The sequence below is a fragment of the Coregonus clupeaformis genome, chromosome 11 (genome assembly GCF_020615455.1).
Source record: "Coregonus clupeaformis isolate EN_2021a chromosome 11, ASM2061545v1, whole genome shotgun sequence".
Taxonomy (NCBI): domain Eukaryota; kingdom Metazoa; phylum Chordata; class Actinopteri; order Salmoniformes; family Salmonidae; genus Coregonus; species Coregonus clupeaformis.
In genome coordinates this window covers 48446710-48676080 of record NC_059202.1, presented here as the reverse complement: position 1 = coordinate 48676080, position 229371 = coordinate 48446710, and the positions used below count along the sequence as shown (strand labels likewise).

At 43.3% G+C, this 229371-nt stretch overlaps 2 protein-coding genes across 2 annotated transcripts; both read right to left on the bottom strand.

The window, feature by feature from the left end:
- Positions 1 to 41928: 41928 nt before the first annotated feature.
- On the bottom strand, positions 41929 to 197430 carry LOC121577180 (SH3 and multiple ankyrin repeat domains protein 2-like). Its single transcript, XM_041890946.2, has 23 exons — positions 197211 to 197430; positions 169854 to 170081; positions 164307 to 164513; positions 162803 to 162874; positions 161700 to 161808; positions 161027 to 161178; positions 137353 to 137520; positions 135077 to 135193; positions 128976 to 129053; positions 125655 to 125721; positions 117410 to 117725; positions 109322 to 109482; positions 108493 to 108613; positions 96796 to 96870; positions 92788 to 92870; positions 91220 to 91344; positions 54421 to 54556; positions 53516 to 53602; positions 51163 to 51189; positions 48415 to 48542; positions 47683 to 47830; positions 44959 to 47401; positions 41929 to 43299 (listed from the first exon to the last, which is right to left on the bottom strand). Exons 2-23 carry the CDS (start codon positions 170070 to 170072, stop codon positions 42771 to 42773), a joined length of 5568 nt encoding a protein of 1855 aa, XP_041746880.2. The 5' UTR covers positions 170073 to 170081; positions 197211 to 197430; the 3' UTR covers positions 41929 to 42770.
- Positions 197431 to 205183: 7753 nt separating this feature from the next.
- Positions 205184 to 210623, bottom strand: LOC121577043 (actin, alpha cardiac muscle 1-like). The gene is made up of 8 exons (XM_041890747.2): positions 210517 to 210623; positions 209593 to 209744; positions 207804 to 208043; positions 207354 to 207438; positions 207005 to 207166; positions 206372 to 206563; positions 205747 to 205928; positions 205184 to 205513 (listed from the first exon to the last, which is right to left on the bottom strand). The coding sequence occupies exons 2-8, from the start codon at positions 209719 to 209721 to the stop codon at positions 205370 to 205372; spliced, it is 1134 nt and encodes a 377-aa protein (XP_041746681.1). The 5' UTR covers positions 209722 to 209744; positions 210517 to 210623; the 3' UTR covers positions 205184 to 205369.
- Between the last annotated feature and the right edge of the window lie 18748 nt (positions 210624 to 229371).

Sequence of the window (229371 nt, the reverse complement as noted above, 5' to 3'; positions counted from 1 at the left end):
TTGAATAAACCATCTGGGGTTTGATCCATCTGCATGAGAATACTTCATTTGATTGTGCTTGTGAGCATTATTCTGTTCCACAAATACCATAACTAACCACAATGTAAAAATGAGGTGCTTTGAAACTTTGAGCTGCCACCACCTTAAAGGAGACAAAACCTTAACTTTGCTGGAGTATTGAAACACATGGGTGTGAGGGTAGTGGGACAGATTTAACGTGAACTGACACGTTCATCCAGAGGTGTTCTGAAACATGACAAAGTGTGTTGTAACCAGTGGCGGTCGGTGCCATTTAAGATGAGGGAGGACGAGTTTTGTATTTTATGAGCATGGCCTTCTTTCTATAACAGCATATTGGATGACTGTCATTCATATTCCATTCACCCAGTTCAATTAAAATGTATACATCGGTTCCACATGAATGGAACGTTAGATAAACACAATTATTATTTTTCAGATTACTCATTTTCTTTTTGTCAAGCAAATATAATTTCTTCAAGTAGATGCATTGTAATGGAATATAATCAATTTATTTGAATTAAATGTGTAGCTTCAAATGGATTTTATCATGTTCCCTAAACCTGATCACTACTTAATAATTAACATTATTTTATTGATGATATTACTCATAATTATGTAGAACTTTGTCCATAATTTATATTATGGACAAGGTTCTACATCATTATTTGTGTAAGCACAAGATGAAATGCTGCCATTTTCTACCTTAGTGTTTGTATTTATACAAATTAATAGAGAAATAAAAAGTATATGCTAAAGATGTGTAACCAAGGAGCAAGAGACCATCTGCATCAGTGACAAAGAAGGCAAAAGGCAAGTGTTAAAAAAAATTATACTGTATGTTATGTAACAGTTCAGGTCTTATGGAACGACAAATGTCCATTCACTGACATTCAGTGTTCAATGAATTGCACAGGTCTAAATCACATCTTTATAAAAAAAAATAAGAAGAGTTGCCCTAACAATGATTGGGCACTCTCTCTAATGCATTTTGTTACAAAATGAGGTAGTTCTTTTTCATAAGAAGTAACATAGACAATGAATGAGGTAGGTATGTGTACACTACCGTTCAAAAGTTTGGGGTCACTTAGAAATTCTTGTTTTCGAAAGAGAATATATTTTTTTGTCCATTAAAATAACATCAAATTGATCAGAAATACAGTGTAGACAATGTTAATGTTGTAAATGGCTATTGTAGCTGGAAACGGCTGATTTTTAACGGAATATCTACATAGGCATAAGTATGAAAAAAAATATATATATACAGTGGGGGAAAAAACTATTTAGTCAGCCACCAATTGTGCAAGTTCTCCCACTAAAAAAGATGAGAGAGGCCTGTAATTTTCATCATAGGTACACATCAACTATGACAGACACAATGAGAAAGAAAATTCCAGAAAATCACATTGTAGGATTTTTAATGAATTTATTTGCATATTATGGTGGAAAATAAGTATTTGGTCAATAACAAAAGTTTCTCAATACTTTGTTATATACCCTTTGTTGGCAATGACACAGGTCAAACGTTTTCTGTAAGTCTTTACAAGGTTTTCACACACTGTTGCTGGTATTTTGGCCCATTCCTCCATGCAGATCTCCTCTAGAGCAGTGGTGGTTTGGGGCTGTCGCTGGGCAACACAGACTTTCAACTCCCTCCAAAGATTTTCTATGGGGTTGAGATCTGGAGACTGGCTAGGCCACTCCAGGACCTTGAAATGCTTCTTACGAAGCCACTCCTTCGTTGCCCGGGCGGTGTGTTTGGGATCATTGTCATGCTGAAAGACCCAGCCACGTTTCATCTTCAATGCCCTTGCTGATGGAAGGAGGTTTTCACTCAAAATCTCACGATACATGGCCCCATTCATTCTTTCCTTTACAGGGATCAGTCGTCCTGGTCCCTTTGCAGAAAAACATCCCCAAAGCATGATGTTTCCACCCCCATGCTTCACAGTAGGTATGGTGTTTTTTGGATGCAACTCAGCATTCTTTGTCCTCCAAACACGACGAGTTGAGTTTTTACCAAAAAGTTCTATTTTGGTTTCATCTGACCATATGACATTCTCCCAATCCTCTTCTGGATCATCCAAATGCACTCTAGCAAACTTCAGACGGGCCTGGACATGTACTGGCTTAAGCAGGGGGACACGTCTGGCACTGCAGGATTTGAGTCCCTGGCGGCGTACTGTGTTACTGATGGTAGGCTTTGTTACTTTGGTCCCAGCTCTCTGCAGGTCATTCACTAGGTCCCCCCGTGTGGTTCTGGTATTTTTGCTCACCGTTCTTGTGATCATTTTGACCCCACGGGGTGAGATCTTGCGTGGAGCCCAAGATCGAGGGAGATTATCAGTGGTCTTGTATGTCTTCCATTTCCTAATAATTGCTCCCACAGTTAATTTCTTCAAACCAAGCTGCTTACCTATTGCAGATTCAGTCTTCCCTTCCTGGTGCAGGTCTACAATTTTGTTTCTGGTGTCCTTTGACAGCTCTTTGGTCTTGGCCATAGTGGAGTTTGGAGTGTGACTGTTTGAGGTTGTGGACAGGTGTCTTTTATACTGATAACAAGTTCAAACAGGTGGCATTAATACAGGTAACAAGTGGAGGACAGAGGAGCCTCTGAAAGAAGAAGTTACAGGTCTGTGAGAGCCAGAAATCTTGCTTGTTTGTAGGTGACCAAATACTTATTTTCCACCATAATTTGCAAATAAATTCATTAAAAATCCTACAATGTGATTTTCTGGGTTTTTTTTCCTCCATTTGTCTGTCATAGTTGATGCATGATGATATGATGAAAATTACAGGCCTCTCTCATCTTTTTAAGTGGGAGAACTTGCACAATTGGTGGCTGACTAAATACTTTTTCCCCCACTGTATATAGGGCAGTAGTCTCTAAGGTGCAGGGTTGAGTACCAGGTGGTAGCAGTCTAGTAACAGTGACTAAAGTTCAGGCAGGGTACTGGGCGGAGGCCTGCTAGTGGTTACTAATTACAGTATGATGGCCTGGAGATAGAAGCTGCTTTTCAGTCTCTCGGTCCCAGCTTTGATGCTCAATTTGTCTGTCATAGTTGACGTGTACCTATGATGAAAATTACAGGCCTCTCTCATCTTTTTAAGTGGGAGAACTTGCACAATTGGTGGCTGACTAAATACTTTTTTTCCCCACTGTATGTATGCACTCACTAACTGTAAGTCGCTCTGGATAAGAGCATCTGCTAAATGACTAAAATGTTTTTAAAAAAAATAGGCATACTGAGGCCCATTATCAGCAACCATCAGTCCTGTGTTCCAATGGCACATTGTGTTTGCTAATCCAAGTTTATCATTTTAAAAGGCTAATTGATCACTAGAAAGCCCTTTTGCAATTATGTAAGCACAGCTGAAAACGGGATGCTGACCTTTTAGGCAGAGTTGCAAAGAAAAAGCCATATCTCAGACTGGCCAATAAAAAGAAAAGATTAAGATGGGCAGTCTGAGATATGGCTTTTTCTTTGCAACTCTGCCTAGAAGGTCAGCATCCCAGAGTCGCCTCTAAACTGTTGACGTTGAGACTGGTGTTTTGCGGGTACTATTTAATGAAGCTGCCAGTTGAGGACCTGTGAGGCGTCTGTTTCTCAAACTAGACACTCTAATGTATTTGTCCTCTTGCTCAGCTGTGCACCTGGGCCTCCCACTCCTCTTTCTATTCTGGTTAGAGCCAGTTTGCGCTGTTCTGTGCAGGGAGTAGTACACATTGTTGTACGAGATCTTCAGTTTCTTGGCAATTACTTGCATGGAATAGCCTTCATTTCTCAGAACAAGAATAGACTGACGAGTTTCAGAAGAAAGTTATTTGTTTCTGGCCATTTTGAGCCTGTAATTGAACCCACAATTGCTGATGCTCCAGATACTCAACTAGTCTCAAGAAGGCCAGTTGAAATGCTTCTTTAATCAGCACAACAGTTTTCAGCTGTGCTAACATAATTGCAAAAGGGTTTTCTAATGATCAATTTGCCTTTTAAAATGATAAACTTGGATTAGCAAACACAACGTGCCATTGGAACACAGGACTGATGGTTGCTGATAATGGGCCTCTGTACGCCTAAGTAGATATTCCATAAAAAATCAGCCGTTTCCAGCTACAATAGCCATTTACAACATTAAACAATGTCTACACTGTATTTCTTATCAATTTGATGTTATTTTAATGGACAATTTTTTTTATTTTCTTTCGAAAACAAGGACATTTCTAAGTGACCCCAAACTTTTGAACGGTAGTGTACATATTTGTGCATGTTAATTCTATTGACTAAAAGTCACCACAAAGTGAAACTGAACTTTTTCCATAAGCAGCAAAGAAAATTAAGGGCATCTACCCAAAACACCATACAAAAAAACCTAACAAAATCACGATAGCTCCATCTTTGGACATGCTAATTCTGTTTTGAGTTTTTGAGAACAATCTAACAAGGTCAACACATAAGTCAAACATATAGTGTAAACACAAAATACAGTGTGAAACACAACACACAACAAAACAGCTCACTGAAACAGCCTGTTTTTAAATGCAACAGCTTTGTTAGAAAGTTTGTCCCCATTCAGTTCCATAAAAACCTTCTGAAAGACTTAAAAGGTGTAGCGGAGCTCAGAAGGGTAACTGAGGTTCATGGCATACATGAGGCCGAACAGCATTGCAACAGCAAATGCTACGATGCCCAGATCCTGCAGCACCTTGACGCCTTCAAGGACAATCCCAGTGTCCTCTGGTTCCTCACTCGAGGCATGGTCTTTGATAATGTAGATCTCCACAGTAGTGTACTCAATGGCTGCCTTGGTGGACTCTTCATCCATGCCCTGAACAAGACACAAAGGCAAAACTTGTCGATCATACAAAATGAATCATTCATCAATGAAGTGTTACAGTTAGGGACTCTAGATTGCAAAAAGTATAGCTCATGAAGCACAAGAGCATGATACAGACAGAAATAAATCAAGACTGGAGTCCTTTTAAGTGTCAACTAAATCAAGAACTGCTGGTAATATTTGAACACCGCCTATTACAAGGCTAAAATTAAAAGTGGTTCTAACCAAGATTTCCATTCTATTCAGATTACATTTGAGACATAGCCAATTCGATCACTGTATTCAGCATTCATCCAAACAAAAAAAGACATGGAGTTTTTAATCTGAATAATAACATTCGGAATAAATAAAAATAGTGCATCTAACCGCAGCTAATGAAATAAGATGGAAGACAGAGGAGATGACACAGTACTAGAATAGCTAGTGATAGAATATGATGGTGGCACGGAACAGGAGAGGAAGAGAAACACACTCCCTTTATGATGCACTCTCGTCCGACATCTACGCTGCTGTTCTAAGAAAAGAGAAGAAGGATGTTTTAATTTATGTCTCATTTTGAAGTCAACTTTTGGTGTAGAAACACATATGAATGTGTCTTTTGAAGCATAAGGAATTCTCACATCAGCCATAGGTGTCATGATTGATATGAGTCTTCTGCCCAGCTGTCCTCCTCTTCTTTGGAACAACTTCAGCAGGTTATCTGAGTGTATATCAAGTTGAGAAATACATTTGGACTCTGGAGTGGGGTTGTAGTGATTCTCTTAAACTCAGGATTGACCTGAAAATAGTAATTAAACAAATTAGATAAAAAACTGCAGAAAGGAAAATAGACTGGAGTTGATCACCCAAGCAGCAAACTATAGGGTTCTCTATAGAGAGAGAAATAACTAGGCAGTCAGCACAAATGGTGATAACTCTGAATAAGGCTCACTTATGTGGCAAGCTGAGGGAAAATAATCTTCTAACTTCACCAACAAATCCCAGATAACGTACCCAATAGATCAACAATAAGACAAGCATGGCTAACTTACCACAATGACTTCAAAGAGCGCAGGCCATCTTGCCATGAAGTCCTGTACCATGGGTGCGTCACAGACAACTTCATGTCTCCTGTATGCAAACGTCTTCTCCATTTTCAACTTCACTGTCTCTCTGTTGTTCCTTTTCTTCACATCGGACAGTAGAGCTTTCCGCATGTCCTCAAGGCTCTCTTCTGTTTCTCCTGAGGGATACAGTGCCTTGCAAAAGTATTCATCCCCCTTGGCATTTTTTCCTATTTTGTTGCATTACAACCTGTAATTTAAATGGATTTTTATTTGGATTTCATGTAATGGACATACACAAATTAGTCCAAATTGGTGAAGTGAAATTTAAAAAATAACTTGTTTAAAAAAATTCTACAAAATAAAGAACGGAAAAGTGGTGCGTGCATATGTATTCACCCCCTTTGCTATGAAGCCCCTAAATAACATCTGGTGCAACCAACTACCTTCAGAAGTCACATAATTCATTAAATAAAAAGTCGACCTGTGTGCAATCTATGTGTCACATGATCTGTCACATGATCTCAGTATATATACACCTGTTCTGAAAGGCCCCAGAGTCTGAAACACCACTAAGCAAGGGGCACCACCAAGCAAGTGGCACCATGAAGACCAAGGAGCTCTCCAAACAGGTCAGGGACAAAGTTCGTGGGGAAGTACAGATCAGGGTTGGGTTATAAAAAAATATCTGAAACTTTGAACATCCCATGGAGCACCATTAAATCCATTATTAAAAAATGGAAAGAATATGGCACCACAACAAACCTGCCAAGAGAGGGCTGCCCACCAAAACTCACGGACCAGGCAAGGAGGGCATTAATCAGAGAGGCAACAAAGAGACAAAAGATAACCCTGAAGGAGCTGCAAAGCTCCACAGCGGAGATTGGAGTATCTGTCCATAGGACCACTTTAAGCCGTACACTACACAGAGCTGGGCTTTATGGAAGAGTGGCCAGAAAAAGCCATTGTTTAAAGAAAAAAATAAGCAAACACGTTTGGTCTTTGCCAAAAGGCATGTGGAAGACTCCCCAAACATATCGAAGAAGGTACTCTGGTCAGATGAGACAAAAATTTAGCTTTTTGGCCATCAAGGAAAACGCTATGTCTGGCGCAAATCCAACACCTCTTCATCACCCCAAGAACACCATCCCCACAGTGAAGCATGGTGGTGGCAACATCATGCTGTGGGGATGTTTTTCATCGGCAGGGACTGGGAAACTGGTCAGAATTGAAGGAATGATGGCTGGCGCTAAATACAGGGAAATTCTTGAGGGAAACCTGTTTCAGTCTGGAAGTTCACCTTCCAGCAGGACAATGACCCTAAGCATACTGCTAAACCAACACTCATGTGGTTTAAGGGGAAACATTTAAATGTTTTGGAATGGCCTAGTCAAAGCCCAGACCTCAATCCAATTGAGAATCTGTGGTATGACTTAAAGATTGCTGTACACCAGCGGAACCCATCCAACTTGAAGGAGCTGGAGCAGATTTGCCTTGAAGAATGGGCAAGAATCCCAGTGGCTAGATGTGCCAAGCTAATAGAGACATACCCCAAGAGACGTGTAGCTGTAATTGCTGCACAAGGTGGCTCTACAAACTATTGACTTTAGGGGGGTGAATAGTTATGCACGCTCAAGTTTTCTGTTTTTTTGTCTTATTTCTTGTTTGTTTTACATCTTCAAAGTGGTAGGCATGTTGTGTAAATCAAATGATACAACCCCCCCCAAAAAATCAATTTTAATTCCAGGTTGTAAGGCAACAAAATAGGAAAAATGCCAAGGGGGGTGAACACTTTCGCAAGCCACTGTAGCTTTGTCCTCTACTTCTGCTATTGAGGTCAGGTTAAATAACTAATTTCCAAAAATAGGGTACATGAACTGAAGTCTGAAGTTGCCGTGAATTCCACACTGTTTCTTTACATCGTTCAAAAGGTCAGTCACAGATTCAGGTAGTCCACAAGGGAAGGTCAGTCTCTGGCAGCTGCCATCAATCAGGATGATCTTCATGATTGCAGGAGTTGACATCATCTTGCTTCTTAGTCTGCAAAGAAGACAGACAAGAACGACAGTCAAGGATTATTCTTCATGGTCCATAAAATGTTAATTATATTTGAAAGTTGTAAGAAAGATAGTTTTCATATCTATTTTCTACTTATTAGGCAGGCATGCATATTCATTGATATTCAACCAGTATGTGCTAAACATACTTAACCTCTTATTGGATATGCCATTTCAAAGTCACCATGCGGATTGATCCAATGATGTAGTCAACCAGTGGATAACTGTCTGCCAGTTCACTTAGTGCCACTAGAGTGACATCTCTTGTGGGAACAGAACTAAGTTAGAATGCTCTATAATGTTCTCTGTGCCAACCACACAGTTCCTTGACAATGAAAAACACACTCATGCAAAATGCAAATTTGAACAATTTCACCAAAATCCGGTAATCCACCTGCAAATTTATGGCCAACTATCATTCCCGTCCTGTAGGTTATGCCCTTACTTGTCACACACTGGGAAAGATGATCCTCAGGTGTGTCAGGGTACTTCTGTCTAATGGCTTCAGCTATTCCATTTTTGAGTAAATCCACTGGGAGAGTGGAGACAGTTAAGACCTCAAGTTCAGACTTGCTAAAATATGGAGAGCTCAACTGGTAAGATATCATCATCTGATGCTTGGAGGCTAATGAAAGAGGAACATTTTTGAAGCACCTTGTGTGTCTGATAACTTGCTTAAAAAAAGCTATGTTTGGCCTCAAACCACATTGTCCATAGCCTTACAATAGGACCAAAAAAACTAATAATCTGGGAGTAGTGTTCCATCAAAAATGGTAACATGAGCGTTTCCACCCACTGTTTTTCTACTGGACAAACTGTGTGGTAACACATGAGGTCTGTTTGTCTTGTCTGACCACTTGTAGGGGAAATTCAGAATAGCTTTATTCAGGTCATCCAATGTAAAAAGTCGTCTTGATACAAGTAATGCTAAGCAAAAATATTGTGAGTAAGATCTGGAGGATAGCCAGAGCTGACGTGAAAATGAGATAAGTTGCTTGTGAAAACAGTCTTTCTTCACCCCAGAAATGTTTGTTCAAGTGTCTTGAGCTTGTTTTACATGAGTCTCATGAAGATATTTTGTTCTCAAGCTGAAAGCACCAGATGCAACTTCATTTAACTGAATATCACAACTCTTTCCTGTGCAAAACCTGCAATAGTACTCCACTGAGAAACTCTCAATGAAACCAGCTATGCCGTGAGCTCCCAGATTGTCAGCCACTACACTCTGTACTGTACCTTTGACAGATACACCTAGTAGAGGGGCATAAACACCAAGTTCCTCCAGAGTTCGTAGATCTCGTAGAAGAAGTTCTAAAACCTTACCATAACCATAGGTTTTAACATCATTGCTCTTGCACAGAACCGCTAAATTAATGGATGATCAAGAGGAATGAGACCCATGGGGCAAGTTAGCCAACACCCAATAAACAGCACGTAGCTTGTATTTCTTCTGTGAAGTGCCAAGGGGATTACATGTTTCAAATTCATCCATATAAAGACCTAAGAGTATCCTTATCTCTTCTCCAGAGAGAAAACAGTTATCCTTAAAATGTGAACCATCTTTGTATGACTTGTATTGATATGATGGTCCAAAATTAATGTCCTGCTGTCCCCGATGACTCTCAACTACTTTATCAACAATGCCTCTTCTACTTAAACGTTTCTTTAATGACTTCAGTATTGGGACATACTGGAAAGTGTGTCTCTTTTTAGCGTTGAGTATGTATTCAATTGGCTCCACAACCCTGAAGTTCTCCTTGTAATTCTGCTTACGCTGATAAGCAGTGCTAAAACGACCACCTTTTTCAATAGACTTTTGCACAGGATCACCAGAACAAACTGCAATAGCAATTTCTTTAATGGTTGATTCATCCACTTGGAGGTTATGTTGACGAAAGATGCCACTAACGAAGTCACTAGATAAAAGGACCAATAGCTGAGCTTGGCACATGGACCTAATGCTCTAATTAAAGTAGAGAAGCTGTAAATATTTCCTCAATAATAGTTGCTAAGAGTTTAGCTGTACAATACAAATCAGAAGAAGCATTGGCATCATCAACAAACTCTTCTTCCTGACTATTTGCAAGTGATTCATCCGCTGATGGTGAAGATACTCTAATAGTTGTGACTACTCCAGGTTTAAAATCCAACCATGTGTGAGAGCAATGTTTGCGATTTTTGCGAGATTACAGGTACAATTAATGTTTGTCTGAAAATTACAGCCTACAAGTGATAGTTTCATTACTCTTGAGATGGCTGTTGATGTGTACAAAATAATCATTTTCTGATGCTAAATCATTACAAGCACATAGATGACAACTGAATATTGCCACTTTTGTGAGATTTTTAGTAACCTCTGTTGAGTGGACTTTACTTTGGTGCACAATTAAGGCATTCCAGGTCTTAAATGCGCATGGACAGTCAATGTATGTACATGGGTAACGTACAGTATGGCCTTAATGTGGGTGCTTTAACTTGTAATTATGCAAAAGTTGGGACCTACTTGACACCAATTCTGAACACTCCTTACATTTCCACATTCACACAACACTGAAAAAAAGAGAACAGAAATACTTAAAGACCTAAAGACTGATATTCAGAGTGAATCTCTGATAACAGTACTCACCAACAATATATAGACTTTGAATGGGTAGACAAAGCAGCATAAATGTAGTAGGCAAACATCATGGACCTGTAAATATAAATTTTGTTCATGAAATTATGTATTTTTTCATTATGAAATGTTTGATTCAATTATCTATTGATTTATGCATGCATCCACTCATATGCACATACGTTGACTAATGTATTGATAAATGGACACCCATAATATAAAGTAACACTGTTCAAGTGCTAAAATGAACTCCACATCCAATTTCAATAAGTTTGTATGTCACCTTCGCACCACGTTTTACAACATGGAGGCAGCCATGGGCAAACTGTTAAACTGCATGTAAGCACCAATCTCATGGGATTAGGTGTATAATCATTAGATCTTAAATATGTAATGAAAAACAATCTTTAAAAAAATGTCTGTTTTAAACAATTTAAAACTTTTACCTCACAAGAAAAAAAATATGATGCACTAAATACTGCTGCAAAGTGATTGCAGACGATGATCCAAAGCATTAGTTAGCTAGCAAGTTAGTTAGCATGTTAGCTCAAGCGGTGTACACTCCTCAGCAAACCTTAATTAGTTATTGGCTTGGTAAATTAGAAGTTCTGTGTTTCGCCAACTAACTTTACCTCCTTGCAAAATGTTAATCATCTCCTGTTTTACTGTTCATAGAAACTAGCTAGCAACATCGTATTTTACCTTTAGCTGCCATGCCAATATGTTTCAGACTCAAGAGCACAAAATGAGGATATGGAGCAATAACTAATAACGTTACTGCTTACAATTCTGACTACAACCACACAGACAAATGTTGAATAAAATCAATCACCATGCTTACCTTGACCAAGATTCTAGGTACTGTCTTCTCCACTAATGCGCCAGCGTTCTATCTGGAAGATTCTTCTCTCGCACGGTTTGAATTGTTCCTCATTACTCGTCATGAATTAGCTTTATTGGTTCACACTCCCCCTACATGATTCAAACTAGTAGATCTGATTTTGCTACGTGTTGCATTGATTACAAGCAATGGAATTGCGTTGAGAGGAGAAACAAAACATGTTTGAGTAAATCACACAATATGTTTTCATAAATCTGACAGCCCACCTTGTCCCGTTTTTTCAGTGTAGGTGCACACAGGTCGAGAGAAAAATTTGAGGTGACAGACAGTGACACATTCAATGCCGCCTTGCACACTCTTGTCTGTAATCATTAGTCCAACAGTTGCAAACAAGAGTTTCTATTGGACAAATTCAGGTATGTTTGTCCCCGTTTCGTTCCGTTTGCTTCCGTTTAAGAAATGTTTTTCAACAGAATTGATGGAATGAATACACCCCTGATCACACGTAAACACAGTTCATTTTCATAGCAGCCACGTTGTATTCCTTTTCGCATCTATGCACTCTCACCTTTTTCCTTCGCTTATGGACTTCAATGCACAACAAATCAGCTGTATGTGACCAGGCGAAAAAACCTTTCCAAGCCAAACCATATCATAACCAACACACACAGCCTACATCGTTGTCACCATATTAGCTAAAGTAACGTCATAGTCAACATACAGTGCATTTGGAATGTATTCAGACCCCTTGACTCCTTCCACATTTTGTTACATTACAGCCTTATTCTAAAATTTACACAATAACCCATAATGACGAAGCAACAAAGTTTATTTTTTAAAAGATATTTTTGCTAATTTATTACAAATAAAAAACTGAAAATTACATTTACATAAGTGTTCAGACCCTTTACTCAGTACTTTGATGAAGCACTTTTGACACTACAAGCTTGGCACGCCTGTATTTGGGGAGTTACTTCCTTTCTTCTCTGCAGATCCTCTCAAGTTCTGTCAGGTTGGATGTGGAGCATCACTGCACAGCTATTTTCAGGTCTCTCCAGAGATGTTCGATCGGGTTCAAGTCCGGGCTCTGGCTGGGCCACTCAAGGACTTTCAGAGACCTGTCCCGAAACCACTCCTGCATTGTCTTGGCTGTGTGCTTTGAGTCTTTGTCTTGTGGGAATGTGAACCTTCGCCCCAGTCTGAGGTCCTGAGTGCTCTGGAACAGGTTTTCATCAAGGATCTCTCTGTACTTTGCTCCGTTCATCTTTCCCTCGATCCTGACTAGCTTCCCAGTCCCTGTCGCTGAAGAACATCCCCACAGCATGATGCTGCCACCACCATGCTTCACCGTAGGGATGGTGCCAGGTTTCCTCCAGACGTGATGCTTGGCATTCAGGCCAAAGAGTTCAATCTTGGTTTCATCAGACTTTTGGCAAACTCCAAGCGGGCTGTCATGTGCCTTTTACTGAGGAGTGGCTTCCGTCTGGCCACTCTACCATAAAGGCCTGATTGATGGAGTGCTGCAGAGATGGTTGTCCTTATGGAAGGTTGTCCCATCTCCACAGAGGAACTCTGGAGCTCTGTCAGAGTGACCATCAGGTTCTTGGTAACCTCCCTTACCATGGTCCTTCCCCCCCGATTGCACAGTTTGGACGGGAAGCCAGCTCTAGGAAGAGTATTGGTGGTTCCAAACTTCTTCCATTTAAGAAAATGGAGGCCACTGTGTTCTTGGGGACCTTCAATGCTGCAGAAATGTTTTGGTACCCTTCCCTAGATCCTGTCTCGGAGCTCTACAGACAATTCCTTCAACCTCATGGCTTGGTTTTTGCTCTGACATGCACTGTCAACTGTTAGACCTTATATAGACAGGTGTGTGCCTTTCCAAATCATGTCCAATCAATTGAATGTCCCAGAGGGGGACTCCAATCAAGTTGTAGAAACATCTCAAGGATGCTCAATGGAAACAGGATGCACCTGAGCTCAATTTCGAGTCTCATAGAAAAGGGTCTGAATACCTATCTTTCTGTTTTTATTTTTTATACATTTGCAAAAAAATGTCTAAAAATCAACAAAATTTCGCTTTGTCATTATGGGGTATTGTGTGCAGATTGATGAGACTTGTTTTTAATTTAATCAATTTTAGAATAAGGCTGTAACGTAAGAAAATGTGCAAAAAGTCAAGGGATCTGAATACTTTCAGAATGAACTGTAGCTAATAGAACTAATGCGTTAGTAAACCCTCTACAATAATGCAGTAACGTTACAGTGTACAGTCAGTAAGTAGTTTAGCGCTTACACCGGCGGGCCCCGTTGGCAATAAATTAGTAAAACCTTACCTTGACTTGGAAGAGTTCCGGTGTTGTGTTGGATAGTCATAGCCAGCTAGCTAACATAGCATCCCTCTGTTTGAGCAGGGTGTTTGAGTAGGCTAAACTAGCTAACTGCATTTGCTAGCTAAGTAAGTGAAACTAAAAGTGAAAAAATTTATGAAATCTCTCTCTCTCTTTCTTGCTTCTCCTTCATTTTGGAAGAAATGTACAGTATTTGTTCAACTATTGTCTTTCTCTCTCTTTGAGGCAACTATTCACCACATTTTATGCACTGCAGTGTTAGCTAGCTGTAGCTTATGTTTTCAGTACTAGATTAATTCTCTGATGCTTTGATTGGGTGGACAACATGTCCGTTCATGCTGCAAGAGCTCTGATAGGATGGAGGACGTCCTCCGGAAGTTGTCATAATTACTGTGTAAGTCTATGGAAGGGGGTGAGAACCATGAGCCTCCTAGGTTTTGTATTGAAGTCAATGTACCCAGAGGAGAACAGAAGCTAGCTGTCCTCCGGCTACACCATTGTGTTACCCTAGCCTACAGAGTGCTGTTGAGGCTACTGTAGACCTTCATTGCAAAACAGTTTGTTTTAATCAATTTTTTGGTGACGTGAATATATTTAGTATAGTTTTATCTAAAAAGGATAACTTTTTTAATGTTTTACAATTTTTATTTGTATGAAAGTCACTAAGGAGGATGGTCCTCCCCTTCCTTCTCTGAAGAGCCTCCACTGCTTGTAACAGCACTTAATATAGAGATGTGCAACGCCTTGCCAGAGACTGGGAGCACTAACCCGGAAAAGGTTGAAAACACTATTATGGTGTTTTGAGTCCTGTGTAGGGCAGAATTAGATCCCTTCTCATTTGGTGTCATTTCCTCTCTCTAAAGCACCTAAACACTATAGTGTTTCACATCCTGTCATGTGCAGAATTAGAGCCGTTCTTCTGGAGTCCCTCCTCTTGTTGTATATTCCCTGCTCTTACATGGTGTGTTTATAAACGCCTCATTGGTAATTACTACAGGTCAAATGTACAGTATTATGCTCAAACAAAAGTCAGAAGAAAATATAATTTTGCAAAAATACAAATGTATAAGTTTGTCCAGGATAATAATTCCTTTTTCAAGACATAATTTTGAATCTTCAAATGCTTTCTCTTTTCTTTGCAAATGATCAAATGACAATAAAACATTCAGTTCATTCATATTTTTGATGTTGATAAAGTAAGATAGTTAAAAAATCTGTAAGGTATTTATTATATGAATATTCAACAGAAACATGGCATTATATTTCACATTCATGGAGGAAAATGTCTACTAATGTCAGCAGTAGGACATACAAAACTTGTATAAAAATTCCAGGGCTCAATGCGATCCATTATGCTAATGTTCTGACCTGAGTCTTTATATTCAGATGAGGGTACATGGCATGGAAGGTTGTTCTGATGGATTTAATCACAGTACAGTTGAGTTAGATTATATGATTGACAGTTGACAGTTCAGCTGACAGTCTGATTCATGTCTTGATTGGCTTTGGTTTGAATTGGCCAGCCAGTGTGTAACATGGTTTGTATGTATGTTTTTCTTCAGGGAGACAGAGAAATAGCTAATAATAACAAGCAATAATTATAGTATATGCTTAATTAGGTTATTAACTGATATAATATTAATACATTGCAATATGAATATTCAATTATTAAACATATCAATAACACTATGCACAATGCATACGTGATTAAGTTATGCAATTATAGCAACAAGATAACAATATGAATGTCAAATGTGGGATGCAATAACATGTGGAGTGGTAGGCCAAAGCTAGAGCAGGCTAAATTGGCAGTGGCTATTTAGTGTACCATATATCATGTGTGGCATACATCATCAAACAATAGATAAAGCTTATACAGTTAGTAGGCAAATAAGCCAGAAGTATTAACTAAAAAGCAGGCCTTCATTTGCATAAAAAACAAGTGCACGAAAGGCAAAAAACAATGACGTGACAATTAACAACTACATGTAGCATCAAGAAAACTGATCAATTAATCAAAATGTTTGTTTGACTTGGACTATTAGCATTAGCGGCCGAAATGCAAAAAAACAAACAACGTAATGTTCTTATTGTGAATTCCTTTTCTGTTTCCTTCTTCAATGTGATGTAATTTTGTACTCACGTTTTCATTTACACATTATTTCTTGGATTGGTTCGTCTGAGCGTTTGGTGCTCTCACCTGTATGACTTCAGGAAGAACCCAAACACGGGAGGCGCCTGCAAACTTGCCTGTTTTATACTTGACCGTAGAGTTTGTTTGAGGGCACACCTGCCACTAATGCCCTCTCTCCACCTCCATGCCTCAGACTGGGGTAATTCTGAACAGTACGGTAGCACAATGTTTGAAGTTCACATTCAGAAGAACTGTGCAATCGTACTGCCTGCCCCAGCAGTCTGGGGTTCAATTCCCGCATCCAACTTTCATTCCTTCTCTGTCTCCTCCCATTTCTTATCTGTCTAAACAAAGCACAGCAAAAATAAAGGTGGAATTTCACCCAAAATAAAATCTCCCTAGGCACTATTCAGACTTGCGATAAGTTCATTTAACATTAAAAATGTTTTTACTTAAGTCTATTCTTCATTGAGTCCATGTTAAAGTCTACTTATCTCAAGTCTGTATCGGGCTCCATGTGCTCAGTGTAACAAGGGTGGTTCAACACAAAAGTTCAGTCTTCAACACTGGCTGAGTGGACTAAGGCATTTTTTTCACAAGCAGGAGACCTGGGTTCACATCCACCTCTCACATAAAAGCCCACGTTATACATGTTACCTCTGCTATAACTTACATAGCCCTAAATATTTTTATTTTAACATTATTTATAATCTCACAATGGGCCTGGCAACTGTTGCCTATAATTAGAGGCATTGTCTACCTTAGGAAAAGTATTACATTCCCAGTGTCTTCTTTAAAATGTTAATCAAAATATTGACTGAAAATCCTTATCAATCAATATTTATGCTTTAAACTATTGGCAATTTAAAACTATTTCATTGTATGAGACACAGTTTGCGAAAACATTATTTTACATACACTAAAACACTGTTTTAAAAACCCAATTATTCAGATTGAAGAACCAATTTGGGTGTTTCCGAGTTCTTCGTTTATTTTAAAAAATACATTCATAACACTTACATTGGGTTTATATTTGTTACTTGAATTATTTAACAAACTATTTCAGTGTCTCTGTGCGTCTCCCAAAAGGTTGTAAGTCTTTTGGGATTTAAGTAACGGACAGAGTCTCGATCTGCATAGTCAGAGATTTATTCATTGAGAATTCTGCCATCACAATTTCAGAGTCCATCTTTTATATTCATACGTCATACAAAAAAATCCCTCCCCTCTGTAGGCGGGCTGTAGTTTTCCACTCTAAAACTGCTCTCCTGACCATCAGTTCACACACATATACACACATGCATACACATGCATACACTCACTCATCATAGCCTACTCCCTGCATTACTCAGTTATTGCCGTTCTCACAATATTCTGCACCATGTTTTCATAACAGTTTCTCTACTCCCTAAATTCCTCAGTTATCAGTTGCCTTTGTTGTCTGGCCTAACTCTTACTCACATTGCTAAATAGTGGCTCAATGACATAGCCTTTACTGGTCCTACACTCACACATTTCTAACACATTACACACAGTTTCAGGGTGTAATAATTAGTCATTAATAATTAATCTATCAATCCACCCGTTGACTAATTATTACACACATACAGTGGGGAAAAAAGTATTTAGTCAGCCAACAATTAAAAAGATGAGAGAGGCCTGTAATTTTCATCATAGGTACACGTCAACTATGACAGACAAAATGAGGATAAAAAATCCAGAAAATCACATTGTAGGATTTTTTATGAATTTATTTGCAAATTATGGTGGAAAATAAGTATTTGGTCAATAACAAAAGTTTCTCAATACTTTGTTATATACCCTTTGTTGGCAATGACACAGGTCAAACGTTTTCTGTAAGTCTTCACAAGGTTTTCACACACTGTTGCTGGTATTTTGGCCCATTCCTCCATGCAGATCTCCTCTAGAGCAGTGATGTTTTGGGGCTGTCGCTGGGCAACACGGACTTTCAACTCCCTCCAAAGATTTTCTATGGGGTTGAGATCTGGAGACTCCAGGACCTTGAAATGCTTCTTACGAAGCCACTCCTTCGTTGCCCGGGCGGTGTGTTTGGGATCATTGTCATGCTGAAAGACCCAGCCACGTTTCATCTTCAATGCCCTTGCTGATGGAAGGAGGTTTTCACTCAAAATCTCACGATACATGGCCCCAATCATTCTTTCCTTTACACGGATCAGTCGTCCTTGTCCCTTTGCAGAAAAACAGCCCCAAAGCATGATGTTTCCACCCCCATGCTTCACGGTAGGTATGGTGTTCTTTGGATGCAACTCAGCATTCTTTGTCCTCCAAACACGACGAGTTGAGTTTTTACCAAAAAGTTATATTTTGGTTTCATCTGACCATATGACATTCTCCCAATCCTCTTCTGGATCATCCAAATGCACTCTAGCAAACTTCAGACGGGCCTGGACATGTACTGGCTTAAGCAGGGGGACACGTCTGGCACTGCAGGATTTGAGTCCCTGGCGGCGTAGTGTGTTACTGATGGTAGGCTTTGTTACTTTGGTCCCAGCTCTCTGCAGGTCATTCACTAGGTCCCCCCGTGTGGTTCTGGGATTTCTGCTCACCGTTCTTGTGATCATTTTGACCCCACGGGGTGAGATCTTGCGTGGAGCCCCAGATCGAGGGAGATTATCAGTGGGCTTGTATGTCTTCCATTTCCCTAATAATTGCTCCCACAGTTGATTTCTTCAAACCAAGCTGCTTACCTATTGCAGATTCAGTCTTCCCAGCCTGGTGCAGGTCTACAATTTTGTTTCTGGTGTCCTTTGACAGCTCTTTGGTCTTGGCCATAGTGGAGTTTGGAGTGTGACTGTTTGAGGTTGTGGACAGGTGTCTTTTATACTGATAACAAGTTCAAACAGGTGCCATTAATACAGGTAACGAGTGGAGGACAGAGGAGCCTCTTAAAGAAGAAGTTACAGGTCTGTGAGAGCCAGACATCTTGCTTGTTTGTAGGTGACCAAATACTTATTTTCCACCATAATTTGCAAACAAATTCATTAAAAATCCTACAATGTGATTTTCTGGATTTTTTTTCTCTCAATTTGTCTGTCATAGTTGACGTGTACCTATGATGAAAATTACAGGCCTCTCTCATCTTTTTAAGTGGGAGAACTTGCACAATTGGTGGCTGACTAAATTCTTTTTTCCCCCACTGTACAAAATATATGTTGTTATAGAAATGTTGGTTTGCATATAAAAACATTAAAAAGTCTTATTCAATACAGGTTCATCAGGGTTACCCCATGATTAAAAGTGTAACGTTACTTTTTAGCAATGGTAACTAGTACAACATACTTAAAACAAGACTTTAATACACAAAAGATCATTACAATAACTTTTAAACTAGAGATTTATAGTTCTAGGAAAACATCCAGTCTCAAACTATCTGAATCGTCGTCATCCTCCACCAAGCCTGGTAGGTCATATCCTTCATTCCTTAGGTCGGAGTCCGGGATTGGGCTGTATCTCACCATCTGTTTGGAAACCGCCTTCTCCATTGCCTTGCTCACCAACCCTCGGACACAGGGAATAAGACAACATCCACAAAGAACAAGTATACCCATAGAAGCTATAACTGCACCCAGAATAGTTACAACAATAGTTTTCCATTTACCCAATATGTTATCAAACCAACCATTTAGGGAGCTATCAATACCAGAGTTCTCAGCCAGTTCGTTCGCCAGCGTGGTGAGTCCCTGAAGCGCTTTGGTCACGGACCCGTCCGGTGCTGTATTGTTGGGGATGAAAGTACAGCACATAGATCCAAACAGAACACAAACTCTGCCCCGCTCAGCCAAAAGCATATCTAAAGCTATTCTATTCTGCCATGCCATTAAGCTAGTTGCCGCTCTCTGCTCAGCCAATCCCTTTATTGCATCACGAGTGTGGTTTATAAATCTTTGCTGGTTATAGTAAATATAATTTATCCAATCTACGTTTTTATTAATTGTTGACCACCAGAAAATACTTGATTCAAACCCAGCTGCGATCTGATTCCTAGCTTGAATTCTTCTGGAACCCCTCGAGGTACTCCTATCCCATAAATATATATCCTTTCATCAAAGGATCCCGGGAGGAGGTCCCACTTTCTACGTGACAACTCACCAGTCTCTGACACGTTTGATTGTTTGCGTATGTAGGTGAGTTCACAATCTGTTATCACCACACAACCACCAGATGTCAGCACGGGCCTGGTTTTGGTTCCTAAAATCCTCTGACTGCAACAAAGAGGAGAGATTAGTCATGGTCTCTTTAGTTGTGACATTCTCTGTGTGGGAGCAGGAGCTAAGATGCCCTACCCTGTATCCTATCTTACTAGTCCTAGAAAAACAATAATAAGAATCCCCTGAGACTTCAAACGGAGGCAACCTAGGTTGGGGTGACTTTGTTATCGGGGGATACAGATAGTGCAAGTTACTACAAGACTCCTTCACCACATTCCCAGGTGGCTTGAACAATTTAATCATGCAGGATAAACCTGACGGAGAGTTAAAGCCCGTCAAGGGGAACGGAGTAGTTGTTAACCTTGGTTTGGCTGTCCCACAGGCATAACAGTCCTCTTTAGACATAGTTCTTGCCGTATACTGAATCCATTCCAACCACAGGTTAGGATCCCTATACCCCGTCTCCACCTGTACTACTTCCTTCAGGTCTATAGTTTGCACTATCTTCACCACAGCCCCTGTCTCACTACCTCCCTCAGAGAGGTTTACTCTATAGGGTGCCCCAGTTGAAGAGGATATCTCACTTGTCAGGTCTGTAACCTGTTTTAGCGTAATTCAGACTTTCAGACAGTACCTACCCTTATATGGGTCACACTGCCATTTCTGGTAATTCCATACTTTCACAATACTACACCTGTCCTTAAACCGTGTATGGAGATTGACATATCCCCCCCCCCCCGCTCGGTATGAGCAACTACATAGTCCCAGGATGTACATGGTGACATACATATATATCTCCCATCCTTTACGATACTACCAGCCAGTAGTCCCCAACTCCCCAACTGGTCCGCAAAGACCTCAAAAGGTGATGTCCTTCCCTACAGTCCCTAGTACTTCCCCTTTCCCTACGTCTAGCTGTCTCCTATGCCTTCGTAGACTGTGCTCAGGTATTATTTTATCAACTTGTGTTAGGTTAACTACTACTTCTGGCGGATCAGGAGGGTTTGAGTGTGTTAGGACTATGGCCCCCACAATCAGACAGCTACCTACCGTCAGGAGACCTGTGAATCCCCACACTCGTCCTGAGAACATGTCAGACGCCAGAGGCCAACCCATTGCTTCACCTTCTATCGAACTCACACAGGGATGATCAGACAGGGTAAGGGAATCTTCGTTAAGGAGCCAACCCCCGAGCCCTAGTGGTCATCGGTTCTTTCTCCTAACTCTGTGTTTGTTCGTCAGGTGTAGCTGGGTTTACCTTTTTGCAGTGTGTGACATGCACCCAGGTGGATCTTTCGGCGATTCTTACAGCGAAGGCCGTCACCAACAGGACCTGATATAGACCTTCCCAACGGGGCTGCTTCCAGTTTTTCTTCTTTAAGGATTGGATCCACACCCAGTCACCTGGTTGGAGGGAGTGGGTTACCTTCTCCTTTAGTTCACCTGTGGGGCACAAAACCTCTGACATACAGGTGTGGTTAATAAACTACCTTCTCACGTGTTCTGCTAGGGTGCTCTCTAGTTCTATGTCTGCCTGTCTGGTCCTGCCAACTGTGGCATTCTGTAAGGTCTTCCAAACACTTTCTCAAAGGGGGATAACCCATCTTTATCTGGGGTTACTCTAAATTTCTTCCCTTCACTCCGCGATAACTCTATAAAATCAATTTCCAATTGCTGGAAAGGGTACTTAGCCGGAGGATACTCACCCTGAGGTGCCCTTTGTAACGATCCCGGCAGTCTGAGTCGGGTCCGGTCTGTGTACTAGTTTTTCTGCTCGTGATCTCCAGTTTCCCGAGGGTTCTGGAACGCTCCCTGCCTGGTTGCCGGGCAACGTTGCTAGGCGGGAGCTCTCTTGATTTCCGCACCTGCATCCCATCAGCAATCTGCACACCTGGTCCTGATCATCACCCTTCTTAGGCTCTGGCCTAACATCCATTCCCTGCCGGATCGTTAGCCATGAACAGTATGTTTATCAGCGGATCAGTCCTAGAGCTTAGAGCATTAGTTTTGTTGTTTTGCACCTTGTTTGCTGGTTGTATGCTTACCTCCGTTTTGTTCTCCCTACAGTCACTCGTCCGGAACCCTCACCCAACCTCTGCCTGATGGTCGGCGGCTGCCGAGCCATCATTGGACCAACCACTGCACCCTCTACAACTCATCCACGCCGCCCGCTCTGTTCCCTGGATTATTCAACATCACCCGTGGATCAGTTAAATAAACACTCACCTTTGACACCACTTACCTTGTCCTGGTCTGCTTCTGGGTTCTGGCTTAGTAAACCGTGACAGAACGATCCGGCCAGTAATGAACCCAGCGGACCTGGACTCTGTTCGCCATGCCATTACCCATCAGGAGAAGATGTTGGGCCATCATAGCACGGAGCTACAGGAGATCGCGTTGGCAGTTCGGAACCTTTCTACCGGTCTGACGGAGGTCCAGAACCAGCGCAAGTTTCCGGTGGAGGATCCACTACCGGTTTCACCCATCTCGCCTGCCGCGTCTGGAGCTGTGTCCTTCCGTGAGCCCAAGGTTCCGACGCCGGATAAATATGAGGGGAGCTGGGAAGATGCCGTTCTTTCCTTATGCAGTGTGGGTTAGTGTTCGATCTACAGCCCTACTCTTATGCCACAGACAAGGCTAGGATAGCCTTTGTGATTGAGTTGCTGCGTGGTCGAGCGCTGGAGTGGGCTTCAGCCGTTTGGGAACGACAAGACCCCTGCATGGCTTCATACCAGGGGTTCACGGCCGAGATGAGGAAGCTCTTCGACCATTCCGTCCGAGGGAGGGACGCAGCTAGGCGCCTGTTTTCGCTTCACCAAGGAACTCGCAGCGTGGCCGACTTCGTGATCGAGTTCAAGACGTTGGCTGTGGAGAGTGGGTGGAATGAGGAGTCTCTGCAAGCGGCCTTTTACCAGGGTCTGTCGGAGCAGCTCAAGGATGAGTTGATCTCCTATCCGGAGCCTAGTGACCTGGACAGCTTGGTAGCCTTGTCTATTCGGGTGGATAATCGAGTCCGAGAGCGAAGGAGGGAGAAGCAATGGGGTCCGTCCAATCGATCAGCTTCTCAGGTTCCAGTCGGGTCGGGGATTGGACCAGAATACGTCGATCATCGTCCACCACACAGGATTAGTGGAGAGGTCCTGTCTCCCGATTCTGAACCAATGCAAGTAGGGCGGCACGGGTTAACCAAGGAGGAACGCCAACTCAGACGTAGGACTAACTGTTGCCTCTACTGTGGTGGTTCGGGACATTACCTCGCCACCTGTTCCCGGCGGTCGTCAAACTGCGCGGCTCGCTAAAGTTGGGAGGACTTTTAGCGAGCCAGTTTCGACCTCTCAATACCTCTGTCAGACCCCGTTTCCCGGCTACCCTTGTGAACAGGAATCAGAGCTTAGCGATTAACGGCTTTTATCGATTCAGGTGCCGATGGAAGCTTTCTTGATGCCGAGTTGGTGGAACAGCTGGGGCTTTCCAAGGAGCAATTGCCGGAAGCCATTGAAGCGACCACTCTGAACGGCAGTAGTCTGGCACGTATCACGATGAGGACTGAACCGGTTAAGATGCTGTTGTCGGGGAATCATTCGGAGATGATTTCATTCTTCATTCTGCCGTCTTCCCATGTTCCTCTGGTCCTTGGATACCCCTGGCTGAAGGAACACAATCCCACGTTCGATTGGGTGACGGGCAAGGTAACGAGTTGGAGCCTTGATTGTCATGCTAACTGTCTCAAGACTGCCTGTCCCCATTCGGTTCCCAGTCAGGTGAGTGAGGCTAAACCCCCAGATTTGTCCCTGGTTCCCGAGACATATCACGATTTGGGGAAGTGTTCAGTAAGCAGAAGGCTCTGTCACTCCCTCCCCCACCGACCATATGATTGTGCCATCAACCTGTTCCCTGGAGCTGTCTACCCCAAGGGAAGGTTATACAGTATCTCCCGCCCTGAACGTGAGGCTTTGGAGACCTACATCAAGGAGTCCCTAGCTGCTGGTCTCGTTCGTCCCTCGTCATCACCCCTGGGGGCAGGATTCTTCTTTGTGGGTAAGAAGGATGGCTCTCTTTGACCGTGTATTGACTATCGGGGGTTGAATGACATCACGGTCAAGAACAAGTATCCCCTGCCCTTGATGAGTTCTGCCTTCGACTCCTTACAGGGTGCTACGGTGTTCACCAAGCTAGACCTACGCAATGCGTATCACATGGTCCGGATCAGAGAGGGAGACGAGTGGTTGACGGGTTTCAATACACCGATGGGTCACTCGAGTATCAGGTGATGCCGTTTGGACTGACCAATGCTCCAGCGGTATTCCAGAGTATGGTGAACGACGTCCTGAGAGATATGATCGGTCTCTTTGTGTTTGTTTACCTGGATGACATTCTGATCTTCTCGAAGGAACCTTCCGACCACGTCCAGCATGTCCGGCAGGTTCTGCAGCGATTGTTGGAGAATCGCCTGTTCGTGAAGGCCGAGAAGTGCGAGTTTCACGCCCACACGACATCCTTTCTCGGGTACATCATCTCCAGGGGGAGAGATTAGGATGGACCAGGAGAAGGTTAGAGCGGTTCTGGAATGGGCCCAGCCCGGTGCGAGATTGCAGCTCCAGAGATTTTTGGGGTTTGCGAATTTCTACCGCAGATTCATCCGGGATTACAGCCGTGTGGCCGCTCCGTTAACTGCCTTGACTTCCAGTATCAGGAGCTTCAAGTGGAATCCGGAGGCGGATCGAGCGTTTCTGGATTTGAAGAGGCGATTCACCAACGCACCGATTCTCTCTCAACCGGACACGGCCCGTCAGTTCGTCGTTGAAGTGGACGCGTCTGATGTGGGAGTTGGCGCCATCCTGTCGCAGCGATGCTCCACGGACAGTAAACTCCATCCCTGCGCCTACTACTCTCGTCGCCTTTCGCCTGCGGAGAGGAATTACGATGTGGGTAACCGGGAGCTTCTCGCGGTGAAACTTGCCTTGGAGGAGTGGCGCCACTGGTTGGAGGGGGCGGAGCAACCGTTTATTGTCTGGACTGACCACAAGAATCTTGCTTACGTGCAATCGGCTAGACGTCTCAACTCCCGTCAGGCCAGGTGGTCGTTGTTTTTGGACGATTCAATTTTTCCCTGACGTTCCGACCTGGATCTAAGAACGGCAAGGCGGACGCCTTGTCTCGGATGTTCTCCAAGACGGAGGGAGTGGGTCCAAGACCGAGACAATTCTCCCCCGGAACTGCGTCGTGGGAGCTGTTAGGTGGAAGATTGAGGAGGAGGTGATGGCGGCCCTTCGGACGCAGCCCGGTCCCGGTAACGGTCCACCCGGTCGGTTGTTTGTGCCTGAGTCGGTTCGTCCTGCGGTCCTCAAATGGTCCCACGCCAGCAAGATGGCTTGTCACCCTGGCGTGGCTCGGACGATGGCGTTTCTTCGCAGACGTTTTGGTGGCCTGCCATGGCCGAGGATACTCGGGGTTATGTTGCTGCCTGTCCAGTGTGTGCGCAGAATAAGAGTACCAATCGGCCCAGCTCTGGACTACTTCACCCCCTTCCTATTCCCCGGCGACCATGGTCGCATCTGGCCCTGGACTTTGTCACTGGGTTGCCCGCTTCTGAGGGGAACACGGTCGTTCTGACTATCGTGGACAGATTCAGCAAGTTCGCCCACTTTGTGCCAATTGCCAAGCTTCCCTCTGCCTCGGAGACGTCCGAGATCCTGGTTAGGGAGGTTTTCAGGGTCCACGGTTTGCCCAGTGATATCGTTTCCGACCGTGGCCCTCAGTTTACCTCTGCTGTCTGGAAGTCCTTCTGTTTGGCCATTGGAGCTACAGTCAGTCTCACATCTGGTTTTCACCCCCAATCTAATGGTCAGGCGGAGAGAGCCAACCAGAAGATGGAATCCACGCTACGCTGCCTGGCCTCTTCCAACCCCACCTCCTGGGTCTCTCAGTTGCCTTGGGTTGAGTATGCCCACAATACTCTCCCTACATCTGCCACTGGGATGTCTCCCTTCCAGTGCCTGTATGGCTACCAACCTCCCTTGTTCCCTTCTCAGGAGAAGGAGCTCTCAGTGCCTTCTGTTCAGGCCCATATTCGTCGTTGCCACCGGACCTGGCATCGGGCCAGAAAGGCACTCCTTAGAGTTTCGGACCGGTATCAGCTCCAGGCGAATCGTCGCCGGATCCCCGCTCCCACCTATACCATCGGAGATAGGGTCTGGTTGGCCACACGGGATCTTCCTTTACGGACTGAGTCTAGGAAGTTGTTACCGAAGTTCATTGGTCCGTTTGTGGTGGAGAAGGTGATCAATCCGGTGGCAGTTCGACTCAAACTCCCGAGGACGCTCAGAGTCCATCCCACCTTTCATGTCTCCTGCCTCAAGCCTGTTTTCCTCAGTCCTCTGTTGCCTCCTCCGCCTCCTCCTCCTCCTCCTCGGATGATCGGAGGTGGTCCTGCCTACACGGTGCGACGCATCATGGATTCCAGACGGCGGGGCCGGGGTTTCCAGTATCTCGTGGACTGGGAGGGGTATGGTCCTGAAGAGAGGAGTTGGATTCCGCGGCGACAGATCCTAGATGCTGACCTCATTCGTGACTTCTACCGCCTCCATCCTGGCGCTCCGGGAGTCCGCCCGGTGGCGTTCGTCGGAGGGGGGTACTGTAACGATCCCGGCAGTCTGAGTCGGGTCCGGTCTGTGTACTAGTTTTTCTGCTCGTGATCTCCAGTTTCCCGAGGGTTCTGGAACGCTCCCTGCCTGGTTGCCGGGCAACCGTTGCTAGGCGGGAGCTCTCTTGATTTCCGCACCTGCATCCCATCAGCAATCTGCACACCTGGTCCTGATCATCACCCTTCTTAGGCTCTGGCCTAACATCCATTCCCTGCCGGATCGTTAGCCATGAACAGTATGTTTATCAGCGGATCAGTCCTAGAGCTTAGAGCATTAGTTTTGTTGTTTTGCACCTTGTTTGCTGGTTGTATGCTTACCTCCGTTTTGTTCTCCCTACAGTCACTCGTCCGGAACCCTCACCCAACCTCTGCCTGATGGTCGGCGGCTGCCGAGCCATCATTGGACCAACCACTGCACCCTCTACAACTCATCCACGCCGCCCGCTCTGTTCCCTGGATTATTCAACATCACCCGTGGATCAGTTAAATAAACACTCACCTTTGACACCACTTACCTTGTCCTGGTCTGCTTCTGGGTTCTGGCTTAGTAAACCGTGACACCCTTTGTCTGCCCTGGTGATTATTTTGAGCACAGATAACACATCTTGAACAAAAGTTTTTTTTTTTTTTTTTTTATAATTAGTAATCCCATATGCAACAAAGTGTTGTCTAATCTGCTCTACCATCCATCCCTCCTTTTGACACATGTCACTGCCCATGTGTCAATATTACCACCTACCTAAACAATCACTTAGGTAATATTGGTAATTTATCATCCAATTGCCATCCCTTATTTTTGAGACTGTCCCTTGCTTCTTTATTGCTCCTATCTTCCTGATCTCATTACTAAATAAATGATCTAGGTAATAGCTGTTTTGCATTAGATTGTGCCTTCCTCTGATTACTGCAGCTCATTGCATTAATTTAGTTTCAAATACCAATTTGTTGTTTATTAAAGCATACTAAAAATGAAATTTAAATGACAACATTTGATAATACCTCAATTTACTTCTATCCCGTAAAAGTAATCCAAGATTAGTACAATTGACTAGCAACAGGTATCCCTCATTCAGGGAAAGCTCTCTCTCTCTTCTGTTATTTTATGGTTCAAATCATATATATTATTACCAAATTATAATCTTCTTCACACTTTTCACAGTATTGTAAATTACCCTCAACTTGGTAAAATAAACTATCTTAAAGTCCTCCTCTCATGCCTTTAGAATTTACCAGTGTGGATGATTAATTAACACCAGAAAGTTAAAACAGAGTTCAGAGGCAATTGAAATTATTCAACGAACTGTTCCATCCCATAGTATACCAAACATTACCATTATTCTAAATATTTCATAAATGTTACTTATCCCAAGTGTTCATTAAGTCCTCATGACATTCTTTCTCATAAGAAATCATATATACCCCAAACTCAGCCAAAAATTCACTGTGCGTGCTCCTCCAAGACCTATCACCCTTGACCTGCTGAAAACCCTCCAAAATTGAAACAACAACCCTTTATAAACATCATACTAGGTGTGTTATTTTTTTATTTGAAAACCCCAATTAAAAAACAACAACCAAACAGCCAGGTCATGAGGACTCCTGATTTCTCTCTTCCCCTTCTGCCCACAGTTTCTTAACTGGTGCCCTTTCCTTGCACAGTAACTACACGGATCCTCACATTCTCTAGCAAAATGTCCCGTTTTGTCACAATTGTAACACTTCCACTCACTCCTGTCTCCACTATTACCATTTCCTTCTTGTCTGTCTTTGCTACCGTAACCTCTCTTCTCTCCTAGGTATTGACTAATAGTCTCACTGTCTCCCTGCTTTCACTCGTGGACTTTGGAGAAGTCGGCATGTCTGTGATAATATTCTCTCAGATTATCACAGAGTTGTGCCAATTTATTTCCATAAGCCCCTCCTTCTGCCCACTCTAGAACCCCTGTATTCATCTTAAAGCTGGCGGTCAGCCCTTCCATATCTCTTCTGAACTGGTGTACCCCCGTCTTAGGGTGGGGTATCCCTTCCACTGCTCTCACTACATCTCTCTGCTTCATTTACTAAATCCTGGCATTAGTCAATTCTATCCACACACCACCAAAAATGAATAACATATTTGCATACACATAACTAGAAAGCATGAATTTAATGCCATTCTTGCTTAAACAATGCAATTCAACCTTTCTCAAATCTAATTACCTCTGTTATCAACAAAAAATATAGCCACCTCTTATGAAACCCCCAATCTGTCATTGTTTAGAAAACAGCAGATATAGGTAACTGTCCTTTCTAAGTAGGCTACAAATAACACCAAACACATGCCGTAGTTGACCAGAATATATTGAATTTATCTCCATAGTATTAATATCCAATGTAGTGATTGACGTTCCTTAATGGAAACCTTAAATTGGCTTTGTACAATATTATATTAATTATGTCTCACCCATGACGTATGTCTATGTTTGGGTGAGCAAGTTAATATATAATTATTATTCCAATTATTATTTTATGAAGTCTCTAGCCTCTAATTCAACACAAAACCCCATCATCAAATGTACTCCCAGCAGAACTGAAAAAAAAAAAACAGACTGTGATTTCCAGGACACTGCACCTTTGTTTCTGGCCTCACTATCTCCCCAAGAATTGGCCCTCCCTCAAGGTCCCTCCCAATCTGCTCTTGGTAAACTGCAAACCTTTTATTGCTTCTGGTTTCATAGGGTATTGCTTCTGATATGACCTATGATTAGATTTGGGTATCACCTGTACTGGAATTACCCCTTTTATTAATCCTACGTCTGCTGGACCCCGGGACCACAAATGCTCTGGAACTTCTTTTAAGTCTGACTCCTGTTGTTCTGTCAACAGGTATTCCTCTCCTCAGCATCTGCTATTCTCATCTAAATGTACTATCTGTGGATGGGCTGTGTTGATCGCCACTCACAATATTGACCCAATCAGTGATCCTCTTACCCTTGGATACCCACTGGCCCATGTCTTTCCAGTCCTCTGCTGGCTCCTTTGCTAGGGACACATGTGGGCTCCATCTTTCCCTGAACTTTGGGGCCCTAGTTCCACCTCCACTGCTGCGTGGGTGTTGTCATAGTGAAACCACCTCTCTCTCTCTCTCTCTCACTGCTTCTTTCTCCTTTACACACCTTATGTATCTGTTTAAGCATGGATTCGAGTTTATCTGCGTCCAGACGTCCCTCAAAACCATACCTCTCCCTCCACCTGGTTACATAATGGAGATTTCTTCTATCCCTGGATTCCATTTTAATTACATCAAGTATTTCTCGTCCCCAGTAAATTCCGGGACCTCTTGTGAGGATTTTCCCCCCACGGTTGGTACTGTTAAAAATCCCTTAGCCACCTCTTCTAAATAACAAGTCAATTTAACAAGGAATTAAAAACAGCTTCACACCACAACACCTGCAATCACCCCTTCCTGTATGTGTAATCTTGACTAGTCCCCCAGAATTATCTCATACTTTACAGAGGGATTTATCCCCACAATGTAATCTTGATAATTCATGACAGTCTCATACAACAGGAATGGGTTCTCCCTCCTCTATACAACCACCTGGAATTATTCATAGATGTGACTTTTGAGCAAACATTAGGTCTCACACGTATACAACCTTACATGATTATTGGTTAACACCATCGGTAACCCGGAGTTTATAAGGCTCCAGAACGGATAGAGTTACAGCAAAATCTACAGTTGTTTGTGACTTTTGACTTTACTAATATTCTATTTCTCACACATGCTATTTTAATTCCTTCTGGTGTACTTTTTGTATTTGTTTAACCTGGATTATTTGTTGACTGTTCTATAATCTCTTACAGGTTACATCCCATGGGTGTACTTTTAATAGTTTCTTCTATTTCAACACCGGGTAGTTTATTTTGGTAATGGCCTATTACCGTGAATCGTTACGGACCCACCAACAGGTTGACTAGTCCCCCAGAATTATCTCCTACTCTACGGAGGAATATATCCCCACAATGTAATCTTGATAATTCCTGACAGTCCCCTACATTTCACTTAAAATGGCTACGCATTGATCAATTTACTACTTTTCAATATTTTAGCAAGTTCTCAAATCAATTTCACCAAGTAATTAATAAAGACTACTGACCTTATCCTTGCAGCCGAGATTCAATGTAGGTTTGGATTCCTTCACCGTCTCTGTCATTAATCAGGTGTCCTCTGGCCTGTTTTAACCCTTAATGTCAAAGGGAAGGACTTTCTATTTATGAATGTATCATTCGCCTGTCGACGGTTTTCAGAGTTACCTGGAATGACAGAAGCAGGGTATTGGAATCCGGCTCAAAGGACCAAGCTGTTACGTGAATTATTTAACAAACTATTTCAGTGTCTCTGTGCGTCTCCCAAAAGGTTGTAAGTCTTTTGGGATTCAAGTAACGGACAGAGTCTCGATCTGCATAGTCAGAGATTTATTCATTGAGAATTCTGCCATCACAATTTCAGAGTCCATCTTTTATATTCATACGTCATACAAAAAAATCCCTCCCCTCTGTAGGCGGGCTGTAGTTTTCCACTCTAAAACTGCTCTCCTGACCATCAGTTCACACACACACACACATATACACACATGCATACACACATGCATACACACACACACACACATGCATACACACACTCATCATAGCCTACTCCCTGCATTACTCAGTTATTGCCGTTCTCACAATATTCTGCACCATGTTTTCATAACAGTTTCTCTACTCCCTAAATTCCTCAGTTATCAGTTGCCTTTGTTGTCTGGCCTAACTCTTACTCACATTGCTAAATAGTGTCTCAATGCCATAGCCTTTACTGGTCCTACACACACACATTTCTAACACATTACACACAGTTTCAGGGTGTAATAATTAGTCTTTAATAATTAATCAATTAATATTCAAACACCCTCCAAACACCAGATCTCAGCTTAGGTGCACTACTTTTCATGGTTTTACTAAACAATTATGGTGTTTTGAGTCTTTCTATTGTAACAGTGCACAATAGCCTAACCAATCCACTGATAGCTAGGTACTCCACCTTGTAAAATGTAATACGGTGCACTGTAAGCAAATATGAGCTGTGACTGTTGTATTTAGATTTTAGATCTCTTTTAATCTCTATCAAACAGGTGCACCCTACAAGAGAACCCTGACGTATCTCTCACCTTTGATATTTATCTCAAGTGCATTCCATTAAGGGTAACTATGTAGTGGGTCCTTCATTCAACTTCTACAAGCAACTCTAATTGATTGTACTAGATCTGTCACCTCAACCTTTGGTGTGATAGAATCAACTGTTACAGGAGTGGGTCGCAGTTCCGGAGCGACCCACAAGGTGTCATCCTCCGACTAATTATCTGCCTATTGGTGTCACCTGTGGCTATCTGATTCACCTGTGTTGTATGCCCTCACTTCTGCTAGTTCCTTGATGTCAAGCAGTACGTATCAGTGTCGGATCATGTGACGGAGTTACAGGTACTTGAGAAGTGTTCTCCCTGTGTCATTGTGTTTTTCCACTCAGAGTTAGTATTTCGTATTGTTTGCTGTCAGCATGTTTTTTGGAGACCTATGTGCTCCTCATTTGTTTTCGTGAATAGTCTGTTGTTTTGTATCCTGGCTTTTGGACCACCAGTAAAGATCTGTGTTTCACCATCCTTGCCTACATCCTGCACCGCACCTGGGTCACAGCTCACACCAACCCTTACAATCAACTACTTCAGGAAACCCTTGTTAGTGACGCATAATGATAACAATCAGATGATAATCATCAGATGCTATAGCTTTAAGGTCGTCCTTGTTTGGAGAGGATCTCACTTGCTTACTGCTTGACATTAGTTATATGAGTTCACCCCAAATTGCTAAGGTAACGCTTTTCTTGGCCATGTGACCTGACCAGGTAAAACTCTACCTGAGTATTTGAGTTGTCATTGAACTCGCATGACTTCAAGCTAGAAAACAAGGGAGATTTTGTCCTAAAATGGTTATCCATAAAATGGCATGAGGCTTAACATTTGGCCAACATTCTTACAATTAAATGGCAATTGAATAATATGATTTGCCTTCACATACGCAGTTCAAGCAGACAAACAACAAACTTAAGTCACAAGTGAACAATTAGAACAAGAACTCAGTGGCCATACCACAATATTATTGAAGACACAATGGAACTTTAATACTTGAGTGAAGTTTTTCTTGGTGCAATATTAAATAAGTGGTAATACAATCAATATAGCCACACTACACTAAGAAATACATTTAGAGCATTCGATTCCAACATTTGGTTAAGAGAAACATGTTATTTTGGTTGGTTTATCTAACCATCTAGCTTCTTGTGAGTTGAGTTCCATAGGTTTCCTTTTCTGAGCCGGAATGTTTCCTGACTAGAAGGTGTTTCTTTCTTTGATTGACATAAATACAGAAATAGTAGTCTATGTGGCTGCCCTGCAACTGTCTGTCCACAATGCACCACTGTGCAACAAAGTTTGAGATTGACTCTGGTTCAAGAGACTGCTATAGAGTTATTGTCTGCTACCTTAACTCCTTATAAACATTATGAACTGTCCGTCCACTGAAGCCAACAAACATCAGTCTAACAGTCTTTCATGGTCCAAGTCATGGCATTGATATAACTGAACTGAAAAATTCCACTGGGGTTGTGACCCCCTCTGTCTGCCTGCCAGCAAAAACCACCATAAGACGCAATAGTCCGCTGTGCTACTGTAGATCACATCTCTGGATCAAATTTTTACAGATAATAAAAACATCTGTTGTCTGAACTTGTGGCGTGGGATCATGTTTACCGGTAGAGTATGTTTGGTTATCAGCTGTTTGTTTTAGAGATTCATATGAATATGCTGACCCATATATTTCAATGTTTTTATTTTATTTTACTGAATAAACCAACATCTATTTTACAGCCTGAATGTTGATTGTTCCATTGTCTCAAAGTTATATTTACACGTTCTTGTTGGTGGTTGTGAATGTGTAAAGGGGTGAATGTATCAATGTGTGCTGATAACTACTGTACTTTGTTGAGGGAAAATGTACTTGCTATGATTGTGATATGTTGTTGTCTTACCTAGCTATCTTAAGAGGACTGCACAAATGTAAGTCACTCTGGATAAGAGCGTCTGCTGAATGACTAAAATGTACATGTAAAAATGGGTTGGGGTGGGGGAGTTTTAATGCTGATATGAGAAACACAGGAAGTGGAAACATTAGGACAGGGATCATCAACTAGATTCAGCCGCGGGCCGATTTGTTCTTGAGCTGGTGGTCAGGGGGCCGGATCATAATTACAAATTATTTGTAGACTGCAAATTGACCGCCCGAACAGATATAATATTTGACTAAAACATGATCATTTCAAACATTGCTTACATTTGTATACGACCAAATACAGTATATCTCTCTGTTATGTGTGGGAATACTTTGGAACCAATTTCCAAACTTAAAATAACTTGGAGCTGATTTTCTGGCGTTTTTACAGTATTTTATGTCCAACAGTTGGAGAACCCTGCATTGGGATATTGCTTCAGTCACATTACTTTTACTGATGATATAAATTTTTTGACAAATGGAATTGTAAACTCCCTGTTTACAACCTACAGCTTTATAAAAACCAGCACTGCAGTGAATGAGCTAACTCTGAGAGGCTTCTATGTTCCAGTCATTGTCCCAAAGGACTCTGAAGGAGGATGGGTTAGTGATGAAGTGAGACCTTTGAAACAGCTGGATGTGGATGTAGGAACACACAGAGTGATCTGGCAGAGTTCAGCCAGCCTCCAGAGACTGCCGGCCCAGCCTCGGGTCAAAGGTTACTGAGAATGACCAATGCTAGCGTGACTCTGCGACCACCTCCTCACGCACATCATGGGCTGTGTCCCAAATGGCACCCTATTCCCTATATAGTGCAATACTTTGACCAGCGCTGGTCAAAATTAGTGCACTATGTAGGGAATAGGGTGCTATTTGGGACGAAGCCCGTGATAGGCTACAGCTCTCTCACCAAAACAAACTGAAGGCTTTCTGCTATTTTTAAACAGTCTAGGGATCCTAAAATAAAATACTTTTTTGGTTTCATGGAGTAGGCTACAACATACACAGTAAAAACAGGGTTAATGAAATTAAAAGCCAGTGCTTTAGTTTTGTTGAGAACATTGAGACCATAAATATCCTATAATTGAATTACAGGATCTCTATGGTTGAGACTGGTTCAAGTGGCTCGTTTGAATCACAAATTAGCCCTACAGCTGTTTATGCAGTTTCAACCGGTCTTATAATTTCTACATAAATGCACACTAATTGGTTTCCCCTCCTCTTGTGTACACACATTACAGATTAGTATTGGTAATATGTTTCCTTTCCACTCCTCTGCAGGGTGTGTGTGTTCATGTGTGCGTGTGTGTGTGTGTGTGTGTGTGTCTGTCCGCATGTATGTGTGTGTATACATGCGTGTGTCTGCATTTGTGCATGCATACGTGTGTGTGTGTGTGTACACCCATCGGGTATATAAAGGCACTTTCTCACAGTATCACAATGGGCGTCCAGTTTAATGAACCCCAGCTGGACGTGCAGTAGTCCTTAGAGACCTGATGACCACTGAGGGATGCCTGACCTGCAGGGTGTGTGTGTTTTGTGTTTGTGTGTGTGTGCGCCTCGTCTGCAGGGTGGGAGCCTGCAGCACCACTGACCAAGGACACTCGGAATCCTCCAGTGGCCCAAGAGATTCATACCAAAATAACTACATTCATACAGTGTAATTACAATTCAATGTTATTGTTCTTTCTAAGTAAATGCCTTGTGAGGAAAAACAATCTCCTATTCTTCAGTGTAGCCTATATATTGGCAACATCTTCCGTTAGGACTGAGTTCTTGTAATGATGGATATAAGGACATTCAGGGGCCATTGCTCAGAATCATGATAACCACTAGAGGGCAACAATCTCCATCTATATATAGGTCATCTAATTCTAGAAGGATGGAGTTCAGAATATAATTATTCGTTGGCTCCAAATGGACGATTATCCAGGTGCTCACACGCACAGTAATTATCCTTCAATTAAAATGACTATAACTCAACAAATGTCACACTAAAACGCATATTACAGCAAAACAATATTAGATCACACACACACACACCTGCTGCCAAATGCTAACTCAATATTGGACCAGTGTAATCAAAAATAATTCAAAAAGGCATCATTGGAGAGACACTACCATAGCAACAGCTCAGTATATCAGAATGTATAACTTTGGCATAGGAGTAGGTTGGGTGAGTGGAGTGCTGTATACCGTACCTTTGATCAAGCTGTAAGGGTAGTGGAGATGATGACGTATGTCCAGACCTCCTGTGGATTGCATCACATCCATATATCTAAATGATTGAACACTAGCCTGATCCCAGATCTGTTTCGGCTGTCTTGCCAACTCCCATAATAATTTTCAAGCCAAACATTAGCCCCGTTTATACCTGGTGCTAACATGGGTCCTTTGTCCTGATCTTGTCTATATTCTGATTGAGCCCACATTTCCAGAAATATGTTTACACACGGTACTAAAATGTGTCTGTTATCCGTCCAATGTGCCTGCATTGTGACCAGATATCCTGGTCCCTTCCTTTATGCAAATTATTTCACAGCTATCCCTTCAAAATAATATGTGTTTATTTATTGTAAGATTGACGTAATCAGTCAATGGTGCCACCTGTCAATGATTTTAGAGGGCGGAATAATGATTATTTAAATGTTTTCTCTGTCCAGATCCATCTATACTTGTCAGATATCCAGACACAATGTGTCTTGACTACCTCCGGAGGTGGGCAGGATGATCTGATCACAATCAGATCGCAATGTGTCTTTTGATTGTCTACACCGGTCAAAAAATGTGGGCACAATCAGAATGTGGAGAAGATCAGGACAGAGGACACAAGTTAGAAACAGGTAGAAACAGGACTATTGAGAGAGATACAAGAGACCATATGAGTTACCATAGGCATTGGCAAGACAGCACAAACAGATCTGGAACCAGAATAATTGAATACATCATTAGAACTCATTGCAACACCAAGTGTATCAGTTGTCAATCAAACATGGAGCACCATTGGACGTGTCTTTTCAAGACAAAAAAGCAATACAACATCAATGTCATCAAATATTGCGCAATATGATATTTATTAACCTCCATAAAATGTTGGTTTGTGGACTTAGGGGAAAGTGCAGCTACAACTACTTATCTTCCCTTGATCTCAATAATAATATTTTTTCTCTAAAGTAAATAAATTATTTGTAGCACAAAATTACAGCAACATAGATAGCACAAAAAGCAGAGTGATTCTGTATCTATGAAGAATAAAACAAGAGGACATCAAGTTTGGAGCTGATACCTGTCAGTTTACTGCATCTTAGCATGTCCAATGTAGCCAGACTGCATCATACTACATTTCACTTTTGTTTCCCAGTGGAGTGAAACAAACCTGAAATAGAGTTGAATTCAGTCTGGATTTCTAGGCTATTTTCCATTGACAGCATACTACGGTGGCCCTACGGGGCAAAGTAACAAGACAAAGTAGCTTTTTAAATGTTTGCCACGGTACAGTAGCATAGCCCCATCTCCTGATGAATTGACTTTCGTTGAACCTCTCTGGGCTTCAGATGCCTTAGTACGTATGTCAGGTCATAGGTCTAGTCAGCTTCACTACTAAGCCTTTAGACCTGTACATGACCTCAGTGCAACGTGCAGCCATCAACTCTACTATATCATCAACAATCATATTCAGAGGTGTTTTTTTCATCTTGGTCATATAGTGGTCATATAACGCTTCCTATAGCAAATAGTGTCGAAACTGAGAATCTTCATTTATACACACAATGCACAAAATCTGTTTATATCAGCTTTTAATAATTACAGAGGCTTAGTAAATACATGACTATCAATTGCTAAAAGTTTCAAATATGCTCTATAGGAATATGGATTATAACACAATTATTTATATCAATTTTAAAAATAGAGAGACTTGAAATCCTGTTACATGTATAAGTATTCCTCTGAAAAATAAAAACAACAACTTGAAACAGAATGTATATTATATTGCTTCTTAACCATATTTCTCTTCTTTTTTGAAAACCTAACCACAGCTCAGGATAGGAATATATCCTGATATTAAATATCTCTACATCATCAAAAAATACTGTGCTCTTTCTTGTTCCTATGGTTCTTAACATAAGATCTCATCTCAAAGTATGCCCACATGTCAACAGTGACAACTGACAGGTGATAATCACTACTCTGCAGTCTATCACACTATAATTGTTATGTTATGATGTCATACTACAGTCATCAGACAGTCATCAGACAGTCGTAAATAAATACAAATTAAGTAAGCTTTATGCAACATCCTTTTGACTGCGGACCATCACACTTTTTTACTTAATCAGACAGTCATATCAAGGTACGTTTTCCACCTCTCACCATTAGATCACACACACATCCCACCCATACATTGAATTTATTGTGCTCTGAGATGTAGATCCAAAATAATGTTTCACAAATACTGTCGTTAGAACTTTAACTAGCACCCTAATTTTGTTTTGGGGAATTTCAAATATCAAGAAGTTTACACTGTTAAGGTCCGGAATATAAACCCAAAGTAAACTGAATGGAAAATACCACTTCAGACCGTTTCAGAAAAAAACTCAGTGGAGAGAGTAAACTACATTTAAACTTATCGGAATCCCTGCCTTTTTGGACTGGTCATGGTATGAGGAGACTTTGCCTTGAGAACATGGAGGGAAATTATACTGAACATTAGGACATTCTTATTCTGGTGATACTGTTTTTGATTTGGCCAGTTTCAAACGTGTTGTATAAAAGAGACCCGTCAAAGAAGTCCAATGGCACATGGTTTAGCAAATGTACTGTAGCTCCATGTGTTCCAGAACAGCGGTCGCTGGGAGTAGAAATTCCCCTAAAAGCATTACCTAATTCTATAAAGAAGCTGTCATCCTTTTGAGCTCTGTGGATATCTACAACTTTCTTCCTCATCAACAAAACACATCAAAACACAATCATAGAATAAATACATCTCTAATACTTCAATTATCATACAACATTTCTACCAAATTGATTCCTAGAGGTATCTGCCTCTCTTCAATTGCCAAACAAGTTGAACTATTCCTATTCTAAAGGAAAGGGAAATGCCAGCTTTAGTGTTTGTTCACCTACTTGTTCTCATCATTGCATAAACTTGAATGATATCCGTCTTCAGAAACATGCCTACTCTGCAGTGTTGGGGTGAATTCCTTTTAAATTCAGGAAGTAAACTGAAATTCCAATTTTCTTCAATGCTTCTCTATGAGAAAAATGTGGAATTGGAATTGGAATTTACTTCCTGAATTGACTGAATTGAAATGGAATTGACCCCATCCCTGCTACGCTGTTGAACTAGGGTAATCCATTCCTGAGTCTTCAATCCCAAAGCCCTAAACATCAGTTCAGGGTATAGTAATAACCTAATGTGATAGTGTGTGTTTTATTCCTCTCAGAGGACATAGAAGACTGTGAAAGAAAGGATGATGGTTGGTGAGAACGATGGGAAAGCCCTGACTGCCAAGCTCTGCTCTCTCTGCCATGTCATGTTCAGAAGACAACAGTAGGGAGAGCTGTTGGCACACATTTCAGCTTCCTGTGGAAGACAGTATAATGATTTATGAACTTAATTTACATTTTCAATATGTATTGTGTTCCACTTTTCAACCTCAAGTAAACACAACTACAAACAAATATTAAAACTTGAAAGTATGTTGAAAACATGGCAAGTGAAAACTAAGGGCAACAACTTGCTACTGTACCTATTTTGAAATCCATCTGATGTGACCTCCTTTCAGGGTAGAAATGGGCAATACCTTTGTCTGAGAAACACTGTACTGTCCCTCAAATTAAACTACAACCCAGTAAAAAGGGAGAGAGAGATGTATTTTCTTCACACACTGCAGTGCCATGGCCGGCGTTATGGGCCCCCTAAGCCCTATTGAGTAACACAGTGTGAGTCATACAACCCGGAAATGGTTGAAATCGTTTTTTCATCATTCATTTTTGTGTCTGGGATTTTAGAACTACTTCATATAAGGTCTGTGTTTTGTGTTGGCTTACCCTGGAGTGATGTTTTGATAACCGCACAAATCTCTCCCAGACAAGGTAACTTTAATCTATAATTAGCATATCACATTTTTTATAGTAAATTGAGGTGAATATATTGATAAAAACTCACCTTGTCCGAGAGAGAATTACACAGCTATCAAAACCAAGGTAAACCTACACCAAACACAATTAATTTGTACTTTCTAAAAAATTCACGATATGAAAAATGTATGTCCGAAAAACCATTGGAACCATTTCCGTGTTTTTATGGGTATTATGACGCGTCCACTGTGGCGGATAATTTATTTGACCCGAGACGCGCGCCGACATAAATACGCATCAATCTCAGATAAAGCATCTGAGCGAGCGAAACAGCGCCCCGCTGTCTCAGTATGTGTAGCCCATGTAGCTGATGGTGTCTGGACTTAAAGAGCATGGCATGTCATTCTCTTTTTTGCCAGACCGCATCAGATACATGGGCTACATATAGTAAGACAGAGGGGCGCTATTTCGCTCACTCGGACGCTATTTTGGACGAATGCGCGAAGATAACCTATTTCTTGAAGTGATTTGTTGGACAATCAGATGAAAACATCATGACTGGTTGTGTTCATGCCACATTAAAAGTTAATACATTTTTACAGCTAAATGTCTTTACTATAAAACCCACACCAGAACTGCTAAAGCAGTAATTTGGACTGCTCGTGAATTTAAAACATGTATTACTCTGCTATTTATAAAGTCATGCCCACTTTCGTCCTTTACTTTTCCTAAATAAGTCTATAAAACACACTGTTAGAATCTTCAAATCACAACCAGAACTGGTGTTATAACCAGTTTTATAATGGGTTTCCCCCATTGCCCCTCCTCCTGCCGACAGTAGGGCCTGCTCCCCTCCTTCTCGCGATAGTTGAAGGTGCCATGCCTAGTTGATAACCACCCCGATAACTGCCTCGAAACTGAACCTAAACTATACTGAAACTAATTTCACACATATAACAACAGATAAACTAAATGAAGTACAGTATGATGTGGGAGAAAGGGGGAGAATGGGTGAGTTGATGAGTGAGGGGAAGCGAACGATGCATCATTATTTAATCACCAATTGTGAATGAAGAACAGGGCGGGCCATTCTATTGTATTGATCAATTCTAATTATATAATCTCAAAATAGTGTGTACCCTATATCAGTCAACTGAATCCAAGCTGTTTTTTTTAGTCTACTCTGGCCTACTTGGAGTAGACCGTGAGAGCGTGCGTAATTTACAATGGCAAGCGTTGCTACAAAATCTGAATGAAAATGATTCAGATGGTGGAGAAGAAATGAATCATGATGAAATCTCTGATGATTATTCTTCTGATTCTGAGCCTCAGCCTGAACCTACACCTCCGAGGCCTAAAGGCAAAAAAGCCAGAATGGTGCGCACTGAGCAAGTGCCCGCGCCACCACCAAATGAAACGGTGAGACAGGAGAGAGGAAGGGACGGCACCGTTTGGATAGAACAAGCCGGTGAAAATGCTACGGGCCGATTATCAGCACAAAATGTCATCACTGAGAGAGCAGGCCTCAAGCACTCACCAGCTTTCGTTGTTTATGTGAGATGGACATGCTCCAACTGATAATTAATAATTTCTTACTGCTGTCATCGACACTTACTGTATATTCATTATAATGTCATTATTACTTTTGTGCTGATTTTCACTATTTATCAAGCACACTTGGCGCTTATATGTTTAAGCTACTGATGTTTTCATCATTTGACTGCGCACCGTGCGTCTTGGTGGTTGGGGTATTTTTATTTTCTTGTTATAAAAATAAGCTGTTACTGCGTTCCAACACCTATGCTTTCTGTTACATAGTTGTAACAAAGGCACTCCACGAATACAATTTACAGAGGGTGGTCTTCTGTAGCTCAATTGGTAGAGCATGGCGCTTGTAACGCCAGGGTAGTGGGTTCGATCCCCGGGACCACCCATACGTAAAAATGTATGCACACATGACTGTAAGTAGCTTTGGATAAAAGCTTCTGCGAAATTGTATATTATTATTATATTAACACTTGAATTTGGGTGTTTTTTTGTGTTTTTCAGTTTTTACATACTGTATCCTACAGTAACATAAACGAATGAAAATGCTTTTGTGTTATTTGAAATATATATATTTTTGTATTCTAATGTTACTTAAGACCTTCCTAAACACAACCAAATTTATATTTTCGTGATAGCATATATTAAATGTATTAATTACATTGTTAGAATGTTGCAGTCAGAATGACTGCTCATTACTTTGAAGGGGGTCCCTTCAGGCCCATCACCTACACACATAGGAGGTCCCGTGAAAAAAACCTGCCTCCATATGGAAATCAAATGCCCGTCTGATTTGTTCTAGCGCCGGCCATGCGCAGTGCAGATTCCCACCCTTTTTCCTGAAGAGATCAGTATTCACATACTTTCTAACTGAGATACAATAGAAAATGCAACCCCTGCAAAGCTGGTTCTGGTTTTGCATTCAAATGAGGTTGATTTAAAAAAAATCCTTAAGTCCCATAGCGATTAGGCTGCTGTTCTGTTTGATAGTGTAGTGCCTTCCACGTCGCAGCCAGGTCCCTGTGTGTCTGCTTCCTTACTTCTACTGACAGAGCGGCTCTGTCTCACCTGGGATCGCTCTATCCCACTCTGGGGGACTTTTGTGCTTATTCAGGAAACTGCAGTGCTGTTTCAAGTTGCAGTTTCTTCAGGATACATGAGGATATTTCTAAGTTTCAACAAAACAAGCATCATCATAAGAATTATACAGTAAGTATAGTTTAAATAAGCCAACATAAATAAAACTGTTATGTGAAGTTGTTGTGTTGGAGACTGAGAGACCTCATCCTCTCTTCTCATCTGTCCATCAGCAGTTTCAAAGCTCTCTCTATGTTCATCCGATGGCCGACCCTGGTCACTCCGAGATCTATGAGGTCGTCCTTCTGCAGGCTGGGCAGGTGGGAGCCCTCGATGTCGTTGTCCATGAAGGTGTCTCTGTGCTCAGCCAGGTTTAGGCTCTCCAGCCAGTCGGCCACGTCGTGTTTGCTCCACATCAGAACCGGCTTGGTGGCAAAAGGCTTGTTGGAGACGGCCTGCATGAGGGTGAGGGGGGAGGGTGAGCGGCTGCTCCCCGTGCCCAGGCTGAGAGGGGGGGTGGGCAGGCCGAACACATCCGAGAGGGTGGGGGAGGTGGCGGGGAGGGAGGAGGCACAGCCGAGGCCTGAGTCTGGGGGAGAGAGGATGGGGCTGGGGGCTCGGTGGTGGGGGAGACTCTCTGTCTGTCGTTTTGGAGATGGGGCCGACACACTCGGGCCGAGCTGGGCAGCAAAAGTGACTGTGGTATTCCGCTGTGTACCTGAGGCGAGGGACCCACCGTCTGGACCCCTACAGAACGTACAGAACGCACCAGGTCAGAGGACGAGAGAGAGGTGTTGTTTATCAGAAAATAATTTACTAAAACATTAGTCAGAGACACTGAGTCAGCTTGACAAACAAACTTAAATATTCCACAACTACACCTGGATGCAAACAAACACAGTACACACCCCTGCAGTATATACACTCATCCTGCCTCCTCCCTCCCTGACTGCTCTGACCGGGCCAGTAAGAGACGGACGCTTTGATGTCTCTCCTCCTGCGAGGAAAGGAAGATGTAGTCTACTTGACCTGAAAGACCTACTGGAGAATAAAACAGTCTTTCTCTAAACTACACCAACTCCTGCAAAACTGCAGACTGGGAGTAGGCTACAGTGTGTGTGTGTGTGTGTGTGTGTGTTTGTTTGTGTCAGAGGAGAGGGAAGTAAAATAAGTTAAGAAACAAAAGAGATATTCACTCCTTTGTAAGTAGGAAGTGGGGAATTCATTCTAAATACAAATGAACAAACAGTGTTTTTCTTCCCATATAAAGTGACAGCCATTTCTTTGAAAGTGTCAGAAGATCTCTATGCTATTCATCTAGTCACACTATGAATCAGGTTGAATCAGGTTAACCTAATATCTCATTCAGATCACACGACAGGGATGTGCTCTGCTCTGCAGCATATTCAGCAAGCAGAGCTTTGCTGGTATAGCCATGCATTTTAGGGTTAGCCTCCTCTGGTTTGCTCTGTAAATAACCACAGCTTTCCATAATAAGTGCTGCTATCACAGGGGACTGCTGTAGGGAGGAACGCACCGTGTCTGTAAGAAATGCCACACCGGCTTAGGTAGCCTACTGTACAAAACAGATATATGTCATTTACACAAATAGACAAACAGTAACTATTCACACACCAATAAACAAACGTACTGACAGAAACCTGCATAGCCTACATAATGCTGGTGACATAAATACACATTCAGAAATATGTATCCATACGGTCAAAAACCAACCACACAATTACAGGCTACAATCATACATCCCACACATTCAACACTGCATAGCCTACATCTGTTGGAGCCTCAATGTATACACACACCTCTAGTCTCCAATGCCATTCTACTTTAGTAATCTGACGTGACTGGTAGAAGAATGAAGAGGAGGGTTAACTGACGAGAGAGCCCCTCTGCTCATAGATATTTCACCTACTCTGGGTTTGTTGAAATTATAGATGATAAAGAGACAGGTTACACACACCATCCACCCCTTTAAAGATACTCTGGCTGGGTCTCAAATGGCACACTATTCCCTATTTCCCTATGGGCCCTGATCAAAAGTAGTGCACTAAATAGGGAATATGGTGCCATTTGGGATGCAGCCTCTGTGCTATTTTGAACCGTGCTGCTAGTGACACACACAGTGACACATGGCTCACCCCTTCCTTCCAAGGAGAGCACTGTGGTGGTTTAGTCTCTATGATATCAGACTGACATGACGTTGTTGCTCATCTACTCCTCAAGGCTGCTGCTCTCATTATTAGGTTGCTAGGCAACTCTATCTGCTCTCCGGCAGAACACACACACAATCACACACACACACAAAAACGCGGACACACACAAGCATGCTTAGACACGCACATATGCACGGCATGCACGCACACACACACACAGAGAAAAAAAGATTACCTTGATCCAAAAACGGTCCTACATCCTGAGGAAGAAGAGTCTATCCCGTCCCCTGGCTTTGGTGTTATGTCCTTGTTCTGCATGTCCTGGGGGTTAGAGCCTGGCGGGTCTCCCCACAGCTTTGAGGTCCTTTGCGTTGGTGTTCTGGGGGGCTCTGAGTGGACGCATGCCCCGGGGGGAGGTGGCGGGACAGAGGAGGGCGTTCCGAAAGTTCTTAGGTTCTCTTCTCTATCCATCAAGGCGGGGTCCTTGTAAAGTGCATTACTCTTGTTGGCGGCAGGTTGCCTGTTTTTTGGCTTTGAGGTCCGGTCCACCAGAAAGGCCTGTCCGTCTGCATAGACTGTGCATGTGTTGTCCAGCGCCTCACCGCCCTCTGACGACAGCGTAGAGATACTGAACACAGTGGATGCAGTGCTCGTAGTCTCCATCTGAGGGTCTCCACTACTCTGGCTGTCTGGCTCCACATCAATCCCAGAGTCACTGATAGGCTCGTAGCTCTCCAGGGGGTTGGGGGGGAAGCTGGGGGGCATACAGTTAGTCAGCACCGCAGGCCGTTTGATCATCGTCTGATGAGGGTGGCCTGGGGTGTTACCGTGATGTGGGTAGAAGGGAGCTAGAGACGACGGGGCTCTGCCAGCATTTCGTTGCTGTTTGAGCAGTTCAGCGATCACCCCCTTCTGGTCCTCTGGGATGTCGAAGCTGTTGGCGAACTCCAGCGGTGGCGGCAGTGGGTCAGCAAAGAACTCATCGTCGATGTCCACGGAGGGAACACAGGGCGGAGGGGGGATACCGAAGGGGAGTTTGACCGGCTCATCTACTGAGGTGATGGTGATCATGGTCTTACTACCTCTCAGTCCAGGGCCCATAGAGTGGGGGTTATGGGGGTTAGGGGAGGACATTTTGGAGGTGTTAGGTTGGTTGGGATCCCGGAGCTCGCTGGGGGTGCTGTCTGGACTCACTGCCCCGTCCCTGTCCCCCTCAGACAGGCTGTTCTCCTCTGACCTGGCCCCATCAGTGGTGTGAACCATCAGCAGACCAGTAGACTTCTGCTGAGATGTGTCCACGGTATCTATCAACATGTTCTTCTTCTCCTCTTCTCTCTCAGGTTGGGATAGACTCTTGTCCTGGTCTTTAGCCAGTGGGTGGTCGTATTTGGACTCTGTCTCGTACTTGGCCTCGGTCATCTGCCTGCGAAGCCCTGCCCTGCCTGGTCGACCCATTGTGGCCGTCGCGGAGAAACTCGCATCCATACCAGTCCTTAGCTTGGTGTCGATGAACAGAGGCTTGTTCAGGTCAGGTTTGGCTGGCTCGGTCTTCAGTGGGAGAGGCTGGGACTGCTCTCTCATGGCCCGGTCCCGCGCAGCTAGAGCCAGTGCAAGAGGGGAGTTGGGGTCCAGAGGCTTCCCGGTTACTGGGTGGACGTAGTGTCCGCTGCTGGAGGTGTAGGTCTTGTTTGGCAGACTGACCGGGCTGTGGTGACCCGTGCGGGTGTGGAGTGGCTCCCTCACCATGTTGGGCTCTGAGGTATTGAAGTTTGTCACGTTGCCTTCTCCTCTGGGGATGCTGAGGAGAGAGGCAGGTGGGGCCATGATGCGGCGCAGGCGTTCATCACTAGTGAACATCCCCTCGTCGATGGACTTGGAGTGGCGGAGGCGAGGCGTTGGGGCGGGAGGCGAGTCTTCATCACCCTGGTCGGTGAACCTGTAGGACGGGGAGTTCTGGTGAGACTCCACCATCCTCCTCTCGCGCTCTCGCATGGCGCCCGCCATGGCCGTGGCAAAGGGGCTGCTGGGGTTGTGTCCGTCGTCGGGCCGGAGCTGTCCCGAGTGGTCATGGGCACCAGTTTCTATCTCCATGCTGCTGCCCTGGCTGCTTTTACCACTGCTGGATGTAGACGGCTCCTTGATGATGATGGTTGGGATTTTGATGGTGCAGATCTTCTCCGGGCTGTCCTCGATCTTGTTCTGCTTCACCAGCATGCCCTTCCTCCTCTGGGGCTTGTTAGGGGCAAACAGCCCCAGGTTGCCCATCTTACCAAGGTCTGAGTAGGGGTTCTCAGGGATCTGGGCCCTGCGGTTCAGGAAGCTCTGCTGGGCTGTGAGGCCTTGGCCTGGGCTGTGGCTTCCCTGTTGGTGGTGGTGGTTCTCAGACTGGTACTGTTCAGACTGGGGCTCTCTGTAGTACATACCCCCCTGCTCCCTCCACCCATCGCTGCCGCCCGTGTTGAGGTCCCCTCGCTCTGGGGCGGTGCCTTTAGGAGCAGAGTGCCTGATGGTGCCGTAGCCTCTGACCTGGGGGTTGGGGACGTTGTTGTAAGGGGGAGATGGAGGGGAACTGGCGGGTGGGGGTGGGATGTCCTCTGATGTGTCCGGCATGGAGAGGCTCCTGGTGAATTTCAACATAGGAGGGGTCAGAAACTGAGGGGTCTCCTCTTCTGTTATTCCTGAAAAATAAAAATACATTAACTATTACATTATATCAATGGCAATTATATAATTGAAACCTTCAAGGTTTTGTGTGCGAAAAAGTCATTTCCTAAATTTTTGCTCTGTCCAATACAGGGATTTATCCACAGATGTGTGCATGTGTGTGGGCTTGTCTGTCTGTCTGTCTGTGTGTGTGTGTGTGTCTGTGCACACACATTGATGCTGTATGTATGTGTGTACTGTACAGTATGCAGGTTCAATATTTAGCCTTGACAGAAACATGTTGATATGTTGTTACCAGATGTTCCTATGGACTTCTGTCGTCTCATGGTCCCCTGTCTGTTTGGCACCCCCAGGTAGGGTCCTTGACCTCTGGGACTGCCTGGCTCTCTGGGCTGGGCCTGGGTCTGGGTCTGCATTGACATATCCTGGCTCTCACACATGGACTGCAACACAGAGAGAGGACACTTGGTGCCTGGACTGATCTTTACTACATAGTATTACAGGTCTTTTTGAGGTACATTTCATCAACAATATCCAACTGTGTGTGTTTGTCCTCAAAGACGCAGATAAACTTGTGAAAGAGATGAAGGACAATCAAGAACAAGAAGCTGTTTAAACTTCATATACTCTTCTGAGACCAAGCAAATCAGGGAATGCAATTCCCATCAGGTCATGCACAGCGCCTAACAAAGGAAACCAATCATGCATTTCTATTACCAGCCAGAATATAGCAGTAACTTCCAACAGGCAATGGTGCAGCCACCAGAATTCTCTTAGCATTAGCTTTCAAAAATTACAGAAACTTTTCCAAAATGCCCAGTTTTTCAAAAAAAATTCTATTGATTCCCAGTTGGTTTCCCAGTCCCAGCTGATTTTGGGAATACTCCCAACTGCAATTTTTGGAAAACAAGGGAAGTTTGGGAAATGTTCCAGTATTTTGCTACCCTACTCAGTGTACACCTTTCTGGTCTCACTCCTGTGCCACACAGCCAACAATACTTACACTGACGGTAGGGCTTATACTTACATTCATCTCGGGGCTCATGGCAAAGCACCTGCTGTTGGGCCGTGACTTGACTGTGTTAGCGATCCTTATGTCAGCGTTGGAGTTCTCCCACATAGGCTTCTGAGAAGGCATGTTCTCGTCCACTTTATCTGGAACACAAAGACACACACATCTCCACTGTCAGTACAGGACACTGTAGCCTACATCCTACATCTGTCTCTAAGCTAAAATGAGCCTTCATCTCAGGCAATGACAATCCAGGCCCATCAGTCAGAACTGATATCAAACCGAGCAGAAAGGAAAAGAAAGAGAACAGAAATAGTCACACTGACATTGGTCAAAGTCAAAGCCGTGCAAGCTTCCCTTGCTAGCTAACCCTCGATCAGGCTTTTGCTTTTGTTTCTATGGTTTAGTTATCCTGGGTTGCAGTCTATTTCTGCTCTCTTTCCAACTCCTTCTGTGTCCTAAATGGCACCCTGCTATCTATAGTGCACTACTTATGACCTGGGTCCATAGGGGCTCTGGTCAAAAGTAGTGCACTATGTAGGGAATAGGGTGCCATTTTGTACACAACCCTTAAATAATTTACGAGTGACAAGAAGTTGGTAAGACTGCACAAACAGATATGGGAATAGGTTTATGGTTCAGCGGCCACTGCACAACCAACATGCTAGCGTTCTTTTCTTTTTTTTTGTTGGAGCGCTCCCATGCATGGGACGATTACTTAGAGTGACTGAGAAAACAATCCTCTTCTTTAGACTCTCATTATCTGAAGACTGATCATCTACAACAGGAATACACAGGAAGAAAAGGCAGTTCAGATTCGGACATCCATCCATATGGCATCCTTATTCTATAGTTAGTGATGAGTACATTCAAACACGCGTCTCCCTCAAGTCACTGCTGTCAAAACCTGTCAACAGAGGAGAGAGAGCTGTAGGCTACATACATCCCTCTTTATTGTCTTCATGAAATACATTATGAATTAATCTAACCAAGGGCAGACATCCCCACATGAGAAAATACTATAGTACTGTATATTAAGGTATAAATATATAGTATTCACTGTAGTGTTTTTGCAGACTTTATTGTAGTATTCACTGTAGTGTTTTTGCAGAATAAAGTCTCCAAAAACACTACACTGAATACTGTAGTATTTACTGTAGTATACTATAGTATTTAGAGTTTACTATAGTATAAATACTGTGGTAGAAAAACTGTAGTATATACTATAGTAATTACTGTAGTGTTTTTGCGGACATTACTGTAGTATTTACTATAGTGTTTTTATTTTATGATCTTTGACATAGAAGTGGGGGTCTTTCTCCTTGAAGAAACCTACTGGAGAAATACTAAAACAGGTAGGACTGGGGTCTGAACGGATAGTTCAGAGCTTCTGCTCTTTTCTATAACCTGAAAGGGAACACAATATATGGTCTATACTTGGCATGTATGTTTTTTTTCTAAGAGTGTACATCTTAAGGAGAAATCTTGCTATCCCTCTGTCTGCATACTACGCTTGAACACATGACCATGTGTGTACTGTATGATTAAAGATGGAGAAGATTCCAAGGCTGTCTAAAAACATTCTCACCATCACTGACCCTCCCCCCTCCACTAACCCACCCACCACTCACCCACCCCCTCTTCCTAAAGCCATATCTCTCTCTCTCTCTCTGTCACATCCTCTGGCTACAGTAACATTGCAGTATTTATGACAGCAAGAAACCCTGGTGGATTGATGAAGCCATTCTAGGACACCTCAGTGTCTGGTGTCACCACACATTCTAGAATTCTAGAAGCATTCCTGCAAATCTCCAGTGTTGTGGTGTGAAGCAGTGAACACAGAATGAGGCCAATACAGCTGGAGAACGAGTTTAAGAGTAGGAAGCTGCAGGACTGTAGAGAATATGTTTTGCAGGTAGAATGCTGTGCTGCAATATTGAACGACACACTAGTATGTAGCAATATTTCCATGGCAACACCTTGTTTCTGTATGAGTCAAAGCCTATCTGTAGTGGGCTCATTGTATAACAGTGTTGTGCCCTTAAAGTTAAGTCTCAGTGTATTCTGAGAAGGTAGCTAGCTGCTCTTTGAAATGTGCAGCTGACTGTTGTGCATTATCTAGGCCCCTAGTTCTTATTCCATAAAGGTGTTTCAAATTCTTTTATCATTACAGAGAACAGTGCAACTATTTTGGAAGGATAAAAATCTGTGGTAAAAGATGAGAGCTGCATACCAAATGGAACCCTATTCCCTTTGTAGTGCACTACTTTTGACCAGGTCCCTGGTCAAAAGTAGTGCACTATAAAGGGAATAGGGTGCCATTTTGGACGCATGTGATATCTCGGCTGTTGTTTTTTTCCTGTTCTTGCATAACTGTGTTTAAAAGAGGGGCAGAGCAATGAATAATGCATGGGAATAGCATTGCACTCTCACACTGAACTGAAGTACGTACGCTGTGAACGCTGTGAAAAGCTAAGGACATCAAGTGTTGTGATGTGCTAACAAGTCTTTAAAAAGCTTCTAGTTCAGAAGGGTATTTTCTTATGTTCTTAATGTGCTTGCACCCCCGTTTACAACCCTGAGACAGCAAACATTAGTTCACCTTCATACCTGCCCTCTTACAGTTTAGTGGGCATGCAAGTAAATTGTACAAATTGTGTTGATAAAGAAATAAGAATCTAGAGAATAAGAGAAAGAGTACTTTGTACATTCTATGGACATACAAATAACATGTCATGTATAAAGCATGCCTATCACACTTACCACCGGTCACTTTTTTCCTCAAAGTGGCTTAAAAAAAAGAGAATATAAGAACTTATGATCAAAAGAAATCAACAAAAATAATCTCTCACCATGAACACAGGCTATTATGCAAAGATAGTGGAATCTTGTAATGTAAAGCAGCATAATATAACGCCCCTACTCATCACTACTTTGCCAAATATAGGCCTACTTATACGCTACATGACCAAAAATATGTGGACACCTGCTCGTCGAACATCTCATTCCAAAATCATGGGCATTAATATGGAGTTGGTCTCCCCTTTGCTGCTATAACAGCCTCCACTCTTCTGAGAAGGCTATCCACTAGATGTTGGAACATTACTGTGGGGACTTGCTTCCATTCAGCCACAAGAGCATTATTGAGGTCTGGCACTGTTGTTGGGCGATTAGGCCTGGCTCGCAGTCTGCGTTCCAATTCATCCCAAAGGTGTTCGATGGGGTTGAGGTCAGGGCTCTGTGCAGGCCAGTCAAGTTCTTCCACACCGATCTCAACAAACCATTTCTGTATGGACCTCGCTTTGTGCACAGGGGCATTGTCATGCTGAAACAGTGAAGGAACTTCCCCAAACTGTTGGCACAAAGTTGGAAGCACAGAATCGTCTAGAATGTCATTGTATGCTGTAGCGTTAAGATTTCCCTTCACTGGAACTAAGGGGTCTAGCCCGAACCAAGAAAAACAGCCCCAAACCATTATTCCTCCTCCACCACACGTTACAGTTGGCACTATGCATTGGGGCAGGTAGCGTTCTCCTGGCATCCGCCAAACCCAGATTTGTCAGTCGGAATGCCAGAGAACGCGTTTCCACTACTCCAAAGTCCGGCGAGCTTTACACCACTCCAGCCGACGCTTGGCATTGCGCATGGTAATCTTAGGCTTGTGTGCGGCTGCTTGGCCATGGAAACCCATTTCATGAAGCTCCCAAACAGTTATTGTGCTGACGTTGCTTCCAGAGGCAGTTTGAAACTCAGTAGTGAATGTGGCAATCGAGGAGAGACGATTTTTACGCGCTACGCGCTTCAGCACTCTGCGTCCCGTTCTGTGAGCTTGTGTGGCCTACCACTTCGCGGCTGAGCTGTTGTTGCTCCTAGACGTTTCCACTTCAGAATAACAGCACTTACAGTTGACCGGGGCAGCTCTACCAGGGCAGAAATTTGACGAACATACTTGTTGGAAAGGTGGCATCCTATGATGGTGCCACGTTAAAAGTCACTGAGCTCTTCAGTAAGGCCATTCTACTGCCAATGTTTGTCTATGGAGATTGCATGGCTGTGTGTTTGATTCTATACACCTGTCAGCAACAGGTGTGGCTGAAATTGCAGAATCCACACATTTGAAGGGGTGTCCACATACTTTTGTATATATAGTGTATTTTCATTAAGCAATTGTATACATGTTTAAAAGCTTCCAAACATGACACCTGCCCCATAGACATAGAATGACCGGTATTTTTATTTAATTTTTTTGTGATCCAATTGACATTTTAGTCAATTAGCAGACGCTCTTATCCAGAGCGACTTACAATTAGTGAGTGCATACATTTTTCATACTGGCCCCCCCGTGGGTCATCCCATAGACGTAGAATGATCAACCCTTTCATGCTATTTCTATGACTGGACCTTCAAAAGACATCTACTGCAGAACAGTTATAAGAAACAGATGAGTCAACAATAAGGTAAACGTTTTTTTCAAATGGTGAGTTAAATCAAAGCTATTTACATACAGTATACGGCTCTGAGTTAAATCAATCAAACAATAACAATAAATTCAACAATTAAGTAAATTAATAATCAAAAGCATATTAGGTTAGGTGTATGATGACATGGCATGGAATTATGCAATTGTTATGATCGTTCAAAGCTGTTCAAAACGATCAGTCATGCTGTCTAATGAGCTCTTTATCACATTAGATGATACCGCACTGTCGTTAAAATGTTTTCTCTCCAGCTCTCTTCAGATCAAATGGTACAGAGCAGAACACCTTTGTGCCTTTTCACAAAGTACATAATTGCCTGAGCCCCCTCAAAGTAGAGTAAATATAGTACTATATTAAATGGAGGAAATTAACATTTAAAAATGAAAGAACAAAACTATTTTAAGACAGTTGCGAGCAGCTGTGACTAAACAGTAGCTACTGTATGCTGCGTACCTTTGTCCACTGTAGTCGCAGATATTGAAAAACAAATCAGGAGGACACAATTACTTTTTAAAAAATGTCTTCCAGAGAATAACATCACTAAACAAACACACAGAGGACAAACCAAGTGGATACAAAATGCATTTGACCTCTTGGAATTATAATCTCCCATGTATGGATGCTTTGCTGATTCTTACCTAACTCCTCCAGCTCTGATGTCATGGATTTGGAGCGCATGGCCATGGACAGGGCAGTGGAGGGAGCCCTGCGAGGAGGTGTGGGCACTGCAACAACACAACACAGAAAAAGCAGGGGTGCATTCAGGGACGTGCTCTGAACGTTGCAGTTAAAGATAGAATGAATAGAGCTGACACTATTCCCTATTCTATCTGACAGAAAATCATTTCTGTTTTATGCAATAGGCCTACATTTCTATCTGAGCGTTCTGTAACGTTACATCATCCTGAACAAGCCCCAGATGAGAGAGCTACAGTATACAGCTGGGCGCATTAAAAAGTTCATTTTCAAAACGCTTCAGCAACTTCACAAGTCTCGTAGGGTGACGCCAAGCAAGCTCCAAGTTCAGCAATCATCTAACAAAATACCTTAAAAATGCCCTTCTAAATTATGCCCCTGACAGTTAATGTAGTACATCAACTTTGAAATGTTTTTACCTGTGCTGCAGTACAGGCACATTTTTTGAATGCCCCCAACTGTAAAACCACCGTCTTAACTTCAAGGCTGAAAATCAGCACAGTCATCAGGAAAAACTGCAATGTGGTCACCGCTCTAGCTTCCTGATAAAGTACGGTACAGTATGAGGACGAGCCAAGAGGGTTTAGAACAGGCCTGGGTTCAAATACTATTTGGAATCTTTAAAATACATTTGCTCTAGCCTGCCTAGACTGCGGGGTTTGCAGTTTTGGGCCTATCTATTGGTCAAGCACATTTGAAGTATTTGTAATAATTTAAACCCAGTTCTGGTTTGGAGGGCTAGCTGGGACCCTCACTGTGGATTCACCCCAACTAATCAGACGGGCGGTGTAGGGCAGAGCAGCATGGTGGGAGAGAGAGGGAGAGAGAGAGAGGATAAGAAGCTTACCTTTCTTCCTGGCCGTGTCATCAGGGTCCAGATTCCTGCTAACCGTCACCACTTTGATGATGAGCCGGTTTCCCCCGTGTCGTATCGTATTGACCACCTGTTTGTGGCCCACCTTCACTACATTTTCCTGGTTCACCTGCAACACAGAAGACAAGACACCTAGGTTACAGTCTACATCGCTACATCACGCAATGACTGGACAGAAACATAGCATCACAGCCATAAAATACAGGTGTAACAACACGTATTCCCACGGCTGTTACATCTCTTAACAACAACTCACTATCAAGCTGATCTAATCTTGGCAAAGTCAACATCCCTTCATCACTCAAAGACTGGACAGAAATATTAAAATCACAACCTTAACTAAAGCTTCTTAGCCATTAGGGCGACTATTTAGGGGACCTTGAGTGGTTCTGGACCAGTTCCGACAGACATTTCTGTGTACAGCGCACTCTGTGAAAGACACAGTATCCATGCCTGTGCACTCTGTGAAAGGTCTGGTTGTCCCACTTCTAATGCTGTCTCCCACACGCCGATGAGATCCAGTATGTGAAATCTGACACCTCATTTGCATTGCAAGCGATACGTCACATTTTCTGGCCTATCCAGACAAAGGATATTTTTGCTCTGGTTGTGGAGCACGCAGCTCCGATTGCAATACGAATGAAACGGAAGAGTCTAGCGATTTTAGCAAAAGCAGTCTCATTTCGCTGTCATGTTCTCAGAGCTTTCAACATGAAAAACTACAAAATAATTTAGTAGAATTTAAACAAGACCACTTTCTCTTGGTCACAGAAGGACAAAATCACTTTGTGATTAAAGATGAAGTTGTAACGAGTCTGCAGCCATTTGAATGATGTCTTTGCATTGCTCAAAGGACGTTTTGGAGAAAAGTCTCTGTCGTCAGTTTTATGAAATGGTGCCAATATTGTACTGTCATTAAGTGTGATCATATTTATTAGAATGTTATAAGAAAGGTGAAATCTTATGGTAAATCATTTTAAATTTGATTGTTACTATCTCTAGAAAGCATTTTAGTCATGTCATGCCCTATTACCCCACTTTTGTTGAATAGGAAAAACATCATATATGATGTGTCCTCAAAAGTGAATACACCTAAGCAATGTATAAGTATTGTTACCAGAAAGGTGAGTTCCAGAACTTTCTAAAACTATGCTGCATTACTAGTTATTGTTTATAGCCAAGTCATGAAAAATAATTACCTTGGGGCATGTCTATTTAGGCGGAAATCTACATCTTCCCTTAACGTTCATTAAAGTATGCTGTAACAACTCCTTAACCCCAGGGATACAACTCTCCAACAAGTTGATCTGAACTTGGCAAAGTCATGAAGTCAGCATCTCTTCATGACTCAATGACTGGCCTGATATAGTGTATGAAACCACAACCCTTAAAATAGAAATGCAACAACCCAGAAAAACATGGCAAAGTACTGAGGTCTGACTGACATTGAAGGTGATTAGATACAGTGCCTTCGGAAAGGATTCAGACCTATTTACTTTTTCCACATTTTGTTACGTTACAGCCTTATTCTAAAATGCATTAGATATTTTTTTTTCTCAGCAATCTACACACAATACCCCAATAATGAAAAAGTAACAACAGGTTTCTAGAAATGTTTGCAAATCTATAAAAAAGAGAAGAAAATAAATGCCTTATTTACATAAGTATTCAGACCCTTTGCTATGAGACTCTAAATTGAGCTCAGGTGCATCCTGTTTCCATTGATCATCCTTGAGATGTTTCTACAACTTGAATGGAGTCCACCTGTGGTAAATTCAATTGATTAGACATGATTTGGAAAGGCACACACCTGTCTATACAGTGGGGGGAAAAAGTATTTAGTCAGCCACCAATTGTGCAAGTTCTCCCACTTAAAAAGATGAGAGAGGCCTGTAATTTTCATCATAGGTACACGTCAACTATGACAGACAAATTGAGAAAAATTAATCCAGAAAATCACATTGTAGGATTTTTTATGAATTTATTTGCAGATTATGGTGGAAAATAAGTATTTGGTCACCTACAAACAAGCAAGATTTCTGGCTCTCACAGACCTGTAACTTCCTTCTTTAAGAGGCTCCTCTGTCCTCCACTCGTTACCTGTATTAATGGCACCTGTTTGAACTTGTTATCAGTATAAAAGACACCTGTCCACAACCGCAAACAGTCACACTCCAAACTCCACTATGGCCAAGACCAAAGAGCTGTCAAAGGACACCAGAAACAAAATTGTAGACCTGCACCAGGCTGGGAAGAATGAATCTGCAATAGGTAAGCAGCTTGGTTTGAAGAAATCAACTGTGGGAGCAATTATTAGGAAATGGAAGACATACAAGACCACTGATAATCTCCCTCGATCTGGGGCTCCACGCAAGATCTCACCCCGTGGGGTCAAAATGATCACAAGAACGGTGAGCAAAAATCCCAGAACCACACGGTGGGACCTAGTGAATGACCTGCAGAGAGCTGGGACCAAAGTAACAAAGCCTACCATCAGTAACACACTACGCCGCCAGGGACTCAAATCCTGCAATGCCAGACGTGTCCCCCTGCTTAAGCCAGTACATGTCCAGGCCCGTCTGAAGTTTGCTAGAGTGCATTTGGATGATCCAGAAGAGGATTGGGAGAATGTCATATGGTCAGATGAAACCAAAATAGAACTTTTTGGTAAAAACTCAACTCGTCGTGTTTGGAGGACAAAGAATGCTGAGTTGCATCCAAAGAACACCATACCTACTGTGAAGTATGGGGGTGGAAACATCATGCGTTGGGGCTGTTTTTCTGCAAAGGGACCAGGATGACTGATCCGTGTAAAGGAAAGAATTAATGGGGCCATGTATTGTGAGAGTTTGAGTGAAAACCTCCTTCCATCAGCAAGGGCATTGAAGATGAAACGTGGCTGGGTCTTTCAGCATGACAATGATCCCAAACACCCAGGCAACGAAGGGGTGGCTTCGTAAGAATCATTTCAAGGTCCTGGAGTGGCCTAGCCAGTCTCCAGATCTCAACCCCATAGAAAATCTTTGGAGGGAGTTGAAAGTCCGTGTTGCCCAGCGACAGCCCCAAAACATCACTGCTCTAGAGGAGATCTGCATGGAGGAATGGGCCAAAATACCAGCAACAGTGTGTGAAAACCTTGTGAAGACTTACAGAAAACGTTTGACCTGTGTCATTGCCAACAAAGGGTATATAACAAAGTATTGAGAAACTTTTGTTATTGACCAAATACTTATTTTCCACCATAATTTGGAAATAAATTCATAAAAAATCCTACAATGTGATTTTCTGGATTTTTTTTTCTCATTTTGTCTGTCATAATTGACGTGTACCTATGATGAAAATTACAGGCGTCTCTCATCTTTTTAAGTGCGAGAACTTGCACAATTGGTGGCTGACTAAATACTTTTTTCCCCCACTGTATAAGGTCCTACAGTTGACAGTGCATGTCAGAGCAAAAACCAAGCCATGAGGTCGAAGGAATTGTCCGTAGAGCCAGGATTGTATCGAGGCACAGATTTGGGGTAGGGTACCAAAAAATTTCTGCAGCATGGAAGGACCCCAAGAACACAGTGGCCTCCATCATTCTTAAATGGAAGAAGTTTGGAACCACCAAGACTCTTCCTAGAGCTGGCCACCCGGCCAAACTGAGTAATCGGGGGAGAAGGGCCTTGACCAAGAACCCAATGGTCACTCTGATAGTGCTCTAGAGTTCCTCTGTGGAGAAGGACAACCATCTCTGCAGCACTCCACCAATGAGGCCTTTATGGTAGAGTGGCCAGACGGAAGCCACTCCTCAGTAAAAAGGCACATGACAGCCCGCTTGGAGTTTGCCAAAAGACACCTAAAAACTCTCAGCCCATGAGAAACAAGATTCTCTGGTCTGATGAAACCAAAATTGAACTCTTTGGCCTGAATGCCAAGCGTCACGTCTGGAGGAAACCTGGCACCATCCCTACGGTGAAGCATGGTTGTGGCAGCATCATGCTGTGGGGATGTTTTTCAGCGGCAGGGACTGGGAGACTAGTCAGGATTGAGGGAAAGATGAACGGAGCAAAGTACTGAGCGATCCTTGATAAAAACCTGCTCCAGAGCGCTAAGGACCTCAGACTGGGGCGAGGGTTCACCTTCCAACAGGACAACGACCCTAAGCACACAGCCAAGACAACCCAGGGATGTAGCTCAGTTGGTAGAGCATGGCGTTTGCAACACCAGGGTTGTGGGTTCGATTCCCACGGGGAGCCAGTATAAAAAATTATGCATGCACTCACTAACTAACTCTGGATAAGAGCGTCTGCTAAATGACGTAAATGTAAGTCTCTGAATGTCCTTGAGTGGCCCAGCCAGAGCCCGGACTTGAACCCGATCTAACATCTCTGGAGAGACCTGAAGATAGGGTGTGACGCTCCCCATCCAACCTGACAGAGCTTGAGAGGATCTGCAGAGAAGAATGGGAGAAACTCCCCAAATACAGGTGTGCCAAGCTTGTAGTGTCATAACCAAGAAGACTCGAGGCTGTAATCGCTGCCAAAGGTGCTTCAACAAAGAACTGAGTAAAGGGTCTGAATACTTATGTAAATGTTATATTTCCGGGTTAAAAAAAAATACATTTGCAAAAATGTCTAAAAACCTGTTTTCTTTTTCTTTGTCATTATGGGGTATTGTGTGTAGATTGATGAGGAAAACTATTGAATTAAAATATTTAATCAATTTTAGAATAAGGCTGAAACGTAACAAAATGTGGAAAAAGCCAAAAGTCTGAACACTTTCCAAATGCACTCTATCTTCAGTTCCATTAGCCGTGGCATTCCTTGTTGTATGGTGTAGGCTAGGTTTTTCAGTATTTCCTGCTTGGAGGTCTCTGGTGGTATTTCAACCATCCTGTATTATACTGTGCTGCTGTCTAATGAACAGTTCCTGCTCAGAGGTGGTCACTGAGGTGTTCAACCAGTCTGTAGTTCCCTGTGCTGTTGTCTAATATATCATTATTTCAAGCCACTCAATCAGGTCTATTACTTTTCCTATAACACAATGTTAAATATGCTGTCAGTATTGACAGGCTGCTCTGCTCACTGCACAGGCCTGGTCAGTAATGGAGGAGGGGGTCCATTAATGGCAAAGACACACAGTGTGTGTGTGTGTGTGCGTGAGTGCATTTGAGTGGGGTTTGGTTTATTTGCAGCAGCTATTCTTCCTGGGGTCTACACAAAAACATAAAAGATGACAAGTAACACAACACTGATAGACTGATAGACAAGAACAGTCACACAAACGAAAATACAACGATATACAAACAATACAATTAAAGAATAATGTGTGTAGATTGTGTGTTTGTGTGTATGTGTCATTTCCCAATCCCTATTGTGCCATGAGGTGTTGTTTTATTTTAAAAAATGAATGTTGCTGTTTGCTTAAGTAATTGAAAGATGGGACATGCGATCATGGCTCTGTATAATACTGTGCATTGCTGAGAATTCGTTTTGGACTTGGGGACTGTGAAGAGACCCCTGGTGGCATGTCTTGTGGGGTATGTATGGGTATGTATGGGTGTCTGAGCTGTATGTTATTTGATTATGCAGACAATCTGGAATTTTAATCACAGTAATATTTCTCATAAAAACTAGTAGAGAAGCAGTTCATCTCTAGTCAACCCTCAACCAGGAAAGACTGGCATACATGTTGTTGATGTTAGTTCTGTATGTGCAGTTAAGGGCAAGGTGTGCTGCTCTGTTTTGAGCCAGTTGCAGCTTTGCTAGGTCTTTCTTTGCTGCACTTGACCATATTATCAGACAGTAATCAAGATGGGACAAGACCAGAGCCTGAACAATTAGTACAGTTGATTTTTGTGTCAAAAACGCAGAACATATTTTTACAAGAACATTGTCTATATGACTTGACCATGATCATTGACCATCCAATGTTATACTTGTACACTAAGTTTAGCTTCCTCAACTTGCTCAATGGCCACACCTCGGCTGTGATGGTCATGACATTTCGTCAGCCGGTGATTGTCATGCAAATAGCTGCCGGTCTCACGGTAATTGACCGTGAATTAACATAAACATGTTTAGCATTTCCTGGCTTCCACGCATAGCCTACAAGCCACTGATGTGGACCTTTGGAACATCTACATTTTATCAAAAAGTCTAATAAATCAATTTAAACAAGCCTACACCATCACAATTAATCCATTATTTACTTTAGACAGGTCTAAAGAAACATGATATGAAGAAAATATAGCCCATTTCAGAAAAACCGAATAGCATATTCTGAGTTGTCCTTATGTTAGGCCCTGATCTGTCTATGCCGACAAGATTTGCTTAGAATTCCGTGGCATTATTTTATATTATTTTATAGTAAGAAGAATACAATTGAACATAGCTGAATAAAATAGAAAGGATATTTTCCCCTAAACGATTTCTGAGGTGCTCACATGCGGCTATTCTATGTTGAGCGGTTAACAAAGAAACAGGTCCTCCTATGTGCATAATGTAGAGTTATTTATGCAACTTTAGTTGTGATACAAACATTGGGCTATATGTTTAGATTTTTAATACATTCTAAGGCTGCATGATGCGACTCTAATGATGATTTGAAAAAAGTTGCATGAAAGGCATGAGCTCTGCTTTGTTTCTTGCGCAGGCTGCACACACTTCATCAGTCTCTTATTCACAATTTGACAAGCACTTTATAATATTCTCACCCATCAGACTATTCTTAATTGAATCTGTTTTTTTACATATAGCCTACTAATAGCCTATATGTGTGGAATTATGTTTTATTTCGAATGGTGCACAAAAACAAAACATGTCATCCATAGCCTGCACTCGAATAGCGAATGGAGGTTACGTGTGGTTACGATAAGGCTAGGGGAAAATTTCCCTAAAGTAAAGTGAATTAAATTGCCAAAATGATTTAACCTAACTAGCCTCTATACAGAAATAAATAAAATCATTCAAAATAGACTACTAGAGCTTGATTTGTCCACAGAGGATGATTCTTAAAAAATATGAGTTGTGGATTGTTTTAAATCGCATTGCCTACAGTCAGAAGGAAAGGCAACGCACGCTAAGTAGAGAGGTCAACCCAGGCATCTCGCAATATTTCAAAATATAATCACAGGAAAACATAGTTTGGAAAGAAAATGGTTATAGCTGTAAAGAAAAGACATTGAAAAGACTAATCTGTCTTTTAATATTAAAAATTCACAATTTAATTGAGAGAACAACAGTAGAGCCTATCTTATTGGCACCAGTGGAGAGCATCGGTAATATCCCCAGCGAGTACTGCGCAAATTCACTATTTACCATTGTTGGGTAAGTGCTACTTAAAAGTTTGTTTTTGGACAATACATTTCCTCCTCCAGTTTAGATGGATGTCATATTCTATTTGTGTCTCCCCTTCTCATAGGCCTATTATATGGACAATGTCACTTTTATTGATCTGTTTGTCAGTGTCAGCAAAGTAGCCAACCCTTTAATTTGTCGTATTAAAAAAGATTCTGCTAATGTCTCCAGTCATCTAAAGTGTAGTAGAATTGCATGAAATGTGTTTATAAAAGGCCACATTTTCCCCATGCAAAGAAATAAGAAACATATCTGATATAGCCTAGGCCTACTCTAAGCTATACATGCTCAGCCATGCATTGAACGGTATATTTTGCAAACAGTGATCGAGTTATATTATTAGCCTAAATTATGACTATCCAATCTACTCATCACATCACAAATAGTAGGCTATCTTACATACGTCTGCAAATGCGATGACGCATGTAATGCTTTATTATAAAGGTGCATTTCTATGGTGAACATTTTCTTCCCCAAACTTGAAACTCACGTGCCTATGTAGGCCTATGCCAGTGTCACGCCCTGATCGAGAGAACTCTTGTTGGTTGGGTCAGGGTGTGAGTGTTGTTTGAGATCTATGTTATTAGATTCTATGTTTAGGTTCTAGTATGTGTAGATCTATGTTGGCCGGGTGTGGTTCCCAATCAGAGGCAGCTGTCGATCGTTGTCTCTGATTGGGGATCATACTTAGGTAGCCATTTTGCCTACCTTAGTTGTGGGATCTTGACTCGTGTTTGGCTTGTTGTGTGTAGCCACTGTTTGAGCTTCACGTTTCGTTGTTTTGTTATTTTGTAAAGTGTTTATTCATCTTAATAAACATGTACGCATACCACGCTGCACCTTGGTCTGACCCGTCTCTCAACGATCGTGACAGAAGATCCCACCAAACAAGGACCAAGCAGCGTACCCAGGAGCAGCAGACACCCTGGACACAGGTGGGAAAGACATATTGGACTTGGGGGGAGATATTGGCTGGTAGAGGACCCTGGGTGAAGGAGGAAGCCCAGGCAGGAGAGGAGAAACGGCGACTCAAAAGGACTCGGTCACGAAGAAAGCCCGAGAAGCAGCCTCAAGAAACATTTTTGGGGGTGCACACGGGGTGAACGACGAGGCAGCAGGAGGCCGTGAAAGGGCGGATCTGCAGTTTAAGAGAGGAGGCCACCACATTACGGGGGCTGATAGCGGGGATAGAGCAGGAGAGATCCCTTCAAGAGGAGGCGCTGCAGGAGGCCCGTAGGGAGAAGGAAGTGGTGGATGCACGGAGAGAGGGGCTGGTCAGGCAACAAAAGGAGCGTGTGTTCATTGAGGAACCTAGGTATGCGGAGATACGCACTGTGTCGCCAGTGCGCATTCACAGCCCAGTGCGTCCTGTGCCAGTGCCCCGCACGTGTCGTACGAAAGTGGGCATCCAGCCAGGACGGGTTGTGCCGGCTCAACGCTCCTGGTCTCCAGTGCGCCTCCATGGTCCAGTATATCCTGTGCCAGTCCTACGCACTGTGTCGCCAGTGCGTGTTCACAGCACAGTGCGTCCTGTGCCAGCGCCCCGCACGTGCTGTGCTAAAGTGGCCATCCAGCCAGGACGGGTTGTGCCAGCTCTAAGCTCCAGACCTCCAGTGCGCCTCCACAGTCCGGTACAGCCTGTGCCAGCTCCTCGCACCAAACCAGTGGTGCCTGTCGCCAGCCCGGTACGCCCCGTACCTGCTCCCCGCACCAAACCAGTGGTGCGCGTATCCAGTCCAGTACGGCCCGTACCTGCTCCCCGCACCAAACCAGTGGTGCCTGTCGCCAGCCCGGTAAGCCCCGTACCTGCTCGCCGCATCAAACCAGTGGTGCGTGTATCCAGTCCAGCCCGTACCTGCTCCCCGCACCAAACCAGTGGTGCGTGTCGCCAGCCCGGTACGCCCCGCACCTGCTCCCCGTACCAAACCAGTGGTGCGCGTGTCCAGTCCAGTATGGCCCGTACCTGCTCCTCGCACCAAACCAGTGGTGCGTGTCTCCAGTCCGGCACGACCCGTGCCTGCTCCTCGCACCAGACCAGTAGTTAGTGTTCCCAGTCCAGCTCCGGTCAGCTGCTCCACTCCGGTGCCAGAGCAGTCCGCTCCACCGGTGCCTAGTCCAGCTCCGGTCAGCGGATCCACTCCGGAGCAAGAGCAGTCCGCTCCACCGGTGCCCAAGCCAGCTCCGGTCAGCGGCTCCACTCCGGAGCCAGAGCAGTCCGCTCCACCTGGGTCCAGTTCTGCTCCGGTTAGCGGCTCCACTTCAGACCCAGAAGTCAGCCCCTCTCCAGGGTCGGGGCCTCCCGCACCAGGGTCCAGACAGGGCTTGACCTTGAATTGAATCTCAAATATAACATATATTTTGATTTGTTTAACACTTTTTTGGTTACTACATGATTCCATATGCGTTATCTTATCGTTTTGATGTCTTCACTATATAGAAAATAAAGAAAAACCCTTGAACGAATAGGTGTTCTAAAACTTTTGACCGGTAGTGTATACTAAATATATGTGTGGAATTAGTTTTGATTTAGAATGGACCATTATCATGCACCTGTCCGAACTGGGGGGGAAAAAATACGTCATCTGTATGCACTTAAATAGCGAATCGAGGACGCTTTTCCCATGGTTCATTTTCATGCCAGCCAGGTAGGCAACTCCTGTTGTAAAGTAAAGCAATGTGCTTAATATTAGGAAAGTTGAGAAATAAATATAGTAGGCCTAGCCTATAGAAAGATGATGGGATCCTCTTTTTAATAGAGGCCATCAAAACTATTTTTTCTCACGCAATTGCGTAGCCTATAGAAATGTTGTGCAACATGAGCTCATGGGCTCTTATGAAGTGTTTGATTAGATTTTCGATTGCATTTGCATTGATGCCAGAATGATTAGAGAGTGATTAGAGGGACATGCCATTAGGCGACAGGCAGTTAGCAAGTTTGGTAGGCTACTAATGACCATTAGCAGCATCAGAGCACAGTTTTCGAGAAGCCTAGTTACCGTGACTACACGTTCAAGTGGAATTTGACTGCGTTTGTGACTCAGTTTGTGTGACAGCTAGTGTGGCAGTAATACGGTCACCGTAACAGCCCTAGTCACACCCTTTATGCACAACTCCAGTTGAGGTTTAGGTCTTAGAAAATGTTTTGAACCAAATACAATGCTGTTAGTTTTAGATGTATTTAAAGCTGCAATATGTAACTAAATTAATATACACTAAACAAAAATATAAACGCAACATGTAAAGTGTTGGTCCCATGTTTCATGAGCTGAAATAAAAGATCCAAGAAATTTTCCATACACACAAAAAACGTATTTTTCTCAAATGTTGTGCACAAATGTGTTTACATCCCTGTTAGTGACCATTTCTACTTTGCCAAGATAATCCATCCACCTGACAGGTGTGGCATTTCAAGAAGCTGATTAAACAGCATGATCATTACACAGGTGCACCTTGTGTTGGGGACAATAAAAGGCCTCTCTAAAATGTGCAGTTTTGTCACACAACACAATGCCACAGAAATAGGAATATTTCTGTCTGTAATAAAGCCCTTTTGTGGGGAAAAACTAATTCTTATTGGCAGGGCCTGGCTCCCCAGTCACGTGAGAGCCATAGATTAGGGCCTAATTTATATATTTCAATTGACTAATTTCCTTATTTGAACTGTAACTCAGTAAAATCTTTGAAATTGTTGCATGTTGCGTTTAGATTTTTGTTCAGTATAGAAATATGAATTACAGATCTATCATTGCCATTGAAAGCAAATCTAAGAATAGGTAGATAGGAACAATATGCGCTATTTCTATGTTCCCATTCTTAAGTTTCGTTTTTGCTTCTTTTACTTTCAGTTTTGTACACCAGTTTCAAACAGCTGAAAATACAATATTTTTGGGTATGTAAAATATATTTCACAGCGGTTTAGATGGTAAAATGATTCTCTATATTATACTTGCTTATTTTGTCACATAAACTGAAACTATTATAATTCTAGCAACCAGGAAATGCCGGAGAGTTTTCTGCATAGGGTATCTTTAAGACCGGTTTATTATTTATCACCCATTCTGATACTGACTGTAACTCCTTAAATAGAATTTCTGTGAGCTCACTGGCTTTGGGAGCTGACATGTAGAGTGTGGAATCATGCGCATACATAGTCATTCTAGCTTCGTGTAAGACCAGTGGCAAATCATTTGTAAAAATAGAGATGAGTAACAGCCCAATGCAACTACCCAGAGGGACACCGCACTGTACATGTCTGATGTTAGAGAAGCTTCCATTGAAGAACACTCTCTGGGTTCTATTGGATAAATAACTCTCCAACCATGTGATGGCAGGTGATGTAAAGCCATGGCAAGTTTTTTCAATAACAATATGATCAATAACATCAAAGGCTACACTGAAATCTAACAATACAGCTCCAACTATCATCTTATAATCCATTTATTTTAACCAATCATCAGTCATCTGAGTCAGTGCAGTACAAGTTGGGTGCCCTTCTCTATATGCATGCTGAAGGTCAGTAGTTAACTTGTTCTCTGAAAAATTGCATTGTATTTGGTCAAACACAATCCTCTCCATCAGTTTACTAAGAACAGGCAGCAAACTGATTGGGTGGCAGTTAGAGCCAGCAAAGGGTGCCTTACTATTTTTACCCAGTGGAATTACTTTAGCTTCCTTCCACGCCTGTGGACACACACACTCCTTTAGGCTTTGGTTAAAGATATAGCAAATAGGGGTGGCAATGCAGTCTGCTACCATTCTCAATAGCTTCCCATCAAAGTTGTCTATACCTGGTGGCTTATCATTATTGATGAATAAAAATAGTTGTCCCACATCTCCCACACTAACTTGACCAAATTCAATACAGCAATCCTTCTCTTTCATTATTAGATATTTTATACAAAAATATGATGGTTCACTGTTCAATGTTTTTTATTTATTGATTTGGATCCCCAATCAGTTCTCACAGTTAGTTTCTTAACAGGTGCATGGGTTTCAACAATTGGCATGAATCATTTTACAAACACTTCCAGTGCTGCATCTGGATTCACTTCCTCTACACATCAGACCAACATACATTTTTTACATCTTCAACAAAATAAAACATTTTGTATAATCTCTTATAAATTACTTTAGGCCCAACCTTTGACACTTTGGCTTTCCTTGTTATTGCCACAAAGTTATGGTCACTATAGCCAATGGGAACTGATATTGCTTTGGAGCAAAGCTCTGCAGCATTAGTGAAGATATGATGAATACAAGTGGATGTCACAGATCCAACCATATAATTAGGAATTAGAATACTACAATTTATGTAAACCTTCTTATGATGGTCCAAAGGTCAGCCATGTTGGTCAGGGAGTTGGTCAACCATAGTTTGCCAGTGCTGTCATAAGATATAGTGTAAAACAATGAATGTGAATAATTTATCTGCACTGTATGTGTGTTAGCTAGCTAGCCAGCCAGTTTTAGAGGAATGATTCCATAAAATGCTCTAATTAACTGCCAATATGACAACATTCCATTCAACGATGCAGTCAATCCACATCCATACACTGGTTCAGTTGATGATAGGACTTAGACAAGTTGTAAATGCAACAAGTACTGATATTGTATCATAATAGCACTCACAGTTTTCCAATAAAACAAAATCTGGAGACATTTATGGTCTGTTTACATATATTTTAGAGGCTATTTATACCGGAAATTGGTATAGAACCTGTATAAACTGTATTTATAATTGTATGACAATATTTTAGGTTGACTATTATTCCATTACACAATTTCTGATACATCACATGCCTCACTTTTATCTGCATATGTAAAATCAGGATTATGCCTCTACTGCCATTCATTCCAATTAGACTGTTTTGGATTTCTCCCTGACCAAGATGGCTGTAATCTTTGCCCCATTATGGAACTTTGAGGGTTTATGACATAGCCTCTCTAGTAATTTAATATGATCTCTATGGATCCAACACTATTGGTATGCACTCTAGTTGGTTGAGTAATAACCTGAGTCATATTACAGGCATTTGTCACAATTAGAAGCTTCCTCTTGAGAGGACAGCTAGTTGCTAACCAGTCAATGTTCAGGTCACCCAGAAAATAGACCTCTGTTGACATCACACACATTATCAAGCATTGCACACATATTATCCAAATACTGACTGTTAGCACTTGGTGGCCTATAGCAGCACCCCAAAGGCTTTAGATGAGGCAGGTGAACTTGCAACCACAACACTTCAACAACATTTGACATGAGATCCTCTCTAAGCTCTACAGGAATATGGCTCTGAACATAAACAGAAAAACCTCCCCGATTCCTGTCTTTTCTATAGATATTATATCCTTGCATTGTTGCTGCTATATCATCAAAGGAATTATCTTAGTGAGTTTCAGAGATGGCCAGTATATGAATGTTATCCGATGTTGGCAAGTTATTGATTTCATGAACCTTATTTCTAAGGCTACATATATTAATATCGGCTATTCTTAGCCCTTTCCTGGGTAGCTTATCGGAGATAGACATAATATGTGTGTATGTGTGTGTGTGTTTGTGTACGAGGAATTAATCTAGTTAGTAGTATTGTGAATGCATCTCCTCTTTATGTCACTGGTGATAAACAGATCATTACTGTTAAGTACATAAATCATGAGGGTATTGTGCTGCTGGAACAATGCAGCGATAAACACTAAGGTTTGCCAAAGAGACTGTTCGTCTTAACGACACAGCATGTTGTAGCCTTCTGTCTAAACTGATCAAAACCATGGTTGCGTCCCAAATGACACCCTATTCCCTATTTAGTGCACTGCTTTTGACCGGAGCCCATAAAATATGGTTAAACTTGGCTGGAATCCTAAGCACCAACCGGCTGGAATCCTCTGCACATAGAAATCTATCCCCCAGCTTCTAGCTAGGCTAATCACACACCCAGTACAGAATGCATTGTACTGTAGCGACCCTGCATCATAAGCATGTACACTGAGTTGACAAAACATTAGAAATACCTTTGTAATATTGAGTTGCACCCACTTTTGCCCTCAGAACAACCTCAATTCGTCGGGGCATGGACTCTACAAGGTGTCGAAAGCGTTCAACAGGGATGCTGGCCCATGTTGACTCCACAGTTGTGTCAAGTTGGCTTGATGTCGTTTGGGCTGTGGACCATTCTTGATAGATATGGGAAACTGTTGAGCGTGAAAAACCCAGCAGCGTTGCAGTTCTTGACACACTCAAACCGGTGTGCCCGGCACCTACTACCATACTCCGTTCAAAGGCACTTAAATATTTTGTCTTGCCCATTCACCCTCTGAATGGCACACATACACAATCCATGTCTTAATTGTCTCAAGGCTTAAAAAATCCTTCATTATTCTGTCTCCTCCCCTTCAGCTACACTGATTGAAGTGGATTTAACAGGTGACATCAATAAGGGATCATAGCTTTCACCTGGATTCACCTGGCCAGTCTATGCCATGGAAAGAGCAGTGTTCCTTATGTTTTGAACACTCAGTGTATATCGACTCCCCCAAGGGAGCTGCCTTTCTTGGTGCTGTCAAGAGCATGCAAGTCTATGATCGAATGTTGGATTACAGTTCCATTATAGTAAAAAACAGAAAAATTTGACAAACAGAAGACTTAAAAAGACAGATTTTAGAAGAGATGTCTCACTCGTGAATACACGCATGAAACACTGCTGCTCCTAGCGATGCCTTCACTCATCCACTTCTACACACAGTACAGTAGATATTTTCTGCATATGGCTGACACTGGAAAACACCGAATAAACATGAGCTCTGGGAGCTAAAGCCAACAATCACTCTCGAATCTGAGGTCCTGTCACAAACACATCATATCCAAATATTACCAAACAATCTTTTACTCATAAAAATTCTCAATACCCATCATACAATACTCTTAAAGTTTCCATTGCACAGTTAGACAGCTGATATTAACAGATCTGGGGACGGTATTATTGAGCCAAGCCAAAAGCCAGGGGAGTGTCTTCATCATAATAGGGACAGCAAGCAATGTATTGAGCCAAGTGTCATCACAACCCCCATCTGCCAGAGAAGTGTCCAAATGGCTAGAAGGCTGTTCACACATGGTGTTAATGATGGATGGCCGTTTGGTCGCGTATTCATTTACTAATACACCAGAACAATCTCAAATTTGCCCTGAGAAGGTCACTCGAATGTAGTTTGAATTGTTGAAATCATTATTGAGAACATAACTAGCTGTTACGTGAGCATAATAGAATGCTAATGCTTCTATAATGCCAGTCCCAGAGTCCCAGAGTGACAGAGGATGCTGATCCTTTGGGGAAGGTGAGTCTCCTCTCTGACCTCTGACCTCTGATTCTGCCACCCCATTAAAGTGTACAGAAAGACAGACTACAACCATAGCCCATGTATTTCTTAATGATGATGCCTCCATAACAGAAAGAGTCCCAGAGTGACAGGATCATGCTAATCCCCTGGGGAAGGTGAAATACTCCTTACCCTCTGTGACCTCTGCCTTATCCAAGCCACCACCACAACCCCCCTAAGGACACAGCCTTCTCTACACCACAACAACTCCCTAAAGACACAACAGGGGTGAAAGTAAGGTGGTACGGTACAGTGTCCCGGCAAAATAAATAGTGGGGGTACACTGTACCAGTAAATCATGAGCCTATCGCAATAATTAAAACAAAATGTCTAGAAAACTGTAGGCTATTACGTCACTTTTTATCATTACCGGTTGTCAGAGGCATGGTAAATGAGCGAATGGACTTGAAAATGGGTGGTATAGCCTACGATCCAAAATGTGATGTGGTTCCACGAGAACACTGATATTTTGCCAAGGCAGAAATGAGTGGCCGACACCGAGACGCGCACGGACAGCAGTGGATGCATATATTCTGGCCTAATGACAATCGCCAAATGTTATTACACTTTGTGGTGTTTTGTGTAACAGATGTCTCTTTCCATTCACCACTGTTTGGAGGCTGGAAATATGTTGCGAGTGGATGAACGTGCACTCGTAGCCTAGTAAAGGAGCCCTTTGAAGTGATTGTTTGACAATCAGATGAAAAAATCCTGACTGATTGTGTTTTTCCCACAATAAAAGTAATACAGTTGAAGTCGGAAGATTACATATAATTAGGTTGGAGTCATTAAAACTCGTTTTTCAACCACTTCACACATTTCTTATTAACAAACTATAGTTTTGGCAAGTCGGTTAGGACATCTACTTTGTGCATGACACAAGTAATTTTTCCAACAACTTTACAGACAGATTATTTCACTTATAATTCAATGTATCACAATTCCAGTGGGTCAGAGGTTTACATACACTAAGTTGACTGTGCCTTTAAACAGCTTGGAAAATTCCAGAAAATTATGTAATGGCTTTAGAAGCTTCTGATAGGCTAATTGACATCATTTGAGTCAATTGGAGGTGTACCTGTGGATGTATTTCAAGGCCTACCTTCAAACTCAGTGCCTCTTTGCTTGACATCATGGGAAAATCAAAAGAAATCAGCCAAGACCTCAGAAAATATATTGTAGACCTCCACAAGTCTGGTTCATCCTTGGGAGCAATTTCCAAACGCTGAAGGTACCACATGAACATCTGTACAAACAATAGTACGCAAGTATAAACACCATGGGACCACGCAGCCGTCATACCGCTCAGGAAGGAGACGCATTCTGTCTACTAGAGATGAATGTACTTCGGTGCGAAAAGTGCAAATCAATCACAGAACAACAGCAAATAACTTTGTGAAGATTCTGGAGGAAACAGGTACAAAAGTATCTATATCCACATTAAAACGAGTCCTATATCGACATAACCTGAAAGGCCACTCAGCAAGGAAGAAGCCACTGCTCCAAACCACCATAAAAAAGCGCTTTGCAACTGCACATGGGGACAAAGATCGTACTTTTTGGAGAAATGTCCTCTGGTCTGATGAAACAAAAATAGAACTATTTGGCCATAATGACCATCGTTATGTTTGGAGGAAAAAGGGGATTGCTTGCAAGCCGAATAACACCATCCCAACCGTGAAGCACGGGGGTGGCAGCATCATGCTGTGGGGGTGCTTTGCTGCAGGAGGGACTGGTGCACTTCACAAAATAGATGGCATCATGAGGAAGGAAAATGATGTGGATATATTAAAGCAACATCTCAAGACATCAGTCAGGAAGTTAAAGCTTGGTCGCAAATGGGTCTTCCAAATGGACAATGACCCCAAGCATACTTCCAAAGTTGTGGCAAAATGGCTTAAGGACAACAAAGTCAAGGTATTGGAGTGGCCATCACAAAGCCCTGACCTCAATCCTATAGAAAATATGAAAACTGTGTGTGCGAGCAAGGAGGCCTACAAACCTGACTCAGTTACACCAGCTCTGTCAGGAGGAATGGGCCAAAATTCACCCAACTTATTGTGGGAAGCTTGTGGATGGCTACCCGAAACGTTTCACCCAAGTTAAACAATTTAAAGGCAATGCTACCAAATACTAATTGAGTGTATGTAAACTTCTGACTCACTGGGAATGTGATGAAATAAATAAAAGCTTAAATAAATCATTCTCTCTACTATTATTCTGACATTTCACATTCATAAAATAAAGTGGTGATCCTAACTGACCTAAGACAGGGAATTTTTACTAGGATTAAATGTCAGGAATTGTAAAAACTGAGTTTAAATGTATTTGGCTAAGGTGTATGTAAACTTCCGACTTCAACTGTACATTTTAAAAGTGATATGACAAATCTGTATGACTAGGCCCACAGAGATCCTATTGAATTAATAGGGATTCTATATGTAATTCTATGATTAGGCCCTACGGGAATACATTAATTATACTTTCACCCCTGCCCTAATATCACAACCCCCTAATTCCACAACCCCATAACGAGATCGCAGCTCAATTCAGGGCGTGACGAGATGCAAATCAACCACCCAAACGGGAAATGATCATCTGCCATCTCACCAGTGTCATTTAATCTAGTTAATCTCATTACGTTTGGGCTACAGTGAGAGAGCAGGATACAGCCAGACAGAGACAGAGAAGGCATTACACACACGCACAAGCACACACACACATGCATGCTTGCATATTAATTAAGGGGAGAGTGTTGCTCTGTGCTATATATCTCATACGTCATTAAACCCTGATGAAATGAATGACTATTTATCAGCTAACACGGCGTCACACACAGAATGTATTATAAACTGCTGACTGAGCCCTCCATTTTACTCCTCTTATCTGTTCACTTAGGTTCACTATTGTCTTTGGCTGTGTCCTAAATTGCACCAACCCGGCTCTGGTCAAAAATAGTGCACTATGTAGAGAATAGCCCTGCTGACAAAAAAACAGCATAGACCAGCATAGGCTGGTGACCAGCCTTCTTTGTGTTTTCACTGGTGACCAGCCTTCTTTGTGTTTTCACTGGTGACCAGCCTTCGTTGTGTTTTCACTGGTGACCAGCCTTCTTTGTGTTTTCACTGGTGACCAGCCTTCATTGTGTTTTCACTGGTGACCAGCCTTCTTTGTGTTTTCACTGGTGACCAGCCTTCATTGTGTTTTTGCTTCGCTGTGTTTTGGACAAATAAACTGGTCACCCGCAAAACCAGCATCAAGTCACATTATGCTGGCTTGCAAAGTGATGTCTAATTCCTATTGGAATCCAGCCTGACGGGATATCCAAACATTTTTACATTTATTCACCCACAATCTGCATTCAGAATGACTGCCAGGGTTAGAACGATAAGTACGATAAATTAATTAGACTACCTAAACCATGTAAACTGGAACAACCATATCAGTAAAGGGTGCAATAAATCCAACTAATAGATTGGATTAGTTTAGAAAAATATATTTTATCCATATATATATTTTTTTGTGAATATATAAAATATATATATATATATATATATATATATTTGTATATATTTTCCTTTATTAATTTCCCCTAACCCTACCACCCATCCCCTAATTGAAGTAAACTAATGGACAACAACACTTAGGCTTCTACTTCCAGCTTATACATTTTAGGGACAATATTTTACAATAGTTGTTATTTTTAGTCCCACCCTTCAGCTCCACTCAACCCCTCCCATCTATCTCTGAACACCATCCGGTTTTGATTTCTATTTTTCAACTGTGCTGTGATGTTTCACAAAAGTTCTGAACCTTTCTATTCTCATAGTTTCTACAGATTGTAAATTAAAGACAAACATTTTGGCTTTATATTATTGATCGATTGACTATGACTTTTTAAATCACTCAGCAGTGCTATTTGCAGAGTTAGCTCCAGGTAAATGTTGCAATTCTTCTATTTATCTTTGTGTAGCATGAAAGGTGAAATACATATAATTGTGTAAATGTCTAATAGTTATGTCTAGATATTTTTCTTAAGCACTGGATAGCCTACAGACCCTATAAACAGGGTCCCTGTGAGACAAAACATTGCAGTTTTAAAGCTAATTTCCTGTAATAAAAAATATCTATACCATAGCCTATGACGTGTTTGTTACAGGTCCCAGGATTGAGACCAGGAAAACAGATATGTTTCCTGTAAAACAGGAGAAATTATGAGACAAGAGAAAGTTAGCTGGCTTCAGGAAAAGTTCTCAATAGAATTTAATAAACTTATTTTTTCCAAAAGTGTCAAGGGTCAATTATCTGGTTCATTATAATTGCTTTGTAGAAAAATATAAATTCACAGTTCTCATTATCAATAGAAAACTATATACATAAAAAATGTGACCTACTTTCATATCCTATACAGTGCTGTGAAAAATTATTTGCCCCCTTTCTAATTTTCTCTACTTTTGCATATTTTTTATACTGAATGTTATCAAATCTTCAATCAAAACCTAATATTAGATAAAGGGAACCTGAGTGAACAAATAACACAACAATTACATACTTATTTCATTTATTTCATAAACAAAGTTATGCAACACCCAATGCCCCTGTGTGAAAAAGTAATTGCCCCCTTACACTCAATAACTGGTTGTGCCACCTTTAGCTGCAATGACTCCAACCAAATGCTTCCTGTAGTTGTTGATCAGTCTCTCATGTCGCTGTGGAGGAATTTTGGCCCACTCTTCCATGCAGAACTGCTTTAACTCAGTGACATATGTGGGTTTTCAAGCATGGACTGCTCGTTTCAAGTCCTGCCACAACATCTCAATTGGGATTAGGTCTGGACTTTGACTAGGTCATTCCAAAACTTCAAATGTGTTGCTTTTTAGCCATTTTCATGTAGACTTGATTGTGTGTTTTGGATAATTGTCTTGATGCATTGACCCGGCTGCGCTTCTGCTTCAGTTCACAGACGGATTGCCTGACATTCTCCTGTAGAATTCTCTGATACAGAGCAGAATTCATGGTTCCTTCTATTAAGGCAAGTCGTCCAGGTCCTGAGGCAGCAAAGCATCCCCAAACCATCACACTACCACCACCATGCTTGACTGTTGGTATGAGGTTCTTACTTTGGACCCATGTCATCCAAAAAGTTGACTCAAGTTAGCAAAAAAGCACCTGGAAGCACCTGGATGATCATCAAGACTCTTGGAAGAATGTTCTATAGACAGATGATTCAAAAGTAGAACGTTTTGGACGACATGGTTCCAGTACTTCATCTTATCAGCCCTACAGGCACCCAGTACATTTTATGGTGATGTGGTATTCATGGCTTTGACTTCGAAAACAGATATCTGGGAATGCAGCGAGTGATTTGCCAGGGAGAGAGGTTGTGTGCCAGTGTCTACAGGGCCCTTTCATATTTCATAAATAGGATTTTGTGTCACTTCTGGTAACTTCCAGCAGAATTAACATGTGCACTGTACTAAAAGGGTGCACACATGCACGCAAACAAAGAAAGCAAGAATGTGCATGTGCACACACACATGCATAGTGACACACACACATACACACAGTCATTACATAACGTTGAATGTTTGGTAGCCCAATCATTAAATAACACTGCTCAGTGAACTATAGAGACCCTCAGGTACCTCTGCCCAGACCACAGAGATAGAGACATGATCCATTTTAGACTAACAAGAAAAAAACTTGAGAAAAACAACCCAATCCAGATACAGCCAATTAAAGGAAAGAGAGAGAGATGAGTAGATACAGCCTGTATACAGTAACAGAACAACAGACAACATAATAATGATTCATCGCTTGATTCATCATCCAGTACACAGGCTCAAACGCACAGAAACCACATACACTTCACCTGATGCACAAAATATGTATTCAAGTCAAGTGCAAAAAGCCTTCTGAGACACACTTGTTGTATTGTGGTTATGGAGTACAATGGAGTACAATCAGCTCCTGCTACCCGGAGAGAATGGATGCATTCCAAATGGCAACCTATTCCCTAAATAGTCCACTACTATTGACCAGAGCACTATAAGCCCTGTCAAAAGTAGTGCAATACATAGGGAATAGGATGCCATTCGGCACGCAAAACAAACGTTTTCTTCCCTTTTGGACAAGGATGTTATCATGTAAGGCCAGTGGCTGGCAATCAATGAAGTGCAGGCTGTTTCACTGCAGTTTCACTGAGCCACTTCAGAGACGGAGGGTTAACATTGGCCAATCACCCACAGTCTCATTGCAATTCCATGATCAAATGCAATCTCCTCTCTGCTATTCTATTCTTCAGTCTTCAGGGCAGGCAAAACTCTTTTGTCTTGAGTAGGCTAATTACCAAGTGCACAGAGGAGCTGCTGGGTGAGATCACCTATCGCCGTTCCATTTTAGAGCCTTTTCTGGGTGGCCTGAATCAGAGCTACCTCAGCTCAAAGCCCATGTATTAAGAGCAGCGGAATCGTACGTCAGGCATACGCAGATAAGAGACTATTGAAGAGAGGAAAGGGATCCCCACACAATGATAACGTTCAAGAGAAAGGAATTACATAAACCACATTAGATACTACAGTGGGGAAAAAAAGTATTTAGTCAGCCACCAATTGTGCAAGTTCTCCCACTTAATAAGATGAGAGAGGCCTGAAATTTTCATCATAGGTACACGTCAACTATGACAGACAAAATGAGATTTTTTTTTCCAGAAGATCACATTGTATGATTTTTAATGAATTTATTTGCAAATTATGGTGGAAAATAAGTATTTGGTCAATAACAAACGTTTCTCAATACTTTGTTATATACCCTTTGTTGGCAATGACACAGGTCAAACGTTTTCTGTAAGTCTTCACAAGGTTTTCACACACTGTTGCTGGTATTTTGGCCCATTCCTCCATGCAGATCTCCTCTAGAGCAGTGATGTTTTGGGGCTGTAGCTGGGCAACACGGACTTTCAACTCCCTCCAAAGATTTTCTATGGGGTTGAGATCTGGAGACTGGCTAGGCCACTCCAGGACCTTGAAATGCTTCTTACGAAGCCACTCCTTCGTTGCCCGGGCGGTGTGTTTGAGATCATTGTCATGCTGAAAGACCCAGCCACGTTTCATCTTCAATGCCCTTGCTGATGAAGGAGGTTTTCACTCAAAATCTCACGATACATGGCCCCATTCATTCTTTCCTTTACACGGATCAGTCATCCTGGTCCCTTTGCAGAAAAACAGCCCCAAAGCATGATGTTTCCACCCCCATGCTTCACAGTAGGTATGGTGTTCTTTGGATGTAACTCAGCATTCTTTGTCCTCCAAACACGACGAGTTGAGTTTTTACCAAAAAGTTCTATTTTGGTTTCATCTGACCATATGACATTCTCCCAATCCTCTTCTGGATCATCCAAATGCACTCTAGCAAACTTCAGACAGGCCTGGACATGTACTGGCTTAAGCAGGGGGACACGTCTGGCACTGCAGGATTTGAGTCCCTGGCGGCGTAGTGTGTTACTGATGGTAGGCTTTGTTACTTTGGTCCCAGCTCTCTGCAGGTCATTCACTAGGTCCCCCTTGTGGTTCTGGGATTTTTGCTCACCGTTCTTGTGATCATTTTGACCCCACGGGGTGAGATCTTGCGTGGAGCCCCAGATCTAGGGAGATTATCAGTGGTCTTGTATGTCTTCCATTTCCTAATAATTGCTCCCACAGTTGATTTCTTCAAATCAAGCTGCTTACCTATTGCAGATTCAGTCTTCCCAGCCTGGTGCAGGTCTACAATTTTGTTTCTGGTGTCCTTTGACAGCTCTTTGGTCTTGGCCATAGTGGAGTTTGGAGTGTGACTGTTTGAGGTTGTGGACAGGTGTCTTTTATACTGATAACAAGTTCAAACAGGTGCCATTAATACAGGTAACGAGTGGAGGACAGAGGAGCCTCTTAAAGAAGAAGTTACAGGTCTGTGAGAGCCAGAAATCTTGCTTGTTTGTAGGTGACCAAATACTTATTTTCCACCATAATTTGCAAATAAATTCATTAAAAATCCTACAATGTGATTTTCTGGAAAAAAAATTCTCAATTTGTCTGTCATAGTTGACGTGTACCTATGATGAAAATTACAGGCCTCTCTCATCTTTTTAAGTGGGAGAACTTGCACAATTGGTGGCTGACTAAATACTTTTTTCCCCCACTGTATGTGATGTCATGGTCGAAGAGTAAGCGTATGGAAAATTAATTATATTTAAAAAATGTCAAGAAGAACAATCAAAGTATCAATGGTATTCCCAATACCTGAAATGTAAACACTACAAGACAATATACACTGAGTATACCAAACATTATGAACACATTCCTAATATTGAGTTGCACTCCCCACTTTTGCCCTCAGAACAGCCTCAATTTGTTGGGGCACGGACTCTACAAAATGTTGAAAGCGTTCCACAGGGATGCCCATGTTGACTCCAATGCTTCCCATAGTTGTGTCAAGTTGGCTTGATGTCCTTTGGGCGGTGGACCATTCTTGATAGATATGGGAAACTGTTGAGCGTGTAAAACCCAGCAGCGTTGCAGTTCTTGGCATCTACTACCATATCCCTTTTAAAGGCACTTAAATATTTTGTCTTGCCCATTCACCCTCTGAATGGCACACATACACAATCCATGTCTCAATTGTCTCAAGGCTTAAAAGTCCTTATTTAACCTGTCTTCTACCCTTCAACCTGAATACATTTTAATGCTTTGTATACTCAGTGTATAATCTCTCGCTTTAGTTTAATCAGTGCACATCTGAGATTACCTTGAAGTGAATACCATAACATTTAGCTAATCAGCTAAGTTAGAAATAGTAATAGTATACAGGCTGTTTTACAGTATACAGAAGACAATAAAGCAACTTTTCTGGCTTGAGACACAAAGCTACATAGAACACACACACACTGTCACCAAACCCCAGCCACTCGCATATGTTTTCACACACGTTCAGATTAGAGTACCCAGACCGTCAGAGAGACAGAGAGGGTGCTGCTGGGAAATCTCTAACAGCTGTCTCCCTCCCTTTTATCCATCAAAGCGTGCGTAGGGACAAAATGTGAAGCTGGTTGCTAGGTGACCACTGTGACATATTACGACGTGCGTGAACCCTGGACATCCATCAGCATGTGTAGTGAACGAATGAACAGGTCCCCACCATCGCTAATGAGATTGTATTTACATTCTATAGTAAGAATGTATTTACAAGAATCCAAATTACCCAATGAATAGGAAGTATAATGATTTGACTGGCTATTCATTGGGTAATAATGGTGATTCTTGTAAATACATTGTCATTTTTTCAGACTCAATCTCCCCTGCTTTCCCTTGGGGACAATGTAACACTGAACAACGGCATCATTCTAAAGCTTGGATTGAATTAATTACTACAATATCAACAACTAAACAATTAAGAGACAGTTGGCAATGTTAGTAAGTGGCTAACATGCATACACACACAATTCACTTTCCTCCTATCCTCAAAATAGGTTACACCATGCCGAGTTATTTACTTTAGTGACAGGTTGTGTGGTTATTAGGCTATGAGGTAACTCCAAGGCATGCCCTGCAGTCTCTGGGCTACTGTCCACAAAGAACAACTCACTGTCCATGAGATAGTCACGGTCATGGCCACAAAGAGAGCAGAGCAGAGCACTGCAGAGGGCTGAGATGGGCTGAGTCTCTAATATCAATACAGTACCAGGTAAAGGGAGAGAATGTGCTCAACTCTTATCCTCTTGCGTAAATAACTGAAATGGTGTTTGAAAACAACAAAACATTTAACAAAAAGGCCAGTTGCAATTGAAGACTTGTTTTAATTTTCTTTCCCTTTTTTGCCAAAACAGTGGTGGGGATAAGACTTTGTTATTGTTTCAACTTCAGATTGCCCCTTTAAACACTGAAAATATGTTCCTTCTTCTTCACACACACACACACACACAAACACACCTACGTCCACCCCCCGCCCTCACAAACACACACACACACACCATCACCTTTCACACTGAAAATCTGTTCCTGCGGGGAACATAACATCAGTGCTAAACATAAGCTAGATTCTAGGTTATTTCAAGCAGCTGCTGTGTTCTCTGTGAGAGGAGAGAAAGGCACACAGACCGATAAGAGCTCCTCATCCAACGGGGAGGTAAAGACCATTGGAGGGCCACTGCTAAGAGCTTCTGTATTGTTGTGAGGATGCACTGAGGTTGTGTCCCAAATGGCATTCACTATATATTTTTGACCAGGGCCCATAGGGAATGGTCAAAAGTAGTGCACTATGTAGATAATAGGATGACATTTGGGACTCGGCCTGAGTCCTTTTATCAATAATGCTGAAACACTCTCAGAGAGAGAGGCTGTTCAAACAAACAATGCTTGATTGTGACTGCCTCACATCCGACCTGAACGTCAGGTGAATATGAATGTTAAATTGTATATCTGAGCAATGATACACTGAGTGTACAAAACAGTAAGAACACCTTCCTAATATTGAGTACCCCCCACCCTTGGATGCTGGCCCATGTTGACTCCAATGCTTCCCACAGTTCTGCCAAGTTGGCTTGATGTCCTTTGGGAGGTGGACCATTCTTGATACACAGGGGAAACTGTTGAGCGTGAAAAACGCAGCAGCGTTGCAGTTGTTGACACAAACCAGTGCACCTGGCATCTACTACCATACCCCGTTCAAAGGCACTTAAATATTTTGTCTTGCCCATTCACCCTCTGAATGGCACACATACACAATCCATGTCTCAATTGTCTCAAGGCTTAAAAATCCTTCTTTAACCTGTCCACCCCTCCTTCATCTACACTGATTGATGTGGATTTAAAAAGTGACATCAATAAGGGATCATAGCTTTCACCTGGATTTACCTGGTCAGTCTATGTCACGGAAAGAGCAGGTGTTCTTAATGTTTTGTATATTTTCAATTGGTTAAATTGGAGCCTGAATACATTTGAATGTGTATGTAACACCTATACAGTATGTGGTGGGATCACTAAACCTTAACATATGTGGAGGTCCGTTTGACCATGGCCATCCAGGCCAGCAGCACTGTCATATTATCTCCACTACCAGACCCATACATACATATTCATGTTAAATATACGTCCACTATGTGCATTAACAAACCATATTACAACCAATGAAAAGCTGACATTTACATTGACATTTTAGTCATTTAGCAGACGCTCTTATCCAGAGCGACTTACAGTTAGTGACATAAGCTCACTGACTACAGTACTCTGTTTACTGGGCTTTGACGGAACGCCTATGTGTGCTACTTGCAAAGACAACAGAGAAAGAGTAGGCTACAACCGTGATGAGAAAATAAGAGGAGAGGTGAGAGGAGACTAAATAGATTCATTCAATATACATATACAAAATACATATACATGTGGTGTGGGTATTTTCTTTCCAACATACAGCTATACGCTACGGTGCTAAAGTAAGCAAACACGCTGTAAAAGAGACAATCAGAGATTCAGCACCATTGAAGTGGACAGCGACTGTATCAGAATTCTGAAGTTCAGCACCACATGACAGTGGACAGCATCTACAATTTGCGCTACTGTCACAGTGGACAACATTGGATCACCAGAATAACCTGGGCTACAGTGTCACAACCGGTTATTGGGTTATATGCCTGGGACAACCAACTACAAAGCGGCGTTGGTCTGCTTCTTTAGATTAAGTCCTGGCTGACCAACATCTGTAATAAATGGAGCTGCCAAAACCAGAGGTCACCCAAAGAAAAACAACACACTGAGATTTGGCTCTAGCTTGCTCACAGCGAAAACAACAATGGATAGTAACTAAGGCTGTGACAAATGGAAAAAAAATCTTAACGTTTAAACAACAATATTTTTTTGCGGTTTTCCGTTAAAACAATATGAAAAATTCATACAATTCCACCTGACGGTTTGGGTCTCACGGTGCGTCCCTTTCAGATGGTTGAGCATTGCACCTGTACTACCATTATTGTACCTCAATTTGGGCTGACCCCATTTAATGTTTGGTCAATAGGCTGTTGGTCGACCAATACTTTTTTTAGTTGAGCTGTCTAAAATATATCTATTTTTTATGGCACATGAGACACCTGTCTGATTCACGTATGTCTAATCCATTGCGGATGCCGCGGGGATGGAACACCAGTATCAGCACTAGTACATTTACCGTTAGTTACCATAATAATAATAATAATAATAATGTTTGTTTGGTTACGGTAATTTTTGTTAATGCATTCAATATATTATTATTACAGTCTTTTATCGTTCTCATTGTCGGAGTGGACACTTGTTTGCGGACCGCACAACCTAGGCTACACTTGTGAGGAACACGTTTTGGTTAATTTCATTCCATTTAGGAGTTGTCAATTTATTCATTGTCGTTTGTTTGTAGCGCTCCTGTTGAGTAAGGATGCGCACCTGATTATACATAGAAGTAGGCCTAGGCTACCCGGCCTGCGTGCAAATGTGGAACTTCTCAAAGTATTTTTTTCTTCACCTCAAACAGCAAGTAAAAAAGTATGTTTTTACATCCATTGAGAATGACAATAGTTTCTCAACGTAGCCTATTTGAAAATTCTTTCCAGCTCTCATTCGATAACCACTAAGAGTGAAAGGGGGGGAGAATGTCATGCTCTGATCCAGTGGAAAAGTTATATAATAGGCCTACCTGATTACTTATTATAATTTGTGCAAACAGCATACAGCTACTGTATGTCTGTCCGGAGCTCACTGGAGCTGGAAACTTTGAGGGCCCAGAATATGTTATACAATGTCACAAGTTTGCTAGCTCCAGCTTCAGGCCGGACCAAAATAAATAGTTGATACAACGTTTCAAGTTCCTTGCAGACAGGCTATGCGTAGAATTTTGATGAACCACATGATTTTGAGATACGAAGACTTTATTATAAATGAAATTAAACTGTTCCATGAAAATGTGTATATAAAAATCAGAACTGCCAAGCAGATCGGTAGAAATGGTAAGATAAATTGGCACTCCAAATGGAAATGGTTGCCGACCCCTGGTGTAGCCTATTAGGAGCGCAACAGCAGGAGCGTAACAGAAGAATCTGCGAAAGCCAGAAACAGCGGGAGGAAGAGGGTCTGGAACAGGTTTCTTTTCTTCTGGTTAGGCTATCTTGATCTCTGGCTCTCTCAAGTCATTTGCGTGTCTTAATTATTTAATCACAGTGTGCTTAAAGCATCAGACAAGCTCAGTAGCCTACATATAGCTGATTTTATTAAAATACATAGGGTGTGTCTATATAGGGAAACAGACATGTTTTAAAATGTAAGAACAGACGATTAGGTCAACCAAGATTTTTTCTTTGTCGGGGACAGCCCTAACCTGAATTCCACCTCGCAAAGTTTGCATGTCACCATCTTCTCATTTAACTTCTCAAAGTATTTCCATACAGGACCTCAGGGTACTCCAGGCAGAGCAAAATTCAGTTGGTGGTACAGTAACTGAAAAAGGTTGGGAACTACTGGGCTAGGATATTCTACATGCAACGGACCGAAGACTGAACACACACTTCCATCCTTAGCATAGAGAAAGAGCAGGCGAGCCAGCGCGGGGGTGAGAGAGGAGGGGGCAGGCAGATACACACACACACATAACACACACACGCATACCGACACAACACAAACATACATTCATACACATTACACACACTACTACTGTTTTTTATTTGACTGTTATTATTATCTATCCTGATGCCTAGTCACTTTACCCTGCCTTCATGTACATATCTACCTCAAATACCTCCTACCCCTGCACATTGATCTGGTACTGGTACTCCTTGGATATAGCTCCATTCTTGTGTGTTTTATTTTATTCCTCTTCTGTTACTATTTAATTTTAATTTTAATTTTTAAACTCTGCATCATTGGGAAGGGCACAAAAGCAAGCATTTCACTGTAAAGTCTACACAAGTTGTATTCGGCGCATGTGACTGTCACGACTTCCTCCGAAGCTGCCTCCAGTGACGAGTACTGAGGATACGAAGTGGCAGGACGCAGATGCAGGAATCAACAATGTAAAGGTTTACTTAACACTGAGCAAGAGAAAAACAAAGAGTGAGTACACAACAAGACACTAACAATCACACACACAACACAACACTGAACAGTCCAGGGCTATATAGGGGTGGTGATAAGATGATGAGGTGCAGGTGCGCTGGAGGTGATTAGGGTGCGTTGGATTTCCATTCCGGTGTTGCCGAGGTGGTGCGCTCAGACTGGTGGCTCAGTAGACCGGCGAATCAGAGTGCCGGAGGGGAGCAACGGGAGGAGACGTGACACCTCCTCTCCTTGTTCGGGCATGCTTCGGCGTTCGTCGTCACCGGCATTCTAGCAACTGCCGCTCCTCATCTCATCATTCCATTTGTTTTGTCTAGTTTCTACACACACCTGGTTCAAAGCCCCTCATCAGTACTTGTATAAGTATTCCCTCTGCCCCCCATGTCTTTGTGTGTGATTGTTTATTGTGGAGATGACGATAGCTCTGTGGAGTTTTCTATATTTGTATCGCCGGGATATTCACCCGTGTGCTTTGTTTTCTCCAGTGCGTTGTTATACCGCACTGTAGAGTTTTACGCATTGCTGCGTACCGCTGTATTTGCCAAATAAACCATTTATTCTGTGATTTACCCTCCTGCACCTGACTCTATCCAAATCACCCAATACGGAATCACACACCCAACAGCATGGAGTCAGCAGGAGCGGGGAATATGCCTGGAGTCGTTGATCGGGTCCGGGAGCATTCCAACATGTTAGCCACCTTGGTCGAAGCGATGGATCGGGTTCTCCAGGTCATCCAGCGCCTGGAGAGAAGAGGACCCGACCCTGCGGAACCAGCTGAGCGACTGGACACAGCCACCCACACCCCAGCTTCCAGAGGTATTCACCTGTCTCGACTGAGGGAGTACGACGGGACAGTGGCCCGCTGCCAGGGTTTTTTCCTCCTGCAGTTGGACCTCTATTTTACCACCATCAGCCCGGCTCCATCGGGTCGGGAGAAGGTATCAGCCCTGGAGTGGGCAAACGCGGTCTGGAGTGAAGGAGTGAAGCAGCGAGGAGGCTGAACCCTCGCCAGGCCAGGTGGGCCTTGTTCTTCACCCGGTTTGATTTCACGCTGTCGTACATACCAGGCACAAAGAACGTGAAGGCAGACACACTGTCACGGCTGTACGAAACAGAGGAGAGGCCCATAGACAACACCCTCATACTCCCGTCCTCCTGCATTGTGGCGCCGGTAGTATGGGCGATGGACGCGGATATAGAGCGGGCGTTACGCACAGAGCCATCTCCACCTCAATGCCCAGCTGGGTTGCATACGTGCCGTCTATTGTCTGTGATCGTCTTATCTATTGGGCACACACGTCCCCCTCCTCTGGTCACCCAGGCATCGGCCGTACAGTGCGCTGCCTGACCGGGAAGAACTGGTGGCCTACCTTGGCTAAGGACGTGAGGGTGTACGTCTCCTCCTGCTCGGTGTGCGCCCAGAGTAAGGCACCTAGGCACCTTCCAACGGGTAAGTTACATCCATTACCAGTTCCACAACGGCCATGGTCCCACTTATCGATTGACTTCTTAACTGATCTTCCCCTATCTCATGGTAACACCACCATCCTGGTCGCTGTGGACCGCCTTTCTAAACCCTGCCGCCTCCTTCCTCTGCCCAGTCTCCCCATGGCCCTGCAAACTGTGGAAGCCCTGTTTACTCACGTCTTCCGGCACTACGGGGTGCCAGAGGACATAGTGTCTGACCGGGGTCCCCAGTTTACTTCTAGGGTCTGGAAGGCGTTCATGGAACATCTGGGGGTCTCGGTCAGCCTGACCTCTGGGTTTCACCCCGAGTCTAATGGGCAGGTGGAACGGGTGAATCAGGATGTGGGTAGGTTCCTGCTGTCCTACTGCCAGGACCGGCCGGGGGAGTGGTTGGTATTCTTGCCATGGGCCGAACGTGCCCAGAACTCTCTCCGCCACTCCTCCACTAACCTATCTCCATTTCAATGTGTTTTAGGGTATCAGCCGGTCCTGGCACCGTGGCATCAGAGCCAGACCGAAGCTCCTGCGGTGGACGACTGGTTTTGGCGCGCAGAGGAGACGTGGAACGCTGCCCACGTCCACCTCCAGCGCGCCGTGCATTGCCAGAAAGCCAATGCTGACCGCCACCGCAGTGAGGCCCCGGTCTTTGTACCGGGTGATCGGGTCTGGTTCTCGACCCGGAACCTGCCCCTCCGCCTGCCCTGCCGGAAGCTGAGCTGAGCTGAGTTTGTGGGTCCGTTGAAAGCTCTCCTGAGGAGAGTAAACGAGGTTACGTATAGGTTATTACTCCCTCCTGATTATCGTATTAACCCCTCGTTCCATGTGTCTCTCCTCATGCCGGTGGTGGCTGGTCCGCTCCAGGAGTCTGAGGTGCGGGAGGTCCCTTCGCCCCCTCTGGACATCGAGGGGGCCCCGGCGTACTCCATCCATTCCATCCTGGATTCGAGGCGTCGGGTGGGGGGCCTTCAGTACCACGTAGAGTGGGAGGGGTACGGTCCGGAGAAGCAGTGCTGCGTCCCGGTGAGGGATATCCTCGATCCCTCCCTGTTGCCGGATTTCCACTGTTGCCATGCAACGCGTCCTCCTGGCCGTCCCCGAGGCCAGTGTCGGCGCGCTGCTGGAGCTGCGCGTCAAGCGGGGGGTACTGTCACGACTTCCTCCGAAGCTGCCTCCTCTCCTTGTTCGGGCAGGCTTCGGCGTTCGTCATCACCGGCCTTCTAGCCACTGCCGCTCCTCATCTCATCATTCCATTTGTTTTGTCTTGTTTTTACACACACCTGGTTCATATCCCCTCATCAGTACCTGTATAAGTATTCCCTCTGCCCCCCATGTCTTTGTGTGTGATTGTTTATTGTGGAGGTGACGATAGCTCGGTGGAGTTTTCTATATTTGTATCGCTGGGATATTCACCCGTGTGCTTTGTTTTCTCCAGTGCATCGTTATACCGCACTGTAGAGTTTTACGCATTGCTGTGTACCGCTGTATTTGCCAAATAAACCATTTACTCTGTGTTTTACCCTCCTGCACCTGACTCCATCCAAATCACCCGCTACAGTGACAAATACAATTTGATTTGGTAATCTTTATATCGCAAAGTCTTGTCTTGCATGCCTTGCAAATTCACCAAAGTAGCCTAAAGTTCGCCTCGTCCTCTCTGGTTTTATATATGTAATTTCCTAATAGTAACAGATCACTGATGGAGTGAAGGGAATAAGAGACAGATTACTCTGAGGTCCCAAACACACCCATTTGTAGAGCAGCACCCTCTCTCCCTGAAGACAGGCGATAAACCTTCACCTACACATCCCCAAGAGAAGCACCCTCTCCACCCGACAGGCTTTAAAACCTCCATCTCCATCCCCGTCCCAAGGCCAGTATTGACTGGACCATTAAACATGGGTTTACTGGCAGCCTGCAAGGTCATTGGAGGTGGTCTGGAGGGGATGACCGAGCAGAGCACCAAAACACACAAGAGTAAGCTGTGAACTCCCGAGACTGCCATTGTCCCCCAACCAGGGCACAGAGTTGCTGTAATGTCATCATAATATTTGACAGGAACTTACTGTTGAGCTAAATCATTTAATATTTCATTTGAAATACTGTACATTCTTGGCCAGTTCGATTACATCAAATCAAGATCAAATCTTATTCTGAGGAATAATCACCAAAAATAAAAGTGTGACAAATATTAAAGCTTCCCATGACTAATAGAATATAATAGCACAATAACAACTTCGATTGCAAAGGGACAATTCCCTGGGGCTATCTCTATCTTGTCTATACAGTATTATGTGAAGTGGTAGGATGATATTAGTTTAGCTGCAAGACAAACACTCTATTCTACACTGTTAAAATGAAGTGCTTTGTAACACCAAAACTAGTTGGAACTGAGCTGCCACCAATGCGGAGACAAAACCTTAACTTTGCTGTAGTATTGAAACACATCATCCTGAGATGTTTTGAAACAAGGCAGAATTAGAAACCTTCTCTTCTATGTATAATTAGAAACCTTCTCTTCTATGTGTAATTAGATACTTTCTCTTCTCTGTATAATTAGATAATTCTCTTCTATGTGTAATTAGATACATTCTCTTCTATGTATAATTAGCTACCTTCTCTTCTATGTGTAATTAGATACCTTCTCTTCTATGTGTAATTAGATACCTTCTCTTCTATGTGTAATTAGATACCTTCTCTTCTATGTGTAATTAGATACTTTCTCTTCTATGTATAATTAGATACCTTCTCTTCTGTGTAATTAGATACCTTCTCTTCTATGTATAATTAGATACCTTATTTTCTATGTGTAATTAGATACCTTCTCTTCTATGTGTAATTAGATACATTCTCTTCTATGTATAATTAGATACCTTCTCTTCTATGTATAATTAGATACCTTCTTTTCTATGTATAATTAGATACCTTCTCTTCTATGTATAATTAGATACCTTATCTTCTATGTATAATTAGATACCTTATCTTCTATGTATAATTAGATACCTTCTCTTTTGGTGTCGTTTCCTCTAAAGCTTCTAAACACTATTATGGTGTTTCACATCCTGTCTAGTGTAGAATTACATAACTTCTTCTGTAGTATTTTAATGTTTAACATTGATTTATGTATCTGATCATTTGCCAGTTTAACCCATTTTGGCAGGCATTGTTGAGCTCTGTGGTCAATTCACCAGCAGTAACTAGAGGTTTTACAGCAAACATTGCAGGATAGTGTATTTACCTCTACCATTTAAAGAAGGAAATGTGGGAATGGGTGGTCTCATCATTGAATGTCATTTTGCCTGACGGTTTTAATATCCATTCATCATGATCCATTACGCCTCATGGCACAACAAGCTGCTTAATACTAATATAGAAGTATAATTTTCTTTCTTCAAACATGCATACAATGTGTAAAATAATCATAAAGTCTGAAAATGTTTAAATACACACAATCCTTTAAAAACATAGCCACGTGGCAAAACCAGACTTCCAATGAGTTAAATCATTCAATTTCCTCTATATTTGGTTATCCTCATAAAATATACTTACATTTTGAGCAACATTTTAAGTTGGATTAATTCTTCAATGTTTTGGTAAAATCATATACATATATATACATATATACATATATATATATATATTTTGTCAATTTCAATTCACCCCAGACATTTTTTTTACAGTGTGGCTGTCTGGTTGAGTGTGTCAAATTCTAATGACACTCCATTGAAGTCAGTTGTTGAATTTCCACTTCCACCTGTTCCACTTTCACCCCTTCTCTGTTTCCTCCTGTTTCCAATCTGTCTAAATAAATAAATCATTGAAAAAATGAAGGTGGAATTCCACAAAAACGTATTCTCCATAGGCCCTTATCATCAATTCATATGTAGGCTACAAACCATGTGCATTTCTAAACCATTTGACTATATGAGATACAGTCTGCAAAAAACATATTTTTGTGTGTTCTGAATAACCACTTTGGGTGTTTCAGAGTACTTCTATTCTGTTTTTAAAACACTTTCTGTGTATCATAACACTTACACATTGGGTTTACATTCAAACACCCGCCAAACACTACTTTTCATGGTTTCATTACACAATCACTGTGTTTTGAGTATTTCTATTCTTACAGTATAGTTCATGTTTTCCCCCTTTTTTGTAACATCATCACCATCCTGCTCTGTATCCATGAATACTACATCTGTATGCTCTAGGAAGACAGATGGCCAATCATTATCTCCCCTCTATTCTGCCTTATACTACAAAATGACTTCCACCCATCCCTGTTGAAGTAACCATAGAAATACAATATCATTCTAGTTCTGTTGAAGTAACACTGAAGAACACTGAGTTGGAGTTCTGAATTTTGCGGGCAAAATGTATTTGTTTTGCTGACATAGAACTGAAGTGACAGCCATGGAAAAATGATTAACTGGAACTGCCCTCTCCTCTCCCCAGTCTGTTCAAGCATGAATTCATTCATTAATTCATCTGACCTACTATACCAGAGGGTCTGTGCAACCACAACCTGTGGTGGTCAAGTGTTAGACAATGCATTAAAGAAATAAAGCATTTAGGTGAGGTACTGTTCTGACAAACGGAAGATATATCCACAGCAAGAAGAGATGAGTGCTAGGCAATACTATGTTCCGTGTTCAAGTGGAAATGTAATCCACAGTGGCTGCCTGAGTTAGCCTGGAATGTAACTGTTCATCTTGTTCTGTTTAGGAAACAACAGTGAAGCGGAACAGTTTGGATTTCAGGCTATGCTTGGGTATGAACTCAATCACCTTACAACCAAAAAGACTGACCGATAAAATTGGACAGTGTACTACAAAGAAGTGACTCTGAGCACACCTCTGAGGACATTACAGTAGTTTAGGAGGGGAGCAGACAGCGCTTCAACCAAAATGAGATGAGGTGCAGCCAAAAAACATAATCTCTTTCAATACAGTAGCTTAGTATTCCTTATTTCAGCATTAACAGAACACAGATTTCTCATTAAGTATGTGCATGAGGAAACATTCTGGAGCTTATCCAGACTTTTATAACTCACTTTCAGAGGTTCAGCTCATTTGGAGGCCCAGAAAACTATGCCACAATGTGCTGTTCTGTACTGAAAGCCATGATTTTCTGGGACAAACAAAACTCTAAATGATAAATGGAGTAAACTACCCTAAATTCCCACAAAAGAGACCCATGCTTATGGAGCTTGTCGGGCCCACATTCATAAATGTATTCAGACAGACCTCCCATCAAGTTTCAAACATATCATCACAAATTCTTCACACTGAAAAGGAATCTTCCAAGTCCAGGAAGGAACGTGTGAATCCTCACATCCTATCTCCTCGCCTCTTTCTCAACCGTTTTGGAGAAGTAGGTCCAAGGTCCCTCCCATCAGACCCTCTTTTCCAATGCATTTTATGGAGGCAAGGTGAGAGGATGCAAGCAATCGAGGAGAAATGAATTGAGAAAGAGACTCTGCTTCCTTACCTCGATGAGGAAGTCTCCGTTGCGAAGCCCCGCCCGCCATGCAACCCCGCCCTCGTCCACAGACTCCAGGTACTGCAGGGCGGGGAAGGCAGGGGTGGGAGTGAACTCCTCTATAGGCGTGTCCGCTGGAGGGGTGGGGGAGCAGGTGCAGACAACATCCCAGGTAAAGTCAGAGAGAGAAGAGAAGGTGAGAAATGCAAGGCAGCAATATCACTGGGACAGTATCATTACAGCACATTATTACACATATGTAATACAGGTAATTCAACAAAACATCACCTCGGGAAATTCAACACAACAGTGTAACGTATAACAGACACCTTTGAATGTCAACATTCAAAACAGACACCATCAGGGAAATGGAAAACATTTTTTACTGGACCAAATAATATGAAAACGTTGCAAACTCTGTTGCATACACATGTACGCACAAACACATGTACACGGAAGATGTACATATATATTGACGATATACAGTAATACATGCAGGGACAGCATTACAACAATGCTACAGTAACATTTGTATTTGAATGGATCATCATAATGCAATGTAATTATCAGTAAGACACTAAAAAGCTTGCATGTAGACAACAATGGCAATGTAATCACAGCTAAGTGGCACAATCATGCTGTCTGGCCAGGGACAGCGACAGAGACTGTGGGCTAGGGCTGGGGCTGGGGAGACGCATCATTCACCGCTCCACTCTGTTCCTACTAAATTACCTGCACTGACTGTGTACAGTTCAGTAGAGAGCTGTGTGTGTGCGTGTGCGTGTGTGTGTGTGTGCGTGCGTGTGTGTGCGTGCGTGAGAGAGAGAGAGAGTCTCAAACTGCAGACACTGACAAACTGCAGATCTGACAGGAGCCCATGCATATAATACAAAACTAAACTGACCATCTAAAAAAATACAAATATCAGCAAAGTCACAACAATGCTTCCTTTAGTTTGGATGTTGCAGATTGCTACAGATGTTACAAGAATACTGTGTAGCATCTTTCTCCTGCAGAACTGAAGTCACAGCACCTCCAAGAAACCAGTGGTGACAAGTGACACTTGCAATAAATCAGCCATGTGTTTTAAGAAAACTCCAAGGACAGTTGTTAGTCTGCTCATTCAATACAGTAGCTTATGTTCGTTGCTATTCTATGGAGCAGAGGCAGAGGCTCTGGGTATGTGATTTGAATTGACTGTCTACTTTATCAGAAACAAACGTTTGTGATGGAGAAGCTGTTTAATTCAACAGAATATCAATAGTTCCTCAGTTGATATAGGCTCCAATACTAAACGTATTATGTTGGTCACACAAAACATGATAAAGGGCCAGAGCTGACTTGAGAATGAGCTACAACACAAAAACTATCACACTGTCGCCAACAGAAAAAAAAAGTATTGGAATTTGTATTGAAGTAAGTGGGTGTTCAAAACAGCGTGGGTGGATAATAAGCAATATGTGCGTGATTCTCATCACTGACGCGACAGAAACAAATATTGCAACGTGGACGGGGGCTGACACATGAACATAACAAGGGAGCAACAGACAGACACTGAGTTAAGGTCCGTCTCCTACCTTTCGCCCCTCGCAGCACAAACCCGAATCCCTCATTATCCTTCTTCTGTAGAACTACCGTCTTCTCGTCAATAACACAGTCGCTGTGGAGAAAATTCCGCGCAAAGCGACCGTTATTACTAAATCCTATCATCCTCATCATAGCCACAGCTGCTCGCCCCGAGTGCTTCATTAATCAACTATAATAATGAATGATGCTCCGTGCATAGATGTTACAGCGACAGCGCACCGTCACCGTGCTCCTCCAAAGATTAAGTCCACCTTTGCCGAAAACGTTGATGTAAAAAAAACGGGCGGAGCCGGAGACAGTGGATGTCGGTAGAGAGAAACATTTCCACCCAAAGGAGACCAAAATCAAAAGCGGATAACGTTAGAGAAAAAAACAGCTGGGGAAAAGCAAGCGGCTCTGGGAAGGAGGGAGGGAGGGAGCGGTGAGGGGTAGCCTATAGGGTGCAAAGCTGAGTGGATGAATGAACGAAGGAATGAATGAATGAATGAATGAAGACAGGACATTTGGAGTGATTTATTTCAATTTAGTGGAAGCGACCACCCATAGCCTGCCTATCAAATGTATTTAATTCCTCAGTAGGCAGTATCCTATAGTGTATGCAACATGGTCTCAGAGCATTTCGTATTATTCTGTGTATACAGCAATATCTGGATGACAACTGCATCAGGCAGCCTATGCTGTTGTGTCATTTATGAAAGCTGAGAAGAGTTAGGCTATATTAACCTACTTAATGTGTTTGCAAAATTGCACACAGACAAGTATGCAGTAATGTGATTTATTGGAGTGAATAGCCTATAACTAAACAAATAATCATAGGCTAACACATACACTGTCACACCAATATTGTGCCAAAAGAAAGCATACACGATTTGGTGAAAAGGCTAAAAAAGAAATTAAATAAAAACTCATTATTTTCACAAGAATTTGCTGAATTTCATTCTCAAGAACACCTGGAGTAGAAGTACTTAACCATTTCAGATGCATGGACAATCTAAATGTCATTCTTCCAATCTAGTAGGCCTATGCTTGAATAAAAACAGTAGGTCAGTCTAATTGCCATAAACTAGGCAACACAAGTAGACATCATTCCAGAATTAGTATCGTGTTCCATGCCGGTGGTGATGGTGGGATGCTTGGTTGCCATGGTAACACGCTCTACTTTGAGCTACTGATCAGAATGGTGTTAGTCATAGTATTCCAGGAACAAAGTGGACCTATAGGTCATCGTAGCGCAGGGTTTCCTAAACTCAGTCCTCTGGACCCCAAGGGGTGAAGGTTTTGTTTTTGCCCTCGAACTACACAGCTGATTCAAATAATCAACTAATCATCGAGCTTTGATGATTTGAATCAGCTGTGTAGTGCTAGGGCAAAAAAACAAAATGTGCACACCGAGTTTGGGAAACGCTGTCATAGTGCAACAAGGATATGGTAGATTCTGCAGAATAACTGAAGTGTACTGCAGAATAACTGAAGTGTACTGCAGAATAACTGAAGTGTACTGCAGAATAACTGAAGTGTACTGCAGTTGAACTGAAGTTATACTGCACTCTTACTGCAATCTTTTTTGTAAGGGTGTTCTACATGTAATACAGGGATTATAGACCTTCAGGAAACAGAGTAAATGAATGTATATTCCAATATCCTAGTATGAACCCTAAAGGCTACAGTAAAATCTATCAATACATGAAGACACATTCCAATGCAGACAGTATCTGCCAAGCTAATCAGTAGGAGTTTCCTTTCTGATTCATTTATTGAGAGATTGTACTGTAGCTTGGACATCAAAGTTGGCCTACAGACTCTTGAAGAGATTACATTAATTTATTGGAGCAGTGCAACTGGTCAAGAGAATTTTAAAAAATGAAATCCCCCCTAATACAGAGGAATCCCCAAAGATGTCGTTCATTGAGCAAACCAGAATCCTGGCCAGGTTTACAGAGAGGCTCTGTCCCTATAGCCTGGTACCAGATCGGTTTGTTTCGTGCTGAGTTGGCAAGACCCAGATCTGCTATGCTATGCTGAGTTGGCAAGACAGCAGCAACAGATCTGGGACTAGGCTGAAGTCCCTCACCTCTGTCACCCGCCATGCCAGAGCAGATGAGCAGAGCAGCATGCAACCAGCCTTCACAGCACTGCTACCAGGGACTCTGTCTGTGTATCCATGACAACCTACTTTGCTCTTTACACTTGCTGCACTGGTTGGTGGGTATATTAGTACTGTTGGATGGAGGAGGATATCTCTCTCTCTCTCTTTCTCTCTCTTGGTCTCTCCCTCTCTCTCGGTCTCTCCATCTCTGTCTCTCTTTCTATTGCTTTCTCTCTCTTTCTCTCTGCTCATGAATGATCTTGTATAGGCCTGGTATGTGCTTTAAAATCAATTCATTTTATCAGGTATGTAGGCTAATGCACGTGCTGCAATATTGTCTCAATGGGATGTTCATCAGTTAAAACATGTAGTTAACGCATGCTTTCTCATGTAGACGGCTCCCCGAGAAGAAGCTGAGGACATTGTGGATGGAGTGCTTTCTTTCCTAGGTACAGTTTTTTAGTTTGTTACTGTTTGCATAACATTCCCGGCATCGAATGCCCAAGAGCGAACAAGCAAGGCCCCGAGCTCAAGCATTTCTTACATCACCATCCATCTGACAGCGAGAAGTTTCACACACACATACTCCCACCCAGCCTATCTCCTCTCCTGTGGAGACACATACACACACACACACACTCCCACCCAGCCTATCTCCTCTCCTGTGGAGACACACACACACACACACACACACACACACACACACACACACACACACACACACACACACACATACTCCCACCCAGCCTATCTCCTCTCCTGTGGAGACACACACACAAACACACACATACTCCCACCCAGCCTATCTCCTCTCCTGTGGAGACACACACACACACACATACTCCCACCCAGCCTATCTCCTCTCCTGTGGAGACACACACACACACACATACTCCCACCCAGCCTATCTCCTCTCCTGTGGAGACACACACACACACACACACACACACACTCCCACCCAGCCTATCTCCTCTCCTGTGGAGACACACACACACACACACACACACACACACACACACTCCCACCCAGCATATATCCTCTCCTGTGGAGACACACACACACACACACACTCCCACCCAGCCTATCTCCTCTCCTGTGGAGACACACACATACACACACACACACACACTCCCACCCAGCCCATTTCCTCCTCAAGGTTCTCCACTTGCACAAGTTTGCTTTGCCATAAAAGGCTTTGGTACAGTACACTCTTGGAAATATAAGGTTCTTAGGGCTTGGACCTGTAGAAGAACGCGTTATGGTGCTAGGTAGAACCCTGTCACCCACAAAGAACCCTTTTAGAAGCCTTTTTTTTTTCATAGAGAAGGATCCAAAGAACCCTCTCAGAACCCTTTCTTGTGCTGTAATCAGTAGTGTCAGAGATTAGAGTACAGTACTACTGTGGATTATCTGATATATAATGCATGGGGTTGATATGAATGAATAAAATAACTGAAATATGCACATGAACGTCAGGTAAACATGCAATGTCCCATACATGCTATTCCCAACTGAAAAGTAATACATGAAATAAACCATGTACTGTGTATGGTTAAGTTCATAATTCACATTTACCCCTCTCCTCATCATCTTGGAGGTTTCGCTGCGAAAAACCCCAGATGAATAACTTACTACTGTACATGCATAGCTGTTTCCTCCATTCTTTAAAATTGAATAAGGCTGGTGATGCTATTTGTCAGTCTCAACACAGTTCATAAAGACCTATAGGGGGTATGTGTCAGCAGCATCTTCGTCAAGGAAGCTATAAATGTATACATTGTCATATATTATAGCAGCTCAGAAGGAGATATTACACACTGTATAGTACCATGGTTTCACCGATTTCCTCTGAACATCCCCTTGAATAGAAAAAGAGTAAGTAAACCCAGGAGTGATTGAAACCAATCCTTACCTTGATGCATCAAAGCTGTCGTAGGACCCCACAGTGTAGTGCCTGAAGAGCTTCCTCCTCTCAGCTCTGTCTGCCCTGGCATCTGCAGTACAGACAGCAAAACAATCAGTAAATGGGGTGACCAAATCAGTAAATGGGGTGACCATGACTGTTTTCCAAAAGGCACCCTAGTACCTACAGTATATAGTGCACTACTTTTCACCACTGCCCATATGGTGCCGTTTGGGACGCATACCATTAAATGAGTGATCAGTAAAGGGGTGACCAATTCAACTGACGAGGAATCACATCATGTTCTGTCATCTTCATGCTCTAAATTAACATTGATTACTTTGGAGTACTGTACTGTTTTGAAGTAAGAGGAAGAATATAACATCTTTTCATATTCAAAATGAAGCTTATGGAGAGATATAAGATATATCTTATGACATTCAACCCTTCCAAATAAATAGGTAATTATCCATGTATATTCTATGTGGCGGATGTGTTCGACCCACTTTATGAAATCAAATAGGTTCTAGTACAGAGACAGAAAACAGACAAACAATATGACCATTACGTCTTTACAACTGTTTGAAGAAGGCCCTCGTAACCCCTGAAAATAAGCAGAACATGTACCCGTACATGTAACGCTAGAAATAGCTTCACTTCAATGGCGACTACTTCCGAAATCGCACAACAGAGCCAGTGAGCCAGTATCACAAACCACTCAGAACAAACAGTCTCCGTCCCAAATGGTGCACTATTCAATATATAGTGCACTACTTTTGACCAGAACCTCACAGGGCTCTGGTCAAAAGTAGTGCACTATATAGGGAATAGGGTGCCATTTGGGACTCAAGCAGAGATAGAAGATGCTGTAGTGAGATTCATAAGAGGCTCTTTCACAGAAACAAGCACCATATGGCACTTTATTCCCAGGTGCTGTATCACAGCAAATTGAATTATGCAATATAAGCTGGACCCTCAATGCACTCAAGCTAATCAAGCAGTCAACCCAAGCCATTGTGAGTAGCCTAAGCAGCACATCGTTGATATAATGTTGGAACCCAGGCATGGATCAATATTGCCTAACAATCAGTGTAGGGAGGTTTGTAATGGCTTTAGAACGAAGTGGCTGCAAATGCTGTGGTGGATTGATGCAAATCAATAAAGGGGACAAAAGGAAGGTGTGTGTGTGTGTGTGTGTGTGTGTGTTAGGGATAGCACAGAGAATAATTAATCCATAAAAACATGCTAAACATGCCAACTGAACATACACTGGATTCAATCCAGTTGTATAGTGCACATACTGTATACTCTTTCTTAAGAACACCCTTTCCTAAGAACACTCTTCCTAACTGCAATAAAGACCACCAAATATTCAGTATTTCACAAAAGATTAACTCTAAATATAGACATATAGTAATAACAATAAGCCAATGAAAAACCCAAAGGCCCTTTTAAAACAGAAAACATTTAGGTGTCCAATAGCCATCCAAAAGCCTTTAGACACTAGGATACTAAATTAATTCAAAGGATGTGGAGAGGTTGAAGATATTGTTGAAGACCACAGTGAGTGTTATTTTCGTATTGTTCTGTAGGTTCACTATGTTGATATGTGATGATATCAGTTGTCAGAAGCTGGGCTGCGTGGGACTCAACACTTTCCCCTCCAACCTACTCACTCGTTGTCATAGTCACTGATTTATTTTCTAAGCACAGCCTCTTTGATAGCAGGGTGAGTTATATGACTTATATTACGTACACATATATTCCATGTAGATAGATGTGATGTGTACTCATAAGAGGTCCTACTCTATTCAAGGCCCCTTCTGTTTCTTTTTAAAGATAACTAGAAAGTACACTATTCTACTTTAGTTCCTCCCATCTGCTTTTTCATGAAAGTCCACTATTTTAAATCTCATAGACATTTGAGATGTTCATCATTGCTTCATCACCATCTTTGGTTTCAATTTTAAGTTCACATTTTAAGGCTCAGATATAAAACTACCAAGCTGATATAGTCGGAGATACGTCCAGATTTTAGGCGACGCACTGTCATTCACTCATGGCAATGAGGCAGAGGTGTAAAGCACCTTTTTAGCACAGGTTAAATCCCCCAGCCAGCCACAGCACTAATGAAACACCCTGTCAGTGGTGTCTCTCTGGCTACGTCCCAAATAGCAACCTATTCACAGTGCACTACTTTTGTCCAGGGCCCATAGGGAATAGAGTGTCATTTCTCCGTCTGCGTCCCAAATGGCACCCTATTCCCTTTATAGTGCGCTACATAGTGCTCTGGTTAAAAGTAGTGCACTATCTAGGGAATAGAGTGCCATTGAGAATGAAGCCCCTGTTAGTGTTGTGCTGTACAGCAGCCCTCCGAGTCTCTCTTTCTGCACCCCAAATGGCACCCTATATACCCTGCCAGTGATATACACTACATGACCAAAAGTATGTGGAGACCTGCTCGTCGAACATTTCATTCCAAAATCATGAGCATTAATATGGAGTTGGTCACCCCTTTGCTGCTATAACAGCCTCCACTCTTGTTGGAACATTGCTGCTGGGACTTGCTTCCATTCAGCCACAAGAGCATTAGTGAGGTCGGGCACTGATGTTGGGCAATTAGGCCTGGCTCGCAGTCGGCGTTTCAATTTATCCCAAAGGTGTTCGATGGGGTTGAGGTCAGGGCTCTGTGCAGGCCAGTCAAGTTCTTCCACACCGATCTCGACAAACCATTTCTGTATGGACCTTGCTTTGTGCACAGGGGCATTGTCATGCTGAAACAGGAAAGGGCCTTCCCCCAAACTGTTGCCACAAAGTTGGAAGCACAGAATTGTCTAGAATGTCATTGTATGATGTAGCGTTAAGATTTCCCTTCACTGGAATTAAGGGGCCTGAACCATGAAAAACAGCCCCAGACCATTATTCCATATCCACCAAACTTTACAGTTGGCACTATGCATTCGGACAGGTACCATTCTCCGCCAAACCCAGATTAATTTGCCGGACTGCCAGATGGTGAAGCGTGATTCATCACTCCAGCGATCACGTATCCACTGCTCCAGAGTCCAATGGAGGTGAGCTTTACACCACTCCAGCCAACGACTGGCATTGTGCATGGTGATCTTAAGCTTGTGTGTGGCTACTCGGCCATGGAACCCATTTCATGAAGCTCCCGATTAACAGTTCTTGTGCTGACATTGCTTCCTGTGGCAGTTTGGAACTCGGCAGTGACCCGTTGTTGCTCCTAGACATTTCCACTTCACAATAACAGCACTTACAGTTGACCGGGGCAGCCCTAGCAGGGCAGGAATTTGACAAAGTGACATGTTGAAAAGGTGGCATCCTATGATGGCGCCACGTTGAAAGTCACTGAGCTCTTCAGTAAGGCCATTCTACTGCCAATGTTTGTCTATGGTGATTGCATGGCTGTGTGCTCAGTTTTATACACCAGTCAGCAACGGGTGTGGCTGAAATAGCCGAATTCACTAATTTGTAGGGGTGTCCACATACTTCTGTATATATAGTGCATGTTCTGTACCCACCGTCTCTCTTTCTGTCTCTCTCTCTCTCTCGCTGCTGCTCTCCAGTAAAAGCTCTAGAGTGCAAACACAAAGCTCTCCCTCACTTTCCTCCTCTCCTTAACACACAGACAGCAGAATTAAAAGAGACTTCTTGAAAAGAGTGTGCCCTGTTCTGACAGTTGCTGCTGGTGAATACTAAATCACATCACCGTGGGGGGCACTGTAGCTAGCCTAGCCTAGCATAGCACAGTCAGTGGCTAGCTTGGTAAATCCACAGAGGCTTCAACCTGACTCCTGCATTTCAAATGGATACTGACACAGGCCAAGGATACTATGTATATGGAATACAAAACTAGCACTGTGGAATAGATTCAGCCCTGAAAAGGTGTAATACCAGTGCTGAACTGTACTGCATTTCTTAGGTGTAATCAGATATCTACATCCCTTGAATTACTTCAACTGAGGAAGATGAATGCATACATGTACAGTAGGCCATACAGTAAAGCAACATACAGTACAGTGCATTAAAATATATCATTATAATTTAACATTAGGGATTCTTCCGCCTCCTTTATATAAGCAGCACTACACTCAATTTGAGAATATAATTTCCCAATCCATTGTCCACGTAATTAACTCACACTTCCAACTAAAAACACTGAAAATAACTAACAGAAATACACCTCCATATGCCTTTCTCCCTGCCAGGTAAAACACTTTCCGTTAGGAAACCAGAAAACATTTCTAACCCTGTTTACAACCGGACTACCAGCTAGATATGATCCTCGCTTTAATCCCTCACCCCGCAACACTCACACAGTGCTGTACCTCCAAAATGAACCTTCTTCCTGGATTTGGCAGTCTCTTCCATTTGCCCCCTTCTGTCCTCTCCTCAAATGGAGTGCTTCCCAGAAATGCTCACACCTCCACCTTCAAGTCCTCGTCCAAAGTCAGGATACCTCACCTCTCCACCTCTAGTCCGCAGGTTAGAAAGCCTTTAGGCAACATCCCCAGAAAGTTTTACCAATGCCAGCATGAGAATATATAGAGGCCATAACCATCTCCATAGATATAAAGAGAGCAACTCTATCTGGTAATGACAAAATCCCACGTAAGCTCTGTTCTTAGTGCAGAGAGAGAGTGAGAGAGAGAAAAAAATTTACAAAAAGAGAGAGAAAAAAATCTTGCCCAGGCCCACTCCTTAGCAACCGGGCTTGTACAGTGTACAGAGGACGTTTCCATGGAAATATATCAATCAGGAATGTACATGAGTGTTACAGTAAAGGGTTCATTATGCTGGTACAACTACATTATGTTAGTTACCAAGCAGAAGCACAGATAGCCACTATTATAATATTCAGATGGTCTTTCCGTCGTAATTATTATTGATCTTGAGCAATAACAAAGTCTAAAATACTATGTGCGTTATCTTCCCTTCAGGTGAATGAAAACAGACGTATTTGTGAGGACAAGACTGGATGAAAAGTATATGCTATTTATAGCCACATCGACATTGCATTGTCAAATAGTGAATTATCATATCCTTCATAAACTGCATTTGTACAGTAGCACTGCCTCATATAACTCACAGATCAAAATGTACTGATTGAGTCATTGTGACTCTGTCCAGTCACTGAGTACAGCAAATAGGTCTTTCAGGATTCACAAATATACTGAACAAAAATCTAAACATAACAGGTAAAGTGTTGGTCCCATGTTTCATGAGCTGGAATAGAAGATCCCAGAAATGTTCCATTCGCACAAAAAGCTTATTTCTCTCAAATGTTGTGCACAAATTTGTTTACATCCCTGTTAGTGAGCATTTCTCCTTTGCCAAGATAATCCATCCACCTGACAGGTGTGGCATATCAAGAAGCTGATTAAACAGCATGATCATTACACAGGTGCACCTTGTGCTGGGGACAATAAAAGGCCACACTAAAATGTGTGGTTTTGTCACACAACACAATGCCACAGATGTCTCAAGTTTTCAGGGAGCGTGCAATTGGCATGCAGGAATGTCCACCAGAGCTGTTGCCAGAGAATTGAATGTTCATTTCTCTACCATAAGTCACCTCCAATGTCGTTTTAGAGAATTTGGCAGTACGTCCAACGGGCCTCACAACTGCAGACCATGTGTAACCACGCCAGCACAGGACCTCCACATCTGGCTTCTTCACCTCCGGGATCGTCTGAGACCAGCCACCTGGATAGCTGATGAAACTGAGGAGTATTTCTGTCTGTAATAAAGCCCTTTTGTGGGGAAAAACTCATTCTGATTGGCTGGGCCTGGCTCCCCAGTGGGTGGGCCTGTTTCCCACATCGGTGGGCCTATGCCCTCCCATGGCTGCGCCCCTGCCCAGTCATGTGAAATCCATAGATTATGGCCTAATGAATTTATTTCAATTGACTGATTTCCTGAAAATTGTTGCATGTTGCGTTTATATTTTTGTTCAGCATAGACATTATCAGACAATAAAAACATCTAGGCCAATACACATTTTAAGGGGTAAACACCAAAGCTCGCATTCCCCTATCAAGAGACCTCTCCAGTCACTGCACATTGTTCTGATACTATACAAGCCACAGGCAAGTGTCTGGAACACACACTGGAACACACACACACTGGAACACACACACACTGGAACACACACACACTGGAACACGCACACACTAGAACACACACACACTGGAACACACACACACTGGAATACACACACACTGGAACACACACACACACACTGGAACATACACACACTGGAACACACACTGGAACACGCACACACTAGAACACACACACACTGGAACACACACACACACAGACTGGAACACACACACACTGGAACACACACACACTGGAACACACACACACACTGGAACACACACACACACTGGAACACACACACACTGGAACACACACACACTGGAAAACACACACACACACTGGAACACACACACACTGGAACACACACACACTGGAACACACACACTCTGGAACACACACACTGGAACACACACACAGTGCAACACACACTGGAACACACACACACTGGAACACACACACACTGGAACACACACACTCTGGAACACACACACTCTGGAACACACACACAGTGCAACACACACTGGAACACACACACACTGGAACACACACACACTGGAACACACACACTCTGGAACAAACACACAGTGCAACACACACTGGAACACACACACACTGGAACACACACACACTGGAACACACACACACTGGAACACACACACACTGGAACACACAAACACTGGAACACACACACACTAGAACACACACACACTAGAACACACACACACTGGAACACATGAGGGTCTGGAACATCCAATGGCATATCCGTGTTCTGTCAGAGTAGCAGGCGGAATGACATCATAATGACTAATATTGTACTGCCACACACACACACGGACCAGACCCTCCCGGCCAATTGCATCACAGATGGTTTGCCAACGCTTCTCAAGCCTACCTGACTTCTAATTTAAAACATCAAAAGAAAATCTGTACACCACCATCCTACAGTTTTTTACAATCACTTTGGCACTAATTTCAGAACCTTGACGTCATTTTTCAAAACTCTAGACACAAAACTCAAAACGGTCATCACTTGTAACACAGGCTGTCCAATGTTCAAAACATTGCATTGTGCATTTATATCTTTAAAGAAATCTTACACTTGCACAATCATTGATTCAAAATACAAATTTATTGTGAAATACCAATGAAACGTTAATTTAGATCACCCACACACAAGCAACCGATAGTTTCACTGTGTCATTGTTCGTACAATCATTAAATATTGTAGTACAAAATAGGTGATACATGTTTCATTATGGTACTACATGTAAATACATCCCTGTAAAAGTACTGCAGTAGTAGAGAGAATACCACAGACACAGTGGAATCATTGAACAAAATCTGAAATATATTGATTAAAAACAATACAGTACTGTAAAACATCAACTTGCTTGCTTGTACTGTAAAAAGCAAAACATAGGAGTGATTACTGTACTTCTACATTTTCATCAACTCTGTCTTGTGGATTTGGCCACAGGTTCTCATCTACATCACAATGGATGTTTTCATTAGCCAAACATCTTGTAAAAAACCTTTGGGCATGGCGAATCCAGGCCTGACACTGGTCTGCCGTGATGTCATTGCATGCGTCATCCATGGCCTGGAGAAGAGTGACTTGTTCATGAGGGCGCCTATCATAAACCTTCCATCTCCATGTGTAGAAAAAATTCCTCAATCGGGTTAAGGAAAGGAGAGTATGGGGGTAAATACAGGGTGGTAAATTGTGCATGGGCCTGAAACCATGCTTGCACCATATGAGCATGGTGGAACCTGACATTATCCCACACAATGACATAGGTCACGCCATCAGCTCTACAGACCTCATCGAGCTCATCAAGGAAGGTTACAAGGAGAGCTGCATTATATGATCCAATACGAGGTATGCGTCCCACCACACCATCTTCTGTTATAGCCGCACACATGGTAATGTTGGCCCCACGTTGTCCAGGTACTTGGATGGTTGCCCGCTGGCCAATGAAATTCCGACCTCTCCTCCTTGTCTTGGCCAGGTTAAAGCCTGCCTCATCCAAATATATGAATTTGTGATGGTTGTCATCAGCATCCAGCTCCATCACCCTCTAAAAATACATTTTGGAAAGAGATTTACTGATTACTGTACAATGAAGAATTATTAGGGAATTTTATTACAACAACCACCTTGAAACTGAACATACCTGAACATACTCAGTCCTAATTTGCTTCACTCTGTCTGCATTTCTTTCAAAAGGCACACGGTACAGTTGTTTTAAAGACACCTGGTGCCTTTTCAGCATGCGTGCAATAGTCGGCAAATTTATGGATTACACATTGTTAAACATGTCTTCATTGTCCAAGATATGCTGGCGAATTTCTGTAAGGCGAATATCATTTCTGGCCCGAACCAAATCAACCACAGCCTGCTCTTGTTGGTCAGTCAGAATTTTGCCTCTGCCTCCCCTATTTGGCCTAGTCTCAATTCTGCAGGGAACATTACAGTAAGAAGACACTTGCTCACATCACCTACTCTGTGATACACATTGGTATGCAGTCATTTGACAATTGAGAGTAGCATAATGTTTAGTGCATGCTGACGACTTACCGGTTCTCATTGCGGAATGTTCTGATTATTGAGGCCACGGTTGACCTTCTAAGGTTTTGTTGTATCATTGTAGCCGCCTCAGTCATTGTCATGCCATGATTTATGACATGGTCTACAATTATTGCTCAGATTTCATTGGACACTCTTTGCTGTTGCTGCCGCTGTCTTGGTCCGTGGCCTTGTCCTCTACCACGTTCCCCCACATCTCTCAAACGAGGCCCACGACCACCTCTCAGAAGGGTGCTTGTCCCCTGCCATTCCTTTGACCAACACGTCTTCCTCGTCTTCCTCCCATCACTGCTTGACCTCTATTGTGACCTGGATCGCCTGCCAGCTCCATGTTACAGTACGTATCGCTATGTTGTTGCAAGTGGATCCCAATCAATTCTTTATATACTCTTTCCACAATGTGAACTCAATCATCAGTAACGAGTTGGCAGAATTGGACAAGCAATTACAAGGGTCTGCATCCATACAGTGCAGTACTGTCAATACTGTAAATAGTCTGAAAAGGTGGTACATGGGACCATAGAAACGGTGTCTGATAAAGAATGATGATGAAATATTTCATCCATAGATAATGTAGTCTAATTGGTTCATGCTCCACACTAATTGGTGACAATGAATCTCGTTATCTTGAAACTTTCATGATCTAAACATGGAATATTGTTTGTCTGTTTCCATACAACTATGCATTAAGAGTAATGAAACAGTTACTTATCATTTTGAGCAGTTGTATCAATTGATAGTTGGATAATTGTAATGAAATGAATAGACACTCATCTGAAATGTAATGTGTGAATTGCCTTTTGAAATAGTAGTACTTTGATGTTAAGTTGTGTCATATTGAACAGGTGATTTTTGTTAAATGAACAAATGATCTTAGTTTTATGTGTATTGTATCCAAGCAATTGAAAAAAGTGTTAGAGTTTTGAAAAATGTGCATTTTGATCATTGGTTGTGAGTTTTGTGTCTAGAGTTTTGAAAAATGACGTCAAGGTTCTGAAATTAGTGCCAAAGTGATTGTAAAAAACTGTAATATTCCATTTAGCAGACATTTTTATCCAAAATGACCTACAGTAGTGACTGCACATATTTTCATACTGGTCCCCGGTGGGAACCCTGTATATTATTTTGCTGTTCAAGAAGATTGATAAGATTGTGATGGCGAAAGTGAAAGTGTTGAAGTATTGTTTTATTCAAATGTTGCTTTTATAGTGTGTTATAAAACGGTTGTTTGGATCCTGGATGCTGATTGGTTGATAAGCGGTAATTGTGGAACAACAACTCCTGCAAAACCAACCTGGACTCAGGGGTAGACGTAACATAGTAAAAGTAAATGGCTCTCTCTACCCATAACCCAGAATGACATTCTAGGAGAGGTCAGGGAACCAAGGGTGAAATACACAGGCTATGCATGTATTGAACATGAGGTCCGCACGCCTGCTACTGTATATGTATGTAGCCTGTGACTTAGCCTACTGAATGCAAATGATCCATGCAAACACTGTGTTGTGAAGGATACAAGTGTAGGCTGTGTACTGTGTCCTTGTTGCTGAGTGCTAATTGCATTACCAGCCTGCCATGGCCAGAAGGCACTTCACATATTCAGAGGGAAGTAAGAGGTAGTTTCGCATGCTAGCCGTTCCGGTAGACTTCCAGTCATTGCGCTAACGCTAGTTAGAAACTTCCTTCAAACGGCATGCAGAGACATACAAATGGTATCCATGAGTTCATCTGAATCTGGGTAGGTTGAAGATGATTTGCCAACATCTCACACTATCCCTTTAAGTGTTTCAATTGCATTATTATTATTATTATTATTATTATTATTATTATTATTATGTCAGTACATCAGTGTAGCCGGATCATGCAATCATGGTGTGCTTTAAACTCAAGAGACCCCTTATCCCCTCTGGCCTGAGCAAAGCTGCATGGCCTCATAAGCTACTGAACACTGGCTGCACTGATGTGGAAGGCATTTATTTGGACCAAAATAACTTTCAACAGAATGTTGCCCCCAGGAGCAAGGGGCGCACACACACACACACACACACACACAGAAGCGTACACACACGTAGAAGCACAAACACACACGCACACCCACAAACACATAGTATTGGCACAGAGAACACACACACACATGAATTCACACAAACTGTACAAAAATACTGTACATGCACAAATGCAAAGGAAGAAAGCAGTCTACCAGCCAACACCTCAGACATTTTAAATCTTCACTACAGTACTACAGCTACATTGTAGTCTAGTCTCATGTTTCAGTGTGGCTCTCTCTACCCATAATCCAGAATGACATTCTAGGAGAGGTCAGGGAACCAAGGATGAAATACACAGGCTACGCATGTATTGAACATGAGGTCCGCACGCCTGCTACTGTATATGCATGTAGCCTGTGGCTTAGCCTACTGAATGCAAATGATCCATGCAAACACTGTGTTGTGAAGGATACATTTGTAGGCTGTGTACTGTGTCCTTGTTGCTGAGTGCTAATTGCATTACCAGCCTGCCATGGCCAGAAGGCACTTCACATATTCAGAGGGTTATCAAAGCATGAGAGAGCTAGGGCTGAGACCGAGCACAGGAAAAAAATATCTCACAAGAATCTGATTGCTTTTGTTTTGAAGAAACAGTATGTGTGTGTGTGTGTGTGTGTGTGTGTGTGTGTGTGTGTGTGTTTGAATAAAACAATGGGTAATGAAATTACTCTTGTTATAAAGGTCAATTTCCTTCCTTTATTCATATAATGGAGCTCTATTGAGTTGTAAAGGAGGAGAGGGACGGGCTGTGTGAGGCGAAAAATGGGGCCGTTTGGCATCCGACTTTACACTAACAACTGTTCTACCAATCAATAAAACATCAATCCTCATGCCGCTGCGAGCGGAGATTTAGAAGTGAGATAGAACTGTGAGGTGATCATTCTTGTTGAGAGGACTTAGGTTTCTCTTAGTGGGCTGGCTAGGGATCACACACACACTGAGGACTTACATGGTTTCTCCTCCTGGGCTTGGTTAGGGATATTCTCCTCAACACACTCTGCTGGGAACCACCCCAAGTTACCACGGGCACTGCCCTCCCAGAAACCACCTTCACCTATGGAGAGCACTGGGAGGGGGGAGATAGAGGGGGGGAGGGACGAGAAAAGAGAGAAAGAGAGAGTGGGGGAAAGAGGGATGAAAAAAAATTGACAGTGTGTAAGAAAAATGTAAATAGTAGTATGTAAAAGAAGAATTTACTGTATTAGTCATTATTATTCTAAAAAGACCCTAGCTCCACTCCACCAATGTGCCTGTGGCCACTCCAGCCTACCCAACATGACAGCTTGACAGGTAAATATTATGTAACCTTTGAAAAGGCACAATTGAATATTAAAACTCTAAGTACTGAGGAAAAACACATCCGTAAATGAAATAGTAATTTTTCCTAAGAGATAAAGCTACTACTGAAGTTAGAAATAACTAGATTAGAAGTGAGAGTAAATAACTATAGTAAATAAAATGTGCACTGCAGTCTTTTGCATAAATATCTTGCTTTTAACTGTTTACTTAGTTGGAAAAAACATTTTACTAAATCTTAGCAGATTACTGATTGACCTCTTATTGACATCCTTCTGAGTGGTTGCCTCTAATATCTCTTCCCCCAGTGTTTAAAGTGGAATGAAAAAGGTGCCGGAACTAATTAAAATTTTACAGTCCCGGTGTTCATACTGTATTTATACTATAAGAACTCCCAGTACTCAAGCAGTAGAAAATGTGTCCCAATTCAAACACTGCTTCGCTCTGGGATACAGCGTAGAGAAACCAGGATGTTTACCTTTGACCTTGTCATTCTTGTACAGGGGGATCTCCCCTTCGGCCTGTGGTTGATAGGACTGGGTCACCACATAGTGCTTCCCTGGCACAGCACTGTACAGCTTACGCTTGGGCCCCTGGCTGTCTATGCCACCAGAGAAAGCTTCCCGACCCCTGTTTGGGCTGGAGGGGGAGAGGAGAGGAACAGAGACTGAGGTTAGGGGAAGGTTAGTCTGTTGTCACAAAAATAGAAACATACTTTTTTTGCGGTCACATAGAGTGATTTTATTAAATGGAGCAAAGTCTTTTGGTATAAAGCACACTTTACCAGCCTGTGACCCCTTGAAACATTATAGTGTGGAGATATTCAGGGTAGAGGATAGGGAAGTGATAAAAGTGCATGTAAGGTATATCTTTTCAGATAACAATGAAATGATATGGGTATGTTTTTAGTAGGGCTGTGATGATTATTGTACAACCGTGTAATCGCCGATTATGGATGAAGACCGTCATGAAAATAAAATAACTGTCATATGCGTTTTAATAATAAAAATAATAATGTACAAAAATTATCATCAACTTCATTTTCAAGTCGACAAACGTAAAAGAAAGCTTGGTTTACATATAACAGCTGACTGAAGACAGAAGCCCGGGCATTCAAACAGATGTCACGTGTGGTTGACTCCAGTCAGGAGCGGAGGAGGGGAGAATTATTTGATTTATTTTGTATTGTATTATTTTTATTTTATTATAACGGTGACCAATAACCGTCATCAAAATTCCATGTTCGTCACATCCTAGTATTTAGTGAACTCTACTCTACTCAGTGAGCAGCACATCACAGTAGTTGAGGATATTCACTGACAGGAATGAAAGGTTGTACAATGGCCCCCTCTGTTGGACTGCTGTAAAACTGGTGGCCTACAATATGAGGTCATAGCTGGAACTGGATCATCATCCACACTAATGAAAGGAATATCATCAACTCCGTGTTGATCTTCAATTTGATGTTGATATATTCCATTTCCCACTCAAAAGTCTGACATTCGGTAGCATGGAGAAGTGAAATATGTAGTAATTGGGAGACATTACATTTTTATTTACCAATACTGCCTATATGTTTACAAATCCCAGAACACCAGTATAATTTATAAAATTATTGGATAGTGCTTGGACAGTATAATTACTATGATGGTCCACTTGTACAGGTTTACAATCCCTTGGACATAGCTTTATAATGAAGCCTGAGGCAGTGACGAGGCTCTCCTCTGTTTAATACGAATGCTCCTTCTAGCTAATTAAAGCAGCGCACTCTCTCTATCCATTAGCTTGTTTGGAGTTGCTGTACAGTGTCTGTGTTCCTCCACAGGGGCTTATTACCACTCCTATCCCAGCCTGTGGTCCAGACCTACTCTCTACACACATCATCTATCCTACAACACAATGAGGAGAACAGGGAAACCAATCACAACTGTTATCCACAGAGCTCTTGACCTTTATCTGCTTTATAGAGAGAAATGACACAGGGGAAGAGGAAGTAGATGGAATCATTACAATGTCTTCTGCACTACATTATGAGGTTAAGGGCCCCAAATTGAGATTATCTTGTGTATTTAGCACAAGAGCCCTGTACAGCAAAGCTAATTTGCATAGAAAATACTTTGTGGACTTTGTTTAGACTTAAAAAGGGTCATATTCTGTCAATGTCACTGATATGAACACAGTGTAATACAACAAGATCTACACCGAAAATGACAACACATTTTGAAGCTCCACAGATGCCATGCTGTACTCAGATGGAGATGGTGTACTGTAAACGACTGACAACCAAGGCAGCAGCAGAGCAGTGACATGTGACGTCCTGGTAAGTTCACTTCCTGTGCTCGGCTTGGGGGATGAGAGCCTACCCACCTCGCTGCTCCCCCTGCTAGCCCAGGTAGACAGCGTGACTGACACACACACACACACACATTTTACATTTTACATACAGTGGGGAGAACAAGTATTTGATACACTGCCGATTTTGCAGGTTTTCCTACTTACAAAGCATGTAGAGGTCTGTAATTTTTATCATAGGTACACTTCAACTGTGAGAGAAAAATCCAGAAAATCACATTGTATGATTTTTAAGTAATTAATTTGCATATTATTGCATGACATAAGTATTTGATCACCTACCAACCAGTAAGAATTCCGGCTCTCACAGACCTGTTAGTTTTTCTTTAAGAAGCCCTCCTGTTCTCCACTTATTACCTGTATTAACTGCACCTGTTTGAACTCGTTACCTGTATAAAAGACACCTGTCCACACACTCAATCAAACAGACTCCAACCTCTCCACAATGGCCAAGACCAGAGAGCTGTGTAGGACATCAGGGATAAAATTGTAGACCTGCACAAGGCTGGGATGGGCTACAGGACAATAGGCAAGCAACTTGGTGAGAAGGCAACAACTGTTGGCGCAATTATTAGAAAATGGAAGAAGTTCAAGATGACGTCAATCACCCCGGTCTGGGGCTCCATGCAAGATCTCACCTCGTGGGGCATCAATGATCATGAGGAAGGTGAGGGATTAGCCCAGAACTACACGGCAGGACCTGGTCAATGACCTGAAGAGAGCTGGGACCACAGTCTCAAAGAAAACCATTAGTAACACACTATGCCGTCATGGATTAAAATCCTGCAGCGCACGCAAGGTCCCCCTGCTCAAGCCAGCGCATGTCCAGGCCCGTCTGAAGTTTGCCAATGACCATCTGGATTATCCAGAGGAGGAATGGGAGAAGGTCATGTGGTCTGATGAGACAAAAATAGAGCTTTTTGGTCTAAACTCCACTCGCCGTGTTTGGAGGAAGAAGAAGGACGAGTACAACCCCAAGAACACCATCCCAACCGTGAAACATGGAGGTGGAAACATCATTCTTTGGGGATGCTTTTCTGCAAAGGGGACAGGACGACTGCACCATATTGAGGGGAGGATGGATGGGGCCATGTATCGCGAGATCTTGGCCAAGAACCTCCTTTCCTCAGTAAGAGCATTGAAGATGGGTCGTGGCTGGGTCTTCCAGCATGACAACGACCCGAAACACACAGCCAGGGCAACTAAGGAGTGGCTCCGTAAGAAGAATCTCAAGGTCCTGGAGTGGCCTAGCCAGTCTCCAGACCTGAACCCAATAGAAAATCTTTGGAGGGAGCTGAAAGTCCATATTGTCTAGCGACAGCCCCTGAAGGATCTGGAGAAGGTCTGTATGGAGGAGTGGGCCAAAATCCCTGCTGCAGTGTGTGCAAACCTGGTCAAGACCTACAGGAAACGTATGATCTCTGTAATTGCAAACAAAGGTTTCTGTACCAAATATTAAGTTCTGCTTTTCTGATGTATCAAATACTTATGTCATGCAATAAAATGCAAATTAATTACTTAGAAATCATACAATGTGATTTTCTGGATTTTTGTTTTAGATTCCGTCTCTCACAGTTGAAGTGTACCTATGATAAAAAATTAAAGACCTCTACATGCTTTGTAAGTAGGAAAACCTGCAAAATCGGCAGTGTATCAAATACTTGTTCTCCCCACTGTATTTAGCAGACGCTCTTATCCAGAGCGACTTACATTTAGTAAGTGCATACATTTTTCATACTTTCATACTTTTTCATACACAGAGACACACACACTGAAAGAGGCCAGCAGAGCAGCATAGAGAGAGAGAAAGTGGGCCAGAGGAGAGTTCCAGCTCCACATGCCCTCAGTGGCTGCTGCCTCATTAAGACTCTATAGAGACTCTGTCAAAGTCACAACCAAAGGCATCCCTCATGCTAACTACCTAGCATAGCATCACTGTAGGTACCTAGCATAGCGTCCTCTGCTTTACTGTAGGTAGGGACTATAGCCTATAATATCTTGTGTACAGACTGCGTAAACATAAATGGTTTAATCGAGCATCCAACCAAATTCCGCAAGATTTTAGTTCTGGGTTAACCGAGATTAGATAGCATACTATGTGAATCACTATTTCTGTCTAAGTCACCAAAGGGATCCCTCGTGCCAACTGGATAGGCTAGCATAGCATAGCCTCCTCTCCTTTACCGTAGGTACACGCTTAGAAAAAAGGGTTCCAAAAGGGTTTTTCAGCTGTCTCCATAGGAGCACCCTTTTTGGTTCCAGGTAGAACCCTTTTTGGTTCCAGGTAGAACCCTTTTGGGTTCCATGTAGAACTCTTTTCGGTTCCATGTAGAACCCTGTGTGAAAAGGGTTCTACATGGAACCCAAAAAGCTTTTACCTGGAACCAAAAAGGGTTCTACATGGAACCAAAAAGGGTGCTCCTATGGAGACAGCTGAAAAACCCTTTTGGAACCCTTTTTCAAAGGGTTCTCCTATGGGGACAGCCGAAGAACCCTTTTAGGTTCTAGACAACAACTTTTTTTTCGAAGAGTGACTGAGAGTGTGAAGCATTATAAGGGAAAACATGACATACACATCCATTGTGTCTGGCAGGTGCTGGCTATAACAAATTATCAATAAAAGTTGGAAAGAGACTGCAGAGTCCGCAAACTGCATTCTATGCTCCCAGGCATCACATATAATGCAGTGTGTAAAGGACTATAGAGTCTCACCAACAATACTTACATTCACGTTACATAACCTTTTTTTGTGTAACTACAGCAACACAATTTGAGATTGATATTTTTTTTTGACTTACTATAGATGCTACACACTTTATAGCCTATAAATGCATAGGCCTAACGTCACTGCCATTCACTGGTAGGTCAAAATCATAAAAATGTGACCTTTGTAAATGACAGCAGTCAAACCAATGTTGACCTTTTAGTCATGACTTTACACTTAGTAGCCATGGTAGTGTGTGTGTGTGTGGAGATGGCAGATCAGTGTGACTGACAGCAGCTCACTACCTGTTCAACAGTCAAGCTGTCACATCAGATCCTCCAGATGCTATAGTGGCTCTACACACACTACTGTGCCGAGCCGAGCCAAGCTGTCTTGAGCTAGCTTGGTTACCCATCCACCATAGTTGCTGGAAATGTGCTGGAGCCAGCACAGTTTTGTTGGGGTCGACACAATACTGTGAAAAAAGAGAGGCTGGGGGATCTGCTAGAATACTTGGCATCAAACTTAGCAGTGTGATGCAACCAAAATGATTGGAAAAACCATTATGAAAATGGCACCGGATAGCTGCATGATGGAAAGACTATGGAGATAAGGTTAGGCTAACAGACAGGTCTAGGTACATTAGGGTCTACATAGCTATAGTCTCGTGTAGGGTTGTGGCGGTCATTAAATAGTAACAGGACACTCTCTCGTTGCCGTACTCCCAAATAGGAAGCATGGAAGCGGGGCTAACATTGCTGCAACACAAGGGTATCGTACTGTGCAAATGTGCTATGGAAGGTATGAGACGTAAGATAAACTTATGAACGGGATGAATAATAGATCATTTAAAAAATGCTGATGGTATAAATAATCCAGTGCGAGGTTTATAGGACACAAGCTACCAGCTACCAGCTAGATAACCATCCGTACAAACTACAAAAGAGCACATCCTTTTTTACCACCTCCCAACCCTTGTTGACGACATCATCTGATTCCAAATGGCACCCTATTCCAATTCCTATATAGTGCACCATTTTTGACCCAAGGCCCATAGGGCTCTGGTCAAATGTAGTGCACTATGAAGGGAATAGGGTGCCATTTGGAGAACAGTCCTGGCTACCAGCTACCCGCCTCTACAAACTACAAAGAGCAAGTCCTTGTTTACCAGCAACCAACCCTGGTTGGCGACATGTTCAAACCCACCCGGCTGTGTTCCAAATGGCATCCTATTCTGGTCAAAAGTAGTGCACTGTGTAGGGAACAGGGTGCCATTTGGGACGGGGCCGTGCACAAACCCACCCCTCATACCCTGAACCAAAGACAGTGATTACATAAGGATGTTAAATTTGGAAGAGGCAGTCGTGGGTTGAGGTATTTATGCAAAACAAGAACAGGAAGGAAATAGGTCCTCTAACAGCAGCATCAGCCAATGGTTGTGTCTGAGTATTGTCACAATGTGTCTATTTTTGATCTACTGCTATGCTGAGACAAAAACAGATGAGTGTTCATGTAACACTCACTGTCTTGGTAAATAATTGCTTCTTTAAAGGTATCATGTCAGGATATATCAGCTTTTCAAGGACACTAACAGCCAAACAAGCCCCGCGTGGCTCAGTTGGTAGAGCGCGGCACTTGCAACGCCAGGGTTGTGGGTTCGATTCCCACAGAGAACCAGTATGAAAAATGTATGCGCTCACTACTGTAAGTCACTCTGGATAAAAGCGTCTGCTAAGATGAAAAAAGCAAAAACAATAGAAGGAATGGTCTATATGTGTGAACTGTGTCTGATTGCTGTTCTTTTAGGTACAGTACAGTATGTAAACCTAGAGAGAGGGTCTACTACCAAGTACATCAAAAGCAATAGTGTAGGTGAATTACCTAATACAGCTACAATAGCAGGCTTTAACCCTAAAAAGTTATTTAGCACAAGCACTGTCTACGCCTTAGAACTAAATACAGTATAATCATTTATTTTCTATTGGCCTCTGAATCGTCTTTGTCCACACAGACAACAGTACTGTAATAGCAACCAGCAATTATCAGATCACATCCGAAATACACTATAGCTGTTAGCGCTTTGCTTTGGTCTGCAGTTTGAGGATATTATCTAACACACCGTGGAGTAGGCTAGTTAGCTGCTAAAACCCATATGCACCATATGGCAGTAATGGCCATAGCAACCACTCCTGTAACTAGGGAGGAACTAACGGTGTCCCATTTTAACTGCTCTACTCCAGTAACGGTGCCAGTATAATGTATTCATACACCAGTAAGCCTGCTGACCTGGCTGAGAGCAGGCCGAGTGAGAGCAATCACAACAACTCATTATGCATCCTGAACACGGGCTGAACTCGGGCTGAACACGGGCTGAACACGGGCTGAACACGGGCTGAACACGGGTTAGCAAAGGGGAGAAAAAGGTCACATTTCCATAGGATCACTTATCATGTGACATGTCATTTTTAGATTCAATTTAGATTCATTTCCTTTTTCCCTTTATGTGAGCAGTGAGTAATTGGCATGGCCCACTTACTGAGCCTGCTCTGCTCTCCATAGACCCCCTGCTAGGTGAAGAGATTCACTCACTCACTCACTCACTCACACACACACACACACACACGGTTATTAACATGGACCAAAAATGATCTCTACTCAAATCTGGTTGTATATCACGGTGACAATGACAGATGTGAAGTAGGAGGGTGGTGTGGGGTAAACCAACAGAAAGCAGTTTGCTGAAGTAGGACTGGGGTATTGTTCATGAAGAGTTATCCCGATTGGCTTTGGGAATCCATGCACATAAACCAAGGCGCAGTGGGACAGCTGTCCTGCCAAGCCTCTCCTCTGTCTGCCTGTAATTCCTCTCACCCTATTCCCTATATAGTGTACTACTTTTGACCAGGGCCTCACTCATCCCAACACAACAAACCCTTCCCTCCCCTGTCTACAACACAAACATCCACTCCAACATCCACACTTTCATAAGAGAGACGGATTGGACCGACGGTGGAGCACATCTAGAATCTCTACTCCCCAAGATGCTGTGAACACCAGGGACTGTTTTTGGGGCCAACATCCACACACATCCATAAACAAACATCCACACTCTCATGAGAGAGACTGATCAGACCTGCAGTGAGTGCGACACATCTACCATCTCTATTCCCCAAGCTGTCATGAACACAAGGGACTCATTGGGACAGATTTTCTGGGCCAAAATCCTTCGCACTCTGTTTGTAGAGGTCCTGTAAACTACCAAAGGCACTAATTGGAAAGTTACACCCTATAGCGGTCGCACCCTAAAGTTGGTGACATGGTTTAACTAAAAGGAGGTCTAGTAGGGTTGGGCAGCCCCATAACAAATCAGGGCCCACCCATAAGAATTGAGATATCATTATGGGCTGGGCCCCCCCTAAATAAATCCACGATTTAACTTTGGGCACCTGCAAAAGAAGTTGGGAGCCCTCAAGAGTCAATGTATAATTCAAACCCTGGTTGGTGACTGACCTGGGCTGTCGCTGAGAGGTCTGTCTCCGTGCTTCCTCCCCCAGGCGCCCCAGAGAAGGCGAGCGGGGAGGGCGGGGAGCCCCCTTCCCCATGGTCCTGACTGTTCCATTGGGGCTGGGCATCTGCTGCTGCTGTGGCCGACGGGGGGAGAGGGTACGCAGGGGAGAGTGGCTCGGGGATGGCAGGGGTGACCGGTTGTTCACGTTCAGGTTGTTGTCACTGTTGGAGCGCAAGAGCGCCGGCCGTGGTGCAGCGAGGGTGCTCCGTGGGGCCTGCTTGCGCCGGGTGGGTTGGGCCGACGCCTCACGGAAAGGCACTAGAGGCAGGGAGGGAGGGAGGGAGGGAGGGAGTGAGAGAGAGAGAGAGAGAGAGAGAGAGAGAGAGAGGGAGGGAGGGAGGGAGGGAGGGAGGGAGGGAGGGAGGAAGGAAGGAAGGAAGGAAGGAAGGAAGGAAGGAAGGAAGGAAGGAAGGAAGGAAGGAAGGAAGGAAGGAAGGAAGGAAGGAAGGAAGGAAGGAAGGAAGGAAGGAAGGAAGGAAGGAAGGAAGGAAGGAAGGAAGGAAGGAGGGAGGGAGGGAAGGAGGGAGGGAGGGAGGGAGGGAGGGAGGGAGGGAGGGAGGGAGGGAGGGAGGGAGGGAGGGAGGGAGGGAGGGAGGGAGGGAGGGAGAAATTAGACCAAGTTTCATCATGGTAGAGTATTACGTCACATTCTTCATTGTTCCTCTGAAACTCAAATAGAAGCAGGTCAGTTAGCAGAATACTCAACACACACACACACACACACACACACATTTTTCAATTAACAACCTTGAGGCATTAAGCATCTTGAGGCTCAGTGAAAATGCAAGGAGAGCTCCAAACTTGCTGGGCTCACCGGCTCAGAACAGGCTGGCTGTGGAGAGGACTCTATTCAACTCCAGCTATATTAGGAGCCTTGGTAGAATTCCCCTGTGTTTGAAGCAGCACACTGTGCACACAGCTGAAGCATGATTAATGATGATGTTTATTTCTCCGCTGCCTACTAAATACCAGGAGGAAGAGGAGGCTTATATACAGCATCCACATGATTTAACCCAGCAAAGATAGGCCACTTTGTGAGAGGGAAGACAGCCAAAATCACAGTACACTGTCATAGGAAAAGGGTAATCTATTTAAAACATTTCCAAAATACATTTGACAAAAAGGCTATGCATTCCCCCTGAGGAAGATTCAAATCCTGATTGCACAATGTAAAGCAGTGCCAGTGAACCTCCAAAACTCTGTGAAAATATATACAATAAAGTGTACGCCCATGAGGCACAAAGAGAGGAAAGGTAAGATGCCCAACCCCCCACTGCCTGAACAAGACAGATCCCACCCCCTCTTCACCTCTCTCCCAATAACGGTGATATCTGAATGGCCTATCATCAACGGAAGAGGCAAAGCTAATAAAGTTATGGTGATATGCTTGGATCTGCTTAATAAAGTGACATATCATAACAAATGCGTTCTCTGTGTGTCTGTATGACAGTTCAATATAGCTCTATCTCTTCTGCAAAAACTGTCAGACAATTTACAATTCACCTGTCGCAAAAAGTTAGTTTACTTCGTAGAGTCAGATATTGTGAGTTGTTGACATTGATCATTATTCGTCAAATCAACCTAAGGTACTAACAACCTAGGTTGATCTCTACAGTATATCCTGTAAACAGATATTACTTTCCCAGGCTGTTCTTTGAAAACTGTGGGCCAAAATAGTTAACATCCTCTTGAGAAGTGGTTATGAAAGCAACCATCAATATTTATATAAACAAAACAAGTTATACAACAGTAACTAATAGTGATTCAACAATTGCTTTAGTTAATGAACAGTTATTAAACTGCATGCTGCTTTTTGTCAAGATAGAACTACCATATCAATTAAAAGGCATAACACAATGTACAGTATAGAACTCATTCTCTCAGCTTCTGTATTCCACACAAACTTTTAATCACCACTCAAAACATTAAAAGCCATCAAAGCCCTTACAAAAATCCTCCAAATCAACCACAACAGCTTACCTTCTTTCTTCAAGGCATTCAGAAAAGACTTCATTTTCCCCCTTTTCCTTATTGTTTAATTATGTATTGGAAATGTGGAGTGAATATGAAATGTATCCGAGTTTTGTAGAGTGAAAAAGCAGCAGCGAGTAGTTCCAGTGGTATAGCGAGTCACAATGGGAGGGAGAGAGATCGGCTGGGCAGGCAGGCAGGCAGGCAGGCACACTGGTGACAGAGAGAGCCCACCCCACATGATTCCGCTTGTCACTGACTATGAGGATGAGTGAACAACGCACCAGCCACACACATATCCCTTTCTCTCTCCCTCTCTCCCTCTCTCTCTCTCACACATACACTCTCTCTCTCTGTCTCTCTCACAGACACTCACTCTCTCTCTCTCTCTCTCTCTCTCAGACACTCTCTCTCTCTCTCTCTCTCTCTCTCTCTCTCTCTCCCTCTCTCCCTCACACACAGACACTCTCTCTCTCTGTCTCTCTCACAGACACTCTCTCTCTCTCTCTCTCTCTCCCTCTCTCCCTCACACACAGACACTCTCTCTCTCACAGACACTCACTCTCTCTCTCTCTCTCTCTCTCTCTCTCTCTCTCTCTCTCTCTCTCTCTCTCTCTCTCTCTCTCTCTCTCTCTCTCTCTCTCTCTCTCACACACACAGACACACCCTCTCTGTCTCTCTTACAGACACTCACTCTCTCTCTCTCTCTCACAGACTCTCTCTCTCTCTCTCTCTCTCTCTCACAGACTCTCTCTCTCTCTCTCTCTCTCTCTCACACACACAGACACTCTCTCTTACACAGACACTCTCTCTCTCTGTCTCTCTCACAGACTCTCTCTCTCTCTCTCTCTCTCTCTCACACACAGACACTCTCTCTCTCTCTCTCTCTCTCTCTCTCTCTCTCTCTCTCTCTCTCTCTCTCTCTCTCTCTCTCTCTCTCTCTCTCTCTCTCTCTCCCTCTCTCTCTCTCACACACAGACACTCTCTCTCTCTCTCTCTCTCTCTCTCTCTCTCTCTCTCTCTCTCTCTCTCTCTGTCTCTCTCACAGACTCTCTCTCTCTCCCTCTCTCTCTCTCTCTCTCTCCCTCTCTGTCTCTCTCACACACAGACTCTCTCTCTCTCTCTCTCTCTCTCTCTCTCTCTCTCTCCCTCTCTCTCTCTCACACACAGACACTCTCTCTCTCTGTCTCACTCACAGACACTCTCTCTCTCTCTCTCTCTCTCTCTCTCTCTCTCTCTCTCTCTCTCTCGCTCTCTCTCGCTCTCTCTCCCTCTCTCTCTCACACACAGACACTCTCTCTCTCTGTCTCTCTCACAGACACACTCTCTCTCTCTCTCTCTCCCTCTCTCTCTCACAGACACACTCTCTCTCTCAGCTTCACCCAGGTTCACAGCACAGAGACAAGCAGCACAGGATATTATGCTTGACTTGAAGCAGCAAGAATGTGTCCATTATTATAATCATTATGGATGGGGAGGATTCAACTAAACCACATCAACTATGATTACTATCATTAGCACTGCTAGTTATATCAACTAGAGTAAGCGCTGCATTAACTAAAACTACTTCAATAATAACCCAAGTTAATGATATTGCCATAGATGACAGGACAGGCACATTTCCAATATATGACTGTCAAACACCCAAATGAGAAATGCATACTGTAAATCAATGTTCAATGAGAGCGGGCTGAGCTGTGAGAGATGGGATTTTAACCCTTGCTTTCGCGGGAACAGCTGTATCGGAAACAAACCCTTTGTGTTGCTAGGCAACCTTAGCGAGGAGGTCTAAATTTGTCACTTGCAAGTTGCTTGTTGGTTGTGAAATTATCTGACTCCTTATGTATATATGGTGTTATTCCCAAGCACTTGTAACCAAGCATTGACAGTACAAGACACAATCCAAATCCAATGGGAATGTGATGGAAATTAACAAATGTTCTGATATTAGGAAATGTTATAATGTCAGACTCAGCACCTCTTCGGAATACCTTTGGGACTTTCATTGGGGAAACAACATAATGAATTCAGAGCCTGGCATTTAGAAATACTCCTTCCATCAACATTGCTCAAAATGTATCTCAAACCATTGGTGTGGTCATTAGTTGCCTAGCTAAATAAATATATAGAAACCAGTCCTATAAGGCAATATTTTCACTTACTCTGATGGTTCAGAAAATGACAATGGTGACTCTATTTCCTGTGCCGAAAATATGCTGTCTATGACGAATTACAAAGCATTATGACTTCAAACTAACTTAACATCTAACAGCTAAACGACTGTAGGTTACAGGGGAATTGTGGATGGGGGAATCCCTATGATCACCTCTTCTCTTTTCTGGTATACAGATTGTTAGATAGCAACCTGACAACCACCAACCACCGCTCTCCTCTCCAAGGAATAACATTAACACTTCAAAACCTGAACATCGACATTAAAACATCAACCACTCAATCAATCAAACACAAAACAAATGAATGAGCAGCTTGTGCTAGATCAATCTCAAAGATTGTAAAATACTGAGGAACCATCTTGTTTGAGCATCACAAACCCTGAGTGATGGATCCATAGAGATAGCAAAAGAGATAGAACAACACTTCTGGCATCGAATGCGTCACCACATAGATCAGTGATACAGTAGATCATACAATGATGCAAGGTGGATAATCGTTCACAGGACATTGATGTAAACAGCACTGATGAGTTCGATTTTTTTTTGGTAAAACTAACCATCAATGCATAGATTTATACCATATAAAGAGACTACCCATGGGTCTCCCATCATCATCATCAAGGAACCAAAGATTCAGATCCCCTAAGCTTATTATCACATGGATCTGGGAACCATGGCAACCACTGGGTAGCTATATGTGACAACGATTTACATAGTTGACTGTTGAACAAGGCAGATACTATAGGTTGTCATGGCGTGACTGTAGGCAGAGGTGTCATGCCCATAGGGGACACAAGGGCACATGCCCCCTCAGATTTGTCAGTTAAAATAATGAAATGAATTACTAAACTTCATATTTAAGCCCACGTATTATCATAATTATTTTTAAACATATGTCAGCTGTATTTTTTGGAGGGGGCACAATGACTGGACCAGGCAAAGAGTACCCCCTCCTATTCTCCCTAGTAAGTGGTTCCTTTCACTGGACTCTACCTACACACTCACACATACTACACTGACTCACCAACACACACACACACACACACACACACACACACACTACATACTTTCACACTCTTTCACACTCTTCACATATGCTGCTGCTACTCTGTTTATTATCTAACCTGATTACCTAGTCACTTTCACCCCTACCTACGTGTACATATTACCTGAATTACCTCAACTATCTTGTACCCCTGCACATTGACTCGGTACCGGTACTCCTTGTATATAGCCTCTTTAATGTTATTTGTGTTTTTGTATTTTAATTTGATCAAGCTATGTAGCCTATTGATTCCTTCTTGATGAATAAATAAAATGCAAATGTTTTGTTGTTTCTCTGTAATACTAGCCACCTAGCAATTTTATGAAGTTGGCTTTAGCTAGCCAGCTAGATAGGTTCCCAATCTCCCAACCTCATAACTAGCTACCAAGCCATTTCAGGCCATCAATCAAGTTAGAGTAAGTTGTCTATCTTAGCTGGCATGCCTGCTGGCAAGGTTGCTAGACTTGAGAAAATACTAAAATTGCTTTAATTATTGTGTTACGATGTTATATACCATGGTGGTGTGGTGGTATTAAACATTTTGTATTGTAGATATGTAGTGGTATAATAATGTTATATGATGTACTGCCTTGGCAGCAGCTAATAGGGATCCTTAATACAGTGAGGGAAAAAGGTATTTGATCCCCTGCTGATTTTGTACGTTTTCCCACTGACAAAGAAATGATCAGTCTATAATTTTAATGGTAGGTTTATTTGAACAGTGAGAGACAGAATAACAACAAAAAAATCCAGAAAAACGCATGGCAAAAATGTTATAAATTGATTTGCATTTTAATGAGGGAAATAAGTATTTGACCCCCTCTCAATCAGAAAGATTTCTGGCTCCCAGGTGTCTTTTATACAGGTAACGAGCTGAGATTAGGAGCACACCCTTAAAGGGAGTGCTACTAATCACAGCTTGTTACCTGTATAAAAGACACCTGTCCACAGAAGCAATCAATCAATCAGATTCCAAACTCTCCACCATGGCCAAGACCAAAGAGCTCTCCAAGGATGTCAGGGACAAGATTGTAGACCTACACAAGGCTGGAATGGGCTACAAGACCATCACCAAGCAGCTTGGTGAGAAGGTGACAACAGTTGGTGTGATTATTTGCAAATGGAAGAAACACAAAAGTACTGTCAATCTCCCTCGGCCTGGGGCTCCATGCAAGATCTCACCTCGTGGAGTTGCAATGATCATGAGAACGATGAGGAATCAGCCCAGAACTACACGGGAGGATCTTGTCAATGATCTCAAGGCAGCTGGGACCATAGTCACCAAGAAAACAATTGGTAACACACTACGCCGTGAAGGACTGAAATCCTGCAGCGCCCGCAAGGTCCCCCTGCTCAAGAAAGCACATATACATGCCCATCTGAAGTTTGCCAATGAACATCTGAATGATTCAGAGGAGAACTGGGTGAAAGTGTTGTGGTCAGATGAGACCAAAATCGAGCTCTTTGGCATCAACTCAACTCGCCGTGTTTGGAGGAGGAGGAATGCTGCCTTTGACCCCAAGAACACCATCCCCACCGTCAAACATGGAGGTGGAAACATTATGCTTTGGGGGTGTTTTTCTGCTAAGGGGACAGGACAACTTCACCGCATCAAAGGGACGATGGACAGGGCCATGTACCGTCAAATCTTGGGTGAGAACCTCCTTCCCTCAACCAGGGCATTGAACATGGGTCGTGGATGGGTATTCCAGCATGACAATGACCCAAAACACACGGCCAAGGCAACAAAGGAGTGGCTCAAGAAGAAGCACATTAAGGTCCTGGAGTGGCCTAGCCAGTCTCCAGACCTTAATCCCATAGAAAATCTGTGGAGGGAACTGAAGGTTCGAGTTGCCAAACGTCAGGCTCGAAACCTTAATGACTTGGAGAAGATCTGCAAAGAGGAGTCGGACAAAATCCCTCCTGAGATGTGTGCAAACCTGGTGGCCAACTACAAGAAATGTCTGACCTCTACTAAATCATGTTTTGCAGAGGGCTCAAATACTTATTTCCCTCATTAAAATGCAAATCAATTGATAACATTTTTGACATGCTTTTTTAACTGGATTTTTTAAAGTCCATAACCATGTGTGTTAGGTGTGTACTTTTGTTTCAAAGTAGATGTCTTTAAGACTACTAAGAAACACTCTGTGTGACCCTGGTTTAGCCCAAGGTTAAAGAATCAATGTGCATCATTAATTAAAATGACAATTGAACAGATAAACAGATGCTTAGCCTATGCAGAGAAATGTACATATTTTTTTACATAGAATTAGCCATAATGAGTCATGCTCTAGATTGCAGGTTTAGGTTCTAGATAGCACCTTTTTTTCTACGGGTGTAGTGTGAGGATAAAAGAGGATGGATGTGGCCTTTGTGAAGAATAGAGGGAGATTGTCCCATTCAAATCACAGACAACCACTGGAATGCTGTTCTTAGTTCTCAAAGGTATGCTGTCTTTTTAGAGGCATTCTATACTGTACTATACATTACACGTTATACAGTAAAGTAACCTATTATAAAGAGTACACTTTATAAATGTGTGTGTGTATGTGTGCGTGCATGACGTGTGTGACGTGTGTTCTCATCCCAGTCTCTCTACTCTGCACTATGTAGGTCAGCTCCACTGTGTACTGTAGCTAAGTGTGGAAGCAGATGTGGGATTGGAGCAGAAGACTGACTGTCTATAGGTGAGAGAGGAAACACAGTGCAGGTCCATCAACCAGTAAAGAGCAGGGCCCATTCAGAGAGGAAGATCTTTGGTCAACAACATACAACATTCATAAAGAAGCACATGAATTGGACATGACTTGAATCGCATTCAGTACAACAGATTTGCTAGCAACCATTTCCTAGCCTGGTCAACCATACTGACTGCTGCGCTCAATGGTTTACCAGTCTCACCATTTCCTATATTAAAACAATAACGTTTTCTTCTTCTTCTCTTAAATAAACCCAGTTTAGACACACAGATAAGTGTTTAGTTCAGTAACTTACCAATATCAGTCTCTTTGTGATTCTTGATTAATTCTGCCAATTCAAAGTTCCCCGCGATGATGGCCACCTGGAACAGAATGATAGATTTGTGTTCAGGCATTTATCATAGTAATATTTTTAAATCAAGCAAAATGGCTTTAAAAAATCTGACCTATGGTATTCATTATAGAAGATTCCTGACTACCTGCTCTGATGACCTCCCACGTGCGGTGCCTCAATTATTTGTCAGAAAACAACTTAATACCCACTGTCAAAGGACTGACTTTTATGAAATGCAACCTGAAATCATTATAGCTATTAATAATAACACAATAAACAACAGCCCGGTAAGAGTTGTACTGTAGTGGGTGGAGGACAGCCGAGCTGCAGCCACAGTGGGTGAGTCAACACATATCCAGCCAGTAGACCCTGCCACCTTTAGCCAGTCTTACATAAGTCAGGTCAGTGGAGTAGGAAAAACAACGTGAGGCTCAGGCTGCATCAAGGCAGGTAGACCATAGTTTAGTCACTGAAAACAAAGTCCAAATGAGGTCTCCACCTGAATCATAAAGTACCTCTCATGAATATCCAGATAGTTTAGTCACTGAAAATAACAACTGAAATCACTATTTGAATCACTACTTATCACGGAAATAAACTGAATAAACTCAGCCCTCCTTTACAAATATGAAATTGTCTCCATATTGAAAAACCAAATAACATTTTCCTTTATGATGCACAACTGAAATGAGTGCAATTAACCTATCAATGTAATACAGCAATAACCCTACAGTTGGAGTTGTAGTGCTGAAATGTAATGCATGATAGAGTGTAGAATGAGGCTGCATAATCTCTAGCTGATTGGTCGATGATGAGAGCCAGGAGGTCCTCTCTGGGGGTGACAACACATGACATGACTCCTGCTTCCCAGCTCATCTCCCAGAAACAACCTTCTGCTACAGTATAACCATGATGATAGCCTCCTAGATCCCTTCTGCTATAACAATTATACCCCCTCTTAACACTGCACAGCAAAGTATACCATATGCGCTTCGCTCTCTGCTCTGCTGTCTGTTTACCTGGTCCCAAACCATATGGAGGTAAGTTATGATGGCTGGGCACAGAGGGACAGAGAGAAAAAGACAGACAGGAAAACAAGGGGACTGAGAAACAGAGAGCAGATGGGGGGTGAGGGAGAGAGAGAGAGAGAGAGAGAGAGAGAGAGAGAGAGAGAGAGAGAGAGAGAGAGAGAGAGAGAGAGAGAGAGAGAGAGAGAGAGAGAGAGAGAGAGAGAGAGAGAGAGAGAGAGAGAGAGAGAGAGAGAGAGAGAGAGAGAGAGAGAGAGAGAGAGAGAGAGAGAGAGAGAGAGAGAGAGAGAGATGAGAGAGAGAGAGAAGAAAGATAGAGAAGAGAGAGAGAGAGAGAGAGAGAGAGAGAGAGAGAGAGGGAGAGAGAGAGAGAGAGAGAGAGAGAGAGAGAGAGAGAGAGAGAGAGAGAGAGAGAGAGAGAGAGAGAGAGAGAGAGAGAGAGAGAGAGAGAGAGAGAGAGAGAGAGAGAGAGAGAGAGAGAGAGAGAGAGAGAGAGAGAGAGAGAGAGAGAGAGAGAGAAAGAGAGAGAGAGAGAGAGAGAGAGAGAGAGAGAGAGCGAGAGAGAGAGAGAGAGAGAGAGAGAGAGAGAAAGAGAAAGATAGATGGGAGAGAGAGAGAGAGAGAGAGAGAGAGAGAGAGAGAGAGAGAGAGAGAGAAGAGAGATGGAGAGGGGGATGAGGAAGGAGTACCTTGTCTCAAACCATATGGAGGTAAGGTGAGGTATGATGGCAGGGTGTACTAGGAAGTGGAGCGGGATGTGATTTCAGGATGAAAGTGGGTCAGGAAAGAGGAGCAAGAAGTGAAGTGGTCCAATTTGCTCTGAATCAGTTGTGCGTCCCAAATGACACCCTGTTCCCTCTATTGTGCACTACTTTTGACCAGGACCCATAGTGCACTATATAGGGAATAGGGTGCCATTTGGGATGCTCCCTGAGTCTCAGCTCTTAATTTGCCACCATCAGTCAGCAGATGCCTGTTTAACTGGGAAGACTTAATCTGAATTTGATTGGCCGAGGTGAATGTGGTTTATGGACCCCTTCAAATGAGCTGTAATTAAGGAGTCATTGAGGCAAGAAACATAACTTCAGAAGTATGAAGGGATGAATGAATAATAGAGAGAATTTGAGGATGCATCAGTACATTACATAAACAGCAACACTCCACTGACTCCTACATGATGCAAGAGAAGACAGTTGGCTCAGCTGGGGATCAGACCAAATAACAGGAGTTCAGAGCAACTGAGGATGAGTTCAGACTGCTACGATAGCATGAGGAGGTAAAGAGGGGATTTGGTGAAAGATGTTCAACTTTGAACCATAAACATACCACAATGGGAGACTCTTTCCCAGAATAAACATTATTTGTGTTTGTGTGCTTGATAATAATGTACCTCATGCAGTAATTCTTATTTTGCCATGCTATTTAAATAGCAATATGTCTTATCAGCTGTATAGGCCTACTGCCAGTAAAATAAAATGGGTCAAAACAATGTGCGTGTGAATTCACGGCTCAATTATTTGTGGGATATGGAATTACTGTATCTGCATGAAAAGTAGCACACATTTTACATTTACATTTTAGTAATTTAGCAGATGCTCTTATCCAGAGCGACTTACAGTTAGTGAGTGCATACATTTTTCATACATCACACAGATGGTAAACAGAGTAGGAATGATAAATGGGAAAAAGACAACATACAGTCAACTGCAGCTAGGAAGCTATTCGATATCCATTCTATATGTTTTACTTCAACTCCCAAAATGCATCACACCTACAGTATGACTAATTGGTTGTTGGAGATTTAGAACACAGTGGAATGCTGCCACATGCATGTAAACAACAATTAAAACATGAATAATTATCCAAGAACCACTGACTGCTTGTTCACAGTTACATAAAAGACTAACATATAAGGAACCACTGACTCATATAGTGCTTTACTTAAATCAGTAACAATCCTACTGCTTTTCCTTTTTGAAACCGCAAGTGAACAAAATGGGATTGAAAACACAGCCTGCAGAAATAGTATCACATACTACACTATTATAACAAGCTCTCTACTGATGTAATTCGTCCGAGAAAAGAACAGTAATGGAAACAATGGATGATGAGAATGTAGCCTACCACGTAGAAGAATGAAGCAATGTATGGGCCATGTGGCATGCTAGACTGGAGATTGGAATGTAGCCATCTATATTCTACAGCAAGCCTTTACTGTGAGCAGTAATGGTTAGAGATGTGAGTCAGTCCATACCTGGAATGGTGTCTGGCTTCTGTAGTTCTTCACTTCCTTGTTGGCACCACGAACAACCAGTACTCTGGCACAGTGTTCCTTAGGGAGGAAGAGAGAAAGAAAAAAGAGAGAGTGAGAACAGAGTAAGACACTGGAAGGGTTGTGACCAGGACCACATTCATTTCAACTCCACCTCTCTCTCTCTCTCTCTCTCTCTCTCTCTCTTTGTATTTCTGCAGCCAGCTACTGTACAGTATTACCCTCTTCTGTACTGAACCCATTTAACGAGAGAACCAGAAACCATCTTGCTCAAGCATTCCATTTCATCAACTGATCCAGAACTCATTCCAGAACATTCCAGAACTGATCATTGTCCTGGAGCTGCAGCTCACCCTGTCTGGCTGATGATACCCTATGTGTGTTCCCAGGTAAAGCCTCAGTTCTCCAGTAAGGATCTCAGTGCATTGACCACATGTAGTGTAAAGATTGGTGAGTAAAGAGATAACCAGCCTGTGGAGCTGTGGTAACTGTATGTGGCACTACAGCCTGCTGCTAGCTGGATTCAGCAGCCCACCCACGGAAGGCTCCACTACAAACACACACACATTCACACGCACGCACACAAACACACACATACACGTGCCCACACACACACATACACACACACGCACGCACGCAAACACATACAATCAGGCACATAAACAAACAGGTGCCCACGCACGAACAGTGCTTGCACACACACACACACACACACACACACACACACACACACAAACACCACAGTTCAAGCTAATACCCCGCCTACTGGGCGATTCCACGCCAGCATGGCCCAAAGAATATTTTTAGTAACTCACATTTCAGTTGAATGCATTCAGTTGTGCAACTGACTAGGTATCCCATTTCCCTTTCCATGCAAATTTTATTGGGAGGAAGGATGTTTAACATGCTTTTTACATTTGTATCATAAATAATTTTTTAGAAAATCATGATGAAAGTGGCCATTTTAGGCCCTTTTTAGACCTATGCATGCCTCCTGTCATGCCTCCTGTAAGACCCTATGATCCGTGAGCCGTGCATAGTATAGACAACATCTTGGTGTCATTATACATCTTGGTGTCATTATACATCTTGGTGTCATTATAGTCGTTATAGTGTGCTCTAAAATATGGAGTATGGCTATATTCTGAAATAGAATTTTCACATAAATTGATTCAACATTAAATACATCATTATTATTAATATCTCTAAAGTGCCCTTTTAGATTTTTGCTTTTTGTTAGACATATTGTTTGTAACAATATACTATTCAAACATTTCACATTTCCAAGTGGGCTCTCTGATACTTTTGAAGAAATTATCAATTTTATACATAGACATTTATATTATAGGCCATTAACCAATCACAGCCCTCCAGTAGGATCGTTTGTTCAGCAAATGATTAGTGCTATCCGGGGTCCCACTCTCCCAAGTGGACATTCTCTCTTTTCCCCCTGACCCATCTGTCTATCTCCTCATTTGAATTCCATGCTGTCACAGTCACTAGCCCATTCAAGCTTAACATCCTTATCATTTATCGCCCTCCAGGTTCCCTTGGAGAGTTCATCAATGAGCTTGACGCCTTGATAAGTTCCTTTCCTGAGGATGGCTCACCCCTCACAGTTCTGGGTGACTTTAACCTCTCTACGTCTTCCTTTGACTCATTTCTCTCTGCCTCCTTCTTTCCACTCCTTTCCTCTTTTGACCTACCCTCTCACCGTCCCCCCCTACTCACAAGGCAGGCAATACGCTTGACCTCATCTTTACTAGATGCTGTTCTTCTACTAATCTCACTGCAACTCCCCTCCAAGTCTCCGACCACTACTTTGAATACTTTTCTCTCTCGCTCTCCACCAACACTACTCACTCTACCCCTACTCAGATGGTAATGTGCTGTTGCAACCTTCGCTCTCTCTCTCTCCCGCTACTCTCTCCTCTTCCATCCTATCATCTCTTCCCTCTGCTAAATCCTTCTCCCTCCGATCTCCTGATTCTGCCTCCTCAACCCTCCTCTCCTCCCTTTCTGCATCATTTGACTCTCTATGTCCCCTATCCTCCCGGCCGGCTCGGTCCTCCCCTCCTGCTCCGTGGCTTGACGACTCATTGTGAGCTCACAGAACAGGGCTCCGGGCAGCCGAGTGGAAATGGAGGAAAACTAGACTCCCTGCGGACCTGTCATCTTTTCACTCCCTCCTCTCTACATTCTCTTCCTCTGTTTCTGCTGCTAAAGCCACTTTCTACCACTCTAAATTTGCCTCTAACCCTAGGAAGCTCTTTGCCACCTTCTCCTCCATGCTGAATCCTCCTCCTCCTCCCCCTCCCTCCTCCCTCTCTGTGGATGACTACGTCAACCATTTTGAAAAGAAAGTTGACGACATCCAATCCTCATTTATTAAGTCAAATGAGCGTGCCGTCTCTAGCCAACTCTCCTGCTATCTCTCTCAGAATGACCTTCTTGATCCAATCCAGTCAGGTTTCAAGACTGGTCATTCAACTGAGACTGCTCTTCTCTGTGTCACGGAGGCTCTCCGCACTGCTAAAGCTAACTCTTTCTCTTCTACTCTTATCCTTCTAGACCTATCTGCTGCCTTTGATACTGTGAACCATCAGATCCTCCTCTCCACCCTCTCCGAGTTGGGCATCTCCGGCGCTGCTCACTCTTGGATTGCGTCCTACCTGACAGGTCGCTCCTACCAGGTGGCATGGCGAGAATCTGTCCCCGCACCATGTGCTCTCACCACTGGTGTCCCCCAGGGCTCAGTTCTAGGCCCTCTCCTATTCTCTCTATACACCAAGTCACTTGGCTCTGTCATATCCTCACATGGTCTCTCCTATCATTGCTACGCAGACGACACACAATTAATTTTCTCCTTTCACCCCTTCTGATAACCAGGTGGCGAATCGCATCTCTGCATGTCTGGCAGACATATCAGTGTGGATGTCGGATCACCACCTCAAGCTGAACCTTGGCAAGACGGAGCTGCTCTTCCTTCCGGGGAAGGACTGCCCGCTCCATGATCTCGCCATCTCGGTTGACAACTCCATAGTGTCCTCCTCCCAGAGTGCAAAGAACCTTGGCGTGACCCTGGACAACACACTGTCGTTCTCCGCTAACATCAAAGCGGTGATCCGATCCTGCAGGTTCATGCTCTACAACATTCGCAGAGTACGACCCTACTTTACACAAAAAGTGGCACAGGTCCTAATCCAGACATGTGTCATCTCCCGTCTGGATTATTGCAACTCGCTGTTGGCTGGGCTCCCTGCCTGTGCCATTAAACCCCTACAACTTATCCAGAACGCTGCAGCCCGTCTGGTGTTCAACCTTCCCAAGTTCTCTCATGTCATCCGCTCCTCCGCACACTCCACTGGCTTCCAGTTGAGGCTCGCATCTGCTACAAAACCATGGTGCTTGCCTACAGAGCTGTGAGGGGAACGGCACCTCCTTACCTTCAGGCTCTGATCAGACCCTACACCCAAACGAGGGCACTACATTCATCCACCTCTGGCCTGCTAGTCCCCCTACCTCTACAGAAGCATAGTTCCCACTCAGCCCAGTCAAAACTATTCGCTGCTCTGGCACCCCAATGGTGGAACAAGCTCCCCCACGACGGCAGGACAGCGGAGTCACTGACCACCTTCCGGAGACACTTGAAACCCTACCTCTTTAAGGAATACCTGGAATAGTATAAAAGTAATCCTTCTACCCCCACCCTCCCCCCCTCCCCCCATTAAAAAAAGATATATATAAAAAAGTGCTTGTCCCACTGGCTATCATAAGTTGAATGCAACAATTTGTAAGTCACTCTGGATAAGAGTGGCTGCTAAATGATGTAAATGTAAATGTAAAATGTAAATGTCCTTGGGACGTCCCTGCCCTAAACCCTAAACCCTAAACCCTAAATGTTGAACCCTACTCTTACCCTTACCCTAACCTTAACCCGTACCTAACCCTAACCCTAACCCTAACCCTAACCTTAACCCTTACCTTAACCCTTACCTTAACCGTTTTAACCTTCTACTTAATGGTGTGACGGCAGAGTCGGATGTCCCAAGGATCCCTGCTAGCACTACCCTTCAGCAAATCACCAGCAGAGGGAGTTCCCGAATCCATTTTCCCAATCACTGTGTTGGTGGTGCTCATAACATGCATCATCTCATTACTTTAAAAGTAGCAGAGAGCCCACTCTGGAAATTTGATTAACATTTTAAAAATATGTTGAAAAATTTATGAAATCAAAAGGCTACTTTCCAGATATTAATATTAATAGTTTTAATGTTCAATAAATTTAGAGGCATCATGCCCATAGGGGACACAGGGGCACGTGCCCCCTCAGATTTATCTGGTGAAATGTTTTGTTGTTGTAATACTACTAGCTACCTAGCAATTTTATGAATTTGGCTTTAGCTAGCCCAGATAGATTCCCAATCTCCCAACCTCATAACTAGCTACTAAGAAGCCATTTCAGTCTCTTTAAAAAAATAACCACCAGTCAGGAGGATACAGACAGATCAAGGCAAGGGCGGAATTGTGGTGTAGATATTGGTGGGGATGAACAGTAGATGGGGGTTCCGGGGGGTCCTCCCCTGTAAATTTGTTTGACATTTTAAAACACATTTCCTGCAATTCTACACAGTTTGACAAAATGGCCACTTTCATCTTGATTGTAAAAAGCATATCAAACATCCGTCCTCCCAATTAAGTTTCTATATGAGAATTGCCAGAACAATCTGAGAAAACAAAAATATTTTCGGTCTATGCTGGCATGGAATCCCCCTATTTGCTCTTTTTATATTCTACTGCCACTAGCCCTCAGAAGAACAACAAATTCTGCATAAAATATGGGGCAGATATCTATAATAGTAATAATATTATGTGTACAAGCCCCAATCCACAAAAATCTGACTGCTATTCGAACTGAATGTTAAATCAGACAGAAGTTGATTTACAGTGAAGTTTATCCCTCCTAGTGGCTGTCATTTTAGTCATTAGATCACACTAAAGCTGTCATGCAAAAGGGTGTCTAATCAGAAAGCCACGGAAATAAATCTTGCCTGTGTAGGAGCAGAGCAGTTGAGGAAAGACATTGCACAACACCAAACAACGGAGAGGAAACCATCTCTCTCTATTTCTCTCTCATCATCCCTCACTCTCTCTCTCTCTCTCTCTCTCTCTCTCTCTCTCTCTCTCTCTCTCTCTCTCTCTCTCTCTCTCTCTCTCTCTCTCTCTCTCTCTCTCTCTCTCTCTCTCTCTCTCTCTCTCTCATGGCAGGAAAGAGAGGTTTAATGATCTGTGCCATATCTCATGGGAGCAGTGACCCCTACAGAGAACAGGGGAGATATTTCACACACACATCCAATGCTAAAACCACCATCTGGAAAATGTGTGTATGTGTGTGTGTAATGTTCATATGACAGAGTGGAGGGATTAACATTTAAACTATAATTCATAGCCATTGACACAAGGATCAGGCACACGCACAGTAATGAATGACATTACTAATTGTCATAATTCGTTTCCATCAATCTCTAAGCCCATGCAGAACATGATAGATGGATACATTTTAAAATGTTAAGACAATATTGACTAGTGTTCCCCCAGGATGCATCCATTGCAGTGAAATGTATCATCAGCAGCGCATCCAGTCAATCTTTACCCATGTGACGAATCAACAGGATATTTTTTATCATAATTGCCCCCTTGCTAATAATAGCATCATTTTCAGGATTGGGGTGAATTCCATTTCAATTCAGTGAATCAGTTTACTTCTTGAATTGACTGAATTCAAATGGAATTGACCCTAACCCTGATTACTATGGGCCTGTACCAAAACAATGTACTAGTGGTATAATAAAAACATTGTAGCTGGTATAATATAACCCCCTCTTCTGTACAGTAGATTGACTGCTGATTGGTGTGGTCCTCTGTAGCTCAGCTGGTAGAGCACGGCGCTTGTAACGCCAGGGTAGTGGGTTCGATCCCCGGGACCACCCATACACAAAAATTTATGCACGCATGACTGTAAGTCGCTTTGGATAAAAGCGTCTGCTAAATGGCATATTAATTGGTGATTTGTGTTTTCTCACCTGTTTGTATACAGCACAGATGTGTAGAGCCGTGTTTCCAGAGGCGTTCTGGACACCCATATCTGCTCCGTAGAACAACAGGTGCTCCAAGTGCTGGACGTGTCCATACCTACATGCCTGCCACACAAACACAGAGACCAGGTCAAATCATGTCCATACCTACAGGTCTGCCACACAAACACAGAGACCAGGTCAAATCATGTCCATACCTACAGGTCTGCCACACAAACACAGAGACCAGGTCAAATAATGTCCATACCGACATGCCTGCCACACAAACACAGAGACCAGGTCAAATCATGTCCATATCTACAGGTCTGCCACACAAACACAGAGACCAGGTCAAATCATGTCCATACCTACAGGTCTGCCACACAAACACAGAGACCAGGTCAAATCATGTCCATATCTACAGGTCTGCCACACAAACACAGACACCAGGTCAAATCATGTCCATACCTACAGGTCTGCCACACAAACACAGACACCAGGTCAAATCATGTCCATATCTACAGGTCTGCCACACAAACACAGACACCAGGTCAAATCATGTCCATACCTACAGGTCTGCCACACAAACACAGACACCAGGTCAAATCATGTCCATATCTACAGGTCTGCCACACAAACACAGACACCAGGTCAAATCATGTCCATATCTACAGGTCTGCCACACAAACACAGAGACCAGGTCAAATCATGTCCATATCTACAGGTCTGCCATACAAACACAGAGACCAGGTCAAATCATGTCCATATCTACAGGTCTGCCACACAAACACAGACACCAGGTCAAATCATGTCCACACCTACAGGTCTGCCATACAAACACAGAGACTAGGTCAAATCATGTCCATATCTACAGGTCTGCCACACAAACACAGAGACCAGGTCAAATCATGTCCACACCTACAGGTCTGCCACACAAACACAGAGACCAGGTCAAATAATGTCCATATCTACAGGTCTGCCACACAAACACAGAGACCAGGTCAAATCATGTCCATACCTACAGGTCTGCCACACAAACACAGAGACCAGGTCAAATCATGTCCACACCTACAGGTCTGCCACACAAACACAGAGACCAGGTCAAATAATGTCCACACCTACAGGTCTGCCATACAAACACAGAGACCAGGTCAAATCATGTCCATATCTACAGGTCTGCCACACAAACACAGACACCAGGTCAAATAATGTCCACACCTACAGGTCTGCCATACAAACACAGAGACCAGGTCAAATAATGTCTATACCTACAGGTCTGCCACACAAACACAGAGACCAGGTCAAATCATGTCCATATCTACAGGTCTGCCACACAAACACAGACACCAGGTCAAATAATGTCCACACCTACAGGTCTGCCATACAAACACAGAGACCAGGTCAAATAATGTCCATACCTACAGGTCTGCCACACAAACACAGAGACCAGGTCAAATAATGTCCACACCTACAGGTCTGCCATACAAACACAGAGACCAGGTCAAATAATGTCCATACCTACATGTCTGCCACACAAACACAGAGACCAGGTCAAATAATGTCCATACCTACAGGTCTGCCACACAAACACAGAGACCAGGTCAAATAATGTCCACACCTACAGGTCTGCCACACAAACACAGAGACCAGGTCAAATAATGTCCATACCTACAGGTCTGCCACACAAACACAGAGACCAGGTCAAATAATGTCCATACCGACAGGTCTGCCACACAAACACAGAGACCAGGTCAAATAATGTCCATACCTACAGGTCTGCCACACAAACACAGAGACCAGGTCAAATAATGTCCACACCTACAGGTCTGCCACACAAACACAAAAATATAAACAATTACCAGGTCAAAAGAAAATGAAACAGTCTACACAGTAGCCTAGCTATCATAAGGCATACCGGGACTATCATAGAAAATAACCATAGAGGAGTCGGTAGACTAGAGATATTCTAAACTGTTTTGTCTTGTTCTGCACACTAGATGTCAGTCAGAGTACCATCTGAGCGGAGCTATCTTACTGTTGTTTTGCTGCTGATGGTCTAGCCAAGTTTGCTTCTCAACCAAAGCAATTCATAAAGTCCATATAATTTCAATGGCTTGGCTAATTTGCTTTAGTACCGTCCCAGGCGCTGTAACTTGAGACTCCCAACTAAACCAGTATGTGGAACATTTGTATGCTCTGGGATTCAAACCAGAGACCTTTCGGTTACTAGCCCAAAGTTCTTAAGCACTAGGCTACCTCTATATAAATCCAATCAATTACTACACCTGGTGTATCTCGTGCCAGCTGTTCTCGTCGTGGCAGGAGATGGTGGCGTGGGCCCTCAGTAGCATCTCACAGCAGCTTGGGTCTCCCTCCACCAGGACTGTGTGGTAGAGGGGGGTCAGACTCTGGCTGTCCTTGTAGTCTGGAGATGCACCCAGGTCCAGTAGAGCCTGAGGGGGGCGATTTAGGTTTAAAGAGACGTTGCCGCTAGATGCTGATCTTAGGTCAGTTTCACATTTTTTCCACTAATGGTTAAAGTTAGGTTTGAGGGAGGGGAAGCTGATCCATCCTAGATCTGTACATAGGATACACTTCAGACCTGAGCTACACTTTATTTAAAGTAACTGTTCAATGTGTCCAGATTTCTATGAAATATGACCTATAATTAATTACAATATGAGCGAAATAGTTTTAAGCAAGTTAAATAGCAGTTTTTCTGTGTTGGAATGGTGTGGGCTTACCCCAACAACAGAATGGTGTGGGTGTATACTGGTCATTAAAAACATTCATGCAAGTAGACCGCTGATTGGCCAGCTCATCCTCCTCAGGACAATGACATCATCCTCTATGAGGAAATAGCAAAAACAATTTAAACGGTCTGTTTAAGATACAAGTTTGAGGTGGGGATTTTGAATAGTTTTTTTCTCCAATTTATGCACTGAGCAAAAATATAAACGCAACATGCAACAATTTCAAGGAGTTACAGTTAATATTAGGAAATCAGTCAATTTAAATAAATTCATTAGGCCCTAATGTATGGATTTCACATGACTGGGGATACAGATATGCATCTGTTTTTAAGATACCTTAAAAAACTAAAGGTAGTGGCACGGACCAAAAAAAACAGTCAGTATCTGGTGTGACCACCATTTGCCTCATGCAGCGCAACACATCTCCTTCGCATATACAGTGGGGAAAAAAAGTATTTAGTCAGCCACCAATTGTGCAAGTTCTCCCACTTAAAAAGATGAGAGAGGCCTGTCATTTTCATCATAGGTACACGTCAACTATGACAGAAAAAATGAGAAAAAAAAATCGAGAAAATCACATTGTATGATTTTTTAATGAATTTATTTGCAAATTATGGTGGAAAATAAGTATTTGGTCAATAACAAAAAGTTTCTCAATACTTTGTTATATACCCTTTGTTGGCAATGACACAGGTCAAACGTTTTCTGTAAGTCTTCACAAGGTTTTCACACACTGTTGCTGGTATTTTGGCCCATTCCTCCATGCAGATCTCCTCTAGAGCAGTGATGTTTGGGGCTGTCGCTGGGCAACACGGACTTTCAACTCCCTCCAAAGATTTTCTATGGGGTTGAGATCTGGAGACTGGCTAGGCCACTCCAGGACCTTGAAATGCTTCTTACGAAGCCACTCCTTCGGTTGCCCGGGCGGTGTGTTTGGGATCATTGTCATGCTGAAAGACCCAGCCACGTTTCATCTTCAATGCCCTTGCTGATGGAAGGAGGTTTTCACTCAAAATCTCACGATACATGGCCCCATTCATTCTTTCCTTTACACGGATCAGTCGTCCTGGTCCCTTTGCAGAAAAACAGCCCCAAAGCATGATGTTTCCACCCCCATGCTTCACAGTAGGTATGGTGTTCTTTGGATGCAACTCAGCATTCTTTGTCCTCCAAACACAACGAGTTGAGTTTTTACCAAAAAGTTATATTTTGGTTTCATCTGACCATATGACATTCTCCCAATCCTCTTCTGGATCATCCAAATGCACTCTAGCAAACTTCAGACGGGCCTGGACATGTACTGGCTTAAGCAGGGGGACACTTCTTGCACTGCAGGATTTGAGTCCCTGGCGGCGTAGTGTGTTACTGATGGTAGGCTTTGTTACTTTGGTCCCAGCTCTCTGCAGGTCATTCACTAGGTCCCCCGTGTGGTTCTGGGATTTTTGCTCACCATTCTTGTGATCATTTTGACCCCACGGGGTGAGATCTTGCGTGGAGCCCCAGATCGAGGGAGATTATCAGTGGTCTTGTATGTCTTCCATTTCCTAATAATTGCTCCCACAGTTGATTTTTTCAAATCAAGCTGCTTACCTATTGCAGATTCAGTCTTCCCAGCCTGGTGCAGGTCTACAATTTTGTTTCTGGTGTCCCTTGACAGCTCTTTGGTCTTGGCCATAGTGGAGTTTGGAGTGTGACTGTTTGAGGTTGTGGACAGGTGTCTTTTATACTGATAACAAGTTCAAACAGGTGCCATTAATACAGGTAACGAGTGGAGGACAGAGGAGCCTCTTAAAGAAGAAGTTACAGGTCTGTGAGAGCCAGAAATCTTGCTTGTTTGTAGGTGACCAAATACTTATTTTCCACCATAATTTGCAAATAAATTCATAAAAAATTCTACAATGTGATTTTCTGGATTTTTTTTCTCTCAATTTGTCTGTCATAGTTGACGTGTAACTATGATGAAAATTACAGGCCTCTCTCATCTTTTTAAGTGGGAGAACTTGGACAATTGGTGGCTGACTAAATACTTTTCTTCCCCACTGTAGTTGATCAGGCTGTTGATTGTGGCCTATGGAATGTTGTCCCACTCCTCTTCAATGGCTGTGCAAAGTTTCTGGATATTGGCGGGAACTGGAATATGCTGTCGTACACGTCGATCCAGAGCATCCCAAAAATGCTCAATGGGTGACTTGTCTGGTGAGTATGCAGGCCATGGAAGAACTGGGACATTTTCAGCTTCCAGGAGTTGTGTATAGATCTTTGGCGACATGGGGCCATGCATTATCATGCTGAAACATGAGGTGATGGCGGCGGATGAATGGCATGACAATGGGCCTCAGGATCTCGTCACGGTATCTCTGTGCATTCAAATTTCCATAGATAAAATGCAATTGTGTTCATGGTCTGTAGCTTATGCCTGCCCATACCATAACCCCACCGCCACCATGGGGCACTCTGTTCACAACTTTGACATCAGCAAACCGCTCGCCCACACGACGCCATTCACGCTGTCTGCCATCTGCCCGGTACAGTTGAAACCAGGATTAATCAGTGAAGAGCACACTTCTCCAGCATGCCAGTGGAGAAGCGTGAGGATGACGAGTACACAGATGAGCTTCCCTGAGACGGTTTCTGTGCAGAAATTCTTCGGTTGTGCAAACCCACAGTTTCATCAGCTGTCTGGGTGACTGGTCTCATACGATCCCGCAGGTGAAAAAGCCAGATGTGGAGGTCCTGGGCTGGCGTGGTTACATGTGGTCTGCGGTTGTGAGGCCAGTTGGACGTACAGCAAAATTCTCTAAAACGACGTTGGTAGAGAAATAAACATTCAATTCTCTGGCAACAGCTCTTGTGGACATTCCTGCAGTCAGCATTCCAATTGCACGCTCCCTGAAAACTTGAGTCATGTGTGGCATTGTGTTATGTGATAAAACTTCACATTTTAGAGTGGCCTTTTATTTTCCCCAGCACAAGGTGCACCTGTGTAATGATCATGCTGTTTAATCAGCTTCATGCTGTTTAATCAGCCACACCTGTGGATGGATTATCTTGGCAAAGTAGAAATGCTCACTAACAGGCATGTAAACAAATTAGTGCACAGAATTTGAGAGAAATAAACTTTTTGTGCGTATGGAACATTTCTGGGATCTTTCTTTTCAGCTCATGAAACACGGGACCAACACTTTACATGTTGCGTTTATATTTTTGTTCAGTGTAGTATAGGATTAGTATTTGATGAGTCAACAACATTATTTGGGTATGAGTTAACAGAACATTAACTTTTAAAAGTGAGATTTTCACTGGACAGTTACTTTAAAGCCTGCAGGTAGAATGCTTTATAACTTGTTATAAACATGTATGATCCTCTTTATTACTTTACAATATTGTAGCGACCCTTTAGCTCTATTATGTGGGGGCTCATGGGGAAATTATGGGGGAAGGAGTTGCCCCTAGTTCAAATAGCCACTAGGTATGGGGGGTTGAGGGTGATCTGAGTGAGAGCGAGACAGATCGAGACTGAGTGGAGAGTGATAACGTCTCCTCAGAGTTCCACTAAGTTATACAGTGAGCCAGACACGTTTATTGTTTTAGGACAATCATTCTAACCCTGTGTTAGCCTGTATTTCGAGGGCATTAAAACCTGGTTTACAGGTTCAGCTTGAGCTACAGTCTCCTCGTTCTTGTAGTTAGCTAGCTAGCTAAGGAGTGGACCTGCTAATGCCACACTGGTGCTCAGAAGTGGGATTAGCCAAGCCTCCATTCCCCTCGTGCTAGCTAGCTACTGGAGAGAAGACGCCATGACGGATACAATCGAGAAAACATTGGATCACTTTACAATCTTTACTCCTCCGGAGACGCCGAAGAAGTGGTCATCAGATGAAGCTCGTCGTGAAAAGAAAAGAGATCAGAAGAATTCCACAGAAACACACAGCTACTCTGCTAACCGAGTTACCTCAGGTATTGATGAAAGCACCGTTCCAGCTCACCCCGCGAGTCTCGTGGAGCAGCCGACGAACCAAAACAAACAAGATGGCAGCCCCCATGTTACCCATGCTGGCTGTGGCAACATGAAAGAAAAAGACAAACGCACGAAAAGGTGAGCAAAAACCTAATTGTATCTCAGAACTAGAGGGTAACAATGCAAGCAGAGTTGAAGAGGGTTTTATGCAGAGAATGGGCACGACGATGGAGAGGGCCTTTGGGCAGATCTTCAGAAGCCCCTGGAACAGTATGTTGGGGAGAGAGAGCCCCGGCATGGGCACTTTGCAGAATGTCTGGAAGGTAGAGAGCAGGATGCAATCACTGATGATGATGCCAATGCTTGTGATGCTAATGCTAACTATGTGGATGTAATGGGAAATGTTACTGTGAAGGCAAGCTCCATCCCCACCACCAATCCTGCTAACCGGATACCTGATGGTAATGCTTATGGCTACAGTGAAGAGAGTAATGCTAACTTTAGCCCTCTAGACCAGGCCCTTGGAAGTAGCAATGTTAACAGATGCTCTTATTATGACAGAGAGGGTTACTGCAGTAGCCAGGCCACTGGAGTTAGCTAATGTAGAGCACAGCCCGGAGAGTTATGCTAACCCACGCAGCTGGCAGACAAGAGTTAGCCATGCTAGCAAACCCGAATGCACATTCCCTTATGATGACAGAGAGGCTTATCGCAGTAGTCACTGGAGTTAGCTATGCTAATGTTTACCCCAGCCAAGAGAGTTATGCACAAATTAGCCATGCTTGCTACCCCAGATGCACAGATGAAGATGATGTTAGCTATGCTATGCCTCAAGCCCCAGTTAGGCATGCTAATGCTACCAGCCAGGCTGAGGATGTAGTGATCTCACTAGCAGCTGCTATCACTACTGCCCTGGCGAACTTTAAAGCCACTTTGGACCAGCCCTTGCCTTCTCCAGCTGTCCCACAGTGGCACTTGAAAATCGGCAGTTCCGATGGACTTCCAGCATGGGAGACCCAGTTTGAGCTTATAGCTGCTGCTAATCAGTGGTCACCAGCAGAGAGAGCAATGCAGCTAGCTTCAGCGTAGGAGGGAGAGGCTAGGAAAGCGCAACTAGATGTGACAGTGGCCGACCTGAATAACCCACAGGTAATAGCCAGGGCCTTGGAGAGGCGCATTGGGAACACCACACACCCTGCAGTGATGCAACAGAGGTTCAATGCAAGATGCCGAGCCCCTGGAGAGAAGCTGGGTGTGTTTGCAGCCAAACTACACTACCTAGCACAAAGATGTTACCCTGAGTTTGATGAAGCTACCAGATCAGTGTTAAGCAGAGATGCATTCAGCTCCACAACCCTCAGCCGCTGTAGGCAGCTCTAAAGCGGGCGCAGGAGGTGGAAGACATACTCATCAAAGGTTTTGGATGCTTCCCTAACCAAGTGATGACTCGCCCCCAGAATTGTGCCCTCCAACATCTTCCACCAACTTCCCTCAGCACGGCTCCAGTGCATCCACCTTCCTTTAACCTGATGTCTCCAGAGGAATGACAACAAATCTGCTACCGGCGTAGCCAGAGAGGCCACACATGGCGTTATTGTCTAGCCCCTGACTCCATCCTCTTGGCCAATACTTCAGGAAACGGCCCTGGTCCGGTGTAGAGAGGAGTGACCCGGGCCACCCTTCATCTCTCCTCAAATAATTGATAAACACCCTTCATCTTCCAGACCCCCTCCCCGTCTGTACACACCCTCCTTGCCATTAACTGCTGTCAAGTTCATGTTTGGGTTGAGGGCCACTACTGGACACAAGTTCCACAGTGACCCTTATCCATCCTGACCTTCTACCACCCAGTGACCTTCTGATCTTCTGCCAACCCCAAGCCACCGAACTTCCCTTGATCACAGTAACTGAAGTAAGAGCACCAATGCTTTACACATTCCGACACAGCTTTGCTGTCACCCCTAATGATGTAGGTTGAACCCACTGGGTGCAGCGATGACCTCATTGAATTGATGGCATCTACCGACACTATCGAACCGGCTGATAGTCCGTGGGCCTCCCCCGTAGTCATGGTCCTCAAAAAGGTTATCCTCCCTGGATCTACGGAGCGGATACTGGCAGGTACCGCTGGCCCCTGAAGACAAAGCGAAAACTGCCTTCACAACAGGACGAGGCATATGGAAGTTTACCACTATGCCGTTCGGCTTGTGCAATGCCCATGCCACCTTCAAGAGGCTAATGGAGAAGGTTCTCAAAGCTGTGCCCCAAGAACACTGTGTGGTGTATCTCAATGACCTACTGGTGCATGGGACAAGTCTGCGTTGGAAAACTTGAAGGAAGTTCTGGGCTGAATCCAAAGAGTTGGGCTGAAGCTTCATGCAGGAAAGTGCAGTTTCATGCAGAAAGAGGTTACCTTCCTCGGACACAGAGTCAGCCATGCAGGAATCATGAAGAAGTCGGATAAGGTAGTCGCTGTCAGGGATTGGCCTAAACCCGACAACATACACCACGCTACGGTCTTTCTTAGGGCTAGCCTCCTATTACAGACGTTTCATTGCTGGGTTCACCACTGTGGCCACCCCTTTGTACCATCTGTTGTGGAAGAATACCCCCTTCGAGTGGGGGCCGGAGTAAGAGACAGCCTTTAACACCCTGAAGCAGGCTTTATGTGAAGACCGTGTGCATCGCCCAAGATCCAGGGAAACCGTTCATCCTCGATACGGATGCCAGTAATGAAAGCCTCTGTGCGATTTTGTCACAGCTGACCCAGGAAAGAGAACGAGTTATTTCCTATTACAGTCACATCTTTGACAAGCCAGAGAATAACTATTGTGTAACACGCCGGGAGCTTCTAGAAGTCATCGAATTCAAGCATGTTCCTTTGAAGCCTTCCTTTCAATGTACAAACCGATCATGCTGCCTTAAGTGGCTCCAGAAGGACAAGTAGCTTGGTGCAATGAACAGCTCCAGGCAATACAATTCACCATCCAACACAGAGCCGGGGAAAGCCATACTAACGCTGATAGCCTGTCCCGGCGGCCATGTGCTCCTGAATGCCGCGACTGTGATCGAGCAGAAACCCGTAAGGCCATGAACCTGCAAGTTGAAGAGAGGAAGTGGGTCGGATCTCAGAATTTTGGGTCTGTTGGACCCGTGAAGAGCTCTACATAGCCAGTCACACATTCCGGCAAATACGCTTGACTCAAAGTTCCTGCCTTGATTGGAATGGAGTACCGATGGCATCCCAAAGCACCTGGACATCTCTTGAAGCAAGGCCTCAGCCACAGTTGTTGCTTCTTGGTCAGGTATGGGGTACACTTCCGGATACTTCGTGAAGTAGTCGATGGCTACTAGCACAAACTGGTTTCCTCTGCAGGTCCATAGTAATGGCCCCAACACATCAACTGCCACTCTGTCCATGGGTGTCCCTACCTGGAAAGATTGCATGAGAGCAGAGGATTGATTTTTGGGGACATTTACGGGCCGTACAGGTGTCACAGCGGCAAGTGTAGTCCTCAACATCCTGTCTGCTCTGACCCCAGTAGAACCTCTATCACAATTGCCTCAGGGTCTTTGTTACTCTCTTTATTACTCCAAAGTGGCCAATGCCCAGGGATCCATGATGTGCCTCCAACACCTTTTCTCAAAGATCATTGGGCACCACCACTTGGCTCCAGCTAACACCTCGTCAAGCCTCCCTCTTGGAGCTTGGCTATTGAGACCATATACCTCTGATGGTAGCAGACCGTGCCACTACTTCTTCCCAGGGTTGCCAGGACCCTTCCTCCAGCCAACCCATGACCATCCTGAGGTCAGGATCATCCATCTGCAGTTCTCGCCAACCTTGTTCATTGCCTGGTAGCAGCTCCCGGCAGTAGTCTTCAACATCCTGTCTGCTCTGACCCCAGTAGAACCTCTATCGCAGTTGCCTCATGGTCTTTGTTACTTCAAAGTGGGTCTTTGTTACTCCGAAGTGGGTCTTTGTTACTCCCAGAGCTGCTACCAGGAAATGAACAGTTAAGAAACTTTTGTGAAGGTGTGGTATGGTATGGCTATTATTAGTCTTAGCTACAGCAGGCCTATGAAGGCAATGCACACTGGAGCTCCATCTGACTCCGACAGTTGAACTTGAGGTGAGGAAGAATGTTTTACGCCTTAATTTAACAATATCATGTTTTTCTTTGTAAAAAATATTCTGATCGAAAATTTACAAATTAGCATCCTTCTGTATGCCTGTATCTGTATAGCAGTAGTAGCCTATCTGACAAGGATAAAGAATGCATGTTGGTGTCGGGAACATGCCACCTAAGCTTCTCTTCCTTTTATATTTATTTTTTAAATATTAATATCATACAGTCGATGCCTAGGCCTATAGGCCTATATGCATGCAATGCCCTGATGCATTTAGCGCTCAAATCTCTGACAGCTAAACCGTGAGGTGGACAATTATTGTTTTAGGAAAGTAAAAACCAATAAAACAATAGGCTATAAAGTTTTTAATATGCTACACATCGAAACACAATGAATCGTTATTTTGTCATTTGTTATAGTCATTTCTTAAGGACATGTAACTGTGGGTCATTTGGCCAATATTGCTTGTTTATTGATGCAGTTGGTATGGTGAATTATTATTAATGAATTGTAGACTTTAATGGACTATGAGGTAGAACTGGGTTAATCATGAGCATAGAGTTAGATTTCTTTGTTACTGGGCCAGGAATTGAATTGGGTCATTTCACTGTGTGTGTGGGGTTTGTGTATGTTTCAAGGATTTAGGGCCTTGTCATGGTTAAACTAAACATGAGTGTGTGTGCAAGACAGGGGAGTGAGTGGAGGAAGAGAGTAAGAGGGGGTGCCATTCTGCAGACTGGCATCGGCTTTGTTGAAACTCTAATAAAGTAATATCTTGACGCAACAAAAACTCTGTAAGACCTTATTTGTAATAAAGTATAGTGGTTATTTTCCACAACATAATTGGCGATCCCGGCAGGACTGGTTATAAGAGATCTTTGAGTGCTTTGCCATCGGAGGAGGTTTTGATGAATCACACAATCAGTGGCCACTGTTTAAACAAAGGTAAGTGACGTTCTTACTTAAACTGTGTGTTTCGATCAAGCTGAATCTGAGGGTAGGGTACGGAAGGGTTCTCTCCAGAATTTAAGGACAAAATTTAGCAGAAGAACAGAGATTTTGTTGGAATAAAGAATAAGCATGCATGCAATGTGATTGTTGAAAAGTGTAAATAGGTTAAATCCTGTGGTACCGCTGTGGGGAGCTAAGTTAGCACTCCAGAGGACTGGACGGGCAGGTGGCTAGCCAAGAGTTGTACATAAGACTGAGAGGGCCTACGGTACCGCTCTAACGTGGAGTTCATTGTTAGAGGACTGCTCGGGTAGGTGTGCATTATCCTGGAGGAGGGGATGCACAAATTAGACAGCTAATCGGGTAAGAAAGTAGGTCATCCTGAGTAGGTGACACCATAAATTGGAAGTCGCGCTTTTCATCTCAAGTAGGTGAACGGTTGTGAACGCCACCAGGGTTTCAAAAAATAGAGAAATAATTAGATAGAGTAGGTCTGCTCATCTTGTACGGGGGAATGGTTTGTTTGAGCGTCTGTGGTTCATTCAATTGTGATTAAGTTGTCATTTGGTCAGCTTCGTTCAATCGTCTGACACATTTGTTCGTCCTGCTGGTCATTCTGTCTGACTTTTTAAGCACGAGTGGCTGCTTATCTGTGTGGGTGATCGGACAATAAAAATAAATCCTGTAAATAATAGCCTTTTCTTTATGGAGAAAGAAAAGGAACTATATTTTAGGTCGTTTTGATGCTTCTCACGTAACTGGGAGAAGAAGAAAAGGAGGTGTGTGTCTTTTCCCGGAGGGGTATGAGTAATCCTGTTGGAGGAACAGGTCACGTGTACGGGGGTGATCATTTGACGTCGACACATTGAATTTCGGTCAAGCTTTTAGGGGGTAATTAATGTTTGGAAATTTAGGAGTAATATAGGATTATGGTAAAATTAACCATAGTGGAATGTCAAAGAATATTGATTGTATGTTGGTAAATAGCGGTGTGTGAATGTGATATGGTAAAATTAACTTCCGGGAATAAAGGATCATTAGAAATACGAATGCGGTGGTTGATATGAATAATATTAAAATATGTTCAATGTTATGTGCGGATAAGTGATTATTAGAGGGTGGGTAAAAGTGAAATAATATATGAGTGCTGGCTTGTGCGCCCAAACACGTAGACGTACGTGGGGGGTGGGAAACAGTACATAGAGCGTGTGGTAGAAAAGGTTAAGCAGTATAATAACTATCTATCATTTCAGGAGCAGAGGTGATATAGTAAAAGAATTGTAGTAAATTGGGGGGGGGGAAGCATAATCCATTTGATTAAATTCGTTAGATCTGTTACCAAATCAATGAATGTAGAGTTGACTCGTTGACTGCTAAATTACAAGTATGGTATGTGCAAGAAATAAGAACCACTACAGACCATTTCAATTAGGATAAAGGAGGATTTATTTGTCATTTCAATAAAGCATAGCCCTGCATTACTCACTAAAATCTAGTTTTTTAGTGTTTTATTAATTTGAGCGTAATCAGAAAGGACAGTTATAGATATTGATTAGCGGACTGGCAATTGCGATAGAGCTGAGGCCGTGATTTGAATTGATAACAAAGGAAAGCAATTTGATAGGGGAGTTAGAATTTCAACAGTGAATTGTTTGAGTAGACAGAGGAAAGTAATGTATTTTAATAATATGAATGCAAATATACTGTTAGTTATTGGTGGTTTGGGCATAGACTTTACTAATGCCATGTTTTAGTTCGCGGGTAAAAGAGAGACAGACTAGCGAGTACGAATCGAGCTGTAAGTGAGATTAATAATAGAAATCTAGATAGGAGAATTTAGGATAGGGAGTAGCAGTCCAGATATAAACAAGGAAAAGGGAGAGTTGAAAGCCAAGGTTTGGGAATAAATGCCGAGACGAAGATTAGAAAGAGAACCACGGGAAAACAGATACAAAAGTTCAGATACGGGAAAATAGAGTATGTTAGTACAACGGGAGGGTTTTTGAAAAGTAGAGTAACGAGGATATTGATCGGGGAAAGTAGGGTGTGGTCTAGCGACCTAGAACCAATAGGGTACTGGGAAAAAAACTGGGGACAGGAAAAGTCTCCAGGGCTATTTTATAGGTTTGGGATAAGATAAGGGAAATAAGAGTATAGTTAGAAAGCACAGGGGAGTGACTGTCTTATTTTAATGGGAGATGAGACAAGGGAACAAAGGATAAGAACAATATTAAAAGAAAGGGATAATCTCATTTTTTGGAAAGAAGAAGAGAGAGAATGAGAGAAATCTTGAAAATATTCTGTGAGGAAGGAAAGAGTTGGAGGGACAGCATAGCCAAGGCTAGAAGGATACTAATGGAGAGGGAGAGTGGACCATAAAAGGCTGGTTTAACTGCACCACCACCATACACAGAAGGGGGCAGTATTCTCAGGTCACAGGTCTAGTCTCAATAACAGGGAATGTAGAGATAGAAGAAGAAAAAAGGAAGCAGCAGGTTTCCACACCAAGAAGAGGAGAACAATCACATTTAGGTATAAACTGTTATGAAAGACTGAGGGGGATGTTAACGGAGCTGGAAAATTATGGGATAGATGAACAAGAGTATGATGGGCAAAGAGATGGGGGGAATACAAGTGATGAGGAAGGTGAAGAACTTGGACAGTATGCTGACTCTGATCAAGAACAGAGGGCGACAGAGGGACGATTATCACAGCAAGGAGCCACAGGAGGCGAGACTATAGCAACATAATTAGGTGTGGCACTACAAGCCCATCGGGAAAAATCAGATTTAAGAAGCAGAAGGACAATAAGAAAGCCAGAAAAATATGGAGCTCAATATCCCATTTTGGTAAAGGGGACACAGGTTCACTATGTGCCCTGGGGATCACAGGACCGGGAGGGCCTGGTGACCAGACTGCCTAACCTGCATGAAGGAGAAGGGAAACGGATTAGAACATTTGAAGAACAAACGATGGGGAAGCTACTGACGGTGGGAGACTTGAAGGCATTGCTGGCCAGGGTGGTGGGAGTGGCCAAAATGGAGGACCTGTTGCAGGCAGGTGGCCTCATACCGGCGGTACGGAGGACAGTACTGGATGGAGTGGCCTTTGACAATTATAGGCCAGGACTATGGCACACTCTGAGAATAGAGTATCCAGCCAAAATAGACCCTTAAGCACTAAGAGGGGAGCCATTGGGGGATAAAGAAAACCTGGCAGGTTACCTGGACAACCAACTCAGGAGGTGGTGACAAGAAACAGAAAGAGATCCAGAGGGGGATCCACTGATGAGGATATCATTGATGGAAGCAATGCCAACGCCTGTCAGAAGCCAACTAGAAGATGTGGTGGGACTAACGGCAGAATCACGCAAGGAATTCTGCGACCATATTATCCACGCAATGGAGAAATGCAGGAGGGATGAACGGAAATTGGCAGAGCAATGGAGAGAGATTCTGAGAAAACTGGGACAGTTGCAGCTGGAAGAGATGACAGGAAAGGACAAAAAGAAAACACAAACTACACCTGTTCTCCAAGAAGGTCAACAGATACCGCCTCAGCAGCAAGGCCAAAGATCTACTACCTTACCAGTAGTGAATGTGTACACACACCAATCCCCTGGACAGCGGCAAAACAAGAATAATGAAAAGAGACCCAATAATCAATGGTACCAACCACAGCATCAGACACACCAGAGTGGTGGACCAAGAAGACCAGGTGTTTGCTGGAGGTGCAGTCAATCAGGACATACAAGAAGGGATTGTCCTACCAAGCCGTGGTGGCCTAGGCAACCACAACAGGGTAATTGGCAAGGGAATGGGCCCAGCTTAGCTGAATGGCAGCAGTCTTAGAACTCGTGGGAAGGACCAAATCAGGATAGCTAGAGAAGCATTTATTTTGGACTAGGGGACAGGGGACAGCACTAACTTCTTGTAGGTTCTGGATTGATTACACTACAATTTATATTTGTACTAAAATCAATGCAACAGGTTGAAATGATTAGATTACTGGAAAGTGGTTATGGGTTTGTTATGTTATAGGTGTATATTCCACTTAATGAAAAATGATAATGTCTGATGTGACTTGGTTGGGAGTCTTTTCTGGGATTGATGGAAATCCCCTACAGAATGAATGATGAGGGAGATGTAGGAGACTCACGTCTCAAACAACATTTTAATAGATACTTGGGATCAAATATCCTTACACGGAGAAATTGACTGTATTTGCGGCTACGGAAAAGCCTAGGGGTTTAAATCTTATGGGACTTTATTGGGTTAACCAGGGGAAAGTGTTGTAGGAGTAGTTATTCCTTGGGAAAGTGCACTAAACCCTGTACATGTTAGAGCCATACCAAATACAGAAGGAAGGGAATTGAAGGAGCCGTTAAACAATGATTGGTATAGATGAGTACAATATATTACATTACAATTAAATAAAGAAAATAGTCTAATATGCACCACATCTCCGTTTAAAGAATTAACAGTAGTTCAAAATCTTCACAGTTACCAGGACTGTGCTAGGATTCAATCACAACTTTTGTAATATTTAGGAAATTATAAATATAAACAATTTTATGATCAACCAGGATGGGGAGAGAAGTGTAAGCAATTGTTAGAATAGGAACAAGGAAAGGGGAAACGCCAGAGTAATGTCAAATAGACTATGAGCAAATATAGGAATGTTACAATAAAACAATTGGGTTATATAATTTGGGAGAATTCAAGGGAGAATGTGAAACTAGGTGGCATTTAAACAGATAGCCTTTGGAATGCAGGGACCCCTCAAAGAAAAATATATCAGGCAGCAGGATCAAGTATTAGAAATTGGTATTAAGAATGAGTGGTGAAACATAATAATTTGTCATATAGTCAATTCTTATAGGGATGTTTTGGATTAGAAATGAACTCAACTAAACTGTTATGATCTGTCCTTTCCTGAGGTTACTACGGATGGTGTCTTAATGCATATCAGAGATAATTCGGTCCAGAACGGTGTGATCCTCAATAAAAACCAAACACCCTCTACCCGGCTGAAGAGGAGCAACAAAGGCGTTGAAGACGTTCCTGTCCAGCACCACCTCTACCAGGAGACCTGAATCAGAACCAGCATCAAATCAAAGCAATAAATTGCCTTCTCTTTTATGCCTTTTCTCTCAAGAAGGTGACAGGAGTCCATGTGGAGTGAGCAGGAAGAGAGATCTATTCAAATACAACATTTCTCATAGTTTGGGTATACTGGTTGGCAAAATGGACAAAACAGAATGAAGGTGGAGGTGGGGCGGCTCAGGTGTGACATTGGAATTGGGACATTGCCATGGGCAATCCAAGATGAACTATGAAGCTATCTGAAGAACATAATGAAGACGCCAGAAGACTGAGTGCCGGTAGAGGAAGGGAGTGTTAGTTGAGGTAGTAGTATGTTGAATTGAGGAGGTATTATACACTGCTAAATGTATAGTAATTTAGACTAGGAATGCATTAAGATACTGATCTGTTGTAATTCTCGTTATGAGGAAGGTAATGCTAGAATTATGATAATATAACTATACAGTATGCCAGTGTCAATATGTGCCATGGTGAGAGTTTTAACTTTGAATGATGGAACCAAGATGACTAAGAATTGTCATTCTAAATTTGTTTTGGGTAATTAATTTGAGTATGATTATGAATTGTAAGCTGACTGATTGATCTGAATGAAGTTATGTGAGTTAAAGATATTGATATTATTCTTAAACATGTCCTAGGTAGTATGGCTAAAACAGTGCTACGTTAGTTTTAATGTGTTAGGATACTAACACTTATATTGGAATTGGTTTAAGTAGAAATATTGATATTGTTCATTATGAGTATAACTTTGAATGCAAAGATGGTGATTGATAGCATAAACATAATATACTTTTGTAAGGTTATGGGATTAGTAATCCCATGAGGGGGGATATGTGGTGAATTATTATTAATGAACTGTAGAGTTTAATGGACTATGAGGTAGAACTGGGCATAGAGTTAGATTTCTTTGTTACTGGGCCAGGAATTGAATTGGGTCATGTCACTGTGTGTGTGGGGTTTGTGTATGTTTCAAGGATTTAGGGCCTTGTCATGGTTAAACTAAACATGAGTGTGTGTGCAAGACAGGGGAGTGAGTAATTGGTTGGAGTACTATGTGCATAATAAAAGTCGAGTTTAGCCGCCCTCAGAGACAAAGGAAGTGGGTGGAGCAATAAAAGAGCGGGAAACTGAAGAGGGGACTATATATGAAGGAGGGAGAGAGTAAGAGGGGGTGCCATTCTGCAGACTGGCATCGGCTTTGTTGAAACTCTAATATATTCATATCTTGATGCAACAAAAACTCTGTAAGACCTTATTTGTAATAAAGTATAGTGGTTATTTTCCACAACACTGGCAGTGCCAGGTCTGAGGTTTCTTTCTCTCTCTCTTTCTACTCTCAGATCTGAACGGGTCTGTTTGGGTCTGTTTTTACAAAGGTATTTTCGGAACGTGTCTGATTGTCCTCAGGTCCATTTCGGAAAAGGTCTACGTTTAAAAAATATATATTTATGCATATCGGGTCGGGTGGGAAAGCCACGGATCCATTTCGGAACGGATCCAACTTTTTGGACCCGTGAAGACCTCTACGGCTGGGTATCAGGAAGATGCGGAGTACCCCTTTGCATCTGCACAGCGATAGGCTAGTCGAAAGATTCATGTGGACTTTAGGTGCCCAACTAGCCCTCGAGACTGCCCAGGACCAGAGTGATTGTGACATCCAATTTCCCCTCATTCTCATGGCCTATCGAAGTGAGGTGCAGGAGTCAACGGGCTGCACTCCTGCACAGTTGATGCTGGGGAGAGAATTGAGGACCCCACTTGCATATGGGCGGCCGCCTGACGCACCAGCTGCCACAGCAGGTTCTGAGTGTTCCCGTCAGCTGCAGGCCTGCTTGGAGGTGGCCCACCACTTTGCTCAGCAGACGACGGAACTGACAGGCATGCGACAGAAGCGAAGCTACGATGCACATGTCAAAGTTCAAGACTTCCAGGTTGGTGATCTTGTGTGGGTGTATGGTCCGAAGACGGTAAAAGGGCGGAGTACAAAGTTGAATAGCAACTGGATCATGCTATGTGATCAAAAGAGTTGGAGAAGTTTTCTATGATGGCCCCCAGAGGCCGGACCGTGGTGCTGCACAGGGACAGGATGGTGCCCTATAAAGAGGACAAGCAACCAGCCTTCGCGAGGACACCCAAAACCCAGGGGACAACCCATTCTCCTCAACCCAGAAGTGAGACCTCATCGCCGCAGCACACCTTCCACAGAGAAGGAGTGACACCACATGGAGCCATTGTAGGGGAGAGTGGGGTAAGTTGAGTGTTTTTACATTCAGCATCACTACGTCAAGGGAAATATAGTATTCTTTCTAACAAAGATATCTACATGCACTCACCGGCCAGTTTATTAGGTATACCCATCTAGTACCGGGTCTGACCCCCCCTTTGCCTCCCGGACAGCCTGAAATCTTTGGGGCATTTTACAAGGTGTCAGATACGTTCCACAGGGATGTTGGTCCATGCTGAAGCGATTGCATTACGTAGTTGCTCCAGATTGGACGGTAGTACATTCATGCTGCGAACAGCCTGTATCATCTCATCCCAAAGATGCTCTATTGGGTTGAGGTCTGGGGACTGCGTAGGCCACTCCAGTAAACTGAACTCACTGTCATGTTCCAGGCAATATATTTCCACTCCTCAATTGTCCAGTGTTGGTGATTGCGTGCCCACAGGAGCAGCTTCTTCTTATTTTTAGCTGATAGGAGTGGAACCCGGTGTGGTTATCTGCTGCAATAGCCCATCCGTGACAAGGATCAACGAGTTGTGCGTTCCGAGATGCCGTTCTGCACACCACTGTTGTACCTCAACGTTATTTGTCTGTTTGTGGCCCGCCTGTTAGCTTGTATGATTCTTGCCATTCTCCTTCGACCTCTCTCATCAACGAGCTGTTTTCGGCCACAGGACTACCGCTGACTGAATGTTTTTTATTTGTCGCACCATTCTCGGTAAAGACACTTTGCGTGAAAAGCCAAGGAGGGTGGCCATTTCTGAGATACTGGATCCGGCACGCCATATCACGCTCAAAATTGCTTAGGTCACTAGTTTTGTTCATTCTAACGTTCAATCGCACAGTATCTGAATGCCTCAGTGCCTGTCTGCCTGCTTTATATAACAAGCCACGGCCACGTGACTCACTGTATGTAGGGGTGATCCATTTTCATGAATGGGGTGTACCTAATAAACTGGCCGATAAGTGTATATTTCAGGATGTTGTGTATCCCTGCAAATAATCAGAATTCATGTAAACTGAACAGTTTGGAAAATATAGCTTATCCAAAAAAGTGATCTCTTGGCACAACTTACCCCGGGTATGGGGTAAGTTGAGCATAGGGTCAGGGTAAGTTGAGCCGGCTTAGGGTAAATGGGTGATGGTGTCCTGTGACAGTGGGTGATGGTGCTGGAAAAGTCCAAGTTTAATACATGGAATGTGGGTGTGGTACTGTATAGCTTAAATGTATGCCTACATTCAGATATACTGTAGATAGTATGAAAAATGTATGCACTCACTAACTGTAAGTCGCTCTGGATAAGAGCGTCTGCTAAATGACTCAAATGTAAAATGTAATCTCTCTGCATTTGAGGCTACTAAGGCCATGACACTGGTCTGTGAAATTCTTGATATGTTTAGCAAGCTCAGACTCCATGTCATCAGATAAGACCTTGTGTGCCTCTGCTACTCTATCATTGCCTCTTTTTCGCATAGGTACATGTTCGTTTTCTTTTTTGTCAATTCAGTCAATTTTTGTATCCCTTGCTGCTGCTCGTATGGACTTCTTCCCTTCTCTCACTTCATTTGCTGCTCGCACAAGAACCTCAACGGGGGCTAGACCCCTGCTTTTTTTACGTTTGTATAAACAGGGCATGATGATGTCTGCTCTTTAACATAAAAAATGCACTATATTGAGTTCATATGCATGACATCGCACTAATACTATGCATATTATGCATAAAACTGACAAAATGTAGTCATAATTTGTATGGGGTATGGTGGCCATTGGCTCAACTTACCCGTGGCCATTGGCTCAACTTATCCCAAGGCAAACATTTTGCCTAATATTATTACCCACACAGCTACAAGGATGCACTTTCATGCTAGGTTTAGGACCTTATATTGTATCTTATAAAGACTCCAACTGATGTATAAAACAATCTCAGAACGATCTACTTCAGATACAAGCGTCATGAAACCTATAACATAATACATTCATTTGACTTTGTGAAAATCCGTTTTTTTTTACCTAACTTGCTTACATTTTCAATATGGTTTCATCCTTCACAGATGCCATGAAATTATCGCCTCTTCCATAATATATGGCCAGATTATACATTTTGTGTATGGTTTCTAACCCTTTGGCTCAACTTACCCCACTCTCCCCTACTCTGCAATGTAGGGTCTCTACACTGTGTATCTGAGCTATTCTGTATATCTGAGCTAAATACACGCCAGCTGTATTTCTACCTGTTTGAACGGCAATAGCTCAGATACACATGAAAACATGAATTGACCCCAGGAATCACTCAGATACAGTGGGGGGAAAAAGTATTTAGTCAGCCACCAATTGTGCAAGTTCTCCCACTTAAAAAGATGAGAGAGGCCTGTAATTATCATCATAGGTACACGTCAACTATGACAGACAAATTGAGGAAAAAAAATCCAGAAAATCACATTGTAGGATTTTTTATGAATTTATTTGCAAATTATGGTGGAAAATAAGTATTTGGTCACATACAAACAAGCAAGATTTCTGGCTCTCACAGACCTGTATCTTCTTCTTTAAGAGGCTCCTCTGTCCTCCACTCGTTACCTGTATTAATGGCACCTGTTTGAACTTGTTATCAGTATAAAAGACACCTGTCCACAACCTCAAACAGTCACACTCCAAACTCCACTATGGCCAAGACCAAAGAGCTGTCAATGGACACCAGAAACAAAATTGTAGACCTGCACCAGGCTGGGAAGACTGAATCTGCAATAGGTAAGCAGCTTGGATTGAAGAAATCAACTGTGGGAGCAATTATTAGGAAATGGAAGACATAAAAGACCACTGATAATCTCCCTCGATCTGGGGCTCCACGCAAGATCTCACCCCGTGGGGTCAAAATGAACACAAGAACGGTGAGCAAAAATCCCAGAACCACACGGGGGGACCTAGTGAATGACCTGCAGAGAGCTGGGAACAAAGTAACAAAGCCTACCATTAGTAACACACTATGCCGCCAGGGACTCAAATCCTGCAGTGCCAGACGTGTCCCCCTGCTTAAGCCAGTACATGTCCAGGCCCGTCTGAAGTTTGCTAGAGTGCATTTGGATGATCCAGAAGAGGATTGGGAGAATGTCATATGGTCAGATGAATCCAAATTAGAACTTTTTGGTAAAAACTTTTTTGAGTGAAAACCTCCTTCCATCAGCAAGGGCATTGAAGATGAAACGTGGCTGGGTCTTTCAGCATGACAATGATCCCAAACACACCGCCCGGGCAACGAAGGAGTGGCTTCGTAAGAAGCATTTCAAGGTCCTGGAGTGGCCTAGCCAGTCTCCAGATCTCAACCCCATAGAAAATCTTTGGAGGGAGTTGAAAGTCCGTGTTGCCCAGCGACAGCCCCAAAACATCAGTGCTCTAGAGGAGATCTGCATGGAGGAATGGGCCAAAATACCAGCAACAGTGTGTGAAAACCTTGTGAAGACTTACAGAAAACGTTTGACCTGTGTCATTGCCAACAAAGGGTAAATAACAAAGTATTGAGAAACTTTTGTTATTGACCAAATACTTACAGTGAGGGAAAAAAGTATTTGATCCCCTGCTGATTTTGTACATTTGCCCACTAACAAAGAAATGATCAGTCTATAATTTTAATGGTAGGTTTATTTGAACAGTGAGAGACAGAATAAAAACAAAAAAATCCAGAAAAACGCATGGCAAAAATGTTATAAATTAATTTGCATTTTAATGAGGGAAATAAGTATTTGACCCCCTCTCAATCAGAAAGATTTCTGGCTCCCAGGTGTCTTTTATACACGTAACGAGCTGAGATTAGGAGCACATTCTTAAAGGGAGTGCTCCTAATCTCAGCTTGTTACCTGTATAAAAGACACCTGTCCACAGAAGCAATCAATCAATCAGATTCCAAACTCTCCACCATGGCCAAGACCAAAGAGCTCTCCAAGGATGTCAGGGACAAGATTGTAGACCTACACAAGGCTGGAATGGGCTACAAGACCATCGCCAAGCAGCTTGGTGAGAAGGTGACAACAGTTGGTGCGATTATTCGCAAATGGAAGAAACACAAAAGCACGTGGAGTTGCAATGATCATGAGAACGGTGAGGAATCAGCCCAGAATTACACGGGAGGATCTTGTCAATGATCTCAAGGCAGCTGGGACCATAGTCACCAAGAAAACAATTGGTAACACACTACGCCGTGAAGGACTGAAATCCTGCAGCGCCCGCAAGGTCCCCCTGCTCAAGAAAGCACATATACAGGGCCGTCTGAAGTTTGCCAATGAACATCTGAATGATTCAGAGGAGAACTGGGTAAAAGTGTTGTGGTCAGATGAGACCAAAATCGAGCTCTTTGGCATCAACTCAACTCGCTTTGTTTGGAGGAGGAGGAATGCTGCCTATGACCCCAAGAACACCATCCCCACCGTCAAACATGGAGGTGGAAACATTATGCTTTGGGGGTGTGTTTCTGCTAAAGGGACAGGACAACTTCACCGCATCAAAGGGACGATGGACGGGGCCATGTACTGTCAAATCTTGGGTGAGAACCTCCTTCCCTCAGCCAGGGCATTGAAAATGGGTCGTGGATGGGTATTCCAGCATGACAATGACCCAAAACACATGGCCAAGGCAACAAAGGAGTGGCTCAAGAAGAAGCACATTAAGGTCCTGGAGTGGCCTAGCCAGTCTCCAGACCTTAATCCCATAGAAAATCTGTGGAGGCAGCTGAAGGTTCGAGTTGCCAAACGTCAGCCTCGAAATCTTAATGACTTGGAGAAGATCTGCAAAGAGGAGTGGAACAAAATCCCTCACGATGATGTGTGCAAACCTGGTGGCCAACTACAAGAAATGTCTGAGGTCTGTGATTGCCAACAAGGGTTTTGCCACCAAGTACTAAGTCATGTTTTGCAGAGGGGTCAAATACTTATTTCCCTCATTAAAATGCAAATCAATTCATAACATTTTTGCCATGCGTTTTTCTCGATTTTCTTGTTGTTATTCTGTCTCTCACTGTTCAAATAAACATACCATTAAAATGATAGACTGATCATGTCTTTGTCAGTGGGCAAACGTACAAAATCAGCAGGGGATCAAATACTTTTTTCCCTCACTGTATTTTCCACCATAATTTGCAAATAAATTCATTAAAAATCCTACAATGTGATTTTCTGGATTTTTTTTCCTCATTTTGTCTGTCATAGTTGACGTGTACCTATGATGAAAATTACAGGTCTCTCTCATCTTTTTAAGTGGGAGAACTTGCACAATTGGTGGCTGACTAAATAATTTTTTCCCCCACTGTATGCACAAAAACAATATAACGTTCAAAGTGGGTGAATCTTTCCTTTAAAACCCGGTTGGCCGGTTCTACAGTCTCATTGTTCTTCTAATTAGTTAGCTAGCTAAGGAGTGGACCCGATAAAGCCACAATATGTGACCCGTTTCAAGAAGCTATGTATATGTCACTACTTCACAGGAGAAGCATTTTAATATTTTAATATTTATTTTAATCAAAAAGCGTTTTTGGCAAAAATGCCTTCTGGAACATGACAACTTTCATGTGCCTTAATGACAAACTTGTATGCCATCTGTAAATATGAATACAATTGTTAAATTACGAGACTAGTTGGTTTAGCCACGGAAAAAGACAGGAACCTTCCCGCTCCATGTATACATGTAAGAGTCTAGCAAAATGTTCAGATATTATACTTTTCTAATTTTGTCAGAAAGTTATTTTAATTTAATGCATGGTGGCTAGCTATGACAATCTGTTTGTACTGTACCTATGGGTTGGGATTACGGTTAATTGTTTAGCTAGCTAGCTAGCTACATGTCTAAACAAAAGACTCCACTTCGCAAGAGAATGATTACATGACCCATCAAGTTAGCCAGGTGTGTCTGGGGGTGATTACGGCCATCTATTGTATTACATGAACATGTGTAAATGTCTAGACAATAGTGACCCATCAATTTAGCTAGATGTGGCTGGGGGGTGGTTATAGCATTTCCTTCACATGACCCATCAATTTAGACAAGTGTCTGGGTAAGCATAATCTAATAATCATAAAATATTTATAAAATATTTGTATCTGGACACTTTCAAAGTCAGGTTAGGATAGAGGCCAAGGACTAGATAAAGTGTATTTTTACCTGGAGTTTTTCCTTATTGTAGGCTACTACTTTCACCACTTTTAGTCTTGAAATCTTTGGTTGTTTACTACACTACCTTACTCACTCTGTTTAGCACATGGCCTCACATGTGAATCCTTAAAGAGATGGGTGGGGCTAAGGCTTAAGAGGGTGTGAACGATGCTGAATGGGTGTAGACAAAGAAAAGCTCTCCAGTAGGTTTACCAAAACATTCAAGGGCCATTTTCTCAAAGGTGAGGTTACAAGTTTATCAACTTTCAAAGCAGAATTACTTTCCCATTGTTCCTCAACTGCAGTGTATAATATACCATGTTGTAGCTATGAGTCTCTACTTTTATCCAATGTAAAAAACACCATTCAAATGTTGCTACATAAGACCAAATCGATGTGGTTGGTCACATATGTTATATGCAGGACGTTTTCAACTACGATTCCTATATGTGGGGTGTTATGGGAAAGATTGTTTATAAAAATCTAAAGGTATCAGTCGACACTAATTATCTCTCTCTTCCATCTCCTTAGCCCTAACCCTTCCATGTCTGCAGATCTGAAGGGTCTAGAGAAAAGCAGTAGTGGTGGATCTTCCACTATATTGCTTCAACCGCACACATCAAAGGGTAAGGCCAAGGGGTAGAGAGGGAATTGTGGCCGACTTTATATTAGCTGTAAAAGGCATAGAGTTACTGGATAACCTTCAGCATGGCCTGATTCTTGGCCCTGACTGCATGGTGGAGAGCGGTCATCCCATCTTGTGATCTGAAGTCCAAATGTGCTCCACCTTGTTTCAACACAACGATGACCTGCGCCATATTGTCCAGGTGGGCTGCAAAGGTCAGTGGAGTTTCTACAAAACAAACACACAACATGGTGTTGTTTAGTGTTATATATATATATATATATATATATATATATATATATATATATATATATATATATATGTTATTGCATTAACATCATCAAAGAAAATGTTATGGGTAAGTTTCCTGGAATAGAAGGCTAGTTCTGGAATAGAAGGCATGTTCAAAGAAGAATGGCCATCGAAATAACTTTGTAGTCCAGGACTAGGCTTTGTCCTGGAAACCAGCCCTGTAAGTACCACATAATGAAGGTGCACAAAAACACAAGCAATTGTACTATGGCCGTAGACTGAGACTTTAAAAACATTTGAGGTGAGCTGATCTCTAATTTCCATTTACAATAAACTAAGCCATTCATAATTGATTGGACACTGTTTACTTCTCAGAAGCAGCTGCTGTATAATACAACATGAGGTGCACATCACAATATTGAGACAGAGCCTGTGTGTGTGTGTGTGTGTGTGTGTGTGTGTGTGTGTGTGTGTGTGTGTGTGTATGTGTGGCGTACCACCAGTTTCAGGGTCATGATAGTTGGGGTCGAAGCCTTTCTCCAGCATCTTTGCCACTTTATCCAGCTGGTGATGCTGAATGTGGTCCATGAATTTCCTATAGTTGGCCTAGGAGTAGGAGGGAGCAGAAAGAGAGATAGATAGAGAGAGAGAGAGAGGACGGATGTGTGATACAGGGAGGTTGGTACAGTAGGGAGGTCAGATGATGGTTACACAGGTCTCTGCACTGCTGTTCTTCTCATGGTGCTTTCCCCAGGGACCAGGGACACATGTGCTGCTTTCCAGGCCAGTTATAAATAGCTATAAGAGCAGGTCCCAGAGCTGAGCTGAACTGAACAGTGCCAGGCAAAAAGGGAGAGAGGCTCGCCTGCAACCTTCAGGCAGGACAGAGACACTACAGGGGGACTGACGCTGACCAGAGCACTCTAACGCAGCTACACACACTTTGAACAACTCCAACACACACACCACACACACACACGCGCAAACAAACACACACAAAGGAAGAGTGGACTTGAAAGAACAGGGAAAACAGCAGGGATGGAATTTGATAGGTGAATTATTTAGTATGGCATTCCCGGACAGTGATAGGAATTATCCTGGACTCAGTCGTTTTCTGTCTCAATCCAATACTCCATCTTGTTCTGTGTTAAAATACGTACCTGCTAAATATTGAGCCCATGGAAGTAATGCACTTCAATAATTTACACTTTATATTCAGCTTGTAGCCGAATAGTGCATTGATTTGATCAGTATTACAGAGAAAGGACCTGAGATGTTCTTTCACTCATAATACAATGAAAATCTCAAAGACAAGCTCCGTTAATAATATCATTTTTCACACGACTGTAGTGTCTTGAGCCATACTCTACTGCCGCTGAAATTTTATTTTCTTCATTGACCTTTCCAGCACGGTTCCATCATTGGCGGATACATAGTGTGAAAAGGGTATACCTGTCCAAGGTATAGCTTTCACCTGATCCAATACAATAAATGACACCAGCAATTGATATTCAAAGTCATTGCAGTGAATATAATGAATCTATTGTACAACCTGAAAGAAGTGAAAAAGGGAATATAGAGCCTCATTTATTTTTCTCACCTCCGTGTGGATTTTGGCAATCTCCTTTTCGTTTACATTGGGCTGCTGGTAGACCCTGCTCTTGTAACGGAACTGTAAATAGGAGAAGAGTATTAAAGGAAACGCTTCACTTAAAGCCAACAGGTAATAATGCATTATGATGTTGTTGTAATGCATTGTAAGACTTATCATGAGCATGACCACCCTATAATGTCTCTTATAATCATCTCGTAATGATCCTGACTAACAAAACAGCCACAATCATACCCTGCAGCACTGACACTGGTGATCCATATATTCAAAACTAAGTAAGTAGTACAACTACCAGTAGAAGAAGCAGGCAGTAATTAAGACTTCAGTCAAGTACTAGCGTTACCAGGGGACCCCTGACTGGGGCTATATCGAACAAAGAACAGAGAGAGGGAGCCAAGAGGGAGTTTCCAGCTATGGAAACGTTCACATTGGGTTTTTGGTAGACCTTGCTCTTATAACGAAACTGTAGGGGATTCAAAAAAGATGACTTCCCAATCATACCCAGGGCCCGTATTCACAAAATCCTCTCAGCGTAAGAGCGCTGATCTAGGATCAGGGCCCCCCTGTCCATAGCATTGTTCTATAAAGCCTCAGTTATGATCTTAAAGGCAAAACTGATCAGCACTTCTCTGAGACACTTTATGAATACTGGCCCAGAACTGGTGATACATATGTCTAATACTAAGTAACTAAGGTGTACTATACTAGAAAAGATCACCCAGGCAGGCAATAATTAAGTAGTAGTGATACCAGGGGACCGCTGACTGAGGCTATATAGAACAAAGAACAGAGAGAGGGAGCCAAGAATGGAGTTTCCAGCTATGCCGCCTCATCACAATCCAGCCGAGCTGTTTGGAAAACAAGACTTATTATAGTGATGCAGTCCCTTGATCATTCATTAAGTGGCTGCATTTCTCCAGATTCTTTGATAATGATCAACCAGGAGAAGTGCTTATACAGCAGCCCTGGGTGGGGTTCAGCAGTGTGTCCAGTGCTGTGTTACTGGACCGCAGGGATGGAGTAGTGCTGGAGAAATGTAGGAAGTAGGGCCCACACACACAATCCATTACAACGTCGTACTTGCCTAATAAAGGTATGTTGTAGAGCAATCAGTGGCGTACGTTTGCCAATACAGGAGGACTGGACTTGAGGGATGGAGCCATTCTGGATAAATTAAGTAGGGCCTGCAATGCACACACTACTGCTCCACCACATCCTCTATAGGCTAGTAGAACGTTTTGAGCCATGAGTGCATCTATTTGACAAGACGAAGATCAAAACAGTAATAGCCTGATGAAGGTACTGTATGTTGTGGAGCAATCAGTGATGGATGTGCGTTTGACAATACAGACTAATGGAGCTGTACTGTTTCTGTACCACCAGAGTTGGGATCCCTTTGCTGATGGTGGGGGAGTTAGTCTGAGGGTTAGGACTAGGGCTAGGGTTAGGGTTAGGACCTGAGGGATGGATCCAAGCAGTACTGTTACTGTACCTCTAGAGTTGGAACCCCCTTGATGCTGGTGGGAGTGGGGTAGTCTTTGAGGGGGCGCTCTTCGTCCAGGAAGCCAGACTTGCGGCCCTCCACAGCGGGCTGAAACAGGCCATAGTTCAGCACGTCCCTCAACGTCTGGGTCAGTGTACACAGGATCTGCTGCTTAGCAACCCACACGGTGGCCTCGGGCTTAAACCTCATACATGTCTGCTCCAAAACAAAGACAACACATGTAAAGATCATACTAAAATACCAAACCTGGAGTTTAAACATACATTTCTGCTCCAAAACATTAGACGACAGCTGGCGTTGGGTTTAAAAAGCATACATTTCTGCTTCTAACATACACATGCAGATTTTACATTCTGGCAGCAGGTGCTAACAGATGGATCTGGACAAACAATAGCACACGTCTCCCTGCCAGTGAGACAATGGCTGTGAATATAGGCTTTTATTTACAGTAGAATAGACTAGGAAGTCCAGTATAGAACAGTATGTAAATGTCTACTAATTATATTCTGCTACAGTAATTAGCTAGCCTCTTCCCAACAGAAGCAGGACAAATATTATCATTCCATATTCATTAAGTCATTTGGCAGAGGTGCACACTACACAGTATTGGTGGAAGAAAACAACTGGAATTAGCTCAATCAATTAGTAAGGATTATAGCAATGCATTATGCCTGTTATCCAGAAAATCCTAGGGGGTTTATCTGAGAGTGTGTGTTCATTTCTGATAAGGCATTTGAAAAACAACAGCACTTCTTCTCAGCAAGAAAATCTATGTTTTGTGGCTGAATAACCTAGCTATTGATTTTCAATTGCTTTTTTTCTCCCTCTTACATACAGTGCCTTCAGAAAGTATTCATACGCCTTGACTTATTCCACATTTTGTTGTGTTACAGCCTGAATTCAAAATGGATGAAAAAGTATATATAATTATACCCATCTACACACAATACCTCATAATGACAACGTAAAAACATGTTTTTAGACAAATGTCGTAATGTATTGAAAATGAAATACAGAAATATCTAATGTATGTAAGTATTCACACCACTGAGTCAATACTTTGTAGAAGCACCTTTAGCAGCGATTACAGCTATGTGTCTTTCTGGGTAAGTCTCTAAGAGCTTTCCACCCCTGGATTATGCAACATTTGCCCATTATCCTTTTCAGAATTCTTCAAGCTCTGTCAAGTTGGTTGTTGATCATTTGCTAGACAACCATTTTCAGGTCTTGACATAGATATTCAAGTAGATTTAAGTCAAAACTGTAACTCGGCCACTCAGGAACATACACAATCTTCTTGGTAAGCAACTCCAGTGTAGATTTGGCCTTGTGTTTTAGGTTATTGTTCTACTGAAAGGTGAATGAATCTCCCAGTATCTAATGAAAAGCAGACTGAGCCAGGTTTTCCTCTAGGATTTTGCCTGTGCTTAGCTCTATTACGTTTCTTTTACATCCTGAAAAGCTCCCCAGTTCTTAACAATTACAAGCATACCCATAACATGATACACCATCCAAAGTGTAATCAATAACTTCACCATGCTCAAAGGGATATTCAATATCTGCTACCAATAGGTGCCCTTCTTTGAGAGGCATTGGAAAACATCCCTTTGTGGTTGAATCTGTGTTTCAAATTCACTGCTCGACTGAGGGACCTTAAAGCTAATTGTATGTGTGGGGTGAAGACATAAGGTAGTCATTCAAAAATCATGTTAAACACTATTATTGCACACAAAGTGAGTCCATGCAATGCATTGGGTGACTTGTTAAGCACATTTTTTTCTCCTGAACCTATTTAGGTTTGCCACAACAAAGAGGTTGAATACTTATTGACTCGACATTTAAGCTTTTCAGTTTTTATTAATTTGTAAACATTTCAAAAATCATAATTCCACTTTGACATTATGGGGTATTGTGTGTAGGCCAGTGAAGGAAATCTAAATGTCATCCATAATAAATTCAGGCTGTAACACAACAAAATGTGGAAAAAGCCAAGGGGTGTGAATCCTTTCTGATGACACTGTATCTATCTAACTGCTCGGCTGAGAACAGTGTGACTTTCAGTTTATACATTATACAGTACATAGCTATTGTAGCTCGCTCTTTCATATTGACTATATGCAGCTAGGTTGGCGCAAATATCCCACAATAGCTATGACCTCATTTTTTAACAGCTTTGTGCTTTACTAACAATTCTACTAGCCTAGGGTTCAGTCTTTCACATAAGCAACACGCAGTAACAAACTACCGGTATGTCGTAATTCCAACCAGCATGCAGCATCCCAAATATTTTTCTACTCTCACTAGCACTGATTTGGCAGATAGCTGCTGTTTTCTTTCCTGTTTTCCTTGCAATGATTGTGACGTGGTCGTTTGTCACGACCGTCTGAAGGAGGAGACCAATGCGCAGCGTTGCGAGTGAACATGATGACTTTATTAACTTAAAGCAACCACGAAGAAAACAACAAATGACGATCCGTGAAGTTCTATACTGAATACTACTAACAGCAACAAAGAAACAATAACCCACAACACAAAGGAGAAAACACACAGAATATATATGGCTCCCAATCAGAGATAACGAGCCGACAGCTGACACTCGTTACCTCCGATTGGGAGTCATCGACCAATCACCACATGACACAAACAAAATGAAACTCACCCATCCCCAACTCCACCAAATGAAATACACCCAAACACACGAAAATGAACAACCCTGGCTCAATATAAACGTCCATAGAGCCAGAGTGTCACAGTACCCCCCTAAAGGTGCGAACTCCGGGCGCACCAACATCAGGACTAGGGAGGGTCTGGGTGGGCGTCTGTCCCTGGTGGCGGCTCTGGCCCAGGTCGTGGTCCCCACCCCCACCTTAGTCACTATCCGCTTCCGTATTCCCTTCCTCATGACCACCCCCAACTAAACCCCACTGGATTAAGGCGGCACCGGACTACGGGGCAGTACCGGACTAAGGGGCAGTACCTGACTAGATGGCGGATCCTGGCTGGCTGGCTCTGGCGGATCCTGGCGGGACGGCTCTGGCGGATCCTGGCGGGACGGCTCTGGCGGATCCTGGCGGGACGGCTCTGGCGGATCCAGGCTGGACGGCTCTGGCGGATCCTGGCTGGACGGCTCTGGCGGATCCTGGCTGGGACGGCTCTGGCGGATCCTGGCTGGACGGCTCTGGCGGATCCTGGCTGGACGGCTCTGGCGGATCCTGGCTGGACGGCTCTGGCGGATCCTGGCTGGACGGCTCTGGCGGATCCTTGCTGGGACGGCTCTGGCGGATCCTGGCTGGACGGCTCTGGCGGATCCTGGCTAGACGGTTCTGGCGGATCCTGGCTGGACAGCTCTGGCGGATCCTGGCTGGACGGCTCTGGCGGATCCTGGCAGGACGGCTCTGGCGGATCCTGGCTGGCTGACGGATCTGGCGGATCCTGGCGGGCTGACGGATCTGGCTGCTCATGGCTGGCTGACGGATCTGGCTGCTCATGGCTGGCTGACGGATCTGGCTGCTCATGGCTGGCTGACGGATCTGGCTGCTCATGGCTGGCTGACGGATCTGGCTGCTCATGGCTGGCTGACGGATCTGGCTGCTTATGGCTGGCTGACGGATCTGGCTGCTCATGGCTGGCTGACGGATCTGGCTGCTCATAGCTGGCTGACGGATCTGGCTGCTCATGGCTGGCTGACGGGTCTGGCTGCTCATGGCTGGCGGAAGGCTCTGGCTGATCCTGTCTGGCGGAAGGCTCTGGCTGATCCGGTCTGACGGAAGGCTCTGGCTGCTCCTGTCTGGCGGAAGGCTCTGGCTGATCCTGTCTGGCGGAAGGCTCTGGCTGATCCTGTCTGGCGGAAGGCTCTGGCTGATCCTGTCTGGCGGAGAGCTCTAGCGGCTCCGGTCTGGCGGACGGCTCTGAAGGCTCATGGCAGACGGGCGGCTTTGCAGGCTCAGTACAGACGGGCAGTTCAGACGGCGTTGGGCAGACGGACAGTTCAGACGGCGTTGGGCAGACGGGGCAGTTCAGACGGCGTTGGGCAGACGGGCAGTTCAGACGGCGTTGGGCAGCCGGGCAGTTCAGGCGCCGTTGGGCAGACGGGCAGTTCAGACGGCGTTGGGCAGACGGGCAGTTCAGACGGCGTTGGGCAGACGGGCAGTTCAGGCGCCGTTGGGCAGACGGCCAGTTCAGGCCGGCTGGCGACGCACATCGTGGACCTGGTGCGTGGAGTAGGAACAGGCCGGACCGTACCGGGAACACCCACCACTGGCCTTAACTGGGGATCAAGAACGGACCGGACCAGACTGGGAACACACTTCAGTCTCTCATGCCGTGCCACAACAACTTCCCTCCCTCTACTCGCCAATGGCTCCCGTAATCCGATAGCCTTCTCTCCTTTTCTCCCCTGTGGCAGCCTCCTGCTGCCCAGGCGCCTGCCATGTGCCCCCCCAAAAATTTTTGGGGAGTAACCACGGGCTTCCAGCCTCGACTCCGCGCTTCCTCTTCATACCACCTCCTCTCGGCTGCAGCTGCCTCCAGCTCTTCACGAGGGCGGTGATATTCCTCCTCAGACCACCTCCTCTCGGCTGCAGCTGCCTCCAGCTCTTCACGAGGGCGATGATGTTCCTCCGGTTGTGCCCAAGGACCCTTTCCAGCCCGAATCTCCTCCCATGTCCAAAAGTCCTTAGGAGGCATCCATAACTCCTGTGTCCAGACCCCTTGCTCCTGGACGCGCTGCTTGGTCCTTTTTTGGTGGGTTATTCTGTCACGACCGTCTGAAGGAGGAGACCAATGCGCAGCGTTGCGAGTGAACATGATGACTTTATTAACTTAAAGCAACCACGAAGAAAACAACAAATGACGATCCGTGAAGTTCTATACTGAATACTACTAACAGCAACAAAGAAACAATAACCCACAACACAAAGGAGAAAACACACAGAATATATATGGCTCCCAATCAGAGATAACGAGCCGACAGCTGACACTCGTTACCTCCGATTGGGAGTCATCGACCAATCACCACATGACACAAACAAAATGAAACTCACCCATCCCCAACTCCACCAAATGAAATACACCCAAACACACGAAAATGAACAACCCTGGCTCAATATAAACGTCCATAGAGCCAGAGTGTCACATCGTTAATCCACACCCGGCTATGATTACAGACACCTGTGTGTGTCCTTCCAAACTATATAAACTAGTGACCCGCAGTGTTTGTCATTATACCCTGATGAAGACAGCTTGTCTGTCGAAACGTTAGTTATAAAATTACTGCATCTGAGGTCGTTGTTTTACCTACTTTAGTTGAATGCACTGATTGTTAGTCACTCTGGATAAGACTGTCTACTAAATGACTAATATGCAAAAAAAAAAAAGTTATGTCCCTGTCCCTACTCACGGACTACTGTCGGTCAGGGATGACAACACAAATGGAAAGTGAAAGGTGCTTATGTTTTGGCTTTGAACTGGATTTAGATTGCATATTACTGCAGTATGATAAGAAAATAATTTACAGAGACAGAAGTGTGTACTCACAGACTGCTGCAGGTCAGGGATGACCACACAGAAGACCAGTGACTCCCTGCGGGCGGCCCTATCCTTCTCTGCCCTCCTGCCGGTCCTTCTGCTGGCCCTTTCCCCTCCAGGTCCTCCATGGCCAGGCAACTCCTTGGAGCTGTCTGTCTCAAAACCTCCAGACCCGTCAGAGAAACTCTGGGCCATCTCCTCCTCGCTGGACGTAGGACTCCGAGGCATGATACTCTACTGGAGAGAGGAGACTGTGTTACACAGTGTACACTATACAGTATATACTACTAACGCACACACAAGCTCAGAAGGTCAGGCTACGAGGCATGCTGGACTCTACTGTAGCCGTGCCAGGGATAGAGGACTTCATTATACAGTAACCAACCCCAGATAAACACACAGACACAGTGTACTTCACACATAAAATACTAACACACACAAACACGCCATCTCCGGACTCAACGTTGGGCTTCGAGGCATGATACTGTACTACACTGTTGCCGGGGGAGGGAGCGAAGAGAGGAAAGAAGGGATATTACACAGTGTACTTTATACACACACACATATGCACACACACAAAAGTTCTGGTCCATCTCCTCCTCACTGGACATTGGGCACCGAGGAATGATACTCTACTGGTCAGGCCAGCAAGAGAGAAGGAGGAGGGGAGAGAGAGCGAGAGAAGGGAGGACACAGTGTTACGTAGAAACCATACAATTACAGACACAGATACACATACAAACATAGTGTACTTCACACACTGACGCGCACACGGCGTCACACACACACACACGACGTCACACACACACACACACGCACACTGTGGACCATCTCCTTCTCACTGTACGTCGGGCCTGATATTGGACTGTGGCCGGGGGAGGGAGAAGAGATAGGAGAGAGGAGAGAAGAGACAGGCTCACCCAGATCCATACATTTATTACAATGTCAAACATACAAACAGGACTATGACAATGCTATATCCCAATTATCTTTCCTTCCTCCCAAAGTGTGCACCTGTTCACTTCCCTTCACTGATATGAAAGGAAATAACTGGAATAAGAAATATGGTGGAAACCTCCACTCACCCATGTCTCCACCAATCCAATGCTTTTAGGTTGTGGGAAGTAGTGAACAAGTGAGTGCACACTTCAGGAGAAAGGAGATATCATTGGGACGTGATTCATATCCCCTCATTTGGCGCCAAAAACAGATTTAGAATGTTTGCTAATGTTTACTCGTGTTGCTAGCGTGTATAAGCATATTCCTATAGCTAAACATGTTCCACGGTTGTTATGCAAAAGATCACACTCGAATAGAAATGTTAACATTGTTTATTATACTTTAAAGTTACATTATTGGGGCATTCGCATGCTTGTGGTAAGTGGGAAACTATAAATCCAACATTATTGTGTTTAAGTGCTTTTGAAGTCGGAACAATTATCTTTGTCTCTTTGTCAACAACAACTGGTGCACAATCACTAATATTAAGGAAGTCTCAAGGTTCTGCTCGCCTGAGTTAGAGTACCTCATGATAAGCTGTAGACCATACTGTTTACCAAGAGAGTTTTCATCTATATTCTTCGTAGCTGTCTATTTACCACCACAAACCGATGCTGGCACTAAGACCGCACTCAACGAGCTGTATAAGGCAATAAGCAAACAAGAAAATGCTAATCCAGAGGCGGCGCTCCTAGTGGCCGGAGACTTTAACGCAGGAAAACCAAAATACGTTTTACCTAATTTCTACCAGCATGTGCAACTAGAGAAAAAAACTCTAGATCACATTTACTCCACACACAGAGACGCGTACAAAGCTCTCCCTTGCCCTCCATTTGGCAAATCTGACCATAACTCTATCCTTCTGAGACCGTACATACATATCCCAACAAGAAGCCATGGATTACAGGCAACATCCGCACTGAGCTCAAGGGGCGGGACACTAATCCGGACACTTATAAGAAATCCCACTACGCCCTCAGACGAACAATCAAACAGGCAAAGCGTTAATACAGGACTAAGATCAAATCCTACTACACCGGCTCTGGCATTCGTCGGACGTGGCAGGGCTTGCAAACTATCACGGATTATAAAGGGAAACCCAGTCGCGCTGCCCAGTGACGCAAGCCTACCAGACGAGCTCAATGCCTTCTATGCTCGCTTCGAGGCAAGCAACACTGAACCATGCATGAGAGCACCAGCTGTTCCAGACGACTGTGATACACACTCTCCATAGCTGATGTGAGTAAGACCTTAAAACAGGTTAACATTCACAAGGCCGCAGGGCCAGACAGAGTACCAGGACGCGTACTCAGAGTAAGGCTTTTGTTTTTATGAGCGTTTATGTCTGCTTGTTCTCATGTTGTATTTTTGGTTTCGTCTCCTTCACCCCTCTGTGCTGTGTGGACCTTCCCATTTACACCAGAGATCTGTATATAATGACGTGATGCATTGGCCTTATTTTGGACAGATTTTAGCGAGACTGAAACCTCTCGCTTCGCCTCTTCCTCTATGGTTTACACACACACACCATACCCCTACCCCTGCCTCTCATGCCAACAAAGTTGAGAGATTACATCTCTCTATTTGCATTTGAGGTTTGGTCCAACAGAATCGGTCATATGGACAACAAAACAGATTGAGACATTATTTTACTGTAATAGAGAAGTTAAACTTTTCTAACGATACCCTTTTAATGTATCAACTACTCAAATTGCGCGCAGAGCAGACACTACTAAAACGAGAGTATCAATGAACATTGATTCTGGAAAATGAATGCCTAATTTGTTGTGCAAGGCATGGGGGTACCATGTGCTGCTAGCAGCATTTTAGCCAAAGATTGGTATACTAGTTGTCTAGTCTGTGTTTTATAAATGTGCAATAAGCATAAAACACAATTATTATATAAGGAATTGGCAACTCATCCTCATTCTGAGAAAAAAGGTAGGCCATTTAATTTCAATATCTGAACAAAGTGGACAGACTAATATGCTTTTCAAACATTTGGAGACAGACACAGGGGTGTTTTCATAACAATTCAACAGTTCAACCTTGTTGGCTAGCAAATAGATCCAAGTTGACTAAACTTTAAATATAAAGATTAGCTGGCTAATCACTAGCACGTGGGCTTGAGAGATTGTTGATGAGACCTGTGTTCATTTTCTATAGCCTAATTCCTGCTACAAGAAGTTATTGTAGAAGTCATTATTAGTGAATGTGCATTATGCATGGTTCTAGTTAAATTTGTAACAGAAAATGGCATTTTCATAGACAGATTAGTGATTATTGCCCCCAAAAAAGCAGGTTAAACTATTTTGATAAAATAATAAAATAATTAGTGGGTCTTATGGTTGTGGAAGGCTTACAGTGCATTTAGAAAGTATTCAGACCCCTTCACTATTTCCACATTTTGTTACGTTACAGCCTTATTCTAAAATGGATGAATCCATCTACACACAATACCCCATAATGACAAAGTGAAAACAGAAATACCTTATTTACATAAGTATTCAGACCCTTTGCTATGAGACTTGAAATTGAGCTCAGGTGCATCCTGTTTCCATTGATCATCCTTGAGATGTTCCTACAACTTGATTGGAGACCAACTGTGGTAAATACAATTGATTGGATATGATTTGGAAAGGCACACACCTGTCTACAGAGCATTCGGAAAGTATTCAGACCCCTTGACTTTTTCCATATTTTGTTATGTTACAGCCTTATTCTAAAATTGATTAAATATCTTTCCCCCTCATCAATCTACACACAATACCCCATAATGACAAAGCGAAAACAGGTCTTTAGAAATTCTTGCAAATGTACAAAAAATTTAAATGCGATACCTAATTTACATAAGTATTCAGACCCTTTGCTATGAGACTCGAAATTGAGCTCAGGTGCATCCTGTTTCCATTGATCATCCTTAAGATATTTCTACAACTGGATTGGAGTCCACCTGTGGTAAATTCAATTGATTGGACATGATTTGGAAAGGCACACATCTGTCTATATAAGGTCCCACATTTGACAGTGCATGTCAGAGCAAAAACCAAGCCATGAGGTAGAAGGAATTGTCCGTAGAGCTCCGAGACAGGATTGTGTCGAGGCACAGGTCTGGGGAAGGGTACCAAAACATTTCTGCAGCATTGAAGGTCCCCAAGAACACTGTGGCCTCCATCATTCTTAAATGGACCAAGTTTGGAACCACAAAGACTCTTCCTAGAGCTGGCCGCCCGGCCAAACTGAGCAATCGGGGGAGAAGGGCCTTGGTCAGGGAGGTGACCAAGAACCCGATGGTCACTCTGAATGAGCTCTAGAGTTCCTCTGTGGAGATGGGAGAACCTTCTCTGCAGCACTCCACCAATCAGGCCATTATGGTAGAGTGGCCAGATGGAAGCCACTCCTCAGTAAAATACACATGACAGCCCGCTTGGAGTTTGCCAAAAGGCACCTAAAGGACTCTCAGACCATGAGAAACAAGATTCTCTGGTCTGATGAAACCCAGATTGAACTCTTTGGCCTGAATGCTAAGCGTCATGTCTGGAGGAAACCTGGCATCATCCCTACGGTGGAGCATGGTGGTGGCAGAATCATGCTGTGGGGATGTTTTTCAGCGGCAGGGACTGGGAGACTAGTCAGTATCGAGAGAAAGTTGAACAGAGCAAAGTACAGAGAGATCCTTGATGAAAACCTGCTCCAGAGCGCTCAGGACCTCAGACTGGGGCGAAGGTTCACCTTCAAACAGGACAACGACCCTAAGCACACAGCCAAGTGGCTTCGGGACAAGTCTCTGACTGACCTTGAGTGACCCAGCCAGAACCCAGACTTGAACCCAATCGAAAATCTCTGGTGAGACCTGTAAATTGCTGTGCAGCGACTTTCCCCATCCATCCTGACAGAGCTTGACAGGATCTGCAGAGAATAATAGGAGAATCTCCCCAAATACATGTGTGCCAAGCTTGTAGCGTCATTCCCAAGAAGACTTGAGGCTGTAATCGCTGCCAAAGGTGCTTCAACAAAGTACTAAGTAAAGCGTCTGAATAGTTATGTAAATGTGATTTCAAAAAACCTGTTTTTGCTTTGTTATAATGGAGTATTGTGTGTAGATTGATGAGGGATTAAAAGAAAAATCAGGCTGTGTCACGCCCTGGCTCTGGGGACTCTTAAATGTTGAGCCAGGGTGTGGATTTTTCTATGTTTAGTTTTCTATGTTTTTTGTTCTAGATCGTTTAGATCTATGTTGGCCAGGGTGGTTTCCAATCAGAGGCAGCTGTAGCTCGTTGTCTCTGATTGGGGACCATACTTAGGCAGCCTGTTGGCACCAGTTAGTTTGTGGGATCTTGATCCGTAAAGGTTTGGTGTGTGTAACCTCAGGACTTCACGTATCATTTCGTTTTGTTGTTTTGTTCGTGTGTTGTGTATCATTAAAGATGTACGCTTATCACGCTGCGCCTTGGTTCCACGAGTCATCAGTCAACGTGCGTGACAGGCTGTAACGTAACTGTCACGATCGTTGATGAACGGGTCAGACCAAGGCGCAGCGTGATATGCATACATGTTTATTTGACTATTAAACACAACGACAAAACAAGAAACGAAATGTGAAGTCCAAGGTACACAAACAACATACCTAACACGGAACAAGATCCCACAACCCACTAGTGCCAATAGGCTGCCTAAGTATGGTCCCCAATCAGAGACAACGAGCTACAGCTGCCTCTGATTGGGAACCACACCGGCCAACATAGGTCTACACATAATAGAACACCAACATAGAAATACACAACATAGAACATACACACCCTGACTCAACATATACGAGTCCCCAGAGTCAGGGCGTGACAGTAACAAAATGTGGAAAAAGTCAAGGGGTCTGAATACTTTCTGAATGCACTGTGTCTTTAGCCTAGGTATAACTTCACCAGCCCTGAATTCATTCGATTATTGTTGACTGTTTGAAATGTAGTGTTTTGACAATTAATTGTTCAACAACGTTTATTTAAACAAAACATTAAAAAAATGGAGGTATATTTCGTGAATCGCCCATAAGTTTGAAAAGATCGAGATATGATATTTAGGCCATTTCGCCCAGCCCTAACTCAGAGCATGCACTGGCCCGCTGACATTTTCAACCTCTCCCTGACCCAGTTTGTAATACCTACATGTTTCAAGCTGACCACACTAGTCCCTGTGCCCAAGCACGCCATGTTAACAAGCCTAAATGACTACCGCCCTGTAGCATTTACATCTGTAGCCATGAAATGCTTTGAAAGGCTGGTCATAGCTCACATCAACACCATCATCCCAGAAACCCTGGACCAACTCCAATTCGCATACCGCCCCAACAGATACATAGATGACGTAATCTCTATAGCACTCCACACTGCACTTTCCCACCTGGACAAAAGGAACACCTACGTGAGAATGCTGTTCATTGACTACAGCTCAGCGTTAAACACCAGAGTGCCCTCCAAGCTCATCACTAAGCTAAGGACCCGGGGACTAAACACCTCCTTCTGCTACTCGATCCTGGACTCCCTGACGGGCCGCCCCCAAGTGGTGAGGGTAGGCAACAACACATCCGCCACACTGACCCTAAACACGGGGGCTCCTCAGTGTACTCCCTGTACATTTCACTTACCCCTCCGGTACGGCCCGTTCCTGCTCCCCGCACCAAGCCAGTGGTGCGTGTTCCCAGTCCGGCCCGGCCCGTTCCTGCTCCTCGCACCAAGCCAGTGGTGCGTGTTCCCAGTCCGGCCCGGCCCGTTCCTGCTCCCCGCACCAAGCCAGTGGTGCGTGTTCCCAGTCTGGCCCGGCCCGTTCCTGCTCCCCGCACCAAGCCAGTGGTGCGTGTTCCCAGTCCGGCCCGGCCCGTTCCTGCTCATCGCACCAAGCCAGTGGTGCGTGTTCCCAGTCCGGCCCGGCCCGTTCCTGCTCCCTGCACCATGCCAGTGGTGCGTGTTCCCAGTCTGGCCCGGCCCGTTCCTGCTCCCCGCACCAAGCCAGTGGTGCGTGTTCCCAGTCCGGCCCGGCCCGTTCCTGCTCCTCGCACCAAGCCAGTGGTGCGTGTTCCCAGTCCGGCCCGGCCCGTTCCTGCTCCCTGCACCATGCCAGTGGTGCGTGTTCCCAGTCCGGCCCGGCCCGTTCCTGCTCCCCGCACCAAGCCAGTGGTGCGTGTTCCCAGTCCGGCCTGGCCCGTTCATGCTCCTCGCACCAAGCCAGTGGTGCGCATCTCCAGCCCGGTCCGGCCTGTTCCTGTCCCTCGCACCAAGCCAGTGGTGCGCGTCTCCAGCCCGGTCCGGCCTGTTCCTGTCACTCGCACCAAGCCAGTGGTGCGCGTCGCCAGCCTGGTCCGGCCTGTTCCTGCTCCTCGCATCAAGCCAGTGGTGCGTGTGTCCAGTCCGGCACGGCCCGTGCCTGTTCCACCGGTGCCTGGTCCGGCATCGGTCAGCTGCTCCACTCCGGAGCTAGAGCAGTCCGCTCCACCGGTGCCTGATCCAGCTCCGGTCAGCAGCTCCACGCCGGAGTCAGAGCAGTTCGCTCCACCCTCGTCGGGTCCAGCTCCAGTCAGCGGTTCCAGTCCAGACCCAGACGTCAGCCCCTCTCTAGGTTCGGGGTCTCCCACACCAGGGTCCAGACAGGGCTTGGTACTTCGTGGGAAGAAGGAGAGGGGAAGCAGCGCGCCGAGGTCCAGACCAGACCAGGGGCGCAACAGGGAGGCGGATAATAGGTGGTGGTCACGCCCGGAGCCGGATCCGCCTCCGAGGCGGAATGCCCACCCGGCCCCCACCCTGTTATGTTTAGGTTGCGCGGTCGGAGTCCACACATTTGGGGGGGGGGTACTGTCACGCCCTGGCTCTGGGGACTCTTAAATGTTGAGCCAGGGTGTGTAGTTTCTATGTTGTGTTTTCTATGTTTAGTTTCTAGATCGTTTAGATCTATGTTGGCCAGGGTGGTTCCCAATCAGAGGCAGCTGTAGCTCGTTGTCTCTGATTGGGTACCATACTTAGGTAGCCTGTTGGCACTAGTGGGTTGTGGGATCTTGTTCCGTATAGGTTTGTTGTGTGTACCTTAAGACTTCACGTATCGTTTGTTTGTTGTTTTGTCGTGTTTGCACAGTTGTAATAAACATGTACGCTTATCACGCTGCGCCTTGGTCCTTCTTGTCCGTAAACGATCGTGACAAATTGATAATTGGGTGAGATATGGATGTATTGAAATACCTGTTCAGGCGCATTTTGGATTATCCTGCACTCTCTCCAAATCTGACCACCAAAACCTGGGGCATCTGACGTCACGTGATGGGAGCTCTCCAGTACACACATACCATGTAGCCTTTGCAATATTGTTGCCCTAGTTTAGAGCTCTGGATGACATACTGGATGACACACTTTCACACACTACTACCGGTATCCTTAATTCGAACAGGCACTGCTTTAAAATTGGATATTGATGATGCTTCAAAATACATTTTACAATAACACTTTGTCACAACCCCAATTCTGTCCAACAGGGACGTTTTTCAAATAGAAAACGCTGTATGTAGGCTAGATATTTATACTGGTTATATTTGACTGATACCACTTCATACAGTAATTGAGACCCAAGCCATTATGTGTTTAAAATGGTTCTACTGTCCTTCCTTTAGTTCATTTCCTGCCCATTTCTCTCACTGTGTGATGCCTGGTTCTCATTGTCATTGACTTCCCTTTTATAGCTCTGTGCTGAGAGTTTCTCAATCACTGCTCACAAATGTAATTTAAAACTGAGCTGTGAAGTAAAGGAAGCAGACCAGAACCTTTTCTACTTGTTGTTTTCAGACAGCCAAGAAACTGATGGGCAGCTTGAAATCATATGCCATGACCTTGACAGTATCAAGTGGTGAGATCCATCCTGCAATAAGAGAATAGCAGTGTGAGAATAGCATCTTAAAAACTCAATTCGTCCGAGGCCTCCCACAGTGAAAAAGCAGAAATTCACTACTTTAATTAATATGCTTGCTCTGCACTCATATTTAGGCTCACATTGAAGTGTTTTACCATTTTATTTTCAGGCCAACCAGGGCTACAAGCAGAACACAAAACAATTTGATATAAAAAGTTGTATTCATGAGTTTTATTGACAAATGTCAATAAACAAATAAGGTCCACCAAGCAAAAACCTGATAAGTAATGCATTTATAAGAATGCTGTAAGTACAGAAATTGTTTGCTCAGTGGAAAATGGATGTCCAACTAGTCAGTGGCAACTGTGTGGAGTTTGGAGTTTGTGACAGCAACTATGTGAGCTTATTACAGTATTATAGACACTATGTGCTGGGATTTCCTATGATATTCTATGTAGAAGAACTTCTTACCTTCTAACGACTCTTGTGTGGCATGTGAGCGTCATAGAGCAAAACATTACATGTGCATTCGTGAGTCTCAGCTTTTCATAGTGGGGTCATAATAGTTTGTAGCTCAAACCGTTGCGACTTTACAGTCATTTTTGTGATCCAGTAAACACTCTACGTTGTGGTTCTCCCTCAGTCCAGTCCAGTCCAGTCCAGACGAGGCCACAGCCACAGTCGAAAAATGACTAGCTCCATATAAAGTACTCCAGCAGCACATTACCTCCCTAGAGCATCTTCTCCAGACAGCTACATCATTCATCATGACTGTCTGTCGCCTCCACTTCCTCCAGACTCCTCCAATCACCACGGAAACACACACAGACCCCTTTGAATCACCATGAGACACGCTAGACTCAGAAGGAAGGAAGTATCATGTTGGCTTGTTAAATGCTTGTTTAGCCTATAGGGTCTTGGAGGCAATTAAACAGTTGCCTAGCACAGCAGGTCTGATACTGATATACCTTGGATATTACATGGGTGTTACAGCACACTGTTAAAGCGTGCTGGGCCCAGAAAGAATCTCTGCAAAGTGAAAGCCAATGCCAGACAGAACCATTGTCAAAATGTCAAACCCAAGGTAGCTAAAAGTATGACACGTGAGGTAAGAGGATATGGGTTTCGGCTTTGAAGTTAATTCGGATAGCACCTTAGGCAGACCTTATTCAAAATCTCTAACTTTCTATTCATGCAGTATGATAAGATCAAAGTGTACTGTACAGCAATACAAGTGTGCACTATAACCGAAACCCTGTACTTTAAGTCCCGGTCAGTCTTGCATCTAGCCCATTTACTGTGTACTGAGCGCTAATGAGAACCCCAGTGGATAGGATGGGGATCAGCTGGCCAAGCTGGGACTCTGTAATGAACTCAGTCATGCAAGAGAGGATATAACACTCCAAAATGCTAATCTGACACAGTCAGGGACCATAACATCCCTTCCCTGGGTGGCTCTACTCTGCTGGATCCAGGGGCTAGTTTCACCTCTCAGTGACTGTACCTATTACTGTGATTGGTGTATAGCACTGCAACTGTTCTACAGTGTCTAGTTTAACAATCTACTCTACAGTGACCTGTTCTAAAGATCTAGTGTGACCCTGTTGGTGTCATTAACCTGCAGTGAGGTCGACCAAAAGGGACCATTCTGTCACACAGGGTCAACAGTGTGGCCCTGACTGTCTTCTAGGATCAGGGCCAGGGGCAGCTCCAGAGGGAGGAACTAAATCATATTAAGGTGAACAAACAAACCTCCAGTATACCAGAGGAACACAACCAAGGGTGGAATTGGGAAGGAACTCTTGGGAGTTCCCAATGTGAAATTATTTTGACATGTCAACATTAGTTGTTTTGTAAGAAGCAAAATGCGACGATTTTGCATTCCCAGAGTGAACTTTTGCCCAATTTGCACCTGAACACCTTGACTCCAGATGGTGTGACATATTGGCTTAGCGTCCAGCATCCGTCTGACTGCCTGAATCAGGGCAGAGTTGTCAAGAACCTCTAACATACTGCAAACGATTCTGTAATTCACATAGGAATAGGCGGTATAACATACATTTCATATCACGGTATATTCCAGATTGATTTACAATTCATTTCTATTTCACCAAATAAATGCATGAAGAAAACAGTACTATCCAGCTGCAAATCACCTGGAGGGGATAATGTCAATGCAATAGCAATCATTTCAGGACCACAACGAGGACAGCGATGGGTTTAGCTACTGAAACAGACACTCAAATTAGAGAGGAGCGCGTTCTCACCATGGCCGACTAGAAATGCACACTGTTGTTATTTCAGGACCACTGATTGGACAGCGTCATTAGGAAGGTTTGACTAGATGTGGCTCTCATTACCAGCATGGCTGTGAAACAATGTAGACCTAATTTCCAACAACGCATCCCTAAAAATGCACCACTACTGTACAAACATATGTTTTCTTAAACTCAATATTAGCATGAAACAGACAAAAATACCAATCAGGAAACGGGGCCTTTATGAAGTACAACCCCATATCAAATACTGTATTTCTTCTCCATGCCAACAATATTGAGTCAATTTGATTTAGGCCAATTTTATGTATTCCGGATGAAGCAGAAAGACATTGTCAGTCCCCAGGCAGTGTTAGGGAGAAACATCACTCAGTGTCACAGTGGATGGAGGCCTAATGATCTAGCTTCTCAGTCAGTTTGTTTCCTCTGGACGACTGGAAAGCATCACTAGCTATGCCACAGTAAATAGGGCAACACACATAGGACTGTTTAGCAGGCCGGTCGGAACGTCTTGGTCTCAGACGGGTGTGTAAAATGCCAATACTGTTGGTTGAACAGATTAACGCATCACTTGCTGAACAAATTAATTGTTTAGTTTGCTAGAAAAGGATGTCCACCTTAAAAGTGTGTCCATCAATCATTCGTAATACCTAGGTCAGGGATGGGCAACTTTGATGGGGGTGGGGGCCACAAAACATATGAACTCACCATGAGAGGCTGCATTTGCTCGCGGGTTTGAGCTGAAACGACACCTTCCACAACAGAGGATCATGTCCAGTCAACACAGAACTACACAACATTTCCATCTGAGTTCTAGCCTGTTCCCAAATCTGTTTTGCAGTCGTGCCATTGACATTTACATTTTAGTCATTTAGCAGACGCTCTTATCCAGAGCGACTTACAGTTAGTGAGTGCATACATTATTTTTTTTTCATACCATGAGCATAGGAGTTGGCGAGACAGCACAAACAAATATGGAACTAGGCTAATGATGTTCCACTCTCCTGAGTAAATCCCTGATATCCAAGAGAAACACATTTACGCTCATCTCCATTCATGTCAATCTCAGGTACCAGATCCACCAGCCCGTTACCTTACTAAACATGACTGAATTGCGACCCAAGTCCAAGAGTTAATGTTTAAGACTATGTGTCAGAGACTCATCCGGAGAAATGGAGACACTCAGCCAGGCGAAATGAACTTCCCTATGGATACAAAAGGGTAATGAATAATTTATTAACCTCTCACAGTGTAAGGGAATTGCCAGAGCCAGGAAAGCCAGTGTATCACGATGAGATGAGAGTGGATTTAAACACAGAGTTTCTTGTGCCTCAGTGGTTATGCTTTATATTATACCTGCTATCTATCTGCCTCTAGATTACACTCTTCTCTATCACACTCTATAATACTCACTTATCTGGAGAACAGGTAGGTGGCAGGTAGCCTAGCGGTTAAGAGTGTTGGAACAGTAACCGAAAGGTCGCTGATTCAAATTCCTAAGCCAAATAGGTGAAAAAATCTGTCGATATGCCCTCGAGCAAGGCACTTAACCCTAATTCAGGGTTTTCCAAACTTGGTCCTGGTGACCCCAAGAGGTGAACACTTTGGTTTTTGCCCTAGCACTACACAGCTGATTCAAATAATCAACTAATCATCAAGCTTTGATTACTTGAATCAGCTGTGTAGTGCTAGGAGATAAACCAAAGTGTCCCCAGGACTGAGTTTGGGAAAAGCTGTCCTAATTGCTCCTGTAAGCCGCTCTGGATAAGAGTGTCTGCTAAATGACAAAACAATGTTTTTTCATTTATTAATATGTTTTATGCACAGAGAACAGAGAATAGCCTGCTCCCTGTGAACCTGGCTGTTATATTTATGGAGCAAAACTGGGTTCAAACACTATTTGAAATCTGTTAGTGTTAGACTGCCTGGAGTGCCAGTTAGGTTGGGTTTGCAGTTTTATGACTCTTCTATTTTAATCATAATTGAACCCAGGTCTGCTATGGAGCATGAGCAACCTACCCTGCCTGGTCTAGGATCCAGCTGAAACAGCCCTACCCATGTGAGGCTCACAGGTTTACACCCTTTTCACATTACGCATAGTTGCTGGAACTGTGCTGGAAAGGGCAATGTGAAAAGAAAACACCACAGCCAGCACAGCCCTGCCCATGGGAGGCACACAGCAGCTTTAGACAGTGCTCTGTGCTCTCATCTCCATCCAGATGATCTATGGATCTGTTCATCTGCTCTGCTATCTTGCATTATTGATAAGGAGTGTGGTGAATGTGATTATTAATAGATTTAAAGTGGAACTTACAGCATTTTAGCAACATCTTATTACAATCTGCTCATATAAACCCCCAGGAAGAATATGACACATTTTTTTACATTTTCTGACAAGCGATATGGTCATTTTCAAATTTTCATAAATTCATAGAATGTTTGGGAATTACGTATAGTAAGGCATTTGTGAAAATTCTATAGCAATATAGAGTGGGAAAGCAGCCATGCGTTTGGACAATTAATAGACACTGCAGTAAATAAAACCTAATAAAAACATCTGTCTTGTCCAGGACCGGTGTCTACGCAGACCTGTGCGCCATAGCCAATCAGAGCTACTGTAAGCCTATATGCAAATAAGCTATTTGCCACAAGGGCCTGCCATCATTCACTTTGAACTGGACTGTGTGCTTACAGGCAGTAGCAACTTTAGATTATTAGAACGCATTCGCCAAAAACCACAAAATACACCTGAATGTATTTCTGCAAATATGTAAATACCACGGGAGTCCTCTTACATTTGGGAACCTTCACAATCCTATTGATCAAATGACCATGAAAAGGTAAGCTCTCTCTCCCTCAGTTGCCTATGCACATCAACAACAACAAGATCAACAACTAACGCTAGCCAGAGCGAGATGAGCTCAAATCTAATGAGGTAACCCTATCAAACTTTTTCAGCTAGTTGGCCATCAAAATTGCACTGATAAATGATGGGGAATAGTAGCCTGCTCATCCTTCTGCAGCTTGCCTGCCAATGCATGCTTGTCCCAACACGTTTTGACAACTGAATGGGAACTTGGCTGCCTACCCGCCCATTTGATCAATGCCAAATACATTTGATTGACAACTAAGAGATATGCTAACTGTGGATAACAGTCATTCAAGTTCAGCATAGCTAGCTCGCTAGCTTAGCGATTCACATTTCTTGCTAGCTAACCAAATGACACTTGCAGCATTTCTAGCTGTAGCCACGAAAAACAATAAAACGTCATTCACTCACCCACTCCGCCAATGACATGACACCTCCCAGCAGCTAGCTAACTAGCTAACATTAGGCTCTATGTTTTTAGCTTGCAAAATAAATAGCTAGTTACATACATAGATACGCTAGCACAGGGATGTCAAACTCAATCAGCGCAAGGGCTATATTGAAAAAACACAACGAATTCGCAGACCAGACAAAGCCTATTTGTTTTTACAAAAAAACTTGCAACTGCGATCCTAACTGGCCATTGTTTTATTTGAAAACATATGGCCCTTTATAATGTCCACTATTCTGACCCCTTGACTTTTTCCACATTTTGTGGTTTAAATGGATTAAATGGTTTTTTACCCCTCATCAATCTACACACAATACCCCATAATGACAAAGCAGAAACAGGTTTTTAGAAATGTTTGCAAATGTATTAAAAATAAAAAACTTCAATATCAAATTTACATAAGAATTCAGATCCTTTACTCAGTACTTTGTTGAAGCACCTATGGCAGCGATTACAGCCTTGAGTTATCTTGGGTATGACGCTACAAGGTTAGAACATCTGTATTTGGGTAGATTCTCCCATTCTTCTCTGCAGATCCTGTCAAGCTCTGATGGGGAAAGTCGCTGGACAGCTATTTTCAGGTCTCTCCAGAGAAGTTCGATCGGGTTCAAGTCCGGGCTCTGGCTGGGCCACTCAAGGACATTCAGAGACTTGTCCCGAAGCCATTCCTGGGTTGTCTTGGCTGTGTGCTTAGGGTCGTTATCCTGTTGGAAGGTGAACCTTCGCCCCAGTCTGAGGTCCTGAGCGCTCCGGAGCAGGTTTTCATCAAGGATCTCTCTATACTTTGCTCCATTCATCTTTCCCTCAAACCTGACTAGTCTCCCAGTCCCTGCAATTGAAAAACATCCTCACAGCATGATGCTGCCACCACCATGCTTCACCGTAGGGATGGTGCCAGGGTTCCTCCAGAGGTGACGCTTGGCAGTCAGGCCAAAGAGTTCAATCTTGGTTTCATCAGACCAGAGAATCTTGTTTGTCATTGTCTGAGAGTCCTTTAGGTGCCTTTTGGCAAACTCTAAGTGGGCTGTCATGTGCCTTTTACTGAAGAGTGGCTTCCTTCTGGCCACTCTACCATAAAGGTCTGATTGGTTGAGTGCTGCAGAGATGGTTGTCATGTGGGAGACTCCCCAAACATATGGAAGAAGGTACTCTGGTCAGATGAGACTAAAATTTAGCTTTTTGGCCATCAAGGAAAACGCTATGTCTGGCGCAAACACAACACCTCTCATCACCCCGAGAACACCTGCACATTAGAGGCTGCTGCCTATAGACATAGACTAGAAATCACTGGCCACTTTAAGAAATGAAACACTAGCCACTTTCATAATGTTTACATATCTTGCATTACTCATCTCATATGTATATACTGTATTCTATACTATTCTACGGGATCTTAGTCTCTTTAATAATGTTTACATATCTTGCATTACTCATCTCATGTGTATATACTGTATTCTATACTATTCTACTGTATCTTAGTCCATGCCGCTCTGACATCGCTCGTCCATATATGTATATATTCTTAATTCATTCCTTACTTAGATTTGTCTGTATTGGGTATAATTGTGAAATTGTTAGATATTACTTGTTAGATATTACTGCACTGTCGGAGCTAGAAGCACAAGCATTTCGCTACACCCGCAATAACATCTGCTAAACACGTGTATGTGACCAATACCATTTGATTTGATTTGATTTAACAAAAACTTCGCTATAGGCTGTTGTAACATTTAAACTTAAAACATGTTTAGAAAAAATGTGCACTGCAAGGATCACTGGTGCGGTTGAATGCAGCATTGCTGTATGGTGCACTCAAAATGTATTGTAGTTGAGTAGCCAACTTAGGCTACTGCTCAAATCTTGCTCTAATAGGCCTACATCATATGTCAAACTCATTCCAAAGAGGGCTGAGTGTCTGCAGGCTTTTGCTCCACCCTTATACTTGATGGATGAATTAATGTCACTAATTAGTAAGGAACTCCCCTCACCTGGTTGTCTAGGTCTTTAATTGAAAGGAAAACCCAAAGACTGACACTGCCATCTGTGGAATGAGTTTAACACCCCTGGCCTACATGTTTCTCTTTTGCATTGTGTTGCAGGTTTAGTTTTTTGGTTTTTCATTGTCAAGCTTTAAAAACCGAGGCCAGACTGCAACATTTTAGTAGCCTAGCTAGGACTGTGGCACGTGTCTGTACACTTTCCCTCCGCTGCGCGCTATAAACAGGACACACGAAAGCAGCACAATTGAAGTTGAATTCACCTATGCGAGCGCATCAGGCTATAATTTCATAAAGTAGATGACTCAATTGTTGACTCATTTAGACTTGCTTGTGTGTCCTATTTGGCCCGCGGGCCTTGTGTTTGACACATATGCGCTAGCCTATTAGCCACATTATGACTGACTTGTGATCATTGCCCTTACTAGTTTGATTGTATTGACATTCCAAGCCTTAATTATAGTCGTCCGTTTTTGTTCAAAATATTGGGTCATTGAAACTGAAACGGTGCATCCCGAATGGGTTCCAGCAGCAAACAATGTACCAGGCCAGCTGTGATTTACAACCTGATTGCAATATTTTTTGGACTACCAAGAAATGTATTGGTAAATTATATTAATTATCTTATTCTGCCAAAAATACCTTGCTGTATCTCATGGAATTTTGATAGAACCTATTTTTAAAACCTCTCATAAAGCTGGTTTTGAAGCATAAACTGGGAATTTGATATTTTTCACTGATATTATGATTGTCTGTTTCATATCTGCAAAGTAGTTCAAACGCTGTCAGTTCCACTTAAAAAATTAATCAGCTCTTCCTTCATTAGTAAAATTACATTACCCTGTTGTGGCAAAGGAAGTCTTGTAGGATGGAAATTATGGAGGTATATAAAAGAGCTACATTGCGTGACTATATTGTATGCATTAAGCCTGTCGTGTGTGTTGTGTGGTGGGGCTGGTTAGGGTACTGGACACATTTGTATTGTCTCTGTATAATGGAGCGATGAAGATGTATTTGTTTTGTATGGTAGAAAGAAAGCATCCAGTGGGTTGGGGAAAAAACCTTAAGCTGTGGAGGACCTACAGTGCCTATTGAAAGTTTACACACCCCTTGTACATTTTGCTGCCTAAAAATGTAGTCTAAAAATTGATTGAATTAGATTTTGTTCTTACTGATGTACACAACCTATTCCACATTTTAAAAGTGATTTTTTTTAAAATAGAAAATCTTCCAAATGAATAATAAAATACAAAAACTTGTCTTGAGTGCGTATGACTTCACACTCTAGTGTAAATACTTGTTGGAAGCACCTTTGGCAGCCATTACAGCTGTGAATCATTTTGAATAAGATTCTACCAACTTTGCACAACTCTTAGGGAAATGTATACCCATTGTTTTAGTCCAAATTGATCAAGCTCAGTAAATTTGTTTGAGAGTCATTGATGGACAGCAATATTAAAACCTTGTCTCTGATTACTTTTTGGCCTAAATTAAAAACCACAGGCTTGGGTCAAATCCAATACCACACAACACAGAGTGAAACCCTTTGTATTTTCAAGTATTGTGGTGGCAGCATCGTGTTATGGGTATGCTTGTCACCAGCAGGGACTGGGAAGTTTGTCAGGATTTGATTTGATTTTATCTGTATAAATAAAGATTGATTTGTCACGATCAAAATAATTATGAAAGGAGGAAAGCCCAGTTAAAAAGTTTGAGGAAACCCTGCCTTAGTGGGATAGAGTTTTCAGCAGGTCAATTACACAAATTTTAATGCCAAAGACACACCAGAATGGTTTTCCAATAGCTGTTGAGTGTTCCTGGATGGTCCAGTCTCAGTCCTGACTTAAACCTGCTTGAAAAAACGATGGGTATATGCTGCCCTATGAGTTGTACAAAGTTGGTAGAATCTTATTCAAAATGGTTTACAGCTGTAATGGCTGCCAAACGTGTTTTCACCAAGTATTAATTCTGTGGTGTGAAGACATACGCAAACAAATTATACAATTGTTCTTTCACTTTGATAATGTGGAGTAGGTTGTGTAGATCAGCAGGAAAAAAAATCTAATTCATTCCCTTTTTGGATTTCATTTTAAGGCAGCAAAATGTGAAGACTAGTGTAAGGGATGTGCAGAGTTTCACTATGGACTCTAGGTCTATGTGGAGGATTAACTAGATTGTGTGCTTAAATATTATATGATAGAAAGCATCCAGTGTTGGTGGGAAAACCCTTATAAGCTCCGTTGTTGTGGAATACATTCTAAGTGAGCTGTAGAGGTGGTGTGACATCCAACCGTTTGTCACAGCGATGCAGAGCCACCAGGATTTCCTCCAGATTAAAAGTGCCATCCCGTAAAACCCTCTCCGCCTCCGTTGCTATGGAGGCCCTGCTTGGAAACACCATGGGACCTTCCACCAGTATAACAGTGATGGGAAAAAAATGGCTTGCCTTCATAATATTGCATGTTTGAAAAATGCTGCTGTCCTAAAAACTCACGAAAGAAACTAATAAATTAGAGCCGTACTGTGAATTCCTGGTAGGCTGCATGGTCCGCTGGGAATAGTAGACTTAGACGAACTAAACCAGATCTGTACATTCAAAGTAGAAACACCCCACTGGGCACAGATGGCAGTTCAACATCTATTTTTTTTATTTACATTTGGTTGAGTTGTCAACTAACGTGAATTCAATGTGAAATTAACATCAAAACGTACAATGTCATTGGATTTAGGTTAAAAGTTGGTTGAAAAAAATATGAATTTCCCTTACATTGATCCAATCAGATTTCCACGGTCATTCAATGTCATCACATAGATTTTTTGGGTTGAAATGATGTGGAATCAACGTTGATTCAACCAGTTTTTGCCCAGTGGGACACACTTTCCTGAGTGAGTGAATGTGTCTAACAGAAGAAGGATGTTCCTAACACCAGGTACTGCTGTGCTGCCTCCCTTTACTGTTCTACTCCCTGTACTAAAGCCCTTCCTTTAATTTTTGAAGGTCATGCTCAAATGCTACAACATTCATGTATATATACAGTTACAACATGGAACAGAAACTACAGTGGGGAGAACAAGTATTTGATACACTGCCGATTTTGCAGGTTTTCCTACTTACAAAGCATGTAGAGGTCTGTAACTTTTATCATAGGTACACTTCAACTGTGAGAGACGGAATCTAAAACAAAAATCCAGAAAATCACATTGTATGATTTTTAAGTAATTAATTTGCATTTTATTGCATGACATAAGTATTTGATACATCAGAAAAGCAGAACTTAATATTTGGTACAGAAACCTTTGTTTGCAATTACAGAGATCATACGTTTCCTGTAGGTCTTCACCAGGTTTGCACACACTGCAGCAGGGATTTTGGCCCACTCCTCCATACAGACCCTCTCCAGATCCTTCAGGTTTCGGGGCTGTCGCTGGGCAATACGGACTTTCAGCTCCCTCCAAAGATTTTCTATTGGGTTCAGGTCTGGAGACTGGCTAGGCCACTCCAGGACCTTGAGATGCCTCTTACGGAGCCACTCCTTAGTTGCCCTGGCTGTGTGTTTCGGGTCGTTGTCATGCTGGAAGACCCAGCCACGACCCATCTTCAATGCTCTTACTGAGGGAAGGAGGTTGTTGGCCAAGATCTCGCGATACATGGCCCCATCCATCCTCCCCTCAATACGGTGCAGTCGTCCTGTCCCCTTTGCAGAAAAGCATCCCCAAATAATGATGTTTCCACCTCCATGCTTCACGGTTGGGATGGTGTTCTTGGGGTTGTACTCATCCTTCTTCTTCCTCCAAACACGGCGAGTGGAGTTTAGACCAAAAGCTATATTTTTGTCTCATCAGACCACATGACCTTCTCCCATTCTTCCTCTGAATCATCCAGATGGTCATTGGCAAACTTCAGACGGGCCTGGACATGCGCTGGCTTGAGCAGGGGGACCTTGCGTGCGCTGCAGGATTTTAATCCATGACGGCGTAGTGTGTTACTAATGGTTTTCTTTGAGACTGTGGTCCCAGCTCTCTTCAGGTCATTGACCAGGTCCTGCCGTGTAGTTCTGGGCTGATCCCTCACCTTCCTCATGATCATTGATGCCCCACGAGGTGAGATCTTGCATGGAACCCCAGACCGAGGGTGATTGACCGTCATCTTGAACTTCTTCCATTTTCTAAAAATTGCGCCAACAGTTGTTGCCTTCTCACCAAGCTGCTTGCCTATTGTCCTGTAGCCCATCCCAGCCTTGTGCAGGTCTACAATTTTATCCCTGATGTCCTTATACAGCTCTCTGGTCTTGGCCATTGTGGAGAGGTTGGAGTCTGTTTGATTGAGTGTGTGGACAGGTGTCTTTTATACAGGTAACGAGTTCAAACAGGTGCAGTTAATACAGGTAATGAGTGGAGAACAGGAGGGCTTCTTCAAGAAAAACTAACAGGTCTGTGAGAGCCGGAATTCTTACTGGTTGGTAGGTGATCAAATACTTATGTCACGCAATAAAATGCAAATTAATTACTTAAAAATCATACAATGTGATTTTCTGGATTTTTGTTTTAGATTCCGTCTCTCAGGAGTTGAAGTGTACCTATGATAAAAATTACAGACCTCTACATGCTTTGTAAGTAGGAAAACCTGCAAAATCGGCAGTGTAACAAATACTTGTTCTCCCCACTGTATGTGCACGTGCTGTTCAAAGCTTAATGCAAAGGATATGTACAGTACTAAATAAGTAACCAAATGAACCAATTTCCCCTCAGGGATTAATAAAGTAGTTAGTATCCTAAGGGTGGTGTTGGTATACACTTTTAGATCAAAGGGTTCTAAAAGGGTTCAGAGGCTGTCCGCATAGGAGAACCATTTTTGGTTCCAGATAGAACCGTGTTTTGGTTCCAGGTAGAACTCTTTTGGGTTACATCTAGAACCCTCTGTACAGTGGGGAAAAAAAGTATTTAGTCAGCCACCAATTGTGCAAGTTCTCCCACTTAAAAAGATGAGGGAGGCCTGTAATTTTCATCATAGGTACACGTCAACTATGACAGACAAAATGAGAAAATGTTTTCCAGAAAATCACATTGTAGGATTTTTAATGAATTTATTTGCAAATTATGGTGGAAAATAAGTATTTGGTCAATAACAAAAGTTTCTCAATACTTTGTTATATACCCTTTGTTGGCAATGACACAGGTCAAACGTTTTCTGTAAGTCTTCACAAGGTTTTCACACACTGTTGCTGGTTTTTTGGCCAATTCCTCCATGCAGATCTCCTCTAGAGCAGTGATGTTTTGGGGCTGTCGCTGGGCAACACGGACTTTCAACTCCCTCCAAAGATTTTCTATGGGGTTGAGATCTGGAGACTGGCTAGGCCACTCCAGGACCTTGAAATGCTTCTTACGAAGCCACTCCTTCGTTGCCCGGGCGGTGTGTTTGGGATCATTGTCATGCTGAAAGACCCAGCCATGTTTCATCTTCAATGCCCTTGCTGATGGAAGGAGGTTTTCACTCAAAATCTCATGATACATGGCCCCATTCATTCTTTCCTTTACACGGATCAGTCGTCCTGGTCCCTTTGCAGAAAAAACAGCCCCAAAGCATGATGTTTCCACCCCCATGCTTCACAGTAGGTATGGTGTTCTTTGGATGCAACTCAGCATTCTTTGTCCTCCAAACACGACGAGTTGAGTTTTTACCAAAAAGTTCTATTTTGGTTTCATCTGACCATATGACATTCTCCCAATCCTCTTCTGGATCATCCAAATGCACTCTAGCAAACTTCAGACGGGCCTGGATATGTACTGGCTTAAGCAGGGGGACACGTCTGGCACTGCAGGATTTGAGTCCCTGGCGGCGTAGTGTGTTACTGATAGTAGGCTTTGTTACTTTGGTCCCAGCTCTCTGCAGGTCATTCACTAGGTCCCCCCGTGTGGTTCTGGGATTTTTGCTCACCGTTCTTGTGATCATTTTGATTCCACGGGGTGAGATCTTGCATGGAGCCCCAGATCGAGGGAGATTATCAGTGGTCTTGTATGTCTTCCATTTCCTAATAATTGCTCCCACAGTTGATTTCTTCAAACCAAGATGCTTACCTATTGCAGATTCAGTCTTCCCAGCCTGGTGCAGGTCTACAATTTTGTTTCTGGTGTCCTTTGACAGCTCTTTGGTCTTGGCCATAGTGGAGTTTAGAGTGTGACTGTTTGAGGTTGTGGACAGGTGTATTTTATACTGATAACAAGTTCAAACAGGTGCCATTAATACAGGTAACGAGTGGAGGACAGAGGAGCCTCTTAAAGAAGAAGTTACAGGTCCCTGAGAGCCAGAAATCTTGCTTGTTTGTAGGTGACCAAATACTTATTTTCCACCATAATTTGCAAATAAATTCATTTAATAGTCCTACAATGTGATTTTCTGGAGAAAAAAAATCTAAATTTGTCTGTCATAGTTGATTTGTACCTATGATGAAAATTACAGGCCTCTCTCATCTTTTTAAGTGGGAGAACTTGCACAATTGGTGGCTGACTAAATACTTTTTTCCCCCACTATATAAAGGTTTCTACATGGAACCCAAAAGGGTTCTACCTGGAACCAAAAGGGTTCTACCTGGAACCAAAAGGGGTTCTTCAAAGGGTTCTCCTATTGGGACAGACGAAAAACACCTTTTTGGTTCTAGATAGCACCTTTTTGTGTACAGTTGTCCCATCTGTGCTTAGATAATGATGGGACAGATAGTGATCACGCTCTCCGTAGCTGATGTGAGTAAGACCTTTAAACAGGTTAACATTCACAAGGCTGGGGACTATCGTCCCATAGCACTCACATCTGCCATGAAATTTTTTGAAAGGCTGGTCATGGCTCACATCAACACTATCATTCCAGACACCCTGGACCCACTCCAATTTGCATACCGCCCCAACAGATCCACAGATGACGCACTCTCTATTGCACTCCACACTGCCCTCTCCCACCTGGGCAAGAGAAATGCCTATGTGAGAATGCTGCTCATTGACTACAGCTCAGCATTCAACACAATAGTGTCCTCCAAGCTCATCACTAAGCTAAGAACCTTGGGAATGAACACCTCCCCCTGCAATTGGATCCTGGACTTCCTGACGGGCCGCCCCCAGGTGGTGAGGGTAGGCAACAACACATCCGCTACACTGACCCTCAACACAGGGGCCCCTCAGGGGTGCATGATTAGTCCCCTCCTGTACCCCCTGTTCACCCACAACTGCGGGCCACGCATGACTCTAACACCATCAATAAGTTTGCTGACGACATGACGGTGGTAGGACTGATCACCGACAATGAGACAGCCTATAGGGAAGAGGTCAGAGGCCTGGCAGTGTGGTGCCTGGACAACAACCTCTCCCTCAACGTCAGCAAGACAAAGGAGCTGATCGTGGACTACAGGAAATGGAGGGCCGAGCACGCCCCCATTCACATCGATGGGGCTGTACTGGAGCGGTTCGAGAGCTTCAAGTTCCTCGGTGTCCACATCACTAACGATCTATCATGGTCCACACACACCAACACAGTTATGAAGAGGGCACGACAACACCTCTTCCCCCTCAGGATGCTGAAAATATTTGCCAAGGGCCCTCAGATCCTCAAAAAGTTCTACACCTTCACCATTGAGAGCATCTTGACTGGCTGCATCAGCGCTTGGTATGGCAACTGCTCGGCATCCGACCTCAAGGCGCTACAGAGGGTAGTGCGTATGGCCCAGTACATCACTGGAGCCGAGCTCCCTGCCATCCAGGACCTCTATACCAGGCAGTGTCAGAGGAAGGTCATAAAAATTGTCAAAGACTCCAGCCACCCAAGTCATAGACTGTTCACTCTGCTACCGCATGGCAAGCAGTACCGATGAACAAAGTAACAGGACCCTGAACTTCTAACCTCAAGCCATAAGACTGCTAAATAGTTAGCAAAATAGCTACCCGGACTATCTGCCTTGACACTTTTTGCACAAACTTTTTTTGACTCATCACATACCCTGCTGCTACTGTTTATTATCTATCCTGTTGCCTGGTTACTTTATTCTTAGTTATATGTGAATGTCTGCCTCAATTGCCTCATGCAACCTGCACATGGACTCGGTGCTGGTGCCCCGTGTATATAGCCAAATTATTCTTACTCATTGTGTATTTATTATTCATTTTATTATTACTTTTCTATTATTTATTTTCTTTCTCTCTGCAGTGTTGGGAAGGGCCCGTAAGTAAGCATTTCACTGTTTGTTTACGAAGCATGTGACAAATAAAATTTGATTTGATAAGGAAATGTGGTATTAACATTTCTCATTTAAGGTCCTCAGATCCCTTCAGTACTTGTCTACCTGATTGTGCCTGTTTGTTCAAACAGATGTCGACATCAACAAGGTCTCCTGTAGCTCAGTTGGTAGAGCATGGCGCTTGCAATGCCAGGGTTGTGGGTTCGATTCCCACGAGGGGCCAGTGTCATGAGCACTCTCTCTCCCTGGTAGCAACATTAATTGCATTCAATTATCTTCCACTCTGCTCACCTCCCTCTCTCTACTCAGCCTAACTAGCTCCACCTGCCCTGCTCTGCTCTTGTTACCTGGCCAGCTGCACTGCATTTCCCACTCACCATCCTCACCTTGCCTCACTCTGTTCTAATTACTCTGCCAGCTGAACTGCATTTCCCACTACCTCTCCCAGTATATCAAGCCCTGGTTTTCAGCCAAGCCCTGTCAGATCGTCTTCAAACCCGGACCAGTAACCTGCCTGTCTGCGCTCTGACTCCTGTTTGTGATACCGATCCTTTCTTGACTGCCTCCTTGTTCTACTGCCCCGTCTATCCCAACCTGCCTTCTGGACCTCGACTACTCTCCGATCTTCAGCCCCTCCGGTAACTCGTTTCTGCCTTCTGTCTCTCACCACGATATTTGCCCAGCCCTGATCTGTACTTCTGCCTGCCATTCATATTGCTGTTGTGTGTGTGTGTTCCCCCAGGTCTCCGACCACCAGATGAGCGTGCCCAGACGTTTCACCACCCTCAGCCCGATACGCCGCTCCATCACTGGGGAACACACACACTAAGCACTTGGACTGGACACCCCCGGACATTTGGTGACCCCCGGAGCACAGGTACCCACAGGAGGACCCTGAAAGACCCCTGACACCCCTGGGACTCCTCTTCCCGCCTGTAACCTTGAATAAAGAACTCTGAATTTGAACTTGCGCTCTTGGGTCCTCTTCTGTTCGTGACAGCCAGTGTGAAAAATGTATGCACTCACTAACTGTAAGTCACTCTGGATAAGAGCATCTGCTAAAATGTAAAATGGCTACAATAGCACTATTATTCTTGGAAAATGAAGCATTGGGAAATGAACTTCACATCTGTTAATCATTGTAGTCTTTTGAAATTGGGTATTAAAGATATTGAAAGTGAATACACAGGGAGATTGGGGGAGCAGCTTGGAGACACTGTCCTGTCCATAGAGATAGTGTTACTTTACATTTTATGGCTCTGGCATGCAAACAGCTCATGGTCTGGAAGCTAGCCCAGTGACCTTGAAAAGGCACAGATAAATGTGTCAAAAAGCTTCAATTTGTGTGTTCCTCCACACCCTGCCAGCTAGCTATTCACCTTTTACTCTCTTTCTCACTCTCTGGCCATCTCTCTCTCTCTCTCTCCCTCTCTCTCCCTCTCTCTCTCTCTCTCTCCCTCTCTTTCTCTCCCTCCCTCCCTCAGCCATGCCAATGCTTTAGATTGGTTATTCATCATTCAGATTGAGTAACAAAACACACTCTGTCCTCCTCACCTATGGCAGATTCATAAACCTGGCGATAAAAACATGTTAGAGTAACTTGAGACACCGTTCGGTTATGACAATGAGTGAATAAACTACCAAAATGAAGTTGTTACAGGAAGGAGAAATGGGCAGCTACTTCAGCCAAAGGACATAAACAACATACAAAGTGAATGCATCCCAAATGGCACCCTATCCCCTATTCAGTGCACTACTTTTGACTGTTGCCCATAGGGTCCTAGTCAAATGTAGGGCACTATACATGGAATAGGGTGCCATTTGGGAGAAATTCAGTATCTCAGGGTGAGATAGTTTTCTGTCAAGAGACATTATGTACAATAGTGTTCACCATCATTGACAGAATAGTAGATGGTAAGTGATTTCATATTTCTGACAATAATTATTTAGAAGTAGGCTAACATTTGACTTATTTACATCTGGGGACAATTTCATTGCACTTGACAGATTGCAATATTTAATTGGCTATTATCTTTATAGCCTTTTTATGTACTCTTGTTAGGAACATAGCATACAGTAATAACAAATGGGTCATAAGTGAGCTTGAAAGTATAATTGGTAAATGGTCATTACTGTTGAAGATTCAGTAATTGACCAATTAGGATAATGGAAACACCCACGTTTTTACTGCAGAGCCAGCAATGTCATAATGTATTACAATTTACTAAAATGTCAAATCTATTGCAAAAGCATAAACTGCTACACTGATTAATTGATTGATAAATGTTGATTGATTGAACTTCTTTTAAATACAGATATTTGACATTGTACCAAGCAACAGCATTGAAAAAGGAGAACATTTTAATTGTTATATACCCAAATGAAACCACTCATTTTCATTCATACTACTGTAGTTTTTAAAGTGACCAGGTAGCTTTTTTACCCCAATAGTTTCTTGAAGTGAGACTGCCAAACTATAGGCTATTTAAAACAGCATTTGGCTAGGCTACATCAAAGTTCATTCATCACAATTTGACTAGAACAATTTAAATTAGATTATTCTGTAGGCCTATTTCAACTTTGATTCCTTATTAACAAACCTTCTGCTTTTATTTTTTTACATAGCGCTGATAAAAATACGCGCGGTGTAGAAAACAATAGCCTTTGCACTTACCTTTGATGATTGGAGCCGGAGGTACGCGACTTCTCCCCCTCCACTTCTCCACCTTCGTTTGGAGGGAAAGCAAAAACTGCCAAAGGTGTTTCTCCGCAGCGTGGACCGGGTAACCCGAGGGTAACGTTATTTTTCCGTTTTCAGTATCCTTTTCAGAAAGGGAAATTGGTGTGTGCCCTACACTACATCTGCTGAGCTCGCGTGTCCGCCGCTCGGGGTATCTGGGGGAATGGTGTAAAAGGGTTTGGAAACATGCGGATGATAAACATTACCGAGCAGAGGAGAGGAGAGGAGAAGGGGAGCAGAGAGAGAGGGTGGGGTGGGGGGGTGGGGGGGTGTTCACGGTGGAGGAGGGGTAGTAATTGCACCTGTCTTACCACCACCGTACAGCTTAGCTAATGTAGACTACGGACCTAACATGGAAAACATCTCCACCCTAATAAAGCTGTTTTGTAATGGTTCTAGCTATTCCCTCATATTTTGTTCTACACACATAGACGATTAAAACAACATCATTACATATTTATCAGTAACCTGCTGGGAATAGTATCTATGAAGTGTAATAACGGTGAAGAATATTCCCTGCAACCTTATATTTTCATCTCAAATCAATATAAAATACTGCTTTGTGTTAGTCTAATAACATGGTTGAAAACAATAGTCAATATTCAAGAGTGGTGCTTGAATCATAGAACCAACCACATGAAAATAATTATCTGCAACCCTATCTTTTTTAGTGTTCAGTATAACTTGCCTAGGCAGCCGATAGTGGGCGCTAGATCTGCACTATTGTCTGGGATTGGTGTGCCCAGCCGGTAATACACTCGTGTTCGCCGTGGACCTGCTCGTACATAAAGCATTCAGGCTGCAAAGGCATCATTTTCCTCATGGGTTTTGTTGTAAACAAGTATAAATATTCAAAGTGATGTTTGAATCACATACAGCATCGAACCACATACAGTATCATTTTATTTTAAAACATTTTACTGCAGTGGGCTATATCAGGGTCACACCCTCTGATTCTTGGTAGTCTTAAACAAATCTACTTTCAAACACACATGGTTATTGGCTTAAAAAAAGAAGACACCTGTACCATGTCAGATATATAGTTGAAATGTACTCAATTTTGAGTTTGCATCCCAATATTACACTTTATATACATCACAGAAGACTGAAATGTAAGAAAACTGTTTGACTTAGAAACACCAGATTTTCGTCTGTTTAAAAAAAATTGTATTTATTAATTATGAAATTATGAACATATTAATAACATTCCACCCATGAGGCCAAAGAGGGTGCTTTTGGTCGTTGACTGCAGGAAAGGGCTACTGGTGATCGACCATAGAGATGTAGGCTACTGTACAACCAACCCGATTGAAAAGGTGGCATCTTCTCAACTTCTATAGCCTATATCCACCTCTGTGATTTCTCTCTCTCTTCCTGTGTGATTCCTTCCTTCCTTCCTGTGAGTGAGATGTTGCGGTCGAGGAACGTAAATAATTCAACCCCAACCCCCTACCCGATGCCTTCACCTTCATTTGTCTTTGACTCCTCTACCCAGCTAGCAGAGGAGAGGCGAGCCAGAAGTGGATCAGTAGCTTGCTGGGCTGTCTGGCTGAGCCAGAAGTGGATCAGTAGCTTGCTGGGCTGTCTGGCTGCAGAACTAAGTTTGGCATCATAACCTTATGTTACAGTAGCTTGCTCCATGACAAATCACAACCACTCACAGAGCAAGAAACCGAGAAATATGCCTGGGTTGTATTATAAAAAATCATACAGGTGAAGGAAGTTTATGTCTGTCTGGCTGCTAAAAGAAAGATGACAAACAGCTAAATGTGTTGTTTCCCCATCCTTGGACTGGGTCTGGATTCTTTGTCAGTCTTGCCCATTCTCACAACATTGTGGCTCTTGTCTACCACACAAATATATAAAAGGCAATGGGTTTGTCTATAGATATTAGGGTACAGAAGCACATTCTATACAAAAATGAACAGATATTTACCAAAAAATTACATGGTACTTCCACAGTAATAACCAATTAATTATATATATCGTGCCTTCAGAAAGTATTCACACCCTTTGTTGTCATGCAGCCTGAATTTAAAATGGATTAAATTGCGATGTTGTGTCACTGATCTACACACAATACCCCATAATGTCAAAGTGGAATGATGTTTTTAGAAATGTTTACAAATTAATTAAAAATGAAAAGCTGAACAGTCTTGAGTATTGAACCCCTTTGTTATGGCAAGCCTAAATACGTTTAGGAGTAAACATTTGCTTACCATTTGCTTAACAAGTCACATAATAAGTTGCATGGACTCACTCTTTGTGCAATAATAGTGTTAAACATGATTTTTGAATGAGTACCCGATCTCTGTAAAAGACCAGGGAGGTTTTCCAATTCCTCACAAAGAAGGGCACTTCAAAGAAGGGCACCTCTTCGTAGATGCAAATTTTGTCTTGAAGACAACGTTAATTTGCTTTGACTCTAGTGTTCTATTTGTAGATGTGCATTTGCAGGGCACAACAAAAAATAAACCAAGTAAAGCATCACACAGTTCTTCTCCCTAAATTCCCTTTCCCCTCCATGTCTCATTCACTCCATTGCGTTCTGACCGCTTCCTCCACACACGTGTGCGGAGTGCGCACACAAGCTCCCATTAGGCCTACAGAAATGCCAATAAATCTATCTAACTGATGGGATACACAAGCTACATTCATTGCCAAATGACAACAGTTTTATCTGGTTGATTGAAGTAGGAAAATATGTGTTCCAACAATGAGCTGCAGTTTTGGAATAATTGCGTCCTGTGTATTTTCCACTTAGGCTATTTTGCGAACTGCTAGTGCTAGTGCCATTTAGAATTGATTATCTTCCCCATACTCAACTGGCGGACTGCGGACCGGATTCGACCCCTGGTATCATATAAACACAAATAAGACATGGAAAAATGTGTAGAATTGCAGAAAATGATATTTAAAACAGCAAAACAAATATTTGCCCCAAGCAAAATGTGTAGAATGTAGCAGAATTTGCTTTAAAACTGCAAAATCGTATCTCCACCAACAGAAGGGGTGCTAACCATTTGGGGTCGCATGAGTTGCAAGGTTGGGGTTTGTTACTACACCGTTAAATTACAATATCCATCCGGACCTTTGCCACCTAGGAAATTTGTGTGACCGGACCTTCTCAAATAGTACTTGAGTACCCCTGGCCTAGGCTATAACCCCCATAAACATAGAAAGGTTCCACAATGAAAATATGTAGAAACATTAGTTTGATAAAGACAAAGAGCGTTATTTTCATCAGAATTATTAAGCATAGGCCTACTCACCAAACAGATGTCGTGGCGGTAATTCATCACCATGAAGTGTTCAATGTGGAATTGTTAATCAATTTTGAAAATTCCAAAGAACAGGCAGAATAAACTAAATCGAACATCTGTATATCGAAAAGAAGACAGATTTTGTTTTGTAACCCTGAAAAAATTGTCTTTCAACTCGCCAAATTGAGCCCTGTTTCAAATGATCACTCTTTGAGAATAGCTGTTCCAGATGCGAGATGCGCATCCCTTTGCACTGGCAATATTTTGTTCTATTTTATTCTGTTATATTACATCATATTTTTTTTACTGTAAAATAGGTGTGTCTTGACTGTGATAAGGGCTCGGGAAATAAGAGCGTCATGTCTACTAAATTAACAAAACAAGGCTATGCCATGGCACAGCCATAGGCTTCTATGCAAGCGCCAATGCTGAGGTTACTGCCTTTTTGAAGATTGTGTTCCACAATGTAATATAACCAGTTGATATTAAGGTTTAAATTAATTAATCTTAAATAGCCATTTTTTATTGAGTGAATATACTGTATATGGGGCAATTTAGCAATTGGGATATGTTATCTGTAATGGTTACAATAAATTAGTCATTGTTGCGCACTGATTGCATTTAGATAAATATGCAAAATTGTTTTTTTTCAGGGCGGGCCATGGTAAAACATTTATTATATTTTATAAAACAGTTTTTACCCATACTCAATTATCATGCGAGTACTCGAACAGTCAAAATAATTCTAATGCCCATCCCTACTCCTGTGTTCCCTTGTGTTCCCTGTCTCCCTCTGACTGGCATCTCTTGAAGAGACAGACCAGAGACACACAGCAGGAAATAACATGTAGCTCCAGGGTGTCCTTAGAAAGAAACGTCTATGGTACATACAGCCTCTGTCCTAGATTTTGCTGGCCTGTTTCCTTCTCATGTTGTGAGGATAGACCACAGTGCATGTCCACACTGCTACTGCATTTGTTGGGCTCCAAATCTAACCTATAATACTGTTGAACAAATCTTCTCTGTCTGTTGATGATCAACCTCTTTGACTGTGTTTGTCATCATATAGTGTTCAATTAGTAGTTAGATGGCGCCTGAGGAAATGGCTGCCGTTTTACGGCCCTCTAACCAATTGTATTATTTTGTGTGTTTTTTCGCGTTATTTGTAATTTATTCTGTACATAATGTTTCTGCCACCGTCTCTTATGACCAAAAAGAGCTTCTGGATATCAGGACAGCGATTACTCACCTCTTTTGGACGAAGATTTTTTCTTCAACGAGTCGGACGCGAAGGATATTCTACAGACACCCGACAAGGCCCAAATCCCCGTCATTCGCATGAGAAAGAGACGTAGATATCGTGGACGTAGGTCGGGGTGTCTTGTAAGGATCCGACGGCGAGCGGGTAAACTGCCTCTTCCATCAATCCTATTAGCCAACGTTCAAGCATTTGAAAATAAATTGGACGACCTAAGATCAAGATTATCCTACGAACAGGACATTAAAAACGGTAATATCTTATGTTTCACTGAGTCGTGGCTGAACTACGACATGGATAACATACAGCTGGCGGGATATACGCTACATCGGCAGGATAGTACGGCTGACTCCGGTAAGATAAGGGGTGGCAGTCTGTGTATATTTGTAAACAACAGCTGATGCATAAAATCTAATACTAAGGAAGTCTCTAGGTTTTGCTCGCCTGAGGTAGAGTATCTCATGATAAGCTGTAGACCACACTATTTACCAAGAGAGTTTTCATCTATATTTTTTGTAGCTGTCTATTTACCACCACAAACCGATGCTGGCTCTAAGATTGCACTCAATGAGCTGTATAAGGCCATAAGCAAACAGGAAAACTCTCATCCAGAGGCAGTGCTCCTAGTGGCCGGGGACTTTAATGCAGGGAAACTTAAATCCGTTCTATCTAATTTCTACCAGCATGCTAAATGTGCAACCAGAGGGGAAAAAAACTCTAGACCACCTTTACTCCACACACAGAGATGCGTACAAAGCTCTCCCTCACCCTCCATTTGGCAAATCTGAGCATAACTCTATCCTCCTGATTCCTGCTTATAAGCAAAAACTAAAGCAGGAAACAGCGACTCGGTTAATAAGGAAGTGGTCAGACGATGCAGATGCTAAGCTACAGGACTGTTTTGCTAGCACAGACTGGAATATGTTCCGGGATTCTTCCGATAGCATTGAGGAGTACACCACATCAGTCACTAGCTTCATCAATAAGTGCATCGATGATGTCGTCCCCATGGTGACCGTACGTACATACCTCAACCAGAAGCCATGGATTACAGGCAACATCTGCACTGAGCTAAAGGGTAGAGCTGCCGCTTTCAAGGTGCGGGACTCTAACCTGGACGCTTATAAGAAATCCCGCTATGCCCTCCGACGAACCATCAAACAGGCAAAGAGTCAATACAGGACTAAGATTGAATCGTACTACACCGGCTCCGATGCTCGTCGGATGTGGCAGGGCTTGCAAACTATTACAGACTACAAAGGGAAGCACAGCCACAAGCTGCCCAGTGACATAAGCTAAATCACTTCTATGCTCGCTTCGAGGCAAGCAACACTGAGCATGCATGAGACTATGTGATCAAGCTCTCCGTAGCCGATGTGAATAAGACTTTTAAGCAGGTCAACATTCACAAGGCCGCAGGGCCAGACGGGTTACCAGGACGTGTACTCCGAGCATGCGCTGACCAACTGGCAAGTGTCTTCACTGACATTTTCAACATGTCCCTGACTGAGTCTGTAATACTAACATGTTTCAAGCAGACCACCATAGTCCCTGTGCCCAAGAACACTAAGATAACCTGCCTAAATGACTACCGACCCGTAACATTCACGTCTGTAGCCATGAAGTGCTTTGAAAGGCTGGTCATGGCTCACATCAACACCATTATCCCAGAAACCCTAGACCCACTCCAATTTGCATACCGCCCCAACAGATCCACAGATGATGCAATCTCTATTGCACTCCACACTGCCCTTTCCCACCTGGACAAGAGGAACACCTACGTGATAATGCTATTCATTGACTATAGCTCAGCTTTCAACACCATAGTGCCCTCAAAGCTCATCACTAAGCTAAGGACCCTGGGACTAAACACCTCCCTCTGCAACTGGATCCTGGACTTCCTGACAGGCCTAAGGGTAGGTAACAACACATCTGCCACACTGATCCTCAACGCGGGGGCCCCTCAGGGGTGCGTGCTCAGTCCCCTCCTGTACTCCCTGTTCACTCATGACTGCATGGCCAAGCACGACTCCAACACCATCATTAAGTTTGCCGACGACACAACAGTGGTAGGCCTGATCACCGACAACGATGAGACAGCCTATAGGGAGGAGGTCAGAGACCTGGCCGTGTGGTGACAGGATAACAACCTCTCCCTCAACGTGATCAAGACAAAGGAGATGATTGTGGACTACAGGGAAAAAAAGAGGACTGAGCATGCCCTCATTCTTGTCAACGGGGCTGTAGTGGAACAGGTTGAGAGCTTCAAGTTCCTTAGTGTCCACATCACCAACAAACTATCATGGTCCAAACACACCAGGACAGTTGTGAAGAGGGCACGACAAAGCCTATTCCCCCTCAGGAGACTGAAAAGATTTGGCATGGGTCCTCAGATCCTCAAAAAGTTATACAGCTGCACCATGTAGAGCATCCTGCCTGGTATGGCAACTGCTCGGCCTCCGACCGCAAGGTGCTACAGAGGGTAGTGCGTACGGCCCAGTACATCACTGGGGCCAAGCTTCCTGCCATCCAGGACCTCTATACCAGCCGGTGTCAGAGGAGGCCCTAAAAATTGTCAAAGACTCCAGCCACCCTAGTCATAGACTGTCTCTCTGCTACCGCACGGCAAGCGGTACCGGAGTGCCAAGTCTACGTCCAAAAGGCTTCTTAACAGCTTCTACCCCCAAGCCATAAGACTCCTGAACATCTAATCATGGCTACCCGGACTATTTGCATTGAATAAAATGTGATTTGATTTGATTTAGTATGCAAACAATCCACATAGAGAACACCAAGAGCTTATTGAACGGGTTGTATTGCGTGACTTCACCACCCTGAAAAGACAGACTTCACCACCCTGAAAAGACAGACTTCACCACCCTGAAAAGACAGACTTCACCACCCTGAAAAGACTGACTTCTGCCACAATGAAAAAAACTGACATCTGCCATCCTGAAAAGACGGACTTCTGCCACCCTGAAAAGACGGGACTTCTGCCACCCTGAAAATATGGACTTCTGCCACCCAGTGGGTGTCTTGTCACATTACAGTACATTTCAGAGGTACACCTAATCTACATCAAACTAAACATCTAACCAAACCACTCTATTTTATGTGTTGTATTTATGTAAATGTAGGGAGTCCACTAAGATAATAAGTTTGACAGAGCATTTCTTTCTTTTTTTGGGACAGAGCTTTCAACAGGAAATGTCATGTGTAAAGCATTTCCCAGAATATCTTATTAGTGGAATGTAAATTCCATTACGCTCGATGCTCACAATTTGTCAACACACATGTAATTGTTGGAATATTTTTTATGCAAAATAGTCCTGTAATAATTCCTTTATGTTTTGTTATGAGGTCACATAGGCAACTGCACAGGGAAGTCAAAAGTCAGAATTATTTTATTTAGTAATATCCTGATAGTCTGATGGCTCATAATACAGATTGTGTTTGGGAACATTGCACAAATAGTAAACAAATACAATGGGTTATTTGTGGGGATTAGAGACACATGAGAATAGACAGAGAGCATTTGGGGGCAGTTGACAGTAGGTGGTTGGAGAGAGAATTTAGAAGCACTTCCTGTGAACGATTGAGGGTCCGGCCTCCTCGTACTCATCTTTGCTGATCCACATGGCCTGGAAGGTGGACAGGGAGGCCAGGATGGAGCCGCCAATCCAGACAGAGTACTTACGCTCAGGGGGGGCAATCATCTACAGGGAGCGACAGTGAGTGGTTAGGGCCGAGTCAACTGTTGTCTATACAAAGTCATGTGTCTATCCTAACCAGCTTTGCTACACCTAAGGTCCTTTGAGACCACAAAGTACTTTATCCTCAAAGTACTTTGAGGTACTTCACTTTAGCATCATTTCTCGAAGTAATTGTGATGGTGGTGGTTAGGTCAATGTAATTATCACAGAGAATGAGATGCATATATTCTCCATACCTTGATCTTCATTGTGCTGGGGGCCAGGGCTGTGATTTCCTTCTGCATGCGGTCACCGATACCTGGGTACATGGTGGTACCACCGGACAAGACATTGTTGGCGTACAGGTCCTTACGGATGTCAATGTCACACTTCATGATGCCGTTGTATGTGGTCTCATGGATACCAGCAGACTCCATACCTATGGGGTTAACAAATAACAGTCTTTACACCCATATTCTGTTGAACTCCAAACCTATGAGAAAAACAGTTTTAGGCAAGAGAATGGATAATACAACATTGACATATAGGCAAGACAATAGAGAAAGGGAAGCATTGGATTCTGAGTATTGTCATGTGTAGTGAGGCCCCATTGGAAAAGAGAGGACAACCCCAACCTTATACTTAGTTCATAAGCATCATATAAAAGACGATACATAGAGTATATCCTTAATGATTCATTAATATGGTTACATAATATGGACTACTTTTCTTCCTGCTATCCTGCATAATATGTTATACATTACTTGTGCTACAACACATAACATTTAGCCTGGTCCCAGATCTGTTTGTGTTGTCTTTACAATGGCAGGAGTTGGTCCAGGTTATAGAACATTGTGTAGGTGCAATGATTTGGATACTGACCAATGAAGGAGGGCTGGAAGAGGGTTTCTGGGCAACGGAACCTCTCGTTACCAATGGTGATGACCTGACCGTCGGGCAACTCGTAGGACTTCTCCAGAGAGGAGGAGGAGGCAGCGGTGGCCATCTCATTCTCAAAGTCCAGAGCCACATAGCACAGCTTCTCCTTGATGTCACGCACAATCTCTCTCTCAGCTGTTGGGATGGATAAAATAGTATGTTACCTACCACTATAGACAGACAGACATGGTAACAACTGTTACATTTAGAGAAACCAAACCTACAGTATGTGTCAATATTAATGACTTTGAACAGGCTCCTCAGGTAACAGTACAGTAAATGGCTGCAGTTACTCTATCTTGCCAATAGGAGGCACTGTAAGATTATGAGCAATCAACAGTGACACGGTTCAGTTGAACTAAACAGGTGTCATTAACACTACATGTTAACTGGGTGAAAGGTTACATGATTATTCAATTGTAATGAAATAGAAGTAAAATACTTCAATTAAAATGTATAGAGTTCTACATTAAGCTAATTGTATCTACAATAAGGTTATTCATTGATAGTAAGTCGCTCTGGATAAGAGCGTCTGCTAAATGACTAAAATATGTAAATGTAATAGTCTATCATTACCGGTGGTGACGAAAGAGTAGCCTCTCTCAGTGAGGATCTTCATCAGGTAGTCAGTCAGGTCTCTGCCAGCCAAGTCCAGTCTCATGATGGCATGGGGTAAGGCGTAACCCTCATATACGGGCACGTTGTGGGTCACTCCATCGCCAGCGTCCAGCACAATACCTGCACAGGTCACACAGACACATTAGTACAGACACACCAACGAGCATCACGGTGGTCAATGCCAGGGTTGTGGGTTTGATTCCCAACGGTGCTACACATACAAAAATGTATGCACTCGCTGTACTGTAAGTCACTTTTTACTGTAATCCATTTTTGGGTGGATCAGTGTTAGGAGGAGCATGCTCACCTGTGGTACGACCAGAGGCGTACAGGGACAGCACAGCCTGGATGGCCACGTACATAGCTGGCACGTTGAAGGTCTCAAACATGATCTGCAGGAATGGAGGAGTCACCATGAGTCAGTGTGAGAAACATCCCACTAGGCACAGACGTCAGTCAGTTCATTGTCTAGTTGTCAACTAACGTGAATTCAACGTGAAATCAACAAAACATTTCACCATGTCATTGGATTTAGCATAAAAGTTGGGTAAGAAAAATACGAAATCCCCTTCTTGCAAATCTAATCAGTTTTCCACGTTGATTCTACGTCATCATATTGATTTTTTTGGTTGAAATGACGTGGAAACTACGTTGATTCAACCAGTTTTTGCCCATTGGGATGTTTCTCATTAAATGCTCAATAAACTATATCATAAGACTGACGGCCAGGTGTTTGGGTTTAAGGTGTAGGGCCCACCTGGGTCATCTTCTCTCGGTTGGCCTTGGGGTTGAGTGGGGCCTCAGTGAGCAGGACGGGGTGCTCCTCAGGGGCCACACGCAGCTCATTGTAGAAGGTATGATGCCAGATCTTCTCCATGTCGTCCCAGTTAGTGATGATGCCGTGCTCAATGGGGTACTTGAGGGTCAGGATACCTCTCTTGCTCTGGGCCTCGTCTCCAACATAGGAGTCTTTCTGGCCCATACCCACCATCACACCCTGGGGAAGAGACAGACAGACATGTGTTATTCACATGGACAGAAGGTACAGACATGAACATCAACAGCCACATATTGATTTGTAAAACAGAGCTACACATGACACACATTTAGGGTCTGTTTTCCCGCACCCAGATTAAGCCTACTCGGCTAGAAAGCATGCTCTATGGAGAATCTCTATTGAAAGTGCCTTTTATTCCGGGACTAGGCTTCATCTGTATCCATGAAACTGGCCCAAACTCTAGTCTGAGTGCCAGTCTGTTTGTGCTATCATGCCAACTCCTTGTCACTCATTGTCATGCCATGTTTGGCTTGACAATGACAGCAATGTAGTTGGTAAGAGCATAAACAGATCCTGGACCAGGTCACCCATACTGTAGGACAGGGTTCCCCAACTGGCAGCCCATGTGGAATTTTTATTGTTGGATATAAAAGACTCTAAAACACCAGGAAATCCGCTCCAAGTGATTTTATACTGAACAAAAATATAAATGCAACATGTAAAGTGTTGGTCCCATGTTTCATGAGCTGAAATAAAAGATCCCATACGCACAAAAAGCGTATTTCTCTCCAATTTTGTGCACAAATTTGTTTACATTCATGTTAGTGAGCATTTCTCCTTTGCCAAGAAAATCCATCCACCTGACAGGTGTGGCATATCAAGAAGCTGAGTAAACAGCATGATCATTACACAGGTGCACCTTGTGCTGGGGACAACACATTTGCAGTTTTGTCACACAACACAATGCCACAGATGTGCAATTGGCATGCTGACTGCAGGAATGTCCACCAGGGCTGTTGCCAGATAATTTGTTGTTAATTTCTCTACCATAAGCTCCCTCCAATGTCGTTTGAGAGAATTTAACAGTACAGCATCACAACCGTAGACCACATGTAACCACGCCGGCCCAGGACCTCCACATTCAGCATCTTTACCTGAGGGATCGTCTGAGACCAGCCACCCAGACAGCTGATGAAACTGAGGAGTGTTTCTGTCTGTAATAAAGCCCTTTTGTAGGGAAAAACGAATTCTGAATTGCTGGGCCTGGCTCCCAAGTGGGTGGGCCTATGCTCTCCCAGGTGCCCCTGCCCAGTCATGTGAAATCCATATATTAGGGCCTAAGGAATTTATTTCAATTGACTGATTTCCTTATATGAAATGTAACTCAGTAAAATCGTTGAAATTGTTGCATGTTGTGTTTGTATTTTTGTTCAGTATAATTCAAGAAATCTCTTCCCAAGTATTCCCTCCCATAATAGAGAGACACGTGATCGTATACAAATGTAAGCAAGGTTTGAAATTATTATGTTTTAGTCAAACATTATATATGTTCGGGCTTCTTGCGGTCAATTTGCAGTCTACAAATTATTTGCAACTATGTTCCCTGACCATCCGCTCCAGAAATAATAGGCCCGTGGCTGAATCTAGTTGATGATCCCTGCTGTAGGATCAATGACCAACTAACAATAGTGTTTCAGGAATTTCAGGAATTACCCTGTGATTGACAATGATGGGGTAATAGGGGGGAGGGAGTAAGATAATGTCTCACCTGATGACGGGGGCGCCCCACAATAGAGGGGAACACTGCCCTGGGGGCATCGTCACCGGCGAAGCCAGCCTTCACCAGTCCTGAGCCGTTGTCGCATACCAAGGCTGTTGTCTCTTCCTCGTCACACATGGTTGAGTCCGGTTACTGTGGGCCTACACACACACACACAATGCACCAGTTGTCACCAATAAGTCAAGTGTGTCAGAGCGCAATGTGTTTCACACATGGCATATGGCATATGGTTGTAAGAAAATTAAGTGTTACTGCATTAACAGTAGCTGCCATTCACACTGTGAGCCTATTCTGTAGCACTGTCTTTCTATTCTGTTCTGGTTGTTTGTTCTTAAATGCCATGCTAGCTCCATAACTCACTTTTTGTTTGACTGACAAATGAATTGACTGACTTACTGTTTGTAATTGTAATGCACACAACAGAGGACAGTTCTACATTTTGATTGCTTTAAGTGCTTAAAAGTATTCCTGTGGTGGTCCTAATTCCAAACTCTAAAGCACAATAGCAGTTTTTAAGAATCTTAAAGCAGGGATCTGTATTGCATTTTGTATCAACTTTTTATTATGTATAATCACAAATTAAAAGCAACATAAAAATGAATTTGCTATTTAGTCTTAGTTTATCTGTAAGAAATGTTACTTCATTCATCGCTCTTTTTTCTCTTGTCCACTCAGGTCTGTTAAATACTGTATGTATGTTATAGTTGAATATACTGTATCTTACATATACATTGGAATGTATGGAAATATAATGATAAATGCACTGATTGGAAGTCGCTCTGGATAAGAGAAGAGCATCTTCTAAATGACTAAAATGGTCATGTATTATTGAATGATCAATTATTATGATAATAACATAGTCCCATTGTAACAGGTTAATGAGAATTGCATGTGTGCAGGAGAGTGACTTACCCTGGAGAGCTGGACAGGAGGCAGTGTGTTACAGTCCCTTGAGAGAGAGAGAGAGGAGAGTGCGCCTGGCTCACCTGCTCTCTGAATTTAAATAGGAGTACACAGGACCCATGCCATCACATACCTTCAAGACCTCGGGCCTTTTTAGGAGACATTGTGACCCTTCCAAACCAATGCGGAACTGAAAGGTAGAGTTGCCCTGTCCCACTATGGTTGTCACACACATGCGCACACATACACACTCAAGAGTCTCATTTGGCCTCTGATAATTTATGGCTGGGTGGCAGCAGCGTGGTCTATTGTTGGAAAACTGGAAGACAGGTTAATGGTGCGTTCGCAGAGAAAGGCATGTTGGAGGTCACTATAAATAAAGACTGGTGCATCAGCCATAATGGAGATATGGCCCTTCGTCTATCTGACTGACGTTCAGACACAGTGTTACAGCCAACCAACCAGGGCATACCATGAAAGATGACAACCGAAGCCTCTACGGACCCCAGCAGGCCTTCAAAGGAAGTTTCAGAGCCTCACCCTGAATGGGAGTGGACAATAGTCATATAAAGACAAGACTGTTTTCACCAATAGAAATGTAGGACAGTCTTCACCAAACCAAAAAGTAATCTCTAGTCTGGTCAGTGTTCAATAACCAGAGGATGTCCCTCAGGGTTGGGATGATTCCATTTCATTTAAGTTTATTGAATTCAGTCAAGTCAATGAGGGAATTTCAGTTTACTTCCAGAGTTGACTAAATTGAAATGGAATTGACCCCAACCCTGATGTTCATACAGTAAAACTATTGTCCTCATGGCCTGTCAATTTAGTAAGTCTTTACACAGTGGTACAGCACAGCAGACTGGCCTCACTGACCACAGTGTAACTTGATTTCCCAGTCCCATTGATAACCACAGACCTGAGGAAGTGGTTCAGAAGGGGATGACCAAAAAAGGAAGTGATGGTTTGAATGGTGTTGATAGGAGGGGAGTCCACAGCGCTTCTATTAAATGGTGTGGTTTGTAGAAACATCCCCCAGGTGCCCCCCAGTGGCCATTCAATTACTGACAAGACAATATTCAGATCACATTCTCTATTGCCAGACTCATGGCACAGTGATCCACCCACAGAGACATGGAGGCTGTGGATAAATACTATTCAGATGAAGTAATAGGAGGAAGTTTAAGGAACAGGTTTAAGTATTGGTGTCTTTGGCCTGGTTTGCTAACTACCTCTCTCAAAGAGTGCAGTGTATAAAGTCAGAACATCTGCTGTCTCAGCCACTGCCTGTCACCAAGGGAGTACCCCAAGGCTCGATCCTAGGCCCCACGCTCTTCTCAATTTACATCAACATATCTCAGGCAGTAGGAAGCTCTGTCATCCATTTATATGCAGATGATACAGTCTTATATACAGCTGGCCCCTCCCTGGATTTTGTGTTAAACGCTCTACAACAAAGCTTTCTTAGTGTCTTACAAGCTTTCTCTGCCCTTAACCTTATTCTGAACACCTCCAAAACAAAGGTCATGTGGTTTGGTAAGAAGAATGCCCCTCTCCCCACCGGTGTGATTACTACCTCTGAGGGTTTAGAGCTTGAGGTAGTCACCTCATACAAGTACTTGGGAGTATGGCTAGACAGTACACTGTCCTTCTCTCAAACTAACCCTGATTCAGATGACCATCCTACCCATGCTAGATTACGGAGACGTAATTTATAGATCGGCAGGTAAGGGTGCTCTCGAGCGGCTAGATATTCTTTACCATTCATCCATCAGATTTTCCACCAATGCTCCTTATAGGACACACCACTGCAATCTATACTCCTCTGTAAACTGGTCATCTCTGTATACCTGTCGCTTATTTATAAGAACTCTCTTAGGCCTCACTCCCCCCTATCTGAAATACCTACTGCAGCCCTCATCCTTCACATACAACACCCGTTCTGCCAGTCACATTCTGTTAAATGTACCCAAAGCACACACATCCCTGGGTCGCTCCTCTTTTCAGTTCGCTGCAGCTAACAACTGGAACGAGCTGCAAAAAAACACTCAAACTGGACAATTTTATCTCCATCTCTTCATTCAAAGACTCAATCATAGACACTCTTACTGATAGTTGTGGTTGCTTCGCGTGATGTATTGTTGTCTCTACCTTCTTCCCTTTGTGCTGTTGTCTGTGCCCAATAATGTTTGTACCATGTTTTGTGCTGCTACCATGTTGTGTTGCTACCATGCTGTGTTGTCATGTGTTGCTGCCATGCTGTGTTGTCTTAGGTCTCTCTTTATGTAGTGTTGTGGTGTCTCTCTTGTCTTGATGTGTGTTTTGTACTATAGTTTTATTTTTTATCACAGCCCCCGTCCCCGCATGAGGCCTTTTGCCTTTTGTTAGGCCGTCATTGTAAATAAGAATTTGTTTTTATCTGACTTGCCTAGTTAAATAAAGGTTAAATAAAATAAAAAAAGTATAAATAGGTTATTGAAGGATAGGTATAAGTCAAGCACATTGAGTCACACACACTAATCAGTTACATTTACATTTTAGTCATTTAGCAGACGCTCTTATCCAGAGCGACTTACAGTTAGTGAATACATATTGTTTTATACTGGCCCCCTGTGGGAATCAAACCCACAACCCTGGCGTTGCAAACGCCATGCTCTATCAACTGAGCTACATCCCTGCCGGCCATTCCCTCCCCTACCCTGGACGACGCTGGGCCAATTGTGCGCCGCCCCATGGGTCTCCCGGTCGCGGCCGGCTGCGACAGAGCCTGGATTCGAACCAGGATCTCTAGTGACACAGCTAGCACTCTGCGATGCAGTGCCTTAGACCACTGCGCCACTCAGGAGCCCACAGTTGTCATAAAATGAGATTGCATTTAGGATAGTAAGGTCATGTTATTTTAGAATGTGATCCAGCCAAGGTAATTACACATTAGGTTTACTTGTATCAGTGTTTTTGGCAGCCAGGTGTGGCGGAGGAGAGGAGGTTATGTGAGCTTATGGAGCATTGGGCTACTGCCGATCTTTTAACTCTGTCCTTGGCTAATCTTATAGCCTCATCTACTCCCTTTCTGTAGTATACTTTACATTACTGGCCTGTTTTTACTGTACAGCTGGCACCAAATCAACTGGATAAACATCAACTCCAGTCACTGCTACACCAGCCAGTGCCGTGTCCAGAAAATGTTGAATGGGGTGGCCAAGGTGGGGCACAGACCCACTTTAGTTTAAGGGGGGCCATAATATTCTTAACTTTAAGTGGATTTTTACAGGACCTCCTAAAGACATGGAATTTAATTGTAAAAATGTATTACTTTTTAATGTGTGGTGAACACAACTAGTCATGATGTTTTCATCTAATCGTCAAACAAATCAGTTCAAAAAGTAAGTTTGTCTACAAAAAAATAAGTCCAGCATCCAAACAGTGCATTGTACACCCGCCATTTGAATGGAAAGGGACATCTATTACAAACACCAAAGTGTAATGACATTCAGTCTACAAAGTGGTGTGTATTCATGGTTATTAGTCTGCACCTCTACACTAAGTGATGTTCTCTGGGTGTGCGCCAGCTCATGCTTTTATTAGACTCCTCATGGATGCCTAACAATGAAAAAATAAACAAAGCGAGCGAGGCAAACAGCGCCCCTCTGTCTAAGTATCTATAGCCCATGTATCTGATGCTGTCTGGCCAAAAAGAATATGACATGTCATACTCATTTCATCAAGACAGCATCAGAAACATGGGCTACACATACTAAGACAGAAGGGAGCTGTTTCCTCGCTCGGATGCTTTCTCCGGTAAGATTGATGAGTCTTGTTGTCGGCGTGCCTTGGTAAAAATTATCAATATATTCAGAGACGACCTATCAGTTTCTCTGAATTTCTGGGGGGGGCCACTGGGGTGGCCAATCAGATTTCAGGGGGTGCCACCCCCTGGACACACCATAGACACCAGCAGCCCAACAGCGGTCTGCCATGCTACCAGGAGAATGTGCACCAGATACACACACAGACTGCAGAGTAACACAGAGATGCTCTGATTCTGAGAACCACTTTAAACACAGAGACAGAGAACGAGGCAGACGCAGACACAGCGTTATGATTACACAAAATGGGAGGGGAAAAGGTTTTGCATTGTCTTCCTTACAGAAGTTCAAACATTAGATTAGACCATTCGATTTTGACCTGGAGGTTGTTAGCCTCGTAAAACAGACTGACCTCTGCGCTCACCATTGTTTTACTTCAGGCTTGAAGTGGGCTTAATCCTAGTAAAAATGCCCTGTTTTAGGTCTGTTAGGATCACCACTATATTTTAAGAATGTGAAATGTCAGAATAATAGTAGAGATAATTATTTATTTAACCTTTTATTTATTTCATCACATTCCCAGTGGGTCAGAAGTTTACATACACTCAATTAGTATTTGGTAGCATTGCCTTTAAATTGTTAAACTTGGGTCAAATGTTTTGGGTAGCCTTCCACAAGCTTCCCACAATAAGTTGTGTGAATTTTGTCCCATTCCTCCTGACAGAGCTGGTGTAAGTGAGTCAGGTTTGTAGGCCTCCTTGCTCGCACACACTTTTTCAGTTCTGCCCACACATTTTCTATAGGGTTGAGGTCAGGGCTTTGTGATGGCCACTCCAATACCTTGACTTTGTTGTCCTTAAGCCATTGTGCCACAACTTTGGAAGTGTGCTTGGGGTCATTTGTGACCAAACTTTAACTTCCTGACTGATGTCTTGAGATGTTGCTTCAATATATCCACATAATCTTCCTTCCTCATGATGCCATCTATTTTGTGAAGTGCACCAGTCCCTCCGGCAGCAAAGCACCCCCACAGCATGATGCTGCCACCCCCGTGCTTCATGGTTGGGATGGTATTCTTCTGCTTGCAAGTGTCCCCTTTTTTCTCCAAACATAACGATGGTCATTATGGCCAAACAGTTTTATTTTTGTTTCATCAGACCAGAGGACATTTCTCCAAAAGTACGATCTTTGTCCCCATGTGCAGTTGGAAACCATAGTCTGGCTTTTTTATGGTGGTTTTGGAGCAGTGGCTTCTTCCTTGCTGAGCGGCCTTTCAGGTTATGTCGATATAGGACTTGTTTTACATGTGGAAGGAGGCCTTCAAACCTGACTCAGTTACACCAGCTCTGTCAGGAGGAATGGGCCAAATTTCACCCAACTTATTGTGGGAAGCTTGTGGAAGACTACCCGAAACGTTTGACCCAATTTAAACAATTTAAAGGCAATGCTACCAAATACTAATTGAGTGTATGTAAACTTCTGACCCACTGGGAATGTGATGAAATAAATAAAAGCTAAAATAAATCACTCTCTACTATTATTCTAACATTTCACATTCTTAAAATAAAGTGGTGATCCTAACTGACCTAAGACAGGGAATTTTTACTAGGTTTAAATGTCAGGAATTGTGAAAAACTGAGTTTAAATGTATTTGGCTAAGGTGTATGTAAACTTCCGACTTCAACTGTACATACTTTAAATTGTTTGAGAGATCAGACATAATACCACTATAATCCAAGTGTTAATTTTTGGAAGTTGCTTTTATTTCAGTGCATCTAATTTGTAAACATTTCAACTGTATCAAATTATTACTTTTTTCAATTCCACCAAAATTTACACATCAAAATAAAGTTATCTATAAGCTTCCCTGACGAAGCTTTAGATGCAACGAAAGACAATGTATTCCATTGATCCCATTACAAACATTTCCGCGGTCGTAACATTAATGGGGGAAAAACGACAGGCACAAGCAAGAGTACGAAAGAGTCGCAGTAGTAAAATGAAAGCAATCAATCCAGTGAGATTTAAGTGACAAGTGGATTTTGCACCTCTCAAACACAATAAATAGTTGGCTGAAAAAGACAGATCCTCATGTGGGCAGGGCAAATAATTTATATACTAAAGTAAATAAAGCCTTGACCTCTTAAATTAGAGGGTGACACCTGGCCACATTTACTACAGCATTCAGCTGGTTCTCTAAAACAATAACTACTAGTGTCTCTTTGGGAGACAAAACACACACACACACAGTAGCCTATTGTTTTATGAGGATTCCTCCTCTTGTAGAGTCCTATTGCCATGAGATCATGTGACCAAGATCCAACTTGTGCCACCGCCAGCCCCTCATAGTCAGCATGTTTTGTTGATGGTGGTGGAAAACGCTGTCTCAGGCGCAGCTCCAGAATTTCCCATAAGTGGTAAATTGGATTGAGATTTGGTGACTGAGACACAGACACACCCTTTAAACCACTATGATCCTTTGAGACCCCTCTTTCAACGTCACTGAGATCTCTTCTTCTAGCCATGGTAGCCAAAATAATGGGCAACTGGGTATTTTTATACATGACCCTAAGCATGATGGGATGTTAATTGTTTAATTAACTCAGGGACTACACCTGTGTGGAAGCATCTGCTTTCAATATACTTTGTATCCCTCATGTACTCAAGTGTTTCCTTTATTTTGGCAGTTACTTGTACTTGGTAAAGCACAATGGTGAATGGTATCCCTTGGGAAATATAGGGAGTTTTTTTCTGGCATCAGACCAGATAGACTGCAATTGTGTTTAGAATTGGGGTGGGCTTTTGGATCTGATATATACAGTGGTATGGACCAATGGTATGGATGCAATGTACAGAAAATCTGTCAATCATCATGAATCAGTAAGTCAGAAATGTTGATTTACTGTATCTTATTGGCTGAACTTTCACCTTTAGACTAGTGACCTTACAAAGATAACAAGACATAATTGATTGTGTGTGGTTTCTTTGGTGAGTGGGCCCTTCTTTACATGGTATCATCTGCGTTGACATTTCTGTGAAGCTGTATATTGTAGGATACTTTGAGGGGATTCCATGCAATGCAACATTGCATTAGCATGCTGTGTAACATCCAAAAGGTGCAAGGGTGCACATGACCGTTCTCAAATACATGTCTTTATCTGTTAAACTTTATGTATTTCCATATTGCATATCTCTTTACCTCCTAGTGAGCATACTGGAAAGGCATGAGTATGCCATGTGTCCCAGTGCCACCACTCAGAGTCACCCATGTTACAGTAAAGATCAGGCAGGTCCAGTAATCCAATAACATGATTATCCTGAGAGCTTTTAACTCACTGCACGCTCATTAAATTAGATCAAAGGGACCTACCGCTCATTCACAACATTGCCAAAGGAATATCATTTCCATAAAACATATATCTACAGTAGAAATCCCGAGAAATATTATTAATTTAGGGGTGGAAATGATTTACTTCCACTCACTGCCTAAAGCTATCAATTAGTGTTGTGTGTTAGAGGGGTACCAGTTGATCATTATTAGTCGGTCTTACTTATTGTGGGGGGATGAGCTTCTCTTAAGCTTGGGGGGGCTAAGAATAGGTCATCAGAGAATAGGTACTCAGGTCTCTCTGGGAGTTCATAGAATGATAGATAAACTTCACAGAACCATGGGGGAGATTCCATTGCTGCATTGCTGATCCCAATATACACCATTGACAGTATAAAAAATCAACATTCATGACAAAGAATATGCATACAGTGGGGAAAAAAGTATTTAGTCAGCCACCAATTGTGCAAGTTCTCCCACTTAAAAAGATTAGAGAGGCCTGTAATTTTCATCATCGGTACACGTCAACTATGACAGACAAATTGAGAAAGAAAAATCCAGAAAATCACATTGTAGGATTTTTAATGAATTTATTTGCAAATTATGGTGGAAAATAAGTATTTGGTCACCTACAAACAAGCAAGATTTCTGGCTCTCACAGACCTGTAACTTCTTCTTTAAGAGGCTCCTCTGTCCTCCACTCGTTACCTGTATTAATGGCACCTGTTTGAACTTGTTATCAGTATAAAAGACACCTGTCCACAACCTCAAACAGTCACACTCCAAACTCCACTATGGCCAAGACCAAAGAGCTGTCAAAGGACACCAGAAACAACATTGTAGACCTGCACCAGGCTGGGAAGACTGAATCTGCAATAGGTAAGCAGCTTGGTTTGAAGAAATCAACTGTGGGAGCAATTATTAGGAAATGGAAGACATACAAGACCACTGATAATCTCCCTCGATCTGGGGCTCCATGCAAGATCTCACTCCGTGGGGTCAAAATGATCACAAGAACGGTGAGCAAAAATCCCAGAACCACACGGGGACCTAGTGAATGACCTGCAGAGAGCTGGGACCAAAGTAACAAAGCCTACATCAGTAACACACTACGCCGCCAGGGACTCAAATCCTGCAGTGCCAGACGTGTCCCCCTGCTTAAGCCAGTACATGTCCAGGCCCGTCTGAAGTTTGCTAGAGTGCATTTGGATGATCCAGAAGAGGATTGGGAGAATGTCATATGGTCAGATGAAACCAAAATATAACTTTTTGGTAAAAACTCAACTCGTCGTGTTTGAAGGACAAAGAATGCTGAGTTGTATCCAAAGAACACCATACCTACTGTGAAGCATGGGGGTGGAAACATCATGCTTTGGGGCTGTTTTTTCTGCAAAGGGACCAGGACGACTGATCCGTGTAAAGGAAAGAATGAATGGGGCCATGTATCGTGAGATTTTGAGTGAAAACCTCCTTCCATCAGCAAGGGCATTGAAGATGAAACATGGCTGGGTCTTTCAGCATGACAATGATCCCAAACACACCGCCCGGGCAACGAAGGAGTGGCTTCGTAAGAAGCATTTCAAGGTCCTGGAGTGGCCTAGCCAGTCTCCAGATCTCAACCCCATAGAAAATCTTTGGAGGGAGTTGAAAGTCCGTGTTGCCCAGCGACAGCCCCAAAACATCACTGCTCTAGAGGAGATCTGCATGGAGGAATGGGCCAAAATACCAGCAACAGTGTGTGAAAACGTTGTGAAGACTTACAGAAAACGTTTGACCTGTGTCATTGCCAACAAAGGGTATATAACAAAGTATTGAGAAACTTTTGTTATTGACCAAATACTTATTTTCCATCATAATTTGCAAATAAATTCATAAAAATCCTACAATGTGATTTTCTGGATTTTTTTTTTCTCATTTTGTCTGTCATAGTTGACGTGTACCTATGATGAAAATACAGGCCTCTCTCATCTTTTTAAGTGGGAGAACTTGCACAATTGGTGGCTGACTACATACTTTTTTCCCCCACTGTATACAGGGGGGTACCGGTGCAGAGTCAATGTGCGGGGGCACCGGCTAGTTGAGGTAGTTGAAGTAATATGTACATGTGGTTAGAGTTAAAGTGACTATGCATAAATAATTAACAGAGTAGCAGCAGCGTAAAAGGATGGGGTGGGGGGGGGCAGTGCAAATAGTCCGGGTAGCCATGATTAGCTGTTCAGGAGTCTTATGGCTATGGGGTAGAAGCTGTTGAGAAGTCTTTTGGACCTAGACTTGGCACTCCGGTACCGCCTGCCGTGCGGTAGCAGAGCGAACAGTCTATGACTAGGGTGGCTGGAGTCTTTGACAATTTTGAGGGCCTTCCTCTGACACCGCCTGGTATAGAGGTCCTGGATGGCAGGAAGCTTGGCCCCAGTGATGTACTGGGCCGTAGGCACTACCCTCTGTAGTGCCTTGCGGTCGGAGGCCAAGCAGTTGCCATACCAGGCGGTGATGCAACCAGTCAGGATGCTCTCGATGGTGCAGCTGTAGAATTTTTTGAGGATCTGAGGACCCATGCCAAATCACCGTGCACTTTCACCACCCTGCACTTTCACCACCCTGTGAAGTTCAATAACTTATTTCATTTGAAGCCTAATAAACTGCATGGAGTTTCCTCCTCTCTGACCTTCTCCTCCAATGGGTTTTAAGAAGTAGAACAGGAGAGAGGACCCGAGGAGTATGAAATTGAGATCTTCCCATAGAGTACAGGTTGGCTACGCATAACTACAGTAATGGATGTTACTGTTTCATCAGGGAGCCACAAAGATGAAGTAAACAAATGTAATCACTGAATTCACGTTATGTTTGCTATTTCATGCAGCCACAGAATAGAATAGAAAAAATAATAAATAATTTTGTATTCGACTTTTGCATTGTTTAAAGTTGAGCGATACAGCTCCTGAGTGGCGCAGTGGTCTAAGGCACTGCATCGCAGTGCTAACTGTGCCACTAGAGATCCTGGTTCGAATCCAGGCTCTGTCGCAGCCGGCCGCGACCGGGAGACTCATGGGCGGCGCACAATTGGCCCAGCGTCGTCCAGGGTAGGGGAGGGAATGGCCGGCAGGGATGTAGCTCAGTTGATAGAGCATGGCGTTTGCAACGCCAGGGTTGCGGGTTCGATTCCCACGGGGGGCCAGTATAAAAAAAAGATGTATTCACTAACTGTAAGTCGCTCTGGATAAGAGCGTCTGCTAAATGACTAAAATATAATGATACAGTGAGGGAAAAAAGTATTTGATCCCCTGCTGATTTTGTACGTTTGCCCACTGACAAAGAAATGATCAGTCTATAATTTTAATGGTAGGTTTATTTGAACAGTGACAGACAGAATAACAACAACAAAATCCAGAAAAACACATGTCAAAAATGTTATAAATTGATTTGCATTTTAATGAGGGAAATAAGTATTTGACCCCTCTGCAAAACATGACTTAGTACTTGGTGGCAAAACCCTTGTTGGCAATCACAGAGGTCAGACGTTTCTTGTAGTTGGCCACCAGGTTTAAACACATCTCAGGAGGGATTTTGTTCCACTCCTCTTTGCAGATCTTCTCCAAGTCATTAAGGTTTCGAGGCTGACGTTTGGCAACTCGAACCTTCAGCTCCCTCCACAGATTTTCTATGGGAATAAGGTCTGGAGACTGGCTAGGCCACTCCAGGACCTTAATGTGCGTCTTCTTGAGCCACTCCTTTGTTGCCTTGGCTGTGTGTTTTGGGTAATTGTCATGCTGGAATACCCATCCACGACCCATTTCCAATGCCCTGGCTGAGGGAAGGAGGTTCTCACCCAAGATTTGACGGTACATGGCCCCATCCATCGTCCCTTTGATGTGGTGAAGTTGTCCTGTCCCCTTAGCAGAAAAACACCCCAAATCATAACGTTTCCACCTCCATGTTTGACGGTGGGGATGGTGTTCTTGGGGTCATAGGCAGCATTCCTCCTCCTCCAAACACGGCGAGTTGAGTTGATGCCAAAAAGATCGATTTTGGTCTCATCTGACCACAACACTTTCATCCAGTTCTCCTCTGAATCATTCAGATGTTCATTGGCAAACTTCAGACGGGCCTGTATATGTGCTTTCTTGAGCAGGGGGACCTTGCGGGCGCTGCAGGATTTCAGTCCTTCACGGCATAGTCTGTTACCAATTGTTTTCTTGGTGACTATGGTCCCAGCTGCCTTGAGATCATTGACAAGATCCTCCCGTGTAGTTCTGGGCTGATTCCTCACCGTTCTCATGATCATTGCAACTCCACGAGTTGAGATCTTGCATGGAGCCCCAGGCCGAGAGAGATTGACAGTTATTTTGTGTTTCTTCCATTTGCGAATAATCGCACCAACTGTTGTCACCTTCTCACCAAGCTGCTTGGTGATGGTCTTGTAGCCCATTCCAGCCTTGTGTAGGTCTACAATCTTGTCCCTGACATCCTTAGAGAGTTCTTTGGTCTTGGCCATGGTGGAGAGTTTGGAATCTGATTGATTGATTGCTTCTGTGGACAGGTGTCTTTTATACAGGTAACAAGCTGAGATTAGGAGCACTCCCTTTAAGAGTGTGCTCCTAATTTCAGCTCGTTACCTGTATAAAAGACACCTGGGAGCCAGAAATCTTTCTGATTGAGAGGGGGTCAAATACTTATTTCCCTCATTAAAATGCAAACCAATTTATAACATTTTTGACATGCGTTTTTCTGGATTTTTTTGTTTTTATTCTGTCTCTCACTGTTCAAATAAACCAACCATTAAAATGATAGACTGATCATTTCTTTGTCAGTGGGCAAACGTACAAAATCAGCAGGGGATCAAATACTTTTTTCCCTCACTGTATCATTCACGCAAGTTAAGTTTTAAGTTTCAAGTTTTATTAGTCGTATGTACGGGATACTCATGGTATATACCGTCAAACGAAATGCTTACTTGCAGGTTCCTTCTCGATAATGCAACAACAATCAGAAATAATAAAAGATACGAATACGAACATAAAATAAATGGCTCAGTAGAATAGAATAAACATTTTAGCATAAGTATAATACAGGAAGACACAATATACAGTCCAATATTTACACGTGCTTGGGGAAGGGGAGATTGGGGGGCAAGTGTTTATATTGTGCAGTATTTAGCAATCATAATAAGAGTCTCGTAGCAGCAGTTGTGATGTGTGTGTGTGTATCATGAATGTACTGTAAATGTGTGTGCGTTTGGATGAGTGGATGTCTGTGTGGGTGTGTGCGTGAATGAGTGCATGTGTGCTAAGGTGCAGAGAATCAGCAGAGGGCTGAGGAAACACCCATCAGGAAGTCCAGAATCCAGTTGCAGAGGGTGGTGTCCAGACCCAGGGCTCTGAGCTTGGTGTCAAGCTTGGAGGGAACAATAGTGTTGAATGCTGAACTGTAGTCAATGAACAGCATTCTCACATACTGTAGGTGTTCCGCATGTCCAGATGTGTTACAGCCTTGTGAATAGTGATGGAAATGGCATCTTCCATGGATCTGTTGGAGCGTTAGGTAAATTGGAGTGGGTCCAGTGTGCCTGGTGTGCTGGCCTTGATGTGGGCCATGACCAGCCTCACGCCCACCAGCTGGTCAGCTCACACTCTGAGGACGCGGCCAGGGACGTCAGCCTCAGAGAGCGAAAGGACCTGGTTGTCCTGAGCAGTGTGACTCTTAGATGGCTCGGTATTGTTTGCCTCGAAGCGAGCATAGAATGTGTTAAGTTCGTCTGGGAGGGAGGCTTCAGTGGGCACCACACAGCTGGATTTGCCTTTGTAGTCTGTTATAGTCTGTAGTCCTTGCCACATGCGTCACAAGTCGGATTTGTCTAACATCAATTCAAGTATGAGTCTGTATTGTCTTTTTAGTTCCCTAACGGATTTGCGTAGCTCGTACCTGCTTGCCATGCATGTCCCGATCGTTGTTGTGGGTACAACATCATCAACACATTTCCTAATGAAGGTTGTTACTGACGATGTACAGTGCCTTCGGAAAGTATTCAGACCCTTTGACTTTTTCCACATTTTGTTACGTTACAGCCTTCTAAAATTGATTAAATACATGTTTTTCCTCAGCAATCTACACACGCACACTGTGCCACACACACACACTGTGCCACACACACACACACACACTGCTTATTGGATTGTTGCCCATCAACCACTCACCTAACAAGCAACCAATTTGCCTCAATTCCCCATTACGGTACCTTGACATTATTGACAATGTACTTCACAAGCTGCATTTTTTTTCAACAATTTGTTTTGAACATGCTTTCATTTTTTAAAAATTCATTCACAGGTTGAATGTCAATAAGAAGTGCCTTCGGAAAGTATTCAGACACTTTGACATTTTCTACATGAAGTTACGTTACAGCCTTATTCTAAAATGTATTAAATAAATACAAAATCCTCAGCAATCTACACACAATACCCCATAATGAAAGTGAAAACTGTTAGTTTTTTTTTTAAATTTTAGCAAATGAATAAAATAAAAATATATATGTATACCTTATTTACATAAGTATTCAGTCCCTTCGCTATGAGACTCGAAATTGAGCTCAGGTTCATCCTGTTTCCATTGATCATCCTTGAGATGTTTCTACAACTTGATCGGAGTCCACCTGTAGTAAATGCAATTGATTGGACATTATTTGGAAAGGCACACCTGTCTACATAAGGTCCCACAGTTGACAGTGCCATGAGGTCAAAATAATTGTTCGTAGAGCTCAGAGAGAGGATTGTGTCGAGGCACATATCTGGGGAAGGGTAACAAAAAAATTCTGCAGCATTGAAGGTCCACAAGAACACAGTGGCCTCCATCTTTCATAAATCAAAGAAGTTTGGAACCACCAAGGCTCTTCCTAGAGCTGGCCGCCCGGCGAAACTGAGCAATCGTGGGAGAAGGGCCTTGGTCACTCTGACAGAGCTCTAGAGTTCCTCTGTGGAGATGGGAGAAACTTCCAGAAGGACAACCATCTCTGCAGCGCTCCACCAATCAGGCATTTATGGTAGCGTGGCCAGACAGATGCAACTCATCAGTAAAAAGCACATGAGAGCCCGCTTGGAGTTTGCCAAAAGGCACCTAAAGACTCTCAGACCATGAGAAACAAGATTCTCTGGTCTGATGACACCAAGATTGAACTCTTTGGCCTGAATGCCAAGCGTCATGTCTGGAGGAAGCCTGGCTTCATCCCTACGGTGAAGCATGGTGGTGGCAGCATCATGCTGTGGATATATTTTTCAGTGGCAGGGATCCTAGTCTGGATCGAGGCAAAGATGAACGGAGCAAAGTACAGAGAGATCCTTGATGAAAACCTGCTCCATAGCGCTCAGGACCTCAGACTAGGGTGAAGGTTCACCTTCCAACAGTACAAAGACACTAAGCACACAGCCAAGACAATGCAGGAGTGGCTTCGGAACAAGTCTCTGAATGTCCTCGATTGGCCCAGCCAGAGCCCGGAATTGAACCTGATCGAACATCTCTGGAGAGACCTTAAAATAGCTGTGCAGCAACACTCCCCATCCAACCTGACAGAGCTTGAGAGGATCTGCAGAGAAGAATGGGAGAAACTCCCCAAATACAGGTGTGTCAAGCTTGTAGCGTCATACACAAAAAGACTCAAGGCTGTAATCACTGCCAAAGGTGCTTCAACAAAGTATTGAGTAAAGGGTCTGAATACTTATGTAAATGTGATATTTCAGTTTTTTATTTTTAATACAGTTGCAAAAATTTCAAAAAACCTGTTTTTGCTTTGTCATCATGGGGTATTGTGTGTAGATTGATGAGAATAAACAATTTTTTAAAATAAATTTTAGAATAAGGCTGTAACGTAACAAAATGTAGAAAAAAGTCAAGGGGTCTGAATACTTTCCAAATGCACTGTATAATCCTTAATGTTGATGGATGAGTCCTGGGTGGACTAATCTTTGAACATATTTCAATCAGGAAGCCTGAGAGGAGGTCTCCAGAAGGTGGCATTATAGAGGGGGTCTGAGAGATTAGGGGCCTGAGAGATGAGGGGCCTGATAGACGAGGTCTGTAGCTGGAACCATCAAACAGGCAAAGCGTCAATACAGGATTAAGATTGAATCCTACTACACCTGCTCTGACGCTCGTCGGATGTGGAAGGGCTTGAAAACTATTACGGACTACAAAGGTAAACCCAGCCGCGAGCCTACCAGACGAGCTAAATGCCTTTTATGCTTGCTTCGAGGCAAGCAACACTGAAGCATGCATGAGAGCACCATCTGTTCCAGACGACTGTGTGATCACGCTCTCGGTAGCCGATGTGAGCAAGACCTTTAAACAGGTCAACATTCACAAAGCCGTGGGGCCAGACGGATTACCAGGACGTGTACTCAAAGCATGCGCGGACCAACTGGCAAGTGTCTTCACTGACATTTTCAACCTCTCCCTGACCGAGTCTGTAATACCTACATGTTTCAAGCAGACCACCATAGTCCCTGTGCCCAAGGAAGCGAAGGTAACCTGTCTAAATGATTACCACCCCGTAGAACTCACGTCGGTAGCCATGAAGTGCTTTGAAAGGCTGGTCATGGCTCACATCAACACCATCATCCCGGAAACCCTAGACCCACTCCAATTCGCATACCGCCCTAACACATCCACAGATGACGCAATCTCAATCGCACTCCACAGTGCCGTTTCCCACCTGGACAAAAGGAACACCTATGTGAGAATGCTGTTAATTGACTACAGCTCAGCGTTCAACACCATAGTGCTCTCAAACCTTATCACTAAGCTAAGGACCCTGGGACTAAACACCTCCCTCTGCAACTGGATCCTGGACTTCCTGATGGGCCGCCCCCAGGTGGTAAGGGTAGATAACAACACATCTGCCACGCTGATCCTCAACACTGGGGCCCCTCAGGGGTGCGTGCTCAGTCCCCTCCTGTACTCTGTAGTGGTCCTCTGTAGCTCAGCTGGTAGAGCACGGTGCTTGTAACGCCCAGGTAGTGGGTTCGATCCCCGGGACCACCCATACACAAAAAAATAAATGTATGCACGCATGACTGTAAATCGCTTTGGATAAAAGCGTCTGCTAAATGGCATATTATAATATTACTCCCTGTTCACCCACGGCTGCGTGGCCAAACACGACTCCAACACCATCATTAAGTTTGCTGACGACACAACAGTGGTTGGCCTGATCACCGACAACGATGAGACAGCCTATAGGGAGGAGGTCAGAGACCTGGCAGTGTGGTGACAGGACAACAACCTTTCCCTCAATGTGAACAAGACAAAGGAGCTGATCGTGGATTACAGGAAAAGGCGGGCTGAACAGGCCTCCATTAACATCGACTGGGCTGTAGTGGAGCGGGTCCACATCACCAACAAACTATCATGGTCCAAACACATCAAGACAGTCATGAAGAGGGCACGACAACGCCTTTTCCTCCTCAGGAGACTGAAAAGATTTGGCATGGGTCCCCAGATCTTCAAAAGGTTCTACAGCTGCACCATCGAGAGCATTCTGACCGGTTGCATCACTGCCTGGTATGATAACTGCTCGGCATCTTACCATAAGGCGCTACAGAGGGTAGTGCGTACGGCCCAGTACATCTGGGGCCAAGCTTCCTGCCATCCAGGACCTATATACTAGGCGGTGTCAGAAGAAGGCCAAAGAAATTGTCAAAGACTCCAGTCACCCAAGGCATAGACTGTTCTCTCTGCTACCGCACGGCAAGCGGTACCGGAGTACCAAGTCTAGGACCAAAAGGCTCCTTAAAAGCTTCTACCCCCAAGCCATAAGATTGCTGAACAATTAATCAAATGGCCACCTGGACTATTTACATAGACACCCCCCTCCCCCCCCCTTTTGTTTTTACACTGCTGCTACTCGCTGTTTATTATCTATGCATAGTCACTTTACCCCTACCTACATGTACAAATTACCTTGACTAACCTTTACCCCCACACATTTACTTGGTACCGGTACACCCTGTATATAGCCTCGCTATTGTTATTTTGTTGTATTACTTTTAATTATTTTTTACCTTAGTTTATTTAGTAAATCTTTTCTTAACTCTTTCTTGAACTGCATTGTTGGTTAAGGCTTGTAAGTAAGCATTTCACGGTAAGGTTGTATTCGGCGCATGTGACAAATAAAAATGGATTTGATTTGGACCCTTCTCTGCTGCTCTGTATTTGGTTATTCCTGCTTCGGGATCATTTCATAGTTTATTGGAATGGAAACGCTATGTTTATGCAAATTCTGTGTTTGTTTTTACAAACATGAGAAGTATTGGTCATTTGAATGTATAGTGTGCAACAATGTTACATTTGAAGTGTGATAGCACTAGCCTATATTGAATGTACCTTCATATGGTTTATGCCAGGTGAGGGTAGCTCCTTTTGGGATGTCCAGGCCTACCTTATGCTGAGTTAGTAACCAAGTGGGAGGTGGAATTTACCAGTTGTGAAGTCATAAATACCAGTTGGATGCATTCACGTGCTTTGAACTTATTGAGAAACGCTGATTGGCTAAAGGTGTAAACCAAACTAAAAGTACAGCTATCATGCTTGTAAACAAATGATAGTGTTCAAAAACCATGTTAATAGATTACTTTTGATGAGTAAGGTTTTGTTGTTTCATTTAACTGCCGAAAATGCTGTTCTCGAGGTCATTTCCTTAGTAGGTGACGTCATAGGTCAGCATGTGGGAGAAGTGGGAGTTCAGGATAATACACGAGTTTCCCACAAGTAATTACCAGTTGGAGGGCCGTTCAAGTGGATTTTTCCCAATCGTATGTGGTACATTTCCAATTCCCACTTGGTTACGAATGAAGAATTATACTCAGTTGTTATATTTACGTCAATTATATAGGCCAGTAGGCATTTTGCCTTTTGTGCTCTAGTGGAGTATTGCTATTTTGGCCAAGTAGGCCTAAGCTACGTTCGTTTTTCAAGTCAAGTATTTCATTTTTCGCCATTTCTATATTACATTTCAAGTTTCAACTTTATTTGGCCCAAAGGGCAATTGGTTTTGTAGCAGGTGATACATAAAAAACATAAAATCCACATGGATCACAATGATACACAATGACAACAACACAATGATACTGAATACAATCGCCCAGTTCATCAGTCATGGGCTGACAGCCATCAATATAGATGTATACAATACTAATAATCAACATTAGCATTAACAGCAGCACAAAATCAATAGTAGCCCTACAAAGTACGTGATCTCTGCACATTCTAAAATCATCACATCAACATCGTCATCAAGAATATGCTGACCAAAAAAAACATCACATGCAATGTCATCATCACCATCATCATCAACATCATCATGATCATCCCCCGGTCATTAGGACAGACTAGCCAACTTCCTCATCTTCACTGTATTCAAAAGGAGAATGGCCATAGGGGTAAAGGGGTGCTTGTAGTTGTAGCCTACCTGTTATCTTCACAGTGGGGAATCTAAACCGGGAGCCAGAGGGTAGGACCTGGAACTCATGGTGTAGGCCGCAGGGCTCTCCAACCCTGTTCCTGGAGAGCTAACCTCGATCCAACCCCAGTTGTAACTTACCTGATTCAGTTTATCAACCAGCTAATTATTAGAATCAGGTTTTGCTAGATTAGGGTTGAAGCAAAAACCTACAGGACAGTAGCTGGGGGTTGGCACAGTCAGACAGGATGGATTTTGCCTTCCTCACCACTTGTCTGGATCCAGTC

Excerpts from the sequence above, each read along its gene's own strand:
- LOC121577180 (XM_041890946.2), bottom strand. The coding sequence starts at position 170,072 with ATGCCTCGGAGTCCTACGTCCAGCGAGGAGGAGATGGCCCAGAGTTTC. Across the intron at positions 96,871-108,492 it reads CAGGAGGAGAAACCATGTAA|GGCAGACAGAGCTGAGAGGA; the intron begins GTCCTCAGTGTG and ends TGCAGATGCCAG. Across the intron at positions 48,543-51,162 it reads GAGGAAAAAAGTGACCGGTG|ATAAAGTGGACGAGAACATG; the intron begins GTAAGTGTGATA and ends TTTGTGTTCCAG.
- LOC121577043 (XM_041890747.2), bottom strand. The coding sequence starts at position 209,721 with ATGTGTGACGAGGAAGAGACAACAGCCTTGGTATGCGACAACGGCTCA. Across the intron at positions 207,439-207,803 it reads ACCGAGAGAAGATGACCCAG|ATCATGTTTGAGACCTTCAA; the intron begins GTGGGCCCTACA and ends CCATTCCTGCAG. Across the intron at positions 205,929-206,371 it reads CTTCCAGCCCTCCTTCATTG|GTATGGAGTCTGCTGGTATC; the intron begins GTCAGTATCCAA and ends TTAACCCCATAG.